Here is a 288,358-nt window from a genome sequence, read left to right as displayed (position 1 = left end):
AAGTTTTTTCTCCCTCCCCAAGTTTTTACGATTGTCCATTATCGTAATGGGGTTGTCATCTTATGACTCATAACCATCCCTTGCCCAGAAGGCATGGGGGCACAGCCTTATATGAGTTCTACTCTATTATTTGGCCGAGTCGATGCTTACTCATCGTGTCAATGGTAAAACTTTGGTTTTCATCTTTGTTAATTGATTACCTAAGTCCGGCAATGGACTCTCTCAAAAATTACTATGCCTAGGTCATCTTACATGGCTACTTTTGTACAATATTGTGTTATTCATTTTTGTGCAGTGTGGTTTGGTGTGTTGTTTTGCAAGAAACTTTCCTACTTATTATGTTTTTACCTACTTTGTAAATGTCGGTGTCTCCTCACATCGATTTCGCTGATGGTGCTTGCCGAGTACCCGGAATCTATCACTCGTGACATGGGCCATTTATGACCCCCATGGTGAGTTAATTGATCTTCAAGGTATTTGTCTAGGTCGAACAACTAATAACATCATTGAGTATAGTGCAGTTATCAAATTTTTGTCAAAAGCTATCGCTCTTGACATCCGGGAATTGGTTGTCAACCTTGATTCACAACTTGTTGTTCTTCAACTCAACGGGCAATATTCCATCAGAAACCCTCAAATATTGAGAATGTATCTACATATTCGTCTATTGGAGAGAAATTTTGATTACATTACATATCATCATATTCCTAGGCATATGAATACATTGACAAATGCATTAGCTAATTATGTGTTGGATAGACATTTGTGAAACATGTAAAAATAAAAGACAAAACATTTGTACCATAGTAAGCAAGGAAATATAGCATATATATATATATATATATATATATATATATATATATATATATGTCGATAATGTTTGTCATACATCAAAACCCAAAAAAGAATATGTGCGTTCAAATACATCCATGGCTCGTATGCCTTATATAACCATGGCTCGCAGGCCTCAAAAATGTGGAATGCTAGATCTATGCACTACTCAGCATGATGCTTATGGTAGCATGTAACTTCTCGTACTACATGAGTCAGCAGTCGGCGAATCCGATCTGATACCCCCACTATGTGCCTCTGATACTGGCGTGGAATGTCACCCACCCAGGCATAATCTGGGATACCGTGGGTTAATCCGTTGAGGTTCTACGCGATCTCATCCTCATTATCTCTTCCTTCCTAATAAGGAGTGACATCGAACTACTGATCAACGTGCCTAGAAATCGGGGACATCCCGGCAGGACGCTCTGGTCCAACATCTGCATTTATTAAATTGAAATGTCATGAATGCATATATTTCAAAAACAATAAAAAATCAAAAATTAGCTTTTACCTCCATCGTCATAATCCTCTCCCTTTGGGAGCGGCATATCCGAATCACCGTGGATGTTGGTAACTCTTGTAGGTTTTAACCCCGTACAGAAATCACATGCATACAAATTCTAAAACACAGAACCATGTGTGAAAATCATGCACAAAACCATAGGTAGGTCCACCCAACCTAATATAGGGTCCAAAAAACAAAATTTTCCTGGGCGCTACACCGGACCCCATAGACGGGGGTTACCTACACCCCTCAAACCCCTTTGACCCCCCTGCTATGCAATCGACGCAACAAAGGGGGGGCTCCCCCCCCCCTCTAATCCCCTAACTAACTACGTGGGCTAGTCGTGGAAAGAATATAACACAAACCAACATTCTCCCACTTGTTTTTTTCTTTCCATAGGGAGCCACAAGAGAGCTTAGTTATTTATCCAGCCCTGCAATGCCCATTGTTTCTCTACACCAAGAGAACTTCTCAGAGCTCACAGATTTTGTCAATGCATCTGTAGTATTCTTCAAAGTGTCCACCTTTACCAGCAACACCTTTTTGTCTTCTATCATATCCCTCACAAAGTGATATTGAACATCAATGTGATTTGTCTTTGAATGATATGCAGGGTTCTTTGCCAAGAAAATTGCACTTTGGCTGTCACAGTCTATCCTTATAGCTCCCTGTACTAACCCCATACTTGAACACAATCTCTGCAACCAAACTGCTTCCTTGCTTTCATGAGTGGCTGCCATGTATTCTACCTCTGTAGTTGATAGTGCCACTACAGATTCTTTCTTACTCATCCAACTGACTTCACCTCCAAATAGGTTAAACACATACCCACTTGTAGATATTCTTTGATCCAGATCTCCAACCCAGACTGCATCAACAAATCCACGAATATCCAACACTCTATCCAATCCTGGTCTTCCTTGGTAGCACAAACCATAATCACTAGTGCCACGCAAATACCTAAAAACCCACTTCACTGTTGTCTAGTGCTCCTTCCCTAGTTTTGACATAAACCTGCTCGATACTCCCACTGCATGTGATACGTCTGGTCTAGTACAAACCATTGCATACATCAGGCTACTGACCGCACTTTCATATGGAACACAGGACATGTCCTCTTCCTCTTCTTGTGTCTTGGGACACTGTTCAGCAGATAACCTCACACTTACAGGAATAGGAACCTTCACCTGTTTACTATCATGCATATTAAACCTCTACAGTATTGTCTCAACATACTTCCTCTGGTTTAACTAGAGCTTCTTCTTTGCCCGGTCTCTTTTAATTTCCATGCCCAAAATATAGTTTACAGCACCAAGATCTTTCATGTCGAATTTGGAGGACAATTGGGTCTTCAAATCCTGGATAATTTCTTTGTCATTTCCAACCAGCAACATATCATCCACATACAAGACCAGATAAATAACATGGTCACCAATTAATTTAAAATACACACAATTGTCTTGTTTTCTTCTGGTGAAGCCAAGTCCCCGTATAAATGTATCAAATTTCTGATACCACATCCTTGGTGACTGTTTTAACCCATACAGAGACTTCTTTAACTTGCATACCATTTCTTTCTTACCCTTCACCACAAATCCTTCAGGCTGCTTCATGTAGATTTCCTCTTCCAAATCCTCGTGAAGAAATGTTGTCTTCACATCCATCTGTTCTACATCAAAATCAAAAGCAACGGCAATAGATAAAAGTAATCTAATAGAAGCTACCTTGGTAACAGGAGAAAAAATATCACCAATCGAGCTTTGTATTTCTCCACCTTTCCTTCTGCATTTGTCTTCTTCTTGAACACCCATTTGCTACCAATGGGTTTCCTTCCAACTGGAAACTCCACCAGATCCCAAGCCTCATTTTTTTGTAAAAATTCCATTTCATCAACCATGGCCTCTTTCCAGAGTTTTCCATCCTCTAAATCTACTACTTCCTTCATAGTTCTGGGATCATCATCAGTAACAGATAAAGCAAAATTTGAACAAAAATCCGCTGCACTATACCTTTCTGGCTGCCTTCTTTCTCGAACTGATCTTCTCACACCCGGAGTTTGTGGCTCTTCATATTCTGATTCCTCCTCTATTGTAGAGTATGATTCTTCCTCCCTAAGCTCAAACTCTATCTTCTTAGGTTCCTTTGGTTGGACTTTATGTTTAATAACATATTTTACCTCTCTGAAAACCACATCTCAGTTGTACACAACCTTCCTTGTTACTGGGTTCCAAAGCTTATAACCCTTTAAACCATCCTTATACCCAATAAAGACGCACTTTTCAGATTTACTATCCAACTTGGTTCATTTCTCCTTTGGAACATGTACATATGCATCACATCCAAATACCCTCAGATGTGAAAGAGAGGGTTTCTTACCAGTCCATACCTCTTGTGGAGTCTTATCCTCCAACGCTGATGAAGGTGATCTGTTGACCAAGTAACATGTTGTCTCCACTGCCTCTACCCAGAATTCCTATCCTAACCTGGCACCACTGAGCATGCTTCTTTCCCTTTCCATCAACATCTTGTTCATTCTTTCTGCAACTCCATTTTGCTCAGGTGTGTATGGAGTAGTCTTTTGCTGTGCTATACCACACTTCTTACAAAATTCTTCAAATTTCTTCCTGCAAAACTCTCCACCATTATCTGACCTCAACACCTTTATCTTCTTCTCTATCTAGTTTTCCACTAGAGCCTTAAATTCTTTAAACCTGTCAAATACTTCAAATTTCTTCTTAAGGAAATATATCCATGTATTCCTTGAGAAGTCATCTATAAATGATACATAGTACACAGACTTACCCAGTGATGGAACCTCCACAGGTCCAAACACATCACTATGCACAAGTTCTAATATTTGTTTCCCCCTCTTACCACCAGAGGAGAAACTCACCCGATTCTGCTTCCCATATACACAATTTTCACAGAAATCAAAATCCAGAGAGCTATTACTCATACCTTCTACCATACCTTTACCATGAAGTATTCCAAGGCCCTTCTCTCCAATATTTCCAAGCCTTTAATGCCATAACATGGTCTTCTCTCTAGAGACCACTAGATTTTCTGCTCCACTTTCAGGAACCACAGAGCTGTTGCACCCATCAAAAACAGTGCTAACTTGCAGTTTGTACAGAGTTCCAATCCAAAATCCCTACATCAATACTAGTGCCCCTCGAAACCATCTTGCAGGTATCCTTCTCGAACACTATTTTTACACCTGCATCATCCAGCTTTCTTACAGAAATTATATTTCTAGTTAATGTAGGAATATGCAGAACACCCAGAAGTGTTCTAACCCTTCCACCTTGCAACTTCAACTTTACTTTTCCACGACCAATGACTCTAGCCTTCCTATCATCCCCTAAGAAGACATCACCACCATCGTATTTCTCATACTCGGAGAACCACTCTCTATGGGGAGTGAATTGAAAGGATGCACCTGAGTCAATCAACCATGCCTCATGATCTACATGTGTACTTGAAGAAGCCAAGTACACATCCCCACCTTCATCTGAGGTGGTTTTCACCTCTGCAGAAGGAGCATCATCAGATCCTTTTCCTTTATGAGGAGCTTTAGATTTATAGTCCCTTTTGTAGTTCCCTTCCTTTCCGCATTTCCAGCACACCACCTTTACAGGTTTTCCTGGAGATTTAGATCTCCCTCTAGATTTAGATCTCCCACTCGATGACTTATTTTTGTTTATGTTCTAGGACCGTCCTCGTACATACAAGGCATCACCATTCTGGCTCTCCATATTTTTCCATCTCATTTCCTCTGTCAGCAAGGATGAGATTATTTCATCAAACTGCAAGGCATTTGCATTGCTACCTATTGCAATAACCAGACTATCCCACAAATCTGGTAGAGAACACAACAAACTGATGCACTTATCTTCATCTGAAATTTTAATATCAATAGATAATAACTAACTTACCACAGTATTAAATGCGTCCAGATGCTCTCTCAATGAGTCTCCATCTTTCATCCTCAGGTTATACAGCCTTTTCCGTAGGAAGAGTTTATTCACCAGAGACTTAGATTGGTACAAAGTCCCTAACTTGTCCCACAAAGCCTTCGCCGTAGCTTCCCCTGATACATTCAGCAATACTGAATCTAAGACACACAATCGTATTGTGCTCTTTGCATTCTGATCCAACTTCTTCCATTCTTCATCAGGCACTCCCATTGGTTTAGTACCTAGATCTACCACGATCCACTGATCTTTATCCACCAACAGATCCTCCATCTTGAGTTTCCATAACTCAAAACTCTGACCATTAAATTTCTCGATCTCTATCTTTCCACTAGTCGCCATCTTATTTCACCACCAGAATCGATCTTGCAAATCTCCCACTGAACAGGGTCTACCACAGGCCTGAGTGAAAACTCTCAGCAACAAAGCCATCCCCTTGAAGCCAAAACAGATTTGATACCAAATGTAGGTTTTAACCCCGTACATAAATTACCTGCATATGAATTCTAAAACATAGAAAGTAAACAATGCAAAAGCATAACACATAAAACACATATACACAGAGATTTTCCCCTGGATCCCAAAACCGGGACTACCATCTTGATTTTTAATTATTTTCCTTCCAATGTTACAATACATATTTATACATGCTAAAGCATCGAATACCATGGACCGAAAACCATCACGTCTAAAACTACGGACCGAAAACCATCTCATCCAAAACCATTTATGAAAATCATGCACAAAACCATAGGTAGGTCTGCCCAACATAATATAGGGTCCAAAAAACAAAAATTTTCGGGGCACTGCGCTGGACCCCATAGAAGGGGGTTACTTGCACCCCTTAAACCCCCTGTGACCCCCCTGCTATGCAATCTGCGCAATGAAGGGGGGGCTCCGCCCCACCTCTAACCCCCCAATTAACTACGTGGGCTAGTCGTGGAAAGAATATAACACAACCCAACACCGCTATAGGGCCAATCCTCTAATACGATCAGTCGTCGCCGTAGCCATGAGAAGAAGGTGGGCCTATAGGACATATGTTGGTTCGTGGTAATTCTAAGCATCAATGCACTCCAACAGACCATCTGTGGGTTTTGTGGCAATGGCAGTTCCACCTCAGCAAGCTGGTATTGAAATAGCTGGTAGTGAAAATTTCTTCACACAAGGTAAAATGGTAAAATGGTGAAAAATAATTACTTTTACCTCCTTTTATTAATTTTTCATGAAATATTAGGGTTTTAAATGCATTTTTGACCTATTTTGCCTCAGAAATTGGATAATGTATTTACCTTTTGTAGAGTGACAAGTGACAAATTACTGATGATGGTACTGGAGTCACGTTTAAGCTCTTTTCTTGACTCGTAAAACTCAAATGAAAAGATCATCGAGTATTTTTCCCTTTTTGACTTGTAAAAGAGAATAAAAATGGGGGTCCACTTTCAAGCTCTTTTCCAACTCTTTAAACACGAAAATATTGTCAATCTCTTTTCATTTTGAACTCGTTAAAGGTTGCGAAATGTCATTTACCTAGTATACGTTTACCCCTTTTTTGGGCTGAGATAGACTATTTACAAAAAAGATACTCCTTGACTGAAATGGTCAAGCGATTCTCACAAGTATCATTTTCTACTTCTTTTGGGCTTGAGAGACACAAATGTATGAAAAGGGACCATGTGAAGTTTTCTTTTCCGTGTCTTTTTCAAAATCTCTAAACATGAAAAAGATACTGAGTTACACCTTTGTCAGACTCGTTAAAATATTAAATGACATTGGATTCGTCGCCATGACAAACTTGAGCTTCCCCTTCCTATCGATCATTAAACTTACTAGGGTGGATTTGTCTAGAGGATGAACTCACAGTGTAGGCACATGCTATCCCCTTCAAGCTTGCAATCAAAAATAATTGGTGTACCTGCTAGAAATGGTGGGAAAAATTGTAAATTCTATCAGTTGTGTTGGCAGCTCACTCTTGAACATGACACTTTCTGCTTCATGTTGGGTTGGGATATCCTCCTTTTCATCATTGACCTTCCTGGGTTGGGTCATTCATTTTTGCCTTCCAATTTATCTCTGCCATGTCATCATGACCACCGATCCTATGGATCCAAACGCTGCCACACTCCGGAGTTGTGTCACCGATATGTTTAAGAGTTAGTCCTTCTACATTTACACTTACTCCTGATTCTCTGTATCATCTGAAATCATTTGCATCCCTTTGTCTCGTGTCGATGATGTGGGATACATCATGGCCCTCCTTCGACATGGTCGTTTCCTATCAACTTCAGCTCATTATCCAAGAATCTGGCTGAGAGACTCCCTTCCAGTACCTTAGAGCTTTACATGCCCTAATGGAAATTTTTTCGTACTCGACAACAAATTCACATCATTGGCTTTCGATCGGGTGATTTCACGGGTGTTCGACATCAGTTCCTTTATTTACACTCTGTGAACTATGTTGTTAGTACCTTGAGATCCATTTTCATTATTAGTGATTTCTCTCATGCTTGTTAACGGTTCACATCATTGATCGGTAATCAAGTGACTTTATAGCATGTTTGACTTCAACACATTCTTTCACATGTTAGTATTTGTAATTTGATCAGGTCGTTTGGAGCGCAAGACCCTGGGCTCAGATTACACCAGTCCAGATTGGGAGGCAATGTGACATGATCATGTTAATATACATGTCTCCTTCAGATGGATGGTTGCAACCATACCATGAGTTGTTATATGTGATCCTTCTCATTATTGGATGGTTGTGACCATACCTTGGTTTTGTTATGATCCTTTCTATTGGATGGTTGTGCCCATGTCTTGGATCCATTTACATGATCATTCTCTGGATGGATGTGTCCATACCATGATTCATGTATCGTTTGTTAGAGTTTTCAGTGATGTATATGTATCTATGCTTGCTTTCAGGTTTTCTGACAACGAACTCTGGTTCCCTGCATCCACTTGTAAATCATTTCACCCCTCGCCTTCATGCTTTAGGGGGCATCTGTTACACAACATTTTTTCACTATCCCTCTAATCCCCATCCATGATCCTGGAGGACCTCTACAGTGAACCCTACATGTTTTCCCATCATGAAGAAACTCCCAGTATGTCCCTCTTCATGAGAAGAATAATTCCCCTTTGCATCATTTCCCAAGAATCTTCCTTTTACCCCAGTTTACAAGACCGGTGTTGTTGACCAGTTTCCTCCTCTCGCCGATTTTCAGAGATTAAAACTAGAATTAGCGTCGTACAAAGTGACTAAGCCCTTTTCCATTCGCATTGATCCTCTTTTGGAAAGTTTTTTAAATATGGAGTCGAAGCTTCTAGGTCTAGAAGCTTCGTAATGGAAGTCTAGTAGATGGTTGGGCTGGATGGAGCCAAAGAAGTCAGTTTGGGCTCCTTTCCCCTATTAGGATGGAACAAACCCAAGAGATAAGACCTTCTCCCATGATGAGAGGAACCATCTCCCCTCCATCCAAGCTATATAAACCTCTCTTTTCACAAGCTAAACTTGTTTTAGAGTGAGTTTGAATGATCAACAAGACATATATAGCTTGTAGATTTCTAGTGTATGTTTGAGGGAGAATATTGTGTCTGGTTTGGTTTGAGACTAAAGGGAAGAGGCCTTAAAACTTCCATTGTTGGGTCTATCCATGAGATGCTAGCAGAAGTGTGGGAACCCGGATACGTCGGAGGAGACCAACAACATCAAGGCATTGGTTGTAATCTCTTTCTGAATTTATATGAATACAACTATTGATTTATTTCCTACATGAAGTGTTATCTTACATCTTTATGGCTTAATGTTCCTTGACCTGTTAAGTACGCTAAATACAATTTGTATGCTATCACATTTGTTGTTTGTTATTTGTTTTCTTGTTTCAGGTATTCGAATGAAGGAAACAAAAGATAGTTGGAGTAAGGAAGCAGGATCATCACCAAGCGGAACAGTTTTCTAAGAGGTAGGCCCTCTTATTTGATTCTAGCTTAAGGAGATTTTCCATACATTGTTTGTTTGTGGCTAGACCCACTCTCTCGGGCTAAAGGAATCATTTGTGTCCGCACTGAGAATTTACCTACACCACACTACTACTATGATGATTCTCTACAAGAAGGTTGCAACTACCATGGAGTTCCATCTGGCCCATCACTGTGATGATCATTTTATGGATTCTTCAGTAAGCATGCTATTGTGATGATTTTCTACAAGAAGCCTGCAACTATCATGGAGTTCCATCTCACCCATCACTGTGATGATCATTTTATAGCTTCTTCAGTAAGCATGCTACTATGATGATTTTCTACAAGAAGCCTCATCTAACATATATAGCCCTGCACTGTGTGAAGGCTCATCTAACATATATGGCCCTGCATCCCTCCTCGCTGCTAGTAGACTACTAGCTCTGACGATATGACACATAAGAGTCATCATCTCACAATGACAGTTCCTCAAGAGATCCACGAACCTAGGATATATGTTGATGTCTCAAGCCCTCACAAGGTGGACTCCCTCCTCAATCAAAACTCTAGACAATATGTCACAATAGCCGATCCTAAATATCATAGCAACCGTACGGGCTCAGATGCATGTTCCCCCCTAAGGATGTGCCTCACCATGTTGGGCCTCACCCATCTCTTCATCTACTCCCTCTGGTGGGGGAGGAGGCATGTCCCCAAGGAATGTGTCGATGTCTACAAAATATATCGTACACAACAATAATTATACAATTTCATTAAAAAATTTAATAAAACAAGTTAAATAACATGTTGGAATAAATTTTATTCTAATTAATTAATACAATAAAACGAAACTAGATTAATTTAAAGAAAACACTAATATTACCTCTATTATTTGCAGGTTCATCCAGTGTCAAGAGAATGTTGGGATACGGTCTCCAATTAATAGTCACGTATGGAAACGAAAACAAGATAAACGTGTGGTCATCCTCACTAGCCAATAGCATCAGTGCCTAACCAGAAATCCTTGCTTGATACTCCAACAGGCCCCTCTTGGGTATCATCTGGACCCACATGCACATCTGCACCTCATTCATCAGCCTAGGAGGGTGACGATCAAATGCAGCCCTCGTCTCTGGAAACCTATCAAAAAATAAGCAAAAAATATCTAAAGCGAAAGGGAATCTTGTCCTCCCATGTATCATTGCATGACATCTATCTAAAGCCATATAAAACTGCCTCAAAAAAATATCATACCATATAATATATCAAGGAATCAACATAATACAAAAAATGGAAACTAATGCACTTCCCATCACTAGTAAAGTGTGTAATGGTGGTCACTAATAATCAAAGTGTTAAGTTTAGGTATGTTCTATTCTAGAGCAATTTATTTAAATTTGCACAGCTAGCAATCACATCAGCATTAAGATAAACTGTAGATAGAACATAAATATAAAACGCAGAAGACAAGCCAAGACAAGAGTACACAAGATATGGCGCGACCCAGGGACAAACCCCACAATGTGTGGGGAAACCCTTTGATCAAATCTTCTTTTATCTTCAAAGTTCAGTAGAGAAAGAGAGAGATATACATGTACCACATTGGTGCTTTTTTGGACAAGAGCACTGCATTTTTAAAAAATTAAAAACCACCTAGTTGTTCTCTTTAGAAGATGCACCAGGGTGTTTTAATACATGAACAACATCGGTGCTTTGTTAGAATATAGCATTGCATTTTAAAAAAAATTAAAAACTATAGAAGTGCTCCTTCTTAGTATGCACCGTTTTTTTACTACAAGAACGACATCAGTGCTATGGGTGTATATAGCACCAACAATTTTTAAAATCTAACCTTTATCTGATGTTATCGATTATTCAAGCATCGGTGCCTGGTATATTATGCATGCACTGGGGCTTTATAGTATTGGTTTAGCATCGGGTCATCGTCATAGTATAGCATGGGACTGGGAAAAATGAATTTTACGATCGACATTTTTGTAAACTCAACCCTTTTCTGGTGTTATTGATTAGTATGTGCACCGGTGCTCTTTGTTATTTAGTGCATTATTTTGTTTTTCAAATAAATATGCCACAGTGTACCATGTTCTATTCGGCAGTGGTGCTTATATGGATAGTCAAGCATCAACGTGTTTGTATATCGTAGATGCACCGTCAAAAAACACCTACTAAAACATTTACCCGCACACCTTTGCTACAAACATATTTTTGGGCTATTTTATAGGGGCTTATGCTAGAAGGTATTTTCCTTGTAGTGCAGGGATTACACCTAAGGTCTAGCTGGGTTATTTCAAAGTCTATGAGTTTGAATTAGTATCCAAGTGATGTATTAGTAATCTTTTTTCATAACAAGAACCACAGGGGTCTACAGTCCACTGTCCAGGTGATTAATAGCTCTCCAACAACAACCACTTTGACTCAAACTACCTTGTCTAGGTGGTTAACAATTATACAAGAAGAACCATAGTCATTTTTTCATCCACTAAGCCTCCCACTGACCACTCAGGCTTGGACACACAGTCAAGTGGCTTCAAACACAACAATATAGAGAATAACACCCCAAATCTTTAAGCACAGGGCTCAATCACAATTGCAACATTGCTCCTTCTTTGTTTTCACTCCAATAGTTCATTGCATTTGACTATTAGTCTTTAGGTAATTCCTACTATTATAAGAGTTAATCCACACCACAAACCAAAATATTCTTGCTCCCCCCCCATCATTTTTTCTCCCCTTCGCTATTCACCTATTTCCCCCATGTTTCTTCTCTACTTGTACCCAAAAAATGTTTTCCTTCCTTAGCATTGACTCTCTTCCTTTTCCTTGTGGTAGTGGTTCCCTAAGCCTCGCTCCCTGAGGGAGAAAAATATGGGTGAAATACTCTACCCACACTGTTGATTCCCATCTCTCAACTTATGTCAGCACAGGTTGGTGGTAAGTCAAGAAGAAGTGCTAAGAATTAATGTGGTTGGTTATGGGGATCATTCATGGCCCACATAGGTTTTCCTCCTCAAAGTTGTGGATCCACGACATCCTTCCTTCTAGTTATCCACCAATGAAAATTCATATTTAATTTTCAAGTGTTTGTAGGGTAAGTTCTAGCTAATCATGAATATCATGCTAGTGACACATATTCATGTTTACAAATGTTGTTGGGTGTGTGTTATATTCTTTCTACGACTAGATCCATGTGTTGCACATCGCGTCGAACACAACGGGGGGGTCACAGGGGGATGGTAGCCCCCCCTATCAAGAAATTTGTAGGGGGGCAACAACCACACTGCAAGGGGTCTAGGGTAGTGCCCCGGGAAATGTTATTTTTTATGTGGACCCAAAGACAATGGGTGGACCTAACCATGGTTTTGTGCATGGGTTTTGCACTTGGTTTTAGGCATGATGGTTTTCTACCTATGGTATTTTGTAGATCCAGTCAAGGGAACTACGGTTATGTTCTAATATAGGGTTGGTGGATTAGGGTTTATGAATGCCTCAACATGTATATATATGTATTGTAACATTGAAAGGAATATAATGAAAAATCAGTCTAGTAGTCCTAGTTTTGGGATCCAGGGGAAAATATTTGTGTATATTTTTTTATGTTCTTTCCATTGGATATTTTTATATTTTAACAATTCATTTGCAAGTAATTTTTGTATATGGTTAAAACCTACAAATGTGGGGTGAAGGAAAAAGGGCTATTACATTTAACCTTCGGAACTATGACCTCAAGTACTTTAACATTAAGAAGTTTCACCTTAGGAACTATGACCTTGGAAACTATAACCTCGACCTTTGGAACTGTGACCTCGACCTTGAGATTGTGGCCTCAAGAATTATGAACTTGGGAACTATGAACTCAACCTCTAGAATTATTCCCTTGATAAATGTGACCTTAATAACTTTGATCTTGGGAGCTATGAGCTTCTCAACCTTAGGAAATGTGATGCCAACCTTGGCAAATATGACCTCAATAACTTAGGAAATGTGACACTGGGAACTATGACGTGAGGAAATTTGACCTCAGCCTTGAGAACTATGACCTCCAAAATTGTGACCTCAAAAATTTTGGCTTGGGGAACTACGGCCTTAGGAGCTGAGTAATGACCTAGAGAATTGTAATCTTAGAACCTTTTGCGTCGGGAACTATAATCTTATTATCTATGACCCTGGCCTTGAGAACTATGACATTGACATTGAGAATTGTGACATCTATTTAAAGAACTATGACCTTGGGAAATAAGACCTTGGGAACTTAGAAACTATGAACTCAAGAAATATTATCAGAAGAACTATGATCTCAGTAGCTATGAACAATGCAAATTTTGCACAAAGGGATTGATTTTGAAAACGTTGGCTTAGTGGGTTGTGGGTGGTATGTTAATGGCCTTGGAGAAACAAACTTTTTAGAGCTTACAAAACTCATCTGTGTCACTTATTTTATTTTTTATGCTCCTAAACCAAATTCACATTGTATCCCTGAATGACTTTAGGAAGTGAGTTGAATTTTCCATAAAGCTCTAACTATGACTCGAATGGGAAATTTTATGATTTTGTTGCACTCTTGACATCAAGTTACAACTAAGGGAACCCATCTCCTATGATTCCATTGTAAAAAATGATTTATTTAATGATCTCTAGATATAGGTTTTTTATCAATAAGGACCAATGCAATTTTTGCACAAAGGGGTCAATTTTATAAAACACTAGCTCATGTGATTGTGGATGGGCCTTGAAAAAACACAATTGAAAGAGTTTATGGAACTCATTTATGTTGTTGGGGGTTTGGTTTTTATGCCCTCCGGCCAATTTCACAATGTGTCCTTGAATGGCTTCACAAAATGAATTACAACTTGCCATAAAAATCTAAATGTGACTCAAAACTATGACCTCAACCTCAAGAATTGTGACCTCAACCTTGGGAACTCAAAAATTATGATTTCGTGAACTGTAACCTTGGGATCTATGACCTTGACCTTAGGAACTATTACCTTAGCCACTATAATTGTGACCTAAGGAACTATGAATTCAAGAACTATGACCTCAAGAATTATGACCTTAGCCTCAAGAACTATGACCTCGACATCGATATCTCAGGCATTGTGATGTTGGGAACTATGACCTCAACCTTGAGAACTTTGACCAAATCCTTCTGAATTATGGTCCCAAGAACTTGGACCTTGGGAACTTGGGAACTTTGATGCAAGGAACTATGACATCGAGAATTGTGACATCAAGAACTATGGCCTGAAGAACTATAACCCTAGCTTCAAGCATTGTGACCTCAGCCTACATAATTGTTGCCTCAGGAACTATGACATTAGGAATTGTTACCTTGTGAACTATGACCTTGACCTCATGAACTAAGAAGTTGATTTACAATACTACTAGCTCACAAACTATAACCTTAACCTCAGGAACTAAGACTCAGTATTAGTATTATTACCTTGAACTCAGGAACAGTGACATTAGGAAAATAAGCATTGTGACAATGGGAACTATGAATTAAACCTCAAGAACTGTGACCTTGACCTCCATAATTGTAGCCTCAAGTGTAATATATCTCATTTATTAAAAATTGAAAATTTTATATTCAATTAACATTTAGATAATGGAAGATAATAAAAAAGGCTTTATTTATAATTTTGTCCATTAAGGTTTCATTTTATGTTTTAGCTCAACCCTTTAAGCTACCTTAAGAAATGGAAAACTAAAATTCCCTTCCTTTATAATGATCCCAAATCTCTTTTCTAGGGCCATCATCATCTTCTACCCATGGAGAACATTCCAACAATATAAATTTCATTAAATTTCGAGTTCTAAACACAAAATTATGGCCCTCAAAATATTTCACTACCTATGTCATGTCAACATATCATACGATTTAACACGTGGAAGACATGTGGTAGTATTTCCCATGTGTCACCAAATCATAGTTCCATAAATGTAAGTCAAACATCACCATATCTAGATCTAGGTATTTTTCATGCAACCTACTCTGACTTTTCCATATTTATTTGAAGTTGGATAAGGTGCTTAGTCAATGGATCAACATTTCAGATGTATAGATATGAATATTTCCAAAAAGTACATTTTCTCAAAAAAACTAAATTTCTAGATTTCACATCATCTCCTCCAAAATGAATACCACCTAACCCCCAACTCAACATTGTCAAACCTTTGTGCCGCGTCAACTTTGTCAATGTGGGATTTTTCTATCAATACATAGAATCTGGATAGTCGAATCCATCAACTACCCACACAAATTTCTCATATTTTTTCCTTTCCATTAGTCGTTAGGTTATTTTCCACATTGTAACATAATCAAGATATCTAAAGGATCCAAAACCAGAATTTATTTTAGTCCAAGAAATGGAAAAAGCCTATATTTGGATAATGAAATTTTGAAAAAGTTTAGATGTCAGAAAATGGATCTGATGTTAGAAAATGAATCCCAAGCTAGAAAATGGAGTCTGCAATATGGAATCATTAGGGGAATTTTGAGATCTAAAATGGGTATCCTTAATAAATCAATAAAATGATAAAATAAGAGATGAATTTTTAAAGGAAAATAAAGAAAACTACTTTTATTATCTTTTCAGCTTATCTCCTTATAGATTTACTCAAATGTCAAATGTAGGCACCCAATAAATGAAAAATTAAATTTTGCGTTCAGCGAGTACCCACTGCATACTTTTTAGTAGATCCATACTGAAAAAATAAAAGTACATGAAAAAGTGTCTTTCTTATAAGGATATTAGTTGAAAATATAATTAAAAAGGGTATTTTTCTTCCTTTACCTCCAAATATATTTGTCCCTAGGGACGACATCATCATCTTGAATCTTATTGATTCTTTCAAGTTGATTTTTTTGGTACATTTTTTATTTTGAGACCCATTATTTACCTCAAAATTCCCATAATTCTTACTTTTTTTTATCTCAAAAAACACATAATTTAAGGCCAAAAACACCAAATTCAGTATTATTACCTTCATTAACCTTTTGCAAAACCTAGAGTTAGAACTTTGAGGATTTGAAAGTTCTTTAAAATGTCACTTTTAAAAAAGTTCAAATATCTAAATTTCGATACTTTTCAAAGCTCTAGATATAGAACCTTGTTGTGGCCTCCAATCTAAATATCCATAAATCTGGGATTTCCTAATAACTCATCTTTCTAGAAAAGTTGAAACTAGTTGCAACGTCGCCTATGACACAACACAAGCCATGTCACATACTTGTTATGTCCACATCAGATTTTGTACCATGCCCCTATCACCTTTCACATCATTTACACGTTATCTACCACATCAGTCTCCACATATCTTGTGATGAGATAATATTGTGGGGACCATAATTCAAAAATCATGAAAAAATTAAAAGGTCACTTAATGAAAAGTTTAAAAAATGGTTGCTAACTTCTTTGTTATTCTTAATAACCGGTAATTCTAAGAGGATTGACTACTGATATTATATTTCATTTTCTACATGGATCTTAGATTTTTATCAATCGAATGTTGAAGAAAACAAGTATCCAAAACTTTTCCACCTATGCAGTATGATCTCTTCCATTTGATCTACTCTTATATCTATTCAATTAATTGGTCCACCTACAAAATCAATGATTTCACCCAAATTCACATAATTTAGGGATTTTGAAAGGGATTCACATTAAAACACATAGAGATGATCCAAGTTATTTGTACAAAAATAAATTGCAAATTGAATTGGAAAGGAGAATTTTCACTTAGAAAGGAGTCTACAATCATGTATATTATTCATTATCACTCTTAAAAATATCAATTCTACATACACAATCAACCCTTTTTACCTCTCCTCCTTATTAGCATTTTTAATCTAAAAATGGTTTATTTATACAAATATATGAGGAGCCAACTTGAATGATATGTAACAATATCACAAAAGAAAAGAAAATATAGATCAATGACTTGAAAATAAGTCTCTTTGAGGGGGAAACCTCCTTTTACATCACATATATGAACAATTCTTGGATGATTCAAATGTAAATACCTCCTTGGTATATATAGGAGTCTAAACAGTCAAAATATAATTAGATCCTACATAAGAATAACAAGGTAAGGGTTCTACAATAATAATAGTGGGTTTCTATGGGGCACAACAATAACATTATGGGGGCTAAACTAGTATTATAGGGGACCTAACATGCCCCTCTCCTTCAAAAAAGTGTTTTCCTCAATGCTTGAGCAGTTGTGGATGCTTCTATATGAAATAATCATCCTCCCATGTGGAATATTCAACAAGTAAGTTCTTCCACTTAATGAGATACTCTGAAATTTCTTTATTTTGTAGTTGTTGCATTCTTTTTTATGTGATTGCTTCAGGTTCCAATATGATTTTTGCTTCCTCGTCAAGTTTTGGTAACATATTTTGGATTGGAATCTTGTCACCTATAACCTTATTTAAGCATGAAACATGGAAAAGTGGGTGCACTCACGAAGATGCAGTCAACTCCAATTTGTATGCCATAGTACTAATCCTTTTCTATACCACGTAAGTGCCATATTACTTGGTTGATAGTTTATTATTCTTCTTGGCTTGCTTGAGGGACATTTTTTTGTATGTTTGTACCTATAAAAATACCCTATCACCCACATCAAAACTTCTTTGATTGCAATGTTGATCTGCCTATTGTTCCATTCGGCCCTATGCCAAAGTCAAGTTATCCTTTAAGAGTTTGTGAACTTGTTGTTGATGCTCGATGTGATCATCCACTCCTTGAACCTTAGCATTTTCTCTTAAATATGATGTGATGGATGGTGGATGATATACATAAAGAAACAAAAATGGGGTCATTTTTGTTGTGGTATGGAAGGAATTTTTATACCACCATTTTGCCAAAGGTAATCACTTGACCCATTGTGTTTGATTATCAGATGCAAAGAAATGAAGATATCCCTCCAAACATTTGTTAATTATATCAATTTTCCCATCAGATTGAGGATGATAAGATGTGCAATGTGCTAATTGAGTACCAAGACATGAAAATAATTATGTCCAGAAAATTCCAACAAAAATGGGATCTCTGTCACTTACAATAATCTTTGGGTTTCCATGTAGCTTTTGAATTGTTTCCACAAATGCAGTAGTGATTGTACTGCCTTTGAAAGGATGAGATAGTGCAAAAAAGTGTGCATACGTGGTAATTCTATCAACTACCACAATGATGACACTCTTTCCTTCTGACTTGGGTAAACCTATGATAAAATACATTGAGACTTCCTCCCAACACTGACTTGGAATGGATAATAGTTATAAAAGGCCAGGGGTCTTAATTTTCTCAACTTTATTTTGTTGGAAACGAAACATTCTGCCACAAACTTCTGAATATCATATTTAAGTCCATCCCAAAAAAATAAAGTTTTATGGTAATTTTTAAAAACCCTTAGTGCCCTCCTATAGGAGAGGTGTGCAATTCCAAAAGAACCTCTTATTTGAGTTTGGATTTCTTACATAAATATAAGCGATCTTTGTACCATAATGAATCACTTTTTCAGATAAATGTATTATATGCACTAGGATCTTGTTGAAAATTTTGAATAAGTGTCCATACCTCTCCATCATTATTACATTCATCCCTTGCTTCATTTATCAAATCAAGTTTGATAATAGAAACGGAATAGAGCAATGCTTCCACATCCTCATCCATTCTTGAGAGTGCATCTACAACAACCCTTTGCTTCCATTTTCTGTAGATGATTTCAAAGTCATATCCCAACATCTTTGTAACCCATTTTTGCTACTCTTCTAAATATAATATTTTTTCTAACAAGTATTTAAGACTATCATGATCCATTTTTATCTTAAAGTGTCTTCCCATTAGGTAAGAATGCCATTTCTTCATAGCATGTAGTATTGTCAACATTTCCTTCTCAAAAATAGGTTTGTGTAAATACTTTCCCTTGATTGGAAAACTTTCAAAAGCAATGGGTCTTCCTTCTTGCATTAAAATAGCACCAATGTCATTTCCTGAGGCATCACATTCCACAATAAAGGTTTTTGTGAAGTCTGGTGTAGCTAAGAATGAAGCTCAACACATTTCCTCTTTAAGATGTTCAAAGGCCTTAGTTGATTCTAGAGTCCAAAAAAATGCATCTTTCTTAAATAATGTTTTTAATGGTGTTGTTATTTTCTCATAATTATTAACAAACATGTGATAATACCCTGTCAACTCAAGAAATCCTCGAACATGCATTAATTTTGTGGGGATTTTCCATTCCTTTATGGCTTTAATTTTGTTAGGGTTTACTTTAACACCCTCACGAGAAATAATATGACCCAAATATTCCACTTCTGGGACCCCAAAGAAACATTTGGAGGGTTTTTCATACAATTGTTTCTCCTCCAATAACTTGAGCACCTTGTCAATATGTTGAAGATGATCTTTCCAAGACTTGTTGTGGATCAGTACATCATCAAAAAATACTAACACACATTTTCTAATGAAGGGTTTGAAAATAGAATTCATCAACCTTGAAATGTGGAAACTGCATTTGTAAGACCAAAAGGCATGACCAAAAATTCATAATGACCTCCATGAGTTCTAAATGTTGTTTTTAGAATGTCTTTTGTCCTCATTCTAATTTTATGATATCTTGAGCAAAGATCTAGCTTGGTGAATAAAATTGCTCCATGTAGTTCATCCAACAATTCACCAATGACAGGAATGAGAAATTTATCTTTAGCATTGACCGTGTTGATCTCTCTATAATCTTGACACATATGCCATTATCTATCCTTCTTGTGCAACAATACTACTGGGGAAGAGAAGGAACTTTGGAGAGGTTGAATTATACCTGTCTCTAGAATTTTTGCAACCATTTGTTCAATTTCACTCTCCTAGGCATATGGATATTTGTAAGGTTTTATGTTTAGAGGAACACTTATGGGAATCAAGTGAATAGCATGATCAGGATCATGAATAGGTGGGATACCTTTGGGTTTCTCAAAAAAACTTGGAATTATTGTTAAGGACTCTTTAGAGATCTGGAGAAATGGATGACTTCAATGTTTGAACATCTAGTGAGCATAATTGTGCAATTACCCCTCATTGTTCCTTCATCAAAAGCTTTGTCATGCAATTAGAGATAGTTATCTTTCCAATTTTCCCTATGATAACCATTAATAAACTTCCTTTATTGATCCAGGTGGATATTGGTAGTCACCCGCCTATTCCACCTAGACCTCCAATCAGTTTTGTCCATTTCCTTAATTATAGCAGCATTTCTATTTTTATAATTTTCTCATGTCCTGAACTTCCGGAGCTATTTTGACCCCCTAAACAATGTTTTTTTGTGGTTCGCACCAGGCCCGTATCTATAGGTAGCAACTTAAAACAAATCTTATAGTACTCAGAGAGGAAATATATTTTCAATAAGGTATTGTACATGCCAAATGGAGATTATATGACCAAGTTATGAACCCGGGAATTTGGCTACCAAACTTACCCCAACGGGATCCACAAAATCTTGTTGTTTCATCTCCTAGGGTTAGGATTTTGGTTGTTTAGGGTTTTCCCATGTTGTTCAATAATAAAAAAACCCTTGAGCCTCATTATTATAGGCCATTTTGTCACATCCAATCAGTGAGCTTCCTAATGGGATTAATCAACATCCTATTCCCCCTTGTCACCATCTTGCACAAAGCCCTAAGCATGTGCCTTTTATTTCCTAGAGTTTGATCCCTAAACTACTTCATCTGACCCAGTTTAAGGACCAATGCTCCCTGTAAGCCTACTGGGGTGCGTTCACCAGGTTTCTCCACTGTGGCATGCCTTGGTCACTAGCAGGTTGCTCCCCTTTGCACTTGTGTTGGTTCTATAAATATGGGACAATGATTGGGATTACGGAAGCGTCAGCTTCCAGGAGTTTCTAGAAGTTGTTAGAACTAATTACCTTGGATAAATCATTCGGATCCTATCCATCCCTACATTGCGGTTTTCACCACTTATCCTTTGATCCTATCCCTCCATCAAAGGTGGATCTCTTACCCAAGAATGGTAATTGGACAAGAACTCCTAACTTACCTAGCTTCTCTATATATTTCCATCCTACTATGAGGTTGAAGGTTGGTTTTTCGAGAATAATTTTTCCCTTATGATGTTGTAGTGAGTGGCCATCATTCCATGCATTTAGGGTGATTGGAGGTGCATATTGCGACAAGGAAAGGACAATTCAACAACTTGGAGGAGCTCTTCTACAAGATCAACTACTACTTATAGTTGTAATCTCTTTCCATTTATAGTAATGCAATGATTTCACTATTTTCCTATATGTGATGTTGTTTCACTTATTTCAATACAATGTTGATCTATTGAATGAAGTACTTAGATGATATTGCATACATCTCGTAGTTTCTTGGCTTGTGTTATCTAACTGTGCAGGTTCTAATTTTGGAAATCAGAGTTAGGATTGGAGCTTCCAAGATGAAGGAGTGAAGCATGCAAAGGATTCTAGGTAGGCCTCACTCCATCATCTATTTAATTTAAGGAAAAATATTGTGTTCCTTGTCTCTTTGTTGTTCTAGGTTAGCCATTGACCTAGGGGAGATACTTTTGTATGCAATCGTAAATCTCGTATAACAAATTGGTGACTCTATTAGGGAATGGAGAATTCCCTTGGTGGTATCCTTGTCCTTTGTGTTTGATTACGTCCTTGATAGACCTTTTTTGTATTATATATTAAGGTCCTATAAATATAGTAGTCAAGGTACGGTTATCTATCCATTTATCGCATTGGGATATTGTTAATTATTTTTCATTTTGAGTTTGTCTAATCTGGAAAGAGTAAAATAGAAAGGAAAAATAGAAAATAGAAAATAAAATATTAAAGGGGGAAATAAAAATAAATAAATAAAAAACAATAATAAAACCCCAAAGGGATGTGCTAATTCAAATGTCACCAATAGTTAAAGTATATTAATTTTTTGTTTTAAAGCTTGAAATAAAGGGGATGTGATGTTTTTTATCACTTTCCATAAAGCGTTTTCACTTTTGAAAGGCCAAGATCATCCCCGCCTAGATCAACGATGGGGGATGATGTTGCCCCCCCCCCCCCCCCCCCCCCCCGACCTTTCGGGACTTAACGGGGGGGTGCAAAATATGGTTTACGATAAAACCACCCAAGATAACGTGGTGGATCCTCATTCATTTTGGGTGGTCCCTTCCCTTTACCACTTACAGCTCCTAACCCCATGCGTGCCCCCCCCTCCCCCGGGTGAAAAACCACCATTCAACGCTCCTTCCGCCCATTTTCTCTAGCTCCATCCTCAACACTCGTCATCCGCTTCTTTGTCCATGTCACCCATCCTCCACATAATATAACCGTTAGCATTCAAATCTCCCCCCAATAGTCATATAGTCGTTGACCATTAAATTTTCTCTCTCTAACGTCTAAAAACTCATAAATGTTAATCTCCAAAATGGTAATAATCTCATTGCTTTCCCTTAATTCCCATTATAAAATCTTGTATCAACTTGTATTATCCCCTTTTTCTTGTTATTTTGTCCACACAGGTTCAAATTGAAAGATTTCTAAGCTCGCCAGCGCCCTCTGCAAAGTTTTCCCCTTCTGTAACCAATCAAATTGTGACCTGGTAACACTGGTTTTTCGAATTTCCTATTGAAATTAAAAATTTCTTCGCACAAAGGAAAGGGAAAGATGCCTAATGAGAATCTTATGGTACCTCTTGTCCCTGATTTAGATAGGTCCCCTTTGATTGATACCCAGTACAAGATAGCAGAAACACAATGTGAGTTTGATCTGTATGAGCTTCATAATTGGGAAAAACATAAGTATTTAGACCATAGTGATGATTTAAATATCTGGGAATCACTTCTACCTCAATTTACCTTTCCCCGGACTCATATTTTCCCATAATTCACTACCTGGTGTCATCTCAAGTACCTCCCCAACCAGAAAGCAGTAATTTCTCAGAACAATGAGATCCTATTCTCAATTACCCCATAAGCCATTTTCCAAGCTGTCCAGATTAATACTCAAAAACCTTTACATCCATCTTCTACTAATGCACTCATGGAGATATACAGAAATATTACCTTCCCCCAGCAAGACCATATTGTTGAATGTTTCTTGCCTAAAAATTATGAATTTCCTAGAACAAATTCCCCATACTCTGCTTCTATTTTCCCTGAGATGTAAAGCCAAGTCATTTCCATGGTTACTTGCCTATTAGGTTATCATACGAACCAGTGGGTATATGAGGTAGTGTTAGGTTTTTTATCAGTATTTTCAGTTGGTCAGAAGCCTTCAATTCTTTTCAATTACAGTCAGTACTTATCAAATGTTATACATGAGCAGTTTCTCAAGTTTAAAGCTGAAGATGCGTTCAAACACCAATCAGTTTTAGTATGCATTATCCTATTTTACGAAGAAGACAGGTTCAAGTTCCAGTTACAGAAGATGGATGATCAGGGAAGTCCATTTCCATTCATCCAGTGGACTTCTTTAGTCATAGGGAATTCATAAGATTATTCATTCAACGATTTTGTGGATCAGTTTTTACATACATCCTTGTGTCTACTTAGCAATGATGCTATACCAATGATTTAACCAGAGATCAAGAAAGTTTTACATCTTTCAGAATAGGCTAAATTTGGAGACCAGTATCTCTACCAAGACTATACAAAGATTCGGATCTATGGGCGTGAGCTTCCTCCCTATAAATTACCAGTTTTTGTACTAGTAAGGATTTTCACTTTGGAATACACTAGACAGATGTTAAACATGGATGAATTACATTTTGTATAAAATAAAAATAAATCATATTTTAAATTGAAGGCACATGTTTTGCCTTATATTTTAAATAGCTGAGTAGCAGCAAAGGAAGTGGAGGAAATATGAAAGAAGATGAAATTTAAACTAAGCTTCACATGGTCTTATGTTCCATTAGGGATAATTTCGAAGCTAAGAGTTGAGAAGAAGACCACTCCATATGTACATACATCTAGGCCAGAGATAGAGAAATATGCTAATCAGGAGCAGTGGACAGAGAACACACTATAGGAGGCTAAAGAGAAAATTGTCATTCAATCATCTCTACAAACTCCATTTCCAAAAGACAAAGAAATCAATACACTAAGGGAAAGTATCTCCCCTACATATTCATAAGCACAAGCTGTAGATTTTCATGTCTTCAATAGGAGAAATAAGAATCCAAAGAAAAATACTAAGAATGATCCTCAAGTAATAAGTATTCAAAAAGAATCCTCAGAAGAAAAGGATTCACAGGAATAAAGTACAATGGTTTTGACAGGTATTCCCACCACTTCATTCCCATATGTTGAGGAGCCAATTGAGTCACCTATCTCTTCTGCATCTCGAATTCCAGCACAACAGAATATTTTTTCAAGATACAGGGAGATCAAGAGCAAGAATGAAGCATTGACGGCTTCAACATATTCATGGTTTTGGAAGAAAACTGCCACCACTCAACATAGGTTGTTGTCTACATTTGACACAAAAAAGGGGCAGTTCCAAATGGACTTTTTGGAACCTATAATTCCATCCCCCATAAGTGCAGAAGACTACAAAGCTTCAATATTTTTTGTTGATACCAAAAGGTTCATGCAATCAATCAAATCTATTTACATAAGCAAGCATGTGAGATGGTTTACTCAACACTAGCAAGTTCAGCCATGGTTGCCTCAAAGTTGCAAGCCTCTTTGAATAATATGCATTTACAGTTGAAGATGGAACGAATGTCTTCTCTGGCCAAAGAAACTATACTTAAAACTTTAGAAGATTTGATAATCAAACTAGGATATGATCGTAGTCATGCCAAGGTAACCAAGGAGATAATTAGAAACAAAAATGCATATATTCAATCCCTCATGAAACAACTTAAGCTTCCAACTACAAAGCACCCTCAGGCCAAGAAGTAACCAATATAGAAATGGTAAAAGAAAAGTTGTGCAAAATAATAGTTGAACAGAATGTTCAAATCCGTAATATGGAAAAGGACATGGAAACATTGTTGAAGGAAAAGAAAAAAATTGAAGCAGCATGTAAATCAACAGCAGGTACATCAACACAGCAGGAAGTACAGCAAACAACACAAGCATCAACTTCATATTATTCTAAGAAGATAGTCCAAGCTTTAGGAGAATTATCATTAACAAATAAGGAAAATTAGAAGTTAACAACATCACTCACAAAGATGGAGGAAAGCAAGGTAAAAGTAGATAATGCATACCTATCAAAGGTGTAAAAGAACTTCAAATTGATATAGAAAATTCAAAAGTATGAGAATCAATCTCTAACAACAAATCATATTTGAGTAGGGAGAGTTAGTGCATAATGTCAAGACAAAAATTGAACAAACAATGATTGAAATAGAGCATAGGCCAGCAGAAGCAAATAGAATTATTAAAATGTTGAATTCTAAAACTAAGGAAGAGCTTGAAGAACTCCAGATTTAAGACAGAACAAGCACAGTGATGGAAGTAAAAAGAGTATTAAAAAAGAGGAACCTCATGATACATTTGGAGAATAAGTGCAAAGAATTGGAGTTACAGGTAAAAATATTTAATAGAAAATTTAATGTATTGCAGGAGAAAGGGCTCCCAACCTTAAGAGCTTCTAATGGAAAATTGATTCCATTAGAAAATTATCAAGATAAATTATGTAATATTGTTGCAGATGCATCTAAGTTTGCTAAAGTAAGAGGAACTATAAGTGGATAAGATTTCATGGAAGGACTACAGCATGATCTCTTCATTCAACATCAAATCCATCATCTATTTTTAAACAAACCAACTTTCCAAACATACACAGAATTAGATGAGAGATTTCAGAGCATGGTGAATTTTTCAATTCCTAGTGAAGAGAGGTGGGATAAATTGTTGGATCTCATTGAATAAGGGAAAATAGGAATCCTACAATTTGGGGAGTAGGAAAATAGAAGAAGCACAAAAGTAGCTACAGTCAGCAATAGTTCACCTCAAACTCCGAATAGAAAATAAGAAACTATTTATATTTCCTATTACTTAGGTCTATTTTGGAAATATCTACATGTTTTTAATAGATATTCTCTTGTAATAAATTTTATTTGAAGTCTTAATTAATTCGAGACAAACTCTATAACTATTCTGTAAAAATACTTAATAAGGGTTGGATTATGCAAGAAGAAAATATTTTATGTGATTGTAAGCAGTGAAATATATTTTTGAAGTAACCAATTCAGTAATATAGAGGCAGTTTGGCTTCAATATTCTTGTGTCAAGAAAATGGTGATATTTCCTTCTTTGTAAATATGTTTTCCTTTCAAGTTTCGCATGAATGTTTTCCTTCTTAAGTTGTTTACAAGAATATTAAAAGTTGAATTCACTTGCAGTCCTCTACTATGGCTTGTTAAGAAATCTCAATGTTTTCTTTTGATATTAAGTATAGAATTCATATGTGTATTCTCTATATTTAATTAATCCTAATTTTTATTCATCTCATCCACACCACAACAGCTCTACAAGATCCACGAGTTTTCCTACCTCACCTTGTTTTATGCTCCTCTGTTTATTTTAATTTCTTACTGAAGACCTTATGACTCCATGCCTAATGGACTTCTCTTCCATTTTACAACCAAAACTTTAAAAATTCTATCTTGTCCTTTCATACCTAGCCTAAAATATAAACACTAAGATTAAAAATAATATAGAGAGATCCATCTCTGAAGCCAGAAAGGATAGATACCAACTTTGAAAGTGGTTTGTGGTTACCTCTTCATTTTCCTTTTTAGCCTAGGAAACCTATGGAGTTCTAACATCATCCAACCAAGAACAGACCTAGGAAGTGATTTCATTGAACCATTTTTACAATTTCTGTGTCAGAGTCCTCTTTCCCAGGTTCAACACACCCCCTATGTTTTGGATAGATTGTTTCACCTCACCCTGGCCCCCTCTGTTTTACAACGTTGCACCTCACCCTTGCCCGTTATCTACCAGCATTGCACCTCACCCTGGCCCACTATGTACCAATGTTGCAATGCACTGGTGCCTCTTCTGCACCAGTGTTGGCCCATGTTTTGTATAAATTTTGCCTTTGTTCTTGAGTCAGCCTACTTCCAACTAAACTTCCCTGAGTCTTGAGTGTCTTGTGGTCTCTCTAAAGCCTCCATTTGGTTTTCATTTGTGTTGGTTGCATTTGGTAAGAATTGGTTTTGGTTTTTCTTTTTTCTTATCATTTAGTTGCTTGCAAACTGATTTCATTTGATTGTTTATCGCTTAGATGAATTGTTGTTCTAGTCCTCATTCTAAAAAGTGCAATTGAATCAGTAATTGAACATTTCACATCTTCGTTTTCCTCACTTTTGAAAATTAAGTGTGGTGTCAATCATCTTTGAGTGACATCTCTTTTGATTTTTGAAATTTTCACCCAATTTCAATTTGAGTCCTTTGTTCACGGAATCCGAGATTACGTTTGATTTCATTGGAATCCTTTTGTGTTTGTTTTGAAGAATTCTCTTACATAGATCACATTTACATAGTTAGAATTCCCATTTTCACAGCTGCAAATGAAATTGTGCATAGATTACATTTGCATATTTTTTATAGGAATCGTGCATAGATTACATTGCATGATTTGGAATCTTTTAATCCTTTGAATTGAATTGGAATAGTGAAATTGAAAGATCTAGTTAGGAAGCTCTTGTAGGTTGCGTATTTGATTGTTGCATCTTGCACCTCTTCCCTACAGTAGATAGCTTTCATTGATAATGAAAAGAGTTATTTCGTCATATTAGTTGCATCATAGGTGTGTTCAAGTGACATCGAGTTTTGAGCCTTGAAACTAAAATATAATTCAAGATCAACTTTAAAATTCATCTCAATTAACCTAAGGAGCATTTAAAATTGAACGACACACATAGAGGTCTAGGCTAGAGATGTGTTCCGGCACCGTTAAACGTAGGAGTTGTCATTGTTTTCCAGCGTTGTATCCTGGGCATAAAATCCCATTCCAAGTACATAAGTGTATAGGATCGTTTTCCACATACCTTCGGGCATATGGGATGGCGCTCCACATGTGAAGAGTATATGGGAACACTCTCATTGAACGGTTATGCATTAGACAACACTACTACAAACTACACTCCCACGTATCGTTGCATATATTTTGGTAGTCCCCAATAGGTTGCTATCCATCCATAGGTAACTAAGTCGGTTGCCTTGTATACCGTGATACACCGAACACAGCATTCGGGGAGATTTCCTGCACGTGCATTAAGTCCTTGGTTTGCCAAGGTGTATATTGAAATTCACAGTTGCTTGGTAAAACGTTATGCCTAGTTACCCCTTTGTTTTGTCTATGTTTCTAATTTCTAAAATAAATTAATTGACCACAGAACAACATCCTCCCTGTGGAACAACCCCTTAGTGGATCATAGGTTGATACTAATGGCAACACTTCCAGGGTCTACCAATCAAGGAAACTCCTCTGACGAGAATCTTGCTCATTTTCCTTCTTTTGGAAATACTGGTGCTCCTTATATGGCAACGTTGTCCCTTCCCAAATTTACCATTGGTTTTCCAGTTTGGTTACTTTCAATCCCTATGGTTCCAAATGACCAAACTTTTTCTCAATCAAGTTCTCCTCCACCTAATTAAAATCAACCTCAATTTGATCCTAAATTTGACCTGTTTCCTTCTTTGTATGTTGTTTCTTCATATATTTCTTCTTCCTCACCTGGTGAAAGTATTGATTCTAGTAACTAGGAATCTAAGAAGAAGAATAATAAGAAGAAGCAAAATAAGCAAGGGGGAAACCAAGAAGCTATTGCTAGGGATGCAACTAGTATGGAGAAACCTCCCAATCAGCTCCACAAAGTTAAATTCCCTTGCATGTTATGTAAGGGTGACCACCTTCTTAGAGATTTTCCTGGTATTCCCAAGGTCTTAGAAGTTTGGTCCATAGGCTCACATCAACCTTCGTCGTCAGCCTTTGGAGATCATGTTGGTGATAAACCTTCAACTAGTGATAGTAAGGTCCATGGGAAAAAGGGTAAAGTGAAATTTCCATGTAATTTATGTGAAGGGAATCATCCTATTCACCTTTGTCCTTATATGGATGAAGCCTCAAAAGTGTTCGAAAACCTTACAGCTTCTCATCCACGACTTCCAGTTGGTTACCGGAAGCTTTCTCCCAATCCTCCACTAGTTGATGAACTGATTGATCAAGATCTGAATCCAATCAATCTTGCTCTCCCTGAACGTGAATTCCATGAGTCTGTTCTCGATCAACCATTAGTTAAGAAAATGGTTGACTCTATTCCACCTTCATTTGATGGTACCTTTCCCATAGAGAGTGAAGTTCATACCGCTCAGGTTCTTCTTGTTTCTTCATATTCCAATTAACTAAGGGTAGTTCCTCCATTCCCACGGCATGAGGGAGCATTTCTCCTGTTCCCACGACACCCCCTCCAAGTAGTATGGTCGCTTCCTTTGATTGGAGTCAACTGACAGGATAACATCTTCCTCCTTATGTGCCCTTCCATATCATAGTATAGGCTTATAATGTGGTTGTACCTAGCACAATCATAGATGAAGGCGTATATGTTAGTATTTTATCCTCAACTTCTTGGCAAGATTTAGGTTCTCTGCAGCTTGTGCCCATTACCCAGAATATGTTGGCTTTTAATAGAGGAACCAATCAACCGTTAGGGATCCTTGCTAATTTTCCTATTACTTTGGGAGGAAAGACTGACTATATCGATGTGATGGTTGTCCAAGGACCTTTGGATTTTAATTTACCCCTTGGGCATGACTATGTGTATGTCAATGGAACTCTTATCTCATCACTATTTCATGTGATGTATTTCCCGCATGAAGGAAGGAATGTGACTATTGACCAGCTTTCATTTGTTGGTCCTAATTTTGCTACCAATCAACCAACATCCTTAAATGGTCCATATATGCAAGTGGTATCTCCCCCACCATAGATTGATTATGTGGCAACTTGTTCCATGCCCGCGTCTACTAATGATTTAGTAAGTGATGTAGTGCATCATTTACTGGGGGCATTGGAGTCTGATCTATCCATTGGATAATTTGATCCCTTCTAGAGTGTTTTTCTCCCATCTGATGAGAACCTCTTGGAAGCCATGGTCTCTTGGAGGCCATGATCTAATTTTGGAGAAGAGTTCCTTTTCTTATGTCAATCTCCCGACAAAATGAAACAAAGTCCTTCAAGAAGAGTTCATTTTCTTGTGTCAAGCTCATTGAAAAATGAAACGAGATCTTATAAGGATATTTCTTTCACTATGTCAACCTCGTTAAAAAATGAAATAGGTTCCTATGAGCAGAGTTCTTTTCCTATGTCAAGCTCATTAAAAAATGAAATAAATCCCCTTTCAATTAGAGTCTTTGATTAGATCTCGTAAATTCCCAGTTGAGTCTTTAACTTGATCTTGTAAATGAACCTTCATTCCATCCACTTATTAGTACTCAGTAGTCTACTTAGGTGCATGAAATGAATCTTGGGGGGCATGTACCTCGAATTGAGTTATTATGGTGGGGGCATACAAACTTATTTGAAACATAGTTTTTCTCCGTTTCAAGCTTGTGTAAAAATGAAACCAATTTCAAGCATAGTTTCCTATGTTTCAAGCTTTCTATAAAAATGAAACCATTCTCATCCTATCCCTCGTGATTGCCATTTTTATTAACCTATGTTTTGCCAGATGAGCCTTGGTTTTTTCATTCCATTGTCACCATCTGCTTGGCCGATCATACCCTTTAACTTGAATGTTTTACCCTTTCATGAGGAAATGTTGTGATGAGTGGTCTTATTAGCCAACCTCTTGACCTCTGTGTGTTTTGAGAAGTTCCATCATGACTAGAACTAGTTTCCCTCCCTTTATACCACTCGTTCCTCCAGAAGGATTCCTCTTTCATCTCTTTTCAGACTCCCAAAATATGAAAATATTGTCAAGCACTTGTATTTTTGAACTCGTAAAAGTAAATGAAAATACGTCTTCTCAGTATAAGTTTAATCCTTTTCTAGACTAATATAGACTAACTATGAAAAAGGAATACCTTAGTCTAACATGGTTAAGAGGTTCTCTTAGGTGTTGTTTTCTACCTTTTTGGACGTAAGAGAATACCTACAAAAGGGGACATCTGGAGTTTTATTTTTCGCCTCTTTTTCAAACTCTCTAAACATGAAAAATATGTCGAGTTGTACCTTCACTGGACTTGTTAAAATGTCAAACAGTTATGGACTTGTCGAACATGACAAGGCCTAACCACTCCTCATGTTTTTTTAAATATACTCGGATGAATTCATCCGAAGGATGAACTTACAGATCAAGCATATGTTATCCTCCTCAAGCTTGTTAAAAAATAAAGAGGTATTGACCAGTATAGTTGGGAAAATTGGGAAAACAGGGGATTCCATTTTGCTAATGGCAGCGAGTCACTCTTGAACAAGACACTCTTCCACTTCATCTACATGGTTGTTAGTTTGGGTAATCTCCTTGTCTTTTTTTTATCATACTATTTTCAGAACCTCCATCTTGGTTTTGGGCCAATGCTTCCAACTCCATTCAGTGTCGTCGGTGTGTTCAAGAGAATTCATTCAATTGATCTCTGCTATAATACTCTTAAGCCTTTATTTCATGTCTGCCTTTCCTAATCCATTCCCATATCAACATCATTCTAACCATTCTATCTCAATCATCATACCCGTTTCGTGTCATCGATGGGGAATACATCAAGGCCCTCCTACGTTAGGTCACTTCCTGTCAACATCAGCACATCATCCAGGAAGTTGACTTAGAAACACCCCTTGGTACCCTGGTGCTTGCATACATCAATAGCAATTTTCCTCACTCTTGGCGATAGGTTTACATAAATGGCCTTTGACCAAAATATTTTGTGTGGTGTTTGACATCAACTCATTTATTCGCACCATAGGAATTGTACTATGGTACCTTGAGAGCCATTAACATCGTCAGTGGTTTCTCCCACATTTGTTAACGGCTTACATCATTGGTCAGTAATCGTATGGTGTCTACCATGTTCAACTCTAGCTCATTAATTCACATGGTTAGAATCGTACTTTGATTGGTCGTGTGAACGAGCTAGAAAACCCTGGATCTAGTTTCATCCATCTAAACTACGATTTTAGGATTATACATAGACCAAAATGTATGATGGCTATGATAGTATTGATAGTCCTCTAGTCATGGGTCCACTAGTTGCATCTGTGGATGAATCATTTGATCATTGTACATGTTATGTTAGCTTATGAGTTGAGTATGGGTATAGCTCCCTCAACATACAAAGATGTCATTTGTAAATGTATATTCACAGATGAAACTCATCGGTTGTCCTTGATCCCTACTTGTCACAAGGTAAATCACTTAAGTTATCAATCATCATCTCTAACTTTATGCTTTAGGGGGGACTCTTTTATAGGCCATTTTTTCACATCCAATCAGTGAGCCTCCTAATGGGATCAATCAACATCCTATTCCCCCTAGTCACCATCTTGCACAAATCCCTAAGCATATACCTTTCATTTCCGAGAGTTTGAGCCCTACACTGCATCATTTGACCCAGTGTAAGGACCAACGCTCCTTGTAAGCCTGCTGGGGTGCGTTCACCAGCACGTTGCTCCACTTTGCACCTGTGTTTTTTCTAGAAATCTGGGAGAATGATCGGGATTCCAAAAGCTTCACCTTCTAGGAGTTTCCAGAAGTTGTTAGAACTACTTACCTTGGATAAATCATTTAGATCATATCCATCCCTACATTGGATTTTTCACCACTTATCCTTTGATCCTATCCCTCCATCAAATGTGGATCTCTTACCCTAGAATGGTAATTGGATAAGAACTCCTAACTTACCTTGCTTCTCTATATATTTCCAACATGTTATGAGGTTGAGGGTTGGATTTTGGAGAATAATTATGCCCTTATGTTGTTGTAGTGAATGGTCATCATTCCATGCATTATTCCCTTATGTTTTTTTAGTGAATGGTCATCATTCCATTCATTTAGCGTGATTGGAGGTGCATATTATGAAAAGGAAAGGACAATTCAACAACTTGGAGGAGATCTTCTACAAGATCAACTGCTACTTATGGTTGTAATCTCCTTCCATTTATAGTAATGAAATGAATTCATTGTTTTCCTATATGTGATGTTGTTTCACTTATTTCAATACCATGTTGATCTATTGAATGAAGTACTTAGATGATATTGCATAGATCTCGTAGTTTCTTGGCTTGTGTTATCTGACTGTGCAAGTTCTAATTTTGGCAATCGGAGCTAGGATTGGAGCTTCCAAGCTAAAGAAGGAGTGAAGCGTGCAAAGGATTCCAGGTAGGCCTCACTCCATCATCTATTTACTTTAAGGAAAAAAATTGTGTTCCTTGTCTCTCTGTTGTTCTAGGTTAGCCACCGACCTAGGGGAGATACTTTTGTCTGCAATCGTAAATCTCGTATAACACTCATTGTAAAATAGTTCAGAGGCATGTAGTCGACACATCTCTTCTCAAAGAGAAGCTACCATCTCCTAAGTTAGTTTATTTCCATTATGTATGTAAGCATATTTGATTTCTTTGATATTAATGAAATGAAGTTTTATTTCTTCTTCATCTCTGTGTTTATGTGTATATATGTATTTTGTTGCAATCATGCATAAGTTTAGATCAATAGTATTAGAGCGATCTTCTCTTTCTCTATTTTTCTTTCCATGTCTCCAATGAGGTTAGGGTATAAGGAGTTAGGGCTCGAACTGGTTGAACCTTTACAAAACCAGCCTCGCAAAACCCAGTGGCCTCCCATGGCGGAAGAAAAGAAAGATGAGGGGGCTCCTTTCAAACTATTTCTCGAGGAAGACCTCGAGCGACAGAGGAACGTGATGATGGATAAATTTGCCCAAATACTTCGGAGTCTACCCATAGGTGATGCATATTCATCTAGCAACCACTCTAGAGGCACCACTCCTTTTAAGGTACAAGTTAACATTGACATTCCCATATTTGACGACCAGATAGATGCAGACGACATAGATAGATGGTTAAATATGTTGGAAAGAAATTTTTCAGTTCATGACTTTTCTAATCGGGAAATGATTACTTGTTCACTCCTTAAAATTTCCCCACATGTCAAGCACTGGTGGGAAACCTACTGTCAACAAAAGGAAGAGAGGGAATCCTCACTATTCTCAGTCGCACCCACTTGGAATTATTTCTGAGACGCCATCAAGGAAAAATATTACCTTGTCGATAGCTATGAAGATAAATACATAAAGTGGACCACGTTGTGGCAGGGAAGGGACCAAGATGTGTCGGAGTTCACAAATTTTTTCCATGCCCTTCACACGAAGCTGGGTATCAAGGATTATGAGCCGCATTTGGTACTCAAGTACCAAATTTGTATACACAAGTACATCCCGGACGAGATGGAATTCTTGTACATTTCCTCACTTAGCATTGCCTATCGATATGTTGTCAAGATCGAGCAAAAATTTAAATAGAAGAAGTGAGACTTTCGATCTGTGAATCTGAAGCAAGGGAAAGGCACCTAAAAACCGCAGAGCAAGGGACAAATCCAAGGCAGGGTGCCCCACAACAACCCATCGATGTAACACCCCTGGTGAAAATTCCATGTAATAAAATTTAATAAAGGCAAAAATAATAACCACGGTTGATGGGACACTTATTCCAAGTTTAATTTTCGGCAAAACATCCTGGTGGGTGTTCATTTTGGTTTATTACAGCTAAGGAAATTGGAAAAAGCAATGGTAAAGACTTTGGAAAGGAAAAATGGCATTTTTGGCACATTTATTATGAAAATAATGGAAATTAGGAGAAAAGGAAGGTGAAAGGTCACATGTTGCATGTGAGGAGGAAATTGAAGGAAAATAATGGAAAATGAAGAAAATAGAGGCCTAATTGATAAAAAGGCTTCTTAGAATAAATCTGTAACCTTTTGTCAGTTAAGTTTTGGAGCTCTCTCATTATTCTCTCTCTCTCTCTCACTCTTGGACACTTAGAGTTTTCTTGGAGCACTTTGGAATTGGATCAAGAAAGGAAAAGAAGGCAAGAGGAAGGAAGGAGAAATCAAGGAAGAGCAGGATCAATCAGCTACAACAGGATTCTTTGCAGGTATCAACTTTCATGTATGTTTTCCTTTCTAGATTTAGCATGTATGGTATTTCATGTGGTTCTTTTGTTGTTATAGCATGGTTTTTTCTAGCTGTGATAGTGTTTTTAGCCTAGCCTTGCCATTTCCGAATAGCCATGGTGTGATGGGGTTCTCATGTTTTGGTTGAGTTGGATTTCCGAATGGATTTGAAACTGAGTGAGGTGGATCTCTGAAAGAAAGAACACATGGCCTAGTAACCCCTAAACCGAACTGTGGGTTGCGATAAAGTCATATTTTGTGTTGCCTTAGTGGGCCTAGGAATCCTCAACTAGTGAATGGCAGGATATATGCTAAATCCTAGAGGTGTTTTCCCTTGATTAGGCCTAGGAATCCTTGTTGGTGAATGATGGGATATACTATAAATCCTAGAGGGTGGTGTCTTGGTTTATGGCCTAGTGACCCTTGGATCGGATTGTGGATTGCGGTAAATCCTGAGACACTAGGAGACAGGAAAATTCCCCACTGTGTAGGTGGAGAAATCCAATGGCATCCATGCTTGTTTTGGCTTAGTGATCTAGTGGAGATCATGGTAAAGCTTGTTATCACATGTTTATTATGTTGGCCTAGTGATCTGCGATAGATTATGGTAAAGCTTGGTTTCTATTAATGAGGGTGAAGTGGTTTAGCCTCGGGATGCCCTAGTTGGTTATTTTGGTTTGAGTCTCACATTCATGCTTGGAATATGGCATGGGGGTGAATGGCTAAAATGAAATTTGGCTCATCCATTCTATGGTCGGGTGGAATGTGGTAGTCCCAACCTGGGTTGGATTTTGAATTCATTAATAAGAGGTTCTCTCCTTGATATCTTATATATAAATTTATTGGATTATATGTGCATTTTATGGCTGATGTACCCTTGATATTTCTATTGTTATTATGCTGGTTATAATCATGTATTATGACAATGATGATGTATGGTTTTCCTCATGTTTTGATTTGTAAATGAATGAACAATGTATATATGACCTAATAGATGATAATGCAACTAATGATATAAGGGAACAATGCTTCTTAGTGATTCTCAAATAAGTATGAGACCCCTATGCTTAAATTTGTGTTTACACCTGTAGATTACATATTTGTGATATGTTTGACGAAATGCCTTTCATGGCTAGTAGGGGTTCGTCAAGCCCTTGTTCAAGTAATTAAATTTGTATCATCGTTACCTTGTTATCTTTTTGTTCTGAAGGTGTCATTTAATTTTGGGCATTGACCTGGGCTTTGGGCCTGAAAAAGTGGCTCAAATCCTGTGGACGCTAGCGCAACACTGAGAAAAATAGTCCCTGGACGCTGGCATGCCATGCTGTGGGAGAATCCAGAGCCCTCTGTACGCAGGTCTGCCCCTATCATGGGTGAGTTCGGGAGTTAATTGGTCTAAAAACTCAGTGGGACCCAGGGGTTGATTGCCAGAAATGTTGGGATGGTTCCTGGGATTCCTCATGTTGGTGTGGAAGGTTTGTATGCTATATTTTAGTCAATTCTACTTCCTTAAGGTCACATAGCAGGTTGAATCCCATCATAGTAGCCTCTCATCACATGTTTACCCCGATTGGTCAATTACTTGGGTAGATGTGGGAGGAGGGTGTTACAGAGTGGTGTCAAAGCATGGCTCACCACTCAAACTAGATGGGAAGTGTGTGTTGGTCATGCATTCGTGTCGATTTCACATGCGTTAATCATCCTTATGGTCTATGTGATTCTTGCATATGCATGGTGTCAGTCATGGTTGTAGTGATGTCGCCATGTGAAAGAGAATTTTTTTGTTGTGAAGTGTGTCGTCATGAGTGTATGGTTGGTTACGCGTTGTTTATCCTTGTGTATTGTCAGTGTACATTGGTATGGTTGTTGTTTTCATGCATGAGGTCATGAGATGTGTGGTTGATATGGTCATGCACTAATGATTGGACTCTAGCTAAAATGATGGTTATATGGTTATGTGTTTATGTATTATATGTATACATGTTGTCATGATTATCATATACATGTATTAGGTTGATTTGGTTGGTCTTACAGATGAGATATCCTCCCCGAACTTTGCTAAGGTACATTGGTTTAGATGACATAATACGCCTTGCAGGAAAGAGATCAAAATGGCTAGCAAGACGGTAGACCACAAAGATTCTCCCTATGAATTAGATGAGCAATGTGGTGTCAAACACTCTTATAATTTTGCAAACACATTGAGAAGCTTGAAGGAAGAAATAAGGATTTGTAAGGTGGACAATGACAAAATCGTGCAGACACAAGAGAAACAAGAAGAGGTTAATGTAATACTTCTTCAGAGTTTGTCAGAGGAGAGAAATCCCAGAGGTAACCACAAACCACTTGTAGGTTAAGGTCCAATCCCCCTAACCTTGGAAAGGGATCTCTTGCTGGATCAACTATCAATAAAAGCCTAATAGGATATGGATTTTAGACTGGTTATGATGATTGGAGGATGTTTTGATTTTGATTTGTTTAAGGTGGGTGTAGAGGGCAAGACTACTTAGATCATAACATTGTTATAGGTTTCAATGAATCATGGATATGGTGCAATTTACAAAGTCACAAGGTAGGCAAACTTATGGGAGAAAAAATCAATTTCGTTGTAGTAATAGTATGAATGGGAGGAAAGGGAAAAATGACAACCTGAGCATCCATACAAGGATGAATTCAACTTGCCATGGAAGAAAAAAACACACATATAGTGATCCGTGAAATTTGTCAGAGCAAATTATTGAATTCTAAGAAATATTTCAAACATGAACACAAAGAAAATTACTGTATGAAATTAAGAACTATAAGCAGATCTGAAAATAATACATATCAAGTAACAAGAGGAACAAGATACCAATAATATGGACACATGTATCATTGTATAAATATGCACCTGCCTTCTTCAATTCATTCAGCAAAGATACAAAACTTATAGAAAAGTAGTCTAGCCTCTAACACTCTCAACCCAACCCTTTTCTCTTATTTTGTTCAATTTAAATACATTAGGCATATTGAAAAATCAAAATAAGATACAATGTATCTTTCATCCACTTAAGAGGATCGAATCATCTTCAATTTAGAAACATCAATCTTTGAAAGCAAAAACCTAAGATAAAGCTAAAAATAATACTCAAACATATTTTCTGATAAAATTGGTTTTATCTTATCTACTTCTATTATCCCTATCCATTCATTTCTATCCATATCACCAACATCATTCTGGATATCTATACATTTCCACATTTTCAAACCGAAATCCAAAAATTTCATCATTCTGTCAATAAAAACGGCAAAAATGGGCCACCAAGTGACACGTGTAACTCCAAAACGGTATCACCTATGTAAAATATGAGATAGGTTTGTCTAGAAGAAATTTTTTTGATAAAATCCTCTCTTAATTTCTTCAAATGTTTCCCCATATCCTTAGAAATTGTTCTTCACAATCATGACTAAAACAGGAAAATACACAGTCCGACAAATAGACCGTAAAGATGCATTCGAAACTCTTGGTCTATGACACATGTGAAGAAACTGGAAGAGGTTATTGTGACTTGGTTTGTTCTTGAAAAAACCCTTTTTCATGTTTTTAAAATTCGGCTCCATATGGTCTTAATAAGCATTTCAAACTAATATCTAAAACAGGGTATTTTGTGCAGCGGTTGCGTAGTGACCATGACTCCCATTAACTTAACACTCCATGTTTTTGGTGAACCTTTATGATAGAAACTCAAAAATGTCATAAAGTAACCTTTGAGGCTATGATAATAGCAGTGGTCATAGGCTCAACTTATTCAAAAACCAACAATGAATGAACAAGGCAAATACATTTGACGTCAAAAATCATAAGACCCTAACATTGATAGAACTAATGGGGCATATGGTAGTAGGTCTCAGGGTGGTCACAGATCGGATAGAGATGACACAATGAAATATGGAAGTTTATTGAATGCTTCAGATTGGAGAGGTGATGGATACAGTTATTATTCTAGTTTTGGTTCTGACAAGCATCATGATCGCCATCGTTATCATCCTTATAAGAGGAGTGATAGAGGATACTTTCCAAATGAGTTTAAGAAAGAAAAGCTGCCTAATTTGATGGATACTTGAATAAACTAGAAGATTCAAAGACTTGGATACTTGGGATGAACAATTTCTTTGAGTTGCATGAGTACACAGAAAACATGAAGACCAGAATTGTTATCTTCAGCCTGAAAGGTAAAGTAGAAAGCTGGTGGGAATATGTGAAGCGGGTCAGAGACATCAGGATAGAGGACTTGAGTTGGCATGAGTTCAAGACGATTTTTAGGAAGAAGTACTTGTCAGAAAGGTACTACGACATTAAGGACAAATAATTCTATGAGCTAAAGATGGGATCAATGAGAGTTGAAGAGTACACAACCAAGATTTTGAAGCTATTGAGGTATGTACCATATATTAAAGATGAGAAGGCCAAATTTCAGTGATTTTTAGTGGTTTTCCATTAAAATTTAGAGATAGGATTGAGTACGATGAGCCTCAATTGCTTGAGAAATTTATTGGGAAATTGAAGCATTGCTATGAATAGTCAAAGCATAAGAATGAATCTCAATAAGGGTGGAAAGGGAAAGATAAAGTTAAGGGTAAATGGCAGCCGAAAAGAACAAGGCTTTAGAATGAAAAAGAGAAATAAAATGTGGCACCACAAAAGAAGTTCAATGAAGCTAGACAGGGACATGGATCATAGCAGCAACATAGAGGTGATGGTACTGAACGAATGGAGAGTTGGACATGTGGTAAGGAACACCTTAAGATAGATTTTCCACAGAATCAGGGTGGTAGACCTTAAATATATAGTGCACAAGAGGCACAGACTGTTGGGGGTGTTGGTCAGAGCGTTCCTTGTATCTATGCAGCACTAGATAACAAACAGGCATACCATCAAGCATCTATTATTGAGATGGATGGTAAGCTTTGTGATCAAATAGTTTCTACTTTGATTGACCCTGGATCTAATTATATTTATGTTAGTCATGAATTGGTGGATAAGTGTTATTTGAATAAATAAGTGCATGAAGAATCTTGGTTAGTGTAGTTGGATATAGGTACAAAGAAGCGAGTTCATCATTGGGTAAGATCTTGTGCATTTGATTTGAATGATATGCCTACCACAACACATTTGAATGCATTACTGTTGGGATCATACAGTATGTTGTTGGGCATGGATTGCTTGTACCTTCATAGAACCAAGGTGGATTGTTATGACAAATCCATTGAGTGTGTGGATGAAAATGGGTAACCAAGAGTCTTACAGGGAAAGAAGAAAGCCACATCAGTTAGGACGGTGACAGTTATGTAGACCAAGCATAGTTGCAAAAAAGGGTTTGTTATATTTGCAGTGCATATTTCTAGTGAAAAAGGTAAGAAAGTTGAGGATGTAGATGTTTTGAGTAGGAACCTGGTTCTACAGTAGTTTCAGGATGTGTTCCCCACATAGATTTCAGAGTTTCCACCTCAAATGGAAGTAAACTTTTTTATTGAGTTGGTGCCAGGGGAAGCTCCAGCATCAAAATAACCTTACAAGATGAGCACACCTAAGTTGGTAGAGTTGAAGGAAATGTTGGACAAGAGATACATTAGGAAAAGTGTATCACCATGGGGCACACCAGTATTGTTTATGAATAAGAAGGATGGTACTCTTAGACTATGCATTGACTGCAGGCAGTTGAACAAATTTACCGTCAAGAACAGGTATTTATTCTTGAGGATTGATGACTTGTTTGATAAGCTAAAGGGAGTAGCAGTGTTCTCAAATATTGATCTGAGATCCGAATATCATCAGTTACGCATCAAGGAAGAGGACATTTACAAGACACTTTTCCGGACCAGGTATGGGCAATATGAGTTTGTTGTAGTTCCATTCGGTTTGACTAATGCTCTAGCTGCCTTTATCTGCTTGATGAATAGTGTGTTGCATCTATATTTGGATAAGTTTCTTATTGTGTTCATTGATGGAATATTGGTCTATTCTAAAAATTAGGAAGATCATGTCGAGCACTTGGAAGCAGTGTGGAGGTTGTTGAGAGCGCATCAGTTGTATGCTAAGCTCAGCAAGTGTAGTTTCTTCTAGACTGAGGTACATTAATTGGTGCATGTTGTCTCCAAGGATCACATAGCAGTGGATCCAAAGAATATAAGAGCTATCATGGAGTGGGAAACTCCCAAGAATGTGGATGAAGTGAGATCTTTCATGGGGGTTGGCAGGCTATTATATAAGGTTCATCAGGAACTTCTCATAGATTGATTATCCTATTACATCATTGTAGAGGAAAGGTAAGAATTTTGAATGGACAGAGGAATGTGGGGCCAGTTTTGAGAATCTTAAGTAGTTGCTGACACATGCACCAGTGTTAAAGATTGCAGATCCAGACAAGGATTTTGTAGTATGAATAGATGCTTGCAAGAGAGGACTTGGTGGAGTCCTTATGCAGGAAGGACAGGTAGTGTGCTATGAGTCACAGAAACTAAATGAACATGAGAAGAACTATCTGACATGTGACCTTGAGCTAATAGTGATCATACATGCATTGAAGATGTGGAGGCACTATGTTCTTGGCAGGAGGTTTGTATTGGTGAGTGGTCACAGTGAGTTGAGATACTTGTTTGACCAGCTGAATCTGAACACCAAGCAAGCTATATGTTTGGCCACGATCAGTGAGTTTGATTTTGATATCAGATATAACAAAGGAAAGAAGAATAGGGTCGCAGATGCTCTTAGTAGGTGGATATGGGTAAATCTTATAACCGCTATGAGTTCCTATGGGATAGATCTATAAAGTAGGATCTTACAGGAAAGTCAGCATGATCTTACGTATATGGAGAGTGTGCACAGGTTTCAACAAAGTATAAGTACATGCACAGGTAGTAGTACAAGTATAGGTAGTAGTATAGGTACAAGTACAAGTACAGGTACAGGTGCAGGCGCACAGGATGTGGACTAATGTCTCGCGACATATGGATTGGTTAGGTTTAGAGACAGAATATATGTGCCAGAAAAAAGTGAGCTCAAGAAGGTGATATTGAGGGAGTTTCATGAAAAACCATATTCAATTCACCAAGGCTAACAGAAGACATTGACCACAGTGAATAAATTCTATTATTGGCCAAATCTGAAGAAGCATGTAGCAGAGTTCGTGGCTAGGTGGTTTGATTGTCTTCGGGTAAATCGAGAGTGTAAGCATCCAGGTGGACTACTACATCCGATTGTGATTCCAGAGTGGAAATGGGAGGTCATTTCCATGGACTTTATCACAGGATTGTCGAGGACAGTGAGACAACATGATTCCATCATGGTTGTTGTGGATAGGTTGACGAAGGTTTCACACTTCATTCTAGTGAATTCTACATTCTCAGCAAGTGATGTAGCATAGTTCTTCATCAGGGACGTGGTCAATTTTCATAGAGTTCTGAAGAATATTGTGTCAGATAGGGATGCGAGGTTCACTTCCAATTTTTGGAAGGAGTAGTTTGCAGTTTTAGGCACAGAGTTGGCCTTCAATACAACCTATCATCCACAAACATATGGATAGACTGAGGGGGGTCAACGGGATATTGGAGGACATGTTGAGTATGTATGTGATGCATCAACAGTGAAAGTGGGAAGAGTATATTCCACTGGTAGAGTTCGCTTACAACAATGACTATCATAAATCTTTGAAGATGAGTTTCATTGAGGCATTGTATGGGCGGAGTTGTAATACTCCTATCAGTTGGAGTGGTCTAGTTAATAGGGCTCTGATTGGACTGGACATATTGGCAGACTTGGAGTGGGAAATGTAGGTAATCAAGAAGAATTTGAATGCAGCATAGGATAGGCAGAAGAGTTATGTAGATCGGAATAGGTTGTTCAAGGAGTTCCGGGTTGGGGAATAGGTGTACTTGCGCATCAAACCAAAGAAAATCTCCTTATGGATTGGATCATGTGCCAAGTTGGCACCATAGTTTTGTGGACCTTTCAGGGTCATTGAGAGGATCAAACAAGTATCCTATCAACTTGCACTGCCTCCGATAATTAAAGTCCATGACGTTTTCCATGTGTCATTTCTTAAGAAGTATGTTAAATATGTTGATCATGTGATTGACTGTTCGATACTACATGTGGAACCAAGTGGAGAATTATAGCCAAAGCATCAGTGTATATTGCAAAAAAAATTAAAGCCTGAGAGACTAGGAGGTAGGAAAATTCCTCACGTTGTAGGTGGAGAAATCCGGTGGCATCCATGGTTGTTTTGGCCTAGTGATTCGGGATGGATTACGGTAAATCTTGGTTTCTATTGATGAGGGTGAGGTGGTTTAGCCTCGGGATGCCCTAGTTGGTTCTTTTAGTTTGAGTCCCACATTCATGCTTGGAATATGGCATGGGGGTGAATAGACAAAGAGAGATTTGGCTTATCCATTCTATGGTCAGGTGGAACGTGGTAGTCCCATCCCAGGTTGGATTTTGCATTCATTAATAAGAGGTTCTCTCCTTGATATCTTATGTATAAATGTACTGGTTTATATGTGTATTTTATGGCTAATGTATGGCTTTCCTCATATTTTGATTTGTAAATGAATGAACAATGTATCTATGACCTAATAGATGATAATGCAGCTAATGATATAAGGGAACAATTCTTCTTAGTGATTCTTAGATAAGTATGAGACCCTTATGCTTAAATTTGTTGCTTACATCTATACATATTTTTGATATGTTTGATGAAATATGTGTCATGGATAGTAGGGGTCCAGTCAATTCCTTGTTCAATTAATTGCATTTTTATCATCATTACCTTGTTAACTTTCTGTTATGAAGGTGTCATTTAATTATGGGCAGTGACCTGGGCTCTGGGTCTAAAAAAGTTTCTCAAATCTTGAGGACGCTGGAACAGCACTGAGAAAAATAGTCCCTAGATGTTGGCATGCCATGATGTGGGAGTGTCCAGACCCCTCTGGATGCAGGCATACCCATACCATGGGAGAGTACAGGGGTTAATTGATCTAAAGACGCAATGGGACCTAGGGGCTAGTGTGGAAGGTTTGTATTTTGTGTTTTTGTCAATTCCACTTCCTTAAGGTCACATAGGAGGTTGAATCCCATCATAGTAGCCTCTCGTCACATGTTTACCCCAGTTGTTCAGTTACTTGGGTAGATGTGGGAGAAGGGTGTTACAGTCAAAGCTGCAAGTAAAGAACAACACCACAAAGACAGAGAAGGACATAGGGAAATGGTGTGAGTTCCATAAGAGCCCCACTCACAACACAAGTGAGTGATGAGCCAAGCATCCACTAGTGGTCGATATGAAGGCTTCTGAATCAGATGCATGTTCAAACTCTGAGTCAAAAAATGACAAGGGGAATGACAAAGGGAAGCATATTATCAATGTGGATCCTAGTTCCATTGTTGCCACCACCAAGATCCAGAAGGATGAGCACGAAGATCCAAAGGAGGGGGAGAGGCTCTTCCACTCACAAATGTGGGTGAAGGGTTCTCCGTTTTAGATCATTGTCGATAGCGGGATCCAAAATAACCTCATTTTATCATAGGTCGTGAAGTAGTTGGGCTTACAAACCACACAACACCTGTAGCCGCACACCATCGAGTGGCTTCACCAAGGGCGAGATATCTATGTCAGCCAACAGTGTCGCCTTCCCTACAGCAGCAAGCCCTTCATAGATGAGGTACTATGTGATGTTACTCCTCTTGAATTTTGTGATGTATTATTAGGCTAACCATACTTGTGTAAGTGTCATTCTCTATATGAGCCTAGGTCTCGCACTGTCATTATTTCTTTGGGTAATAAGTTATACAAGATACTGGAGGTAGAACTACCTACCACCATCTCTTTGATATTTGTGAAGAAATGTAGTAAGATCATTTCCCAAACCGGGAAATTTGTCTTCCTTATGATTCATTCTTAGGGAAAGAAGAAGATTGTGGCCACATCCACAACCTCCAAATAGAACTCCTCCACACGGAAACAACAAATGGACAAGGTTTTGGAAGAGTATAGGGATATCTTCACCTCACCCACAGGGGTACCCCTACACTGTCAAGTCAAGCACTCCATCGATATGACCCCGGGCGCGTCGCTACCCAATGGACCGATCCACTGACACTCTGTTCTAAAGAACAATAAAATTAAGAGGAATATTCAGGAGTTGTTGCAGTAAGGGCACATAAGGCCAATTTCACCACCTTGTGGAAGCCCAATCGTGTTGGTATAGAACAAAGATGGAACCTGGAGACTTTGTATTGACTATTGGATGCTGAATAAGATCATTGTCCGAAATAGGTATCCAATCCCACAGACTGATGATCTTATGGACCAGCTCAAGGGGGGCAAATATTTTAGCAAGATTGACTTGAATTTCGGGTACTATCAAGTACCAATTGAACCCTCTTATGTGTGGAAAATTGTCTTCAAATCTAAGGAGGGGCTTTTTGAATGGTTTTTCATGCCTTTTGGGTTGACGAATGCCCCCGCAACCTTCATGTGGTTGATGGAAGACATCCTGATCTTCAGCCAGAGTTGGGAAGAGCACATACACCATATCTGACAAGTCCTCCAAACCCTACGACAACACAAATTATGTGCCAATTTGAGGAAATGCACTTTTGGTATGTCCCAAGTTCAATATCTAAGGTACATAATTAATGAGTAGGGATGTGTATGTGGACCCAGCCAAGATACAAATTATTCGAGATTGGCTAGCCCCAACCACTCTAACAGAGCTCCACATATTTCTGGGTCTTTCCAATTTCTATTGCATGTTCATGTTGGGATTCTCTCATATCACTTAGCCTTTGAGTCAAGTCACCAAGGGCAGAGCGAAAGCAAAGTTCTTTTTGTTTGAATCCCAACAAAAGGCATTTGTCGAGTTGAAGAATTGCCTATGCTCTACACCAATTATCACATTACCAAACTTGCAAAAACCATTTGAAATTGAGACATACACCTTCGATTATGCTATTGGTGTAGTTCTTACCCAGCATGGTCATCCGGTGGCACATCACAGTGAGACACTTTTAGATACTGTCTGAAAGTATCCCACTTATGATAAAGAAATGTATTCTATTATGTAGTCCTTCCGATAATGGAAGAATTACATTTTGGGGAAGGAAATGGTCATCCACATAGATCACCGACCCCTGTAGTTCATACAGACACAAGGGAAGTTGCAGAACAATTGCCATAAAAAATCGTCCACATATCTATAATAGTTCCATTTGAACATCAAGTACAAAAAGAGAAGCACCAATAATTTTGCACATTGTCTTAGTCAACCATCATTCATGGAGCTAACCATTGTGCTCGACTCTTGTGGACACAAGACTTTGGGGTGGCTACATCTTTACAAGAGCGATCCAAAATTTGGAAAAACCTACCAGATGCTCCTTGAAGGAAAGAAAATTCCACATTTTCACCTCCAGGGCGCATTGTTATGCCACATGCATCACCTATGTGTTCCTACAAGTGAGCATGCCAAGTTGATTTCGGAAACACACTACCATCAATTCACTGGACACTTCGGGGTAGAGAAAACAATGGCAGTCTTGCAGAAGTATTTTTATTGGCCGAACCTTCAACAGATTGTTAGGAAGTATTTCAAATCATGCACTACCTGCACCATTTCCAAACCAACAATCAAGAAGCAAGGAATATATACTCCTCTACCTACTCCTAGTCAACCTTTGGAATCCATCTCCATGGATTACATGCCGGGAATTCCTTCTACTAAGCATTGAAACAATTTTATGTTCGTGGTTGTCGACAAATTCTCTAATATGGCCATTCTAGCGGCCTACAAGAAGAGTATCATAGCAGAAGCCGTTGTTAAGATCTTCTTTGAATGAGTGTGGGTACATTTTTGGATCCCATACTCCATTATCTCAAATCAATACATCATATTCCTGAGTAAATTTTGGTCAAACATGTGCTCGATGATGGATACCAAGCTCACTAAGTCCATGCCCTTTCACCCCCAAACTGATGACCAAACAGAGGTCGTCAACAGGATTATCATGCAAATTTTTTGCATGTACAACTCGAAGCATCCATGCACATGGGATGAAGGCCTCCCTTATGTCCAACATAGCTACAATAGAGCTCTCCATAGCTCCACTGGCCACATCCCTTTTCAGGTGGAGTTGGGATTCCAACCATTATGTCCCATTGATGTGGCCATACCATTTGCAACTACTCAAGAAGATTCAAATCATGTCCAGTCTGACATTGATTGGGATAAAACCTTCATTGAGCACATTCATCACATCTTCCAGTAGGTCCATGACATATTGGATAGAGCCAATCCCAAGTACAAGTAGCACCATGATCAGCATCGAGTGCCCCACAAGTTCCAGGTGGACAACAAAGTTTGGTTACATTTGCATAGGAGTTCCTCGTTGAGCCCCACTACAAGCTTTTCCCACTCCGATATGGTTTGTACACCATCACCAAGGCTATAAGGGGCAATGTCTTTGAGATCAACATTCCACCATTTCTTGGTCTACACCCTGTTTTCAATGTGGACCAGTTGCAACCATACATTCCTCCATTGTTGGACACATCTGACGTTGCAGAGTAGCTGACACCAACAGAGCTCAACCCAAGTTGCATTGAGTAGGAAATAACTGACAATATCATAGACACACATATTAAGAACACTCTCCGATAGAGGATCCAGCTATATCGAGTTGTCAAATTAGGCCAACTCCTTCACCGAGGACTAGGTTCAACAAAAATTTACTCACCTCATGGAGGCTCTACACGCAATGGGTACCATTGCTTCCTAAGGGGGGAGGACTGATCCAGGTGGATATTGGTGACCACCCACCTATTCCACCTAGACTTACAGTCATTTTCGTTTGTTTCCTTAATTATAGCAACATTTACTAATTTTAGCAGATTTTCAAGTCTTGAACTTCAAGAGTTGTTTTGACCCCCTAAACAACATTTTTTTTAGGTCCACAACAAGCCCATAGCGATAAGCATGGGCCTGTGTCAAATCTTGTAGTCCTTGTATACATATTTCCAACAAGTTACCATACGCAGAGATCATATGACCAAGTTACGACCCTAGGAAGTTGGCTACCCAACTAACCCCAACGAGGCCCAAAAACTCTTGGTGTTTCATCTCCTGGGTTAGGGTTTTCGTTGTTTAGGGTTTTCCCTTGTTGTTCAATAATAAAAAGGCCCTTGAGCCTCATTGTAACAAAGTTTAGAGGCAAGTAGTTTCCACATCTCTTCTCATAGATAAGCTACCATTGCTCGAGTTAGTTTATTTCCATTCTGTATGTAAGAATATTTCAGTTCTTTGATATTAATGAAATTAAGATTTATTTCTACTGCAAATCTGTGTTTATGTGTATATCTATATTGTTTTGTATTCCTCCATAAGTTCGAATCATTTCCTTCCTAGAAAATTTTCAAGAAAAGTTCTTGAAAAATAAAATCTATTGTTCCCAAAGATTGTAACCATTGGACTCCTAATATAACATCAGCACCACCCATTGGAATGGAAATCATTGGACTATTCAATACATATTACCCCTTCGTTAAATTGATGGTATGGCATTTCCCTTATCAATTTATAGTTCCTCCAATTGCAACCATCACTTGACATTTTGGTGCTAGATATAGAAAGCAATTCAAATCCTTGGCTATCTTCAAATGAATAAAATTATGTGTACTTCTTGAATCAATAAGCATTATTACCTTTTCCTTCTTGATATATCCTTCTTTATTGAGAGTTTGAGGAGTGGTAATTCTTTCCAATGCATTGCGAGATATGGTCATATTCATTTCAACCATTGGGGTTGGTTCCTAGTGTATATCTTCTTCCTCTTCTTCACAATCTATGTAAAATAATTTCTTCTCAGCACACTTATGACCTTTAGTATGTTTTCTATCACAACTCTAACAAAGCCATTTTTCTCTTTTTTTCTCTAGTTGTTGTGGTGTCAACCTTGTAGGTTGTGAGAGGATAGTAGTGGCAACACTTCCATATTTATAGTTATGAGTGGTAGACTTCCTTGTTGCCATAAATTTGCTTTCAACCTTCCTTTCCACCCTAAATGTGTTCCCTAATGACTTAGGTTCCCATAGGTGAACCTCATGTTGGTTGTTATTATTTAAAGTCCCTATGAAGACATTAATCATATGCTCCTCTAGAATATCAGTCACCTTGATATTCAATCTTTGGAAGCCCTCAATGTGCTCCCCAATTGAACCCTTTTGTTTGACATTTATCAAATGGCTAAAGAAGGTATTTCTCTTATTATCCTGATAATGTGTTATCAATTCCTCAGTAAAAATTTTCCAAGAGACAAATAGTTTATGAGAATAAATCCATCGATACCACACAAACTAATTGGGTTCTAAATATAAATATGCAATGCATACCTTTTGTTTGTGTTTCATATCAAGTAGATCAAAGAATTGTTCCATCTGTAGTATCCTTGTTACCAAATCCTTGCCATCAAACTTCCTCATATCGATCTTCAGAATATGGTTTTTCTTCAACAAAATTTGGAGTCTCTAAAATCATGGTTCACATTATGTTTATTCTCATCATGATTTTCATGAAATACCTTATCACTACTAGGAAGTCTTTCTTCTAACAATTTTTCCAAACCTTCCTTCAAACCTTCCATGCCTTCTTTTAAATTGTCCATGTCATCTTTCATGTCTGATTTTAAGCCCTCCATCTATACTTTTAAACCTTCCATTCCCCTTTTAAACCATCCATATCATATATTTTTTTCTCTTTGTGAGAGCAAAATTTGTTGCACCCAATCCTGTAATTTTGATATATCATGTTTCATTTATCCCTCTTCATGCATTATAGTAGAGTTTTTTGGGGGCTTAATGCATGTAGAATTTTTTTGTTTTGGAGGGATTATAGAACTAATTAATGATACCTATGCTTCACTATTCCCTTTGAATCACTTCAAACATATTTTTCAAACCAAAATTATACAAATTTAAAAATACACACCTTTTACAGCTTGATTTTGAGCTTGTTGACAAGGATGAATTTGAAACTGTTGTATCTCTATGATTTCGATCTCCCGTGATCTGAAATTTCGTCCTGTGGTAGCCCTATGTATCCTATTTCAAACCCCACCATTTAAACTGAGGATGGATTCTTCAAGATAAATTTAGGACAAATCTCCCAAGATGACCTATTTATGGACTAGTTCAGTAGAGTGAACTTTTATAGAACACCACATGTCATTGTTTTAACCTTCATCTCTGAAAATATTACCCAAGAAATTACAAATTTTTTAATTTCATCCAATTTCTACGAATTTCAATTTGGACACCTGAAACAAAATTTATGACGATTTTCCCCAAGTCACCTATTTATGATTGAATTCTAGGGAATACAAAAATCCTAACTTCCATGAACCATATCTCCAAGAATATAGCGAACCAAGATCTGAAATGTTTACAAGATGTTCATCAATATTTTGTCTCCACATGGTCAAAATTTTAGCTTCTGAAGCCTCGCAAAAAAAAGGTTATAGCAAAAATTCCAAGAAGATCTATTTGAAGCAGCAAAACACTAGGATCTAAAGCCTTGATACCAAATGCTATGTAACTAGGTCACAAAACAAAAGAAAATATAGATCAACGACTTGAAAATAAGCTTCTTCGAGGATGCAACCTCCTTTTACATCACATAAATGAACAATTTTTGGATGATTCAAATGACAATACCTACTTGGTATATATAGGAGTCTAAAGGGTCAAAATATAACTAGGGCCTACATAACAATAATAAATTAAGGGCTCTACAATAATAATAGTAGGTTTTTACGGGGTACAACAATAACAATATGGGGGTTCTATGGGGCACAAAAATAACAATATGGCGGCTAAACTAGTATTATAGGGGCCTAACTTTGAACCCCAGGATGATCGATTCATATCCTCCAAATTTAAAGAAATGCAACAAATGTCTTATCTAACCCTGAAATAAGTAAAGTCCTCTAACTACATACTAAAATAATAATATACATGGAAATGAAAGAAACCAAATTTTATCATTGTAGACACACTAGAAACCCCTTAGATTTTCCAGTTTATACTCATATTAGATATAAATTTAAAAATATTTGTCACGCTACCAACATTTTTGACCCTTTAATTCAACAAACTATGGTAATCTTGGAATGATTAGGCTTAATGTTTTTTTAGCATAGAAACAAAATGCTAAAGAATTCTAAGTAATCTCCTACCTTCTTAAGGTTTGATATACCATTTCGGTCTTAGTGGACATTAATCATCATCATCATCATCACAAAATTAGAAAAATTAAAATTAAAATGATGCTCATGCATCATATATCCAGGAATAAATGTCATAGCAAAGAATAATTTAACCTAACATGTGTTAAATAATTGTCCAAGATTAAATTAATTCATCAACTAAACATAATTGGTACTCATGGAATAGAATGTCCAAGATCGCCATTTATACCCAATTTTAATCCAAGACAAACCATTACAAAAAAAATTAGAAAGGATCTAACTAACAATCTCAAGAATTTCATAAAAGCTACAATATGGTTCAATGCATGCATACATTGCAACTTTTAAAACTATAAAAACTTTAAATTCACATGCTTATTTATAAATTCCAAAACAGATAAAAAGAATGTATCTATGTGAGAATAAGATGACCAATAAACTGAATAAAACAAAGAAACTTCTACCCAACCCTAGGTAGTCAATTGTAGAACTCCACCTCCTAGTTAGCCAATGATACCACTAGATTGAAGTAGGAACAAAGGTTCTAAATTTAGTCTAAAAGGAATTCAACTAGGATAACTTTCGCTGCCAAGTTTTGCAAAAGGTAGAGCAGTTACAGGAAACCACATTACCTACATCTCACAACACAAGAGGAATTTATTTTATGCTTCTTAGTCCCTCAAAGTCTCAACTTCTAGTGATTTTTAATAAGTATATAGAAACATCGAACTAATGTCACCAAACTTCTTTGCATATTTCTTGGTTTCATGGCTCTTTTCGTAAGCATATTTCTTATTTTCATGGATGGTTTGATCTATATTCCCTATTTTCTACTATTCTCTTCTCCAAAACCTCTTATTTTCTCTTTCTTATATAGCTTCTTTCCTTGCATTTGAATTTCATCCCCCCAACAAGAAGTTCCACCCCACTACTTATTCTTGTTCCTGGAAAATGAGGAAGACACTTTGCTAAAGTATAGGAGTGATGGACTAACTTTAGGAATTAGTTTTCTCCACTACTTATAGATTAAATAAGGTGAAGATGATAGTTAGAAAAAACAACCAAAAAAATCCATTAGACCACCTTACCTTTCCCCACTCGTGGTATCATAACCCCTATAGGTGCTCATGTCTATTCATATTGGTCATCATCATTTTATTAACTGCAAAAATAAAAGCATTTACAATGTTTACAACACCATGGTGTATTTACCTCATGATGATCAATATAGCAGAAAATAAAAATATTCTTCCATATTTTATAATAATTTTAACTGCAAATTTTTCAAGGAGAAAAAATGGGATGTTACAATGGCCTTCGAAACTATGGCCTCATGAATTGTGACCTCAAAACTATGACCTTAGCCTCGAGAAATATGACCTAAACCTCAATAACTCAAGCACTATGATGTTGAAAACTATGACTTTGAGAATTATGATCTCATCCTCAAGAACTAAGACCTTGGCCTCAAGAAATATGGCCTCGGGCACTTTGACCTCGGGAACTTAGTTATTATGACCTTAGGATCTGTGCCCTCAAAAACTATGACCTCGGATTTAAGAACTGTAACCTTAGCCTTTATCACTATGGTTTCATGAACTGTGACCACGAGAACTATGACCTCAGCCTCATGAATTGTGACCTTTGGAACTATGACCTTAACCTCAAGAATTATGGCCTTAGCCTCCAAAACTATGGCCTTAGGAAATATAACCTAGAGAACTATGACATTGGCCTCAAGAATTGTGACCTAGGCCTCAAGAAATATGACTGTTTTATTCGGAATTGAGACCTCGATGTTTCAATCATTATGCTATCAAAAATTGTGACCATGGGAACTATGACCTTATCCTTAAGAACTATGATGTCGACCTAAAGAAATGTCACCTCAACCTCCTAAATTGTAGCCTTTAGAAACGTGACCTTGGGAATTGTGACGTTACGAACTTTTACCTTAAGAACTATGACCTCAACCTCAAGAATTGTTACCTCATCCTTGAGAATTGTGACCTTTCCCACATGAATTATGACCTCAAGAACTCAAGCATTACGAAGTCATGAACTATGATCTAAGAAAATTTTACTTGAAGAACTATGGCCTAGCCCTTGGGAATTATGCCTTAAGAAGTAACCTCAGGAACTATGACCTTATAGGGTCGCTCCTCTCATGTGATTCCATTGTCTGAAGAAAAAAAAATATTTGACAATCTTTGGAACTAAGGCTATTCCCAGTAAAGACTAATGTAATTTTTACACAAAGGGGTTGATTTTGAAAAAACTAACCTAGATGATTGTGTATAGTGTGCTAATATGGGAATTGGAAAAACATACTTGCAAACGGCCTAAATTTCCATAGCATTGGCATTATAAAAGAGGAAAATTCATATTCTAAGAATATTTTGAAAGAAATTGAGAAGATTTCATGTGGGGATGAAAATAACATCAATCGTATTCTAGGGAGAACTAATATTGATAGTAAGCCTATTTTTTTTCATGAGGATCTTATAGATAATTTAAGGAGCAATGCAGATGGCCTAAATTTCTATGAAATTATAAAAAAGGAAAATTCAGATTACAAGAATCTTTGGAAACAAATGGAGCATATTTCTCATGGGGATGAAAATAATTTCAATTTTAGTCCATAGAGGATGAATATTGATTTTAAGCCTATTTTAACAACTAAAGGGGAATCCATAAAGAAAAAATTAATCAAAACTAACATCAAAAAAAAATATCCCCTCGTGATAGGTTACTTATCAAAGCATGTAAGTGTGTTATGTAAATTATTAAGAGGTCCTTGGTTCGATCCCTCAATTAACTCGTGTCCACATGAGGGGAAGTTTTGGTGCACCTATTGCTTATAGAGGCATAGGAGGGAATCAACCTCGTGTCATTCAATTACAAGATTTCCCTAGTTGCCAATTCCACTAGCCGAAAAACATCAAAAAAGCATTTCAATATGTCTCTACAAGCATAGAATATGAAAATGTTAAACCCTCAATACCTATCTTGGCTAGATGGAATACATTTTACTATAACAATGCTATTTCCAACAAAATAACTCTAAGCATCCTATAAATGACCCAATAAACCGTATATCCGACCCTTACTTACCATCGTCACATACTTCCTCTTAGTTCCAAAATCTAAATTCATCATATAATTTAAACACTAATTCTTTAATATAAAAAATCTAATTATTCATCACAACAATATTACAATCTAAAGTTCAAGTCCCACTAGCACAACTAGTTGAGGATGGGCCTCGCCAGCAAGGCGACCCAGGATCAAACCTCACAGGGGGTGGTTGTGACTTGCGCTAGGGGGAGGAGACGTGTTAAAAAATCCGGTCAGCTAAGGGCTAGTGTGACCCAGACCGAGTGTGATCCTCGAGTGACTGATAGCTTAGATTCCCCTAGGTCGCAGCTCCTCAAGCCAGAGGTCAAGCCTGGAGGATCGCAAACTACTTAACAACCAAACAAACAAAAAAATTGACAATCTAAAGATTAAAATTGCATTCATTAAAACTATTTCTTGATTAACTCATAAAGAAAGACTAGTTTTTGTTGTAATTCCATCAATGGATTCCTCCATCCTTATGATACCTACACCTAATTCAAGTCTATCGTGACTCAGATAGTGTGTCAACTCCAACGTGTAGTTCATGATAATATATCCCCTTGAACAATTGTGAATTCAATTTTTTTTTGTCAAAGAATGCAATCTTTTAATTTATAACCAGAGAAACCTAAAGTTTTTTTAGATGAGGGTTTTTTCATTCAATCCCAATGGCAATGGAAATGGTATAAAAGGAAGAAATTGGAAATGTTATCTGCATTTAAGAAGCTGACTCAAAACTAAGAAAGTGTGCTAAGGTGTTAAATACTGTTAATAACAACAAGATGCAAGAAGAAAATAAACCCATTTTGAATTTCATAAGATATTCCTCATGTAGTGCAAAACTTTCATATTTGGAAAATCCAATGAGATTTAGGGCAAGAAGTTTATAACAATTTGCACATCTTGCAACAAAGACCCTTCTAGCAATTGTGGTAAAGAAAACTCTAAACATTATTCCTCATAATCAGGGGATAGTGATGAGGTTTTTCAACCATTAAATCCCTTACTCGTATAGGAAAACAATCACAGCCAAACTATTTCATACTCTACTCCAAATGATTTTGATTAAAAATGCAAGTTTCTAGCGGAAAAGTTGTCGCTCTACACAAGAAAACAAGGAATATAATGTACAACCTATCCTTCATTGCTTATGTTGATCATAAAAACAATAAACTTGAAAAAAAATATGAAGAATGGTGAATACCTGTAGATTCAATATTCATATCCACATTTTATTATATTTTCAAGCACCTATGTTGGTGGTGTTTTATTTTCAGCAATGTTAAGCACTTGAAAGAAACAAGGCTCACAAAAAAATGATGAGAACAAATAACCACAACGTGACCCTGTAAATAGAGGAAATGTTGATTTTATTAATGTTCAAATATATGTCTCTAGGATATAAATCTTTTGATACTAAATGTTACATTGAATCTCACAAGAAATACCTCCTTATTTACAATGGTATATGGAAAATTTATTGTGAACCCCTAGTTGGTAACCATTTGGTGACCTTTTAGTTTCTCTATATAAATAATTGACAGCATGTAAGATAAATAAAGTGAATCACTCTTGCAAAAATTACAAGAAAAGCAATACTACTTGCACTTCTAAGTGTCATAAGTTGTCACATATGCCACTAACAAGCTGCAACTTGGTCATACAAAGCCTTTTAGATAGCCCTGGAAACATTCATCTTACAAGAGAAGAGGATATGAGTGCGGTTGTTGGAAGTTTTTACCTGTCAAAGAAACATAAAACATACTTGAATACAAAGAAATTAACTCCATTTTAAACATAGAATATAATCCTTCAATGGAAAATAATGTATTTAAATATGAAAAAAATAGATAAATATCATAAAGTTTCAACAAGAAGAGTTCACACCTATTTTTCCTTAAAGTGCATATGCATGGCCTCTTAGTGTGGGCAATAGATTATGAATAAAATCATGGGTGATGATATTTGGATTTATTTTCTTCTGTTTCATTTACGGTGAATTTTGTCCTTTTGCGACCCCTCATGCATGTATTTGTATACATATTTGTATTTTTCAACACATAATATTCTCTAATATTGCCCTCATTTGCCACAATTTTTACCTCTCCATGATGTACCATATTTTTGTCATCTCTATCCATGTGATCTTATTTCAATAAACAAAGTTATTTCTTTCTTTACAATGGAATTTTTTCTTGCAGCTTCACCACATTTATAAAAAAATGAATGAAAATTCATTAAAAAACTAAAATGGGTTATATAATCCCATAGAAGTCATATCAAAAGACAATGGGCCCATAGGAGCATTGTCTAGTGTCATATCAAGTATTAGCCTAGCACATTACCCATAGGAATATTGGATATTGTCATTAGTATGAAATATATCTTTTTGTTAAGAAATAGATTTCGGTGTTTCATCATGCAAAGGATTTGAACTTTACTCAAACACTTATCCAATATCTCATTTTCATCACCAACAACATATGGTTTCTTGTCATACAAAGGGATTGAACTTTGATCAATAGAAATATTAAACTTTGGTGAAATAAAAGGAGATTGAAATTTTTCTTCAATATTAGAGATATGACTCATTCATTCCCCATATTTAACACCTTAATCCATTATTTCCTCCATATCTAATGATGGATCACCTATAGATACAGTATTTTGTTGCATATATTTAATAAAATACATCCATTGTCAACAAATGTGTTAATAAAAGGGTTTTCCATTTACTTATTTATAGAATTGTGTAACACAAAACATGTTTAGTTTACAAACATACACTAGGTGACTCTTCAATATATAATATATCATCCTGACATCATTGAGCAAAGATATACAAAAAAAATTGTTTCAACAAAAATATGCTCAAAAAATAAATGATTTTATTAAATATTGTGCAACATTGAATTCATATCCAACCAAAAAATAAAAATTTAAATAGCTCTCACTGGTGGTGACTCATCAAGCATTTTATGTAGCATATTCCATTTTTTGTCCTTTATGACTTTCTTACAAACATTTTGTTTTAATGCAAATTATATCTCCTTTGATTGACTGTCACATTCCTAAACACGCCTTCTTACACACTCCATGGAAATTGCACTCAACTCTTGAGCACATGTCACCCCTATAACATGAAAAAAAATGAATCCATGAATAAAGCATAATTTAATAAAATTATCATTCAAAAACCAACCTAACACATTTTGAATCTCTTTTTGAATAGCAGTAGTCTCAACAGTCTTTCTATTCTTCTTATAATGATATTAAATGCCATAATTTTTCTAGTTACAATCTCTTTCCATTTTGGATTCAAAATAAAAGCTTGTACGTAGAGCCCCATGGTACACCGACATGCAATGCTATGAGTCCCCAAGAATGTACTTCTTTCATGTGCTCATTAAACGGCATAGACCATTACATTGACTAGTCAAACAATAAAAATAGTTGCACCCATTAATGTCCTAAAGGGCTCAAGAAGTTGAATCCTCATAAAATAGTTAACCATTAATATATTTAGTTCATGTAACACACTGCATCACTAATAGTACTATTATCTTTTTAGTGAATAAAAAAAGAATCAAAAGTTGATTTTTTTAGAGAAAATAAAAACTTGCATTTTCACCATATTATTCGACGTTGTTGTCTTTATCCAACATCTTTAGCAAGTCAAAAACCTACAAGCAAACAAACAAACAAAAAAATGTATTTATTTTAGTAAATATCATGAAAAATAATCATGGTAAACAAAAATGTAAACAGAATCAAACAGTGTTCAATCCTCCATTCTATGTGAGGAAAAAATGCATAGTGCTTCTAATTCACTTGTTGGAGATAGCAATACACACTTTAATATTAAATCAATCAAAGGAATTTAACTTCACGAGAGATCAACCCACCAAATGGATATTGTTTTCGTATCTAATTTTCAACATGTTATTAAATTTGGCCACCCTCCACATGTTGATGTTCATTGGAGGTGGCTATGAGGCTTAGGCCAAAGTGTGGTTTGAGTGTAACATATCCGTACAATATAAGCCAGCACCCCCCCGACACACACACATATATGAAATATTTTTTGTATATATACTCTTAGTAGTTAGATGACTACAAGACTTCAAAAGTGTGGAGATTAAGCAAGTCATATTACCTTTGTCAAAAACATAGTTTCTACTGTCTTGTTATAAGTTTTCCTCACTCATCGGGAGTAGTCAACATGATGTTCTTGTTACTAAGTGTTTTTGTTTGTGAATGATAAAGGTTACCATCCAAATTTTATACATTATTTTTTTGGGACGCCTTTAACACCATCAAGAAATTTGGACATACTACTTTCTAGATATGTATATAACTTTTTTCAGAAGTTAATATAATTTTGTTTCTGTTCACAAAAAATAATGCACAATTTAGAATATCAATATATGCTCCAAAAGTATCAATGAGAACACAAAATATGTCTCCATTTTGTATCCCTTATGATATGACAACCATAGTATGTAAATCTTGTGTGTTAAAGAATGCTTCCTATTTGAGGGTTAATTTCCAAATAGAGAAATCATGCATGCAATTTATGATGGTAAATAGTTAAAAGAAATTTGTTGCCATAAAAACATATTGAAGATGGTTAGGTACATTAAAAGCCACAGTGGCATCAATTCTGACTCAGCAATAACATCCCTTACAATAGATAGAAACAATTCCAAATCGTGAAATGGGTTCACAACCATGTTGAAATGATAGTAGTTTTGAGTTAGAACAAAGGAACCAAAAAGGTAAGCTTTTAATAACAAAAGCAATTTCCAAGCCTCCAGTTTGTAGTTTTATATTTTCAAATTTGAATCTTAGGAAATTCTCCATTCTCAATGAAATGGTATTGAATGCATTAACTTTCAACATGTAATTTATAGATATTTTAGGACCATCATATTAAGTCTGATATTATTTTTATGTAAAATTGATTATTGTAATAGCATAACCTTCATAAGAATTGAAATATAAATGTATATGGATCATATCCATGAAGAAAAAGGACTTGTGATTCATCCCTCATATTATATGGCCTAGCGTTGAATTAATTTCATATTAACATTGTATTTGGCTCAAATGTTTATACTTTCCATATTGTGGTGGATGCAATGAAGGCATTGTTGGCAGTATAAGAGCCATGGTGCTTTTAGACTACCTTGGGTAACACCATGTAGTCTGAAGCACTTATTTTTTAGATCTCAAATACATCTAAATCAACACATGCATGCATCCTATGAAATTTTGACATCAATCCATTTCAATAGCATAGAAATAATACACAGCTTAAAGTAATGCAAGATAAGTATTACCCTTTAGTTAATGAAGAAATGGAGATTTTGTTTGTATGATTTTGTAATAATGGTTTATATTTCATGGTTGAGTTCTCTACTCTACTGGAATTCTATTGATAGTTAGGGAAACCCCTCTACCAACTAGGGGAAAATTACCTTATGGAAAGTCCCAACTAGACATGTCCTCATTTGGTATGGTAGTTTCCAACTAATATGTGGGCTCAATTAGCCACTAAAATAAATAGAAATGAAAACAAATGCTCCAAATGGAACAATGCCAATTTAATCTGCTACTTAAAAGATATTAAAATTAATTATGTATATAATCTATACTAGTTACATATCTCATCTTGAAGCATAAGACTATTTTTATAGGCATGTATAAGAGAAAAAGATAGATTATTAATATTGTAGAAAAGGTTTGTAACTCAATAACCTTTTAAATACATATGCATAATCTATTAACCAATAAAAAATTATTTAGATATGAGACATGCATTCTCATATCTAACTCATGAAAAATTGATCAATTTGATCAAACTATGGATAGGAATTTCACATAAAGTTTAATAACTTGGAAACCATACAATTCACAAAAATGTCATCATATAACTAGTCATCAACACGTGTCTAGATTCATTAAAAAGATTTTGGTCTTCTAAAATTACATTCAAACTAATAGTAATATACAGTTTTGGGTACAAGATTTTCCAACCCTCCAAACTAATGAAAAATTTCATTATATAATAATTAAAACTGAAAATATGATTAATTTGTTGATTTTCTTCAACTAACATTAAAAAATAGAAATATGACTCTCCCATGGTGATTAGGAATAAGAATATTCCATGCTTGTAGTGTTTTCCTTATGGATCTATTCCTTTAGTTACAATTTTCATAAAAATAAGTTGTTTAATAGCTGATAAATGGGAGGGGTATTGGAATTTCGATATTATGCTCACACATGTAGAGTCTAGAAGTAATTTTTACATGTTATTTTTTAACTTTTGTTATGAAAGAGGTAATTGACTTCAAGCATTCATAGGGTTTGAAGATAATCTCTCACACCAAGTCATTGTTTCGTGTATTAAGCTAAGTAATCTTCTTCATCCTTGCATCTCTTTAATTATTTACATTGTCAAGACAAGTTGGGAATGGTATTTTCTATCCCAAGAACTAAATATCTGGGTATGACATATTATTCAATGATATCTAAAGTTCCATCCCACCGTTATGTACAATTACTATTTTTTTCTTTAATCATCTCTTGAAAATATTCACAATTTCCAAATTATGTGTCTAAGAATGTCTAGAAATTAAACTAGTCCTCATCTTATGTCTTTGGAATTTTTTCATGGGCATTCCCATTCTTGACTTCCCAAATCTTCATTTTGTCAAAATAAGCTTGAGCTTCTTTCTAATATTTTAGTTTAGATTGAATTTGATTAGAAAATTAAAACAAGTTATCAAGTTGTTGCTCCATTTCATTTAGCTTGTTATAAAAAATATCTTGCAGTTCGGTCAATTTAGAATTGATTGGTATAGCTTCAATTTTAAGGAATTCTTACTACCATGTTTTGCCTTTAGCTCTTCTACCTGTGACTCTATAAAATTGATTTGCTTTTGATACTTACTAGTGAGTTCTATCAATTTAAATCTTGTTTCTCTTGAAGAACAAACACATGTTTAGAGTGTTATTTCTTAGTAAATTCTATCTCCTTTTCATGAATATCCTATGTCATTGTCACATCTATGTTGTGTTTTTTAGTAAGTATATTCACTTTTTGTTGGTGTTTCTCAACAAATATAATTCCTTGATTTTTCAGTTGACTCTACAATTATGAGACTCATTATTTTTCCTTATTTGGTTGAGTGGTGAGTTAAATTATTGACCATCTGTTTGTATCAATGAAAGCTTATAATGCATTAGCGGTATCCTCAACAAAATTCTCATCATTTAAATGTGCATCATTCCATAATATCATTGGTTCCTAGGAAATTTCCTCAATTCACCCCACATTTCTCTTTTTAACCCCTACTTTAACAATACTCCTCTTTTCACTACTCAAAACATAATTAGTGAAATTCGTCTATAAACTAATCCCATATTTGCTGAATTCCTAAATTACATCAATGGCCCCCTATGTAAGTATGGGAGTGATTGGTTTCTCATTATGATATGTAGAGCGATCATAAAGTTATCATTGATTACAGTTAGTGCTGACACTTTTGAGGAATATATATGTATTGAGTCATGATTAGGAGACCAATGTCAATTCATTAATGCAAAGGGATTAATATTAAAAACTAAATATATGAGAAATGTTGACATGAAAAACCCTAGACATTTCCCTAGTGTTCAACATATTGACACCTCAACATCCCAACATCCATGGAATTATCTTCATCATCTTCAAAATTGCCCTCGTCCAAATAGTTGTATATTTCACTCCATTCCATGTAGTTCTTCACTATGATATTATGTGAAGTATCTAAGAAGAAAGTTGAATTTAGGATTTTATCCTCATCATCATCTTTGAATCTCACTTGCTATCATTTTCCCTTCTTCATCATACTACCTTCTATGAACCTGTATCTCACAAAAATAAACCCAAAACCCCAAATAATGATGATGCAATAAGAGTAATATAAAATTAATTACTCACAAAAGGACTTCACTAACCATAATTGCATACACATTGGACCGGTTTGTTATCCTTCTAAAATGGCGACTAGTAATAAACCATTTTTTAGTGATTTCAGACCAAAATGCGAAGAGGATAATGAGGTTGAAATATGCCCAAACTCATTCAATGAACATTTAAATTCTAAGTTGCATGTTGTAGAGTCAATTCGATTCACAATCGATGAATTAATGATTAGGTTTCAATATTTTTTATGCAAGACATGATAGATTAGAAATTTAAAACAAACTGAGGGAAACACTTATTTTCTCATTAATCAACTTATTGAGATACTATGTAATCGGTGAATTAATGATTAGGTTTCAATATTTTCTATGCAAGACATGATAGATTAGAAATTAAAAACAAACTAAGTGAAACACTTATTTTCTCGTAAATCAACTTATTGAGATACTATGTGTTAGGATTTTCCATTAAAAAAATAATTATATGATGTCCTTATACTAATAGAACCTGATAATTTTATCGTTAAATATCCACTAATAAATAAACCTACCAATTTATCGCAATGTTGGGATGTTGAGATGTCAAGATGTCAATCTATTGGATCTTTGGCTATCAGGTCATCCACGTTGTTAAATCCTTTGTTTATTTCCCAGTAATTGACCTATCAGGCTATCGAGTGTCAGGGATCAAGCTAAAAAGATATCAGGTGTCAATGATCATGATATCAAGCTATCAAGTGCCAAGAATTAGGATACTAAGGTATTGGGTGTCTGGAATTGGGATACGAAGGTTTTGGGATATCTAGATGTTTATGGCATTAGATAATATCTCGATAGTGATGGAATCTACTAAATGTGCATTAACTAACAAACTCTTTTCCAATTAATTACTATAAAATTGTCTATGATCAGGACTTCGAGTATCGAGGTATCTATTTATTTATCTCATTATATTATTTCCTTTTATCAATTATGTCGAATAGACCTTGACTAAATGATGAATAGTTTATTGTTAATTAACTGCAAAAAATTATTTTTTATCGAGACTTTTGAATATTTCTTCGGGTCTCATTTTAACTGAGGGTTCAAGACAATTATTTTTAATCAAACCTTGTACAATTAATATGAAATTCAAAATTAAGTGCTTAAAACTTTACACAATAGAAAATTAAAAAATCTATATAAGCATCCCATTAATTTTATATATATATATATATGAGGTTTTTGTACACGCCACAACAGAGTCACTGCTAATGGTGTTAATATTAAATACCTTTCTTTATTAATAGGCTCCATAGGTGGAATCATAACTTTTATTGGAATACCTTAAAGCTACATTCACATACTCTTCAACCTCCTACACTAGATTCTTCCCAAAGAATTACTTCATTCTTTATGATACTCTCATCAGCTAGGGGCCAAGAGATAGATGGATGGCTTCATTTATTTTTTGTTTACTTTAGATCTATGTGAACCAAATGGGACATCATCCCTCCCCAATGACCTCACCAATGTTGCTACACCAGATTCATTACCAATAAATAATGAGATCACCCAGGCTTCAACACTTGTTGACCCCTTTCATAAATAACTTAGTGGAGTTTTGGATTTTCCTCCAAATCATCTTCCAGAAAGCATTCTATATTAAGTTTATTTCATTTAACCTCAAATGATATGAGAGATGGACTTAGTGGACCATGTCATATCTACGTCATCATCATTAGTTGTCTTCTAGTTCTTAGATCCATCCCTACAATAGATATTTCTCTTAGCGCAACTATATATACTCAAAGACCAGGGTGTTTTTGTCTTCAGCATAGATTCATACTTTACTTTCTATATCTCTACTTTTATAGGAAAGACGTTGGTGCTCTGTCTTTGTAATAGCACCATTGTAGCCAATATCCCCATTAACATACTTTTGTGGTAATATGTTGAACACCAATACAATAAACTTGTCTATATGCCAACCAAAACTAGATTTTATCTTATGTATGAATAATATTCATGCAAGAGAACTCAAACCCTAGGCCTTTAAGGCATATTTACTTAACATTACATCTAAGTTATAGGAAACATGGCGGCCATGTGCATTTCCATATAGAAACATGGAGCATCATGATTGATTTCCTCCCCTCTAATAAAATCAGGAACTCTACATGAAAGGATTCCTGCAACGCAATTACCTCGTCTATATACGTCACTAAGATAAATCTTTTCCATTAAAAAAAAAGACTTGTCTTTTAGGTCTTTTTGTTTTTCCTACCCATTTTACGTAGAAACCCACAAACAATGTGACCTCCCCTTCATAAAAATGTGCAATGACATATCAAAGAATTTTAACACAAGAAAAGTGACTCCAAGAGTAATGAATGGGAAAATATGAGACACCATCAAAGTTCAATTTCTTTTCCACCTGCTTTAGAGCTCAAAGCTATGGTTCTTATGACCTTCACTATTGTGTGAATTTCTCAATTATAACAATCTACGTTTAGTCACATGAACTAAGACATGTTTATGTAATCGCATTCTAGATGTCTAACCTAGCATTCACTATTGCTAATATTTAGATTAAATATTTCTTTTGTATATATTAAAGAAGGGCATTTTATCATATTCATGTTGTTATATCACTTTTGGTAGAAACCACTATTCATGTTGGTATAGCTATATCACTTTTTCAGAAATCGCTATTCATGTTAATTTGGTGAAATCTCTTGTGGATCGAATGATGAAATTTATCTTTTCCATATTTGTCATTACATATATTTTCAAAACATGATAGGACATCAATGATCATGCTACGAAAAAATTTAATTTATCTATCATAATAAAAAAATTAAAATTAAAATTAAAACATAGAAAGTAAAACTTCAAAGATATATAAATGTGAAATATTAAATCAACTATGAAAAAAAATAAACATAGCCAAAAAGAGAATACAATATTAAAACATAGAAAGTAAAACTTCAAAGATATATAAATGTGAAATATTAAATCAACGAAACAAAAACAAAAATAAAAATAGAAGAAAATTAAAACATCAAAATTAAAAAAAAAAAATACAATATTAAATCATAGAAAGTAAACATCAAAAGCATATAAATGTGAAATATTAAATAATAAAAAAACAGCATAGGGACAGAAATGAAATTCAAGAGGTGAAAAAAAAATTAAGATTTTTATTCAACTTCAAACGATAGCACAGTTGATGCCAAACAGTAATGAAAATGTCCAGCAAAAGGGTTTAATACTAATAATGACTGGAATATGGGCCAGAACCTTTACATCATATTTCTTATTTTTTTACAAGTGTGTTCTTTGTCTACACAAAATAGATGCTAGCTCCATAGTTAGATTTTTTTCCTATATTAAAATCATTTTTACTGAAAACTCATAAAACGACCCAAGTATTAGAGAGTATTTACGAAATAACATAAAATTTCAGGGGAAATTAAGAACCAGTAGACATTAAACACCTTGTAAAAAGTTAATGGTTGATTTATAACATCTAATAACATAAAATTTCAGGGGAAATTAAGAACCAGTAGACATTAAACACCTTGTAAAAAGTTAATGGTTGATTTATAACATCTTGTAATAAGTTAATGATTGATTTATAACATCTTGTAATAAATTAATGATTGATTTATTGTATTTTTATTTTATGTATTAAATATTATATTATTCTAATCCAATAAATAAGATGGTAAAATTGCTAGCGAATCATTAACTTATTACAGGATGCTCAATATTTATTCTCAAAAATACAAAAAAATACAAAAAATAAAAAAATAGTTTAAGCTATTGAATAGACCTAGGGAATATGTTCCGCAGCTTTGTGCATGGTGTAATGGTGATAGTTAAATAAACATAGTGTAATGAGGCTTCAAATTTGCCCAGAAAACAATGGAAATTCCAGGCGAGATTTTCATAAAACCCGGAAGAAATTTTGGGAAATCTAAGTTACAACTGTCAAGTTTCAAGATTTTGAGTGCCCAAGAAATTTCTGACAGTGTTGAATCCATTTCCACCATTAAAAACAAAATTCACACACTCTTACTATCAAATCTTTTAAGAAAAAATGACCAGATTCTGACGAGCTTTTATTGTCTTGGCAAATTTACCAGCTCAGTGGACAACGCCCTACCAACATCAATGACGGAAAAGGTCGTCAGCAGATAATGAAAAACATCGTCGGGAGAACTGACAGGGGTAGCCTGGATCGACGGGACTTTGGGTATAAAAAAGGACCTGCAACGTATCAATAACGAGGGGATTGATTTCAACCGTTTATAATATTACCATTCGGATCAGGTAATTCTATTTAAAAAAAAAGAGTGGGAGTTGTTGTTAGGCTTCTATTCAATACGCCCAAACTAGGTTGCAAGGTAAAGGTCATAGAACTAAATCTAGTTAAGAGTGAAATATCAAATGAAAAATACTCTAAAAAGATATGTCATCATTAGTGTTATTCCTTCCTCTATTTTCTTATTTATTAACTCTCGAAAGGGTAAGATTATAGAGGTTCACTTTAAGAAATGTGGTATTCTAACGAGGCGGAGGAGTTGCCCGCAAAGTTATGGAATTCTGGTTATATTTAGAGAAAATCCAGCAAGGAATTTTGTAAATCTAAGTTATAGTTGTTAAATTTCAAAATTTTAGGTGTCCTAGATGTTTTTGATGGCGCTGAATCCATTTCCACCATCAAAAAACACGATTCAAACACTGCTCCTACAAGAATTTTTGAAATTTTTTTGCCCAGATTCTGGCCACTTTTGGCTGTCCAGGCAATTCCTCTGCCTCCTTAAGAAATGGGTTTTATTTATTAATTTTTGAAAAATAAGATATCAACGATCAAATTAAGAAATTTGTGACTCTAGAAAAGGTTTATTATCAACCATTCTCGTTTTAAGAATCTTTTTAAGTTAAATTGTAAAATTAAGTAATTTTCGGGGCAGTTCAATAAGTTATTACTATGATAATGAAGTATTATGTACAAAGAGATTTTATGTTCAAATTCTTTTACTTGTGTTTGTAGTTTAAAAAAAAATTAAACTTAGTAGCTTAAATATGTTTATAAATTTTTAACATTTTTCAATGAAATGCGTGTTTAGTGTGTAAATATCAATTTAATTGACATGTTTAATGTTTTATGTGTGTGTTGATTTATTGGATCTATATTTAAATGTCCCCTTCGTGTAAGTCAATTTATGAAATTTTAGCATTTTTCAATAAAATATCAAGTTAATTGACATGTTTAATGTTTTATATGTGTGTTGATTTATTGGATATATGTTTTGTGCTCAAAATAGTAGTATTTAAAATGTTCTCTCGCGTAAGTACATTTATGAAGTTTTAATATTAAATTTTAGCATTTTGAATGAAATGTAAGTTCAATGTGTAAATATCAACTTAATTGATATGGTTAATGTTTTATGTGTGTGTTGATTTATTGAGTCTATATATTTTGCTCAAAATAATAGTATCAACTTAATTGACATCTTTAATGTTTTATATGTGTGTTTTAATTTACTTGATCTATAATAAGGTACAAAGATCCATGTGAGAGGTGATCCCATAAAGGATTAACCAAGTTCAAATAAAGAAAATGAAAAGAGAGCAATATCGTGGAGTGATTTCATACTTGTGATGATGCAGAATTGAATAACTAGGGTTTGTGGACTCAAACCCTAAGGTGGACATGAAGACTTGAGAGGCTAGTGCTACACTTATTTTGGAATCCTTGAAATTTTTTGATACAAGTTGGTTAGGATTTGTAAACTCCAATAAAGATAACATAATGATGACTCCCTTTGATCTCAAAAGCATGATGAATATCTAAATTGATTGCAAATGCATGATGACGCTCATGATAGGATGAATCCTTGCAACCACTTGAATTGACTATGATTCATACTATCACATGTACCGCTTTAATCATAATGACCTATGTGTACTCTAATTATGAAAGAATAAGTGACTCTAACGTTGGGGTGATCTAGCTACTAGTCATTGTAACCTCATAAGCCTTATCACCTAAGAATGATGTAATCTTGGTCTATGAGAAATGGTAGTTGTCATTAAGATTTCCTAGAATTCATTGTATCACAAATACCTCTTTTATCCCAATGACCTATATATGAATCTTTGATCCCATTGACATGTGTAGAATAAGGAAGTGTGCATTCAAATTATCATACCAAGTGGGTTGACGTCAAATAAAAGTGTATAATGTTAATCAATGGAAGCCTCAACATGATAGGAGGAGAGATAATGACTAGGAATCATTGTGGCATTCTTCCTCTATTATTTATCCTATTTGCTTACTCAACATAAATCATTGTTCTTCCATGCTATGTGACAAACCCTGATGTATAGCTTGTCAATTTCTTATTGAAAATGCCAATTAGGGCATGCATTATTTATAATTTGACACATAAACTAGAGCAACCTTATTCTTGTGCTAGAAGGAAAGCTAACAACCATTAGCTTTCTTTCTAGGAAAAGCACAAGGATGCACAAGGCATGATTTGAGGTATCTTACTAAGGGTGGAAGTGGATTAGTGGTGAATGAAGAGTATCAATTTTTTATAATTTTTGTATGATTCATTTCTTCATCCTTATCCTCAAAATATCAAGGATACCATCAATAATGGATTAATATATCCAAATTAGCCTCAATACCAATATCAAACAAATTTAAAGTCTCCATTCTAACACTTGATTGAATTCTAAGTCCTAATATTATTTTGTCCAAAATAAGAATCTCCAATTAAATTTGTTGAATTGAATTGATTAATTGTTTGGCTCCTATGAAAGTGGTAGGCTATGAATTTTCACATTTGTACTTTACATTGGTGGATTGTTCAAAATCCTTTCAATTCTAGACTTTAATCACTCCAATGGTTTTATAACCAAATTCCCTTGGCATGAAAAATTCTCACATCATCTATCTAAGTCACTTCATGAGGTCTCCTCTTATTCAACCTATGTTGCATTGCTTGTGTTCATGGGATATTAAAGAATACTTCTAAAATCATTAGACATTGAAGAAACCCTCCCAAAGTCATTTTATTGACCCCCCACCCCCCCCCCCCACCCAATGCCACCCAAACCAAAATACATCTTTCTAATAATAATAACCTGTATTTTTAATAGATATCCCCTATTTTTATCAATTATCCCTTTTTATACCCCACAATACTTATATACCCCCCTTACCCCCATCCCCCATATTTATAAAACCCACCTACTACACCTACCCCTTGGCCCCAATGTTGACAATATATTTACTCTATTTTTCATAACTTTAATACCCCCTTTATTATTGAATGTGGTAACATATTGTCCAACAAGGTGAAGCCCCCATGAATCACTTTCCCCTTCAGTAATGATAATTTATCTTACCTTCAAACTATCATCCAAATGCAAGGTATAGATTTATAATTCTAGTGCTTTATTTTTTTCTTATTGTATTGATGAAAATATTCTTCACCTTCTTTCATGGATCTATGAAGTATTGGATATTAACTACTAAAGCATTATTAGTTTCTCTAATTGTACTAATTGTAGGCATTTAATACAAGCTAAGGATTTTGATCAAAACTAAAATAATCAAGGTTAAATGCATTCTAAAAAAAATTACATATGTTATGATTGGATTCTTTGTTGCTAATGTTTCCATTAATATCTCCAAACTCTTCTAATTCTAATGTAGGAAAATTGGCGTTATTTTCTATACAACAATGAATTTCAATGAATCGGAACACTAATGATTATCGCATTCTTGGGTTTGGTTGAATCAAAAAATAGAAATCCAAGGGATCTAACTTATGCCAACCATATTGAAATGTGCATCCTTAGTAACTCAAATAAATCAAATTGTGAGAGTAATTAGTACCTTGTGATGTCCATCCATTTCCAAAAGTGATGATGTGATTGCTACCAAGTATCCATATTTTTATAGTTGATAAGTGATTTGTTAGTTGACCCTTATCATCATAAGCTTAGAAAATCATCACCATCAGATTAGTCAATCCCAAACTAGTCTATATTAACATTAGTAATCTAGTGCCATTATTCATTGTTGTAGAGTCCCCATTCTAACACTCAATTGAGAGAAGCTTATGTGTGGAAACAATTTCATTGGAACCAAATCCAAATTTGAAGGACTAGTTGTGACTTTTTAATTAGAGTATAGTTGCAACCATTAACTACAAAAAACAAAAACCTAGTCACTACTAGATTTTTGGGAGGTCACATTTCCTAGCTTAGTTGATAAATATAGTTTTCTCCTCTAAAGCAGTTTTACTTCCCCCCAAGAGATATTTTCTCTTAATATTTTCATTTCCTAATGGCATCTCTCATGGTCAATGTTTGCTTGATACTTACATGGGGTTTGTCTTTCGTCCTAGTGACCTATGTGTACTTCGATCCCAGTGGTCAATGTGTGCTTTAATTCCCAAACCATGATGACTCTTATGCTAGGATGAAACCTAGTAACTACTACATTTGGCTAGGATTCATCCTAGCATAAGTACCTCTAAAAGCATCAATTCCAAATAGATACAAATTAACAATATGTATTCAAAATTACATGTGAACTTTGATCATGTTCTATTCAAATGTCACCCAGTGATACCTCACAAAAGCATTCAAAAGCATGATGACTCCTCTATTAGGACTAGCATATTCAATTAAATAAAAATCTAGGGAATAAAAACCCGTCTCTGCATGTCGTCATGATTAGTGCCACTGTGTGCCCATTTATTTTTTGTACAACAAGGCAAGCATATCCATGGTAATAAAACAAGAAAAGGGTATGAATATGTTGTTGTGGGCATAGAGTTCATATATATTTATGTAAAATGTGGGGATGTTAACAATGCACGCAAATTGTTTCAAATGATACCTAAATGAAATGGTGTATCATGGAATGAAAACATGTGATACCTTGGCTTGCTTGATGAATGGAGTCTCAATCTTGGTGTGATATCTAGGTGGAACAATACTTGTATATTGTGCTCTTGATGTTTCGTAGAACTTTTAATGCATGTGATGATGCAAGCATTGAAGACTTAGGGTTTGTAAATGAAAATCTTGGGATGGGATATGTCCTTCTTTCTCAAGTAGATTAGAAGGATAAGATGATCAAGGATTTGTGCAACTTGAAATAAGTTTGGTTCAACAAGTCACCAAATAATGTACTAAACATAATTTTAAAGATTGCATTAGCAAGTTAGAAATCCTTGATTTTAAGAAGTATTTTTTACCTTGTTGAGGGTTCAACATTTCATATAGATGAGTTATACAAAAACAGCAAGGATCTTTGTCAATACCTCATAAATGAATATTCTGATAACCAATAACTACTTGAAGATTTTAATCTCTTTCTTAACATTGTATTGATTATTATGATGATGCTTGTCAACGTGTTTCTAACAATATTGATATTAGTGGCTACATTTGTAAAAATGATGATGATGATGTGCATTCTTCTTCAGTCATTAATGCACTAGTTTCCCCTGAATTTCAGACACATACTAGAAGCATTAGATCCCACATCTTGTGCCAAATGGGATATATAAGTAGTAGACTTGCGAAGAGTGGACAAGGTATTGTTGCTCCAAAAGAGCCTGAGATGAGACCCTTAAGAGTAAGACTTATGGTGAGACTCATTTTCCAAATGGAGGTCTTTCTAACATTCATTTGTAGTGTGTTACTCTATATATGTTTTGTTTGTTCTTGAATTTCATTCAACTAAGCTGCAAAGTGGAAAACCTGGATTTCTCAATAATTTAGTTGATGATAGTATGCTTGAATTGGAGACAAGGGACAATTATATTGATTTGAAAGGACACCACGTACCTTAGACATAGTGGGAATCACATCCTACACCTTTCATTCAGTAGGAACATGAGTCTTCCATACCAATATCTTCATCATAGAGACCAGAAGAGTTCACCCAAGAGTTGAAATTATTGGCATCGCAACAATGATGTTTGTAGAACTTTGCAGAAGAGATGTAAGAGGCAAAATTTTGAACCAGTACTCACAACTACGATTAATTGTGGTTGGACTCATGATTAATCATCGCAACACTTGGAAGAGAGGCTTCAAGACTTCATACAAATGTGTGTCATGTGGTGTGAAATTGTATGGTGTTTATCTTAGTTCATGTGGATTGATCCCTAAATCCTTCTTCTTTTTGTCTAGTAGAATCAGTAACTAAGGCAAGCTCATACTCGCGTGACACAGGGTCAATTCTATTCACTACCACTATACCCTCTAGGGATATCCATGTAAGTATGAACCACTGACATCACAAGGAGTTCCTTAACAGTGCACTCTATTACCAACTGATCTACACTTGGAGGGTGATTTCTAAATTCAATATTGTCATAGTATTTTTTGGACTATTGTATTGAACAATATTATTGGCATGTTTTGCATGTGGAAAAACTTTAATTAAAGGCATAGTATGTGAACGTTATTGTCCATTGTGATATCTCACATTATGCTTAAAGGGGAATGTTTTTTATCTTGTTGCAATGCATGAACCCAGCTGGAAGTTGTAGAGAACATGCTAACAGTTTTGAATAGTTGACATAAATCGGAAAAATTGTTTGATAATGACACTAAGAAAAAGTCAAAGAAGTAGGAGAAGGCCTAGAGACTACTTAAATCAGTTTCAGACTAAGGGATTTCTTTTCAATACACTAATAAATTGAACTAGTTTCCAAGAAAATAAAGCTAAGTTTATTTTGTTGTTTTATTTTCATTATTCTTGACTATGTTGAATTTGGCTATGGTTGATGCTCTTGTTGTTTTTGAGAAATCTAGGGTAGCATAATTAGGGATTCTTATTAAATTGATTTTTCTATTACTCACAATTACTTTTGATTAGTTCTTGTTTCTTCTTCTTTGTTATTACATTATCATCTAGACAATTGCCAAAACTTCAAAGACACTAAGAGAACACAAGATGTAGTGACTCAGCCATGGAAAAACCCTTAAGGAGGGGAAAGCTCAGTCAAACTATTCCACCAATAGTTTCAAATCAGATTGAGACAACCAAGACCCTTCAACGGAGAGATCTCCTACACCAAGTCAACCTTCAATAGAGATACTTCATCAATATTTCCAAAAGTCAAACCAAGTCAAAAGTGCAACTTCATCTAGAAACATCTCGGACCTAAAACATCTCAAATACCTCAGAATTCGAACCTTTAGTAGCCATATCTGACCTGCAAAATCTCAAAATATCTTGGGCCAGTAGTAGCACATGTGGCAGAAGCAATATGTTGGATGCTTAATATTTCGTCATTTTCCTTCTTAACTTCATACTTCTCTTTCTATCAAAACTGTAGACTTGAATATGCTTGTCATCTCACTCATCAAATGGGTTGAATGCCTCTTTATTTATAGTCTCTTGTAGTAGGACAAATTCTTTATGAAACCAACTTTTTCTCTCTTTGGGGCCGACTTGGTGGAGAAGGAAAACATGACATTTTGACTCAATAATTTTTTTCTTTCTTGACTTTGAGGAGACCAAGAAGGGTCTCTTACAAATAATGACTTTGACTTTGACTCAACAAAAATCCTAGAATCCTTCAATGGAGGCTTGACCTATTGACCATTGACCCAAGCATGAAATCCATGCTTTAATAAGTCAATATTTCTTTAATAAAAAAGTTATTTTTCTTTTCTTTTAACAAATACAATTATGAAGACCGACACTAGTTACATTCTTCAACACTCCCTCTTAACTAGGGAGGTATTCATAATTACATATATACATAGGTACATGGAAGATCTCAAAATGATATGATCTATGAAGAGTTACAACACATGCAGTGCTACAGGCTAGATACCTGACCAAGGTATATAATCGGGTGGGACTAAGGTGTGTTACAAGCTTTAGCCTCTATAGGTACCATCAAGGTTATGCTCTAACACCAACCCATGGATCTAGGTTTGTATCCAAGGTCATAGCTCTAAGTCCAAAGCCACCCTCCCACCTTCAGGATCTAGACATCATCACAGGACGATCAGATGCACTCCCAAGCATCCCCAATATGCTTCATCTCTCCTTATCAATTAAACCATATATATCCACCAATTCAAGCATGATTAAAACATTCAACCTTCTTATGGAGAGATATGCACAAACACAACCCCAATTAGTAATAAAATTTCACTATACATATTTAACACAAACCTTCGAGGTTCTTAATCATTCTGATGTTGCTTTGATCATCACCATATCAAACACATTTACTCGGAAGCTTTACTTCTTCAACTTTTCAGCAGCACCAAACTCAACCTTATCATATTCTTCCAAAAACATCCAAATTTTGTTCAATCATGAATAACCATCAATATTGCTTCAGCGATTCTTCGATTTCAAACATCCTCATGGCCTTTTCATCAGGTTGTTTACTTATTTTCAAGCTCCCTCTCAACTAGGGATATGATCCAAGGACAAGTCCAACAATTATCTTATTCTTCACACAGGTTCTTCCTTTTGCATCAAAAAATCATCGGAGAATTTAGACCTTTCAAAACTTCATCATGGCAACAAGGTCATCTATTGAAATTTGATGTCATCGAGGTTCTGACAACTCCCTCTTTCCATCATGCTCAACATTATCATCATACTATTATTAAGTATAAGGTAAGCATCTTCATCATATTGAAGACTATGTACTTGTAAACATTAACAAGTACAAGAAAACAAAAATATTTATGTACAAAAGCATGAAGTCAACTTTATAAAAATGTCATTATAATAGGAGCATAATAAATCAAATTTTAGACATTCAAGACCTAAACCTAGTTAGTGTAGGAATTTACAGGGTAAGTTCCTCAGATAGAACACCAAAGGACACCGCTCACAAACAGATCACAGATCAATACACCTGCATTTTTGACTTGGTTAAAACCCTCAAAGAGGGAAACAGTCCATGGCCTAAGCCAAGACGGCCACTTCAGGCAATTTATTAATAAAAGAATTAAAATTTACATAAGCTTCTCTCATGAACGGTTACCCTACAAATGACCCTCCATGCTCTTTAAATAGATATCATGGACCAATCAGGTGTTAAGCCACAAATCAAGTGTCGGTAATAACGAGGAGAGAATGAACCATCGAATCACTACATATCGTGACCATCGGATTGTAAGTTACAAAAGTACATAGTAGAGAAACACACTTTACCTAACTCTACACTAGACCAAGTTATCCTTAACTATTTCCTATGTGTCGGAATATCCTAACAACCCCCCTTAAGAACAACTTGGGATAGGATTGAAGGATGTACAAATATGACACAATAGGAGAAGGAAGGAGGCATTAGAGCCTATTCCCCCCTTAGTGACAACTTCCTGAACTCCAACCATAAATCAAAGTTTAGTAAACTTCGCCTCTATGAGAGCCTTTATAAATATGTTTGCAGCTTGATCATCTGTTGAACAATATTGCACTTCAAGAACATGGTCGTGAATGAGCTTTCTGATGAAGTGCATGTGTAGTTCAATGTGTTTGCTACGCTAATGTTGGACTGGATCTTTGCATAGTTGAATGGCACTTTGATTATCACACCAAAGTGTAGTCGAATGCTATTGTTGAAAGCCAAACTCTGACAGGATCTGATGAAGCCACAGGGCTTCCTTACTAGCTTCTATGGCACCACGATACTCTGCTTCTGCTGAAGAAAGAGAAATGACACTTTGTTTCTTGCAAGCCCATGTAATAGGTCGTGAACCAAGAGTGAACACATAACTTACAGTAGACTTTTGATCATCAGGGTCACCAACCCAATCAGAATCAGTGAAACCAACCAATAGAGGAGACACTTCTCCCCTATTGCCAAAATGAACTCTATCCGCCTTGTTCTTTCCCTTGCTGCCTCTTTCAAATGGGAAGTCCATCATATGGATGTTAAATCTGCCTTCTTGCATGGGGACTTGCATGAATAAATCTATATGGAACCATCTATTGGCTTTATACAAACAAACTCCAGCCTTGTATGTCGACTTAAGAAATCCCTTTATGGTCTCAAGCAAGCTCCTCGGGCTTGGTATGCCAAAATGGATAGCTTTCTTTTAGAAACTAGCTTTTCTAGGTGTCATTCTGACAATACTGTCTACACCAAGAAAGTGATCAAGTCTCTTATCATTCTTGTTCTTTATGTTGATGATCTTATCCTTACTGGTAGTGATCCCAACCTTATAAACCATGTGAAGTCCAGCCTTAAAAAGAAGTTTGAAATGATAGACTTAGGACACTTGCATTATTTTCTTGGTCTTCAAGTCTTGCAATCCAAGGAAGCTATTTCCCTTTCCCAGTCCAAGTATGTCTGTGATCTTCTATGCCATTTTCACATGCAAGACTGTAAGCCAGCCCCTTCTCCCTTTCAGTTTGGAGCCAAACTTCGAGTCACTTGTACTTCCCCTGAAGTTGATGCTACCTTATACCGTCAACTTGTAGGAAAAATTTTGTATCTGACCCATACTCGTCCTGACCTTTCCTTTGTTGTTGGCCTTATTGCTCGATTTATGCAAAACCCACATGAAATTCATTGGAAAGTAGCTAAAAGAATACTTCGTTATGTTCGAGGTACAATTTAGTTTGGGATTCATTATAGTGCAGAAGCATCTCCTCTATTGGTTGGTTTCACTGATTCTGATTGGGTTGGTGACCCTAATGATCGGAAGTCTACTGCAGGTTATGTGTTCACTCTTGGTTCAGGACCTATTACATGGGCTTGCAAGAAACAAAGTGCCATTTCTTTTTCTTCAGCAGAAGCAGAGTATCATGGTGTCGTAGAAGCTAGTAAGGAAGGCCTGTGGCTTCGTCAGATCCTGTCAAAGTTTGGCTTTCAGCAACAGCATCTGAAAACACTTTGGTGCGATAATCAAAGTGCCATTCAACTATGCAAAGATCCAGTCCAACATCAGTGCAGAAAACACATTGAACTGCGCATGCACTTCATCAGAAAGCTCATTCACGACCATGTTCTTGAAGTGCAATATTGTTCAAGAAATGATCAAGTTGCAGATATCTTTATAAAGGCTCTCATAGAGGTGAAGTTTACTAAACTTCAATTTATGGTTGGAGTTCAGGAAGTTGTCACTAAGGGGGGATAGGCTCTAATGCCTCCTTCCTTCTATTGTGTCATATTTGTACACCCTTCAATCCTATCCCAAGTTGTTCTTAAGGGGGGATGTTAGGATATTCCGACACATAGGAAATAGTTAAGTATAACTTGGTCTAGTGTAGATTTAGGTAAAGTGTGTTTCTTTACTATGTACTTTTGTAACTTACAATCCGATGGTCACGATATGTAGTGATCCGACGGTTCATTCTCTCCTCGATATTACCGACAGTTGATCTGTGGCTTAACACCTGATTGGTCCATGATCTCTATTTAAAGAGCATGGAGGGTCATTTGTAGGGTAACCGTTCATGAGAGAAGCTTATGTAAATTTTCATTCTTTTATTAATAAATTGCCTGAAGTGGCCGCATTGGCTCAGGTCGTGGACTGTTTCCCTCTTTGAGGGTTTTAACCATGTCAACAATACTGGTGTGTTGATCTATGATCTGTTTGTGAAATTTATCCATTAGACTTCTTGTAGCAATTTTTACTAGGGTTTCACCACAGACCGTAGATTTCATCAAAACTAAATCATATCAATAATCAAAAACATTATACGTTTAGAGTTTCATTATCATTCCCTAGAAAATCAACTACAAACCCTAGATTTCAAAAACTAAATCCAATCAATGTTTCATTTCTAGGGTTCCATTATTATTTCCTAGAGACATATCATTCACATACTAGGGTTTTATTGTAAACCCTAGATATAAATATCAAACTCCAAAATTAGATATACAACAATTTAGACCAAGCTAAGGTATCAATTATACGGAAGCACATTTACCTAGAGACCTATTTCTAGGATTTTATATTGACTATTACAAGGGTTTTGTTCATAAACTCTAAACCTTAATTCATCAAACCTTAAAAGGGCTAGGGTTTTACCATAACACTACTAAAACCCTAAACTTCAAAAGAGTAGGATTTCATTATGAGATCTAAACTTTATCAACAAGCCATAAGAAGATTAGGGTTTCATCATTAGCATACCTTAAGCATTGAAATGCTATGGTTTTATAGTGAACCCTAAGGTTAAGGTTTTATCAAAACAAAATGACAAGAGATAGAATGATATGGGTAGATTCAATCTAAATATTAATCACCCAAACAAGAATTCTTATGATTCAAAGACCTAGACATGAGAGAGTTAGTAATGTATAGTAAATTCCAAAAATAATTGTACCTTTTTATGTGAGGAAGACTTAGCTATAAATCATGTGAACTTTGAACGTACCTTGAGTTTCTCTTTTTACAAAATCTATAGGGAATCCTTATTAAAGGACTCCTTTTTAGAATCTTCATGGTCTATTACCATATGAGTCATTTTGTGCCCAAGGATCCAACTTTTGTTTCCTTCAATATATCCCTGCAATATTTATTGACAAGCATATCCAAAATATACTAGTACAATACCATAGTAACTATTTAGCGTTTCCATTACCTTGAATGAATCTCAAGGGATTTTGAGTATGAACCCTTAATTAGTTCTAGGGATTTATGTCAAAACAACGTTCAATATTTCTTTTCACAAAGAATTATCAAATACCTATAAGCCCTAGATATCATGAGTTAGAATATAAGGGTAAGGGTTTTTCATATGTTCAATCTTTATCATAAAGGAAAACTTTCAAACCTTAGAAGCAGTTGAACCCTACAATTTCTCCATACTAGAATTCTAATAGATGGTTGTGTTATACATACCTCAAGATTAGATACCTTTGTCTTGAAGGATTGATGTTTAATTTGCCATGTTGAATTTGATGTCATCATTGGACCAATTGTAACATTTTCTTGAGACAAGGATCGTGGATCAGGGTCCTCTTCAATAGATTTCTTATAATAGGCTTGTATCACGGTCCTAAGCTTCCAAGATACAAATTTCAGTGAGTGTCCTTTAATGTGATAGATTTCTCTCCATCCTTCAATGATGGGCTTACACAGACTAGATTTGGACCATTGATATGCTTGTAGCCTTCCTTAAGAAAGGGTATGGATACTTCCTTCAAAAAATGTATTTTTGACACTTCCTTAACTTGATGAGCAGCTACAGGTCTTATATAAAATTATGAACGTGACCCTTTCACTAGGTCTCCAACTTGCCAATCAAATCCAATATGTTTTTCAAAGTAGAAATTATCTTCACCTTTCAAGTTCGGCTTCAATATCTCTGATAGGGATTCATCCTTTTTATATAGGTGCAGAGGTCTTCGTCCTTCTTTCCAAGAAACTTGGTTACCTCAAAGGATGATTGTGGCTTCAAGGTGGATCTAAATAGATCTTTGAAATCTTCCCTTTCTCTATTTCGACATTGACTTTGTATGGTTCCTAAAACTCCTTTGTTGGCCACAAAGACACCTCACTTATGTAAGTTTGATCTCCTTATAATTGTGTAAAGACTTTCATAAAGTTCAGACTTCTGAGATGATTACAGATTTCAAAAATCCATGCACATAACTTAGGTTTCAATGAATATTCAAACCCTTTAGATATATGCCCAGACTTTCGCTCTTATTCTTTAGAGGTTCGACCTTGTTTAGGCTTGTTGCTTAGTTCTTTAGATTTTCAAGACAATGCTTTTCAACTCCCTTTACTATTTCATTTTTCTAGCTCGGGCTTGCGGCCTAATCATTGAGGTATTGATTCATAAACAAGCCCAGAATTGAGTTATTTTAATTTGGTCCTCCTTTCAAGTTACTTAGTCTTCAAGGCTTGACTTAAAAGCCCTTTTTCCTTTTGCATACAAGTGATCTATTAGTTGCCTTGTTCCATCGCCCTTATCTCTGATACCATGTTGAGAAATTTGGGGCAGCATAGTTGGGGCTTCTTATTAAATTGATTTCTCTATTAATTAACAGTTACTTCTAATTAGTTCTTATTTCTTCTTCTTTGTTATTATATGTTTTATCATCAAGACAATTGTCAAAACTTCAAAGACACCAAGAGAACACAAGATGTAGGCACTCAGCCAAGGCAAAACCCCTAAGGAGGGGAAAACCCAGTCAAACTCTTCCACTAATAGTTTTAAATCAGGTTGAGACAACCAAGACCGTTCAACATATAGAGTAGTTTACCTTCTTTTTCTTTAAAAAATCATCTCTTATTTTATTAATTTAACTATTATTTTATTATTTTCCTTAAGAGACTCAACGTAGACCTCAAAATTCTCCTAATACAATAATCATATGTGCTTAGGCTCTTTGCTCCACTTTTGTGTGCAGAAATGTTCTAGAGGTGCCTGTACTAAAAGAACCTCTATTGTAAGCCATGTACTCTATATTGCATGTCCAAGGTCAAATTTTAATTAAAAAATATAAAGAAACCATTGACAATATTTTATCAACACAATTTTTTCCATACAAATTATTCCCAAAAGTTATTGTCCAATACTCTTTGCAAATCTTTTTCAATAAGATTCTAATAGATTTGAAAATTTCAAGAAACAAAGCTAATATGAATAAGGAGAGATAAGGTAATTCAAGACACCCTTCTAAAATTCACATTCCACTTCTTAAGATTTGACATTGGTCACTCATGTGATCAAGAAATGAATAAAACAAAAATTGACATTAGTTTTTGCCCAAAAAGTGGAACTCCTTTTCTCTTAAATGCAATTTAATCCAAATTGAACTTTACAATAATGTTTTTACCGCTTTCTCATCCATGTGGAAATACATCATCTAAATTTGTGATGCCAATTTGGACAAATCTATGCCCCTAAGGTTTTAAGGACCCAGGAATTCATCAAAATACTCCATCTTGCCGACATGTAAATGTTGTCAATGAAAATGTCAAATTTTCCCTTCAAAGGGATTTTGTACTTTTTCTGACTATGAAATGCATTTTCATGCATGTAATAAGGGTTGGATTCTTCACTTGAGTAAGAGGTACAAGTTTCTTTGCACCCATCATTAATACTCCTTTATTTTCCCACTTCTACACACCATGCAGAGGTCAATTTTTAATTACAGAGTTTCCAACAATAAAAAAAAAAAGCATTGCAAATGCCATACAAGATCACAACCATATTTCCAATGAAAGGACATATGGTCACCTTCCAGCTTAGATCTACACAAGAAATAGTGTAATAGCCAAGAATTTCCAATCCTCGCGCTTGCAAAACTTATGTACCTTCTTCAATCAAGTATTTTTCTATTTACACACCCAAAAAGGAATTTCAAAAAGGAGCTCTTGACTCCCCCTTGTGCTAGAAATTTAGCGTAGATTGTGCCATCAACAACTAAAATGAATATTTGATTTTTAAAAATGGCATCATGGCCTTAAAGCAACCAGCAAGAAAAAAATAATCCTATATTAATAGTAAAAAGAAATTGTTGGGAATCATGATTGTTGTTAGATCAAAACCTACAAGTGTTAGTCAACGATCACATTGCGAAAGATAAGGATCCAGGGAAAGTGGTTAATCCATATCATGAAACACATGGGAAGCATCGATATATCCAATGTCCAACATCAATATGCAAAACAAATTGACCAATACAATATGATATCATCATAACGCTCATTTGTGACATAAAGTCATCATTATTCCAAGCGCTTCACTCTTCATATTGCTCACTCTCCAAGTTTCACACCTTATGTGGGCTTGGTGATGGGTAGCAAGTAGGATCCTCACACTAGGCCCCACACTAGACCTTCAAGGAGAATGGTTACAACATGTACATGATGTTTTAATATCACCTTATTAAAGGAACCAAACTATAAAAATAACACCAAAGTCCATTGAGTTATGGTTTAATGTTTGAAATGGAGTATCACCATACTATTAAACCAGGTTCAAAGCTTAGGGAGCATAAAAAGATGATAAATGATAGGTTAGCCAAGTATGATGTGCATGATATCATGCATTAATCAACAAAAATAAAAATAAAGCAATGACAAATTGACTTGAGAAAAGATAAAGGCACTGGAAAAGAAATTAGAAAAATTGGAACAAGATCACCTAAATTAAGATGAAAATGATAAAGAACCAAAGTAGTTAAAAATAAATAAATAAATCATTTGACAAATAAAATGTTAGAGACATTCTAATACGATGAATACAACGTCAAAAAGTTAGTTTTTCTTGGATCTAGGTTGTTGGTTTTAACCCTATACAATTCAATGTTATAAACAAATTCTTAATAAAAATAGAAAAGATGCAATGGCACACATAATTAACATAGATATTTTACCCTAAAAACACAAGCAAAAAAACCTAGAATAATTTTTCAATATATTATATCTTTACAATGTTACAATACAATGTGTATATCCCACAACATCAATAAATCCGCAATCAATTAACCATGTATTAGAATGAAATTGTGGTTCCTTAATCAAAATTAGAAAAACATGTCTTGAACAACCATGTGCCATAAAACCACTAAAAGAGAAAATCATGTATCAAAAATAGTCAAAAACAAATACACCAAAAGAAAAATCAAGGTTACCATGTTAAATTTTGCTCACCCCAGCTACTGGCAATTTATTACCTAGTAAATTCTTTGGTTGTAAATTACTTTACAGCATATCGATTAAATAAAACACTGCTGAAAAATTTAACAGGTAAATAAATATAAACAACGAAAGAAAAATAGTCAATCTCATACATATGCACCCACATAAATTATGTCTTTTAAATATGTTGTTTTAGTCAAATAATATGTGCAACATACAAGGGCTTTCTTTAACTGGGAAAATTCGCCCACTAAGAATACAAATACAGTGAAACCTAGAATATTTTCAATTGATAAAACCCTCAAAACATGTCATTTAATTTTGTTGGTTGTCAAATCCTTCTCCCTTGTTGCCCCTTGTTCTCTTCCTCAAACTTTGTATACTTGGTTGAATGTGTTTCCCTACCCAATCACTGAAATCTCACTATCTTACTATTTTGTGCTCACTTGATGTGTATTTTCCCTTAACCTAGCCTTCTTTTTATTATTGACCAAATCTACAACTCTACTCTCCAAATTCATTGACAATTGAAATTAGATCTCAACTTCATGTGAGACCAATTGAGATCAATGGTTAAAATTCATCTAATTCACTAATGCAAATAACCTTTGTATTTCATTAGATTAATTAATTTTTTTCTTATAAAGTCTTCAATTGAAGTATTTGCTAAAGGTAAACGACCTTATGACTTCCACACATCTTAAAACTTAAACTTCTTCAATGCTCAACATACCTTAGACAACTATCATCGCACAATTACCCTTATTAAAACAATCTAAAAAGATTGACAAAATGAAGGGTCGACTTATGGGATTGCATACATCTAAATACATTTAGCTCACATAGGTAAGTATAAAACAAGTTGTCCGTGGGTGGTAGCATAATTGCCAAAAAGCATGTTGGCAAACCCTTGTGTATCCAAGTGATAAGAAGTCCAAATCCCCAAACATATCTCACCAACTGAACTTCAAAAAAAAACAAACAAACAAATCATAACATATTTCATCCATTTCTATTATAGTTATCATATAGATGGCTCGAAATATTATTTGGATATAATCATCACACTAGAATTATCCTAACATATCAGTTGAAATTCTTGGAATAATAAGAATACACATCAACATAATGATGTCCTAAACACATATTGTATGTAAAGAATATTATATATATATAGACGCAATGTACCAACTCCCTCACAGTGAGCTCTCACATTCGCACTAAATAGCTCAAGTGCATGCCATCATACTCGCACTAAATAGCAAAGAGAACATCTTTTCTCTCATTATGAATCAAGTTACGAACATGCCAATAAGTACTCCGAGCTCAAGTAAGAGCCCTTACCTTTATGCGTCCAAACAGAGTGGAGTCAATACTTAGAGATTATCATGGTTGTCTTGATCTATAAACTCCAATTGCTAGATAATAGTTATCATATCTTTCAAAAGTGCAACAATTATATAAACAGCACGACTTAGTTTTGGAATCACGCAGTTCAATTGGTATCATGCATCTTCAAATGTGGTAGTCTCACTTTTATTACAACTATCAAAAGATTATCTCATTGAAAATTTCAGTAAGCAATTCTAACCTTGTTCAAATTGCTGAAATCTATGTATTAATTGTGGCTCACTTCACGATAATGTAGGGATATCCATTTCCAAATCTTTTGTCAAATAATTATATATGTGGGACAGTAAAGATTAAAATATGTTTTCCATCATAAATATTTATCTTTTAGACCACCCAAGGGTTGATCTTTACTAATTGCATTAGAAAAATAAATTTTTTGCAACGTTGGCAAAACAAAAAACTTATATGAAGTGTGTTTAAATTGATTTTAAAATCATTTTTACATAGAAATATGTTCAAATCTATTCTAACACTCATAACTTAATGGTAAAGTTAGTCTTTCATAAAATAGTTACATGCATAATTTTATATAGTAGATACTTTTATGTAAATTTTGAAAAGCATCTCAGATTCACAATAATTCTAACGTGGACATGATAAATTAGGACAATAAGCACATTAATGATTACAATGTTTTATCATTGCTGATGAACAAGAAATAAACATACCTAGATGTATTACATTACAACATAACTGGTACATAAATATATTACACTAAAACATTACTACGACTCAGAACCAGTCCAAAACTAGCACATAAATGTATTACATTAAAACATTCTTACTATACTACTATTAGAGAGAGTCCAAAAGGCCGGTTTATTCGGGTGCTCCAATCATTTTTTATTACCACAGAAATGTATTACGCTAAAACATTACAAAAAACATTATCACAGGAGAGCCATTCCAAAAGGCAGGCTTATTTGGGTGCTCCAATCATTCTTTTAATTTCAAATGCACCTTTACATTACATTAGCATTACATTGAGTAGATATCTCATTAGAAGTTAAGTCGGTGCAAAAGTTAACATCTATTGCTTTGTGTACTACATCAAATAAAGGAAAGTTAGGTGCCCACAAGATATAAATGTGACGAAAACAATGTCACACGACCTTTCAGAAGAGTATGAAGTCGTCAACGATGGATATCATTCAGATGTGAAGAGTATTAGTTTGATGTTGCAGTCTTACCTCCAACTATACATGTTTCCTAGAATCTATATTTCTCAAACGGAATCTTCCCATCAACTTATTCATCATATTTGCCGAATATGTCCAAGCAAAACAAAATCAGGACATTTAATACATTTTCTGATTGAAACTGGTCCATAAAAGATTCAGCCACCACTTTGGGATGAAAATCTAGGACACCGACCAAGTGGTATCAATAAATCTTCCATTATCTTGTATTCTTCATATGTCATCTCTGCAGCTTCAAGAACCTAATATTTTCCATCAATGGCAGTTTAAATCACTTTGTTTGATATTCTTCAAATATATATAGAATTCAGAAGAAAAATAGCAATCCATGTAAATTCTAAACATGTTGAGAAACACATTGGCTAAATACATAGTAAGAAAAGTTTATTCGGTTAAAAAGGTGGCATTGAAGAGCAAAATTAAAATAATTTATCTAGACGCACTGCACCTATGAACCTTTGGTCAGTTATTACAATAGATGTAAAGTGCCTCGGAAGAAAATTAAAACACATTTTAGAATTTCAGTGATCATCAACAACATTGAAATTTGTATCCATGGACGCCAATGTAAATACTAAGCTATACAGACGGTATGTGATAAATTACTACATACATATAAAAAGAGTGCAAAATTTAGAATAATTTCATAAAGAACATCAAAAAAAGGAAAGATCAAAGTTGGAAATGAATATGAACCAGTGTTGCAGGAAACATGCCCCCACCCCTCGCAGATCAAAAGCCCAAAACGTGATCCGTATGGATCTGTTGTACAAAACGCGTTTTGGAATTTCCGAAATGCAAATCGGGCAGGAAAAACGGTTCCTGCCCTGTCGGAACTGTACAGCCCGATCCGCGTTTCAGAAATTCGGAAATGCGTTTCATACAGCGGATCGGTCGTACGATCCGCGGCGGTTCCGGGTCAAATCCGTACGGATTGCGACCACTTCGCGGGGCAGCCAGCAGTTTCCACTACGTGGACCACAATTTGGCTCTTTTTTAAAAAAAATCATTTTTATTTGTTGGGGGTGGGTCCAACTTGGGTTAGGGTGAAGAATGAAGGGATTAAAAGACCCTTTCATCTCTCGTTTGCTCACTTCTATTTTATGAGAGCTTGGAAAAGAGAAGAAAAGAGAGCTTGGAAAAGAAAGGAGAAAGAGAGGAGAGACTTGAGGAGAGCTTGGAGTGAAGAAGGAAGAGCTAGGAGCTTGGAGGAGTAAAGAAGGGCTTCTATCTACAAGAGCTAAAGAGGTAAGTGCAAACCCCAAACTCCCTCATTTTTTTGTACTTTTCTCCTCCCTCTCCTACTCTTTCCCATTCTTTCTACTTGCTCATTTAATTGCAGGTTGTCCACCACCTATATCCATATTCCAAGATGGTGTTCTTTTGGCTTCTATGTATCATTCCACTTTTGGTTTTAATGATGGCAAGGGGGAGTAGGAATAGAAGGGAAGAAGAACAAGAGGATAGTGGTCCCCATATGAGTGACCCAATGTATGATGAGGAGGAAGGGGATGAACCTGAAGGGAACACTAAAACACTAGAGGGGAAAGCTACATTGACACCCTTGTGGAACTATGTGACCAAACTTGAAGGGGGAAAGGGTGGTGGAAGCTACAAATTTTTGTGCCCTCATGGTTGTCATGGAGGAAAACCATTTAGTGGTTCATATACCCGTGTGAGGAGGCATCTTTGTGGGGTGATGGACAGTGATGATAAAAAGGGTGTTGTGGGGATACAAATTTGCCCAAACATTTCAGCTGAACAAAGAAGAAAATACATCCAAATAGAGGAGGTTGCACAACAAAAAAGCAAGAAACAAAAAACTCAGTCTGAATCAAGTGCAACCTCTAGATTTGGTAGCTCATCTCCTCATGGTACTTCTGCAAGCTCTGGAGGTAAAAGAACAATAGGGGATTTCCTGAATGTTGTTGGGAGGGATGATGTGGATAGAAAGATAGTTTGATTTCTTTGTGCTTGCGGTGTACCATTCAATGTGCTTCGCTCTCCCTATTGGCATGAAATGGTAAAGGCCATCAATGAAGCCCCAAAAGGATACAAGTCGCCCAACTATGAGAAATCTATAACAGTGTTATTAGAAAGAGAAAAAGCAAAGGTTCAAAGAGCTTTGACACGTTTTACAAATGAGTGGGTGGATTGTGGGGTATCCATTGTATCAGATGGGTGTTTCTTCTAGTGGTGCAGTATTTATTACATGTCATGACTCCTCCTCCATCAGTGCATCTTCCCAAAACATTGCAGATCTCCTAGTGAAATCAATCAGAGATGTTGGTCCAAATAATGTGGTTCAAGTGATCATAGATAATGCAGCAAATTGTAAGGCAGCAGGAAAAGTTATTGAGCGTACTCATCCACACATCTTTTGATATGGTTGTCTGGTGCACACATTGAACCTTTTGATGCATGATATTGTGAAGCATAAAGAATGTGGGTAGATTAATGAGCTTTACAAGAGAGGGAAGCAACTCATTAAATTTATCACAGGGCATACAAGGGTAAACCACTTTTATGGCACTTACTCCAAGTTGTAGTTGTTTAAACTTGCCAAAACAAGATTTGCAAGTTATTACCTCACCTTTAGGCGGCTAGTGAAGGTGACACAAGCTTTAACTAATATGGTGACCATTGAATCATGTGAGAAAATTAACACTTATAGAGATGGTGCTAATGCAGCCAAGGACACTATTCTTGACATGCACTTTTAGTCACAGGGTAAAGATGTTTTGCAAATCACCAAACCAATTTATTACATGAACAAGTATGTAGATTCAAATCAACCAATAATTGGGGAGGTGTATGAGCAAAAGGATAGCACGTTGGGGCAGATTAAAAACATTGTTGAGCCTAGAGATATCACCTTGTACAATTATATTCGTGTAGAGGTGGAAAACTAATGGGAAATGCTAAATGTTCCATTGCATGCATTAGCATATGTTTTGACACCTAAATGTTATCATCCATCATGGCTTTCAACACCAGCACCTAGGGGGGGAGCAAGAGAAAACCACACCTAGATCCAGAGGTTCACAAAAAATATATGATTGCATTGAGTAAATTAGTCCCTGATGAGAAGGAGGCTGCCATGGTACGAAGACAGTTGAGCAACTATACGCTTAGCACTGGTCCATTTGAAAGCATGCATGCAATTAGAGATGAGAGACTTTTTCTTCTCTTGAGTGGTGGAACATGCATGGAGATGCTACTCCACTTCTACAGACTTTGGCATTGCGGGTGCTATCACAAGTGGTAAACACTTCTTCTGCAGAGAGGTGTTGAATCTCTTATTTTTTCATTCATAGTGTTAAAAGGAAAAGGTTGAGTTTAGACCGAGCAGAGAGCTTGGTTTATGTTCATTACAACTTGCGATTGTTGTCCCATTATTGTGATAATGCAAAGCATAATAAAGACCTTAATGTTTGGGAAAGGAATCCAAAGGATCCCAATTTGGAGGATGGAATGTTACAATTAGACCAGTTAGAGGACTCTCTTTTCCAGGTATGTCCATTGTGGTATGAATTTCAAAATTCAGTAAGTGTTATGTCCATTGAATTCAAATGTGTCAATTTTGCTTATAAAGCATTTCTTGTTAAATTGGCAACTAGGGCCAAACTCCATGTGGGTCAACTTATTTATGGCAGGTGATATTTTTATTGGATCCCTCTCGTCGAGAGGTGTAGGATTGATCCAAAGATCATCCGATTCCGATAAGTATTTATGGAGATATGAATTTATTTTGTTTATGTAATTATTATCAAGCCGACCAGCACTTATGTAGGCTCTAGAAGCCCAACCGACGTGTCTATTCATCATCCTCATTTTTAGTATAAATAAGAGAAGACTTTAAGTCATTTGATACACATTCATTATGGGATCTCCTCTCCACGTCTTGGGTTTTTGGAGAAGGAGATGCACTAATGAAGGATGCCCTAAAATGATGCCCTAATCCAACATAGATCAAGGAGACTTATACGTTGTTCATAATAGAGACATACGAGACTTATACGCTGTTTGTTATGGAAGAAATCCTAGATGGAGAAGTCTACACGCAAGCAAAGGCAATACTCTACACGCAGGCATACATCGCAGCTAATATGGATCTATATGCAGTTATGAAGCCAGCGTAATCAAGCAAAGCAACACAGTCAATTACTTATACTGTACATGGAAGACCTCATACGCTGTATATGTATACGTTGTCTCACGCTGTATATGAAGACGCTGCTCTCATACGCTGTATGGAAGACCGGATATGCTGTATGTGAAGACATGGCAAACGCTGTACATGGTGACATATAAAACGCAGTCTATATATGAAACCACAGCAAATACATGAAGCCGCAGTCAATAGACGCAGTCTATATATGAAACCGCAGCAATACATGAAGCCGCAGTATATATATGAAACCGCAGCAATACATGAAGCCGCAGTCAATAGACGCAGTCTATATATGAAACCACAGCAAATACATGAAGCCGCAGTCAATAGACGCAGTCTATATATGAAATCGCGGCAAATACGAAGCCGTAGTCAATGCACGAAGCCGCAGTCAGAATATGAAGCCACAGCCAACGCACGAAGCCACACTCATGGTTGTAAAGTCGCAGTAAGGGTCACAAAGCCTAGCCGCAGTCATTTCTTGTGAGGAGGTCTGGAAAGGAGACCTGTAGCTAAAGGAGACCTGTCCATGAGAGGAGCAGATCCGCACCATGTATAGATACATAGTCAATACACAGTCAATGAAAAGCTATGACGAGGGTTTCAAGCTATGCCAAGTGCTGCTGTAATAATGACAGTTATAGTTACATTCTCAGCGTATTAATGTAGTCCATGAGAAGCATATTAATGTAGTCCATGAGAAGTTGTGATGATCAGTGACAAAGTCTTGATCTAGTTCTTGTGAAATCATGATCTCGATGCAGAGATCACCTCTGGGGTAATTTCAAGGGACTGTCATGGTGCAGCAATGATGATAACAGCAGTACTGAAGATCTAAGTGATGAAGTACAACACAAGGTTGCATGATGATGGAAGATGCTGCATCATGGACAGCATAATGTATGGGCAGTATGATGTAGATTATGGGCAACATGATGTAGATCATGGACAACATGATGTATGAGCAGCGTGATGTATGAGATCATGAGCAGCATGATGGTGCTACACAGTAAGGTGCAGCAAATGGACGAGATGCAGCATGATGATAGGTGAAGGAGTCACCTTGGAGGATCAGTTGAAGCAGAATGTCTTCAACTGATCGTTATAGAAGATGATCTATGCTCAGATCTAGACAAGTCAAAGTGTTGACTTTTGTTGCAAATGTACTCTCTCTCTCTCTGCTGAATTTTGAAGATAAATGAAGATTTGATCAAAGGGTTTCCCCACACATTGTGGGGTTTGTCCCTGGCTCGCGCCATATCTTGTGTCCTCTTGTCTTGGCTTGTCTTCTGCGATTTTATATTTATGTTCTATCTGCAGTTTATTGTAATGTTGATGTGATTGCTAACTATGAAAATTTAAATAAATTGCTCTAGCATAGAACATACCTAAACTTAACACATTTCTCTAATTCCTGTTTTAATTTCTTTTGTTAACCATTGGTTTTTTTTTGTATGAATTTTTTGAGCGATTCTAGGATGATGATGATGATCGAGTTGAGATGCCACCCCCATCTAGTCCCTTGGTTCCCAAGTTCCATGGTTCAACACCAACAACAAGGGATTCGTCTTCATCAGTTTCAGTGCCACAACTTCCACAGGACCATCTCTTTCATTGCCACCATGTGGAGGCCCACCGCCATGTTTTCTTCGTGGTGGGAGGAGAGATTAGTAGATATATTCACAATTTACTACTTTTGTCATAGATTAATCATTAGACTTGTAGGCTTGTTGTGAATTTGATCCTTTTTGTCTTGGTGGTGGCCGAGTGGCCTATTTTGTAAGCATTATTATGTGAATTTTGGACATGGCTAATGTTGACAGTTGCTCACTTGCTAGATAATATGCTTCATGTTTTATGTTTTATAATATGCTTAAATATTTTATGTTTTATAATATGCTTAAAAATTTGATGTATATTTGTAATTGCTAGAATATAGATGGTTGATGCTCGAATAATTAATCATTGATGTACAATGGAATCATGGATACCATATCTATCTTGATTTATGTAAAAATATGCATGTTTTCATGTCTTCTACAACTAATTTGGTATTTGGGATGTTTGTTTTGAATATAAATGCAAAAAAAAAAATATATATATATATATATATATATATATAGTAGACGCTTCTGAAACGCTTCGCTTCCTAGATTTTAAGAAAATGACGCTTTCGCATCCTTGCTTTCAAAAAACGTCCCTGTTTCGTCCCCGCTTCGGGCAACGTTGATATGAACATAACAATAGTGATAGATTTAAACTATGAAGCAATAATACTTCCATGTACCATAACCCCATGCTCACTTAACTCCTTCCAATCAATCTCTACTTCTATCATATTAATAATAGGGGCGTCCTAAAACATGGAAGAGTACAAACTATTTTTGAAATTCCAGAATATCTCCTATCATGGAATTCATTCATGGTAAGGAAAGAAGACTTGATCCTCTCTTGTTTTTAATAATGAGCTCATAAGATTCACAAGTTAAATTTAACTCTGCATTCTCAAATAATTTGAAAGATCCATGCTAAGATAGACATACAAGAATCAGAGAAGATCTTTATCGTGCTACTAATTATCTCTTTTGAATTTCCCATCATAGTCAAATGAAAATAAATAAGGGGTTGGACCTCCCCATTTTACCATCAACGTAAATGTTTTCATACATGAAGAAGACTCTAGCCTTGGCCAGAGAACATAACATATAATAAGCGACATCTGGATTTTATTGTTTTTGTTATGTTATGTCTATGTTACCTTTGTATATATCACCTGTTATTTTAGGTGTTCGTTGGGGGAACGTCAAGTGGATGTTGGAAACTACATTTTTATGTCTGCCATAGAGACATTCTTTGTTAATGAATTGACAATCATACAGCAGGCAAACTGCTTGGTCAATCCCCAATCCCAAAGGCAACTGGGGGTATATGTGCATGCTTGTCAGAGTTTGAACTATAGTTAAATGGGGTGTGAAGTACATGGATGGTCAACACGTGATTGGAAGGTTGTGAGCACAATTTTAAAAACTGGAATAAGGTTTTGAACCGGTCCACCTATCAAACCAGGTTTCGATCTAGAACCTGATCAAACCAGACGACACAAGGTTCAATGAACCGGTTTGAAAAAAAAAATGAAGTAACTAATTTTTAATGAAAATTTTATATTTAAGATTTCAAACCATGATTCCAAAACCATTACACAAAATATGCAAAGTTTGTTCATATCGATATACCATGTAAAGGAGCATGTCATCAACAAAAAATCATTATCAACAAAGTTTTAAATGGCCTTTAGACAATGCTACAAGCTATTGGGCCACTGGCCTGTTGAATTTCGTAGCTATGGTTGCTCTTCATAATCATTATTATCATTGATGTACTTGTATCAATATATTTCTATGTAAAGCATGTTCTTCATGCTCAAAAGAAAATTTTATTATTTATGAATTTGTCAAAAGAAAAATTAGAAGGCATGTTCTTCATGACCTTCTCAAAAGGAAAATTTGAATTTTAAAATTTGGTTTATGGCTCCACAAGAAGACCAAGTCGTCCCTCCTCCCTGTCAAGTCGGCTCAGCCCTAAAGAGGCACCTATTCAGCCCCCAAAGAGACTATATATATAAGGTCACTTGATCCCCCTCATGGTGTAATTAGCAAGCATGTTCTGCTCCCTTAAAGTGAAGAAGTCAAAAAGATGAAGGCCGAAGACAGAAGAAGATCTTTCTGCACCCAGTTGTGACCAGACTTGGAATGAATTTTCTGTGATACATTTCTGTGGAGAAGTCGGAATTTTTCTGAGGAAGAAAGAGGCTTTGACTGAGCCTTTGAACAAGCTTTCAAGCTGCTATTTTGGAGGGCTGACTTGGCTTCTTGGTGGACAGTTGGTCTAGTCATCTCACTGGTCAGTTTGTCTATGACTTTGATGTCTCTCTTGTTGACTTTATTCTGTAAGGAAAGGTTGCTGGGCTTTTCCCCCATGTGGGTTTTCCCAGGGTAAACTCTTGTGTGGTTCTCTTTATGATCCTTATGGCATTTTTCTTTTACTGTTGAGCTCTTCTGTGTAATTGCTTTATGGTGGAAAGATCACAAGAAAAAGATTAAATTAATAAATATCATAAGTAATTATCAACTTAGAGGATGCCCTAGATTTTCGATATGGTATCAAAGCGATGGTGAAAGAGCAGCTCTTGAAGTAGAAGTCTTCAATGTTTCAAGTCATTATCTAAAGCTTAATTAGTCATCTAGCCCTGGATGCCCGAGCTCAAGAATCAAAAGTCAAGAAATTCTCTCTCCATTCTGCCAAGTCAATGGTGAAATTATCCTCCTCTGCTCAGGTTGAATCTAGAAAGATTTTCATGTAATTTGTACCCTTTCAAAGGTCTGTCCTCGACGTAATCCAAGAAAAGAAGTTTTGTTTAAAGTATGATCTTTTACAGGATAAAGGACTGAAGCCTTATTTCTGATCCTCAGTCCATCTCTTCAGTAGGCTGAATGCCTCAGATCTAACCTATTGTGGGAGGCCCAGACACCTTAATACGTTATGTACCTCTGAAATACGAAACTCTTAAAGAGGCCAAATTATCACACTCTACAATTTGTTTAGATTTCGTGTTCACAAGGATTGAAGTCTTAGTCTATTGAAACGAAAGTCCTTGAAGTTTGTGACCGAAGAAACCTCAGAGGTTATCTTAAAGGGACCGAGGAGAATTAAGGATTAGATCGAAGATTGTCTATGTACGAGTATTAAAGACAGAAAAACCTTATGAATGACCTCAGAGAATCTTGAAATAATGGATTTTGTTTTAGTTTATAAGTTGTTCTTGTGATACAGCCAAGTCACAGTCTTAAGGAGCTCATCGTGTTTTGAAAGATGTTCTAAGTCTTTGTGATTAAGGGCGCAAACCTAAGAATCTTTGTTTCAGTAAGAAGAAAGGACAGAAATGTCTCAGTTCTATCCTGTGAACCACGGGTTCGCGAACTCGGGGTTGGGGTTTGCAAACCCTTCCTGGGTTCTCGTCCCCACGAACCAGGTGTTGGAGCAGGTACTTCCCAGACGAACCCATAAGAACCCAATACTCAATAACTGCGCCCTGAGTTCGTTTGCTTAAACGCATTCGCCAAACCCCGAAAATGGGTGTGACAGGTTCTTATGTGGTGCCGAGAAAGAAAAAGAAATTCCTATCTTAGTAAATCATTTCAAATTTGAAGTTATAAGGTCTTAAAGTCCCATCATTTCAAAAGAAGTACAAGTTCTTTTAATTTATTTGCCATGATTTTTATCAAAATTCCTATCTTAATAAAACATTTCAAATCTAAAATCCTGTGGGGTCTTAAAGTCCCATCATTTCAAAAGTACAGGTTTTTTAAATTTCTTTGCCATGAATTAGTTGTTACTGGATTTTATTTCTCAATGATATAATCGCTAATTACTAATTAGTAATGCATGCCTCTAACTGAAATACGACATCCTTTTACAGAAATACCATCTAGTACAAGTCATCTTAAGAAGGATATATTAATTTAAAAAAATGCAGAAATACCATTAGGTCATCTGAAGGACATATGCACTTAAAAAAATATGTTTCGCTGTCTTAAGAATTCACTAATTTCCTTGCGTTTCTTCCACTCTGATAAATTTCTCCACAATGTCAATACCCATATAATATAAATGTTTCATCACACTCAACAAAACACTTTGATACTAAGTTCTTTATTTATTCAGTAGTATCCATATGTGAGGAATGTGAATTTAAGGTTTAAAGTTCTTTTAACAAATATATTAATTTTATAATCTACTTTGGATTTCCTCCTGAAGGGAGTTATTGTCTTCATTTCAATATGTAAATTGCAATTCCACTTGATATCAAATTTGAAATTTCAAAGTGAATGTTCATGTTTAAGTCTTTAAATGATTTACTTTTCTTGTCATATTTCCAAATTCATATATATTATAATTTATAAAATATATAATATATATAAATTATAATATACCCTCGATATACCCTCGACGAACCCACATTTCCTAGCAACATAGGTTCTATCTCAATCAGGCCTAGAAACCTCGCAAGATCCTAGGAACTTCAATCAGTTGCCTCTACCATTGGAAAAGTTAGGATCACTAATGTATACCATATTAATCATTCAGACGTCATGGAGTACAAGTCAAATTAATCATTCAAACATCATGGAGTACAAATCAATCTTCAAAAATTTGTTTAAATTTTGGTGCATGGAAAAACAATAGAAGAAGGGCAGATATATCAATAGCAGAGTTCAGGTGTAGTGGATCTCTAAGCATACTAAGCCAGTGGAGCCTTGAATACAAATACAAGCAAGAACTACCCTTCTATCATATTTATGTGCAAATTGTTGGAAGGTTGATTTAAAATCTCCAGGGTTGAAGCCCTTGTTTAAAATCAAATGCACCAAATCTAAGATTCATTTCTTATTGAGAAGCATGGTCAATTTTTGTCATCTATCTCACTTTGGAGGAAGTAGCCAAAAGGTAGCCTCAAAATGGCTCTAAAGATACACCAGCAAAAGAAGGACAGATTTATAAGTCTGCAAATCTACAAGATATATTGTATAAAAGTTATCTCGATATGGCAAGAAGAAAGAAACAAGCACCCTATTGAAGAAAGAATACTTTGATAAAGGAAAAGAGGTCGCGTCCCACTTCAAGGTTAAAGGTTGATTATTTCTTTGCAAACTGCGCTGTCACTTAAACTTGTTGGCTTGAAATTCTTGAACAAATATGTTGTTGCTAAGACCTAAGCTTCTAAAACGCAATGATACTCCTCTGGGTATTTGAGAGTTGAGATAATGAGCCTGAAATAATGAAGGCTCATTGTTATTGAAGTGAAGGTCAAGTCTCGAAGGGCGAGATAGTGTTGATGCTAAAATGTTTGGTTTTTGGATATAAACATACTAGAAATCTAGGGTTTGTAAACCCTGACTGGCAACAAAGGCTTGGATAAGAAAATTTCTAGGGTCTATGGTCAAAATCCTAGGATTGGTCATAAATCAACGCTTTCGTTGAAAGAAGAAACCCTAACCCTAGTAAGGAAGGAATGCCATCATGATAACGATGTGGATGAAGCTCACAAAGTTGTAGATGGATGCAAGAAGACTAAAGATCAAGAGGAAGCTGACTTTCTTCTCAAAAGATAAGTATTTTATATCTCTCTTATCAGATTATTATATTATTGTTTTTACTAGTAGTTAGTCTCTTGTCTTTATATCTTGTGCTTGGTTGTAATTATTCTTCCATGGCCTCTTAGTGAGGATTGCAGGTACATAGTAAAGGTTGTAAAAGCTTTGAGAGTTAATGGAAGAAGTGGAAGAACGAAGCAAAGCATGTGACAAGAAGACTTTTCCTAAATCATGAGTTGAGTTGAGAGATATTATACTAGGTGAAATTCGAGGTCAAAGGAAGCTTATAGTCCAGCGAATTTGAAGTATGCGTGGAGCAAATAGCAGCATAGTCAAATACAAAGTGAGAATTGAACAAAGGATTCTTCGAGTAAGAGGGAGAGGATCATGACAAGACGCCTTCCAAGTTCCCAGTTGTAAGGATTTTGAGATGAAGAACTTGTGAAAGAGGGAGAAGTTGTGTTTTAGCTTCATAGGGAGTTGACCTCTAAGTTCGAGATGATGGACTGTCATTGACATTGTTAGACTAGATAGTTGATATGCTGGAAGACAACAATGACAAAGGGAGCAGCCAAAATTACCACAGCAATATATGTCTCAATCTGAGAGGGAGCACCCAATTAGGGTGACCAGAAAGCATCTGCGATCCAGTGAAGGGAGCAAAACAATTTATGGTTGAGCCAAGATCAACATGTGTTGGAGTACCAACATGGTACAGTTGGTCATGGATGATTTGAGAAGTATAGCTACCGATTTAGTTTGGGCAGAGAGTGTTGAAGGCAACAGGAATTCATTAAGATGTTGTTTCAGTTTGGGCTCCATTATAATTTCTTGGATGATCATGAAACAATCATTTGTTGCACTCAGTATGGCAGAGAGCAAGTATATTGCAGCTGGATTGGCAAGTTGAGAAGCAGTATGACTTCAAAGGTTACTTGCAGGATTATCTTGATCAAGTGTCAGTGATGACCATGATGACAGGTCAAAGCACATTAGAATCAAGTATCACTTCATTCGAGACATGTTGCTAAAGGGAGTTATGAAGCTCCGGTACATCTCCAATGATAAGCAGATTGTTGATATTCTTACAAAGCCTCTTTCTAGAGAGAAGTCTGTGTACTTTCCAGACAAGCTTGGGCTCATGGAGAATACCTCCCTTATTGAGAGGGAATACTAATGAGATTGCATCATGGACATACATCCTCCCTGTGTCATTATGACCTTGGTTGGAGGATGGCCCATTTCTCCCTGTGTCATTATGATCTTGGTTGGAAAATGGTTTGAAAGATTAGATAGAATCATGGACTGACATGCTTCCTGTGTATTTATGACCTTGGTTGAAGAATGATCTGGCAGACTGACATTCTCCCTGTATCACTTTGACCTTGGCTGGAGAATGATGCAGTAGAAAACATTCTCCCTGTGTCACTTTGACCTTCGTTTGAAGAATGGTCCGACAGAGGATATTTTCCCTATATCAGTTTGACCTTGGTTGGAGAATATTCCTAGAGGTCGCTCAGATGAGCAAGGCCCTCCCAGTGTCATGCTCAAATCTCTTTCTAGAGTGAGCTTGTTTATCATTGATGTGTTCTTGGGTTTCACCTAGACTATGTCTATAGTTGTTTGATGGTGAACTGTGATTATGTTGATGTTGGTGATTATGATATTGATGATGATGCATATCTTAATCTTGATCCTTCCTTGTAGAATTGTCAACTTGAGAACATCTTGATAGTCATTATGAATACCTCCCTAGCTAAGAGGGAGTGTTGAATTTTGTAGCTATGGTCGTTCTTCATAACCATTATTATCATTGATGTACTTGTATCAATATATTTCTATGTAAAGCATGTTCTTCATGCTCAAAACAAAATTTTATTATTTATGAATTTGACTAAAGGAAAATTAGAAAGCATGTTCCTCATGACCTTCTCAAAAGGAAAATTTGAATTTTAAAATTCAATTTATGGCTCCACAAGAAGACCAAGTTGGCCCTCCTCCCTGTCAAGTAGGCTCAACCCTAAAGAGGCACATTCGGCCCCCAAAGAGATTATGTATATAAGGTCACTTGATCTCCCTCGTGGTGAATCCGCATCTCATCATATTAAGCATGCTCTACTCCCCTAAAGCGAAGAAATCAAGAACATGAAGGCCGCAAACAGAAGATCTTTTTGCTCCCACTTGGGACCACTCATATAGCTAGTCCCCTCTTTTTTGTCTATTGTATTATAGTATAATACCTTGGAGCAATTCAGGTCTATTCTGGCAGGCAAGTAAGCAATTCTTTGTGGTCAATTTCTTGAGCAGCAGAGGTCTTTCTTATGGATGTTGAATTTTCTATAATATGAATAGTAGCAACCAATTTTTCGATCTGATAATTACTTTCTAATGATCTTTAACAAATTTATCTTTATGCCACTAATATCATTGAGCAATTATACACGGAAAATCTCAACAATAATGTAGTGAAAACAGTAGGATCATAAAAGAGACAGTCATGCACAATAGAGACAATAAATTTACCCTGGGAAACCTAAACTTGGTAGAAAAACCAACAACTTTTCTTGTAGGAGAAATTATTCTTCAGTAAGGTTCACAAAAATTTGTCTAGAAATTTGTGCCAAAATCCAAATCTAAATACCAATGAAACCTAGTCAAAATTCTAGCCAGTCAATGTTAGTCAAGCCACCCAAAAACAAAGAAGTCAATTCTAGTCAACCATCAAAGTTTGGTCAGCAATCAAGCTCAGACCTGCAATCAACCTCAGTCAACAATCAAACTCAGTCAAACTTGAATTCTATCAAACTGCAAATAAATCGGTCTTCTTCTATTCACACATGTGGTTGTCTTGTGGAGAAGACATGATGATGATTCATTGGTCAAAATGAAGAGTCTCCTCATGAATATATACTTGTTAAGTGGGTGAATTTTGACCAAGGATCACACCCTTTCATGGTGGAGCTGATTTGACAATTGGAGCCTACATGAAGCCCAAAAAATAATTATTTTAATTTCCATAATTCTTTTAGGCCAACTTGGGAGACCTCCTGGCATGCAAGAATACCTCTCGATGCCATACAAAAATCAACACTCCCTCTTAGCAAAAGGTATTCTCCTTGGCTGCAACAAATTTCCCCTTAGTTTAAATTTCTCCTTTATAAGAAAATTTCATGAGCTTGATATGTTGTATGTCTATAGATAACTCCATCCTAGAGTGGGCAAAGTAAGAATCCAGGGCCTTTTACATTTGGCCAAAGTCCTTTGTGGCTCCTTAAGTGAATGTATCAATCTCATTTGTTCAAATTCCTTTATGATCCAGCCAAGTCCTTCTAGCTTCTCAGGAGAGAATTTGCCCTTGAATCATTCACCCTCAGCCAAAGTCCTTTATGGCTTCTTAGGGGAATTACATCTATCTCCTTTGGTCAAAGTCCTTTATGATCCAGCCAAGTCCTTTTGGCTTCTCAAGAGACAATCCATCCAATCTTGTAATTTCCCTAGGCCATTCACCTCTGGTCAAAGTCCTTTATGACACAACCAAGTCCTTCTGGCCTCTTATAGGTGAATGTATCCATCTCCCTTGGTCAAAGTCCTTTATGACCCATCCGAAGTCCTTTATTGCTTCAAGAGATGGTCTACCCAATCCTATAAAGACATCATCACTCCCTCTCAACGAGGGAGACATTCTACATCATGCCAAGCTTGTCTCTGAAGTATACAAACTACACTCTAGACAGAGGCTTGGTGAGAATGTTGACAATCTGCTCATCTATGCATCTGTATTGGAGCTCCACTGCTCCTCTCTACACCATGTCAATAATGAACTGATATTTGATCTCAATATGCTTCGACTTGTCATGAAAAATTGGTTTCTCCAAAAGCTTGTCACAGCTTTGATTATCACAAAATATCACGATCGGCTCAAACTCCCGATCAAATAGTCCTACAAGTAGCTTTCGAAGCCACACTACTCCCTACCTTGCAACACCAGTTGTGATGAACTCTACCTCTATCGTACTAAGTGCGACTGAAATTTGATTCCTGCTAAACCAAGATATCATAGCAGATCCCAACCTGAAGCAACACCTTGATGTGCTCTCCCTATCTTCTACACTCCTGGCCCAATCTGAATCTGTATATCCCTGCAGCTTCACTTCACCACCTAAGACATATCTCAATCCATATCCAATTGTACCACGGAAATACCTCAACACATGTTTTGCTACAACCCAATATATTTGTCTCGGCTCAATCATATACTAGCTTAGGGCACTGCAAAACAAATGTCTCGCCTATTGTTAACCAGGAACATCAAGGATATGATCAACTACATGTACATAGTGGGATCCACCAAATCTAAATCTAAAGCGGAATCACTCAACTTCTTCAAATTGGTCACCATAGGTGTAGCCATTGACTTGCAGTCTATCATGCCAAATCTCCTCAAGATCTGAACAATGTACTTCCCTTGTCCAAGGAAGATCTCACCAAGTTGTTGCCACACCTCCAATCCCAAGAAATAGTGCATCAGGCCAAGATCCTTCATCTCAAACTTTGAGGCCAACTCCCTCTTGCACCCAATGATGAGTCTCTCTGCCCTAGTAAGGAACAGATCATCAACATATAGCACCAACATCAAAGGATCACCATCAACAACCATGAAGTAAAGGTCAGGATCAGCATCACTCTTGGTGAAACCCAAACTCATCAAATATCTGTTAATCCTGGAATACCAAGCCCCAGGTGCCTACTTGAGTTCGTACAAAGTCTTCTTCAATCTACAAACATGGGACTTCTTCCCATGTGCCTTAAAGCCCTAAGGCTGCTCTATGTATACTTATTCCTCAAGTACGCCATTAAGGAATGTGGTCTTTACATCCCTTTGATGTATCTTCCAACCCATAACAAAAGCAAGAGAAACAATAGCTCTAATAGAAGTTTACCTAGCGACTGGAGAAAACATCTCATCATAGTCTACTCCCTCTTTCTACGAGAACCCTCTTGCCACAAATCTCGCTTTGTATTTCTAGATGCTACCATATGTTGCATGCTTGATCTTATAGATCCACTTGGAGGTTACTACTGACTTCCTTTCTAGTCTCGAAACTATTTCCCACACATCATTCTTCATGATGAAACGATACTCTTCCATCATGACATCTTTCCAAACATGTTGGCTTGTTGCCTCCTCATAACTGGATGGTTCGGAATCAATGATGTGACTCATCAATGCCATATAGCTCAAGAATCTTTGTGGTTGTTTAATCTCCCTAAGCATACCTCTCAGAGCTGCATGTCCTTCTGCATCCTATAAAGTATCACGAAGCCATGTTGCTCTCTTTCTAGTCGCAATAGCATCTCTTGGTGGTTCTACTGGTTTTGTTGGTTCTACTGGTTCTGTTGGTTCTATTGACTCCTGATCATCTAAAGGATGAGCAATTGGTCTATATGGACCTATATCTGCACTCTTCAGAGCCTCCTGCTCCTCATCATCAATCTCCATGTGGGACACTTTGGACTACCTAAAGGGTACCTCCTCATCAAAAGTAACATCTCGACTAACCTCAATCTGACGTCATTCAGGAATGTAGACCTGGTATGCCTTCAAAGTCTCACTATATCCCACGAAGGCACCCCTTCTTCCGAGAAGGTTCCAACTTCTTCCTCTTCTCCTTGGGCACATGAACATATACTGGACAACCAAAGATCCTTAAATGACTGACCTTTGGCTTCTCTCCTACGAATGCCTCCTCGGGAGTCTTATCCTCTAATATTCGATGAGGACTTTGATTCTGAACATAGACTATTGTGCTGGCAACCTCTGCCCATAATGTTAATTTTAGGTATGTTCTATGCTTAGAGCAATTTATTTCAACTTTCACAGTTAGCTCAATATCTTTTCCAGATTAGCAATCATATCAGCATAATAGTAAATTGCAGATAGAACATAAACATAAATCGCAAAAGACAAGCCAAGACAAGAGGACACAAGTTGTGGCACTAGCCAGGGACAAACCCCAATGTGGGGAAACCCTTGATCAATTCTTCTTATATGTTATTCAATAGTTCAGCAGAGAGAGAGAGATAGTACATACTACATATAGAACAGAAGTCAACACTTTGACTTGTCTATATAAGAGCAAAGATCATCTTTAAGAAGATGATACATGAGGTAGTTGAACTCAGTTGAAGACAAGTTGCTTCAACTGATTCTCCAACGTGACTCCATCACCATGCTGCACCTATCATTGTGCTGCTCCTCATCATCATGCTGCCCCTCACTGTGTTGCACCATGTTGCACCCATCATTACAATGTTGCATCTCATCATGCTTCACTAATCATGACTGTACCCATCACTATGCTCAATGTATACTACAATGTTTCATCACGCTGCACCACTGTCATTAAGATGCTCTTCATCACACACTCCCATCACCAGGTTGCACTCAATCACTATGCAACACTACACTGCTGACTCTAGCACCAAGTTGCATCCAACTGCTGCATCTAGATATGTAGCAGCATCCATGGGTTGTATCTGAATATGTGGCAGCATCAATGGGTTGTATTTAAACATGTTGCATCAACCATGTAGAATCCAACCATTATGTTGCATCTCTTAGAATGTTGTCTACCTCCTACATAAGGAGGGACGTTACTTCTAACATGCTGCTACACTACTTTAGTCACGCTGCCACACTGCCTTAGCTGTTCGCTATGGCCTATGGCCTAGCCCAATAGCAAGATAGACTATGATCCCACAGTCCTAGGTTGTGACAGCAATTAGGATCTCCTCATAAAACATCTGAAGAGACCTCTCCTTTTAGCGTGGCTGGTCTTCAGGACTACGGCCAAGATGTGCACCTAAAACGCATTCTCAGAACTGTTAACAATGTCTCTTTCTTACAGCGATTAGGTGGTGCCCTAATTTTCCTCACACGTGTGAGATAATGTGGTCCAAAAAAAACTTCAAGACTTCAACCTTTCTTCCTTTAAGTCTCCTCTTCTTCGTTGGCTTCTTTATCATTCTTGTGTGCTTCAACGAACTTGGTTAACTGCCTTTCAAATGAGGTCGGATGCTATTGTATATATACACTATTATGAGGCTCGAATAGCCCTAATGAGGCCGACTTCATCCTTTTAGGCCGACTTATCTTCTTGCAGGCCAACTTGGTCATGGAGGGAGGCTTTTGACTCTTTTATCTTATAAACAATTCTTCTTACATGATACAAAATGCCTAATAGGGTTTTAGTACATATGACAATGACTCTTTGACTTCTTTGATTCTATGACAAACCCTAGAAGCACACAATGGGTGCTTTGACCTATAAATAAATTGACCTTGAGCATGAAACCCATGCTATGAAATAATAATAATAAATTTTCTTCTCTTTTACATCAAATACAAAAATCAAGAGTACATAAGACATTATGAAGGCTGAACCTAGTTACATATCTCAACACTCCCTCTTAACTAGGGAGGTATTCATAATACATAAAAGGTACATGGACATTCTCATACTGAATAATTCTCATAAGAAGAGTCAGATTAGTGAGCCATCACATAAGCTATCTTTTCAACTTATATCAGTGCATCTCATCATATCAACCAACATTGTCATATAGCAAGGCCTTGACTAACAGCTCTATCTCTCCACTAGATTAGAGCACAATGTTGGGGAGACAAATGATTTATAGACACCTTCATCATTGTCTCTCAAGGCACATACCCCATTCGGATGTTCACAAGGTATGTCTTTTTAGGACCATTCCTATCTTGGATTTCCACATCCTTGAGGAATTTCCTCTTCGACTACTATTGCCTATTGGATGCTCTACCTCATCCTTAAAGAGTATCGGTATTAGTCTCAGATGCTTACCCAATCCTCCATTCTTTCTTCATAATGTGAAGGCAAGAATGATGTGTCTATCTCTTCCTCTCAACTAGGGAGGATCTGGTCATTCCTATAAAAGAAATATACTCAAGCTCCCTCTTAACTAGGGATTCGTTTCCAATAAAAAGTATTTGCTCTTTGGTGGAGACCGTGGTACTATCAACTGCTTGTAGGGCTCCTCCTTTTTGCATTATCATGTCATGGATGAACTTCAACTTCTTCATCATGGAGCCCTTCTTCATAACTTCTTTGTAGGGTTTTGGCCATCTTCTACATAACTTCCCTTCAACGAAATATAGTGTTGAAGCAATAGTCATGGCATCCTTCTCTTCATCGGAAAGTGACCTTCTTCATCATCATCTAGCTATCCTTCATACTTCTACCTCTTTCCAAGTCATATTCCTTTCATAATCATCCATCAATATTGTGTACTAGTTGTAGACGAATTTCTACAACCTTCTTCCACTAGCTTTGTTTCCAACCCAACCAGATGTTTGCTTTCAAAAAACAAAAGTGAATCAATAAATCAAAATTACCTCTTTATCATGGTCGTTCGTCATAATATCAACTTCTGCAACATCAACATCCTACATATTATTTGAACCCATCTCCAAGACATTTACTACTGCTTCATACTTATCAAAGTCTTCATAATTTCTTCATGAAAACGTCATAACTAATCCTTCTAGATGTTGATTAATCTTCTAACTGGTTATAGATACATCTTTACGAACTCTCCTTCTAACTTCTTTATATACTGCTTTCTCAGGTTCTCTAAACATAACTCCTACAAAGGAAGAGTTGTTGTGTTGTATAAAAATTTAGTATCTTTGATCATGCCCATTCACCAACAGGCACGTAGGGTTGTATTTAACCATGCCTCTCAGCTTGTAAATCATCTATTCAATTATTAATAAAATATATATTTATCATGGTTGTCAATTGCTAATTCGTGTTGTTAGGCTATTACCAAATTAGAATCAAGTTGGAATACATACCAAAAATGACATTCCGAACACACAAAGGTCACTATGAATTTAAAGTAATGCCATTTGGGTTAACCAATGCACCAGCAACGTTCCAAGCCACTATGAACGAATTATTTCGTCCATATCTTAGGAAGTATGTATTAGTATTCTTTGATGATATTTTAATTTACAGTAAAACTTGGAAGGAGCACTTACAACATCTGGATAAAGTTCTTACACTAGTGAAAGAGCATTAGTTCTACGCAAAAAAAAAAAGAAAAAGTAGAATACCGCGGACACATTATATCCCATGAAGGCGTAAAAGCGGACCCTAATAAAATCAAAGCTATAAAGGAATGGACCAGACCGGTTAATATATCCAAGCTAAGAGGGTTCTTAGGATTCACTGGATATTATTGAAGATTTATTAAAAACTATGCACATATAACTGCACCTCTGACAAACCTTTTAAGGAAGAATTCATTTCAATGCGATGAGGAAGCAGGAAGGTGTTTTGAAGAACTGAAGGAAGTTAGGTCTAATGCCCCGGTATTGGCAACTCCAGATTTCTCTAAACCATTTAACATCGAGTGTGATGCTTCCGGATTCGGTATAGGCGCAGTGTTAATGCAAGAAGGGCATCCAATAGCTATTGAAAGGAGGAAGCTCAATAAAAGAGAACGTCTCAAGTCCACATACAACAAGGAAATGCTCGCTATTATGCACGCACTGGCTAAGTGGAGACAATATCTTTTGGGAAGTAAGTTCTACAATCGAACGGACCATAACAGTCTCAAGCACTTCCTTCAACAAAAAACACTTTCCGAAGAACAACAAAAATGGATTGAAAAAATTGTCGCCTTTGACATGGAGATACTACATAAAAGGGGAAAAGGCAGTGTAGTAGCAGATGCCCTGTCTAGGAAAGACGAAGAACCAACACTACTTGCAGTCTCGGTTGTTGTTCCTGAATGGCTTAATGAGATTCGAAGTGAGTATGCCAAGGATCCAAAAATAACTGCGATAATCAATAACCTTCCAAACAACTCAAAATTTGAATGGAAGAATGATATTCTATGGTACACAAAAAGAATCTATCTGAATGCAAACTCCAAGTTTAAATCCAAGATACTCAAGGAGTCACATGATTCACTGTCAGCCAGACATGTAAGATTCTTTAAAACTTATTACAATGCACGTCAATCATTCTTTTGGAAGGGGATGAGTCGCGATATTCAAAAGTATGTAGCAGAATGTGACACATGTCAAAAAAACAATAGTGAAAATATTATGACACCTAGATTACTTCACCCTTTAAACATTCCGAATTAGAAATGGGAAGAAATATCAATGGACTTTATTGAGGGATTACCTGTATCTGAAGGCAAGGACAAGATTTTCGTAGTGGTCGACATACTCACCAAATATGCTCACTTTATGACAATAAAGGAATCAGACTCAGCGAAACAAATCGCTGAAATATTTTGCAAAAATATATCTAAATTACACGATTTTCCAAAAGTCATTGTGAGTGATAGAGATGCCAAATTCAAGGGTAATTTCTGGAAGGAATTGTTCAACCACATAAGAACCTAACTAAATATGAGTTCCGCTTACCACCATCAATTAGATGGACAAACAGAGGTTGTCAATAAATGTTTGGAAGCATACCCACGTTGTTACGCTACAGAAAAACAAAATAAGTGGGCTCAGTGGTTGCATCTCGCTGAATGGTGGTATAATTCTACTTATCATACGTAAGCGAAAATGGCTCCATTCCAAGCTTTGTATGGGTACGAACCTTCGAAATGGAAGGATCTAGCTACCGTCTAGACAAATCTACCCGCTGTTAAAAACCAACTAGAAGAAACCCAAAAAATCGTCCAAACCCTAAAAGAAAACTTGAATAATGCAAGGAACAATATGAAGCAACAAGTGGACCAAAACAAAACTGAAAGAGAATTTGAAGTCGGAGAATGGGTATTTGTCAAGCTCCAACCATACAAACAGATGTCCTTGAAACAAAAAGGAAAAAATAAATTGGCACCGAAGTTCTATGGACCATATCAGATCAATAAAAAGATTAGCCAAGTCGCATATAGTTTAAGCCTTCCAGAAAAAATTCGTGTCCACAACGTCTTCCATGTCTCCTGCCTTAAAAAGCCATTGGGCGACCATCAATCAACACAAACAACGCTTCCATCCCTAGATGGTGACAGAAGGGTCATTTTAGAAACAGAAGGTATCTTATCTACAAGAGAAAGGAAACTTCGATCTCGTGTAATCAAGGAATACTTGATCAAGTAGAAGAACTTACCAGAAGAAGAAGCTTCTTGGGAGACTGAAGCATTTCGTCAGCGACATCCATCGTTACGTATGCTTTAAGGACAAAGCATATTTTGGGAGGAAGGCAATGTTATATAAAAATTTAGTATCTTGTAAACAAATTAGTTAATTAGGGCAGAGGGCATGATCAAAGATCATGCCCATTCACCAATAGGCACGTAGGGCTGTATTTAAGCCCGTGCCTCTCACCTTGTAAATCATCTATTCAATTATTAATAAAATATATATTTATCATGGTTGTCAATTGCTAATTCGTATGTTCCATGTTGCCAATCACCTCATATTCTTCATGAGGTCACATAGTGTTAAATCTATCTTGTTAGCATGTAGAGGAGTTCAAGGCACATTGTAATTATGCCTTCATGTATCATTCATAAGGAAGAGTCCCTTCTTCAATCATGCTCATGAAATAGAGCATTCTAACTATTCTATCTATAATTAAGTGATGACATGACTTTATCCATCTATCAAAGTTAGCAAAATATGCATACCTCTTTCTTCATATGATCATCTAGGCTTCCTTCAGCGACTTCTCTTTCCTTGCTTGAAGATGAAAATGCCTCCACTAAATTGTCATGTTGCACTTCTCTATCACCATACTTTCATCCTTCTAAACTGTGGATCCCATACTACGTGGAATGTGACACTTTCTCCTTCTAAGTAGAGGTGAACCTTTTAACAAATATTCCAATGGAGGATCTTGATGATCCTTATTCTGCAAATGCTTCTTCCTAATGATGATGAGGTGTGACAAACTCTTATCTTCATATTTTTGCTAGATGACTTGCTTCAATCATACAAACTACTACTTTGGCTATTCTTTCATGCTCCGGTGATGTCATCTCAATTCTGCTATAATGCATCTTATCATGGTTGTAATGCATCCTACCATGACTTTCTATATACTGAAAATCAACTAAATGTGTGTGAGACCTTCAATAGTAGAACTCTTTTACTTCTTCCTTCTTTGACTTCTCTTCTGGTTCTTCTACTTCTTTGGTTACATGAGCTTCACTTCTTTCTTTTCTTTTCTTGTTATCCTTCTTGAGTTTAGCACAAATCCTTTTGAAGTGCCCATATTCATTACATTCATAACACTGAAACTTAGACATGTCAATTTTCTTTTGAAATTTCTTTCGAGGCTCAAACTTTCCAAACTTCCCTTTCCTCCTTGTCATAGTTGCATATGCTTGTGTTTGCTCATTTGATCCAACATCATTTTTTACCTTTAATCTAGTTTCTTCAATGTTACATAATGACCACAGACCACTGAATGGAGTGGCTTCCTTCTTTCTGCTGAAATTTGGCAGCTCAAGGGATGAATTTTTCTTAGAATAAATCATATCTTTCAGTTTTGTTAGAACCGCCTATAGTAAAATTTCATTTCTGACAATTCCAATATGACTTTCCAAAAATAGTAAGTCACATCTCAATTTGAAAGTGACTTTCTAAAAATAGAAATTCATGTCTAAATGATCAAGGATGATCTCGACATATGGAATCCACTTTAAAATCAAATCAATAATGATTATGCAAGTCAAGAATTAATATATTTATCCTTACTAGTATTATTATTATGATACTGTTATTTATAAAATAGTCTAAAGTCATTTACCTTTAATGGATTAATAAAAAACAAATTCTCTCATGGAATAAGTAAATTAAACTGAAAACCTCTTACTTGGAAAATTGAACCTCTCTCTTGGAATAAAATAGTAACTCCACACTTAAGAGAATGTAACCCTCTCTCACTAATTCAATGTATGACAAAAGTGTAACTCCGCCTCATTAAATGCACTTGTAACTCCCTCATTCAATTCGATTTGTAACTCTCACCAAATATTCTTTCATGTCTAAGTGTAACTTTCTCCCTCCATAATTTGAATTGTAACTCCTCAAAACAAGTGTATCTCTCTCTCTATTCTTAGGATGAGTTACACTTCTCCTCAAATAACTCCTCCCTCATGGAATTCAATTCTCTTATTATTGGCTCAAGGCATGAATTCATTTTGTAACTCCTCATTTCTCATCTATTTAAGTAAGAGAAAGTGAGAGTTGAGAGTAGCATGTTTATTGTAAAGGAGAGCTAGTGTTGAGCGTGTGCAAAAGAAGTGTGAGAGAAAGTGAAGAGTAAGAACAAGGGAAGAGCTAAAGCAAGTGTGAAGAACAAGATCTGATCAAGAGAATGAGATCTTCAAGCAAAGAGAAAGAGCACTTCAATTGCAAGTTGGTTAGACATTGGTGAGTTTATTCATTCTCATTCTCTCTCTTTCTATGTACTCTGCTGAACAATTGAGAAAATCTAATAGAAGAATAATCATTTGGGTTTTCCCCTTATGGGTTTTGCCTTGGTCATTGGACTTAACTCTAAGTGTCTTATATTTGTGCTTGGTTGTATTCATATGATCCTTAAGTTTATGTTCTATCTACAATTGTTGATCTAAAAAGTTTAGAAGAAGAAACCTGCATTTTAAGTCATTGCAATAGCATAGAACATTTAATTTTCTACTAAGTACATTCAACTTTCTACAAAGTATATTCAATTTTTTGAAAAGTACATTAAGTTTTTTTTCAAAGTGCATTCATCTTTCTGCAAAGTACATTCAGTTATATTCAATCTTCTGCAAAGTACATTCAGTTTTCTACACAGAACTTTCAAGTTTCTGCAAAGAATTTTTAAATTTCTACATAGAACTTTTAGATTTTAACGTGATATCAGAACCTTGATGAAAACAAGTCCAGGGAAACTAGAGATCACCTTAAGAGACCCCACTTGCTGCCAAAGTTTTCTAATCAAGATGACTTCATCCTACTTCAAGGTAGAGAAGAAGCTAAATGATGCTTCAAACTTTGGTCTATGGAAAGAAAGGCTAGATATCATTCTTGAAGAACACGAAGTTTTGGAATATGTTGAAGGCACAATAGTTGATCCACCAAAGAATTCAAGTGTTGTTGTCAAATCCAAACATAAAAAGGGTGAAATCAAAGCTAGGAAAATTATCCTTGATTCTCTTAGTGATCATCTCATTACTTTTATTTCTGGTTTGAAGAAAGCTAAAGAAATGTATGACAAACTAATTGGCATGTTTGCAATTAGTAACTTGAACTAGATTATTTCCTTGAAAAATCAACTGAAAGACATCAAGATGAATAGAAGAGAGACAGTTCAAGCATACTTCCTAAAAATGACCAAAATCAGGAATCAACTATCAACAGTTGGTGAAGTTGTACCTGACAAATAAATGGTGTTGATTGCGCTTGGAAGCCATTTCCCTGTTTGGAAGACTTTTATCACCACCATCAGCGATATCAACATTATTCTCACATTTGATGAGCTCCAAGGAAAGTGTATCCAATAGGAGGCGCAAATGATCTCCAAAGGGAGAATTGCACATCATGAAGGAGAACCTACTACATTTTCAGCGTATAACAAGAGAAAGAAAGGTAATAAAAAAAATTGCTTTCAAATCAAATAAAGGGAATATGGACATGTCAAAAGTTAAATGTTTTAATTGTCAAAAGCTTGGCACCTTTGCTCATGATTGTAAAGAAAGAAGAAGAGCACCTAGATTCAAAAACAAATTTGATTATAGAAAAGACTCTTTTCAAAATCAAAGAAAAAGGCATCCTAAGAAAACAAGAAATCCAAGCTATAGAAATAATGCAGCAGAAATTCAATCAGAATATTTTCTTGTTTATGCTATTTCCAATTCTTTTTCTGCAAATTCATTTGATAGCTCGTTAGTTGATAGTGGTGCTTCCAAACATTTTACTAGTTACAAAGAAGCACTCTCTAATCTAGTTGAGAAGGAGACTAATTTAAATCTTATCCTTGGAAATAATTCTACTCACCAAGTTAAAGGTTATGATTCAGTTTCATTTCAGTTAGATGATGGAAAATCTATTTTTCTACAAGAAGTTTTATATGTACCTGGGTTGAAAAAGAATCTTGTATCCATGTCTGCTCTAGAAGATAAAGGAACGAAAGTTGTTTTTATTAATGGAAAAGTTCTAACCTAACCTTTGAACTCAAGTATGAGAGAAGCCTTCACTCTTGGATCAAGATGTGAATGGCTTTACAAAGGCAATGGTAAACTCATTCATGCACTGTTCCATGATACCAATCTGCAGTGTGCATTATGGCATAGAAGATTTGCTCACCTACCCTACAAATTCTCACTTCATGTGAGGAAGATGCTCTTTGGAATTCCTGAGATCAGAATGGATGATGAAGGAGTTTGCCCAGAATGTGCAAGTGGAAAGCATATAAAGGGACCATTCCCTTCAAGCAGAACAAAATCTAGTCAAGTACTTCAGCGCATACATTTTGATTTATGTGGACCTATGTTTGTTACTTCTCTTGGTGGCTACTTGCATTTCATTATTTTTGTTGATGATTTTTCTCGCAAGGCATGATATTCTTTTTGAAAAAGAATGGGGAAGCATTTGACATGTTAAGAGATTTCAAGGCTCTGATTGAAAATCAAACTGGAAAGTTGATCAAAGCTTTCAGATATGATAATGGGGTAGAGTTCACCTCCAATGATTTTTGCAAAAGCGTGGGAATAAAGAAAGAAACCACTTTCATACAATCCACAACAAAATGGTGTGGCTGAGAGGAAGAATAGAACCCTTATGGAAACAGTTAGGGCCATGCTGCATACTCAAAAGCTACCAAAGCTTTTGTGGGGAGAAGCTGCAAATACCATTGTTTATGTGCAAAACAAAACTCCTCATTAAGCTTTAAACAATAATACTCTTGAGGAAGTCTTCACTAGTAAAAGCCCTGAGGTGAGTCATTTGAGAATCTTTGGTTGTCTTGTATACTTCCATGTGCCAAAAGAGAAAAGGAACAAGTTGGAAGCTTCAGGTAAGAAAGGTATGTTTGTTGGTTATTGTGATAATTCAAAAGCTTATAGAATTTATGTACCTGGTCAAAGAACTATAGAGTTTAGCAGAGACATAACATTTGATGAAGATGCAGCTCTTAGAAAAGCAAGAGACTCTCCTCCTCCTGCCATTGCTGAAAGACAAGTTGTTAATGAAAAAGAGGTTGCATCTGAGTCTGAACCGGAACCTGAGAATGAGCTTGCTGATAATCCAATGGGTTCCATGGATCCTCTAGATCCTCCACCACATGATCCTCCTACCAGAAAGAGACCACTATGGCTGTGAGATACCTTGCAAGATGCTGAACAACATGCTGCCCCAAGAGGAACATTCAAGGAAAGTAAAAAGCCAAGTCGGTTTCAAAGGTATGTTGTTTCCATGAGCAACATCATTCAGACAAAACCATGCACCTTTGAAGAAGGTGCAAGAGAACAAATCTGGAAAGATGCCATGACAGAATAATACAAATCTATCATCCAGAATGATGTCTAGGAAATGGTTCCTAGACCTCAAGGTAAATATGTTGTCACTTCCAAATGGTTCTTTAAAATTAAACATGGTGCATACGGTAGTATTGAAAAATATAAGACTAGATTTGTAGCTAGAGGTTTCTCTCAAAAAGAGGGAATAGATAACGATTAGATTTTTGCACCTGTAGCTCGATATACTATTATTAGATCTGTTGTTGCCTTAGCTACTAGCCAAGGATGGACTCTTCACGAAATGGACGTGAAAATTGTTTTCTTTCATGGCTTCCTCAAGGAAGAGGTATTTGTGGAACAACCACAAGGCTTTGAAGAGCATGATAGGGAAACTCATGTATGCAGACTGAACAAAGCCTTATATGGGCTTAAGCAAACTCCAAGAGCTTGGTATGCTCGCATTGATAGCTACCTAATAAATCTTGGTTTCACAAGAAGCAGTGCAAACCCAAACCTCTACTTCAGGACAATCTAAGGTATACCTTTGATTTTTGTATTGTATGTTGATGGTTTATTCTTGACAGGAGGAGAATCTTTTATCCTCCATTGTAAGGGGGAGTTAGCTTCTGAATTTGAAATGAAAGACCTTGGTTTGATGCATTACTTTCTAAGTCTAGAGGTATGGCAAAGACCTGGTGAAATTTATCTTTCTCAAGGAAAATATGTTGTTAAGCTTCTTGAAATAATTGTTATGGTAGAATGTAAGTCCATACATACTCCTATGGAAATGAACTTTAAAAAATTATGTGGCAAAGTTGTAGGACCTAGTCTGGTAAATTCCACAGAGTATATATAACTCATTGGTGCTTTGATGTCTTTAAGAAATTATGTGGCAAAGTTGCAGGACCTAATCTGGAAAATCCCACAGAGTATAAACAACTCATTAGTGTTTTGATGTTTTTGGTAAACACTAAGTTTGACATATGCTTTGTCGTAAACACTTTAAGTCAACATATGATTGATCCCTTTCAAGTGTTGAGAAATCAATGCTAGTAGGATTAGGGTTAGATTTCTCTTTCTTGATAATTACTTGTGAATTATGTTGGCTTCTTTTACTTATTTGTTATATTATCTTTTATCAAGCAATTAGCAAATTATGTGTGCATGAAGATCACAAAAACACAAGACACAAGATGTAGGCATTCTAGGGCAAAACCCCTATCTAGGGGAAAACCCAGTCAAAATCTCTTCCTTCAATAGTTTTTCCTTGAGACTCTTCTACCTAGACAAAGACCTCCTCCACACCAAGCCAGCCTCTCCTTCTTCGATCCAACCTTCGACCTAGCAACAACAGCACTTCAACCTTAACAACTTCGACTTGGCAGCTTCCGGCATCAGCAGCAGCTTCGACTTAGACTAGGAGACTTCGATCTCCTAAACCAGCCCACACGAGAGAGAGAGAGAGACACCAAAATTTCGATTTTCTTCTTCCCTTCCTCCTTGACCAAACTCGCACTCCTTTTGGACCCTTCCTTCAACTTCGCACTTCTTCCCAACTTCCAGCTTCCAACTTCCAAAGATCGAACTATGCTTGAGAGAGTGAGATGCTCAAATGAAGTCGAACTACCTTGTATATAGGTCGAGATGCCTTCCTTGAGACCGCCTTGATCTTCATGAGGCCGACTTGGTGTGGAGGTCACATAATTCATTTTTGACTCAAAAATAATTATTTTTACGTCGTTGAAAAGTCTAAGAAGGGTCTCATAAAATATACAATGACGAGTCCTCAATGGGGACTTTGACTAATAAAATGATGACCCAAGCATGAAGCCCATGCTTTAATAAGTCATTGTAACAATAATAAAAATTCTTTTGACAATTACATTTTATGAAGACCAAACCTAGTTACATCTTTCAACACTCCCTCTTAACTAGGGAGGTATTCATACGGAGGATCTCAAACTATATGAACTATGAAGAGTTTAGGCACTGCAATGCCATGGAATAGATTCCTGACCAGGGAAATCTATCCAAGGTCTCTCAACAATTTAGGCACCGCAATGCCACGGACTAGATTCCTGACCAGGGCAATCTACCCAAGTGGGACTAAGATGGACTAAAGCTTTCAACCTCTCTAGGTACCATCAGGCTTACTTGTTAACCATCAACCCAAGAATCTAGGTGCGTATCTGAGGCCGTAGCTCCATGACCAACGCCACCCTCCCTACTTCGAGAACTAGACATCAACACATAGTGTTTGCTAGATGTCCTCCCAGACAATGTGCCTCAGACACAAGGCCTCAACAAATCTCTTCCAAACTTTTATCATCATCAACAAAATCAGCGATATCAATCTTCGTCCTAGCATGAAACACAAGATCTTGAGACATCTTGATACAACTTTGATTATCACAATTAATCATAGTAGGATCTAGAGGCTTCTTGAATAAATATCTCAGAAGCTTCCTCAACCATACAGCCTCCTTTCCTACTCAAAGCAACAGGTTCTTACTTCCTACTCATCCATGAAATCATGGCAAATCCCAAACTAAAGCATCCTCTGGTAGTGCTTCTTCCACTGGTCTCACTGCCACCCCAATCTAAATCTGTGAAGCCAATTAACTTTACTTCCTTGCTATTCTACTTTAGGTAGTGATGTATCGTACCACGAAGATATCTCAATATATGCTTGGCAGCTATCCAGTGATCATGACAAGGCTCCAACTAAAACTCATTGAGGATGGTCACCGCAAAACATATATCTAGCCTAGTATTTACCAGATACATCAGAGAACCTACCAATTGACGATAGGAGGTAGGATCCACGAGACTTGAGTCGAAGCTCCTCAACTTCTTGAGATTGGTGATCATAGGAGTAGTCATGGGCTTGGAATCCATCATCCCAAAATTTCTGCAACAACTTGATGATGTACTTTCCTTGCCCCAAATATATCTCCCCAGGATTTTTCCATACTTCTAGACCTAGGTAATAGTGCATCAATCCTAGATCCTTCATCTCAAATTTGGCTGCCAACATCTTCTTACATTCTTGTATTCTTCTCTCCACACCTATGATGAATAAATCATCCACATACAATAGAATAATGACTGGCTCATTATTCACAACCTTGATGTAGAGATTAGGATCAGTGAAACTCTTCACGAACCCAATTCTCAAAAGGTATGCATCCATTCTTGCATACCATGCCCTAGGAGCTTGCTTCAAACCATACAAGGCCTTCTTGAGTCTACAGACATGAGTGTCCCTGCTATTTTCTTCAAAGCCTTTGGGTTGCTCAATGTATACTTCCTCATCAATGGTCCCATTCAGAAATGTTGTCTTCACGTCCATTTGATGGATGTTCCATCCCATTGTAGCAGCCAACGAAACCAAAGATCTAATGGTAGTATACCTTGCAATGGGTGCAAAGGTTTCTTCATAATCTATGCCTTCCTTTTGAGAGAAACCCCTTGCAACAAATTTGGCCTTGTATTTATCTATGCTTCCATCAATAGCGTGTTTGATCTTGTAGATCCATTTTGAGGTGACAACTAATTTGTCACTAGGTCTAGGAACGATTTCCCAAACCCCATTCTTCATGATGGATTGATATTCTTCCTGCATAGCTTTCTTCCATACTTCTTGATGAGTAGCTTCTTCAAATGTAGATGGTTCTGCTTCAATTAGTCTTGTCATATATGCAGCATATCCAGAATATCTCTTCGGCCTTTTGCTTTCCCTGAAGGTTCCTTTCACAGCTCCATGCCCTTCAGCATCTTCAAGAGTGGCTTTTAACCAATTTGGCCTCTTCCTTGTGCTCGGTATGACCACAGCTTGAATAGGCTCACTTGGTCCTTCTTCTTCCTCTTGAATTGTAGAAGGGTTGTCAGGTTGTACTTCTTCTTCAAATATGGGTAGATCTTCGTCATCGGAATCAATAGGAATATCCTTCGATCTTTTGTAGGCTTGATTCTCATTAAATATAACGCCTTTGCTTACTTCAATGTGTCTCCCTTGATGTAGATTCTATATGCCTTTGAGGAGAGACTATAGCCAATGAAGATCCCTTTGATCCTTGTAGAATCCAACTTCTTTCGTTTGTCCTTTGGAACATGGATATATGCAGGACTCCGAAAGATTCGGAGATGGTCCACACTTGGCTTCTTTCTTGTGAATGCTTCCTCAGGTATCATATTATCGAGAATTCTATGAGGACTTCTATTTTGAATATATACGCCTGCCATTGCTGCTTCTCCCCATAGAAACTTTGGCAAATCTTGACCAAGTAGCATTGTTTGTACACCTTCTTCAAGTGTCCTATTCTTTCTTTTGCCCACTCCATTTTGTTCAAGATAGTAGGGAAAAATAAGCTCCTTCTTAATTATTGCTTCTTTACAATATGCAATTAATTCTTTAGAAGTGTATTCCCCACCATTGTCGGATCTCAAAGTTTTTATCATTATTTATGTTAGGGTTTCCACTTCACATATAAACTCCTTGAATTTCTCAAATACTTCATCCTTTTTGTTGAGAAGATAAAGCCATGTCTTTCTAGAGTGATCATCAATAAATGTTACATAGTCAAGATGACCTTCAAGTGATTTGTCAGACATGGGCCCACACACACCAGAATGTATGAGGTCTAATTTTTCTTTAAACCTTGTTTCACTATTTGAAAATGGTTTCCTTGTATGTTTTCCCAAAGAGCATCCCTTGCAAACTCCTTCATGATCTTCTTTGATATCGAGGATGCCATGAACTAGATGTTTAAGAGTAGGAATGACCTTGTAGTGAAGATGGCCATATCTTCTATGCCATAGCTCAATAGGAGATATTTGCATATGAACTAGGGCTTGCAGAGGTGATGTAATGACTCTATACAAACTTCCTTCACAAACTCCAATGACCCTAGCTTTATCAATACTAGAATCTTTTCCCTAGACCAAGACCTTTCCATCAACAAAAGCAACTCTATCCCCTTTATCTTCTAAGCAAGAAATTGAAAGCAAATTCTTTTTCAAACCTGGAACATATAGTATGTTGTTGAGATGTAGTTTTGCTCCATTCTCTAGCTTCAAAGATGTTGATCCCAAGCCTCTAACAGCATAGCTTTTGTTGTCTCCCAATTCCACTGCATGAGAGGATGGTTCCTTTGATAGAGTTTGTAGTTGCTAACTTTCCCCTGTGATATGCCTTGATGCTCCACCATCAATGATCCATGCATTATCATCATTGACGGATCATGTAAGTGCAGCTAAGAACCCTTGACTTTTGACCTTGTTGAATAAGTAGTAGACAATCTTCTTGATCCATCTTCTTGTAGAAGTGAATCTCATTCTTATCATAGAGGGAGTAATCATTTCCTTTAAGCCAATGAAGTGATCTTCAATCTTCTTCGACCTTAGCTCTGAAACCATGTTGAAAAATCAATGCTAGTAGGATTAGGGTTAGATTTCTCTTTCTTGATAATTACTTGAGAATTATGTTGGCTTCTTTTACTTAATTGTTATATTATCTTTCATCAAAGCAATTACCAAATTATGTGTGCATGAAGATCACAAAAACACAAGACACAAGATGTAGGCACTCTGCCAGGGAAATCCCCTATCTAGGGGAAAACCCAGTTAAAATCTCTTCCTTCAATAGTTTTTCCTTGAGACTCTTCTACCTAGACAAAGACCTCCTCCACACCAAGCCAGCATCTCCTTCTTCGATCCAACCTTTGACCTAGCAGCAACAGCACTTCGACCCTGACAACTTCGACTTGGCAACTTATGACATCATCAGCAGCTTTGACCTAGACTAGGAGACTTCAATCTCCTAAACCAGCCCACACGAGAGAGAGAGAGAGAGGCACCAAAATTTTGATTTTCTTCTTCCCTTCCTCCTTGACTAAACTTGCACTCCTTTTGGACCCTCCCTTCAACGTCGCACTTCTTCCCAACTTCCAACTTCCAAAGATCGAACTATGCATGAGAGAGTGAGATGCTCAAATGAAGTCGAACTGCCTTGTATATATAGCCTTCCAATGAGGTCAAATTGCCTTCCTTGAGGCCGACTTGGTGTGGAGGTTACATAATTCAGTTTTGACTCAAATAATTCTTTTTACATTGTTCGAAAACACAAGGAGGGTTTCATAAAATATACAATGACTCTATTGCCTCTTTATTAATCCTGGATGTCCTCAATGGGGACTTTGACTAATAAAATGATGACCCAAGCATGAAACCCATGCTTTAATAAGTCATTGTAACAATAGCAAAAATTCTTTTGACAAATATATTTTATGAAGATTGAACCTAGTTACATTTTTTTAACATTATGCCCACTGGATTGCTGCAAAACACGTACTTGGATACTTGCATGGAACTATCAATCTAGGATTGAAATACACTGTTAAAAATGTAAGACTTCATGGATATACTGATGTTGATTGGGCTAGTAACTCTACCGATAGAAAGAGCAGTTCTGGGTGTTGCTTTAGTTTGGGATCTGCCATGATCTCTTAGATGAGCAAAAAGCAGAACTCTATTGCACTGAGTACAGCGAAAGTTGAGTACATTGTTGCTAACATGGCTAGCTGTGAGGTAGTTTGGCTGAGAAATTTTTTTGGGGAACTATTTGAGCAAGTTCCAGACACAACAGTGATATATTGTGACAATAAGAGCGAGATTCGTCTTGCAGAAAATCATGTGTTTCATGATAAGTCCAAGCATATTGAGATCAAGTATCACTATATCCGGGATATGGTGCAAAGAGGAGCAGTGAGGTCCATCACATCTCCACTGATGATCAGATAGATGACACTCTTACCAAGCCTTTACCGAAAGGAAACTTCTTGGTTTTTATAGAGTAGCTTGGACTTATGGACGTGACCCTTCCGGGAAGTAGTCACATCTAATCAAGAACACCGCGCTGCCTGTCCGCCGCCCCCCTGTCAGAGCACACAGAATTAGGGAATGATGCTAGAAAGTTCCTAAGGATGAGGGACCTCCTGTGTAGTGTGTGCCTCAAGAGTAGGCCTCAGTATGCATCTGACCCACAGTCTGGGACATGCGAAGTGCCACCTATCTGGCCAACAGGTGTAGTGAGACTTGTCAGTGTGACTTGTTTAGGATGCAGGTGATCCACCACTTGACACTTGGTTGTGTTTGATTCTTGTATGTGTGACTTGTTTGAGTCTTTTCTATGTGATGCCTATGTTCTATCACCTAGTTTTTGAGATGAAAATTGGTTGAGCGTAATCCTCGTCTATGTGACGAGTGATGATCCTTTCCTTTCTAAATTTGTGTCAAGTGGATGATTCTTCTTTAGATTGTGACTTCATTGTTACAGATGTTTCCGAGCAAAGTTGAGTTGAGATGAATGAATGAGATCAAAAAAGTACAGATCTTTGATGCAGAAAGAAATTCCTCCCTCGCTGAGAGGGAATGTTAAAATTTGGTAGCTCAGGGATGAATTTTTTGTAAAAGAAATCATATCTTTCAATTCTGTTTGAACCACCTATAATAAAATTTCATTTCCGACAATTCTAATATGACTTTCCAAAAATAGTAAGTCACATCTCAATTTGAAGTGACTTTCCAAAATTAGAAAGTCACGTATAAATGATCAAGGATGATCTTGACATTTGGAATCCACTTTATAAATCAGATCAATCATAATTATACAAGTCAAGAATTAATACATTTATCCTTACTAGTATTATTATTATTATGATACTATTATTTATAAAATAGTCAAAGTCATTTACCTTTAATGGATTAATAAAAAACGAATTCTCTCATGGAATAAGTAAATTAAATTAAGAATCTCTTACTTGGAAAATTGAACCTCTCTCTTGGAATAAAATAGTAACTCCACACTTAAGAGAATGTAACTCTCCCTCACTAATTCAATGTATGACAAAAGTGTAAATCCACCTCATTAAATATACTTGTAACTCCCTCATTCAATTCAATTTGCAACTCTCACCAAATATTCTCTCATGTCTAAGTGTAACTCTCTCTCTCTCTCCATAATTCGAATTGTAACTCCTCAAGACAAGTGTATCTCTCTTTATTCTTGGGATGAGTTACATTTCTCCTCAAGTAACTCCTCCCTCATGGAATTCAATTCCCCTATTATTGGCTCAAGGCATAAATTCATTTTGTAACTCCTTTTCCATATGTTTAAGCAAGAAAAAGTGAGAGTCGAGAGTAGCATGTTCACTGTGAAAAAGGAAAGCTAGTGTTGAGTGTTTGCAAGAGAAGTGTTAGAGCAAGTGAAAAGTAAGAGAAAGGGTAGAGCTAGAGCAAGTGTGAAGGACAAAATTTGATCAAGAGAAAGAGATCTTCAAGCAAAGAGCAAGAGCACTTCAGCTGCAAGTTGATCAGACATTGGTGCTTTATTCATTCCCATTCTCTCTCTGTGTACTCTGTTGAACAATTGAAGAAGAATCATTTGGGCTTTCCCTTTGTGGGGTTTTCCCTGGTCATTGGACCTAACTCTCAGTGTCTTATATTTGTGTTTGGTTGTCTTCATATGATCCTTAAATTTATGTTCTATCTACAATGGTTGATCTAAAAATTTTAGAAGAAGAAATTTGCATTCTAAGTAATTGCAACAGCATAGAACATTTAGTATTCTACAAAGTACATTCAGTTTTCTGCAAAATACATTCAGCTTTCTGCAAAGTACATTCGGTTTTTTACGATGTACATTCAGTGCCATTCAATTTTATGCTAAGTACATTCAATTTTATGCATAGAACTTTCAAGTTTCTGCAAAGAATTTTTTAATTTTTGCATAGAACTTTCAGATTTTAACACTTTCCACAGATGCTTAATACAAAGTTGCCCCAATCATCTGAGAATGCATTGAGCACAAGAGTGCTTATTTTTTTAATTTTTGCATAGAACTTTCAGATTTTAACACTTTCCACAGATGCTTAATACAAAGTTGCCCCAATCATCTGGAATGCATTGAGCACAAGAGTGTTTATCTTTGGATCTGACATTGTTTCTCCTAGCTCTTGTAGTTGATCTCTTATTTGAGATACCTTCATGAGATATGAGGCTACCCCTTCTTCTCTTGATACTTTGATCTTGTATAATTCGGTTCTTAACGATATTATTTGTCCAGCAATACTTACAGAGAACGATTCTAACAACTTGTCATAGACTTCTTTTGAGGTCTTTAATTTTGCTACATAGGGAATGTGATAATCCTTGATTGATTCAATGAAGATCCTCCTTTAAGCTCTTACTTCCCCTTTCATATAATTTGATAATGCTTGAGACTGTTCTTGTGGAGATTTGGAGATTGGGCCCTTGACATATTCAATAACTTCATTTTCTATGAGAATTAAATCTATTCTCTTCTTCCATGCAAGGTAGTTTGGTGTCCCAACAAGCTTATTGTTTTCCTTGCAGAAAGAAGTCATTTGGTTTGTAGATTGAGATATAAAATGTAAAGTACTTACTTGATAAACGAATATGCCTCTTTGATGGTGATATCTTCCACTAGATGTCGTTTTGATGATGTTGTCTTCTTGTGAGCCTTATAAGGACGGATTATATTCCTTCTTCAAAGATGTTTGACATGTGATCCTTTCTTCAATATGAGGGAGATCACTTTGATTCCTTTCTTCTTGCTTCCTTTGAATGATGATGTAGATTATGGGAGGCTTCCCAAAATACCTCAAATGTGTAGAGTTCTTTTGATATGGAGGTAGGGTCCTTAAGGTCTTCTTTTCCAAGAGTTTTCTTCCTTCAATATGATAGGGCCTTTTAGATCTCATTGATGCTCTTAGTTCTCCTTGATGATTCCTTTTAGATCTCATTGATGCTCTTAGTTCTCCTTGATGATTCCTTTTAGATCTCATTGATGCTCTTAGTTCTCCTTGATGATTCAATTTCCTTGATGCTCTTCTTATGCTCAACCATTTTGTATCCTTCTAATGATCTTCAAGATGTCTTTCCTTGCTACCTTAGCTTTGATACCATGTTGAGAAATCAAGGGCAGCTAGACTAGGGTAATTTCTCTTTACTTTGATAATTGCTTGTGATGTTCTTTTACTTAAACCTGATGTACTTGAAATTAGCTTCTTCTTGTCTTGATTATTATAATGTTCTTATCATCAAACAGCTACCAAAACATGAAAATCAATAGAACAAGAGGACACAAGATATAGGTTGCTAGCCATGGTCAAAACCTCCACTATAGAGGAAAACCCACAAGAATTATTCTCTTCATATAGAATCTTCAAATGACGAATTCCAAGACAATTAGACCCAAGAAAAAGACCCCTCCAAAACCAACTCAACCTTTCCTTTTGATGAGCTTCTCTTTCACAAAGTCAACCCAATTCAAACTCTTCTTCTTTTGCACACCTTTGACCCCTGCAACAAATTTTGGCTTCTTCCTTCAAACCTGCGATTTTTGGCCTTCCTAAAATCACTGCAACTTCACACATGTCGGAGGAATATGGTAAAACATATCTCCTTCTTCCTTCTCTTAGGGTGCTTCTCTTTCTTTGGTAATGTGGTCTTCAAGTTTGATCCTTTTGACACCAGATTGCAGCTTTTTAAGATGACTACAATTTCAGTTTAGTAGCAGCAAAGTGTGCCCTAATTTTCCTCGCACATGTGGGATAATGTGGTCCAAAACAAACTTCAAGACTTCGATCTTTCTTCCTTTAAAAGCCTCGTCTTCTTTGCTGACTTCTTTATCCTTCTTATGTGCTTCAATGAGCTTGGTTAGTTGTCTCTCAAATGAGGTCGAATGCTATTGTATGTATACCACTTTTATGAGGCTCGAACAGCCCTAATGAGGCTGACTTCATCCCTGTAGGCCAACTTATCTTCTTGCATGCCAATATGGTCTTGGAGGGAGACTTTTGACTCTTTTGACTCACAATAAATTCTTCTTACATGATACAAAATGCCCAATAGGGTATTAGTACATATGACAATGACTCTTTGACTTCTTTGATTCTATGACAAATCCTAGAAGCACACAATGGGTGCTTTGACCTATAAATAGATTGACATTGAGCATGAAACCCATCCTATAAAATAATAATAATAAATTTTCTCTCTTTTACATCAAATACAAAAATCAAGAGCACATAAGACATTATGAAGACCGAACCTAGTTACATATTTCAACAAGCAGGACCCTCTGTGATTTCTTGTGGCCCTCCTTGAGGCACTGAAGGCTAACGGAGGTCATTGAGGCCCTTAACCAAGACAGCAAAAGCCATTTTTCTATTGTCCACTTAGCCTCCAAGTCTCTAGTAAAAGCAGTAAAGGTTTTTCATGGGGGACTCTGAGGTAACGAAACTATTTTGTGGTCTGCCAAATAGCGAGGGCTATTTCTGTGGAACCCCTCCTGAGTTTCCCTAAGGCTGACAACAAGGATCTGAGGCACAACAACTAATATCGATGATAGTGGCGGCATTATGGGGCTCATTATGATGTGTATTTTCCTCCCTGTGGTTGCTTAAGGACAGTGGCACCACCTGTAATTATGTCATGAGGTTGATTAAGACAGCAGTCCATCAATTAACCATCCTCTAAAGCAGCAGGAGGTCTACCCCTGGTTCACGTAGGACGTAAGGAATGAGTAGTGATATGTTCAGGTTCGAGTTGGACCAATAGGACACCTCAACAGCTCTCCAAGGCAGTTGTTTTACAGCAACTAGGTTAGCATAGCAGGCAGGTGAAGTTGCTCCTCCACGGCAGGGAAAAACTGGCTAAGGAAAGGTTTGTCACAAACCCTTCTTGCCAGCATAATGAGATTTGGAAGCAGCATAGTAACATCAAGGACGTCGTAAGGTTTAGAAGGATAAACAGTGAGTTGTTGATTAGTAGATGAATACAGGTAGTCATTGTCCGAACAATCAATACAGTCTGTTATTGAATTATTTAGGGTTGTCCTCATTATTTCAACAGCCCTAGGGTAAAAGTCTATATTGAATATACAGTTGAGCAAAGTTTATTGTTTACATCAATGTATCTTCTTTATCTCATTATTGAAGTGAAACGTTATTGTGAAATATGGTTCTATGTTTCAAAACCCTAAGGGAAAAATTCCCTAAGGATATTACATGAATCTTAAGATCACTGCCAACTCAATGAAGATTTCAAAACTCTAAGCACAGCGTCATGTGAGAGCTTTCATATGTAAAAGCATGGGCTTATGGCTATTTGAAAGCCTTATATGATGTGTTTTAGAAAAATGAAACCTAAGGGGGATTCACAATCCCCTTGCTGGATTCTAGCTCTTTATGACCGTACCTTAAAGGAATGAATCTTGGAAAGGAGATGCTAACTCATGATCAGGGTTGTTTTTTTCATGATGGAGCACACAAATATAATTCTGCGGTTGATAGATATAATCACATATATATATTTTATTAGATAACTGAATGATGATGTTACATAGGAGGGCCTCAAGTACCTCTTGGTGAAAGGGCATGATCTTTTGATCGTGCCCTTTTGCCTAATTAACCTATAATTACAAATTTATTAACTTTTACATACCATTGCCTTCCTCTCAAAAAGATGATTTTTCCTCAAAGCATAGGTAACGACAGGTGTTGCTGACAAAAAGCTTTTGTCTCCCAAGAAACTTCTTCTTATGGTAGGTCTTCCCACTTAATCAGGTATTCTTTGATCACTGGTGACTGTAACTTCTTTTCCCTGGTGGAGATGATACCTTCTGGTTCTAAAAGGATCTTTCCTTCGTCATCTAATGTCAGAAGTGCTCTCTGTCAGTGTTGCAAAAATCGCGATTTTTTGCCTGAAACAATTAAATTGGCGATTTTTTCCTAAAAAATCTTGATTTTTGTATTTCTTTTAATTTTTAAATTAATTTTTTTGGACTTTTTTAATTTTGCCGATTTTTACGATTTTTTCTTTTTTTGGACCCTTGCCGATTTAATCCCGATCGCGATTATCGCAACATTGCTTTTTGTGCCACTTGATGTTTGCCAAGTGCTTTTTTAAGGCAAGAGACATGGAAGACGTGAACACAACTTTTATCAAGAAGGCTTAAACTATATGCTACTTCACTGATCTTTTTGTTAATTTCGTATGGCACATAGAACCTTGGTGCTAATTTGTTTTTTCCCTTTTGTTTTAAGGACAACTGCTTGTAAGGTTGAACTTTAATAAATACCCATTCTCCAATTTCAAATTCTCTCTCTGTTCTATTTCAGTCAGCCTGCTACCTCATATGATTTCTTGCAATATTAGAATTTATTTTAGTGCTTGGACGACCTTTTGGGTTTCTTCTAACCAATCTTTAACTACTGGAAGTTTTGTCTTGATAATGGCAAGGTCCTTCCATTTAGGAGGTTTGTAACCATACAAAGCTTGAAATGGAGTCATTTTCGCTGAAGTATGGTAAGTGGAATTATGCCACCATTCGGCGATTGAGCCCACTTATTTTGTTTGTTTGTTGAATAACAACGTAGGTAGGCATCTAAAAATTTATTGACAACTTCTGTTTGACCATTTGTTTGAGAATGGTATGTCGAACTCATGTTGAAGTAGGTTCCTATATGTTTGAAAAATTTCCTCCAGAAATTATCTTTCAATATGGCGTCACTATCGCTAACGATGACCTTGGGAATCCCATGTAATTTGTAGACATTCTTGCAAAATATCTTGGTGATTTGTTTTGTTGAGTCTGATTCCCTCATTCCAATGAAGTGTGCGTACTTGGTAACTCTATCTACTACTACGAGAATTTTTTCCTTGCCATCTGACACAAGTAACCCTTCGATAAAGTCCATTGATATTTCCTCCCACTTCTGATTTGGAATATTTAAGGGATGGAGCAATTCGAGTGTCATAATGTTCTCATTTTTATTTCTCTGGCATTTATCACATTCTACTACATATTCTTGAATATCATTGTTCATTCCCTTCTAGAAAAATGATTGGCGTGCATTATAGTAAGTTCAAAGAAACCTACATGTCCGGCTGACAGTGAGTCATGGGACTCTTTGAGAACTTTGGCTTTAAATTTAGAATTTGGACTTAGGTAAATTCTCCCCTTGTACCACAGAATATCGTTTTTCCATTCAAATTTTGAATTCTGAGGAGGGTTATTGATTATAGCACTTGTTTCTGGATCTTTTGCATACTTCGAATTTCATTAAGCCATTTTGGGATAGCAACTGAAATTGCAAGTAATGATGATTCTTCATCTTTCTTGGACAGAGCATCTGCTACTACGTTGTCTTTCCCTTTCTTATGTAATATATCCATGTCAAAGGCGGCAATTTTTTCAATCCACTTTTGTTGTTCTGTGGATAGCGTTTTCTGTTAGAGGAGGTGTTGAAGACTATTATGGTATGTTCATATTAAGAACTTACTTCCCAAGAGATATTGCCTCCACTTAGCTAATGCATGCATAATGGCAAGCATTTCCTTATTGTATGTAAACTTGAGACATTCTCATTTGTTGAGCTTCCTGCTCTCAAAAGCTATTAGATGACCATCTTGCATCACTACTGCTCCATGGCCAAAACCTGAACCATCACATTCAATTACAAAAGGCTTTGAAAAGTCTAGAGTTGCTAATACAGGTGCCTTGGACATGATTTCCTTTAAGTCTTCAAAACATTTTTCTGCCTTATCATCCCATTGAAAGGAGTTATTTTTCAACAGATTTGTTAGGGGTGTAGATACATGAGCATAATTTCGGCTAGTATCCATTCAACCTTGAGAATCCTCTTAATTTGGAGATATTATTTGGTCTGGGTCATTCTTTTATCATTTTGATCTTATTAGGATCTATTTTTACTCCTTCCTTGGATATTATGTGTCTGAGGTACTCTACCTCTTCTTTTCCAAAGGTGCACTTGGACATCTTTGCATAGAACAAATCTTCTTCTAATATAGTGAGAACTCGCTACAGATGTTGTAGATGCTTTTTCCATGTTTTACTATAGATTAGAATATCATCAAAGAACACTAACACAAACTTAGATACAGATGAAATACCTCATTCATGGTGGATTGGAGGGTTGCCAGAGCATTAGTTAATCCAAAGGGCATTACCTTAAATTCATAATGACCTTCATGTGTTCCAAAAGCAATCGTTGCTATGTCCTCTACCCTTATTCTGATCTAGTAGTATCTTGATCTCAAGTCCAATTTTGAAAAGTATTAGGCTCCAGGAAGTTCATCCAACATTTCATCTATAAAGGGGATTGGAAACTTATTTTTAATCATTACCTTGTTTAGTCCTCAATAATCTACACACAGTCTAAAGGACCCATCCTTCTTTCAAACTAAAACTACCAGACCAACGTATGGGCTTCTATTTTTTGTAATGATTCCACACTTTAAAAGATCTTAAACTAATCTTTTGATTTCAGTTTTTTGGTGGTGTGAATACCTATACGACTTGATGTTGATAGGGTTTGACCCTGATTTGACTTTGATTATGTGCTCAATTTCTCATTCGGACGGAATCTTCATAGGAAGACCTTGGAACACCTTTTTGTGTTTTTGGATTAGTTTTTGAACTTCAGATGGTAGTTCTTGAACTTCAGGTATTTCTTCGCTAACCAATTTTGAAGCCAACATCTCCATCTGATGACATTGCACTACATATGTTGGTGCTCCCTTCCAAATCAACTTCATCATCTGGTATGATGATACAATTTGATCCTGAGGGGGCTGGAACCCATATAACTTGTATTTTTGCCCCTCCCATCTAAACTTTATAAATTGTTTTTGATGGTTAGCAGAGTAAGTGCCTAGGGTTTGTATCCATTGGATGCCTAGGACCACATCCACTCCTAATGGTACAGTGTAAAACGGAGATTCTAGATTGTAGTCTTGAATCTGTAATTTGATTTTATGGCATTTCCGTACTTTTTCAATTTTCTTTTCATCAACTACCATCACTTTCATGTTGGGCATGGGATATGCAAAAAATGTAGAGTCTTTTCGCCATATTTGAGTCCAAAAAGTTGTGGGTGCTGCTGGTATCTATTAGAACCATTACACTGCTTTTTTTATGTCCTTTTAACTTTAATGTCTGGGGTTGAAATATACCTGTCATGGTTGATAATGACACCTGCGGAATATTCTCATTATCTGATTCTGGATAAAATTGTGGAGAATTTTCAACTTCTTCTATGTCTGATTCTTCATTGTTTGAATCATTGGTTGCTTCACGTGTATACAGGTTCTTGGTCTCTTTTCCCTTAGAACATTTGTGTTTAGGATCCCATTTTTCACCACGATGTTTGAACTTACCTTCTTTCATTCTTTGCATTTCCAAATTAGCTTTTCCTCCTTCATGTAGTTGTGGTGGAACATATTTTGTATTATCTGTGTTAGCAGTTTGGAGAAATCTTCGTCTCGAATATACTCTTTCAATTTTTGGCCATTGTATCCTTTCGAGCTTCTTTTCTGCAGTTTTTGCTTTTTGTCTTGCTTCTTCTATAGACGTGATGTCATCAAGCTTAAGCTCATCCTGGAGATGTGGTTCAAGTCCTGTGATGTATGATTGAATAAGATGAGTCTCTAACAACCCAGGTACTCGTGTAGCTAGAGTTTCCCATTCTTTAGTGTATTCGTCCACATCTCCTTTTTGTTGCAGTCTACTGACTGCTGCGAAAAACTCTTCTTCCTTGACACCTTGGAATCTCTTAGAAAATGCATTTTTGAATTTCTTCCAACTGATAGCATGTGTCATTTTCTTCCACCACATATACCAATTATATGCTTCACCTTCCATTTTCATGGATGCATGCCTGATCTTTTCATCATCATTGTCAATACCGTAAATCTCGAAGTATTTTTCTGCTTTATTGAACCATGCAACACTGCATTTCTCATTACCATCAAATTTGGAGAGCTCAAGTTTTTCTCTTTGTTGATATGTAGTAATTGGTGGAGCGAAGGGGCATTGATTCAAGAACTGCATATTTGAGTATTGATTCCAGAGTTGCATATTTTGAAAATTTGTGTTACTATTTTGTTGATTGGGCATGGAAGATGCTTTTGGAGACTCAGGGGTTTGATGTGAGTCTGATGAGTTTGATGTATCCGAAGAATTTGGATGTTGAGTAGCTTCGTTATTCTGGGGTATTTGATCAGGTGTAATCTTCAACTTGTCACAAATACAGGTCAACATCGCCATTGCTTGATCATGAGCTATTGATGTTGCATTATGATTTCGATCCACCTTATTTGAAAGGATTGCATGATCCTTTTTAAATTCATTATGATTTTGCTTGAGTTGATTCTCTATTCTCTTCATTGTATTTTGGAGCTCCTCAATTTTTTCGGCATGTCCGGTGACCTTAGTCTCAAGATCTATCAATTTTTTATTAAAATCAGCCATTGACATTGATGCAAACATTGATCGGGTATGTGGTGGTGTATATTTATCCAACTTAACCTTTTTTCTTAAATTGACCCCTTTTTATTTATTTATTTTAACTATGTAGTAATTTTTTTATATACAAATATAAAACTTTTTTTATATATGAAAACTTTTTTTAATAAATAATTATAAACTATACAATGTAATTTTATAATTATAAACATTTATATATATTTTATATAACCAACTATATAAAGTGCGAATTATATATAGCATATGTGTATTTGTTAATGGTAAGTTACGATCAAAGGGTATGAAACGGTGGCTTGGAGATTTCGGTTGTTGCAACAAGGATTAACAATGGTCGAGCGGCGTTGACGGGTAACAAGTATGTGTATCGATGGAGTTGTTTTTGGGGCGTGTCATGGAGATGAACGAGATGCAGGAGAGTGAATAGCGACGAGGTCAATGGTGGGGACAAGTAAAGCGCAGACAATGTCGAGCAAGAGGGAAAGGCGAACATAACGGTTGCAGGGTGCAAACGTGGGGGAAAGGAACCATGGTTGACTGAGTGCAAAGTGTGGACATGGGTGTGGATGATGTGAGATGGGGAAAACAAAGGCGGCAGAAAAATGGAAGCATGGCAACGGTGATTGACAACGAAGAGAAAACGGAAAATGAGGATGAACAGCAGCGGGAATGCGGACAATGAGGAACAGTGGCTGGAAGCGATTGTTGGCCGAGAATGACTGCTTTGATACCAGATGGAGCACACAAATATAATTTTGCAGTTGATAGATATAATATTATAAACATATATATATTTTATTTAATAACTGAATCATGACATTACATAGGAGGGCCCCTGGCTTATATACCACCTCGAGTGCCTCTTCGTGAAAGGGCATGATCTTTTGATCGTGCTCTTTTGCCTAAGTAACCTATAACTACAAAGTTATTAAGTTTTACATAACACATGAAGATATTGGGCAACTAGGTGTGAACCTAGAATGGAGGTTCCATCAAAAAACCATGTATATGGGTGTATATGCCATTCAATCCCTTTAAATTTTGGAATGAGTATCATTTAAAACTAAATGGAGATATCATGGTACATATATCAAATACTCTCAAGCGACAATTAAAGGTGTTCTAGCTACGTATGCACAGAACCATGTCACTATGGACTTCAACAAACCTATTCCAGACAATAATCAAAGATAAAAAAAAAGGGAAGTTATTGAGACAGTTTATGTAAAAATATCGAAGAAAAGAGATAATGCAACTTTTAAGGAAGAACAAGACTTCCTCCTACCCACCAATCTTCATCTTCTACCAAATCCTAATAAAAGGCGTTGTTGAAACTTGATAGTCAATCACGATCACTACCTCAGAAAGGGTGAATCAACATCAATTTCAATGACACACAAAGGGCAACCCTTGCTTTACAAGATCAAGTGGAGTATTTAGAAATCACTAGGGCCATGTTATAATGACCTACAAACAGTTTCTGTGAAACAGATCATACAATAAGGCAAAATGTCATCAATGATATCTGGGACCATTGAAGATACAAGTATGAAAACTAGGAGTAAACTTTTAGAGTGACCCAAAACTATTTATGGACCTATGTTGTAGGAAATGTCCAATACTCAATAAGGTAAAATGTCATCAGTGATATCTGGGACCATTGTAGATACAAGTACAAAAGCTAGGAGAAAACTTTAGAGTGATCCAAAACTAATTATGGACCTATCTTGCAGGAAATGTCCAATACAAGGACGCACCAGGTTCATTTCTATATGGAAATGTGGAAACGCATGTGGTAAAGCCTTGAAACATGTTTCCAGTATCTACCCATACAAATGTGCCCTACATGTGGGAAACACGTTTCCAAGTTGTAGTAGCATGCATATGACACATTTCAAACACTAAATCTACCTGTCTTGATTCAATTTGACTCAAGTGTTTAATAGGTTTTGCCAAAACTGTTGGCAATTAATAATAATGTTAAATTCTTAAAGAAAAACCCCTTTTAGTTAAATTTTCAACATTACAAATAATTGTTTCAAGATGTTTGAGAGTGGTTCCAACCTCATAGCACTTTATATGGAGAAAGTTGAACTTCATATCCCATTGAAAATTTAGTAGACTTAACAATTTCTAAGATTTCAGGATTGGCAAGATTGCGGGATTTTGATTAGATTCTATGATGTATGAGGGTTTAGGATTGGCATATTTAATCAAAGAGAACCAAACCCTTTATTTACCCTTATGTTGGTGGTGTTGAATGTTGAACTCCTCTGTCATGGCCTTGGAAAAAATGTACCTTTCAATCAAGCAAAAATCATTGATTACTAGATTAGGCATTTTAAGCTATTACTACCATATTTTAAGGATTGGATTACGTATTTTCATCATAATTGGAGGGTGTGAAGTCGTTGAATGATCTAAGTAGAGGCCAGCAGGAATGTGTTATACCTTTTTTGTCTTTTTTAGCCAATCATTTTACAGTGCATAGTAATCTAATTCCATTTAAGGTATTAGGGTAGTAATCTGTAATGTCCCAAGGGGATTTTTGCCCTTAGGGTTTTATTTTTTACTAGGGTTTTCAATAATTTAGAAGGATTATGCAACAGCAATGCACATTCATCCATTCATATAACAATAGGTATCCTTCTATGTAATGGACAAATAATATAAAAGATTTTTAATAGCAATATGTTTTGTCAACAAACCACAATAAGTTGGCGCTGACCAACCAATGGACAATAGATTTACTCAACCAATAATCCACCAGTATAGTTCTTATTGCAATGTCAATGTTCAATAGTCCAACATTTCAATTGTAACTCACAATAGCACTATTGAATACTATTGCTACTAAACTACTTAACAACTCACTACCTAACTATGCTGCCTCCAAACTTGTTTGTTGTTAAGGGGATTTTGGCAACCCTGTGCAATTCCAAATTTACAATTGTGCTAGGAGTGGCCCCTTTAGTCTTGCCCATGCTGAGTTGCGACAATAGTCGTTCCAGGGGAACCAAGATTACGGCCACAAGGTCTGAGCTTTATCCTTCAACAATCTCAAATATAACCTTTGTACTTAATTTGTTGTCACAACAATGCCCAAAATGTTGGCTAACTGCAAGTAACCCCATGCTCTAATTCATCCTCAAGTTGTTGGAGGATTCGAACATGTTGTGAGTAATAATCGGTGTCCTCCACAGAGAACCTCTGTTGCTTGAACAAAGACTCAGTAACTAGACAGACACTAGAAATAATGGCTTCACCATCTGGATAAAGGCCTCGTCGGTCTCTTCTTACTCAGCCGCTATGTTACTGCCCTCAAGAAGGAAGGTTGACCTCAAAAGGGGCCCAGATTACTTCAGGCCAAACCATAAATCATCAATTGATCTCCAATTCAACTGAGAGAGGGACCTCGCTATCCGTTGATAGCCTTCGGTGCCTCAGAAGGGACCTCCATAGCCTTGCTTTCCTTGAGACAATAATTTTGAGCTCAGATGCACCGAGAAAAATCATAGTGTGAGAGAGTTACGCTACCCAAAAAATCATAGAGAATTGATTCCTTACTAGCCAGAAACAAACTCGAGTTGCTCCAAGAGAATACGCTGCAACATAACAGAGAAAGAAGGAAACTAGCTAGAATGGGATCACCTCCACCGAAACTAGTGAGGAGAAAAAGGGGTCTTAAAACCCTCAGAGTCAAAGCTCAAAAGAAACAGAGATATTCCAATCCAAATCAATGATGATAAAATGATTCCATCTCTCCCTTATTTATAGATTCCTCATGGGGCTCTTTCTTCCTTAATCTAATGTGAGGGGTTACAAGTGTAGCCCCCAATTTGGGCTTTTTGCCCCAGCTACCCCAAATTTACCCAATGTTGCCCCAAAACATTGGATAATGGGTTTCCCCTTTATCAAAGACTATAGCATACGAGATTGGATAGGTTATTTTCGCCCTCCCTTGGGCAATTTATCCATAGGGAACATTCCAATCCCCCCTTCCTGACATTGTTTATCCTCAAGCAATTGCATGTTTGGGTGCCATACAATTATTCCTTCAATTCCCAAGACTGAAAAATTTCCTTCGATCCTTATAGTTGCCTTAGCGAGAACACTACCACCCTTCTTCAATCCTTTTGCCCAATAACCAACATGTTGGTTGGGGATGTCACCATGCAATAGTCATTGCTTATGCTTTTATAGTTCAATTATGAGTCAATAGTACAAATATGTTGTAATATGCTAGAGCAATTTTTTCACTTAGGGTTTCTAAGGACTAGGGTTTCTTCAACAAAATTCCTTCATTTATCCAATAACGAGATAAACGGTGCTTTCCAACAAATAACAGAACTAATACATGAATGAGTAATTATAGTTCTTAAACCCACAATAGATAATGCTAGCCAACCATCAATAAAAAATTCCAAGCACATAATTGTATTCAACAATAATTCTAGCATTTAAGCAAATTACCAATAGTAAATGATCTTAGTTTCCTAAACTAATCTGCAAACTAGACAAACAAGAATGATAAATTCTACTACTCTTCTATTGGGGCCGCAGTTGTTACTTGTTTCTTGATGCTACGAAATACCACAAGAAGAGACCCTTGCATCTCTGTCTCAAAATAAGAACTCAACTGAGTTTGACTAATGAGCAATTATCCAAATGACCTGAGTTGTATTATATTGATCCGTAATTTGTAATTCATTGTAGCTTCTTATTAGAAGAGATATTCAAGTGGCTTCAGATGAAGCCCTAATTCTATCACAGGGAGCTGACCAAGAACCTTAGAACTTCAGAGCTAGGACCCGAGTTGTCTCAGAACGACAAGAAGCTAGTTTGAATGAATTTTTGCTTCTAGATCTATATCAAATTGACTTCCAATTTTACCAGAAACTCCTCCTAAATTAACCTCAGGGCTACTATAATGTCTCAGAAATTGTCACAGCCTTTACTCCATCCTTTAGCTGGCCTCAGGAAGAGTTTGTTCTTACTTTAATTTAACCCTCGTCTAAAGCTCAGGAATCCCTTGTCTATGCTCAAGAAACTCTCGTTGGTCTATCATATATTTATCTTGGTCTAAATATGTCGTCTACCTCAGAAACTCGTTACCTTTGCCTTAGGATAATTCGACCTTCTACCTCAGTACAGCTCTGCATGCCTCAATCTCAAAGTCTCGCTCTTCCTTTAGTAGATTCATTCTTGTTTACCTCAGACAGACTTGTATATCTTCAAGGATTAGGTCAACTTGCCTCAAAATTCCCACAAAGTCTTTGTTGCTTCTTCAAATAGTTAAATCCCTATTGTCGGAACAAAGAAAAGTGACTAGGTAGGGTTAGATCACCTCCACTGAAACTAGTCCAAGGAGAAATGGGGTCTTAAAACCCTCAAAGCCTCGGGATCAAAGAAAACAGAGACAAATAATCCAATCAATTGATGCCCCAATGAATCTAACCCTCTTGTATTTATAGATTTCCTTGAGAAGAATTTTCTCAATTAATTGAGTGGGGTTCACAACAAACGCCAACTATGGGCTTGTTTTCCCTAGCTACCCCAAAACTTGCCCTTCGTTGCCCAAACATTGCGTATTTTGGGTTTTCCCATTTATCGAGGACTATAGTGTGGAAATTTAATGATCTGCACCTTTAACCCAATTTACAAGTTTGCATGTGATTGTTTAGGCCCAACCCACATGTTTTGTCATGTTGATATAGATTTTAGTTTGCATTTATTGAAAACATTAAAGAGTGCTCCTACTAATTTTTCACTTTCCTATCAGCTGGTAATTAATACAAAATTTAGGCAAGCATTCACACATATGAGACACTTATTTTTGGTCCAGCTGACCCCATAAAAACCCCACAACCTCTTGGGGAAAACTGGTCTTCAACGGAGGATTTTATTGCTTGAGAAAGTATAAAATAAGTTCATAAAAAATCACTATACTTATCTCCCTTTTCTACTGTAGCATTAAATGCAAATTTCTAGAAATTTGTGCCCATTGAAATCTTCAGATTTTCACGAGTTTGCATGCCTAGAATTTTTGCATTTTCCCACAACTTAGTTCCTCACAATTCGTGCCCAGAATTCTACTTCAAAAACTACGTTGAAGGTGCCTCGAAATCTGCATTGAAGGTGTGACAATCTACCTCAAAAATTGTGCCTATCTACTACCTCGAAATTCACACTGACAGTGGTTGTTGTCGTGAAATTCGTGCCTCGAATTTTGGGCCTGACAACAACAAAAACCTTCTCGAATTTCGAGTAGTTCTACTCCTTGAAATTTGTGCTATAGCCCCTCAAAACTCGTTCCTCCTTGCCTCGATTTTCGTGCCTACTATAGTTGCTCTTCTCCTTGATTTGTGTGTTGTTCTACGGCCTCCTTCCTCTAGAAGTTCAAGCCTGCTTCTCCTTGCTACAATTTCTCCTCCTCCATGAAGTTTCTCCTCTCCTCTCTTCTCCTCATGCCCTCTCAAGTGTGAAGTGAAGAATGAGATCCCTTTTCTCTCTTTTGTCTCCTTGGAAAATACTGAATCCCTAAACCTAGAATTCAATGGCTGAGATTTAATCTCCAAATCTCAAGATGAGTGGTTGAGACCATTTCTCCCAAATGACCCCCTCATACATTGGCCCCATCACTTAAAAGTCTCCTAGTACCTTTTTCAAGTTGTGTATCTTTTCTATTTTCTCTCATAAAGTGATTTTTCAACTCACTTTAATATTATAAAAGTACACTTAGTACTTTACACATAAAGTCAATTTATAAAGTACAAGTGACTTTAATATTAGAAAGAGTACATGGTACAACACTTGTAAGTACTGTTTCCACCCATGACATTAATATAACTTATAAATGTCATTGAGACAAAAGTCATTAATGTGCTTCCTAGGCTAAATGGGATAAAAGCCTAATAACACCTCTCCTTGGTACTATTTTCAACCCTCCCTCTTACCGAGGAGGTGTTTCTCACCACTCCCATCATGTCTCTAAAGAAAGCATGTTTACCTCTTGGAAAAGACTCGAGAATGTCTGCTACCTGCTCATCAGTAGATATATACTCAAGCTTCATTGCCCCTCGCTGAACCCAGTCTCTGATGAAGTGGTATCTAATCATTATATGCTTTGATCGATCGTGAAATATTGGATTCTGAGAGAGTTTAATACAACTTTGATTATCATGGTAAATCGTAGTTGGTCTCAACATCTAACCAAATAAACCATGAAGCATCTTGCAAAGCCACGATGCCTCACACCCTGCCTGACAAGTTGTCATATACTCTACCTCTGCACTGCTCAATGCCACTGACTTTTGTTTCCTGCTGAACCATGACACAATTGTTGAGCCCAATGAGAAACAACATCCGGAAGTACTCTTCCAGTCACTGACACTGCCAGCCCAATCTAAGTCTGTGCAACCAATCAATCTGACTCCATCACATCTGACATAGTCCAAACCATAATCCATTGTGCCTTGTAAGTACCTCAACACATGTTTTGCAGCCACCCAGTGTACTCTCTTAGGCTCCATCATAAACTGACTCAATGTGTTGACTGCAAAACAAATATTCGGTCTAGTGTTGACCAGATACATCAATGAACCGATCAGTTGTCGATACAAGGTGGGGTCCACCAACTCAAAATCAACATCATGTAGCTTCTTCCAGTTGGTGATCATAGGAGTAGCCATAGGCCTGCAACCATCCATACGGAATCTCCTCAAGATATCTCTTGCATACCTGCCCTGGCCCACAAAGATATGCCCATCCTCTTGCTAACCTCCAACCCCAAAAAGTAATGCATCAGCCCCATATCAGTCATATCAAACTCTGAAGCAAGATCTCTCTTGCAATGCTGGATGAGTCTATCCTCCCCTATAATAAATAATTTATCCACATACAGTACCATTTGAGTGGATCATCACCTACCAAGATAAAGTATAGGTTCAGATATGCATCACTCTTCTGGAAACTCCTCTGTTGCAAGTAGACATCTATCTTCTCATACCATGCCCTCGGTGCTTGCATCACTCCATACAAGGCTTTCTTCAGCCTACATACAAGAGACTCCCTCCTATGCAACTCAAACCCCTCAAGCTGCTCAATGTAAACCTCCTCCTGTATAACACCATTGAGAAAGGAGGTCTTCACATCCATACGTTGAATCCTCCATCCCATCTCAGTTGTTATAGATATCACTACTCTAATGGAAGTATAACGAGCAATCAGTGCAAAGGTCTCCTCATAGTCAACTCCCTCTACCTGTGAGAACCCCTGCGCCACAAATTGAGCTTTGAACTTCTCAACGTTGCCATCTGCAGCATGTTTGATCTTGTAGAGCCACCTGGAAGTCACAACTGACTTCCCCTCAGGACGTGGCACTACCTCCCAGACATCATTCTTCATGATAGAGGCATACTCCTCCACCATGGCATCCCTCCAAATTTATTGTCTAGCGGCCTCCTCAAAACTAGTTGGCTTTGTCTCCACAACATCTGCCACAAAGCCACCCAACCTCTTTGGTGGTTTGCTCTCCCTCACTGACCACTTGGGTCTTCCCACTGCCTCTTGAGCCTCCTTCAAGGTCTCCCAAAGCCATCTTGGCTTCCTCTTCGTTGTAGTAGTCTCCTGTGGTGGTATGGGAAAATCCTCAACTGGTTCATCCCCTCCTAGCGAGGAAGGCTCGGCTATAACTAATGGAGATCCTGGACTCTGAGATACTATGCCTTAAGAGCCTGCACCAAGTGATCTTGAATCCAGCATAATTGCACTCGATGAACCTGTCACCCCTGATGAAGGTGAACCTCCTAATCCTTATGTACCACCTAATGCACCTGAAATCTTTAGTGTGCCCCCCTGTTGAGGAGCCTGATGCTCTACTTGATCAACCTCCCGAGACCTCCTCAAAGACCTCTCCTCCTCAAACGTCACATCTTGTCTGAGGACAATCTTCCTCTATGCAGGAAGATATATACAGTAGGCTCTGTTGGTCTCACTATAACCCACTAGGATACCCCTCTTTGTATTGGGTTCCAACTTCGTCCTCTTCTCCTCTAGCATGTGTGAATATGTAAGGCACCCAAATATATTGATGTGCCCAACTTCCGGCTTCTTGCCGGTAAACACCTCCTCATGAGTCTTGCTCCCCAAGACTCTATGTGGGCTCTTATTTTGCAAATAAACAGCAGTGTTACACGCCTCAGCCCACAAGAAGAAAGGCAAACTCTAATCATGCAACATCGCTCTAATTGTGCCCACAATGGTCATGTTCTTCTTCTCTGCCACCCCATTCTGTTGAGGGTTGTTAGGCACAATGAACTCCCTCTTGATGCCAACACTCCCACAAAAATCCCTCATCTCTGCAGAAGTTGACTCGCCCCCATTGTCTAATCTCAACACCTTCATTTGCCTCCCTATCTGGTTCTCCACAAGAGTCTTAAACTCTTGGAATCTCTGAAAGACCTCATCCTTGGTCTTCAAGACGTAAATCTAGGTCCTCCTGGAGTTGTCATCAATGAATGTCACATAGTACTCATATCCACTCAATGAAACATGGACATAGGACCACATACATCAAAATGAATCAAGTCAAGGATACTTGCAGCTCTTCCCAAAGCACACTGGTCATTAAAGGTGACTTGGCGTGCTTTCCCAAAGCACACCCCCTGCACACATCATGATGCTCTATGTTGAAGTCAGTCAAACCTGTAACCATCTCCCTCAACATCCTGGAAGCTCCATGGTGCAAGTGGGCCATCCTCCTGTGCCATAGCTCACATAGCTCACTGCTACTGGTCTGCGCTACCCAATGTTTTTAAAACCGGAACCGGTGACCAAACCAGTCCACCTAATGAACCGGTTTACCGACCAGAACCGGTCTAACCGTGACTGGTTTGGTCTAAACGAACCAGTTTTAAAAAAATACATTAAATAATTAATTTTTAATGAAACAAAACTATTTTTAAGATGTAAAACCATGATTCCAAGCCAATAGAGACAAAATATGCGAAGTTTGCTCATTTATATACCATGTAAAGGTGAATATATCAAAATGGCACCGAGTACAATACATATCATCAACAAAATAGCAAAATACATAAGAAATGAGGCTTAAATGGCCTATAAAGTCCAAAAACAACGTTGCAAGCTATGAGGCCATTGGCCTACTACAAGTCTACAGTGTACACATGATCAATCATCAAGTTCATCACCACTACTAGACACAGGATCATCATCAGGAGCTACATAGACATCATCTGGTTCAGAGTCTGAGGATGCCTCAACCTGATCTGCAACCTCAGTATCAATGCCACCAATGACAATAGAAGTGGACCTAATGGAAGCAGGAGTTTGTCGACCTGCACGACTAGTGCCTTCCATTGGTTCTTTGCCTTTCCTTGATGCCGCTACTGATCCTAGTTCTGATGCCGCCACATAATCTGCTTCATCCCCCGCTAAAGCCATGTCGATATCAAAATCAGCCTCAAACACAGGATCTTCAGTCTCCTCCACCCATTCTGATGTTGGATCAATATCGTCCAACACAATGGGATCTAGATCAGGTGATTTGCTCATCATTTGGTTCCTCCTCAGTCGAAGGTTGTATTGCACAAAAACAAGATCATTAACCGTTTTTGTTCCAAACGGTTTCTCTACTTCGTGTGTATGCGCTCAAAAACAGACCAATTGCGCTCACAACCTGAAGCACTGCAAGTTTGACTGAGGACTCTAATTGCAAACCTTTGCAATTGAGGACACTGGCCACCAAATGACTCCCACCAATGTGCTACAAAGAAAAAGACATTAATTAGTAACTTAGTTTATAATTTGAATTGTAAAGAACGTAAACAATTTTAACTTGAAAAGAAAAACAAAATGGAAATTGGAATTGCTTACCTGGTTGCTCCACATCTCTTGCCATCTTTGCCAAGTTTTTGCCAAAAGTACCACTTGCCATATTGAAAACAGTAAGCTGTCTATGTATTTCCAACTGGTCTACATGGCTAGGGACCATGTGCTCCAAGCAATCAATCAATCCAGCTCTGACCTCCCCATCATGCAGATCTCCTAGCCGATTTTTATAGTGATACTTTGGGTTCAAAAAATACCCAGCTGCATGTATAGGACGATGGAGTTGATTATTCCATATGTTATCAATGATCTCCCATATACGGCCATATTTAGCTAACCTGTCCTTGTAAGTTGCCCGTGTCTGTTCCTTTGCCTGATCCATAGCTTCATAAATGTAGCCCATGGCCAAACTTTCCCCATCCACCAACCTTAGCACCTTAACAAGGGGCTCGGTAATTTTCACAAGCTCTAGAGACCTTTTCCAAAAATAAGTGTCTAACACTTTCTTTTTGGTGTCTTTTCCATCTGGTCTACAAGCCCACCGAGATTCAGACCATCCTTCAGAGGAAAACATTTTCTGCAAGTTTTTATGTTGACCATTGAGACATTGCAACGTGAGGAAGTGAGTTGCAAATCTCGTAATTGCAGGCCTAACAAGCTCTTTGCCCCCAGTGTGTTTCCTCATTAGGTTCAATACCCATGAGTGGTTGTAAATGTATTTTGTAATGCACTTGGCATGCTCTACAGTGTTTTTTACCCACTCCACTTTGCCTATATCCTCAAGCATGAGGTCTATGCAATGTGCAACACATGGAGTCCAAAATATGGTGTTATATTTGGTCTCAACCATCTTTCCAGCAAGAACATAGTTTGAGGCATTATCAGTGATGACCTGCACAACATGGGTTAACTTCCTGAATAACGTTATCCAAAAGCTCAAATAGAAGGGTTGCATCCTTTACCTTATCAGATGCATCAACTGATTTCAAATACATGGTTCCTTGAGGGCAAGAAACAAGGAAATTAATGATAGTGCGGTTCTTTCCATTGGACCATCCATCTGACATAATGGAACAACCTGTTTTGAGCCATGAATCTTTAAACTCAACCAAATACTCATAAATGGAAGATATCTCTTTTTGCAAAAGAGCTCCCCTCAAGTCATGCATGCTAGGGTCTTTGAAGCCCTTTCTTGCAACTATAACAGAGTCCCACATAGCTTGGTAATAAGGTGAGCGAGCAGCATTAAATGGGATATCTGAATCATACCACCATCTAGCAATGTATTGATGAGAAGTTTCTTTGCATTGTCTTTTCCAATGTTGATCCAAAGTGGGTTGAGAACTTGGCTGGGAGGAAGTGGGATTAGAAGAGGCAATGTTGGCAGAAGATGAGAAATAACTTTGGATGTTTGTTCTCTTTGTTCCTTTTGATGGTTGGCCAACAGAAGGATGAACATAGTGAAAGGGATCATTGGTGGAAGGGATATAAGAGGAGTCTTGAATCTCATAATCATCATACCCACTCTCTTTCATGGCTTCTAATAATTCCCTCTTCCTTGCAATGGCATCACATGGCTTTACTTGGCCTCTTATCCCAGCCAAGTGTTGTTTCAACCTAAGAATACCCCCACCTCCAATAGATTTATGGCATAATTTGCATATCATTTTTCCATCAATTACATCACAATGAGCCCATGCACTGTCCTTTCCTTTTGGAGCCATGTTTGCTTGAAATAATAACAATTTGCAAAGAAATCTACCATTTTAAAAAAAAATTGCAGCTAAGCAACATGGAAAACCAAAGATAAATGTAGGAAAACAAATGCACATGCAAGCTACAAAATTTGATAGCATAGAGCTAGAGAGTTTATAGCATACATGATAGATCATAGAAGTGAGAAGTTTATAACACATAAAAAAATAAAATAAAAATAAAAAATAAAAAATTCATGGACAGCAGACTCAAATGAGGAATTATCAAGTGCAAATCCTTACCTGGAAATGCAAACTAGCTTCTTTAGCCTCCTCTTGAAGATGGCAACTACACTGACAGCTACACACTATCTCCAAAATAGCTCCAACTCCAACTCCAAGATGACTACTTCAACAAAAACTCCACACTCTCCAAGCTCACAAACAAACTCACAAACACTCCAAATCAGTTGTGTGAGACAAATGAGAGTGAGAGGGGTCTCTTATAGCTTGGAGAGGGTGTTTTTGGAGGGAAAACACCTTTAGTTCCCCCCCAAAACCCCTAAACCATAGTCAAAAATCTGCTTTTTGCATGTTTCGGTGGGCGTGCCTAAAACCGGCCGGTTCCGTCCTAAATTGGCCGGTTTTCACCGGTTAGGGCTAAAAAATGGCGAAATGGCCTTTCCAACCGAGTTTTTTGGCCGATTTAGACCGGTGGCCTTGCTAACGAGCCAGTTAGACCGGTAACCAATTTTAAAAACGGTTTTGAAAACACTGGCGCTACCATAACTCTAAGAGGTTGAAACATAAGTCTGTATAGTCTCCCACTACGAGCTCCAATCACACGAGCAGACTTGACACTGGATCCTCTAGGATATATTAACACTTGTCCCTTTCATAACAGTACCTCAAACCCCCTATCCTCCAAGCTAGAGACTGATATCAAACTCTTCTTCAACCCTGGAACATAAAGAACATTTGTCACCTTCAAAGGAGGTAATGACTCCCTCTGAAATGAAACTATCCCCATTCTTGTCGCTTTGACTTTGGAGTTGTCTCCAAGTACAACCTCCAAGTCCATATCATCCTCTAAAAGGCTAGTGAAGTGCTCTCTCACTCTAGTCATATGGCAAGATGCTCCACTATCAATGAACCATGCATGGGAAGATGTAACATGAGTGGCTAAGCTCACCACCAAAGCACACTCTGTATCAAATGTAGCCACAAAATCATCCACCTCAACTAAAGCTGCAACTCCCTGTTTCTTCTTACCCTTGTTGGGACACTGAACAGCATAGTGATCCATCTTCCCACAAGCAAAGCATTTCACTTTGCTCATGTCCTTCTCCTTAGCCTTCTGCTTCCCCTTCTCTTGTTTGCTTCACTAAAAGGTCCCTTCTTGGCCTTCTTCTTCTTGCCCTTTGCCGCAAGAGCAACATTCCCCTTTTCATCTCCCCCGCCAGTCTTGCCGCCCCCCTTTGCACTCCTCCTGATCTCCTCTTGGATGAAATCGTCCCACGTCCTCCTCCATTCAGGAAAGTGCTCTCTAGCCAGCAAGCCATGGATGAAACAATCCCACTTCTCATTGAACCCATCTAAGGAAATCCTAACCAACTGCTCCTTTGGAACAGCCTCTCCAATGGCAGTTATCTCATCCTTCAACTGTGAGACTCTGGTGAGGAAAGTGATCACACTGTCGGTCTTGGTCATCTTGGTGTTGTTGATTTTTGAGTAGCATGGAAGGTACTCCAAGTCCTAGGGTTCGGGGTTTGGAGAGTGAAGCACCACAAGAGTCATTTGTGGGCTTGGAACCCAAGGCTGGGGTTTTGCACCCATCGATGTTTGGGCCAAAACCATGGAGCATTTTGGACATGAGATGGATGGAGATGATAGAGGACGGCGAGGAGAATTCGACACTTTGAGAATCATCAAAATCTGAGTTGTCCTTAGTGAGTTATGAATTTTTGAAGTTGATAATGGATTTTTGGACAGTCAAGTCATTTAGGCTTGAAATGGTTAAGTCCAAAAGACATGTCCATTGGTGAATTCGAATAGCCCTTCTAAAGTGCATAAATAGAAGGTGAATGTGTTTCATTTTAGCATCCAAATGTGCAACAAACATAGAAGATCAACTTCAAAGGTAGTCGCAACTCTAGAAGGAGGCAGGCCACGTTTTCGCAAATTGGATTTCCGCATGCTGCGAGTTTCCATAGACTGCGTTTCCGCAAGAAGCGAGTTTCCGCAGACTGGGTTTCCGCAAAAAGCAAGTTTCTGCAGACTAGGTTTCCGCAGACAGTGCGTTTCCGCAGACTGGGTTTCTGCAAGTTGGGTATAGGTTGAGTTTTCACAGGAAGGGGCCACAATTTGACAGCAGATTTTAGGTATGTTGATGTTCATTTTATGTTGAATTTGTTGCTAGTTGGATGGTCCTAGTGTGGAAAGATTTGTTGCAGCCTGTGGGAGCCATGTGTTAAGGTTGTCTTGGGTGTTAAGAAACCTTAACTAGGAGCAGATTTCACAATGGAGGTATTGGGAACTTAGTGGTTGGTGGAGGGCAACAAGAAAGTGACCAAAGTAGCCCTTGACAAGCAGTCATAACGAGAGCTTGACAATTGAAGGTTGGGTGAAGGATTGAGCTTAATGTGTAGCTATTTGATGGACGAAAGAAGCTACTCGATTGGTAGATTGGAGCTCAGGCGTTGGCCCGCCTAAAAGAGCAGATTGGATCAGCCCATGTTCATTGAAGCAGAAGTGACTTGCAGCAATGATAGGTGGCAACCCTCTTGGAGACTCTATGTGTTGTCTCTTGTTGGCAACTAGAGAGCAGAACAAAAACGAAGGACCGACAGGACGAGATACGACATAGAGACTGTAGTGAGATTGTCATTGTATCTTGTATACCTTGTATGGTAGCCCTAGACTGTTGAATTACTCAGTTGGTTTAATATAACGGACATTGGGTTGTTGTACATATTTGTACAATATTTTGTAAAAAGTTGTTTATACTTGTGCATGTGAGATTTACTGCTTTATATTGTTCCGTTGTGCAAATTAGTTCTGTTAAGGTTCTTGGTTTGGTAGCATCAGACATTCTAAGATTCTATCCTGGATCCAAGATCATGGAAATTTGAAACATAAAAACTGATATCTTGTTGACTTAAATGTTAAAAATACACGAGGTATTTGTAATAATAATTTATTATATAAAAATGTATAAGTGATGATCAAATGTTACAATGAGAAACCGCATATATACCTAAGCAAGTGTCCTTTCGTGACTGGGCATGTCTTTTAGACATGCCTTTTCACTTAACCTAATGATTGTTTAACATAACCAATATCCGATTATTTCATATTTACATTTATTTTATTTATTTACTTGTTATGAATTATATTCATAACAAAATTCAACAAGTGTTGTGTAGCTTTTGTCTCAACACCATCTTCTTGTTCTCATTAGAACTCTGGTGTAAAGAGACCAAGGACTCCCACATCTGATAAACATATCTAATCCCTGCAACATGAGGGAATAAAGAGTCCTTGATGGCGTATATAAGGACCCTCTTTGCCTTCACATTCTTCTTGTTAAAATCCACCAAGTTCGATCAGTGGGTTGCTTGTACAGCTACTTCAACAACATCCCACACTTCAACTTCCTCCACTAAAAGCATGATTTTGTCCTTCCATGGGCCAAAGTTTTCATCCACAACCAATCTGTCCTCCATTCTCAACCTAGTAGCCATGACTCCACAACCAACAATATGGAACAAATTTGGAAGCTAGAAGGTGCCTCCCTCTAAATTGCTGAAGTCTTTGGGTTTCTAGCAAATTTCAAAGGTTTTGGTTCATTGTTTGAAGACTTTAGATGGTGGCTGCCTTCTTTATCAGCTGACTGAAATTTTAGATCTGAGCCTCAACTTGGCTCAACTCAGCTCTGATACAATGTAGAAATTTAATTATCTGCACCCTTAACCCAGTTTGCATGTGTTTGTTTAGGCCCAAACCACATGTTTTGTCATGCTTATATAACTTTCAGTATGCATTTATTGTAAACATTGAAGAGTGTTTCTACTATTTTTTCACTTCCCTATCAGCTGGTAATTAATACTAAATTTAGGCAAGCACTCACACATATGAGACACTTATTTTTGGTCAAGTTGAACCCAGAAAAACCCCACAGCCTCTTGGGCAAAACTGGTCTTCATAGGAGGATTTTATTGCTTGATAATTATAAAATAAGTACATAAAAATTCACTATACTTATCTCTCTTTTCTACTATAGCATTAAATGCAAATTTCTGGAAATTTGTGCCCACTGAAATCTTCAGATTTTCACAAGTTTACATGCATAGAATATTTGCATTTTCTCACAGCTCAGCGCCTCAAAATTCATTCCCAAAATTCTGGCTCGAAAACTGTGTTAAAGGTGCCTCGAAATCTGCGTTAAAGGTGTGACAGTCTGCCTCAATAATCGTGCTTGTCTGTTGCCTCGAAATTTGCGCTGACATTGGTTGTCCCAAAATTCGTGCCTCGAATTTCAGGCATGACAACAACAGAAACCTCCTTGAAATTCATGTTATAGCCCCTCGAAACTCATGACTCATTGCCTCAATTTTCGTGTCTGTTGTAGCTCCTCTTCTCCTTGATTTTTGCGCCACTAGACAGCCTCCTCCTTGCTGCAATCTCTCCTCCTTCATGAAGTTTCTCCTCTCTTCTCCTCATGCTCTCTCAAGTGTGAAGTGAAAATGAGATCCTTTTTTCCTCTTTTGTCTCCTTGGAAAATATTGAATCCCTAAACCTAGGATTCAATCGCTGAGATTTAACCTCCAAATCTCAAGATGAGTGGTTGAGATCATTTCTCCCAAATGACTCCCTCTCATACATTGGCCCCATCACTTAAAATTCTCCTAGTACATTTTTCAATTTGTGTACATTTTTCTATTTTCTCTCATAAAATGATTTTTTAACTCACTTTAGTATTAGAAAAGTAAACGTAGTACTTTACACATAAAGTCACTTTATAAAATACAAGTGACTTTAATATTAGAAAAAGTACATGGTACAACACTTTCAAGTACCTTTTCCACCCATGACATTAATATAACTCATAAATGTCATTGAGATAAAAGTCATTAATGTGCTTACTAAGCTAAAAGGAATAAAAGCCTAGTAACACCTCTCCTTTAAACTATTTTCAACATATAGCCTATGGGGATTGATAGTTTACTTTGTCCCTTGGGCCAATTAATCCCTTGGGGGCATTACATATGTGCTACTGCTGAAGCAAATTCTGTTTTTAGACATGCATTTTCAACCTCCATTTTACTTGTTCTAACAATTTCATCACTATCACATCCTTTATCAATCATCTGGGGTTCATATTCCTCACCAACATTTCTAGAACCCTCTTAATGTGGGACTGAATGGTAGCTACTTTTAGATGAGGAAAACAAGTTTTTCACCTGCAGATTATGACCACCCTTAGGCAGTGGCCCTACTAAGGCTTCTGGAGACAAGCACGCCAGATCTCCAACATCAATATCAATCAAGTTGGTATCAAATAACCCTATAGCTGCTAAGACGTCCGGAGGAGTATGTGCAAGCAGATATTTTATGGGTTGTCTTGGTCTGATCACTTTAGTCTTTCTTATTCTATCCATCTTTTCTGTCTCCTAACCTGCCTGCCTTATATGGAGTTTTTTCAAAGTCGTTCTAGCCACCTCTGTAAGGCATTCTTGATATGTTGCACCAATTCTGCAACTCAATTCAGCAAATGTCTCATGTTTTGGCTTTGTGGAGTCTTTAATGCTTCTTGCCAAAGATAATCTGCATCAAACCACTGGCCTTGTAATTGCCTTAAACCAAAGTTCAAGGTACCAAATTTTTTCTTAATGCCTTGCACATTCCTTTCTGCTTGAAGGATCTGCTTTTACAGAGAATCCCACCTTGATCCAGAATTTTACTACATACCTGAATTTTATCAACGTAGCCAAATGATTCCTTCATGTCACACAATGATTATCTTTATTCCTGTAAAGTCATACTCTCGTACTCAATTCTATTTTGCATCTGGTATATTTTCTCATCAATTTCATTTAACCTTGGTCTTTGTCCAACATTATTCACTGAGGTAGCAGTATCTTTACAACCTTCATGATTTTCCCTGACATTTCTCATAATCTTTTCCAAACCTTTCTCTAGTATGATTCGTCTATTTTCAAAATTTCATGTTGATTTTTCGAAGGTCTTCTGGAGACAAGCACGCCAGATCTCCATCATCAATGTCAATCAAGTTGGTATCAAATAACCCCATAGCTACTAAGACATCCTAAGGAGTATGTGCAAGCAGATATTTTAAGGGTTGTCTTGGTCTGATCACTTTAGTCTTTCTTATTCTATCCATCTTTTCTGTCTCCTGGCCTGCATGCCTTATACTAAGGCTTCTGGAGACAAGCACACCAGATCTCCATCATCAATGTCAATCAAGTTGGAATCAAATAACCCCATGGCTACTAAGACATCCTGAGGAATATGTGCAAGTAGATATTTTAAGGGTTGCCTTGATCTGATCACTTTAGTCTTTCTTACTCTATCCATCTTTTCTGTCTCCTGCCAGCCTGCCTTATATGGAGTTTTTTCAAAGTCCTCCTTCTAGCCACCTTTGTAAGTCAATCCTGATATGCTGCACCAATTCTGCAACTCAATTCAACAAATGTCTCATGTTCTAGCTTTGTGGAGTCTTTAATGCTTCTTGACAAAGAGAATCTGCGTCAAACCACTGGCCTTGTAATTGCCTTAAACCAAAGTTCAAGGTACCAAATTCTTTCTTAATGGTTTGCACATTCCTTTCTATTTGAAGGATCTTCCTTTACAGAGATTCCCACCCTTGATTCAGAATTTTACTACATTCTTGACTTCTATCAATGTGGCCAAATGATTCCTTCATCTCACAAAACAATTGTCTTTATTCTTGTAAAATCATACTCTCGTGCTCAATTCTATTTTGCATCTGGTATATTTTCTCATCAATTTCTTTTAACCTTAGTCTTCGTCCAACATTATTCACTGGGGTAGCAGTATCTTTGCAACTTTCATGATTTTCCTCAACATTTCTGATAAGCTTTTCCAGACCTTTCTCCAGTATGATTCTTCTATTTTCAGGATTTCGTGTTGATTTTTTGAAGGTCTTCTATCTGAGAATTACTTACAATGATATTCACTTTAGATTATTTCATATTCTCATTAATTGTTAAGCAATTACACAAAAGATCTTCAACAATAGACATTTGAATCATAAAGAGGCAGCCAAATCAAGAACACAAGCATTTATCTTGGGAAAACCCACATGGGGAAAAAAACCAACAACCCTTTTCTTAGAGAAATCATTAAGTTCAACAGAGATACATCAAGTCATATAGTCCTGGCCACACATGGTCAACCTGCCCTGTTAGATAATTCAACCTTTTCCTCAAACGATTCTGCCTGGTCTGCTCAGAACTCAGCCTCCTGCCTACCTTAGAATTCAGCACTTTCTTGTCTCAGAATTTGGCTCTTTTCCTGCCTCAAAGTTCTACCCTTTTCCTCAGAGTTCGGCTCCCTGTCTCAGAATTCGGTCTGACCAGAAGATGAATTAAGCTGCCATAGAATACTTCCTCTTTTGTATGAACTCGGCCTCCTTTCTGCTCCTTTGTTGATGTACAAAAGAACTGGATGCCTTGGATGTGAGACAAATGACAAATATATATAGTGATCATGATGATTGAATGAGTGTGTTTAAGAGAGTAGAACGACCTAAACTTTTGGAGGGTCGACTTTACAATTTGGAGGCAAATTTAATATAATTTGAAAATTCATATTTCCCTCTTTTTGAGGCCGACATGAAGACCATGTCGCATATTAATCATTTCAAAGGCTAATCAATAAAAAGACATGAAGAACATGTCTTACATTTTCATTATATATTTCAAAGGATAAAATATTAATTATGAAGACTGACCATAGTCCTGGCCACGCATGGTCAACCTGCCCTGTTAGATAATTCAACCTTTTCCTCAAACGATTCTGCCTGGTCTGCTCAGAACTCAGCCTCCTGCCTACCTTAGAATTCAGCCCTTTCTTGTCTCAGAATTCGGCTCTTTTCCTGCCTACATCAAGTCATATAGACCTGGCCACACATGGTCAACCTGCCCTGTTAGATAATTCAACCTCCTCCTCAAACGATTCTGCCTGGTCTGCTCAGAACTCAGCCTCCTGCCTACCTTAGAATTCAGCCCTTTCTTGTCTCAGAATTCGGCTCTTTTCCTGCCTCAAAGTTTGACCCTTTTCCTGCCTCAGAGTTCGGCTCCCTGTCTCAGAATTCGGTCTGACCAGAAGATGAATTAAGCTGCCATAGAATAATTCCTCTTTTGTATGAACTCGGCCTCCTTTCTGCTCCTTTGTTGATGTACAAAAGATCTGGATGCCTTGGATGTGAGACAAATGACACATATATATAGTGATCATGATGATTGAATGAGTGTGTTTAAGAGAGTGGGACGACCTAAACTTTTGGAGGGTCGACTTTACAATTTGGAGGCAAATTTACTATAATTTGAAAATTCATATTTCCCTCTTTTTGAGGCCGACATGAAGAACATGTCACATATTAATCATTTCAAAGGCTAATCAATAAAATGACATGAAGAACATGTCTTACATTTTCATTATATATTTCAAAGGATAAAATATTAATTATGAAGACCGACCATAGCTACAAATGCAAACTTTGGGTATATATACATGTGTGTGTGTGTGTGTGGCCGCTTCTAATCATCCATGAGTTTCTGAGATAAAAACAGAGTTGGTTTCGTTGTTCTGAGCATGATCTATGGATTCATCTGAACCTAAGTTGACGCATATGACACTATGCTGTAAGGCCAAGTCTGAAGCAAGGGAGGCACGTTTAAAGCATGACTTCAATGCCCAGCCTTGTGGTATCACTCTTGTGAATATCTGAGCAACGTAATGTCTATTTTGAAGTGAAGAAGGACTCAGCCCTCTTTAGGGCTTCAACTCTGAGCATCTTAGTGCCCAACGAAGAAGTTAAACCTGTAATATCACCACCATGCACCTGAATCAACATCTATTACGATTTTATCTCAGTGAATTTGATATCTTTGTGCCTTTGGTCTTTCTTGGAAACAATTTTAGAGAACAGAAGACTTGTTACTCATCTTCTCTGGGACAGACCTAACTCAAGGTCAGTAAAAAGCTTTAGCCTTGTTTGGGGTTTGCTACACGTGTTGAACAGAGGTCTAAAAGGTTGTTTAATCATCTGCGGCTTAGACTTATTGTAAATTTCAGAAGTGTATCTTGAAAGGCCTTCCTCCAGTACAGCGTATAAGATCCCTCAAATTTTAGCCTAGGCCATCAAGGAACAGCAGTAACGAATATTGTCCTTTTTTATCATTTGCAGCTCCCTCTGAAGTTTAAGATTTTGAAACTTAAAAGGCATGAAGCAGCAGTCAAATACCTGTAGCATTTGTTTGAGATAGTGTGAACCCTAACTGTCATGCGATGATGTTACAGTATGCAATAAATTGTTGAGCAGATGAGTTTTGCACTATATGACCTCACAGAGATCTTTGACGTGACAATCCTTTTATGAGTTAAGCAAAGGATTTTTGTGTGAGTGAAAGGGACCTGACAGCCGATGCATGAGTCCTTTGTGAACCAAAAGCTAGGGCTTGCTAGGGTTTGCATACTGTGATTATGCAGTATAGAGAGTAAGAGTTGAAGAAGTTCAGTGATTGTGTGACAATGACCAAACTAAGTGTCATTTATGATAATGAACTTGCATATACAGTGAGCTTGGCAGAACACTTTTATGTGAGATAGAACTTGTTGACAGTCATGTATGGTACAGTAAGACAGGGAGACAGTATTGACATTATAACAGCCGTTCATTGATAGTGATAATAATCTTGATGTGCAGCAGTGATATGATTGATATGAATGTAGTTTATTGGTAGATGATGATACAGTGAGATCTAAGAGATTTACATATGATGTGACCTTGAGGAACCCTGATGATAGCAGTGATCCTGAAGATGATAGTGATGATAGTATTCTTGGCATAACAATGACCTTGCGATGTGCAGTAATGTTGGTACTTAGCAGAGTTGGATTAAGTAGCAGCAGTAGATGGAAGAGTAGCACCAAGTTGCAGTAGTTATTGTGGATGTGAGTGTTGCAGCAGTGTGCAGTGGATGAGGTAGCAGTGGATAGATAAGTGGGCAATAGCAGCAGCAATCGCAGTTATGGTAGCAACAACAGTGGTGATGGCAGCAATGATGGTAGAAAGTAGACAGCAACAGTAGCAGTTGTGGTCGTAGCTGTGGACAAATTGTACTTGGGCCATTATCCCTGGTACGGGAGCCCAATCATTCAAAGAGCATTTGCTTCCTTCCATCATTCCTGGTAAAACCCCTTGTGGAGTCTTGCACTTCCTTCCAGTTCGACTGGTGAACTTTGTAAGTAAATCATACATAATCAAAGGACTTGTTGAGCGACAAATCTCTAGTCACAAGTTACCGGAAATGGCACCCTTGCAGGCAGAAACGCCGTTTTCCGTATCAGAAACGTATGACGCCCAGAAACGCCGGAAAAACGGCCGAAAAACGTTTTTTAAGATTTGGAAACGTATCAGAAACTTTTTTGCCGTTTTTCAGGCGTTTTTATGGAGAACACGTCCCGTTTTAAAAATCCTGATACGTTTCAGAGAAATTGAAGACGTATTTCGAAATTTCCAATACGCATCTGCAAAATCGAATACGTATCAGATAAATTTAAATACGTTTTTGAAAAATCGAATGCGTATCTGGGGAAATTCAATACGTTTTTAGCTGTTTTTCGTGGCCGCCGGGAACGGATTTAATAACAAGAGCCGACGGTCTAAATTCAATTGGCGGGCTTTCCAAATTCGTTCACGGTTCACCCTATTAATATCTTACCTAACCTATTATACTTACTAATCCCTAAACGACGAGTTCTGTGAGTGATTGCGGCCGCTGAGCAGTGAGCGTTGAGATTTTTAAGTTTCAGGCATCTGAGTTTCACTGTCTGGACTCTGGAGTAGTCGACTGGTTCCTGCCGCCATCGAACAAGCCTCGGCCCTCAAGGTACACGATGCTGCATGCACGTAATTAGTCTTTGATAATTGATTCTTATTGCGTATAGAGGAACTCGGCCTTGTTCCATAGTAATATAATACTTCGAAGTTCGCACTGTTTAGTAATTGTTGGTTGGTTTCCCTCGTCATGGTGAACTGTGCGACTACTTTTTTGGTCACTTTCCAAGACTTTCCCCACCCTTCTTTGAAAAATATTTTTCTCATTCCGTCAGATTTTTAATTTTTTTATTGTAATTATAACTAAAGGGAGAAATATGAAATATCATTCACATGGTAGCTACCTTAGAACTTTTTAAGTTTTTTGGCTACAATAGTTTGGTTTGTCAATAAATCCGGATGCCTACCTTTGATTTGTCACAGAGATGATGCCTACGGCCCTACCTTTGAATCTATTCTCATGTGAATTCCATCATGAAAATCTCATTATTCTGCTGAAAATTAGCATTCCCTTCGCTCATCAACCGTCGGTTAAGCACTGGGAAACTATACGCAGTCACAGAATTGACTTTGTCTTCAATTAGTGACAGCACCCAGATATCATTTGCCAAGTCCCAACTCTGTCCAACATTTGACATCAGCCATCTGTGAGATAGGGTCCCTCTGCTTGTGCTTTGCCTTTGTGTAAACCACATGCTACAGCTTGATTACCTCCTTAGATTGGATCACTGGCATAGGGAACAAGCTTGAATGTGTGTGGATCACTAGCTACAGTGATCCCCTTTGGTCTGTGCAAATCAAAAACAGCAATACACAATGTTTACCTACAGCCTTACAACCACAAGGGTATGCACTTTGGCATTTACCTACAACCATCAACACATAAAAATGAAAATATAGTTATACATTGAAAATGTCTACTTATGGTGAGAAGTCATGTCAATGCGTGTTTAATTCATGCTCCTGCATTGGATGTGTTATTATCGTGTGTTGATTGGTTGGTATAACACAAATAGGCTTTGATTTGTCAAAGAGATATCATTACCTTCAGGCTTCAGGCTTCCATGCTCAAACTAGTTCTTTTTTTTCTTTAAATTTGAATGTCAGAGATGAGGCTTGATATGGTTTGTATTTCTACAAACTTCAAATTTGGATACCTTCAGGCTTCGAAGCAGATATGATACAATACAGTCCATAGTGCCTTAACTTTAATCGTTAATGATGATCGCAATGTTGAATGTTTATGCCATATGGCATATGTTGAAAGTTTGAAACTTGAAACTTGAATTGATGATGATGATGATGAATCATCAATCATCAATCATGATAGATCATAGATAATTTAAATTTAGATTCTGAAATATGAATGGTAATATGAATTTTTTATTTTTAATATATATATATATATTTTAAATTTTTATATATTTATTATGTGCCGTTTCCTGCCGTATCGTATCCAGATTTTTTGAAAATTTGCCGTATCCGTTTCAAACCCCGTACCCGTATCCGTTCCCGTATCCGTTTTCTGGTAACTTAGCTCTAGTGTACTAATATTGTGATGTGATGTTTCATGTTCTTATTAATGCTTTGAATGTTAAATGAACTAACCAATTGTGAAAAAGGATGAAATACTGATTCACCCCCCTCTCAGTATTTCCAACAGGTTGGAGCTGATAAATTTGTACTCATAAATTATATTAGAAAAGTGTTCGAAGGGTTTCCACCTAAAAAATTTCTTGTGTACTGCTCTTGTGATGTATTGATTATTCTTGTTTGATTCTATAGTGTGCTAGGGTAATTTTGCCCTAGGTGTTCTTATCTCAACTTACTGATACAACAATTTAATTCATTTCAATCATGAACAGTGATGGTTTTGTAACATGGATAAATCGATACAGCATTATTGCTCACAGATACAAGATACTATTAAGCAATAGTTCAATCCTTTAACCGCAGTGTAGTAAACCCACAATATAATTCACAGTTTTGTCCATCCAATTAATCCAATTGCAATGATTACAGATCTAGACAGACCGGCTAAACTTCACAAAGATCTGATTTTTCTACAGCCTAATAAACCCTATATTAGTTTTGCATACTCAAATACCCGAATATGCTTTCGGTCCGACCTCGCTATCTAATTTCGTCTTCCTCAATTACAGGTAAATTTCGGTCTTTGATCCACTTCACTATTCCTCCAACCAGGCTCAGATCGTTGCAATTTCACCTTTAGTCTCTCTACAGGGGCCACTACACGAATTTTGAGCGTCAATTACTAGTCTGTCAGGAATGCGGGTCCACCAAAACAGTATTCGTTCTATCTCAAAAGTCGGGTTCCTTGGCCGCAGGTATGAAACTTGCCTTTTCGTCTTCAGAAAACTGCATCTGCTGCAAGGTGCTCGGGCCTCGAACCACTTTACTTTTTGGACTGTCACGGAGTTAATACCCAAACTGCAATTTGTCACCGAATACTTTGGATCTCAGGGTGTGCAGATTGCTTCAGTGGGATACAATGTATCTTTAGAACTCTATCTGTCCAGTTCAGCTACGATCGCACTCCAAACTAAACTATCGCAAAGATATATAGGAATTCGGTCCTAAACAGAAAGGAAATTTCGTGCCTTCAAGAATCCACTGATTTCAAGAGGGATCTCGCTCCAAATTCTTCCTTGTGGACCTGTGCCAGAAGAGATTTACGAACCAACAGGAAACTTCCCTCCTTTTTTTAGACAAGACAAACAAGGAATCTTCGATGCCTTCCAAAGGTCTCCCTATGCCAAACAAAAACAGACATATGATCTCACTTTTCCTTGCTATTTTAGATAACTTTCCCATGCCAGACAGAAATCAATCACCACAAAAACCTCGCTGCCCATCAAAACTCAATTATCACAAAACTTGTTGTCAAAATCATCACAGAACTTGCTGCCACAAATAAAACTGGTGCCGAAACAGAGAGAAGAAAGAGAAGCATGTCAACTAGGGTGGAAATTTTCACCCCCGAAATTGACAAGGAGTAAAGCGCTCCTAAAACCCTCAGAGCCACGGTCTCAAGAAAAGACAAAGATAAATTGATCCACCATGATGATTCAAATGAATTCTACCCTCTCATTTTTATAGATTTTCTTGAGGGGATTGTCTCCTTAATTCATTGACTGCAGTTCACTCAAAACTCCAACTTTGGGTTTCTTTGCCCAGCTGCCCCAAACGTTGGGTACTCTGGGGTTTTTTCCCCTTTATCAAGGACTATATAGCCTACGGGGATTGATGGGTTATTTCTTCTCTTGATCGATTAATTTTTCGAGAACATTATAGATACTCTACTAATGCTCTACAAATTAACAATTGACTAATTGTAAGTGAAATACTAATTCACCCCCCTCTCAATATTTCCAACACAACTCTCCAAGGTCTATTAAGGGTAACAAGTCAGGCATGGTGATTCCAGCAGATAAGCCAGGTCAAAGAAGCCCCAAGAGATGACATTTTCCCAAGATAGAATTCCTTCCTCCTTTTGTTGGAAAATCAGAAGACTTATGTATTTAGATGATTTTCCTTAACTTGATAATTAATTGTGATATGTGTTGGTCTTTTATTACTTTATTAGAACTTTGTTCGTCAAGCAATTACCAAAACAATGAAGATCACAACAAGACAAAATACACAAGATATAGGCTCCAAGCCAAGGCAAAACCCCTCCAAGAGCAAAACCTAGATAAATGCTTCTCCTCTTCTTTAGAATATGCTTACAAAGAGACTTCCAAGACCCAAAGACTAAAGCCAACAATCCTACCAAGCACCAAGTCAGCCCCCAGCAAGATCTTCTCCAAGGCAACTTCCAAACTTCAACCTATTGCAACTTTGTCCCAGAATTTTGGCCTTGCAATTTCGGCCTCTTACAACTGTAGCTTCACAAAAACCCTAGCTTCGCATGTGAGAGAGAGAGAGAGAGAGAGATTTCGTCCAATAAACCTTGCTCTTTTCTTCCTTTCTTCGTCCTTCTTTGCTCTTCTCTTCCTTCGCTATTGCAAATCAAACTTGAATTTTGTGTGTCCAAATGAGTCGAGCTCCTCTCCTTTATATAGCCTCTCTTGAGGGTCGAATTCCCTCCCTTAAGGTCGACTTGGTCTTGGGATAATACATGGCTTTTTCTTGATAAAATAAATATCTTTCTTTATTACAATGAATCCAAATCAGACGATGACACATGACAAAACTTATTCTTTATCCTAGAAAGACCTAAAAAGACCTAGAAGACCTAAAAGCATGAAGAGCATGCTTTGGACTCAAACTTGAGTATGAAACCCATATTCCAAAAATAAAATATAATTTTCTTTTCTTTCTTTATAAAGAATATACATTGTCATGATTACAATTAGGTCATTATGAAGACCAAACCTAGATACAACTTTCAAAACTCCCTCTTAACCAAATAGGTATTCATCATGGTAATAGGAATCTCAATCTTGAAGCATTCTCATAAGAAGAGTCGGATTGATAAGCCATCTTTGTCAAACATCTTTATCATAACCAGCACTGTCCTCGAAGGCCCTAACTAGACAAGCTCATCCTTTTTCGAGAGTATTAAGCTAGGAGACTTTACTTGAGCTTCCACCCTACCTCTAAGGCACATATCCCATCCAGATGTTCACCGCGTATGTCCTTTTAGGACCATTCTTATCTTGGATTTCCAATCCTGAATCCTCAAAGAATATCAGTCATCTTCGATTACTCTTATCTTGTATGCCCTACCTGTTGATTTTTAATGTACCTTAGACAAGTGGTTTCCCATGGGTTAGTCTCTAACTAGGGAAAAGTGTCCAAAATAATTCTTTTCCTAAGTGTGACTTTATAAAGTGAAAGTGACTTTATAACTGGTAAAGTCAACGTTAAATTATAAAGTGAAAAGTGACTTTAAACATAAAGTACAATGTGGGTACTTTAATTAATGGATGAGTTAAAAAATAGAAAGTGAGAACTAAATGCACATTTATTTTCATCCCTTGACCTAAATGAATCTGAGCCATTTGATCTTAGGGTTGCCCAAAAATCATTTATGGAAACAAAAGGGGGAAAAGAAAAGAGAGACTGCATTCATTCTTCATGAGCAGATTGGAGAAAGAAGGCTGAGAGCTAGAGAAAAGTTCTGAAGGAGAGATTTGTTGTAGCAAGCTGAAGGAGTGATTTCTGGGCAAAGCTGGGGCACGAAAATCAAGGCATAGAAGACAGCAGAAGGTACAGTACGAATAGCATTTAATGATGTGAGTTGCGCACCATTTGAGAGAAGTTTTTGAAAAAAAAATTGAAAAATCTGTACAATCCGTACAGCAGTACGGAAATCGTATAGTTTGTATTCATAAGGTATATATTTTCAGCTTCAAGTGGGCATGGAAATCGAGGCAAAGTAGGCACAGTTTTCAAGGAGTTTTGGGCTGAAGAGATAAGTTGTATTTTGCTGTTTTGTTTTGTCTGCAAATGTATTTTTCCTGATCTTGAAAGATAAATAAATTTGAAGAGCTATCTAACAGGTTTTCCCTAGAGAAGATTGAAGGGGTTTTGCCTGGTTCTAAGTTCACCAAAATTCTGTGTATTTTTATGTGTGTTGCTGGTTTGTTTATGTCCATATTTATTTTCAGCATGTGTTGACAGTGCCATGTGTTTTAATCTGAAAATTTCATTTCCAAAATTCTATATGTTGAATGTATGTTTATAGGAAAGGGCATTTAATTGAAACTGAATGGGAGCGATAAGGTGAAACTAAAACCGGGTTGGGATTGCAAGAAACTTTTTAGTCATCAAATTTCAACACTACCTCATCCTCAAAGAGTATCAGTTAACAAATTTTTTATGGATTCTCTAATCCATAAGAAGTTACAATCTTTAAATGCTTATCCAATCCTCCGGACTCTATTCTTTCTTTATGGCCTTATAAAGACAAGAACTATCCAATATCACTCCCTCTCAATTAGGGAAAAGATATCCACCAAACCAAGCTTACCCCTTAGGTACTCAAGCTTCTTGTTTGGTAGGACTTTAGTCAAAATATTTGCTACCTGCACGACCCCATCTCATACAGGCTTCTGACATAGTGGTACATGTTGTTTATATGATTCGTCCTAGCATGAAACACTGGGTCTTCTACCAATCTTATGCAACTTTCATTATCACAATGTATTCGTGTAGGGCTAAGCGGTCCTTCAACAAGTCTCGTAATAACTCCTGAGCCAAACTGCTTCCCGACAAACCTTGCTTTCAGCAACATATTCAGCTTCAGCACTACTCAAAGCAACTGTATCCTGCTTTTTGCTCATCCATGAGACCATGGAAGATCCTAGGCTGAAGCATCCACCTGTTGTGCTTCTTCTGTCTGTCTCACTGCCACCCCAATCTGAATCTATATATCCCATGAGTTGGATTTCATTACCAATATATCAGAGGCAATGATGCTCGTTCCATCCAAATATCTTAGGATATGTTTGGATGCAATTCAATGATCATGTTTTGGCTCCATCTAAAACTGACTAAGGACATTCACTGCAAAACAAATGTTTGGTCTTGTATTTACCAGATACATCAAGGACCCAATCAATTGTTTGTAGCAAGTAGGATCCACTGGACTAGACTTTGAACTCCTCAACTTCTTTAAGTTTGTAATCATAAGAGTCATCATAGGCTTGTTATCCATCATGCCAAACTTCTGAAGTATCTTGATCACATATTTACCTTGACCAATATATATCTCACCTGGCTTCTGCCACACTTCTAGTCCCAAGTAATAATGCATAATCCCAAGATCCTTCATATAGAACTCGGCTGCTTCATGCATTCCTGAATCTGATGCTCTACACCTGTGACTAGTAGATCATCCACATACAAGAGTATGATAACCGGTTCACCCTGGACCACCCTGATATATAGGTTAGGATTTGCAGTACTCTTGGTAAAACCAAGTCTCAATAGGTATGCATCCATTCTTACATACCAAGATCTAGGTGCTTGCTTTAAGCCATATAGAGCTTTCTTCAACCTGCAAACATGAGTCTCCCTCTAATTTATTTCAAATCCTTAAGGCTGCTCAATGTAAACCTCCTCATCAATGGTCACATTCAAGAAAGTTGTCTTAACATCCATTTGATGGATATTCCATCCCATAGTAGCAACCAACGAAACAAATGATCTTATTGTTGTATATCTAGTTGTGGGAGCAAAGGTTTCCTCGTAATCAATCCCTTCTTTCTGTGAGAAGCCTCTTGCTACAAACCTTGCTTTGTATTTATCAATGCTCACATCTGCAGCGTGCTTTATCTTGTAAATCCATTGTGAAGTGACTATTGACTTGTCAATTGGGCTAGGGACAATCTCCCAAACATCATTTTTCATTATGGACTGGTATTTTTCCTGCATTGCATTCCTCTACTATTGATGTTTAGTTGCATCTTCATAGGAGGAAGGTTTTGCTTCAATAAGCTTTGTCATATATGCAACATACCCAAAATACCTCTTCGGTCTTTTACTTTCCTTGGCAGTCCCAGATGTTTTATGTCCTTCTGCTACTTGTAGAGTAGTCCTCAACTAAGCAAGCCTCTTTCAATTTTTTGGAACAATCAATTGTTGTATATGTTCACTAAGACCTTCAACATCTTCTTAAGTAGAAGTTTGATCTTGACCATCATTGTCCCTTGAGATATCTTCAAAGATAGGTATCTCTTCTTCATTAGAGTCAACCAGAACATCCTTCGATTTCTTGTAAGCTATACTTTCATCAAAGATGACATCCCTGCTTACTACAATTTGATGATCCTCCTTAATATTGATTATGTAGGCTTTAGATGAAGCGCTATAACCAACAAATATGCCCTTCAAACTTGTAGGATCTAACTTCTTTCCCTTGTCCTTGGGTATATGAATATACACAAGACATCCAAGTATTCGAAGATGATCCACACTTGGGTTCTTTCCTATAAATGCTTCTTGTGGAGTTATGTTATTGAGAATCTTGTGAGGGCTTCAGTTCTACAAGAAAACAGTTGTCATACATGCCTCTCCCCACAGAAATTGAGAGAGATCTTGATCATGTAGTTTAGCCCTAACACATTCCTCAATAGTTTTGTTCTTCCTTTCTGCCACTCCATTTTGTTCAAGATTATAAGGAACTATTAGCTCCCTCTTAATCCATGCTTCCTTGCAAAAAGCTATTAATTCTTTAGAGGTGTATTCTCCACCATTGTCGGACCTCAGAGTTTTGATCCTTCTCTCGGTTAGGTTTTCCACTTCATTCTTGAACTCCTGAAAATTTTCGAATACCTCATCCTTATTCTTGAGAAGGTATAGCTAAGTCTTCCTTGAGAAATCATCAATGAAGGATACATAATACTGATGCCCACCAAGAGACTTAACTGCCATAGGTCCACATACATCTGAATGTATGAGATCTAACACTTCCTTAGATCTGGTGTCACTTCTTGCAAATGGTTTCTTTATGTTCTTACCTAGAGCACATCCTTTACAATTCCCTTCATGTTCTTTCTTCAATTCAAGGATGCCATTGACCATTTGACTTAGAGATGGCAAAATCTTATGATGAAGGTTCCATATCTTCTATGCCATATTTCAGAAGGACTCACCTCCAAATGGACTAGGGCTTGAGATAGAGGTGTATAGAGTCTCTACAATGTCCCCTCATGAATCCCAATCACCCTAGCATCATCTATACTAGAGCCCTTACCCCAAACCAAAACCTTGCCATCAACAAAAGCAACTCTATCACCCTTATTCTCTAGACAAGAAATAGAAAGTAAGTTTTTCTTCAAACTTGGAACATATAAAATGTTGTTGAGATGAATGCTTCCACCAGAATCGAGCTCCAACAAAGTAGATCCAATCCCTTTCACTGGATAGTTCTTCTTGTCTCCAAGTTCGATTGAATGAGAGGAATTTCCTTTAGATAGAGTTTGAAGTTCACTGCATTCTCCCGTCATATGTCTGGAGGCACCACTGTCAATAACCCATACATTCTCGTCCTTGAAAGTGTCGGATAAAGCGGAGAACAAACTTCCATGTATTACTTCCTTCGAGATCTTGGAGATGATTGTTAATATGCAATCCTTGATAGATGTAGCAAGATTTCCAAGGAGCTTGAAACCCTTCCTTATAACTCTTTCCATAGTGCCAACTAAGATGTGATCTTCAGTCTCCTTGAACCATAGCTCTGATACCATGTTGGAAAATCAGGAGACTTATGTATTTAGATGATTTCCTTAACTTGATAATTACATGTGATATGTGTGTTGGGAATCACGATTGTCATTAGACCAAAACCCACATTTGTTAGTCAACGATCACATCGCCAGAGATAAGGATCCACGAGAGGCGTTCAGTCCATGTCGCAAAACACACGGGGAGCGTTGGTTTATCCAATGGTCAACAATCTCCCCCCCAACGCGAGCCAGGTGTGTATCGAACACATGACCTATGCTCTGATACCACTTGTTGGGAATCACGATTGTTGTTAGACCAAAACTTGTAGGTGTTAGTCAACGATCGCATCGCCAAAGATAAGGATCCATGAGAGACAGTTAGTCCATGTCGCAAAACACACGGGAAGCATTGGTTTATCCAATGTCCAACAATGTGTTGGCCTTTTATTACTTTATTAGATCTTTGTTCATCAAGCAATTAGCAAAACAATGAAGATCACAAGAAGACAAAGTACACAAGATATAAGCTCCAAGACAGGGCAAAACCCCTCCAAGGGGAAAACCCAGAGAAATGCTTCTCTTTTTCTTTAGAATTTGCTTACAAAGAGACTTCCAAGACCCAAAGACCAAAGCCAACAACCCTACCAAGCACCAAGTCAGCGCCCAGCAAGATCTTCTCCAAGGCAACTTCCAAACTTCGACCCACTGCAATTTTGACCCAAAATTTTGACCCTGCAACTTCAACTTCACAAAAACCCTAGCTTCACACGTGTGTGTGAGAGAGAGAGAGAGAGAGAGAGATTTAACCCAATAAACTTCACTCTTCTCTTCTTTCATTATTGCAGATCGAACTTGACTTTTCTGTGTCCAAATGAGTCGAGCTCCTCTCCTTTATATAACCTTTCTTGAAAGTCGAATTCCCTCCCTTAAGGTCGACTTGATCTACTCCTTGGGCTGACTTGGTCTTGGGCTAATATATGGTGTTTTCTTGATAAAATAAATATCTTTATTTATTACAATGAGTTCAAATGGGACTATGACACATGACAAAACTTATTCTTTATCTTAGAAAGACCTAGAAGACCTAAAAGTACAAAGAATGTGCTTTTGACTCAAACCTGAGAATGAAACCCACAGTCCAAAAATAAAATATAATTTATTTTTGTTTCTTTATAAAGAATATACATTGTCATGATTACAATTAGGTCATTATGAAGACCAAAGCTAGTTACAATTTTCAACACCTCTATCTCTTGTTAAAGACTTGCAGAGCCTTTGTTCTTTGTTTTTTGTAATTATGGTTATTCTTGGACCATTAATGATATGAGTTATGTTTCTAGAATCAGATATGATTTTGGAATCCATGGACTACTCAATGTCCTGCTTATAGTCATGTGCAGGAACAATAACTATTTTGTAAAATTTTGCATTTTGTCGATGAAATCTTGCCTTGACTTGAACAGAATGTGAAATCGTTATAAGTGTCAAGCATGTAGGTAGCATGCAAAATCTATAATACCATTCAGTATTTGCATATGTAGAAATATAGCGTATGGAGGTACAAGCAAAATATGTCTCTGTGTGTGATATCCACTTTATAATGTCCATTGTTATAAGGACCAAACCGGACCAACCGGTTCAGAGCGGTCCGACCGTTTTAAGGCAAAAACAGTTTGAACCGGTGACTTGAACTATTTTGTCTTGTTCAGTGCAATAAAGCCATGTAGAACGCAGCAAGTGGGGTTTTTTTGCTTTTTTTCTTTTAATGTTTGTCTTAGTTGGGCACTAGCCTAGAATAGGTGCCTAATATTCAAGCATATGGCCCTACTATTGCTATGCATTTCATGGTAATGTTAAAAATTTAAGTAAAATAATGAAATGAAAGATAAAGGAGAATGTCACTTTCTCCTTTATCGTTCATTTTCATCATTTTACTTAAATTTTTAACATTACCATGAAATGACTCAGATGTTTGAGAGTGGTTTTGACCTCATTGGATTTCATATGGAGAAAGTAGAATTTTAGATCTCACTCAAAATCCAGCAGACTTAACAATTTTCCAAGATTTCAAGATTGGGGGGATTGCAACGCTACATTGGATTTTCTCATGTACGAGGGTATGGAACTAGTATTTAATCAAGAGCACCAAGCCCTCTATGTACCTTTATGTTAGTGGCATTGGTTGTTGAACTCCTCTATCATGAGCCTACTAAAAAAATACTCATCACTCAAACAAAATCTTGACTTGACATGCTATGATTTTTGTATCTTATTTTAATGCTTAGAGGGTGATATTGATGACGAAGATCCCAATATAGGCAATGATTTTGATGATATGTAGGTATTTGTTGTAGCATAGGTTTTTTTTTATGCTAGAGGCCATGTGGAGCTTGTTTGCTAATGTAATTTCGTTTAGAGATGGATTGCACTCGGTGCTATTTTGGTTATGTGCACCTTACATGCTATATAAATGAGAACTTTTGTTTATTTGTGTCTAAATGGTTTGGATTCATATGGATGCACATGAATATATATGGTTTTCTTTAAAATTTGAATATTTTAAGTGTTTTTGGTTGACCGGTTTTTTGGTCCGGTTTTTTTGCCAGTTTCCGTATGGCGTTGACCGGTTCCCGGTCTGGGGGTTCTACCGATTCTGATAACTATGATAATGTCCCTCTCTCGATGATCACTCCAACAAAAAGAACAAAAAAGTTATAAAAGAGAGACCTATGGTATTCTAATGACACATGGTATTTTGATAATAAAAGAGATAATGGAGCTCACTCTTTCAGCATGCATAATCATTTCCTCATATCAATTTGGAGAGCTCTTTTGGCTTTGAAGAACCAAGGGTAAAACCATTGAGTGAATTCATTTCAGTGATGAAACAAATCCACCCTAGCTGATCAAAAAGAAAGAACACTCAGATCTTTCACAGGTATTTACTACTGAAGATTCATCTCATTGCCAGGTCATGGGTACAGCCAAAGATCGCGGGATTTTTGAGAGGTCGTATTTTCCATCTGCAATTCGTATTTTCTCAGCAGTTCAAGCCATCATTGGCTGGGCCATGGCATCAAAAGGGAGGGTCGAACCAGCCATCAAATCTGCTCCAGTATAGTAATTTACAGCCATGTAAGGGGACATTCCAGTGTTGTCATCATCTCCTATTTGCCCAGCAAATCATGCCATTAGCCATGGTTGTTTATGGGCTTCCAGAAATCTATTTTTGTAACTCAAAAGGCTGCTCCAGCATGTAATTCCAGGTCAGATTAATAAAACAGATCAGAATATATTGGCTGAGTTTGTTTGTTCTGGTATTTTTGCTTGTGGTATGATGGTTGAGTTATTTGTTTAGCAAGAAGGTATTTTACAGTGGTATCAATAAATAGATCTGTTATATTTATTTGCTGTGATATTTTGTTTTGGGTATATTGGTTGAGTTGTTTGTCTAGAAAGAGGGGACTTTACACGCTCAATCCATATCGTCAGCATGAAAGTTGTTCAGGTTTCTGGTATGTACTAGGAGTTCCCCCACAGAGACTGTTATATATAAATAAATTATAAAAAACAAAATACAAAACAACCATAGGCTAACAGTAAAAAGAATAGCATGTTAAGTACAGCAGCATCTACACTATTATAGCAGCAACAGTTCAATTGCAGAAATCAACACATTTAACTAGCAAAGGGGAATGTTGATCATTGACTCCCACTCTACGTTTGCATAAAATAAGATAATACAGAATTATTAATCAATATCAATAATATCTGAATCTACCAAAACTGTTAAACCATATAATGTCAAACTGACAGGCTACTTCGACAAGTTGATTGATATAATGATTTTAGATATCAAGTGCACAGCTCCAAAGTAAAAATATTATGAAAATCTCAATCATGGTAAACTAATACCCAGTCAAAATAGAGCTGTAAAGTATCCTACCTTAAGTATCAGCGATCGTTTGTTCATTATTTGCGACCCCAGAGATGGGATACGATGCACTGATAGAGCATCTAAGAACAGAATAACAATCACACGCCATTGATTCGTTCGAAATGGTGGTATTGCATCAATGAAAGTCATTGTATTTAAGAAGCGCCCCTGTAGCATCAATTAAATCAGATTAAGAAACTAACAGTTTATCATGTAAAAGGCTAATGTCAGCTACAGTTATAAGTTTATAAACAATTTAGTACACTAAGAAGTAGATCCAAAGTGCTTATGCTTGAAAAGACATAAGAATGAATAAAACTAGTTTCTTCCTGCAGAAATCATGACAAAATATAACAGCATAACAGCATATGAAATGCATCTAATATTCATCGACTAGGAAAAACAGTTAAAATAGGATCATCCATCCAACTGTCAGCTTGAAATAATCAGACAGTTGACATGATCAGCAGGTCATAAAGCATCCACTGCAAGACTCATTTATAGATCTGTCAAAACTTTCCTAGCCATATGAAATGGAAAAACAAACAATAGGACAATATAACAATATTTCTACTGGTTACAGGAACAAAACTACAAAAATGGCATACATGTATTTTTAAAAATATGTGCATGGTATATTTAAAATATAAAAATGACTTGGAAAAGCATGCTACTGACTGAGGCAACAGAGCTTTGTTCTGGACCAATAGAGCTTTTGATGTGAAGCAACAGAACTCTGTCGGAGGTAGACTGGAGGACAGATTCCCACGGGTTTGGTGTGTAGATCAGACTGATCTAGGTTTCAATTGAGATTTGGTCAGAATGCCGTGCCTCAGATTTAATTTATATATTCAACAGTTTTTATTTTGTAATAAAGCATATTAACCAGCCAAAGATTTGGCCACAAATTAATAGGATATAACAAATAGAACATTTTACTGTGTGTAACATTGTCACAAGGGTATTTATTTAGCAGGAAAATGCCCACCTTAAAATAAATTATAATAATTGCAAAAAGATCACACTAGTAACAAATAATATTTTTAACAAACCAATTTAATAAGAAATGATTTTAAATTATTAAAAAATGACTACTGTGCATGGTCCTTAAAAGCTATCACCAATTCAGGCAGGTTTATATAGCTATGTAGCATGATTTCAGTGCATGTCTAACAAAAGAAGATTATTGAAAAGTTGAAGTTTCATGCCAGGTAAATGTGTGGATTAAGGTGGCCATCAAATAGATTTAGGTTTAAATCAAGGTAAACAGTGAACACTTGAAAAACTCACCTTGGCGACTCTGCATTTCAGATCTTGTATGAGGTATTATGGTATGCATGTATTTTCAGATTTCAGCATTTGAGGTTTTAATTTAATGGCTCCACCAAAAGGATAGTTTTGGGAAATTTTGTTTACCCCTTTTGGATTTTTCATGCATTCTTGGATCTCCACATCATCTCCAACCTTGGATTTGGATTAATCGTGTTCCAAGATTTTGGGGACAGCCCCATTTGGCTTCTATGACTCTTTCATCATTCATGAAGCTTATTGTAGAATGTATATTGTCCAATGAAGATGTTTTGATGACAGTTTTTTCATTTTCTTTGAATGGAAAGAACGCATGGGAAAGGTATCGTGATTTCAACGCCAAAGAGATAAAGTCATTTCCATATCTTGTTAAGAAATTTCAAAAGTTATTGGATCTTGTAATGTCCTCAACAAATTGAGGACAAATAGGACTCATTAGCCTATCCATCCTCGTAGACTATAGTCCACCTAAAAAGGGGAAAACCCCAAAAATACCTATTGTTGGGCAAGTTTTGGAGCAGCTTGGCAAAAAACCCAGAATTGGCGTTTTGAGTAAGATTTACTCAACCATTTATGAAGTTGAAGCCCCTCAAGGAAGCCTATAAATAAAGGAGGATTGGATTCATTTTGAGCATCGTTGTGGATCATCTTATATGTTTTCTTGAGCATTAGCTCTAAGGTCTTGAGACCCATTTCTATTGTCAATTTCGGTGGTGAAAGATTCCTCCCTAATTGACACCAATCTATTTCCAATTTGTTCCAGCACAGAGAAATCTTGAGACGGCAACAAATCTCTTGGACAGTTTTGGGTAATCATCATCTGCTATTTGGAACACCTTCTGAAAGGATTGTGAAAATCCTGATTGACTTTGTCATGTCTTAACATCACAGGTACTTCCATCTGACTAAACCATCGTATCGGTTATCTTGGCATTGATTAAGGGCTGCGGGAAGGATAGCCTGAGCAGGAAAGTAAAGCATTGAATAGATTTAATTGTGGGGCCGAGATCTTGTTTGGCATAGGAAGCGAGGACGATACAGCAATCGCTTCCTCTCAATTTTGGGACGTCGAACATACTGAACCAGCATTCCAAATTGAAGAATGTATGACAAACAGAAATGTTGTTGCGTAAGTCAGAAGCACTGGTGGAAGGGTTTCATGTGAGGCAAACCACCTCTTGAAGCTTGAAATCCTGCCATGGGGGAATCCTAACAGGACCAAGACTATTGGTTCCGGCGAGAGTAAATATTGCAAAGGAATTCCCGAATATGGTCAGCCGTCTAGTTAGATTAGTTAGAATTGTCTAGTTAGAGGATTTAGTTTATCTATGGACTTTTGTGACTTCTGTGGATCTGCCAATTTGGGTAATATTTTGTTTATCTGATGACATTTGCAACTACTGTGGGTCCACTAATTTTATGGGATTTGATAAAATTAATGTTTGGTTGAAATAACGCTTTGTTGAACACTTTTGTTGAATTATATATACCTGTGGATATTCGCTGTGGGTCCTTTGTTTGGAAAAAATTAAACTTGACGGAATTAATGTTTGGTGGAATGCCTTCGTTGTTATGTGCACTTTGATAAATTATTTGCATTATTGAGAAATGCTAATTACAAAAGAATACTTTGATGAGAGTAAATGAATGAAACAAGGAGTGACAAAAACCCTAACATCTGAAGAAATCTAGGGAAGAATTAACATAGCACTTTACAGTGGTATCAGAGCACTAGAATCCTGCCAGCCTGTGAATTTTGTGCATGTTTCCGGGAAATACAAGTAACGTTACAGTCAGGAAGAATAAGGGTAATCGCAGGGAAGCCATGGAGGGTAAGAAGGAACGAGGAGATCCAAACACCAAGGATCTCTTACATGTATTGATACATGGACAGACAGAAATATCAAATTTAATATTACAGGGGCAGTAGCAAGGACAACAGATAATGCACACTTTGGCCCAGGGTCAGCAACAACTTGCTCAACTGATGACTCATCTCATAGGTAATGAAAATGTTGCTTGAGAACTAACATCGAAGGGAATGGGAATCATAACCCTGGTCCTCCTAACACCATGGAATCCAACAAAAAAAGTGTCATTCTCCGTTGCTTCCTCAATTCACGAATAATCAAGCTGCAGCAAACCAAGAAGTTGTTGAACCAAACAGACTGTTGGACGGTTACTTTCGAGAATATGCAACGCTAGAAGAAAACATGCAAGCTGTTATGACTTTCAATGAATACAGTAGTTTCAGATTCATAGACAGACCAAGGGGACAGCCTAATTCCGATCTAATATACAAGGTGAGTAAACTTTCCCTTCCCTCATTTGATGGATCATCTAAATGTACAACAAGAGCTTGGGTGCAAAAATTGGACACCTACTTCAAGCTCAACCCTATGCCAAAAGCAGACGCGATCCAATTTGCCACATTGCATCTAGAAGGGGAAGCGCATGAATGGTGGTATCATGGTCTAGTAACATTGGGCATGCCAACATTACTTCTATGAAAATTTTACGCAAAGGCTAATAGAAAGATTTGACCGAAAGAACCCAGACATCCACTTCAGAGAATTGGCACTTCTCAAGCAGACAAGCTCGCATGAAGAATTCATTTCAGAATTTGAAAGTACCGTTGTCATGGTAACAGATATATCCAAAGAAAGATTAGTCACGCTTTTTAGGAAGCTTTATCCGAACCACTAAAATGTTGGGTAAAACCATTCAACCCCACAACCTTTCAAGAGGCTATCAAGAAAACTCGTGATATGGGGAATGCGACAACCAAATCTAAAGCCCCTCCCAAAACTTTCATTCCTCCAAAAGATAAGGAAAAGAAGGCCCCTCAACGTGATTGGCCCAAAAGGCACAAGTTAAATGAGGAGACCCGAAGCAAACTAAGGAGGAAAAAGTTATGTTTTACTTGCAGGGAACCATGGTAACCTGGACATCGTTGTTTAGGAAAGGGGATTATTCACTACATCGAAGTGCTCTCTGATGACAAAGAAAAAGAAAAGGCCACTCCAAGCACCGAAGAAGAGCCACCATAGAAGGAAGTAAAAGAAGAAGAAAATCCAAGCAATCCTAGGGAAGAACCACCAGAAGAAGCGAAAGGTGAAGAAAGGGCCAACAAAGAAAAGAAGTCTCGTCCCCAGGTCAAGATTGCAACCCTTTTTGGTACACCTAAGTATTACACCTTCAGGGTCAGGGGAGTTGTCAAGGGACAACGCATCACAACACTAATTGATGGAGGAGCCACACAATTTCATTGATGCAGCATGCAGCGTTGGTGGACAAAAGAGGACTCCCCACCAAAGAGTTCGAAAGCCTAGATCATAGATGTAATAGTTGCAGATGGATACAACTTGGATTGCACCCAAATGATCCCAAGTTTGGGCGTAACCTGCGGTAACTATACTTTTACTAGTGATTTCTATGTAATAAATCTTGCATATCTCAATATGGTATTAGGGGTTTAATGGTTGTATTTGTTGGGCAAGCACACAATGGACTACCAAGCACTAGAGATGGAATTTAAAGCACCAAATGGCAGTAGGGTAGTCTTGTGAGGTATGGTAAACGGCGAGCCACAAGTTGTTTCAACCAGAGGAATGGAAGTTATCTTCAAGCATTGCAATGTTGCATATGTAGCAAACAGCAGAACCATGAGCCAAAAGGTAACCAACGGCAATAAAACGCAGTACAACACAGATATTCAACAAATAATTGACAAGCATGCTTCAGTGTTTGGTGATATTCCTCCAGGATTGCCTCCTAAGAGAGGATTCGAGCACACTATAGAACTAGAAGAGGGAGCTAAGCCTGTGATCACCACGCCTTACCGACACCCGAAGAAATTCAAGGATGAAATAGAAAAGACCATCCAGGAGCTGTTAGAAATGGGCCACATCAGACCTAGCTCGAGTCCATTCGCCTCATCCGTGGTCTTGGTAAAGAAGAAGGATGGCACGTGGAGAATGTGCATTGATTACTGAGCGCTCAACAAGAAAACTATCAAAAACAGGTACCCTATCCCCAAGATCGATGAATTACTGGACAAACTTCATGGAGCAGTTTACTTTTCAAAAATTAATTTACGATCAGGGTACCATCAAATTCGAGTTTGAGAAGAGCACCTACCGAAAACGGCATTTCGATGTCATTATGGACATTTTGAAATTTTGGTCATGTCGTTTGAACTTTGGGCTAACCAATGCCCCCGCTACTTTCCAATCCTGTATGAACAGTATCTTCAGCAAGCAGCTAAGGAAGTTTTTATTAGTGTTCTTTGACGACCTTCTCATTTACAGCAAAACATGGGACGATCATCTGAGGCATTTGGATACAATTTTGAGCATTATGCAGGAGCAGTCTCTCTATGCCAAAGCATCAAAATGCAAATTTGGGTTGACAGAGATTCTTTATTTAGGACACATAATCAGCGCAAAGGGAGTACAGGTTCATCGGGAAAAAATTTAAGCGATATTGGATTGGCCCACACCCAACAGTGTTGTGAATAACGCGATTTTTTTTTTAAATTACGCTTTTTTTGAGTTAATGATTTTATCGACCAATAACATCAGCGATTTTTTCAAGTTGAAAAAATAGTGATTTTTACCAAAAATCTTAAGTCGACGGGTGAAAATCGCAAGTCGTGGAAACAGTGAGCTTTTAAAGGCAATTTTCGGTTATTTTGGTTCATTTTGCAGACAGAGGACAAGAGTGAGAGCTAAGGAGGAGGACAACTCATCTACAAGGGCAAGAGAGGAGAAAAGTGAAGGAATTTAGCATCCCGAGCAAAAAAAACAAATTTGGACCACGATTCTTCAACAGAGAGTGGTTTTCAGGTATGGGCATCAAATTTGACCATTTTTTTGTTTTTCTTGTTTTTTCTTGTTTTTACTTGGGTTTTTATCACCCATTTATTTTCCATGATTTTTGTTTGAATTTGAGTGTGTTTTTTTGTCATTTTTGTTGCATTTAGTGGAGAGGGTTTTTTTTGTCAAAAATGCAAAATTTTGATTGTTAATTTTATTTGTTTAATTTCTTCTTGTGCCCTAATTTTTTTCCATCATTTTTGCTTGCGTTTGAATATGTATTTTTTGCCATTATTGTTGCATTGAGTTGAGGGTTTTTTTGTCAAAAATTCAAAATTTTGTTTGTAAATTTTAATTTCATTTATTTAACTTGCAATTCTTCTTGTGCCTTAGGTTCAAACTTCAAACTTCAAACTTACATTAAAACTCAAGATTCAACAAAGTTACAAACAAGCCAAGGAAATTGGACTCTCTGTGGGAATTTGGTGAACCTGATGGAGGGTTTGATAGATCAAATTTGACTTGCAAGTTATGTGGGCATCATATGACAAGGGGGTATACAGAATGAAGTAACACCTTGCACAAATTCCTGGACATGCGATAGGGCCTTGCTCAAATACAAATCCAAAAATCATCTAAAGAGCCCTCAAAACATTGGAAGAAATAGAGACAATCAAACTATCCAAAGCAGCGCTGAAGAGTCAAATAGCAGGGGGTGGAGTGTCATGATTGGGAGGTGACTGTGAGAGTGGTACTGGTTCTACTTCACCATCAGCATCTACACCCAACCCCATAGCTACCTCATCATTTTTTGTTCCTAGAACCACACCTGGTGCACAACCATCTATCTCGTCAGTTATTAAAAAAAGGGAGAAGGAAGAAGCTGACAAGTTGTTGGGCAAGTTTATTCTTTGGAGTGATATTCCTTTCAGCATTGCCAGGAACAATCCATTTTTCCAGCCCGCGATTGATGTTATTGCTATTATTGGCCCAAGGTACAAAGCCCCTTCATATGATGACTTTAGAGGGCGCATTCTTCAAAATGAAAAGGTTGACTGCACTAAGAGATTGGAGGAGTTTAGGGGATCATGGGCACACACAAGATGCACTGTGATGTCAGATGGTTGGACCGATCAAAAGGGTAGAAGCCTTATTAACTTCTTGATCAATTGTCCCAAGGGGACAATGTCTATGAAATCTGTTAATGCATCTACACATATCAAAGATGCACGATTATTATGTGATTTGTTGGACGTGTTCATTCAAGATGTGGGTCCACAACATGTTGTCCAAGTCATAATAGGCAATGTTGCAAATTATGTTGTTGCTGGCAAGATGCTTATGGAGAGGCATCGAAACTTATTTTGGACATCTTGTGCTGCACACTGCATTGATTTGATGTTAGAGGACATAGGAAAAATTCCTTTTGTCAAGGATATTGTTAAATCGTCAAAAAGCATTACAAAAATTATATATAATCATGCATTTTTGCTTCATTTGATGAGAACATTCACCAACAACAAGGAGTTGTGCGCCCTGCCATTACACGGTTTGCCACTGGTTTCATATCTCTTCAATCCCTCCTGAATTCTATGTGGGATGTGAAGAGAATGTTTCTTTCAATGGAGTGGCATGCTTTGTCATATAGTCGCAAACCAGAAGGAGAGACCATATGCAAGTTAGTTTCATACCAGAAAAGATTTTGGACGGGAGTGTACGAGGTGTGTAGCATTACTGAACCTTTGGTAAAGGTTCTTCGATTAGTTGATGGAGACAAGTCCGCAATGGGCTACTTGTATGAGGCCATGGATAGGGCCAAAGAATCCATTCGGAGCTACTATGATGATAAGGGGGATGAGGGGTTTGAGAAACAACAACTCATATGGGAAGTGATTGATGAGCGATGGAACAATACACTCCATCGTCCCATTCATGCTGCAGGGATCTACCTGAACCCCACATTTTTTTACTCCTGTGGTTTCTTATTTGATGCTGAGGTCATGGATGGATTCTTCACTTGTGTTCAGAAGATGGTGCCATCTCTAGCAAAACGTGCAGAAATCTCCAAAGAAATAGATATATACAGGATGGCAGGTGGCACATTTAGCCTTGACATGGCTATCCATGATAGGAATACTAAAATGTCAGGTAAGCTTTAGTTTGTTTCAAAATTCATTGTCTCTTCAAGTTCATACTTTGCTTCAACTTTTGAATTTCATTTTTTTTCTTATGTTTATCTTATTTGTTGTACATGCATGGTGAAGAAGCTACAATGGCAGAGTACCCAATCTCCAAAGGCTTGCCATTCGAGTGCTCAGCCAAACATGTAGCTCCTCGAGATGCGAACGCAACTGGAGTGTATTTGAAAAAATACACACCAAGAAGCACAACAAGTTAAAATATTCCAGATTTCCAATTAATTTTTTGAATTCATTAAATAATATTTTTTATAATTATTAATTTATTATTTATTATTTATTATTTATAATTTATTAATTTATGACCCTTGTACAGGTTGGAGTCCCAGCGACTTAATGATGTGGTCTATGTCTACTACAATCTTCGATTGTGGGTGAGGCAACTTGAGAGGAATCCTGATGTGGAGGCCATCTCATCGGATGGGATTGACACCATTGTCGCATGTTGGGTTGAGGCTGAGAGGCCTATCATAGAGTCGGCCCCTGATTGGTTAGAGCAGGAGGTAGTGGAGGGGGTAGAGGAGGAGGAGGTGACACCACCAGTCCCTGTCACCAGTAGAGGATGTGGTCTACCTCCTATAGCTCCTAGTTCTTCAACTTCTAGAGCACAACAAAGTCCACTGCCTTCTTCATCTAGAGGGACAGTTGTTACATATTCTCACAAGAGGGGCAGAGGAAATCAGTAATATTAGTTATTTGGTTTATTTCATTGTATATTTGGTTCATTTCATTGTATATGACATTGTTACTCATGATATGAGATACATTATTATAATTTTTGTTGATATTTTGATGCTGAGTTGAAATTCAAGACTTAGTATTCAGAACATGATTCACTATTATGTGTGATGTAGCAATAGGCATGATATTACACATCTTATATATTAGTTCCCTTTTCATATTTATGTGTCAATGCGTTTATTTTATGTTGTGGATGCTTTAGACAATAAAAAAATTGAAAAAAATGAATACTTTTGTATTTGTTGATTTTTTCTCGACTTCTACGATACTTTCTGATTTCGGACCCTCACTGATTTAATCCCGAAAACGGTGTTTGCAACATTCCTAACAGAATTACGTGGGTTCCTCGGGATCTACAGCTACTACCGATGGTTAGTTAAGGGTTTCTCTCAGGTAAGTGCACCTTTGACAGACTTAACCAAAAAGGGGGCATTCAAGAGGACAGAAGAATCTAACAAGACATTTAACAAGTTCAAAGAAACAATTGTTAAATTTTCTGATTGTCTGTGTTGTATCAGTTACTTTAGCCCAATTAATCTTTTCATTAATAATGCATCCAATTATTAGCAGTATAATCAATCATAAACGTAACTGAAGAAAGAACAATATATGCGGTGATAAAGAAAACAATAGCACAACCATAAGAGAGCAAATTGGTCCAAGACCAATGAAAAACCCCACAAGAGGGAAACCCTTTCAAATCTTCTTCTTTAGTAGATCGTCATAAAAAAATTTCATCAGTGAGTACAATGAGCCCAATACATATGATTTGCAGTGGATAACAACAAATCAGATTTACAGATCTATTATAACAGCACAGACAAACCCAGATCTACCAGATCACTGAAATCCATTGAATCCAAGATGTCAAATCTTAGATTTGAACTTTGATCGCCCTCTTCATGACTGACTATGTGCAACAGAAACTCCTTGGTCGCTCTCTCTGTCATTGTATGCGAGCCACTGTGGCATTGAACAGCTGAAACCCATAGTCGCTCCCTTACCGTCGTTGTGCGAGCGACTATGGTACTGAACAGCTAAAACCCAAAGTCGCTCCCTTACCATTGTTGTGCGAGCGACCAAGATGGCAGGGTTTCTCCCTTACTGATGTTGTGCGAGCAACTGAGATGGCAAGGTCGCTCCTAGAGCTACCCTGTGCGAGCAACCAGGGACCAAAACCTTCCAATCTACCTCTAAACCCTAAGTTGCTCTCACTGAACTGTCTGCGAGCAACTAGAGAGCCAGAGTCGCTCTCTTGCCTACTTTGTGCCTACGACCAGGGATGAAAAACTTATGTTTTGTGCCAGCGACCGAGATCCAGAAAACCCTAACCCAAAGCGAACCTTTCGCCTGTAATTTTGGACCTTGTGCAAACTTCTTCTGACGAACCTGTGCGAGCCAAAACAAAATAGAAGAATAGAAACATGTCTTGATCAAGTGTGTTGAAATGAACTTGAGGTTGCTTCCTTTTATAGGCTTTCTTGAGGGTTTACTTGGGGTTGAGATTGACCCAAGCAGTTACCCAAGTGGTTAGGGCCGACCTGCTCCATAATGAATGAATGAATAAAATAATTCAAAACTTAACTTCCGCTTAACCAAATTAGGTGATCTTTGGGTTGATTTTGGTCCTCTCAAAAAGAGGAATTTAATGCAAGCATCATCTTGGTCATCTGAGTTGTTTAATGTGGAATTTGACCCTAGTTGCAAAAATTAACACTCCCTCTCAACTAGGAAGAATTCCACCTACCAATATTTGTCAGTTGATCTTCGCATTATCCTGAAATGATTTGACTGTCTCTGCTCAACTCTATCTACTGAAACTTTCTCGGATCTAGAAGAAGAAGAATCAAGGAGCAATAGCTTCCACCCATATCAAGCAATAAGATTATATATCATACAAGGGAGCACATCTCCAACCCAATCCTATTGCCTACCGATCTTCCCAACAATGACCCTCAGTAGTCATGTGGTAAAGCACCTGCATCATAATCGACTTGGATTGTACACCCTATTGTCGCACAAAGTGTCTAGGCACCGCGACAACGCTCAGAGTAAGGGTTGTTACTCTAATCCTTACTCCGTTTAGACTCTATCCTAGACAAGTCAAGGGGGTTAGTACCTGGAGTGAATGAATGAGGATAGTCTATGAAACACAGGCTCTAAGAGACTTAAAAATGGACAACTTGATGAATGTAAATGAGTCCTAGTTAACAGAGATAAATAGATCAAACACTAATATGACCAAGACACAACCACAAGATAGAAATTCTTATAGACCAGTGCCTTTATATTCAATTAACCATAGAAATTATTTTAGATTTCTAAATGTTTTTTAAATATTTTTAAGTTAATTTTTTTTTAGATTTTTTAATTTTTTTAAACAAAATCAAAATTTGAATAATATCCCTCCAAAATTATGTTGATAAACCCCAGAGATCCAAATCTTACCCTCCAAGGCCCAGCTCTGGACTCTACACAAATTTCTTCCTCAGATCTGTAGTTGCACGTCAACAAAGAAACACCCAAACGATATATACAATGATAAAAACTAAAGCCCAGAAAAATCCACATTAGAAAACCAAAAAAAAATTCAAATCTATGCACAACAATGGTAGATCTATCATATTTGAGGAGTATGAGTCCAACTCCGCTCCCAGATCTAATGATCTAAGGCTCTCAACAGCCAGATCTATCAATTTCCCACACAAAAAATAAATTTTTAAATTTAAAAGGAGGTGCTTAACTCAAAACCCTTTGTATATCACCACTAAAATCTTACGATAAGCACGGAGCTAATTTAGCTGGGCTCTTCAGAAAACACGGATCGAGAGTTGGTTGGTCCAACTGAAACCTTCCGCTAACACCCGAGGATCTAAAAATCAAGATTTCTCTACAAGACTCAATCAAGATTTATGACACTGATGGAGATGACTCTCGGGAGAAAAATTCTGATTGCGTGCCTCTTGAACAGCCATGTTTGGTGCAGGTGCAGAAATTTCTAAGGTCTTGAGACCCATATCTATTGTAAATTTCGGTGGTGAAAGATTCCTCGCTAATTGACACCAATCTATTTCCAATCTGTTCTGGAACAAGGAAATCTTGAGACAACGGCAAATCTGTTGGACAGTTTTGGGTAATCATCATCTAGTATTTGGAACACCTTCTGAAAGGATTGTGAAATTCTTGACTGGCTTTGTCTTGTCTTAACGTCACGAGTATTTTCGTTTGACTAAACCATCGGCTTAGCTATCTTAGCATTGGTTAAGGGTTGCGGGAAGGATATCCTAAGCAGGAATCAAGTAAAGCATTGAAGAGATTTAATTTTGGCGCCAAGATCTTTTTTGGCATAGGAAGTGAGGAGGATACGGCAATCACTTCCTCTCAATTTTGGGACATCAAACATACTAAATCAGCATTCTGAATTGAAGAATGTATCATGGACAGAAACGTTCTTGCATAAGTCGAAACTCGGAAGCACTGGCGAAAGGGTTTCCTATGATGCGAACCAACCCTAGAAGCTTGAAATCCTGCCACAGGGGTATCCTGACAAGACCAAGACTATTGGTTCCAACGAGAGTAAATATTGCAGAGGAATTCCCGACTATGGTCAGCCGTCTAGTTAGAATAGTTAGATTATGGTCAATTCTCTGGTTAGAGGATTTTGTTTATTTTTGGACGTTTGTGCCTTTTCTGGGTCCGCTAATTTTATGGCATTTGATAAAATTAATGATTGGTTGAAATAACGCTTTGTTGAACACTTTCGTTGAATTATATATACTTGTGGATATTCGTTGTGGGTTCGCTGTTTGGAAAAATTTAAACTTAATGGAATTAATGTTTGGTGGAATGTCTTCGTTGTTAGGTGCACTTTGATCAATTATTTGCATTACTGAGAAATGCTAATTACAAAAGAATACTTTGATGAGAATACATGAATGAAGCCCCAAGGGATAGCTTAATTGGTCGAGTTCATGTTGCTAAGTACCTTGCCAATTGGGAGGTCACGGGGTCAAATCTCCTCGACGCCCTTGCGGTTAGGCCTCACGAGATAAGCCGACGAGTAGATCCCTTCAGGTGAATCCGCCCGGATTATTACCGGTGGATGTAGTAGCCACTCAATGACCGTGAACCACAACTGAAAAAAAAAATGAATGAAACAAGGAGTGATAAAAATCCTAACGTCTGAATAAATCTAAGGCAGAATTAACATAACACTTTATGATCTGTGGATATGGTAATGTGAAGCATCTAACAAATTTGACTCCTGAGGCATATTTTTGGGTTGATATTTGTGCTTAAGTAGAAAAGAAGGTTGTTGGTTTGATAATTGTCCATCAGAAGAACCCTTCAAGTTTTCTCTTGGTTGAAAGATGATATATGATGTTTATGCTTATGTTGTAAAATATACTAGAATGAAATTCATGTTGATTTGGGGTAGCATCGGATGTGCTCTAGCCACGAAAATTAGTGGAGAAGCGAAAGCACATGAGATCTCCAATACCCAGAAAGGGTTTGGGCAAATTCTAAATAGTTTGGGAGATATTAAAATAATTAATATTTTTAATGGAGTCCCTAAGTCTAAACTTGGGGAAAATAAAATATTAATGTGTATTAATATAAAACTATGTCAGAATGGTCCACAAGTCATGGATCAAGCCAAATCTAATCTTAGTCGTTGATTAGGGACTTAATCTTGGTCATTGATTTGTCAACGAGAAAAGAATAAGAGGAGGCCTGAGGATCACTTGGAGAATATACTGAGGGAGACCAGTCAGTTCAATTTCTGGAGCGGGGTTAGTTGAGAAATTGAACCAGTGGTCTGGTGAGCAGTGAAGAGGGCAGAAGCCGGAACTGTTGGGAACTGTCGGAACAGACAGGAAAGCTAACGCAGAGGGCAAAAGCCGGAACTGTCGAGAACTGCCGGAATTGTCGGGAACACTGACACAGAGGGCAGAAGCCGGAACTGTCGGGAACAACCGGAACTGCCGAGAACTGTCGGAACAGCCAAGAACGCTGACGCAGAGCGCAGAAGCCAAAACTGCCGGGAAAGCTGACGCGGAGGGCAGAAGAGGTGATGCAGAAATAGTCGAGGTTAGCAGTGTTGTGCCGGATCAGCCGAAATTCTGTCGGGTGAAGTGAGGTAAAACTCACTCAGATTTTCCGCCAGTATTTTCTCTGTAAAGGATTGCTAGATGAGCATCCTAGATTTGTATTCAGATATTTCTCCTACATAATAAATTAATAATAAAATCCTCCCTTGCTGCACCGGTTTTCCCACATTGGATTTTTCCAAGGACTATTGTCCAAAATATCTGTGTCAATGTGTTGATTCTTGTGCATATGTTTGTTTCTGTATTACAGAGTGATATCTGCAGCAGTATATATTTTAATGTTTACTGAAGTTATTTCATAAATAACTTATTGAGGTATAAGTAGGAAAAGTAAATCAGTTGTTGCAGTGATAGAATTTTCACATGGTATCAGAGCGAGTAATCAGAGACAAGCGGGGAAAATCAGTTATAGGTAGAGACCACGATGCATAGGCATCCACATCAAGGAACTCACACAGATTTTCAGAAGATTGCACAAGAGAAAGAGACTTCAATTTCTCTATGTTGGCTTCCAGGCTGGAAGAAGAAGTGGCTTGTATGACTAGCTGCGCATCATCAGAAGTGTGGTATATAGATAGTGGAGCTTCATGGCATATGACAGGAATCAGGGAATGTTTCTCAGAATATCGAGAAGAGAAGATGAACTTTCAAATCACCATGGGGAACAAGGCAAAGTGTACTCCAGTAGGGAAGGGTACCATAGTTTTTCAAACAGAATCGAGAGAACGGTTTCGTGCTACAAATGTGTTGCATGTACCAGGATTGGGGATGAACTTACTTTCTGTGTCGCAACTTCAAGGCAAGGGCTATGACGTCTACTTCATCAAGGAGAAGGTATACGTCAAACACCCGAGCTGGAAAAAGAAAGTGCAGATCGGGATCAAAAGTAATAGGTTGTATAGATTACAACTAGAATCACCAATGGCACTAATAGGCAGTCATGGAGACAAGGACTTGAATGAACTATGGCACAGAAGAATGGGTCACTTGCACCATGGAGCTCTGAGAATTCTCAGGAGCACTATAACAAGAGTTTCGGATCTGAGTACGGAACGAGATGATGTATGCAGGGAATGCGCTCTAGGAAAGTATGCCAAGGCAGCATTTCCTAGGAGCAAACACAGGGCCAAGAGTGTACTAGGATTGATACACTCAGATATCTGCGGACCTATGTCCGTCAAAGCTCTCAGTGGTGCCGAGTATTTCCTTACCTTCATTGATGACCACTCAAGGAAAACTTGGATTTATTTTCTGAAAACCAAGGACGAGGTTTTCTGTCGATTCAAGGAGTTCAAGGCTCTGGTGGAGAATCTGACTGAGGAGAAAATAAGAGTTTTGTGCTCAGGTAATGGTGGAGAGTATGCCGATAAGGACTTCACTAATTTTTGCGCTAAGGAGGGCATCAAAAGAGAGTGGACAGCTCCATAAAATCCGGAGCAGAATGGGGTAGCAGAAAGACAAAACAGGACTATTGTAGAAGCAACTAGGGCCATGATGTATGATCAGGATATGCCAAAATTCCTGTGGACAGAAGCATGCAACACAGCAGTCTATGTTCAGAACAGGACTCCTCATCGGGCAATGGGCAAGATTACTACAAAGAAAGTCTTCACAGAGAAGACACCTGAAGTTAGTCATTTCAGGATATTTGGGAGTCTAGCATATTGCCGCATACCCGAAGAAAAGACGAAGACGCTGGATCAGACTGCGGAAAAAGGATATTTGGTAGGATATAGCGAGAATGCTAAGGCATACAGAATCTATCTTCCAGGGAGCAGGAAGGTAGTAGTATGACGAGATGTAAAGTTCATGGAGGACAAGGCTTTCAGAAGATCTCGCGAGATGCCTTCCGAGGAGCAGTCGAAAGAGGAGTCGTTGGTTAAGCCTCTTCAACCAACAGAAGTAAAGAATTCTTCCTCAGGACAGGAAGATTCTCAGGATGAGGAGGAGCGAACAAAAGCACCTGCTGGCAGAGGAAGAACTAGCAGGGAACTTCGTCAGATTCTGCAAGATGCAGAGGACTTCATCAGTGCGCCAAGAAACAATAAGAGGGAGCGAAAACAACCATATAGATATCAAGCATTAGTAGCTCAGGATGGAGAGCCTGCCAGTTTCAAGGAGGCAGCTCAACATCATGTTTGGCTAGATGCGATGGTAGAGGAATACAAATCCATAATGGTAAATGATGTCTGGGAGGTTGTGCCAAGACCTCAAGACAAATCAGTTGTAGGTTCAAGATAGATCTACAAGATCAAATACGTTGCAGACGGCAGTGTTGAGAAATACAAGGCCAGGTTTGTGGCTAAAGGGTATGCTCAAAATGAAGGGATTGACTATGAGACCTTCATCCTGGTAGCCAGGTATACATCTATTAGGACCATGATATCTCTTGCAGCCCAGATGGGATTGGAGATCCATTAAATGGATGTCAAAACGACATTTCTGAACGGGGTAATAGAAGAGGAGGTAAACATTGAACAACCAGAGGGCTTTGAAACTCATGAGAAGAAGTCTCATGTATGCAGATTGAAGAAAGCCTTGTATGGGCTAAACAGGCACCGAGAGCATGGTATGGTCGAAAAGATGGTTACTTGCAGAAGATGGGGTTTGTTAAGAGTGACCGGATCTGAATCTCTACTATCTGGTTGTAGAGAACGAGCCGCTAATCTTAGTATTGTATGTGGATGATCTCTTTCTGATTGGATCATCCAGACTTCTTAGGAACTACAAGAAGAATCTAGCCACAGAATTCGATATGAAGGATTTGGGACGAATGCACTACTTCCTAGGGTTGGAAGTTTGGCAGCAGAAGGGAGAAATATTCCTTGGGCAAGTGAGGTATGCTACAGAAATCCTGAAAAGAATCGAGATGGAGGACTGTAGACCTATGTCTACGCTAATGGTCACCAACTGCAAGAAGATTGATGCATCAGAAGACAAGGATGTTGATCCCACCCTATACAGGCAACTCATAGGGTCCCTGATGTATTTGGTCAATACCAGGCCAGACATTTGCTACTCTGTCAACACCCTCAGTCAGTTCATGGTGGAACCGAAGAGGGCACACTGGGCAACAGCCAAACATGTTCTCAGGTATTTACAGGGAACAATCGAGTATGGACTCTTGTACACCAGGAGTAAGGATATCAAATTGAGTGGATTTACTGATGCAGATTGGGCAGGAAGTTCAGTGGATCAGAAAAGTACCTCTGGGTACTATTTCAACATTGGATCAGGAATGACCTCCTAGTGTAGTAGGAAACAGAAGTCTGTGGTTCTAAGCTCATCTGAGGCAGAATATATGGCGGCAAGCACAGCTTCGTGTGAGGCCATATGGCTTAGAAAACTGCTTGTGAACCTATTCAGAAGGAATATGGAGGCGACCAGGATCATGTGTGATAATCAGAGTTGCATCAAGCTCTCTGAGAATCCAGTGTTTCATGATAGGTCGAAGCATATTGATATCCGGTGTCACTTTGTTAGGGACTGTGTCCAACGAGGAGTTGTACAGTTGAGCTACACTCCTACAAGAGAACAGGTGGCGGATATCCTCACCAAGGCCCTTGGAAGGACAAAATTTGACTACTTTAAGGAAAAGATGGGGATGGTAAAGAACTTGTTTCAGTAGCAGAAATGGGAGTGATAACTACAAGGATGCAGAGGGAGTTGCAGTGCGGATGCAGTGTTGGGAGAAAGGACCAGTAGCAGCACGGATGCAGAGGGAGTTGTCGTACAAATGCAGCAGTGGCAGTAGCAGAGCCATGGGCAACAGTACAGGATACAGCAATGCAGAGGATGTGGGGCAGGGAGGCTTAACATCAGCACAGGGACCGATGTCGTATGATCAGGGTGATACTCAGTGAGGAGTCTTACTAGAGCACAATCCTCGCTAAGAGGGAGTGTTGATTTGGGGTAGCATCGAATGTGCTCTAGCCACGAAAATTGGTGGAGAGGCTAAGGCACATGAGATCTCCAATACCCAATAAGTGTTTGGGCAGATTCTAAACAGTTTGGGAGATATTAAAATAATTAAAATTTTAATGGAGTCCCTAAGTCTAAACTTAGGGAAAATAAAATATTAATGTGTATTAATATAAAACTGTGTTAGAATGGTCCAAAGTCATGGATCAAGCCAGATCTAATCTTAGCCATTAACTAGGGACTTAATCTCACCCATTGATTTGTCAACGAGAAAAGTATAAGAGGAGGCTTGAGGGTCACTTGGAGAATATACTAAGGGAGACCAGTCAGTTCAATTTTTGGAGCAGGGTTCGCTGATAAATTGAACAAGTGGTCTAGTGAGCAGTCAAGAGGGCAGAAGCTGGAACTACCGGGAACAGCGAGAACTGCCGGAACAGTCGGGAAAGCTGACGTAGAGGGCAGAAGCCAAAACTGCCGGAACAATCGGGAAAGCTGACGTAGAGGGCAGAAGCCGGAACTGCTGGAACAGCCAGGAACGCTGACGTAGAGGGCAGAAGCCAAAACTGTCGGGAACAGCTGGAACTGCCGAGAACTGCCGGGAACTACCGGAACAGCCAAGAAAACTGACGCAGAGGGCAAAAGTCAAAACTATCGGGAACATCCGGAACTACCGAGAACTGCCGAGAAAGCTGACGCAGAGGGCAGAAGCCAAAACTGCCGGAAACAGCCGGAACTGTCGGAAACTGCCGGAACTGTCAGGAACGCTGACGCAAAAGGCAGAAGAGGTGATGCAAAAATAATCGGGATTAGCCAGTCTTGTGCCGGATCAGCCGAAATTCTGCCGGGTGAAGTGAGGTAAAACTCACTCAGATTTTTCGCCAATATTTTTTATGTAAAGCATCCTAGATTTGTATTCAGATATTTCTCCTGCATAATAATAAAATCCTCCCTTGCTGCACCGGTTTTTCCACATTGGGTTTTTCCAGGGACTGTTGTCCAAAATATCTGTGTCAATGTTTTGATTATTGTGCATATGTTTGTTTCTATATTACAGTGTGATATCTGCAGCAGCATTTATTTCAATGTTTACTGAACTAATTTCATAAATAACTTATTGAGGAATAAGTAGGAAAAGTAAATCAGTTGTTGCAGTGATAGAATTTTCACAATTCACTCATCCTAAGGATAAATCTCATCCTTATTCTCCAATTCACTGTTGATTTGGGGTAGCATCGGATGTGCTCAAGCCACGAAAATTGGTGGAGAGGCTAAAGCACATGAGATCTCCAATACCTAGAAATGGTTTGGGCAGAATCTAACCAGTTTGGGAGATATTAAAATAATTAATATTTTTAATGGAGTCCCTAAGTCTAAACTTAGGAAAATAAAATATTAATATGAATTAATATAAAACTGAGTTAGAATAGTCCAAAAATCATGGATAAAGCCAGATCTAATCTTAGCCGTTGAGATTAGGGACTTAATCTCGGCCATTGAAATGTAAATGAGAAAAGTATAAGAGGAGGCTTGAGGGTCACTTGGAGAACACACCGACTTAATCAAGAATTCGATTTTCTAGGGCAGAGCATGCTGAGGAAATCGAAGGAGTGATCAAAGTTGCAGCTGAAAGGCAATGAATGCAGCACCAGAGAGGCAAAGATAGTACCGGAAGCATCAACGCAAAAGTCGGGAGAGGGTTGACGCAGAGCCAACTAGAGGCCACGCAAAAGCAGCCAGAGGCCACGCAAAGCCAACTAGGAGTTGCGCAGAGCCTAAGGAGGGCCAATGTGGGAGATGCAAAGGCTCCAGAGGCTGACGCAGTTCCCAGAGATGCTGACGCTGGGCCAGAGAGGCTGAGGCAGACCCTAGAGGTTAACACTGGGAGTTTTCATGGGGCAAATTAGGGCTGATATCTGTCTCCAACTGAAAGGTACTACTGCTGAGGGCATTCTCTATTGGGTGAGCCATTTCTGGCACCCAAATTGTATTCTGAAACTGCTTAATAATAAAAGTCTCAGATAGTTGCACCGGTTTTCCCACATTGGGTTTTTCCGGGGACATTAGTCCAAAAATAACGATGTCACTTGTGTGCTTGTTTTTCCTTCAGTTGATGATTTGTATGTGTTGAGACTATACTTGTATTTATTTTCAGTATTTACATGGTAAATAGCTTGTTAATTAATAGAACAAGTAGGAAGAAATAAATCAGAAAGTACAGGAAGGATTTCTAACAGTTAGACTTAGAAATTCCAACATCTACGAGCCATTTTCATATTATATTTCAGAGATGGGTGATGTGTTTGTTGAAGAATATATTGCAGCTCCATCTGTAGAAGATGTTGGTCATGAAGTATCCAAATCATTCTCACATGAAGGCAAGATTAGTGGAACTTGTAATTCTTTTCAAGATTTAGAATCTGACAATGTATGGTTATTTTGGAGGGAATTATTTTTTAACAAAAGTGCTTGTATGATGATGAAAAGTTAAATGTACATATATTTTAATTTGATAAGAATGAAGACAATCAAGTTTCAAAATTAGTGGGAAAAATTTTCAACTTGATATATAGCCATAGAGTTTGGAATGGATTATTGTACATGCTTTGGGGATTCCATTTATGACACTGATGGAGATGACTCTCAGGGGAAAATTCTAATTGCGTGCCTCTTGGACAACCATGCTTGGTGTAGGTGCAGAAATTTCTAATAGTGATTTATGTCTATATATTTGTCTCTGTCTATTTCAGAAAAAATTTAGTTTTTGGAACATGCTAATGTTGATCAAAGTGCTATAATTTCCCAGCTATCTACTTCTTCAAATTCTAGTGAAAATACATGTGATTTTTCAACTGGAAATCATGTTTTCAGTCTTGGAAATTGTATGGGGCAACAAGATATTGAACGCAGATTTTATGATAGTCATTCCCAGCCCTCCAGTTCTGAACAGATATTTATTTTCATGTATGAAATTTCATCTCATACTTCATCCCCATGCTTAGTTGAAAGCATTTCCTTATTGGATCAGTCCACATTCTGTTGACTTGGGGTAGCATTGGATGTGCTCTAGCGATGAAAATTGGTGGAGAGGCTAAAGCACATGATATCTCCAAGACCCAAAGATGGTTTGGACAGTTTGTACCCAGTTTGGGAGATATTAAAATAATTAAACTAAAAGTCAAGGATCAAGCCAAATCTAATCTTAGTCGTTGATTAGAGAATCTTGGTCGTTGAAGGACCAACAGGAAAAGTATAAGAGGAGGCTTGAGGGTAAGTTGGAGAACACATTACAGTGATCAGTGATTTGATTTGCTAGAGTGGGGTTGCTAAGCAAAGTCAAATTAGTGATCAGCAACGAGGGGCAGTGAGTACTAGACAGCGAGGAAAAGAGAGTGCCAAGAGACCAGCACAGAGGCAAAGAGCGAGAAGCTGCAGCCAAAGCAGGGCACGCAAAGCCCAGCAGAGACAGTGCAGAGGCCAGAGGGATTGTGTCATCCACGCAGAGAGCAGCTAGAGTGACGCAGAGGGTCCCAGAGGCTGCGCAGTGCCTCAAAGGGCTGACGCAAAGGGGTTTGGGGCTGACGCAGAGGCCAGAAGAGCCAACGCAGTGCTTCAGAGCTGCTGGAGAGGGTTTTGTGGGACAGGTTATTTTATTATATGTTTCCAAATAGAGAGGTATTGTTGCCAGTTATTTTTCTCTGTCGGGTGAGCCAGTTTGGCATCTAGTTGTACTCAAGGAAATACTACATAATAATAAACCCTCAAAATAGCTGCACCGGTTTTCCCGCATTGGGTTTTTCCGGGGACATTTGTCCAAAAATAATGGTGTCACTTGTGTGTTTGTTTTCTTTTAGCTGATGATTTGCAGATGTTGAGATTGTATTGTGTTTGTTTCGTTATTTATATGTTTTAAATAACTTGTTCGAATTTAACAAGTAGAAGAAATAAACCAGAAGAATACAGATTAAATTTCTAACGGATAGACTTAGAAATTTTAACATGGTATCAGAGCGTGGTTGCAGATCACAAGAAAGCTGAAGGCATTAGCTGAGCAGAGCATTTGTAGCAGAATCAGCTTTCTCGAGTGACAGAAGTTGATCCTTACAGAAGCGACAAAAGAAGGTTTGACGCAAAGGGACTGCGTCATTAGTCCGGGCCAGAGAGAGGCTAACGCAGAGGCTTAGGAGGGCAAAAAGAGGCTCACGCAGAGGCAAGGAGGGTTGACACAGTTGGCTGAGAGATTTGTTTTGCCAGTGTCGGGATTGCGCAGAGCCTAGAGTCTCAATCCTTCAGTTGTTGGGGCATAGGAAGCTGTGGGCAGTTTGCAGGAGCGAAGCTAGTGGGGTGTTATGGTCAGAACAGTACCTAACAGGGCAAAACCAAGGTAGAGGGAGTTGTTGCCAAGGCGGATTTCTAGCTAAGGAATCTGGATCAGTGTTTCAGTTGCACAGGTGATCGAAGAGGGGCAACTTGATGGTTGGCAAAAGGATTTCCAGGAGGGAAATCGGGACTCAAAGGGAGTCCAGAAGAGAACTTCCAAACGGGAAGTAGAGAGACTCAACATGGGTCGAACCAAGAACTTCCAGGCAGGAAGTAGAGAGACTTAGAGGAGTCTACAAAGAAGAGCAGAGAGATGGTCGTGAATGGGCTGAGAGATCAGAATAGGCTGGACGAAGCATCCAACTTTGTGGTCTGGAAGGCCAGGATCCTGTCCATTCTAGATAGACATCGCATCAAGGCCTTCGCCTTGAGAACAATGGTGATCCCAGTTGACTCAGCTGAAAATGAAAAGTTCGAGGAGGCAATGACTAAGGCGAAGTGCATCATCCTTGATGGGGTCAAAGATCATGTGGTCCAACATATTGCCGACAAGGAGACAGCAAAGGAAATGTGGGACGCCCTGAAGAAATTGTACTAGCATACTTCTGTGCAGAGGAAGATGTTACTTGAGAATCAGCTACGGTCATACCAAATGCAGAAGGGGGAGCAAATAGATCACTTCCTTGGTCGATTAAAGGAGATTAGGGACCAACTGACTTCCATAGGGGCCACATCAGATGAAGAGATGTTGGTGAGGACCGCACTTAACGCAATCTCCGAGGAGTGGGAGACATTTGTCCAACATACTGGGCAGGGTGGATCTTCCAAATTGGGAAGAATTGTGGGCGACTCTTCGCCAAGAGGAGATCAAAAGGCTGAGCAAGACGGAAGCTAGCAGCAAAGGAGTCTGGATCAAGAAGGAAGAGCAAGAGGATGCAGCTCTGGCATCTGCAAGAAAGCAGGAGAAGAGGAAGAAGAAGGACCTCTCCAAGGTCAAGTGCTTCCACTGTGGGGAACTGGGTCATTATGCGAACTAGTGTCCGAGGAAGAAAAGTAAGGGAGAGGCGGCTAACTCTAAGGCAGCGCTAGCGAAGGCAGAGAAGGAGGTCGAGGAGGATGACGATTGTGCCATGAGTGCTCATGTGCCACTAGAGAAGAAGTGGGGAGACATCAAGTTGTAGTCAGGAAGACTACAGGCGATGAGGGGCAGGATCCTTGAGGTACCCAACCTCTTGGATTATACCTTGCTACGGAAGCCCCAAAGAGAGAGTAGCAAGACTGGCAGATGTCGGTAGAGACGGATGCAGATGAAGCGGCGGAGAGTGCTACAGTGCAAGAGTCTCCGGGCAGCGCGAGGCTAGCAGGCTGCAACAGTGCGAGAGGCACGAAGAGTGTGGCAACAGTGCAAGATGGCACAGACAGGTTTGCAATGGTACGAGATGCAAGGAGTTGTTGCAGCAGCGCAGAGGTAAGTAGAGGGAGCACTTGTTAGCGGCAGAGAGAGCTTCAGCATTGGGAGTGTTTCTAGCCTGACAGGGATGTCAAAAGTTGGGTGGATCAGTTACTTACTTCTCAGTAACTGAGTTGCAGTGCAGTAGCAATATGCAATAGCATGATGCAGCATGATGAGAGGGGGATGCAGTGCAGATGCAATGTTGGGAGGATGGACCAGCAACAGCATGGATGTAGAGGGAGTTGTCGTACGAATGCAGCAGTGGCAGTGGCAGGGCCATGGGCAGCAGTATAGGATGCAGCAGTCCAGAGGATGTTGGGTGGGGAGGCCTAGCATTAGCACAGGGACTGGTGCCATATAATCAAAGTGATGCTTAGTGACGAGTATTACAAGAGCACAGTGCTCGCTAAGAGGGAGTGTTGATTTGGGGTAGTATCGGATGTGCTCTAGCCATGAAAATTGGTGGAGAAGCTAAAGCACATGAGATCTCCAAGACCCAGAAATGGTTTGGACAAATTATACCTGGTTTGGGAGATATTAAAATAATTAATATTTTTAATGGAGTTCCTAAGTCTAAACTGAGGAAGAATAAAATATTAATGGGTTAGTATAAAATTGGGTTAGAAGGTTCCAAAAGTCATGGATCAAGCCAAATCTAATCTTAGCCATTGATTAGAGATTTAATCTTGACTGTTGAAGGACCAACAGGAAAAGTATAAGAGGAGGCTTGAGGGTCAGTTGGAGAACACACCAGAGTGATCAGTGATTCGATTTGCTAGAGCGGGGTTGCTAAGCAAAGTCGAATTAGTGATCAACAGCGAGGGGCAATGAGTACTAGACAGAGAGGCAGAGACAATGCCAAGAGACCAGCGTAGAGGCAGAGAGCGAGAAGCAGCAGCCAGAGCAGGCCACGCAGAGCCCAGCAGAGACAGCGCAGAGGCCAGAGGGACTGCGTCATCCACGCAGAGAGCAGCTGAAGTGACGCGGAGGGTCCCAGAGGTTGTGCAGTGCCTCAGAGGGCCGAAGCAGAGGCCAGAAGGGCCAACGCAACTCTTCAGAGCGGCTGGAGAGAGTTTCGTGGAACAGGTTTTCTGAGTACCTGTTTCCGAATAGAGAGGTATTGTTGCTAGTTATTTTTCTCTGTTAGGTGAGCCAGTTTGGCACCCAGTTGTACTCGAGGAAATACTGCATAATAATAAAACCTCAGAATAGCTGCACTGGTTTTCCCGCATTGGGTTTTTACGGGGATATTGTCCAAAAATAACGGTGTCACTTGTGTGTTTGTTTTCTTTCAACTGATGATCTGTAGATATTGAGATTGTTTGTGTTTATTTTGTTATTTATATGTTTTAAATAACTTGTTTGAATTTAACAAGTAGAAGAAATAAACCAGAAAAATACAGATTAAATTTCTAACGGATAGACTTGGAAATTTCAACACATTCTCTTTGCTTCAGGATGATGATGATGATGTTTTTATTGCAGATTTGCCTTTTAAAACGCCCATATTTGGTAGTTTGGAGGTTGATGATAGGTCGCCATCTGCATATTCAGCCCTCTTCAATAGTGGATTGACATAACATGTGTAGGAACATGCTATCCTATTTTAGATGTTTGTATTCATTGCCATATTTGTGACGTAATTTTATTTTGCAGCTATGTTGTAAAGAAAATTCTTGCATATATTCATGCAACTTTTGATTCCCTTGTTTTGAATCATTACCAAACACAAAAGTAGGATCCATCGCATTGAGGAGATCTTTGGATGGTTGCATTAGTTATTTGATTTTACTTAGGCTCTAGGTTAGACTAATATAAGATGAATAAGCTCAACACATGTGAACATTAATTCACTTTCATGTATCTTTTGGCATTATTGTAGCCAAATTCTGAACACTTCGTGTTCAATTAAAAGAGAAAGAGACAGACAAAGAGGAAGTATGTGGTGTTTCTGAATGTTGATATGTATCCATCCCACCAAATGGTCTTACCTCCTCTTTCTCCTTGACAAGTTCAACTAGAGATTTATTCGATTCTTATGCACTCCCAAGAAGAGTGCATGTCCCCATGTTGGAGCCTATTGTTACACCTCATATTGTATCAGGGCCCACTTTGTGACTTTCATCCAATTGATGGATATATGTTGTTGGTTCTCTAAAGATGCTTGTCTCTTTCCTTCATAGAGTTTAGACTCTTAGAGATTACTCTTGGCATGTATCAATAAACCTACCTTGCTCTCCGCTCGTCTTATAGACTATTGGCTCTATATGCCTTACTGGATGACTGCATTGTCGGTTTTTTAAGGCTTTTCATTTCCTTCAATCAACGACCATTTCTCCCAATCAATTCCCCCTTTTCAAGTACTATTTAAAGAGTCTATGTCACCTTATATCATCTAAAAGAGCATTGAACCAAGTGATTTGAGAGGCTATATCTATAAGTAGTACATCCAAGTCACTTGGATCACCCCCCTAAGAGTATTGGCCCCAAGATGGCCTTATATTCCAATCCTTTTTAAATAGTAGAGAGAAGAACTTGAAATTTCGTTCATTAATTCAGGGTTTGCTACCATCGACTCCAAGTCGAGATAAACCACCACATCTTGCACCCTAATGGGACTAGTGAATTGTGTCACTTATAAAAGACCAATACAAGGAGCAACTCATTCTATGATATCTCAGTTACTACGAGATCAAACGAAGGTTTTAAAGCCCATACTAAAAATCAAGAAGCTACCATATTCTTTCATTATCCAAACTATAGATGCATGTACCTTCCCAATCTAAGCCCATCATGAAGATCATCTCTTTCTTCCCTATTGTTATGAACACTCCAAGCTGAAAACAACAATGAGAGACCCACACCACTTTAATACTAGATCAATGAGATCTTGAGTCTCTTTTCACCCAAGCCCCCACACCCCACAACAAGTTACCTATCGCAAGACTATTGAGGAGCTCTTGTTCTTAACCCCTAGGTAGTTATCACCAAACCGACAGATAGACCAGCTCCAAGAGGTCCCAAAGCTGGATTTGTTCAGCTTAAAGTACCATTCTTTAGGTCAAGTTGAGCAACCAATCATCCATTCAAAGATTGTTTCCCTTAGCCTTGGATGTTAGGAGTAAAGGACATCTTCGATACAAGGCTCCTCCCTAGATAATACAACCATACCCCCTCAACTCCAAGTATTCTCCAAACAATGTTATCAATGACAGCATCAACGCTTTCCCAGTGATTGATTATTAAGTGGAGGAGCCTTATTCTCTCCTCCGTTCATTTTCACCCCCTTGTTCAACCTCAGTCTCTAGTCCCAACACAACTTGCCATTTTCTCTCTTTCCTTGTGGTTCTGTATATGCACTTATTTTACTCCCATTAGCTAGACACTTCATGCTTTTTTCTATTACTTTTCTGTATTCTTGAGTCTCATTCACCTACTTTTATGGTCATTCCTTTGATATTAATAAACTTATCTTATTTTATCTACAATGAAGTTTTCTTACTTATTTTAGCATTGTTTAGTTATTTTCATTTTGGGCAGCAGGCGTAAAAAATTTCCCGCATTCTTCCCTACAATAACACTTTTGGGAAAGAATCTCAAAAATAGAGGAAGGCAGGCAAATTTCCCAAACTGAAAAGAAGCCACCATAGGAAAGTTGAAACACCAAATCCTTTCAATCCTAATAAACAACCCTTAATGCAATTTATGAGAATTATCATAAAAAAACAAAAAATAATAATAATAATAATGATGGTTCTCATAAATGGATATGCAATAATTGTAACTATCCTTTCAAGGGTGGCTGACACTTCAGTATGGCATTATCTTTTGGTATAGTTGCTAATGAAGCTGGGGTGTGCACCTGTACACATACAAAAAAAAGCTAAAATGGCTAGGCTTCATGTCACTTACTGAGATTCTGCATTTTCTGCTAAGAATACCATGTTTAAGAAACCTGGACCTGGACAGTTCTCCCAGCTGAATGAAACTAACAATGTACTTGTATCACTTTTTTCATACTCTTGAGAATGTATTGCAGTCTCGTACTTTGGAGAAAAAGTCCTCAAGAAATCAAAATTTAATGGAAGCGTGTATATTGTGCAATGTAGGGAGAAAACAGATGAAACAGTTGTTAAATTTATGCTATCCAAATGGATCACATTTAATGCTACTTGTTCTCCTTTCTACAATAAACTTGTGAGAAAAATCATAGCTGTTGTGTAATGGCCATATAGCACATGGTTACAATAAAGTAAGAACAGCATTGTTAGACAGGAGGGTCTCAAAGAGGCAATGGTTGATGGAACACTTTAAATAACCTTGGTTAGGATAAGGTAAGTTCTCAATTATCAAGGATGATTGGACAAATATTAAGCAAAGACCCTTGCTACACATTATTGTCTGCTCTTCAAAAGAGCGCTACTTAAGTGTAAACAATTATACTAAAAAGGTAAAAGAATAACCATTCCAATCTGAAAGGATGCAATCAAAGAGGTTGCTCCTAATGTAGTCATAGGTTATCACAAATGCAGCATCAACTTGTGGATCCGTAGAATTGAAAATTCAATGCAAGTATAGGTAAACATTATGGACTCCTTGTTGTTTTGTATGCACTAAATAATGCACTTTGTTGTCGCACAAGTGTCTAGGCACCGCAACAACGCTCAGAGTAAGGGTTGTCACTCTAATCCTTACTCACTCTATTTAGACTCTCTCCTAAACAAGTCAAGGGGGGTAGTCCCTAAGGTGAATGGATGAAGATAGTCTGTGGAACACAGACTCTAGGAGATTTTAAGGATGAACAACTCGATGAATTTAGAACAAGTCATGGTCAATTGAAATGGATAGATTAAAATAAGACTCAACTGCAAGATAAAATTGATTATAGACCAGTGCCTTTATATTGAATTAACCATAGACTAAATAAAAACAAGTTATCCAGAGCAAATTTATAAATGTGGCAAAGCGATGATCATGAACAATTAAATGTAAAATGCTCAAAACTTTAGCATGCAAGATAATCTAGCAAAATTTATCTTTCTCCAACAGTCAATATAATTTTTTTAAACATTTATTGCACCTTAACAATAGAGAGATCACAAAAATTAAGATTTTGCACTTAACAGCAAAGACACCAAGGAACTTTAAATTGGAATTTTAATTATTCCTTAGGCAATTGCTTCAATGTGATAAATGAAGAAGTAAAACAAATCAAATGCTAAATAAAATAAATTTTTATTAATGGCCCATAGGCCACATTAAAAAGTTTTAATTGAAAGCGCAAATCCTCCTTTAATTTATTTCATTCTCAATTCTAAAGTCACCAAATTTTTTAAATTTTTAAATTTTAGAAATTTTTATGTTTTTCTAAATATTTTTTAAATGGAAAAAAAAATCAAAATCATAAGTTGAAATCAAAAAATGATAAAATGTAAAAACTAAAATAAAATCAAATCAAAAATAAAATAAAAGAATTGAAAAACAACCACCCAAAACAAAAACAAAAAAAAATCAAATTTTAAATTAGAATGAATTTAACCCAACCAAGATTAGAATGAAATCAGATTTTATTTTTTTTAAAAGAAAGACTAACTAAAACCCTAAAAGCTAAGGTAAACCAAAAAATAAAAAGAAATCGAAGTGCTTTTGAAATGTTTGAGTATGTAGGTGTGGAGAGGGCAGCGACGACAGAAAGAGCTTCAAGCTCGAGCTAGAGAATAGATGACGCGGGTTTGTGGAAGAAAACTTCAAGTCGACGGTTTATTGCAGGAATGGAGCAGCGGTAAAGGAGGAAACTCAACAGCAAAGTTGGGAAGTACGATGACAGCAGCAAGGAGCACGAGGAGGGAGACTACAAGGTCTACTCGACGGCGCAAGAAGAACTGACACACCGTGGACGTTGGGATGAGGAATAGACGTGGGGGTCATTTGTTGCAGGTCAGGGTTTGGAAGGAGGGGCAAATGGAGATGTGGGCAAGGAATGGATGCAGCAGCTTTTGCAGCTCAATGGAGGAGAGGGAATTACGCAGGTTTGTGAGCAGCGAGGATTTAATGTAGTGGCAAATGGAGAAGAGGGTTGCAGGCAGGCAACATTTGAGGGATTTGAGAGAGGAAGAGCAGGGAAGAAGGTAGAAGGTGGCAGCGTTTAAGTTGACGCAGCAATGGAGGAGAGAACTAGAGAATCCCAAGCAATAATGGAGAGAATGCAGCAAAGACAAGGAGCTGCAAAAGGATTCTCTCAAAAAAAATTTGAAATTTTTTACAAGAAGAAGAAAAAACAGACAGCAGTTCCACGCAGCCAATGGTAGTTTTAATAAACCCAAAATAAACCAAAAAAAAACGAATATTACATCAATACATTTTTATGCTTCAGATTTGGCAGTGAAACCCTTGTAAAATTTCCAGATTAAAATTTTAAAAACCTTGGACAGCAAAAAAGTTGGATAATATCCCTGCAAAAAATTGATTTTGATGTCAAATCTTACCCTCCAAGGCCTAGATCTGGCATCAAATCAAACTTCTCCTTCAGATCTACAACCTGTACCTAAAAACAGAAACACTCAGAACCCATATATACAAAAAAAAAAAAGAATAAAACCCCAGAAACCCAAGTCAAAAAACCAAAAAAAAAAAAAAAAAATTATAGATCTATGCCTAAGAATGGTAGATCTATCAGATCTGAGAAGTATGAGCCCAACTATGCTCCCAGATCTGATAATCTAAGCCTCTCAACAGCCAGATCTATCAATTTCCCACACAAAAATTAAATTTTTAAATTTTAAAGGAGGTGCTTAACTCAAAACCCTTCGTATATCACCACTAAAATCTTATGATAAGCCCACAGCTAATTTATCTGGGCTCTTCAGAAAACATAGATCGGGAATTGGCTCGTCCAACTGAAGTTCCCAGCAGTTCAGGCTGTTCCCGACAATTCCGGCTTCTGCCCTCTACGTTAGCTTTCCGATTGCTACGCTGATCCTCCTGGCACTATCTTTGCCTCTCTGCTTTTGTATTCACTACCCCTCAGCTACAACTCCAGATTACTCTCTCAACTTTCTCAACAAACCCAGCCCCAGAAAGTCGAAATCTTGATCTCTTGGTGTGTTCTCCAAGTGACCCTCAAGCCTCCTCTTATACTTTTCTCGTTGACAAATCAACGACCGAAATTAAGTCCCTAATCAACGGCTAAGATTAGATCTGGCTTGATCCATGACTTTTGGACCATTTTAACATAGTTTTATATTAATTCACATTAATATTTTAATTTCCCTAAGTTTAAACTTAGGTACTCCATCAAAAATATCAATTATTTTAATATCTCCCAAACTATTTAGAATCTGTCCAAACCCTTTCTGGGTACTGGAGATCTCATGTGCCTTAGCCTCTCCACCAAATTTCGTGGCTAGAGCACATCCGATGCTACCCCAAATCAACAATATTTACTATTTCAGTGACAGGGACCAAAACTTTAGAGTTATTAAACCAACCTCCTAAATCAATATTCATTCCCGAAGCTGATCCAAAATTAAGACTTTGAGAATTAACTGGATTATCATTTTGATTTCTCCTTTGATAAGTTAACCCCTTGTCCTTGGCCATTTCAAGGACTCGCTCAATTGGAGGTTTCTCACCAAAGAGCTTAACTAAGACATTGGTTTCATGACTAAAACTATTGATACTATATGAAGATGTAAAAGGTCTAACGGATTGACTATTTCCTTTGACCTCTTCCCAATTTTCCTGCGACAAATGATATTCTTTACCAACCACATTTATCTGGTTGCTTGTCCCAAGCATCTCATGATGCAGGATCCTCTTGATAATAGGACAAGTGGCTTCTTAATGAAGCTCATCACATGCTCTACAATAAGGCCGAGTCTCCTCCAAAAGATTATTCGTTTCAAGAGGGTGAGGAGGCCGCCTCTACTCACTAGACTGACCTTTCTTCTACCAATTATTTCGATTATTATTATTATTATTCTGACCCCTAGGTTGATGCATTTGAGCTCGTTCCATTTGAATCAACCTACACTGTAATGTAGTTATCTCGTTAGCATGATCAGCAATCATCCTAGCTTGATTTAACTCCATATTTTCTAACTTCTTAAGCAATTTTTGCATAGGTTCTTCTTCAGATTCATTTTCTTTTCCTTTAGACTCTTTTAATTTAACAGTTGATCTATGAAACCCAGGAATTTCATATTTGCCAGAAGCCTTCTTGTCTTTTTCCAGCGCTTCAGTTGTGATTTGACAAGTCTTGTAGTCGCCATGCTTGGACCTTCTTAGTTCATAAAAAGTGTCAGAATTGAAAGCATCAAGATAGTATTCTAGAAGCATTTTCTCAGTTGGTTTGTAATCAGTAGATATTTCTTTAAGCATACCATTAAACCTTCTATTAAATTCTTCACATGTCTCATTTTCTTTCTTTTTAATGACGCTAATGGCTTTTGCTAGAAATCGATCTTCTTTCTTATCACCAAATTTCTCTCTAAAAGCATTAGGGAGGGAATAATATGAATCAATGCTATGATCAGGCCTATCCCTAAACCAGTCCATAGCATCCTACTCAAGGGTCAAGACAAAGCATTTTATTTGCACATCCTCATAATTTTGAGCCTAAGCAAATTTAGCCCACCAAGTTTGAAAAGCATATAAATGATTTTTAACAGTGATTGCATTATTTCCTTGGAAAGCGGGTAACTTGTCTAGACCATTATTAGGAAGGCTATGGGGATAACCTTGGATGTTAGCAAAGTTAAGAGGCCCATAGATATTCATGATGTTTGGAACGGGAGGATTCAAGAAAAGCGAATGGATGTCACTGAGAGCTTCCTGGCCGAGATTGTCAAGGAGTGTACAAGGAGAGAGCTTGTGTAATCTAGCTCTGAGGGCCCTTTCAGGATCTGGAGCAGGATTAGCCAAGCTACTTGGGTTCCTCCTAGTACACACCCCTATAGAAGATGATGGAAGTGGAGTCGCCACTCGGACAGAATCTAACTTAGACACAAAAGATGATATAATGAAAATGAGATGAAGATGAAAAGATCAAATCATGAGAAGAGATTGAGAGGACCAAGGACAGAAAAGTCTGTCCCCGGCAACGGCGCCAAAAAATGTTATCGCACAAAGTGTCTAGGCACCGCGATAATGCTCGGAGTAAGAGTTGTCACTCTAATCCTTACTCACTCTATTTAGATTCTCTCCTAGACAAGTCAAGGGGGGTAGTCCCTAAGGTCAATGGATGAAGATAGTCTATGGAACACAAGTTCTAGGAGATTTTAAGGATGAATAACTTGATGAATTTAGAACAAGTCATGGTCAATTGAGATGGATAAATTAAAAATAGACACAATTGCAAGATAAAATTGATTATAGACTAGTGTCTTTATATTGAATTAACCATAGACTAAATAAAAACAAGTTATCCAAAGCAAATTTATAAATATAGCAAAGCGACTATCATGAACAATTAAATGTAAAATGCTCAAAACTTTAGCATGCAGGATAATCTAGCAAAATTTATCTTTCTCTAACAGTCAATATAATTTTTTAAAAAATTTATTGCACCTTGACAATAGAGAAATCACAAAAATTAAGATTTTTCACTTAACAGCAAAGACAAGGAACTTTAAATTAGAATTTTAATTATTCCATAGGCAATTGCTTCAATGTGATAAATTAATAAGTAAAACAAATCAACGGGTAAATAAATTAAATTTTTATTAATGGGCCATAGGCCACATTAAAAAAAATTAATTGAAAGCGCAAATCCTCCTTTAATTTATTTCATTCTCAATTCTAAAGTCACCAATTTTTTTTAGACTTCTTAATTTTTTAAATTTTTTAATTTTAGAAATTTTTATGTTTTTCAAATGGAGGAGAGAACTAGAAAATCCCAAGCAATAATGGAGAGAATGCAGCAAAGACAAGGAGCTGCAGAAGGATTCTCTCAAAAAAAATTGAAATTTTTTACAAGAAGTAGAAAAAACAGACAGCAGTTCCACGCAGCCAATGGTAGTTTTAATAAACCCAAAATAAACCAAAAAAAAAAAAAACGAATATTACATCAATACATTTTTATGCTTCAGATTTGGCAGTGAAACCCTTGTAAATTCTAGATTAAAATTTTAAAACCCTTGGACAGCAAAAAAGTTGGATAATATCAAGAAATGCAATTATTTTATTTTTTGGAAGGGAGAGCGGAGCGGAGCCGGAGCGTGAAGACCTAGGACTACTGCGTGCAGCTGCAGCGCCGCTGCCTCGGCCTGGGCCGCGAGGCCTGCTATCCGGGCCCTGGCTTCAGCCATGGCCCAAACAGATCCTTCCCTTGGGGATGCGGAGAAAGCTTTTTCTGATCTGGTAAAGTCTCTGCCCCCTGCCCGACCGAAACCAACAACTTCAAAATTTGTTAAGAAGCTGGATATTCTCCAAGAAGTTCAGCTGCCTCCATCTCTTCCTCGAATGGCAGCTCTATCACTAGCAGAAAAAGGTCTCATAGGACAGTTTACAGGCTTATGGCCTTCACCAAGAACAGTCCAACGATGGGTGGAAAGGAACTGGTCCGATAAAATACAAGGAAAGATTTCAATTCGCTTCTGTGGCAAAGGTTACTATACCTTTCATTTTGAAACCAAGGCAGATAAGGACCTGATATTCAGGAATGGGCCCTATTTTATGGACTCTCGAGGGCTATATCTAAACAAGTGGACCCCTGATTTCGATCCTGAGCTAGACATCCCTAATGCGGTTCCGGTATGGGTCCGTCTTCCCCATCTGCCCTTGCATTGTTGGGGAGATGAATCGGTCAAAGCAATCGGGAACGCAGTAGGCAAATACATTGACAGAAGCGAGCCCAAAGACAACATGCAAGCCTGTGCAAGGATCTGTGTAGAAGTGGACCTCGGAAAAGGACTGCCGGAAGCCATCAAGCTGAAGGTGGATGAATGGAGCCACATTCAGCAGTTAGACTACGAGCAAATACCCTTTAAATGCAAGGTATGTCATGAATACGGTCATTTTGCTAATAGATGCACTAAAGTAACCAATTTGGAAACTGAAGACCAAGGAGGACAATGGGAAACTGTGAAAAAAAAGAAAGCAGCACCTCCGTCCAAATCAGAACCATCCTCTGAACATCCGGGCTCTTCCTCCCTCCGCCCCAATTCTCCCCCTCCCAAACCCTCGGGCCCTTCCCAAGAACCCTCCTTCCCCTCATCCTCCAACCCTTTCCTTATTTTATCTTCTGATGATCCTCAATCTGACCAGCCCTCCTTTGAATTGTCTGATCCACCCTTGATTACCTCGATTCTCTCTCAGCCTTCCTCTGACCCTCCCCCTCCCAGAACCACTAGAAGTTCTTCAAAAGATATGGGCGCTTCAAGTGACCTCCACAAGAAGCTTGGACCAGGAAGAAAGTCAGCCAAACAGCATCGGGAAGAAAGCACGCAAAAGGATATTGCCCTTGGGATCCAAACCCCTATGGACTCCTTCATGACAGGATCCCAAGAAAAAGAAACAGCAGGAAAAGACCATGAGAGGCGAGCACCTCCTCGCTCGAATGCCCCATGATGAAGCTCTTATCTTGGAACAGTAGGGGCATGGGGCACCCCTCCAAATCAGCTGCCTTACGAGATCTTCTACAAATAGAAAGACCTGAAATTATTCTGATACAAGAAACCAAACAAAGTCAAAGCGAAATGCAGAAAATTGTAGATGCCCAAAAAAACTTCTCAGGGGCCAGTAGCAACTCCAGAGGAGCATCTGGAGGAATCACAACCATGTGGAATAATCAACACTGGGATTGCAAGTCATCCTTCCTCAATCAAAACTGGTTAAGGACCAATCTAAGTAACAAAGAAGAGAGCTGTGACCTCATCATTTACAATGTCTACATCCCCAATCATTATCGAGAAAAGGAACTGTGTTGGAAGGATCTGAAAGAAGATATAGATAACGAGCAGAACCCAAATGTCATACTAGCTGGAGACTTCAACTTAGTCCTCCACGCGAATGAGAAAAGAGGGGGCAATTTCACCTTCGACCCCTTCAGAAGTCAGATGGAAGGGATAATGTCCGAACATGAATTGATGGATATTATTCCAAAAAATCGAAAATACACCTGGAATAATATAAGGTTGGGACCAGGCAATATCATGGAACGATTGGATAGAATTCTGGTTAATGTCTCCCTCCTTTCCTCCTTTGCTGCTGGTCACACAAAAATTCTCAGTGCTACGGCTTCAGACCACTTCCCCATCCTCTTAACGTTGGACTCCCATTCTCAGCTAGGACCAATCCCGTTCAGGTATAATCCTCTGTGGCGAGACAATGCTGAGGCTGAAGCTATCATAGAAGCAACCTGGAAACATCATGTAGAAGGCTCCCCTAGCCATATATGGGAAACAAAAATCAGAAGCACAAGAAAAGCCCTCAAAGACTGGGCAAAAGTCAGCTATCAAGAGCCAGAAAAGATTAAAAAAAAAATACAGCAGGACTTGGAGGAAATCCAAAAACAAATTGAAGATCAAGGGTTCACCCACCAGCTAAAAAGCAAGGAATGGGAAACACAAGGGCAGCTAATGCACATCAAGAGAGCGGAAGAAATCAAGTGGAGAATTAAATCAAGACAACTATGGCTGAAAGAAGGAGACAAAAACACGGCTTACTTCCACAAGCAAGCCACAGTCAGAAAGGTAAGAAACAATGTAAATGCTATTACGGACAGTCAAGGCAACCAACATAACGACCAAGAATCCATCAAAAGAGCTGCCTCCCTTCACTACAAAAGCCTCCTCACGGAAAATCAAGAAGAAACCGACTATGCTGCGCTGTTACAGCATCTTCCGAAAGGCATTTCTCAAGAGGCGAATGACAGTCTAAACCGAGAAATAACGGAGGAGGAAATCAGAAAAGCTATCTGGACCAATGTTGCACGAAGCGGGAGCGAAGCGGAAGCGGAAGCGGGAGCGCGGAAGCATCATTTTCCAAAAATCTAGGAAGCGAAGCGTCCGCGGAAGCGTCTACTATATATATATATATTTTTTTATTTTTTTGCATTTATACTCAAAACAAACATCCCAAATACCAAATTAATTGTAGAAGACATGAAAACATGCATATTTTTGCATAAATCAAGATAGATATGGCATCCATGATTCCATTGTAGTTACTAGTATGTACAACAATCATCTATATTCTAGCTATTACAAACATACATCAAATTTTTAAGCATATTATAAAACATAAAACATTTAAGCATAATATAAAACATAAAACATAGAGCATATTATGATTTATCTAGCAAGTGAGCAACTGTCAACGTTTGTCACGTCCAAAATTCAAATAATAATGTTTACAAAATATGTCACTTGGTCACTGCCAAGCCAAAAAGGTTCAAAATTCAAATTCACAAGTCTACAAGTCTCTTCCGGGCCCGAAGCGTGGCGCTTCCGGAGGCCCGAAGCGCCCTCTCAGTTAATAGAAATCTATTTTTAATAGAAACAGATTATAGAAAATAGAAATCTATTTTTAATTGATCACAATTTTAAAAAATTATTTGTTATCATATAAATAAATGATATTAAATTTTATAAATAGTTTTAGTTTTTTATAAATTTATTTAATATTTACTAGATAAATTTTTGAACCTGGGAGATTATTTCAAACATATTTTTTATATTTACATTTAATTTTTGAGATTTTGTTATTGTAAATAATAATTTTTATATTATATATATTTGTCCCTTCTAATATATATTTTTTTCAGTATTTTAGATTATTTTAAATTAAAAATATCTAAAACATTTTAAACACTATTCATAAGTTTTCTTTTCCATTTCCTAAAAACAAATTAAGTATTTATAAGATGTATACTCCAGAACTTTCCTTACTGGTTTTTAAAGAATTTTCGTACCAAAATTCGAATTGGAACTTCACTACTATGATCCAAACTACCTATTCAGGACTTGTAGAAGAAGTCAAAGGATATTCCAGTGCCCAGTCCATTTCGACGACCGACCACACATTCTCACGAAGGTTGAAGAAGACACATATAGCAGCAGCTTCACGGAGTTTTCCATTGACGAGTTTCAGGTTTCAATACATACATACGTTTTGATGACAATAATGTCAAATTTGCAAGATGATTTGCATTACCTATCCACACCATTGACCATCGTTTCCTGTGTCGAGCATTGCCATAATTCGAGCAATGTTATAGTGGCCTGCATCCCATATTAATTAGAATCCTTGACAAAGAGCCTGCCAGTTCGAAGCGTGCGCTTCCGGGCCCGAAGCGTGGCGCTTCCGGAGGCCCGAAGCGCCCTCCGAAGCGCGGATCCGGGGCAACGCAACCCATATTCCAGGAATCATTTTAAAATTTAGGAATCGCGCTTCATGAAAACCGGAATCGCGCTTCGCCTGGAGGTTCCGGAACGCTTCCGTACGGGACGCGATTCCAGCTTAGGATCCGGGGGGGGGCGATTCCTGCAACTATGATCTGGACCCTGCAACCGGACAAGTCTCCAGGCCCAGATGGTTTCCCAATCAATTTTTACAAGGATCATTGGCATCTAATAAGAAAAGACCTTGCAAAGATGTTGAGGGGAATTCAAAGAAAAGGGAAAATGGGGGGTTTCACAAATTCAACCTTCCTCGCCCTCATTCCCAAGGAAAATCGTCCCACTTCCTTCTCCAGGTTTCGACCAATTTCATTGTGTAACTCCTCTTATAAGATTTTCACGAAAATCATAGCTTCTAGACTCCAACCCCTCCTTCCATCCCTTATCTCTGAAAATCAAGGGGGCTTCATATCTAATAGGCAAATTCATGACACAATTACCTTGGTCCAAGAAGCCATTCATTCCAGCACTTCTAGGCAAGAGAAAGGTTTTGTCCTCAAGCTCGACTTAGCCAATGCATTTGACCGGGTAAGACACTCCTTCTTGTTCGCTGTCTTGAGGAAAATGGGATTCAATTCTACCTTTATTAGTACCATTGCCGCTTGCATTTCAGGCCCTTGGATTTCGCCTCTGATTAATGGGCGCCCTTGTGATGCTTTCCAATCCTCCCGAGGGTTAAGGCAAGGCTGCCCTCTCTCCCCTTATCTCTTTATTCTTATGGCTGAATCCTTTAGCAGTGCTCTAGATCACAACAGAAGAGTTGGCCTCATCTCCGGCATCAAATTCGGGAACGGAGTCAAGAACATCAACCACTCCCAATTTGCTGATGACACTCTGCTAATTGGAGGAGCATCCACTACCATTGCAAGGCGCTTCAAGATTCTCCTCGATCAATTTATGGAGTACTCAGGGGGAGAGGTCAACTTTCAAAAAAGTTGCATCTATGGCTGGAATATTTCCAACCAAACTGCTCACAGCATCGCCAACATCTTTGGAGTTGCCTACAAAGCAAACTGGGACCACTTCACCTACCTTGGGATGCCGGTCACCCTGGGACCATTAAAAGCTGCTACTTGGAATGAAATAATAGACAAAGTCAAGAGGAAGATCCAGCAATGGGGAACTCAATGGCTCAATCCAGCAGGCAGAATAATTCTACTCAAATCAGGTATATCCTCTTTACCTCTATACCGATTTACTCTTTATCAAGCTCCTGCTACATTTCATCATAAGCTGGAAATCGCCCTCCGAAATTTCTTATGGCAAGGAGGGAAAAAAGAAAAAAATAGATTTGATTTGGTCAGTTGGAAAAGTGTAATCCAATCTCAGGACAGAGGTGGTCTGGGAATTAGAGCCCCCAAAATCCTAAATTTGGCATTTGGGATCAAAATGGCCTGGAGGTTAATCAATGAGCCAAAAGCCTGGTGGAAACAGGTCATAGAAAGCAAATACCTCAACGGCAAAAGGCAAAGACTTCTTGAAATAGACATTCCCAACAGAGATTCCACCAAAATTTGGCATCTCTGCAAGAAAGCAATCCCCTTCCTCAACCAAAACACCTCAAAGATCCCTGGAGGAGGGGACAGCATCAACTATGCTACTGACAAGATAATGGGTCTTCAACCTCTAAATACAATAGAAGAAGCCATCCCTTTTATACTCCATCTCAATAGTAAAGGCATCCAGAGGCTAGACCAAATATCGAAATGGGATGTAGATACAGGAGCCTGGACTAATTGGGAATTTCCAGCCACTCCATCAGCTCTAGAAGCAAGCCTCAAAGCCCTCCAAAAAAATCTTCAGAACAGAGCCCCCATAAAAAAAGGAGCAGCAGACGGATTTCGATGGGATCCCACGGGTTCAAGCTATACCATCAAGTCTGGTTATCACTATATCTGTAATAGCACTTATCAGATTCCCATTTGGAACCAATGGAGGATAATCTGGAAATCTGAGGCCATCCCCAAAATCAAATTCTTCACCTGGCTGTTGCTAAAAGGCAAAGTCCTCACATCTGAAAACTTAAGAAAGAGAGGGATCAACGGTCCCTCAAGATGCCCCAACTGCTGCTCAGCAGAGGAAACAATTCAACATTTGTTCCTTGACTGCCCCTTCGCCAAGAGATGCTGGATCAATTTGTCCAACTTGGGCAATATAAAATGGCAACCCCAACAGAACATTTCAGAGACAATACATGAATGGAGAAAGAACTGCCCATGGAAAGACAAGAGGAGTAAGATTGTTAAAAGAATTTGGGCTATCATTCCTCATAACCTACTCTGGAAAATTTGGCTCACAAGAAACAAAAAGATCTTCCAAAACAAAGAGAGCAATGTTCGAACGACATGCAATAAAGCCCACACCTTGGCGCAAGAGACAATAGCAGCAAAGTATAAAGGAAAAATCCAAGCAGCAGATTACTCAGTGGAAGAAAGATCAGTTATCAGGCACATACTAGACCGACCAGGTCAACATCAGGATACTCAGAGAACTGATAGACAGCAGCAAGCACAAACCAGGGAGTGGGAAATCAGACTCCCAATTCAGGATTACAAGATGTGGATTCAGAGCAGTAACTGTCCAACTCTATACTTCGATGGCGCATCAAAGTCCAACCCAGGACCAGCAGGAGCGAGAGGAGTTATATTAAATGAGTCAGGGGATGAAATTTGCAGTTATGAATGGAGCTTGGGAAGAAAAACAAACAACAATGCAGAGGCATTAGCCCTTTATCAAGGTCTAATACAATTAAAAAATATGGGTATCAGAAAGGCATTAGTTTTTGGGGACTCTACAATAATTATTCGCCTCATGAACTACAAACAGCGATCTCCCAACAGTAACCTCCAGCAACACATTGAGCGCATCAAACTCCTCCTCAATCATTTTGAAAACATCAAATTCTATCACATTCTTCGCACGCTAAATACGAAAGCAGACAAGTGCGCGAATAATGCAGTGGGAAAGCAGGAAGGTGTGTTAAGGCACAACAATAGAGAAACTTTTCAACCCCTGCCATGACTCAGAAAAATCCTGGTACTGCCCAGTTTCGCTTGTTCATCAAGTGTGCGAAGGGCATGGTCTCCACAGTCGCAAGACAAACTGCAGAAAGTGTATTATGCACAACCAGTCAAATCCGAACCTCGATAGAGGTAATCACCTGTCAACAAGGAAAAACAACTCAATTCAGCGCCGGCACAAGGCTTGAAAATACAGTAAACGGAGATTGTCTGAAAGATTTGGGGCAGAACCTCACCATTCCCGTGATTCCGACTCCAGTTTGGCATTCTACCCATTGTTTGATCCAATCTATAAATGCGAGCATCAGCAAACAAAGCGTTGCCTATCGCGATCAAGAGACTGTGCAGCAACATCTGTTTGAAGCAGACGTTTTTACTCAGAGTCTCAGAAGGAACAATCCTCTGGTATCGCCTCACTTTATTCTGTCTAGTTTCATTCTAAATACTGTTGCGGTGATCTACAGGAACGCTCAAGTTTGTCTCTGCAGGGCGTCTCGTCTAGCTGCTCCTCCATCTTTTCATTCTGCGTCCACCTCTCATCGTCTCTGTCCGGCGTTCACAGTTCTTCCCTTCTCATTCTTTCTCTGTCTCTATTCCTCTCCCACCGTCCGTCTCTACAGCGAGCTCTCTCCAGCTCCCTCCATTCTCCTTTTCTCCGCCCTCACCTCTAATATTCCCTTCTGCCCCATCTGCCTCTCTCCCATCAGACCTCTGGTCCATTTCCCCTCAGGTTCGTGCAATAAGCCCCCGCCCAATCTCCCATCTGTATCTGTTGCTCTGAATGCGGGATACTCTGTTTCTCCCGACAGCGTCTCCAGAACTTATCATCAAGTCAGAGCATACAATAACGCTCTTAACTCTCCCGCCCACTTGACCTCTGTTTTCACCTACCTCCTCAGCCGCATCATTCTCCCTTCAATGGCGCGCAGTGAGGATTGTTTTCACTGTGCTGATCTGCAAGCTGAGTTAGAAGAAATAAGGACTCAGCAGTCAATGTTAGATGAAAAGCAAAGTCTATTGGATGCAAGATTAGAAGAGCACGATAGGCATCTTGACGAGCAAAGCAGGAGACTCTTTGATCAGGACCGCATTAACACTGAAAAGTATAAAGTAGAAATCCAGCTTTTTATGCATAAGGCTGCTTCCCTCCAAGAGCAATTCAGGCAGCTCACAAACCGCTGCGCCCATGCCGAAGAATCAATTTCCATTCTGAAATTCATGATGGAAAAGAACGCCATTGCCACCAGCTCCTCCACCGTCAAACAAGAAGCTAAAGATGACAAGCCGGAGGAATCAACGGAGGAATCCAACACATCATGATTGACTGAATGAATTTCAAATATATCTTTTTGTTATTCTCCTTTATTAGAATCTATACTAGTGTTGTCTTTAATAGTAGCAAAAAAAGCAATCTAAGGACCAAGGGGGTAGCCACTTTTTGTAAACCCCTTGCTCCTTCTCAGTCTGCGCAATCTATGTACTAGAGGATTCGAAATCCTTGTTTTTTTTCAGAATATAATATATAGCAACCGACCATTTCAAAAAAAAAAAAAAAAGTTGGATAATATCCCTGCAAAAATGATGTTGAGGCCAGATCTTACCCTCCAGGGCCTAGATCTGGTGTCAAATCAAACTTCTCTTTCAGATCTGCAACCTGTACCTGAAAACAAAAACACCCAAAACCCAGATATACAAAAAAAAACCCAGAAAACCAAGTCAGAAAATCCAAAAAAAAAAATTACAGATCTATGCACAAGAACGGTAGATCTATCAGATCTGAGGAGTATGAGTCCAACTCTGCTCCCAGATCTGATAATCTAAGGCTTTCAACAGCCAAGTATATCAATTTCCCACACAAAAATTAAATTTTTAAATTTTAAAGGAGGTGTTTATCTCAAAACCCTTCGTATATCACCACTAAAATCTTATAATAAGCCCCGAGCTAATTTAACTGGGCTCTTCAGAAAACACAAATCAGGAGTTCGCTGGTCCAGCTGAAAACTTCTTCTAACGCCCGAAGATCCAACTGAAAACTTCCCCTAACGCCCGAGGAACTAAAAAACAAGATTTTTCCTGCAAAACTCAATCCAACCATTAAAATGGAGCAAGAAAATGATAATAAAATTCAAACAAATAGAGATACCTGTTATTACATTCAAAAAATTATCATTTAAACATCAGTGACTGAGCAAGATACATGTACTCAAATCACTCTTCAAAAGCTATCATCAATGGCTTAAAAAAAACTACGCATGAAAACAACACATCTTACAGTATTCCCATGAAGAGTAGCACCAACGAAATTTAACCCCAAAGTCTTTATTTATTATGCAGAAAAAGATTACACAAGAGCTTTTGCTTAACACACGACTCAGAAGATCGAATCGATCGACTGACAAATGACTTCCTATTTAAAGATAAATCCTCCAACAGCTAGTTTGAGTGATTCTCGTCAAAGCAATCTGAACTGTAGATAAAAATTAAAAATTCCTTAATCTCATCCGTCGAAATATTTAAATATTTGGGGAAATTTGAAATTTTTAATTAAATACATTTTAATTAACTCAAAAATAAAAAATAAAAAATAAAAAATTGAGTTAATTTCCCCAAAAAATTGACTTTGACTTAACCCCCAAAGATCAAAGGTTTAAAATTTTGCAAAATAATTAATTTACCTTAGTCTCGGGACCTTTTAAAATTTATTTTTTAAAGACCGACGAATTTTGACCTTGGAGAATTTAAATTTATCTAGGACCTAGAATTAATTAAATTTCTAACTTAGGATTTTGATTAATTTTTGGCCAAAAATTTAATTAATTAACCTGAAGGGATAAATTATTTTTCCAACCCTCAAGACACTTTACATCATGATTTTCATATTTTTTATATCATAAGGGGGAAAACCCATTTGTAATAGACTCTCACAAACTACCCATTTCTGCAACACAAATATAATCCAGCAAACAAAACAATTTGTAATAAAATAACCTAACCAAATAGTTAGGATTATTCCCAAATCACTTTTACATAGACTCGATCTAGAACACTAGGACTCGTCTAAGATCCCAGTGACAAAATGCATTCCGGCTTTGGGGTATGACAGAAGGAAATCTCTGCCGACCATCCGAGAACGGATCGATTAGACAAAAACCTCCCAGAATGTAGATCGTCACCAAAAAAGTAAGTTTACCTAGGCCATTACATACATGACACGAATCTGCTGAGATTATTTACATCATATACATGCAGAATGGGTTTACATTATAACATCTTGGAAATAAAGTTGATGATGATAGCTGAACAACACGGACACATTGATCAGGTGCTATCCCTTTTGCGAAAAAAAATGGGTGAACTGCTATGGGTCGTTGACAAGTAGTGGTCAACACAATTAAAGGCAATGATAAAATTCCTTGGACCACACATTATTTTAGGTGCAAGAAAAGTAGACATGTTCAATTGTAACCACCTGCCTCCTTAGCTATTATAAGACACATGCAAGGCAGTTCTCAAGACTAACAAGAACAGGATAAGCCACCTTCACTCTTTAGCATCTCACATAGGAGGAGACCCTAAAAGCTATTGTTGAAAGTGGCCTAGATGGAGGGGATCCATAACAGAGTAGGGCCAGAATGTAATACAATTCATAGCTGAAGTGAATGAAAATACATTGCCTCATTCACCATCTCCAACCCTGGCGATGAAAAGGTACAATTTCAGATTCATCACTCCCCTAGCCTTGGAAAGATATATGAGGTTATCAATAACATTATTGGCAAGCCAAGTTCAACATCCCAACAGAAAGACGACTGGAGTTTTTCAAAGAACCCTGAAAGTTGATAGAGAAGAGGTGAAACAAGTTGACACCCCTTATCATATGGCTGCTTGTATACTTATCCAAGTGATAGGTAGAGAGACCAGGCAGAGATGCACCACTAGATTATGCTGAGGTGACACAAGAGTTAATTGATGATATATCAAAGATGTGTGGCATTTGATCAAGCAAAAATAATTCAGCAACTGTTTCACGATTTCTCATAGCAATACCCCACTTACACAGCTGCTACAAGGGAGGATAACAGTATGGTGTAGGTAAATCCCACTGGATGGTGGAGAATGTAAGAGAACAAAGCTCTAAAAATTAGAAAGTTTGCTGTGCATTTCTAATTTTAGGTTGGCATTCCTGTAGCTACAAAAAGGAACATGTTCACTCACAATTATCCAGTCCATTAAAAGAAAAAAAGCTTACCTTTGGCTTTAAGAGAGCAGGAAAACTTATTTTTATGCATGGAAGTCTCTGCCTTCATAACCAAAGATTGATGAGGAGGGTAATTCAGATTCAAAAACTGGCTTAATTGGCATGCTATTAAGATGGCATTGTATTACAGGACAGTGATGATGATGATGATGATGCAGCAAAACCTAGTGAGGCACAGGTGATTTTGGATAGCTTTAGAGCAAATCTTAATTTATGAATTTATGCATCATTGTATCAGCCACCAGCTAAAATATGAGCAGTGAGGACATAATTTTGCCAATTTCCATTTTTGGACAATCTCCTTGCTCATTTTTTGATTAAATATCAATCAATACACAAATCAAACGATGCAGCATGCACCAATATTGATTGTCTTTAAGTTATGTTTCATCATAATTTTTATGGAATCATGAATAGTTATTGGTTTATATTTCATGTGGAATTATTCAAAATTCAAATAGATTATCGATTATAGTTTATTATATATTGTAAGTTTTTTTTATATATTCAATTGAATACTTCTTGGAAAGTTTTTTTGAAAACTGTTGTACAATTTATTTGAATATTTGTTTGTTATTCCTGTCCTCTTGCGCACCAAACTTGATGCAACATAGGCTAGCACTACGTTCATATGTTATAAAACCCCAATCAACAAAGAATATAATATTTTACCCCATCCTTCTAATAGTTGGGAATTTTTTGATATATAAAAAGAGAACAAGCTCTAAACTTAGGGGCATGCAATCACTCTATCTAGCATCACCATTACAAGGACATGTATTATAAACAAGTGATCTTGTGTATGCAACAAAAGAGCAAATCTCTCAGCCTAAAGGCATGCAGTGATTAATTGACGTGCTTATAAATCTATAACAAGGATTTGAGATTGTATATCTAAGATAAGGGTGGATTTCTGTTTCCGTTGACGTTTCCGTATTTCTATTTCTAATGGTGCACACATGCCATTCCTCAACTACCTATTTTGCATTTCCCTTTCCAGTGTAAATGGTCCAGTCAATATTACAGAGATAATATTGTGGGCAGTCATTTTTTGTCAATTATAGAAATCAATCTTACATTGCATCAACAAAAAACATCCATGAGATAGCATACCCATGTATTCATAGGTTCTTACTTCTCTTTAGACTTCTAAACGCCTATAATTTATGATCACACCTTGCAGTTTCTCCTCCATCCAATTTTTACTCCCTTTCCACTATTAATAGCCTTCGCAACTTTCACACATATAATGAAGTTTATATAACCAATTGTTGGTTTTTGTTCTTATTTTTCAAATACTATCCTTCTATGATCCAAATCTCTGCAATTCATAGGTAGTCATATATCATTTCCACAAAAAGGGGCAAGTTTCTACCTCGGGTTCACCTATTTATCGATGGCGTGCCTGCTGCTATTCACAGGAATTCCTAGTATTCTACAGGGTTCATGACATACAAATTAAATCTAGGAGAAACAAACTACACAAGTGGTGACAGATCATGTAGCCAATCACTCCAGTTCCATGACGAAAGCACTGCAGGAATATCGCATAAAATGAGCACAAATTCTGGAATAAAACTTACAACTACACCAAATATGTTCACCACCAGCAGTGAGGTGACCTATAAGAGATGGGGGCAATCTCTGTTCTCAGATCCTCAATTGGACACATTTTTTTAGCCACCTAAGCATCAGAAACATTTTGGTACAACTGGGCAGAGTCAACAGCAAATATAATGGCGTGCACCCTGGAGGTTAGGGTTCACGCTCTAGCTGTTTCTTCTCCACAGGGGTTCAGGGCATCAAACCTTCACATTCTCTGGTTCATCGGGGTTACACCGAGATTGGATGCCTCCCTAAGGATGAAAATGAAGACTTTTTGCATCGTATGGCTGCGGGAGGGTATATTTTCTCAGGTCTTAATGGGTGCTCATCCTCAGCGAGAAACCATTGCCTTTCCTCAAGCCGGCCGCCAACTGATACTTTGGTATTTTCCTCGCTCTGCCTCTCATTTCATATAAGTCCTTTGGAATGTTATTTCGGCGTATGGAGGCCTCAACCTCCTACAGGAGTATCCTCCTACTTCAACACTGCTCTGCCCTTTCGCCAGGCCGCTCTCTGTGCAAGGTCGGGGGTATCTGTGTCTTCTGAGTACTTACAGGTGTCGTTGATCCAGCAGTTGAAGTTTAAGCTGATCCGATTCGAGAAGCAGTTGATCCCGAAATCTATAGTTCCAATTCCAGATATAGATCCTGAAGCATATGATCTCCTACTTATCCACCCGCTGTATAGCCCCCATCGACTTAGTATCCTGCATTAACAGATGTACAACACAAGCCGGTTCCTCTAGCGTCAAAAAAAGCAGCCCACCCATTTATTCAAACAGCCTGCAAGTAACGAAAAGCCAGGAAGCATCTAGGGTTCCTAAACACTCTAGAATGGTGTTTTCACAATCTGTGCTATGCATGCCCCTGTCAAGTTCTAGTTGGGTGTCCTGTTTCCAGATCTTGATAAAAATCCTTAGCAGGTAATCCAAGATCATTTTTGTGAATAGCTCATTCTCAGTATTATTTATCAAACTTCTAATTGAATCCTGCTGTGGCATACCATCATGTTATCAAGTGCTTCTAATACAATAGAAAAGTGTTAACAGATTCTTCAAATCTGGGAGATTATAAATCACAAAAGACTCTTCCATCACACTTAATACAAGACTACGAGGAGTAGCTCCTGGTTCATCTTCCACCAAAGGACCTTCTGTTTCCTTTAAAGAGGCAGCTAAAAGGAAACCTACAGCCCCTGCAGCTCAGCATCAAAATATCCTGGGACCATATAGTTGAACAAAGGGAAAATACTCCTGCAATGGAAATAAAGCTTCCTGAGGTAAAATCCCTGTTCTCTGTCCTTCAAGCGAAAGCTGTCATCTGCAGACTTGATGGCTTTTGGCCCAAACCAGAAGCACTCATCCAATGGATTGCTACAACTTGGACTCCTGACTTTGAGATTTTTCTATGTTCAAAAGGATTCTTTATAGTTCAGTTTGAAACAAAGAAGGACATGGAATATGCTTTAAATGCAGGGCCCTGGTTTTGGGGAAGAGTCGGGCTCTTCACTACTCCTTGGTTCCCTGAGTTTGATGCAAACTCTATGGTGGTATCCACAATGCCGGTTTGGGTCAGACTCCCAAATCTTCCACTCCCATTCTGGCATCACAAAGTTCTTGAAGATATTGGAAACACTCTGGGAAAATTAAAAAAAGTGGATATGGAAAGAGCAGAAAATGGTATCTTCACATATGCCAGAATATGTGTGGAGATCGACCTCAGCAAAGGACTTCCCGACCATATAAATTTGAAACATCAAAACTTTTTTTGGTCACAAGTTTTAGACTATGAAAATATGGCATTTAGGTGTCGTATTTGTTATCAAACAGGCCATTTACAACAATCATGCCCCCAGGCAAAGAAGAATCCCAAGAACAAGAAAAAACCAACAAATAGATCAAAAGGATGGCAGTTTTCAGAACAAGATCACTCTGAAGATGAAGAAGAAGATAAAAAAGAAAGCCTTGGCCAGAAGGAACAAGAGGAACAGTCTTGCAGGACAATGCCCAAGGAGGGGGCACCATGGTTCAACATACCATTGAACTGGTGCTTCAGGTTGAAAAGGGACCTGAAGACTCTATGACACTAGATGGATCTGGTGGCTCCAAAAGAGCACATGTATCAGAAAGTTCAGATTCTGACAAGGAGGTTCCTCATGAGAGACTAGATTTGGCTTTGGTTCTTGTTGAACCAAGTTCGGATGGTTGACAAAGAATGCACAAACGGAAAGGGAAAAAAACTATGCACTAGTCAGCAATAACTCTCTGTACATACTCTGTTATTTTTCTTTTTTTTAGGCATAATGTATGACAACCCCTCATGCCGCTACTCAGTACTTTTTTTGCTCTTTTATTGATCCTCTTTATTGGATCTCAGTTGCATACACACTAGATGTGTTTGCAAAGTGCAATTTTTATTTTTATTGATAAAAATTACAGGTTTTTTATGCAGGGAAAAAAAATCAGAAACAATTTGGTCTTTGTTAGTAGCAAAAAATTTCTGAGCTTTTACAAGGTTTTTACAGAGCAGTTGTGGAAGTTAAATCACTGTTTCAGACCGTTTCTGGGTGCATCCTGGCAATATCTTATCTTCTGATGCAATACATTCTCAAAAAAAAAAATGCTTGATACCTCCATACATTAGAGAAACATTTCATGTTATGATACAAAAATCCTTAAAATAATTTTTGCATCCAACATGTTAAAGCAAAATACTGGATTAGCTTCATATTCATAACAGGGGATTAACAAGGAAATCTTGTGAATAATGATTCATTTTATCTGATAATGGTTTAAGGTTATTCATGAATCACAGTCATACCAAAGCTTGCTCCAAAGAGGAAATTGGAGTTGGTAACCTTAGAGACTGAACCACTCCTGGCAAGGCACGTGAAATGCAACTTGCTACAGTCCTTTCAATCTCAGTTGACAAGCCACCTCCAGAAACAATCTTGTGAGGATACCCTCTTCCATTGACTGTTGAAAAATCATCAGCATCACTATCATCTCTACCATAGAGGTGAGCCACTGATGAACGTGTAATCCATTGGTCTAAAGCCATCCATGTAGTTGCAAATGGAGAAAGTTGCAGATATCAACATCACAAATTGAGAAAGCTGCAGATAATCAACATCACAAATTAATACACATTCAACACCCCATCATAATATTGCTTGTTAGTTGGCACTATCTAGCACTCACCTCCAAGCTGAAGCCATCCGGGGGATCATCATACCAGCACTCCTGTGCATTGTAAGCTTCTTCATCTGCAGTAGAAGGTAAACTTGTCCATACAGGTTGTGTTGAACCCAATTTTTCTACATCAATTTGGGTCTTTTGGGGATCTTGATCACCTGTACCAGGAACTATACAAATTCCTGCCCTGAAAGTTGTTATTAGGTGATGCAATCATGTTAGTTAATATCAACTGGGCCCAGGTGTAAATTTCTACCTTGAAAGCTGCTAAGAAAATCTCGTTGTAGGTTGACCATTTGTTTACCCTATAGACTAAACAAGTAATTATCGCATCATTATAGTTAAAAGAAAATCTCGTTGTACCTGCTTCACTGGCATCAACCTCTCCTGAAGCAACTGCATTTGCTGCTTCTGTTAGTGCCTTTGCAAAAGCCTCTGCTGCTTCAAGCCGGGAAGCCTTAACATTTTCCTCATTGAATTCTGCTCTAAAAGATTCCAAACTCTCAGCATCATTACCAAATGTTGCACTCTGGCTCATGCTCTCCAAGGAAGGCAAAGCAACAATTGATGACTTGTTTGAATTATCTAAATTCCTCTTCTTGGGATCTTCAATATGGTCACTTTGCTCCAATTTCTTTTCATCGGCCCATGTAACACTTCGGTTTAATTGTTTTACTCCTTGTGTCTTCAGGGCAGATCTCAATTTCATCACTTCTGACTTGTTCTCATTCTGTAAATCTAGTTTTCTTTCTAATTTTTTATCCTTTTGGTTCAGAGTCTCTTCTCTAATAACAATGGAACTTGTAGCACCATTCGAAGCAACATCAGCATGTGGTTCTCCAATAATTATAGTGCTGTGAAAATCAGACTCATTTCTAGGAGCTCCTCTTTTGAGAGAATTCTTACTTTTCTTAGGCCCTATAATCAAAGACAAGTTTTGAGTAAATAAATGAATAATATGCAATCCTACAAGAACCAGACTGCCCAAACTGCATTAATTAAAAACTCTAGAAAATAATGTCGACTAGGCACCAAGCATAAGATGTTCACAAAGTTACTTTCTGCCTAAGCCAAGTGTCAAACTCATACAAGTACTACTCCCATTACTACATTTTAACTTTGGCTAGAGGAAGATATATAAAATAAGTATCATTCACAGAAATGATAATCTTTGTTCAATAAAAACAAGCAGACAATTGTTTCTGGTTGCTTTAGTTTAGTAAGAAAAAATTGAAATGATCAAAACGTGAACATGTTCTCTCCTTGATGCTTCATCCAAAAAATATGTTAAAGATATACCTCTAGTTCTTCAGTGAGCTGGAGTCATATCAACAGTTTAAAAAAGTTTCCATTATCTGAAGGCCTTGTTCTATCACACGTTTCTAAGCCAACAATTAAGTAACTTCAAAGAGCTCAGAGATCAACAATATAAAACAAGTAGGAAAACAAAAAACCATGAGAAATCTGGAAATATGTTACCAGAAATGAGAAACAAAAAATGAAATGTGAAATGGATTCAGCATGGGAAATGAGATTCTGAGGTTTCACAATGAGAAACTTTTTACAGTTATTTTCAACACATCACAAGAATAACTGAAAGTTTTAATTATCAGCATTCATCATACAGAAACAATGTCTTAAACAATTTAAATTTCTAAAATTGAGAAGAGATATCACATTCAAATTTCATAATACATATTCAGAACAAAAATCAGCCATCCTCAATAGCATGATTCATATTATAACAAAGTTTGCAATGATGAAAATATCTAAAAATTCACTATACAGTTCATAAACTACCATATATTATGGATCTGTGATGCATATTGGTGATGGTTGTCTTTTATACCACGTCTTGATCTCCTTGCTTTTATTTGTCCACAATATAATCCTCTTGGCCTACTCACACAAGGAGCTACAAAGACATTGACGCCTTATCCAGCATCTGGGACCCCTTTGACAATTCACAATTAACCTTAGTTCTACAAAGGCAGATTGACACCTTATCCAACATCTGTGACCTTTGACAGTTCACAATTAACCTTCATATAACAAAGGTTATAAACTTCAATGTGTCTCAACAAGCTCTCACCAACTACCACTTCTACTTCCAAGGGAATGAGATTGTGATTATCAAGACCTACAAATACATGGGGGTTCAGTCATTAGGGCCTTGATTCACTTTGAGGCATGCTTTCTAGCCTAGTCTTAACAAGACATATGGTTCACTTGCCTGATTCAAGAGAGTGATTTCAACTCCACTTCCTAGAGATATCTTGTCTGAGATACACCTCTTGGAAACAATCATCAAACACATTGTCCTCTATGGCTCCAAGACCTGGGGAGCTAGCCTGCTTTGGGTTAACTGGGCTAAAACAGAGGTTATCCACACCCTTCTATTACAATGCATCATCCATAGCAAATGTATAGCTCCCCAGCCCATCATCCAAACAGAGTTCAGCGACCATCCTTTCAGCCTCAAGGCCATGTTTCGACTTGCCTCTATTCTTCACATAGTCTGAACCTTGTGAGAATTAATGTGAGGTACTCGCATAGTCTGAACCTTGTGAGAATTAATGTGAGGTACTCGCTCAAATCCACCTCATCAAGATGTCAACTTGAGGATACACAGAGGCAACGTCCCCTGTCACCTCTCACTTTATGGGTATACTTTGAATATAGCATATAACTCACAATAAAGGACACCTTGCATGCTGTCCAAAAACTGGCATACAATGTAACTCTCTTAACCCACCCATTTGGCTGGCAATTAACTCCTCAAAACTGGTATGTCATACATGTGCCAAAAGTATGAGAGCGTACCACCTTGTTAATATGGACACCCTCTCTTAAATGAGTATTACCACCATAGATGATGTAGGGCACAAACCCAAGGGTTAGCTCAACTAATTGTTGTCAATGTTGTTGCTAAGCATTAAACTAGTTCTGTGGCTAGTTCTATGTCAGTAGATGCTTGATTCAAATCACCATGTGATAGGCACCCCAATCTACACCAACAGGTTTACTAGAAATGCAATCCACATATGTGGAGAAGCATCCCTTGGGTTTTTGTGTGAAGTTTTCTTTTAAGGAAGGCAAAAATAAAAATAAAAAGGTAATGAAGAACACCCTTTATTAAATCTTTGTAACTCTTCATCTGCTAAGAATCACTACCAAAGGATAAATGAAAGAATCTCCAAACAAAGCACCTTTTCTTTTGTCGAAAGATAGCAAATAAAGAGTGTGCCCTCTTATTAATCTGCATTTTGCTTAAAGGAGACTAAAATGGACTTAAAAATAGGACACATGCAAGCATAAGAAAGGCACACTAATCTGCCAAGAATAACTGACACGGCATGCTAAATATGATCCAAGATGGAGCACTCTCATCCTGGCTGTTACAGCTGTGCTGAACTTATGTTAAAATCAGATCATAGCAGCACCCCAACTCCAATATTTGTGGCTTCTGGACACTCCTGTTAAAATGCAGCATTTAACATGTGAAAACAACCACATGTAACCCCTCAGTCTCCCTCTCCCTGTTAAATGGCACAGTCAACTTCCCAGAAAACAGTGCCCTTTTACCTGTCATAGAGTAAGTGCATTGCATATCTAAGAGACAACCACATGCCAACTCACTAAGGCACCCTCTGTTCCAATATCAGCAACAAGATACTGCTCATTAACATAACAGTGCCTCCTCTAATCTGGATTATGTAATGTTCCTAAACAGGAATACAAGTGATATACAAAGCATGCAAACAATCCAGCAATCAGAAAAACGAAATATACATTAAGCACCCATGGAAACAATAGAAATAGAGAACTGCTGAGCCATTTTATTACTTCTTCAGGAGCAAATACAATAGTAAAATAGAATGGTGCACCTGGGCTTGTCTCAATAGACAAGCATGACAAAACCTAGGTGAGAAAATGCTGAACTGAAGGCTGCTACAACTGTTGCACCAAACTGAACTGCGCTGCCCCAGAAAACTGTTCTGTCTGCTGACTTCGAAGGGCTGGAATCACTGCTTCCCGTGCTCAGAAAATTATGAGATTTCATCTCCTTGCTCCATGGCTTAAACCCATAAAGGAATTTGGCTGGTTTAGACTTTGGAAAATCGACCCGCTTGGAGCCCAGCTCCAGCTACAACTGCAAAATTCGGCCTGCTGGAATCTGCCTGTAAATCCTCCCGGAAATGGACCCAAAGTGCTGGGCTGACCTCTGCTATCAATCCCCTGCAAAATCCCACTGAATCTCCATTGGTTTGTGCATACCCCTTAGTTCACAGAATTCCCAAAAAGAGAGGGACACCTGAATGCCATAGCCCAATGATTGGTATGCCCTCCAGTTCTCCCCCAACAACTCCACATCAGTTGCAATCATGTCTGGATTCCCAACTGAGGAATGAATCGACTTCTTCCCCAGATCAATCAGCATTTGTTGTATCCTCACCACCTCATTCCAGGTGACCGCCATGTTGTTTGATTCTAATCTTTCCCAAAGGCTGAGCCAAGTCTATGGCTCTGATACCATTGTAATGTTCCTAAACAAGAATATAAGTGATATACAAAGCATGCAAACAATCCAGCAATCAGAAAAACGAAATATACATTAAGCACCCATGGAAACACTAGAAATAGAGAACTGTTGAGCCATTTTATTACTTCTTCAGGAGCAAATACAATAGTAAAATAGAATGGTGCACCTGGGCTTGTCTCAATGGACAAGCATGACAAAACCTAGGTGAGAAAATGTTGAACTGAAGGCTGCACCAAACTGAACTGTTGCACCAAACTGAACTGCGTTGCCCCAGAAAAATGTTCTGTCTATTGACATCGAAGGGCTGGAATCACTGCTTCCATGCTCAAAAAATTATGAGATTTCAGCTCCTTGCTCCTTGGCCTAAACCCAAAAAAACCTAGAAAGGAATTTGGTTGGTTTAGACTTCGGAAAATCGACCCCCTTGGAGCCCAACTTCAGCTGCAACTGCAAAATTCGGCCTGCTAGAAACTGCCTGTAAATCCTCCTGAAAACTCCTCCAAAATGTTGAGTTCACCCTTGCTATCCAACCCCTGACTTCCCGAATGAGCTCTTGGCCAAAATCACCTGCTCCCAAGCTCCACGAAAATCTGCTAAGTGGCCTCTGCGCTGTCCCTCAACCCAGCAATTCGAACTGCTGGAATGCTAGCTCAATTGGCTGCAAAACCCAGCAAGAATGTTGGTCTAGTGCTGCTACCTCAGCTCCCTAACTCCCCGACAAGCAGTATGATCTCTGTTGGCCTCAATCTCCCTCTACGTGTTTCCTGGCTACCCAAAAATACGCACTCCTTGCTCTGCGCTGGCTACTAGTACTATGTCACTGCTCGGAACTCCTGAAAATCCTTGTGGAACAGCCTCCCTAGGGCAGGCACGGATGGTCCCCCGAAGTAGAGGATGAATCTCCCACTTGAGAGACTCGTGGCTAAACAACCAGTTGACTCAGCTAAACAGCAGAGTGAACAGTTGAGTAGTTGTTTGCAAATGTCAAAGATGAAACCAAAATGAGAGTTGATCTCTCCTTATAGCTCCTTGGGCCTCCTTAGCCTCATGTGGGCCCCTCCATCCACCCATTCGATTTTCCCTCCAAGCATATCGAATGGCTAATTCGAACTCCCATGTGGGTGGCCCCCACATTCCACTAGCAGCTAAATAAAGTCGATTTGGCCCCTAAGTCCCTAAGTCGAAAGTGTGGGGTCCTCTTCCTTAGTCAAAAATGTCCAAAATTGTGTAGCAACACCCTATTACTAATGTGTTTGAGAACAGATATGACAATCCTCCCCTCCCGAATGTTGCTTGCTCTCAAGCAATTCAAAGCTGGGTGCTCCAATATGTGCTTACCCTCCCAGGTGGCATCCTCATCTAGCAAGTTCTTCTAGCGCACCAAGAACTCCCTGATGGTCCTGCTCCTCAGTTTCCTCTCCCTGCTCTCCAAAATGGCCTCCGGTTCCAACACCAAGTGGCCTTCATCATCTAGTGGGGGTAGATCAGCTACTGCTATCAGTTGTTGTCCCAACACCCTCTTAAGGCATCAGACATGAAAGACGTTGTGGATCTTACTCCCCTGAGGCAGCTCTAGCTCATAAGCCACCTCCACAACTCGTCTAATCAACCGGTAGGGCCCATAGAAGCGTGGTTGTATCTTCTCGGCCCCCTTCTGCTTCAGCGTGGACTGCTTGTACAATTGCAGCCAAGGATACACCAAGTCCCCCTCCTCAAAGTGTCTCTCTATCCTGTGCTGGTCTGCGTAAACTTCTGCTGATTTTGGGTTGTCACCAAATTATCCTTGAGAGACTTGAGGATATCTTGGTTCTCTTGGACCCAGTCTTTCGCCTTTGGGGCCCAGTTGTCTCCAAAAACAATATCAACAAAAAACAATGCATCATATCCATAAAGAGCACGAAAAGGAGTCATACCGATGGACATGTGGTGCATAGTGTTGTAGCAGTACTTGCCCAGATGCAACCACCGAATCCAAGACCTCTGCTGACCGGTCACATAGTTCCTCAAGTACCCCTCCAACCACTGATTAACTCTCTTCGTCTGGCCATCTGTCTGAGGGTGATAGCTGGTGCTAGGAGTGAGCTCCGTCCCAACCAGCCTGAAGAGTTCCTGCCAAAAGCCTCCCATGAATCTGTTGTCCCTGTCGCTCACTATGTTCTTAGGGAGCCCATGCAATCTGAAAATCTCCCGGAAGAACAGTTTTGCAACCTGTGCAGTCGTGTACCTGGTGGGGATGGCGAAGAAGTGGGCAAATTTGGTCAACCTGTCGACCACTACGTATATGCAATCCTTCCCCTGCACTGTGGGGAGCCCTGTGATGAAATCCATCGAAATACTTTCCCATTTCCCCTCCGGGATGGGAAGTGGTTGTAGCAATCCTACGGGGTGGGTCAGTTCCCCCTTGTTCCTCTGACAAGCCTCACACTCCCGTACGTGTTGCAGCACGTCCTCCTTGAGGCCCTTCCATGTGAATCTCTCTCGGACAGCCATATAAGTCTTCCAGAACCCCTGGTGCCCGGACAGTGGTGAATCATGTGCTGCCTAGAGTACCCTCTCCCTCAACTGCGAGTTGGGCACTAAGTAAATGTGCCCCTTGTAATAGATGACCTCATCCATCACACGGTAACACTCATCTGCATGGGTACCCTCCAATACCTCGCATGCCCTCCTGTCTTTGGAGTACTCCACCAACAACTAAGCCTTCCAATCATGGCAAATGCTCATGAGAGATAACCCAGCTGGTCTTCGAGATAGAGCATCGGCCACCACATTGTGCTTTCCCCGCACATACTCTATATCGAAGTCATAGGCCTGCACCTTGTTGACCCATCTTTGTTGCCTGTCATTGAGGCCCTGCTGCCCCATGAAATGTCGAAGACTGTTGTGATCAGTCTTCACTCACGTGCTCATGAGAGATAACCCAGCTGGTCTTCGAGATAGAGCATCGGCCACCACATTGTGCTTTCCCTGCACATACTCTATATCAAAGTCATAGGCCTGCACCTTGTTGACCCATCTTTGTTGCCTGTCATTGAGGCCTTGCTGCCCCATGAAATGTCGAAGACTGTTGTGATCAGTCTTCACTCGAAACCGGTTGCCCACCAAGTACTAGCGGAACTTGGCCAATGCATGCATAATGGCCAGCATCTCCTTGTCATATATGGAAAGCAATGGGATGCCCCTCCTGTGACAATACTGCTCCAACTCCTACCCCGGATGCATCACACTCCACCATGAATGGCTGGGAAAAATCTGGAAGTGCCAAAACAGGGCAACTGCTCATCACCTCCTTGAGGCGATCGAAGGCAACCTATGCTCCATCAGTCCATGCGAAGGCCCCCTTCTTGGTCAAGTCGGTCAAGGGTGTTGCCAGCTATGAGAACCCCTTGACAAACTTTTTGTAGTAGGTGCAAATACCCAAGAAGCCCCTCAACGTAGTCACATCTCGGGGTACTGGCCAATCCCGGATGGCCCGAATCTTCTCCTCGTGGACCTTCACCCCATCAACGCCAATGATATGCCCTAGGTAGAGCATCTCTGTCAACCCAAACTCGCACTTGGAGAGCTTGGCATAAAACTGTTGCTCCTCCAAAATGCGCAATACCTCCTCTAAGTGTTGGAGGTGCTCCTCCCATGTCCAGCTGTAAATCAAAATGTCATCGAAGAAAACTAGCACAAACCTCCTCAACTGTCCCCAGAAGACATGGTTCATGCATGACTAGAATGTGGTTGGAGCGTTGGTCAGCCCAAATGGCATGACCAGAAACTCAAAGTGCCCATAGTGGCACCGAAAAGTTGTCTTAGGGATATCTTGATCCCTCACCCTGATCTGGTGGTACCCTGAACGTAGATCAATCTTAGAGAAGTACTTGGCTCCTCTAAGCTCATCCATCAGCTCATCTATGCGGGAATGGGGTACCAGTTCTTTAGTGTTCCGAAGGGTTCCGTCCTTCTTCTTCACCAGCACCACTGAAGAAGCGAAAGGACTGGAACTTGGCCTGATATGGCCCAATGCTAGCAGCTCCTGGATGGCCTTCTCTATCTCATCCTTATAGGCTTTGGGATGCCTGTAAGGAGTGGTGATCACTGCCTGCACACCTGGCTCCAACTCAATAGTGTGCTCAAATCCTTTGTCTGGTGGTTGCCCTAGTGGAATGTCCCCAAACACTACTATGTATCTGTCCAGCAAGGCCTGTATGTCTACTGATGGTGGTTGAGCCTGTCCTCCAGCCTCTGAGATCCTCAGCTCAACTGCCCATGCAATGTCCCCATGTCGTAAATCTGCCTCCATCCTGTGGGCCGAAACTGTTTGAGGTGGATAAGACTGCATGCCTCTCAAGACTACTAGTTTGCCATCCGGCCCAATGAACTCCATCTCCGGCTTCCTCCAATCTGTCATGACTCGCCCAAGGGAATACAGCCACTGGACACCCATCACCACGTTGGTGTCTGGCACATCGACCACAAAGAAATGGTCTGTCATTGAGTAGTTCCCCATAACTACTGTCAAGGAGGGCACATATCTAGTGCACTGTATGGTACAGTCACCTGGTACTAGGACTGAGAAGCCCTCGAACTCTGTTGTGGTGAGGCCCCTCCTCTGGACCAACTAGGCATCTATGAAATTGTGGGTAGCCCCACTGTCCACTAGCACTGACACCCTCTGTCCCTGTACAATGCCTCTGATCCTCAGTGTCAAAAATTTGGGAATCCCGCATAAGGAAGCGAGAACTCCCCCTGTTGGGGCAAGGGATGCCCCACCCTGTGGAGGTGGTGGTGGTGGCCCTCTGTCTGTCGGACTCTCACCATCTGCCCCACCGCAATCCTACTCCACCTCGTCCTCCTGGTCACTATCAAAAAAAACCTCAATGTAGTGTGCTCTCCCAGCAGTGCACCGATGGCCTGGTGCCCAGGGCTCTCTGCATGTGAAGCACAGCTTCCTCCTCCGAAGGTCCTTCCGTGTCTCCTCATCTAACTGCCCCCTCCCCTATGTGGTCCTCTAAGGTGGAGGTCTAGTCTCATGCCCCTTTTGTGGGAAAGGGGTCCGTGCAGGAAATGGTGCTCTAGTCTTGGGGATGGCCCCCTGCAGATCTCTAGCACACAAGACTACTTCCTACAACGTGGAGGGTCTGCGTGACTTCACCAGTCCACACAGGGGCTCAAGCAAGCCCTCAATGAAGGTATACACCCTCCTTGCCTTGGATAGATCCGGGACCATCACTGACACCCACAGAAAATTGAGAAGTACTGCTCCGAGTTTCCTATTTGGTGCAGTTGAGTCAGCGCTCTAAAATGAGCCTTTGGATCCCTCTGATCAAATCGCTCCACCACCCTCCTGGTGAAGTCCTCATAAGAAACTACGTGGGCATGCCCTAGGGTGGTCAAGCCATGAAACCACCAATCATGGGCTTCCCCCTCCATGTGCAACGTGGCCATATTAATGGCTTCTTGCTCTGTCATCCGATTGAGTTGGAAGTAGGCATCCATCTTCTCAACCCAAGCCCTAGTCGTGCACTTGGCAGTGACATCGAAAGTAGGGAAATACATCCTCCCTATGGTCCTCTGCAGCTTGTAGTTCTGGGTCCCTTGTCCTCCATACCCCTTGTCCTTCTCACTCTACTTGAGCTTGCAGTAATCTCTAAAGGAGAGGGCTTCTTTAAAGTCTTCATCCATAGACTGCCACTCTCTGAAGTAATCTCCCATCTAAGGGGGGTCTTCCTCCCTTGCAGGCTCGATTTGTGCCACTGGCACGAAGGAAGGTAGTGTAGCACGAGTTGGCACACTCATTGAAGGGTGTTGCGCTGCTAGTGAGGGGTGATCAAATGGCTGAGAGGCCCTAGAAGTTTCCCCACACATAAACCCTCTAGGCATGGTCCTCTCTCTGTTCTGCGACTTGATCTCTTCCAGCATGTCTTTCTGACCCTTGGCCAAGTCACTCAGGGCCCTCAAAAGGTTGTCGAAAGCCATCTCTTCCCTGCTCTTGGGTTCTACCATTTCCTCCTCTTCTACTACTGCTTTCCCCCTATCCTCTGTATCTAGAGTAATATCTAACTCCCTTTCTCTGCTCTTGTACCTTTGTCTCCGGTAGGTGATGTTCTACTAGTCCCCTTCTCTCATAGGAGACAATCCCCACAGCTGAGCCAAGAACTAGGCTCTGATACCACTGTAATGATCCTAAATAGGAATACAAGTGATATTAAGCAAATAAACTGTCCAGCAATTTATAAAATGAAATTCACATTTAGGCATTCACAAAACGCTGCAAATATGGCACTGTTGAGCCATTTTATTAACTTTCTTAAGGCCAAATACAATAGATGATGAAATGGTGCACCTGGGCTTGTCTCAATGGACAAGCAGGACCAAACCCAAGTAGGAAAATGGTTGAGTTGAAGGTTGCCCAACTGCTGCACCAATCTGCATTGCGCTGCCAAGAACACTGCTGCTCTACTGAAGTTCGAATCGCTGAAAAGTGCACTTATACCGCCTAGAAAATGGTATGTTTTTAACCCCGGACTCCTTGGCCTAAACCCAGAAAAACCCAGAAGGGATTTTAGCTAGTTTGGACCTCTGATTTTCGACCCCCTTGGAGCCTCACCTCAGCTATAGCTGCAAAACTCGGCCTGTTGGAAACTGCCTGTAAATCCTCCTGAAAACTCCTCCAAAATGTTGAGTTCACCCTTGCTATCCAACCCCTGACTTCTCAGATGAGCTCTTGGCCAAAATCACCTGCTCCCAAGCTCCACGAAAATCTGCTAAGTGGCCTTTGCGCTGTCCCTCAGCCCAACAATTCGAATTGTTGGAATGTTGGCTCAGCTGGCTGTAAAACCCAACAAGAATGTTGGTCTAGTGTTGCTACCTCAGCTCCCTAACTCCCCAACAAGCAATATGATCTCTGTTGGCCTCAATCTCCCTTTGCGTGTTTCCTGGCTACCCAGAAATACGCACTCCTTGCTCTGCATTAGCTTCTGGTACTATGTCACTGCCCGGAACTCCTGAAAATCCCTGTGGAACAGCTTCCCTAGGGCGAACACGAATGGTCCCCCGGAGTAGAGGATGAATCTCCTGCTCGAGAGACTCGTGGCTAAACAACCGGTTGATTCAGCTAAACAGCAGAGTGAACAATGGAGTAGTTGTTTGCAAATGTCAAAGATGAAACCAAAAATGAGAGTTGATCTCTCCTTATAGCTCCTTGGGCCTCCTTAGCCTCATGTGGGCCCCTCCATCCACCCATTCGATTTTCCCTCCAAGCATATCAAATGGCTAATTCGAACTCCCATGTGGGTGGCCCCCACATTCCACTAGCAGCTAAATAAAGTCGATTTGGCCCCTAAGTCCCTAAGTCGAAAGTGTGGGGTCCTCTTCCTTAGTCAAAAATGTCCAAAATTGTGTAGCAACACCCTGTTACTAATGTGTTTGAGAAGGGACATGACAGATTATCAGCAGCTTTGCTTAAGCTAGAGACCACACCCTTTGCAAATGCTTTTCTCCAAGCCATTGCACTGGCAGATCAAGGGCACTGAAGCTAAGTTTATATATGTTACACCAGGCACAAAAACCCATCTCATATATATTTGCGGGACATCATGTCTAGAGCTGAGTGGAGGCATTAACATATACTTACTATCATGCAGAGTGTTACCACAGAAACAACACCTTCACTCAAAGTCCCAACAATGGGTGCTAGCCTTGTGGGAATTGGGAGATTGGCCACTGTCACGTCACCAACTCTGCTGCACTTTATACTTATAAAAGGTTTCCTAGTCAAAGGGGGCTTCCCATGGCTCAACTAGACTCATTTCATGTAGTAGGAGTGGGAGTAAAGAGAACCTAGCAACAAGATTGATAAAAGAAACGAAAAATGTGATGGGCTTAGGTGTTGAGTGACGAGGAGAATGGTGCCTACCCCACTTGGATTATGGGGTCACACTTGGCCTTTATTTAATATTGAGGCTTAATCCTGTCTTAGGACTATGGATTCCAAGCAGCAATGAGTGTACCCTATAAATTCCCCCAAGAAGTTGTTGGAAATACCGAGTGGGACTGAATCAGTGTTTTGTAAACTTCAACAATTTAAGTATCAAAACAATTAACCAATAACATCACATCAATTGAACACAAGATATATATAATTACAATATTTTGTATTACAAGGGAAGCCACAACTTCTGGTTTACCAGCTACAACTGGAAGGGCTACAACCCCAAGATTTACCAGCTCCCACTGGAAGGAGGTGACAACCTCCTGAAGGAAGCTACAACTTCCTTCCCTAGCACCACCCTGCCACCCTATAGAATAAAAGATAAAATGAGATTTTTTGGGGTTATCGTACCAGGGACAATGGCCCAATTACAACATCCTTCAAACAAGTTCAGTTCTGCCCCACTTCAAAGTCAGATCCAAAAAGTCTGCTTCAACACTTTTCAAGTCTGCTCAAAATATGGTCTCTTCAAGTTTTATTGTACAAAATGATTGATGTAAAAAAAAGATTGCAGCCTGCGCCATTCTGGTTGATAAAGTTATTTTTTTGTTGTTCATTTTGTGTTCTATTTTTACGTGATCTTAACTGGCATAAAATAACAATTGTAAAAGAAATACTAATTCAACCCCCCCCCCCCCCCCCCCCACCCTCAGAATTTCCAACACATGTACTCTGGATATTCAAATAAAGTTAAGGAAAAAAACAAATTCAAAAGGAAAGTAGCTAGATTAACCAGGATTGATGCCTATTGGTTGGACAAATGGAGTCAAAAGATGAAAATAATAGTGTTTTAATGTTGATAATAAAGAAAATCATTGAGGTATTTAAAGAAAAAGTTTTACTGAACATGGTCCATCATACTTCATGGTAACATTTGATGAAAGCAATCAAGTTCAAAATGAATCCTCATGTACAACCAATACATAACCAATAAACCATGCAACTTATTAAACCCATAGTAATGCCACTCAAAGCTACTGGGAGAAACAATGAGACTTGATGACATCACTTAGGCTTCATCAAAGGTTTATAATGATGCAATTGGGAACTGACAAATGAGTCACATCTTGATGCATAATCATCATAAAATAATCCTTCAATAAGAGATGTGTCTAGAGAGAACTTCCACAAATCCAAGCGCTACTTCTTCTTGTCAACTTCAGACTTCGGCCCTCCTTCCTTGTGCAAAATTTCAGAACAGATCATGTGAATTGTGTGTCCAAATGAGTTCACTTCACCTTTTATTTATACTTGTCCAGAGGGGTTTGAATAGACCTGTCTTCTAGGGCAAGGCTAACTTGACAGGCTCGGCCAACTTGGCATCTAGACGTGAATTTGACCAAAATACAATTTGAAAAATTATTTTTCCTTTTTCTTTACAATAGGTCCAAATAGGACTTTGACTCTTCGACTCAACAAATTCTAGAAGCATGAAGAACATGCTTATCTAATAAAATAATAATAATACTAAAAATTTCTTATTTTTCTTCTTTTTGATTTTTACATAAAATACATAATGATACAAGTACAATGACAATTATGACAACCGAACCCGGTTAAATTTTTCAACACTCCCTCTTAACTAGGGAGGCATTCATAATTACACAACAAGGTACAAGGATACTCCTCAAATTGAAATATTCTCATAGGAAGAGTCGGATTGATAAGCCATCTTTAAGCATCAACATCATTCCCAGCATTGTCAATGTAGCAATATAGCGAGACCTTGACTAACAAGCTCTATCTCTCCACTAGATTAGAGCATAATGTTGGGAGGCATACATATGGACACCACCATCGCCTCTTAAGGCACATACCCCATCTAGATGTTCACCAGGTATGTCCTTTTAGGACTATTCTTATCTTGGATTTCCAATCCTCAAAGAATATTAGTCCTCTTCGACCACTCTTATCTTGGATACCCTGTCTAATCCTCAAAGAGTGTCGGTCCACAGGACTACTTCCTATCTTGGATTCTCAATCCTCAAGAAGTACCAGTCCTAGATGCTTATCCAATCCTCCATTCTCCCTACCAGTGCCTTCACTAAGACTTATGGCCGTTAGTCCTGATCCGGTGCATGAAACATGGAGAATACGGTGTCCCACATTACTCCCTCTCAACCAGGGAGACATAAGCACAATCCTTAGCTGGTCTCATATTTCATTAAAACATCAATTGCTTGTTCTTCTGTGGAGATATAGTTGTAGCTACAGGGTTCCTTTCTCGCATTACATCATACCTAAGTTTTGACTTTTCAGATTCTTTCACATTCATTACAAGGTTTCTCAACTCCTAGCAGCATCACATCATATCAAGCTCCAACCTTTTTGGATCTTTGTTAATCATCGTATAACTTTGTCAACAAATGGTTCATCTATTGTCTTCAAGGAGCCAAACTTTCTCACAGCTGCTAGCACATGCCTTTTATTCTTCATAACAAAGTTCTACTTCATATTCTTCAAAAATTCATATCAGCTTCCCAAATATCAATTTTTCCCTCAAGTACTTTCAAGCCATCAATAGTGCTATCCATACAACTAATGTGTTCCATGATCAAACCACGCAGTTGTAGGTACATCAAATTATCTCAACTGCTATCTTTCCAGCCTCTACATATACTTCTACAATATGTCTTTCCAGGGAGCCAAATCATATCTCAAACAAATCATCAAAATCAAAGTTACCAAATCACAATGGCCTCAAGTCAAGGTGTGGGATTCTTTATGTCAAATTATGCTACTTGCTCCCTCTGAAGTCAGCATTCCTTTGCATAGTCTATCTCATATTGCAATAGAGTTCAACTTCATGCTTTTCAGCTTTCAATCATCAATCTAGACCAATTAGCAGGCTTCTATATTGTATTGATCAAGGTCTTTATAGCTCCCTCTTTCCATCTGAGATAAGTGAACTTCTTGTCCTCTAATTGACTTCCTTGATGCAAGCTTCAAATTGTTCTCTTCTTCTTCATACTTTGCCACATTCCTTCAAGTCTTTCATTTGCTTAGTCAAGCTTTAGATAGAACTTGCCTTGACCTATAACCTTGGTTAGTAGACTTATGAAAGCACAGGGAGACAAAATATAAAGACATTAGCAACAGCAATAATCAAGAAGACATTAAATACTTATCTCTGGAGGAAGATTGACTCCCTCTTAATCTTGGACCCATTTTCATCAAGCCTTGTCTTCACATCATCATGATATAATACCTGCCATTCTTAAAAACTAGGCTCCTTTCCCTTTCACAGCGGAAATAATCAGTTAGGGTTTCTGCTTTTATTCCATACTTTGCTAGGGTTTACAAACCCTAGATGCCAAGACCTATCACTTTCAAACTATAGAGTTCTACGACCACACAATAGAGTTAGTTGCAAAACCCTAGATTTTAAAGTCTTTAAGATCTATTACGATAAGAATTGCAAATTCTATGCAAACCCTAGAAACTTCAAAGTCATAAAGACTTGTCATCCAAGCATTGCAAGATTTTATTAGCATGTTGCAAAACCCTAATCATACTAGCATGCCTTTTATCCATTTCATTAGATTACAAGACTTAGACTTCATACGCAGCATAACATGTCACTGTCTCTAATATTTATGCAGACTCTGATTATCTTGACATAGGTCAGAAATTATAAGTACCTCTTTGAATTTTACCTGTCCTTTGCAGAGTCTGATCTTGATCAACTTCACTCAAAAGAGAGCATCATTACTTTCAACTTCAAGTCGGCTTCATTGATGTAACTCTTTCTTTTCTTATGTATAGAGAGGATATATGAATAGCGTGACTGCCTCAAGTACCATCCATAGAGCTTTAACAATTCATTCTTCAAGCTAGGATATGAACCAAGTTATTATACTTTTCTTTCATCTAGATTTCTTGTCCATTTTAGAGATGACCCACCCTTTTGTCCATCGACCATTATTATCTGATGTTGTCAAGCCATACATTATTGTTAGCAATACAGTGTAGTCTCATGAAGACCACTGCCATATTTGGTCACCGACATCTAGTTGAACAACATAGGTATGACGACATTCTATATTACTATCAAAAATCATGTAGAGTGTCACTTCCATACAAGAATACTTGCTATATTTACATGTCACTGTTAACGATCACAGCAACACAACTGCCATAGTTTACTATCTCATTTTTATTTCCCATTATCGCATAGGTTACCATTTCATTGTTATCAAACACTATAATAGATACTACTCATAACTATATAACTTAATTGTCATAATAGTCTTTGTCATATATGTCTTGCCAAACAATAGTCATTATCCATTCATCATGAGCCATAGAAGGACGATTTGAATTTCAGAAATTAACAAGCCACGTAGGGAAACTGTGTCACATATGCGAGCTCCAAAATTGTGCGAGCCACAATAGATCAAAGCGAACCAAGAAAATGAGATCCACAGATGTGATCCTTATGAATGTGATCCATAGAATGTCAAACGAGTCACAGAGATGTGCTACAAGAACAATGTGTATGATAGGGAATGTGGTCCTTGCACATAATAATGTCAAGCCTTGGAGATGTAATGTCGAGTCTCATAAACTACAATGTCACTGTGAAGCCAGACAACAGAGCATAGAATATAATAGTGCCATTGATGCGATGATATGAACCTCAAAAAAAGCCAAAGCTACAAAACCATTACTATGAGCTACAGTGTGTAGAGCAACCCACGAAACAAGCCAGGACAAAACTACGATGCCACTGATATAGAGAACGATGTTATACAAACCATTATATGTTGTGAGCCAAAGTTGCTAGCAACTGTACATCTTCAAGCCACGGTAAACTTAGATACGATGTCATTATTGATAGGAGCACAAAGAACCACTTGAACATGTAACCACCGAGAATCACTATAAAATGCGACCACATGAATCTATTTACAAATCACAAAATAATACGTTCTACTCAGAGATATGGTGTGCGAGTTAATGTAGTGTGAATTTACTGAGTATAGAGTGAGCCCAAAACTGTAGGATGTGTCATAGATTATTGTAATGCGAGCCCAGAAAACAAACCATGCCACGGAACAAATCCAAGTCAAGCCACAGGATGCTTCATACTTCGATCCAAATGCCAATAGAGTGATCTTCAAGCCTCCTTTTTCAAGAATCAAACCTAGAACCAAACCTTGGCTCTGATACCATGTTGAGAAATCAAGAGGCTTATGAATTAGGGTAGATTTCTCTTCTTTGATAACTGCATGTGAATGTTGTTGGCTTCTTATTAATATTTATTATGTCTTCTTCATCAAACAATTATCAAACGTACAAAAAATGAAGATCACAAGAATACAAATAACACAAGAAATAAGCTCCAAGCTAGGGAAAAACCCTTCCAAGGGGAAAACCCATAAAATTCTCTTCTTATAGAATCATATCAAAGTGAGATGTCCAAGACCCATGACCATAGAAAGATTCCAATCCTTTAGATGCCAAGTCAAACCCTCCTTCTACACAACAAATCCATCAATAACAAGAGACCAGCAACATCTACAGCATCAGAAAATGATCCTTCAATAAGAGATGTGTCAAGGCAGAGCTTCCACAAATCCAAGCCCTTCTTCTTCTTATCAACTTCAGACTTTGGCCCTCCTTCTTTTTGCGAAATTTCGGAACAGATAATGTGAATTGTGTGTGTCCAAATGAGCTCACTTCATCTTTTATTTATACTTGTCCAGAGGGGTTCGAATAGACGTCTTCTGGGGCAGGGTCGACTTGACAAGTTGGGCCGACTTGGCATATAGAGGTAATTTTGACCAAAATACAATTTGAAAAAATATTTTTCCTTTTTCTTTACAATAGGTCCAAATATGACTTTGACTCTTTGACTCAACAAATCCTAGAAGCATGAAGAACATGCTTATCTAATAAAATTCTTTTTCTTCTTTTTCTTCTTTTTCTTTTTTTCCTTCTTTTTGCTTTTCACATAAAATACATACTGATACAAGTACAATGACAATTATGAAGACCGAACCTAGTTACATTTGCCAACATTTAAAGCTTCTCTTTGTAGCCAGGAAATTGGAGAGAGGACCCAATCCCTATTTGCTATGGTGCACTCCTTAAAAACTAGTGTGTCATTCATGTGATAAGGAAATGTGAGTGTAACTCTTCACTAACATGAGCAAGGGTGCTCCATCTGAGATTATATATAGCATCATTTGCTCATTATTGTCGGTATGGTGGGGCACCTTTCTTATGCTTGTGTGTGCACTCTTCTTAAGCCCACTTAAGATTGTAGAGAGGGTGCACTCCATATTTGTTATCTTTGGATAGAAGGAAAGGCACCTTACTTGGAGATATTCCATTGATCCATTGCAAGCTATCCTTCGCACATGAGGCATTACAAACATTTAATGAAGTAAATTCTACATTACCTATGATGGCAACACTCATTTATTAATATTAGCATCAAATTTACTGCATTTCTCCAAGAACGCCACCTGACAACACATCCATAAAACCACAACTAGCAATTGCCCCATGAATAGTTGGTTTGACGAAAAATGTAAAGTCTTAAGCATCTTTGCTTCACCTTCACATATGACCCCCCATCTTTCCCTTGCCTTCGCAACACCTATTGTTGCCTCGTCCACCTTAACAAGCATTGCTCTCCTACAAGAGATGTGAACTTTGCGCAACCCTTACCACTCCCCAAAAATCTCCTAGCATAACCATTCACCTTAACAACACACCATCCCTCGAGACTTAGATCCCCTATCCATGTCCTCCCATACAATCTCCCTTTACAGCACTCCTAGGTGGCCCCCCATTTGTATTTCCCCCTTGCTCACCATGCCATCCCTTCCCTAAAAGGGATACCAAGAGAGAAACATGGATTATGAACACTAGTAGAGAAACCAATGCCTCCAACCCAAATTCCTCAAACATGGCACTCAATCTCTTGATTCACACATTGTTGACTTGCTTAACTAGGTAGCATGCTCCAGTTTCGCCAACTCTTGAACTAGACATGTCATTCACCCAATCAACAAATTGGGGGGCAATTACAACCCAAGCATTTATCAAACTATCATGGTTGAACACACATTCCTCAACCTTATGCCACAAAGCAACATTTTTGGCTTTCAAATGAGATGAAGAATAGAGGATAAAATCAACAAGGGTCCGAAAATTCAAAATATCATGAAAATAGGGAAAATATCAATAAAAATCAGAAAACATCAACAAAATTAAGATACCGACAAAATATCGGAAAAAATCTGCAAACATCAGCCAAGCCAAAAAAATTGTGATTTTAGGATTTTATCGTGATAAAATCAAGATGCTTGCAACACTAGAATAGACACCTCATGCCTAGAGGGAAAGTCAATTTTTAGCTGAAGTACTTGTTACACCTTGGTGTACCCCAAATTTTCTTCAATTGATGACAGTGTCATTATAAGCCCACATTGTGTCTATATGATAATATTTTTGTAATGCATTGGCCATAATGGGATGAGTTATGTACAAGTATTGGCTATCCAGTATCCTAGATCCCCTCAGGTGGACAATCATGGCCAATCCTTTTAGTCCCCATTCTCATTGTGTTTCTTTCTATCATACTTATGTACTAGCTACCCCTTGATACACAGAAGCTCCCTATTTCGATAGGCATTGATGTCCTATATAGACTTCTGGAGATCTTGGGATGGATATATTTGGACATGTGATTTACAGGATCCCCTAGTTAATCACTTATTATATTTTGTTGATTGCGCTTTGTAAGGGTTGTCACACCCATGTTTAGCACACCTATTTGTTCCCCATATGGAACACTTTGTCTTATGTACATAGCACAATTTGGCCATGGTCACTTGGAGACAAGTCTACATATAGTTTGTCTTGTTTCATAGTTCCCAATGCTATTTCATAGTGCACGATGCAGCTCACATTTCCCAATGCACATGACACTCTCTCCAAGGAAAAAGAAGGCTCAATGCACTCATCAATTCCTCCTCTACACATGCCACGTTGAAGTTTATGGAATCCATTTTCCAAAATGTTATTTCAAGCTCTATTCCATTCTTAAATGAGGCCAACTTCTCTCCATGATAGTCGTGGGGGTTTATTGATGACATGGGAAGTTGTTTGAGTGACTTAAGGGTGGAATTATATCAAATAGTGATGTGGCAAGGTCGATGGACCAAACTAAACAATAAATCAAGTGGAACATTGAGCATACAAACAAAAGTCAAGGATTCGTCCACTTCCTAAGGGAATGTTGAGGTCAAAGTTGTTGAAATTGGGTAGCTTTGGAAGATACTCTCACATGTACTTGGTGTTAGGCTTGTGAAAGAGAAACACCCACAAAGTGAGTATGTGGGCTTTGCACCCAAAGAGATGGGGTTCTATGCCCAAGGAAATTCTATAATGTTAAGGATGAGATTAGAGGTTTACTTGAAGGACATGAGGGCTTCCAAAGAGCCCTAAGGACAAGTATAAGTAAGAAACCTGTTGATTTTTAGGGTGTTTTCTATACTGATAATTACTTCTAATGATTTTGATTTTTCCGCATTATTTATTACTCATTATTCAATCATTAAACAATTATATAGAAGACATCAACAATATATGACATTAGGATCATGAAGAGATAGCCACACAAAGAACACTAGAGATTACCTTGGGAAAACCCGCATGGGGGAAAAACCAAGCAATCCTTCCTCATAGAATTTATTCAACAATAGATATCAAATTCATAGACAAACTCACCAGCATAGAAGCATGATGACCATCCACCAAGAGCCAAGCCAACCCTCCAAAAATTCCAAGAACAGTGTCCTCAAATCTGTCCACAACAAGGTCTTAAATAAGGTCTGCTACAGATCTCCAAGAGGGCCAAAATTAGGCCTACAACTAATCCACGGAGCTCAGAGTCCACCTCAAAAAAAAGCCCCAAAACTTCGCACTGAACTTGTACGTTTTAACCCCGTACAAAAATTATCTGCATACGAATTCTAAGAATAGAAAATAAACAATGCAAGAGCATAACACATATACACAGATATTTCCCCTGGATCCCAAAAGTCGGGACTACCATCTTGATTTTTCATCTTTTCCTTTCAATGTTACAAAACATATTTATACATGCCGAAGCATCCAATACCATGGGCCGAAAACCATCGCGCCCAAAACCATGTGTGAAAACCATGCACAAAACCATAGGTAGGTCCACCCACCTAATATAGGGTCCCAAAAAAAATTCCCCGAGGCGCTGCCCAAGACCTCGTAGAGGGGGGGCTACCCACCCCCCTCTAACCCCCTCTAACCCCTCGGCTAACTAGGGGGGCTAGTAGTGGAAAGAATATAACACAACCCAACATTCTCCCACTTGTTGTTTTCTTTCCACAGGGGGCCACAAGAGAACTTAGTCATTTATCTAGCCCTGCAACGCCCATTGTTTCTCTACACCAAGAGAACTTCTCAGAGCTCACAGATTTTGTCAACGCATCTGCAGTATCTTTCAAAGTGTCCACCTTTACCAGCAACACCTTTTTGTCTTCCATCATATCCCTCACAAAGTGATATTGAACATCAACGTGCTTTGTCTTTGAATGGTAAGTAGGGTTCTTTGCCAAGAAAATTGCCCTTTGGCTATCAAAATCTATCCTTATAGCTCCCTGTACTAACCCCATACTTGAACACAATCTCTGCAACCAAACTGCTTCCTTGCTTGCATGAGTGGCTGCCATGTATTCTGCCTCTGTAGTTGATAGTGCCACTACAGATTGTTTCTTACTCATCCAACTGACTGCACCTCCAAATAGGTTAAACACAAACCCACTTGTAGATCTTCTTTGATCCAGATATCCAACCCAGTCTGCATCAACAAAGCCATGAATATCCAACACTCTGTAAAATCCTCGTCTTCCTTGGTAGCACAAACCATAATCACTAGTGCCACGTAAATACCTGAAAACCCGCTTCACTGTTGTCCAGTGCTCCTTCCCCAGTTTTGACATAAACCTGCTCAATACTCCCACTGCATGTGCAATGTATGGTCTAGTACAGACCATCACATACATCAAGCTACCGACTGCACTTGCATATGGAACACGTGACATGTCCTCTTCCTCTTCTTGTGTCTTGGGACATGGTTCAGCAAATAACTTCGGCCTCCTTTATCTTCAAGAACAAGGCCAGATCAAGTATCATTCTTCCTTTTGTTTTTGGCCTTTTTCCTTCTTGTCTTCTTTGCATAGAATAGAGATATAACTTGTGATCCAAAGTGCCTCTTAGATGGAGGTTGAATGGTGTACTTATTGTCTTCTTGTGGTGCGAATAGGTGTCTCCTTGGGCAAGCCGACATGATCACATGGAAGGCCGACTTGGTCACTTGTGGAGGCAAAAATACAAATTGAAAATTCAATTTTTTCTTTTGCAAAGGTCATGAAGAACATCCCTTTCATAATTTTTCTTTTGACATTAATGAGCATGAAGAACATGCTTTGTCACGGTTCACCATCAAACAACTATAGACATAATCTAGGTGAAACACCATAGGCCTCAATAACAATAAACATGCTCACTCTAGAAAGAGATCCGAGCGGCATCTAGGACTATTCTCCAACCAAGGTCTAAATGACACAGGGAGAATATCCTCTACCAATCCATTCTTCAAACCAAGGTCAAAGTGGCACAAGGAGAATTCATTCTCCAACCAAAGTCAAAGTGACACAAGAAGAATGCCAATCCATCAAACCATTCTTCCTAACCAAGCCTATGTACTTGACACAGGGATAACTTTGCTAATCAAGTCAAAGTACATGACGCAGGAAGAACAACAGTCCATGATGCCATCTAACCTGTCAAATGTAATGTTCCAAACTTAAATAAACAGTGATATGCAAAGCAAAAACGATTTACAGCACATATATTTTTAACAATCAGCAAATGCTCATAAAAACTCCAGAAGTAAGAACCCGCTGACCCATTTTATTAATCAATAGAGCAAGTACAATAGTATGGAAGAATGAACCTGGGCTTGCCTCAATGGCAAGCGTGACAGAACCCAGGTGATAATACAATGATCTCAAATGCTGGAAATGACTGCTCCTCTAATGCTCTGCGCTGCCTAGAAAACTACACTATTGGCTGGAAAGGGACTGCAAGAAACTCCACCTCCGATGCTCAAAAAATGCTGCAAATTTAACCTCAAGCTCCTTGACCAAAACCCACAAAAACCCAGAAAGGGTTTGGCCTATCTCCAAGCCAAAGTCGAACCCACAAAATGGTGCGAATTCCCCAGCTAACTAGCAATTCGCCCTATTATAAGAATTAGGATTTCAAGCCTGAATAACATCCGGAAAATTCTGAAATTTTAACCACGGACTCCTCTCAGAAAAACCCATGAAGGAATTTGGTTGGTTTAGACTTCTAAAATTTGACCCCCTTGGAGCCCAGCTTCAGCTGCAACTGCAAAACTCGACTTGCTGGAATTTGCCTGTAAATCCTCCCAGAAATGGACCCAAAGTGTTGGGCTGACCTCTGCTATCAATCCCCTGACTTCCCGAATGGGCTTCCGGCCTATGGCACCTGCTCCTTAGCTCCACAAAATTGTTGGACTAGCCCTCTGCGTTGTCCCCAAGCCCAGTAATTCGAACTGCTGGGATGTTGGCTCTGTTGGCTCCAAAACTCACAAGAAAGGTTGGCCCTTTGCTACTCTCCCAATCCTCTAACTCTCCCGGAAAATGCTTGATCATTGATAGCTCCAAACTCCCCCTGTGTATTCTCCAGCTAGCCAAAAATACGCACTCCCTGTTGTGGTTGAATGGTAGTGTTGTAACACACTTCCGGAACTCCTGAAATACTTATGGAACTGCTTCTTTAGAGCGGGCACGGATGGTCCCCCGAAGTAGAGGTTGAATCTCCCGCTTGAGAGATTTGTGGCTAAGCAGTCGGTTGACTCATAACAGCAGAGCGAACAGTCAAGTAATTTTGTTTGCAAGGTGTAAGAATAATCTCAAATGAGAGCTCTTTCCTCCTTTTATCTTTGTGGGACTTCCTTGCCTCATGTGGGCCCCTCCAACCAACATTTTGAATTCCCTCCAAGCCATTCAAATGGCCTAGTTCGAATTCCCACATGGGTGGCCCCCACCTTCCACTAGCAATCAAATTAAGTCAAATTTCCTCCTAAGTCCCTATATCGAAAATGTTGGGTTCTTTCCCTTAGCCAAAATTGTGCAAAAATGCGTGGAAACACCTTGTTACAAATGTGTTTGAGAAGGTACAAGACAGTCCTCCCCTCCCAAATGTTGCTTGCCCTCAAGCAACCTCAAAGCTGGGTGAACTGTCGCTCCACACTGTCACTGCAAAATGTGCCAGGGTCCCAAATGTGCCACTGGATCGTGCTTGACCTCAGCACTATCCTGATATGAAAGAATCCTTCAATACCAGGATCTCAGGCAATCTTGTCCAACATGAAGCTCCCCTCACTCCAATCACTATCCTACCCGGTGAAAGTACTAGAAGTCCCCTGCTCCATCAGTGACTCGCTAAAGCCTAATGGAAGATCGATACAATCTCCCCCTGCAATAGCCAGTGCATCCCTAAAGGTTATTGAGCTATGGAGAGTTGTGATGCCCCAATTCCCTGCTAGTCCCAGAGTGGTGCCACCATGCTGACGTTGCGCTACTCTGACTATGTCATACTTCCCATCGTGAGCAGTTAGTATCCTCCTCTCCTAGAACTCGACGGTGGAATATTGAAAGAGGCAAGATGCATCCTGCCTGGGCATCTCCATGGCACCAAGGCCTACACATCCAAATCTAACTCTGAACCTGTGCAACATTAGAGAATGTCTGCCTCCCCATCTGATGAAACCCTCTATGAACCCCCATGTGTCATCCCAAGAGCGAACTATATCAATCTCTGCCACAACTCCGCTCATCACGAGTGATCTATCGATCAACTGAATCCCTGCATCCCATAGCCAGACCTACTGCGGCATAGCCCTATCAACTCATGGAATCCCTTTGGCCCTCATCTCTAGTCCCTGCATGTGATCACTATATAGGTTCCATATATCGTGGGCTAATCTGATGCATGTTAATCTGCCCTGTGCCTACCATTGTGTAGTACCGATGATCACTGGAAGCCACGTGTACCAAGGAGCCAACCCCTTAATGCAACCAATAGATGGGTATCCAATACGTGCAATCAACTCAATGTATGTGGATCCATCCTGCTCCTGCCAACCATCGCCACTGGTTCGGCTACCTGCTCTCTGGAGAATGTGTTGATACAATGTCAGGAATCTGGATACATACTGGACAACTGTTTCAGCCGTACCCGGTATCCTCTGCTCATGCATGGTCCAGACATATCCTGTGGAAAGAGTGACACATGTCCCCCCTATGACCAGCTCCCCAAGCATAGGATCAATGATGAACGATATTCCATCCCGATCGGTGATCACCTCATCCCTCGACCTGTGGCTGTAAACTCGCGCATCAAGACGATGGCCCCGCTGAGAAGCCTCTCCTCTATCGCACCAAGTGTCATCCAAATATCTCGAGTGAGCTCCCCATCCCATGATGCTCGTGGCCAAAGTGTCAAAGGACAACAACCAGATCGCCCATCCCTGTAAGTGATGTAGAAGAGGGTCAGGCATGTGAGTCCCCGCGGATACCATCAAGTATTGCTCATCAGTGTCCCCATCGATCTTGGGTGAACTACACCCAGAGGTATGCCCGGTGTCTCCGTCCATGGATGTCCCTGGAGGCAACACTCCAAGACCTCGTTGTGCAGCACCATATGCTCTTGCATACCACTGATCATCCTAGTACTCCTATACATGCCACTGTACACCACGGCCTACCCCTGTACACTATTGGATACCCTCGGCTACAGCTATGTCATCTTGTATTGTCCTGCTCCCCGCCTATGTCACTGCACATGTCACTCCCCGCATGTACTCAATGCGATGTGAGGCACTCCCACTCCACAACGCAGTCCAACAAACTACAACACACCACCATGCATCTCCATGCCCACCTGTAGACCATTGCTCAACGCTAGATGCTCCCACACATCCCTGAATGTGATGGCCTAGAGCTATGTCTCTACGTGTCAAGCCACACCTGATCAGTATCATCACCTCCATCATCGCATCATCATACCCTCTAGTGAATGGATCTTCACTCCACATCCTCCCTGAGGGATCCGAGAAGTGAGTCTCCCTATGTGTCAGCAGTGATGCTACCCCTACGCTGCTTCTCTGTGTCCCCTGTGCCCCACACAGAAGTGGAGAATCCCCAACTCCATATAAGGCGCCATCTGGTGCCCTGCCAATGCCACCCCCTCCGACAAACTCCTACCAGAGTATGTTGATCACCCAATGGTCCCGTGTACAAATGCCATACCAAGAGAACCAAAAGAGTATGTCCATAAACTGGTCAGCCACTGGTACTAACCGAGACTCCCCTAGCGAATGTGCACACCCAACTGCTAGGCCAATTGTACCATCCTAGTTGTAGTCAACCGACATACCTAGGAAATGATAGGTAGTCCCACCCAAAACCCAATGCCCATCGACGCTGTCGGTATCCCAGTGTCATCCAAATATCTCGGGTGAGCTCCCAGTCCCATGTTGCTCGTACCCAGAGTGTCAAAGGACAACAACCAGATCGCCCGTCCCTGTAAGTGATGTAGAAGAGGGTCAGGCATGTGAGTGCCTGCGGATACCATCAAGTATCCCTCATCAGTGTCCCCATCGATCCTGGGTGAACTACACCTAGAGGTATGCCCAGTGTCTCCGTCCATGGGTGTCCCTGGAGGCAACACTCCAAGACCTCGCTATGCAGCACCATATGCCCCTGCATACCACCGATCATCCCAGTACTCCTAGACATGCCACTGTACACTGCGGCCTACCCTTGTACATTGTTGGATACCCTCGGCTATAGCTATGTCGTCCTGTACCGTCCTGCTCCCTGCCTGTGTCATTGCACATGTCACTCCCCGCATGTACTCAATGCGATGTGAGGCACTCCCACTCCACAAAGCAGTCCAACACACTACAACACAACACCATGCATCTCCATGCCCACCTGTAGACCGTTGGTCAACAATAGATGCTCCCACACATCCCTGAATGTGATGGCCTAGAGCTATGTCTCTACGTGTCAAGCCACACCTAATCTGTATCATCACCTCCATCATCGCAACATCACACCCTCCAGTGAACGGATCTTCACTCCACATCTTCCTTGAGGGATCCGAGAAGTGAGTCTCCCTATGTGTTAGCAGTGATGCTACACCTGCACTGCTTCTCTGTCTCCCCTGTGCCCCACACAAAAGTGGAGAATCCCCAACTCCATATAAGGCACCATCTGGTGGCCTGCCAATGCCACCCCCTCCAACAAACTCCTGCCAGAGTATGTTGATCACCCAGTGGTCTCGTGTACAAATGTCATACCAAAAGAACCAAAAGAGTTTGTCCATAAACTAGTCGGCCACTGGGGATGACCAAGACTCCCCTAACGAATGTGCACACACCCAACTGCTAGCCAACTGTACCATCCCAGTTGTAGTCAATGGGCATAACTGGGAAATGAGTGGTAGTCCCACCTGGAACCCAATGCCCATTAGCGCTGCCGGTATCCCCAGTGTATGGAAGCTCCTACTGAGCTACACCCAGGTCCACCACCATCTCCATAGCCCACTCCATAAGGTACCAACTCAGAATCTCTCGCCATCCAACCCCAAGAGAGGGATCGAATGCACGATCTCCTGCACGTAGAACCCCAGCATGCAGGTGTTGCACCCTGTGCAACTCAAGTCATCTTATCTCGCTATCTTGGTCAACACATGAAATTTGACTAGGTAGCTTTGTCTCTCTCTGTCCAATGGGCAAAGGTAACCTAACAATGCTACCAACCCTGTCTATGTATGCTTGAAGAGTGCTGCTCTCACACCCCAACGTGCACTCTAGCTGCACCAGTAGGGAATCCAACCGCTCGCCAACGTGAGTCAATTTGGCCGTGGACTCGGCACAAACCGCTCTCATGCCCTCCAACTCCTCGTTTTGCTGCAGAATAGACTCACACTAACACAACCTTCCTTTTTAATGCTATAAGGTCGACCTGAAACTGATGGAACTGTCGTGGGCATCTATCACCTATAAACTCGGTCACGGCTCCAGATACCTCAGCAACTGTTGGCATCTCGTCCATGGGTGGCACCCCCTCAACAAATGGTTCTGTGTGTAGGCTCTATCCTCTCCACCAAGGTGTCAACTAGGGCTATCAAAGAGGCCTCTAATAAAGGTGACTCTTGCGCCACACAGGATATATCAATGTGCTCCTCACCATCCTGTGGGCTCTCAACATCATGCACAACCTCCTCCTCAGGCTCCTGGTATCTAAAGCCAAGTCTCCACCAACAAAAGTGACCCTGGTCTCACCCTCTAACTGTCTCTGTCCTGCCTGCGCCCTTTCAGGAGATCTGGTGCCCTGATCTGGTCGACTTTCCCCACATGATGTAGATGGTTGCACCCCCACGGCCTGCACACCTCTACCGTCTTTGCTGTAAGGGTAAGGATGGGTTTGGTCTGTCGCCGTCCTTAACTGGGCCAACCTCTCATCGTCCCAATGAATTCTACCCTAGAATTTCTGCATACTGGATTTCCCTTGAGCCATGGGTTTGTCTAATTCTAATATTTCCCACAAGCTGAGCCAAGATTATAGCTCTGATACCACTGTAATGTTCCAAACTTAAATAAACAGTGATATGCAAAGCAAAACGATTTACAGCACATAAATTTTAAACAATCAGCAAATGCTCATAAAAACTCCAAAAGTAAGAACTCGCTGAGCCATTTTCTTAATCAATCAAGCAAGTACAATAGTATGGAGGAATGAACCTAGTTGCCTCAATGGCAAGCGTGACAGAACCCAGGTGATAATACAATGATCTCAAATGTTGGAAATGATTGCTCCTCTAATGCTCTGTGCAGTTGCGCTGCCCAAAAAACTACATCGTTGGCTGGAAAGGGACTGCAAGAAACTCCACCTCCGATGCTCAAAAAATACAGCAAATTTAACCCAAGCTCCTTGACCAAAACCCACAAAAACCCAGAAAGGGTTTGGCCTATCTCTGAGCCAAAGTCGAACCCACAAAATGGTGCAAATTCCCCAGCTAACTAACAATTCGCCCTATTATAAGAATTAGGATTTCAAGCCTGAATAACATCCGGAAAATTCTGAAATTTTAACCACAGACTCTTCTCAGAAAATCCACGAAGGAATTTGGTTGGTTTAGACTTCTAAAATTTGACCCCCTTGGAGCCCAGCTTCAGCTGCAACTGCAAAACTCGGCCTGCTGGAATTTGCCTGTAAATCCTCCCGGAAATGGACCCAAAGTGTTGGGCTAACCTCTGCTATCAATCCCCTGACTTCCCGGATGGGCTTCCGGCCTATGGCACCTACTCCTTAGCTCCACGAAATTGTTGGACTGGCCCTCTGCGCTGTCCCCAAGCCCAATAATTCGAACTACTGGGATGTTGGCTCTGCTGGCTCCAAAACTCACAAGAAAGGTTGGCCCTTTGTTGCTCTCCCAATCCTCTAACTCTCCCGGCAAATGCTTGATCACTGATAGCTCCAAACTCCCCCTGCGTATTCTCCAGCTAGCCAGAAATACGCACTCCTTGTTGTGGCTGAATGGTAGTGTTGTAACACACTCCCGGAACTCCTGAAATACTTATGGAACTGCCTCTCTAGGGTGGGCACGGATGGTCCCTCGAAGTAGAGGTTGAATCTCCCGCTTGAGAGATTCGTGGCTAAACAGTCAATTGACTCAACTAAACAGCAGAGCAAACAGTCAAGTAATTTTGTTTGCAAGGTGTAAGAATAATCCCAAATGAGAGCTCTCTCCTCCTTTTATCTTTGTGGGCCTTCCTTGCCTCATGTGGGCCCCTCCATCCAACACTTTGAATTCCCTCCAAGCCATTCAAATGGCCTAATTCAAATTCCCACGTGGGTGGCAACCACCTTCCACTAGCAATCAAATTAAGTCAAATTTCCTCCTAAGTCCCTAAGTCGAAAATGTTGGGTTCTTTCCCTTAGCCAAAATTGTGCAAAAATGCAGTGATGATAATATCGGTGAGATATCGCTGATAATCGAAAATATCGCAATATTTTCGGCAAGCCGAAATATCGCTGAATAATATCGCGATATTTTGGCTCCCGAAAATATCGCGATATTTCTAAGATATCTCGGCAAAATATCGCGAGCCGATAGAAAATATCGCCGGGCAGGCTATGGCGCGACTAGAAAAAGGGAAATTTGTCTTTTTTTTCTTCATTTCTGTTTCTGAGTGTTGGAGAAGGAAGAGGAAGAGTTTTGTGGTGGTTGTCAAGGAGGGATTGAGGATCAAACAGCTATTATCACCACCAACTAAGATTTTTTTGTGGATATAAGATTGAAGAACAGTGAGACGAACTTCATTTCTTCCATTAACAGGTATGTTCTTAAAAACCCCTATGTTAATGATTTTTTCATAGATTTATGCTTGCTTGCCTCTTTGCCTACCAACATTTTGTTTCTTTGGTTTTTTTCCATTTGCTATGATTTTCATGCCCATGAGCCAATGCAAGGGTTTTCTCCATATTTGGACAACAAGCTTCATTTTGTTTTCAACTTTCTTATGCACCCTCTTATTGCCATTTTTCATTCACATTGCAAAATGCAAATAATGTAGTAATTTTTTTAAATGAAGTGGTTATTACTTAATATTTTTTGTGTTGGGGGGTTTAATGCCAATTTTTTTTTGTGCCCTAGGTTTGAATTAGTTCACTACAAATGTCAAATATGCCAAAAGCCTTGGACCCATTTTGGGAGTATGGGGAGCCTGTTGGTGGGGCAAATCAGGCATATATATCATGCAAATTGTGTGGGACCAAGATGTCAGGAGGGGTTACGCGATTGAAATACCATCTAGCTAGACTCCCTACACATGATGCAGATGTAATGCCTTGTATGGTTTCTAATGCGGAGGCTTACAAAAAGCTCTTGAAGCAATTGCTAAACAAGATAGAAAGATAGCTGCTAGGGAGAGGCCACTGGTCTCAGATATATAGCTGCTAGTTTTATTTGTTTTGCTACATATAAGTTTATAACTCATGATGATGAAATACTTTTATATATGTGATGCTATTTTGTTTGAGCCCTTGATTGGACAATTATCAGGGATCAGCAGGATATGTGATGTTATTTTGTTTGAGTCCTTGATTGGACAATTATCAGGGATCAGCAGGATTTGGTATCACCTTTGAAGTTTGATGTATCATTTCTATTTGACATCATATATATCAATGCTTTCTTCATATTTATGTGTCAACTGTCAATGTGTTTAGTTCATGTTGTTATTGCTTTATATGTTTAAAAATTTGAAGAAAAAAATGAATATATTATGCATTTTTTATGCTTGCCGATATTTTCGCCGATATTGCCGATAAGATGTTTTTTGGACCCTCGCCGATATTTTGTCGATACCGATATTATCAACATTGCAAAAATGTGTGGAAACACCCTGTTACAAATGTGTTTGAGAAGGGACATGACATCAAACCATTCTCCAACAAAGGTCATAATGACACAAGGTGAATATCGAACCATTCTCCAACCAAGGTCATAAAGACACAGGGAGAATGTCCATTCATATGGATGTCTCATCAGCGCTCCCTCTCAAAAGATAGGTATTCTCCACGAGCTCAAACTTGTCCCGAAAGTACACAAACTTCCCTCTAGAAAGAGGCATCGTAAGAATATCATTTATCTGCTCATCAGTGGAGATATTCTGGAGCTTCACAACTCCCTTCAGCACCATGTCTCGATTGAAGTGATACAAGCTTCAACCTGTCATCATGGTCACCACGAGTACCTAATCAAAATAATTCTGCAAGTAACCTTTGAAGCCATACAACTTCTCAACTTGCTGATCCAATTGCAATATACTCAACCTCTGCCATACTGAGTGCGATAGATGATTGCTTTATGCTCACCCAAGAAATTTATAACAGAGCCCAAACTGAAGCAACATCTTGACAAATTCTTTCTATCTTCAGCGTTATCTACCCAAACTAAAATCTGGAGTTGTACTTCTCAAATCATCCATGAGCAACACATCTTAGCTCAACCATAAACAATTATGCTCCCTTCACTAGATCGTAGATGCTTTCCGGCCACCCTAATTGGGTTCTCCCTTTCAAGTTGAGACATATCCTGCTTATGTTTCTCCCTCTACCACTGTTGTCTTTCAACATATCAGCTATCTAGTTTGACAATTTCAAAGATAGTCCATCATCTTAGACTCGGAGGTCAACTCCCTTTGAAGCTAAAAACAAGGCTCTTTGACTGCTCCATTTGACACGAGTCCATCTTACAACTAGAAAACATCTTGACATGATCCTCTCCCTCTTACTAGGTGAATATTCTATTTAATTCTCGCTATGCTGGTATCTGCTACATGCAAACTTCAAACTTGTTGACCTCCTGGCTCCCTTTGATCTCAGATTTCTTTTAGTATAATATTTGTCAATTGAATTCACAATTTAGGAAGAAGTCTTTTTATCACACTTTGCTTCATTCTTTCACTTCTACCATCCACAATTTTCACTATGTACTTGCAATCCTCACTAGGAGGCCATGGAAGAACAATTACAACTAAGCAAAGAACTCAAAGACAAGAGACTAACTAATATTAAAATAACAACAATAGTAATGATCAAACAAGAGAGATTATTAAAGCTGCTTGGTTTATTCTCCCTAAAATTACCTGCTGGCAGATCTGGCTTGAACGAAACAAAAGGATTTTCAGAAATTGCGAGTAGGACGTCAAGCTAGTGATAGTTAAAATTAAATGCCAGTTAAAAGAGTGCCTGAGAGACTATAAAGATGATTTAAATCTCACCCAGCAAGATAAAAATTGGGGCTCTTCTCTCGACCTACAGTTCCAAAAATTGGTAAAGAGTATCTCCCTCCCAAAAGCTTGGCAAATAAGGGCTACAGCAAACGAGCTCCAGGGATGGATTGCAAACCATCAGAGGCACTCTCTATTTTTTGATGGGGCTGCTAAGGGCAATCCTGGAAGAGCTGGTGCTGGAGGAGTTATTTTAAACCCAATTGGTTTTAGGATTCACAGTTTCGCCTGGGGCTTGGGCATCGCTTCCAGCATCCAAGCAGAGGCTTTGGCTCTTTTTCAAGGACTCAAGATGCTGAAAGAGCTGAACATCAGGGAGGTTAATGTTATTGGAGACTCTCAGGTTATTATTAACACTATGGTGACACGATCTAAGCCAAAGGACCTAAGGCTAGCAAGGCTAATTCATAGAATTTCAGACCTTGGTGACTCTTTCCAGAATTTAAATTTCTATCATGTGTTGAGAGCCAATAATAAGGAGGCGGACACTGAAGCTAACAAAGCAGCCCTTCTTACGGCTGGTGCTCTGCTCAGAGGCGGACAGGAAATATGGGAACCAATCCCTTAATTTAGAACATTGTCATGTTTTATTGCTTTCTATTAAATCAGTTTGTTTGTACCCACAAGCTTGGGAAAATCTCTGAAATTGATCACATAGTTGTAGCTAAGAAAAGATGTGAGCTAATCATAAATGTCACGGTCTTGCAAGGTTGTTCGGCACTTATCGTTTTAGACTCATCCTTTGTAATCTGCTCTTTGACATTAAGGCCAAGTTTCTAATATATCCATTACCCGTTTCTGTATAAAAAATGATCAAACAAGAGAGATATAAAATACTTATCTTTTGAGAGGAAAGCCCCCTTGTGATCTTTAGTCTTCTTGTCCATGTCATCATTCTGATGCCATTCCTTGCTTGTCAATCCTAAAGTTTTGTCCATAAACCCTAGGGTTTTCTTATCCAAACCTCGTTGCTTACTAGGGTTAGGGTTTCTTCTCTTCAGCAGAAATGTCTAGATAGGGGTTTGTCTCCAACCCTAGGACTTACTAATCCAAGACTTTTATCTTTCTAGGGTTAATAAACCCTAGACTTCCAATTTTGCAAGTTCCTTTTCATACCCAAATGTCAAAACCCTAGAGCCTTTTGCTTATGTAATGAAGTTCATCACTATTTGCAAATCAACAAAGAATGATCTTCATACCTAAGAGTCCATTAGTCTTTAATCCAATATGTCCTTTATGTCTTTGGCCTGCTACAAAAGGTTTGATCTTTCCAAGTGAGAACCTTTGATTTCTCAGCTGAAAATGTACTCATTCTCTTTTCCACTGTAATCAATTTTCCTTTATCAAATTGTGATATCTTCAAGGACATACTAGTGACAGTGAGCTAGACATATCCAATGCACATTCTCCATTAAGATACATCTTCCAGGTGAAAACACTTTGCAACAACACTCTTCATTCAGAAATACAAGGCAATGTTTTTCCAAAGGAGACACAGAACCCTAGGAACAGTTACCCAAATTTTCTTCAAGCCTTTTATCATTGCACCATATCTCGATCATAGTAACACTGAAGAATATGGAGTATCAAACTTCACATTTTCTGATCATTATTTTATTTTGCTCACAAAGGACGCTCATGTCATGCTTGAATTCATGTTGTACATCAATAAAAGGATTTTCTAAGGATATGCATACGATTTGTAAAGCAACATTTTTCAGAAAGTTGACAAAGTCCTCTAACATATTCTAGATCTTAATAATTTCTCTGAACTTATTAGGTCTCCATCACTATGAATCTTTAATGCTTCATCTGTAGCATTTGTTCCACTAGCTATAACAGAATTATGAGGTTCCCTAAAATTTTGAGGAGATTTCAGCAATCATTCCAGAGACTAGAAGGAATGGACTGAGGTTATTTGGTTCATTCATACAAGCTTCGGTCTTTCAGCAAGGTTAAGATATGTTCCAACAAAAATACTCTGGCCTTTTCAATTGACTGAACCAAATCAGAATTCTCTAAAATCATTTGAGAGGTTATTAGCTCTGAGATCTTTGGACCTTTACATAGATGATCTGAGGCCTTTTGATCTATATGAGATAGACCTGAGAATGAATTAGTTTTGTACAGAGAATCTGAGATAGGACTTCGGTCCTCTTCAAGCAACTAAGAACATGCCTCAGGCATTAGGACTTGGAGAATAACCTTTCAAGAAGGCAGACCTTGTCCCTTTTTTTATGATCATGTACTGAAACTAGAACATCGAGGGTTAGTTAACAAATTAAGCCCTAGATGACTTGAACCAGAGAAAGCTTCTACTTTAAGGTCTGCTCTTTCACCATAGCTTTGATCACATGTCGATTTTTAGGGTGTTTTCTAGAATCTATATAGATAATTACCTCTAATGATTTTGATTTTTCCACATTATTTATTACTCATTATTCCGTCATTAAACAATTATACAGAAGACATCAACAATATATGACATTAGGATCATGAAGAGACAGCCACACAAAGAACACAACAGATTACCCTGGGAAAACCCACATGCGGAAAAACCCAGCAATCCTTCCTTACAGGATCTATTCAACAAGAGACATCAAAGTCATATACAAACTGACTAGCATAGAAGCAAAATGACCATCGGCAATCCTTCTTATAGAATCTATTCAACAAGAGACATCAAAGTCATATACAAACTGACTAGCATAGAAGCAAAATGACCATCGGCAATCCTTCTTATAGAATCTATTCAACAAGAGACATCAAAGTCATATACAAACTGACTAGCATAGAAGCAAAATGACCATCGGCAATCCTTCTTATAGAATCTATTCAACAAGAGACGTCAAAGTCATATACAAACTGACTAGCGTAGAAGCAAAATGACCATCCACCAAGAGCCAAGCCAACCCTCCACAAATTCCAAGACAATTGTCCTCAAATTTGTCCACAACAAGGTCTAAAATAAAGTCTGCTACAGATCTCCAAGAGGGCCGAAATTCAGCCTGCAACTAAGCCACAGAGCTCGGACTCAACCACAGAAAATTAGCCTCAGAACTTCACACTGAACTTGGCCTCCTTTATATTCAAGAACGGCGGCAGATCAGGTATCTTTCTTCCTTTTGTTTTCGGCCTTTTTCCTTCTTGTCTTCTTTGCATAGAACAGAGATATAACTTGTGATCCAAAGTGCCTCTTAGATGGAGGTCGAATGGTGTACTTATGGTCTTCTTGTGGTGTAAATAGGTGTCTCCTTGGGCAGACCGACATGATCACTTGGAGGGCCGACTTGGTCACTTGTGAAGGCAAAAATACAAATTGAAAATTCAATTTTTTCTTTTGCAAAGGTCATGAAGGACATGCCTTTCATAATTTTTCTTTTGACAATAATGAGCATGAAGAACATGCTTGACAAATAATAATAAATCAAATACATCAATGATAAATAATTTTTATTATCAAGACTGACCATAGCTACATACTTCAACAAAACCAACGGAGAGGTTTGGAGGACAAGGAGATAAAGGAGTATTGTTCTTGTGTGAGCATGAGAAAACCACAGACCTAGCCATGGGAGCAAGAAAGTGACGCAGGACTGTCTTAGGCATGCTAAAGGAGATTGCGGCCAAGGAGGAAGTTGGTCGAGTTTTTTGTGGTTGGAAAGGAGGCCGAGTAGGATTGGTTTTTGAGGGGGCTAAAGGATCCACAGCTTGAAGAGAGGGCCCCAAGCCTGTGTGTGGCAATTTGGGCTAAGAGGAGGAGCCGCAAATCTAAGTGCAGGCCACAAGGAGCAGTTAAGTAGGCCACAGCCAAGAGGGGCTAGCCGCAGGCCTAAGAGCAGGCTGCAGAGCTAAAAGGAGTAGGCTGAGGACCTATAACAACTGTAGGTAGCTGACTGAAGCTTAAAACAGGCAGGTCAGGGGTCTAGTAATTGTTACAAAAGCTAGCTGAGGCTACAGGAAAGCTAAAGAGGTTGGCTGCAAAGGACAGCAGGCTGGCCATGTAGAGAAAAGGAAAGTTGTTTGCTACAGGAGGATTGAAGAGAACTGTCTGGTAAGCAGACTATTGTTTGGTTGATTTAAGGTGGGTTGGTAAAGCGCTAGTTTGCTACAACAATGTTGTCAAAGAGTGTCACAGGTGTCTATATTTGGGCAGGAAAAGCTTTGAGGATAAAGCCTCAACCCTAGGTGAATTGGTCAAAAGATTAGACCTAATAATTGGCATTGTACAGGATTGTAAAGGGCCACTTGTTGATTTTTCAAGTGCAACAGATACAAGCAGAAATTTTTGAAACACTGATAATTACTTCTAATGATGTAGATCTTTTAACAATTCCAATTTATCATTAAGCAATTACACTTCAGAAATTCAACCATAAAAGCACAAGGACAGTAGAGATCACAATGCACAAAGAGAACACAAGATTTACCCTAGGAAAACCCACTTGGGGGAAAAACCCAGCAACCTTTTCCTTAGAGAAATTCTTCAGTTCAACAAGAGATACATCTAATGCAGCTAGTCAACTATGAGGTCAAACTGACCAACAATGCTATGGTCAAACTTGGTCAAACAGCCCTCTTGTCAAGTCAATCTTCTGCCCTTCAACTTCAGCCCTCTCTGATCTGCCTAGGCTGAATTTCGGCCTCCCAGAATATGCCCAGAAACTCAGCCCTGTTGCCGAGACACTGTCACCCATAAGTTCGACCTGCTGCCCAGAAACTGCCCAATAATTCACACTAGCGAAATCAAGAGAGAGAGAGAGATAAATGCTAGAGATGAACTCGTCGTACTCCATCCTACTTTGTCCTTCTTCTTCGTTGAGATGCCTAGAATATTACTTGTCTTGTGTGAGGTCAAATGGTGCCTTGTGGAGGAGGTTGAATGCTCTATATATAGTGTTATGCCTGTCCGAATGGGTGTGTCTTTTCATTGGAGCCGACTTGACAAGTTTGGAGCCAAAATTTCAAAATTTAAATTTCAAAATTTTCTCTTTTGATACCTACCTGAGGAATATGTCTTATAATAATTCTTTCAAGGGCTAAACAATGAAAATGACATTAAGAACATGTCTTCCAACACTACTGAGATCCACTCCCTTCATGAGCAGAAGTTAGATGCTCCCTCTAAGCTGTGATCTGCTCTTAGTCCTTGGAACGACATACTACTATCCAAAAACTACTCTTCTCTTCAAAACTCTAGCACAAGCCTACTCACTGATCTGCACCCTTCACTTACTAAACAATCCTGGTGCTTGGTTTTTATGCAGAGCGTGGCTCTGATACCATGTTACATTCTTGAAACTTTGCACGCTACTTAGATGAATAACTGAAAACAAGGCAACTGAAAACTGAAACCAAGTTTAACTTTCACCAAGATATAGAGTTTCTTAACATTAATATGCAACGGAAAATAATCAAGATAAAAACACATGCACACAAAATTGACACGCTTATTTTCCCCAGGAAACCCAAACGAGAAAATCTACTTTCTTTGTTGTGGTCTTTTATTGATTGTTCTTTGAGCAAATGGATCTATTACAATTCACGTTGCTACAGTGGCCAACAAATTGTTACTGAGAAAGCGTTAGGCTTCTCCTCACTAATCTCAGCTCCACAACTGATCACTGCTCTCGAACCCTAAGAAGAAGCCCTTGGCCCTACTCTTGATCTCAGCCCTGCACACAATTGTTCTCTGCTCGAAATAGTCTCAACCTGCTTTGTGAATCTTGATCCCCTTACTCCACAATCCTTGCGCACTTCTACTCCTAAATCTATGTGCACGCTTTCTCTTCAATAACGTGCATTCCACACAAAGAATGATTATTTATCTTTTGCCTTCGTCCTTCTCTGCCTAGTAGAATTCGATGCATGTGAGGAGGCCAAGTTCAGTTAGTAGTTCACACTAGCATCACAAGTTTCCATTAGTTCTGATTGTGAGTTAACTGAGAACTCAACTCGTTCTCTCTCCAATCAACACTGAAGTCTTAGCCCGTTCTCTCTCCAACCAACACTAAAGTCTTCACTCGTTCTAATTGAACCTATCACTGCCACCCCATCCTATAGTCGAACTGAAGAAGACTCCAACAAACTGCAGCCCCAACACTACGCATGCAACCTTGATGACCATTCCAGTAAACTAGAAATCAACTCATCGTAACTGAAGTCTATTTCATGAATTCACACTCATGTCAGAGAAAGGCTAATTCGTGGTCTTCACTGACTAAGGCACAATCCAGAAGACCTTCCTTCGCTACATTTTCAACACACGTCGTGGCTGTGCATCGACTACCAGCGACTAAATAAAGCCACAGTGAAAAACAAGTATCCATTGCCCAAAATTGAGGACTTGTTCGATCAACTAAGAGGGGTTGCAGTGTTCTGTAAAATAGATTTAAGATTTGGGTACCATCAGGTCCAAATTAAAGACAAAGGTATCCACAAGACAGTGTTCAGGACAAGGTATGGACACTACGAATTTGAGGTGGTGCCATTTGGGCTCACAAATGCCCCAACGACATTTATGTGCCTGATGAACAATGTCCTCAGCCCGTATTTGGACATGTTTGTATTGGTTTTTATGGATGACATCCTGGTTTACTCGAAAACCAAAGAAGAGCATGAAGAGCATTTGAAAGCAGTATTGCAATTTCTAAGGGAGCACAAGCTGTATGCCAAGCTCAGTAAATGTGATTTCTTCCAATCACAAGTTTAGTACTTGGGGCATGTCATTTCAAGGGAAGGAGTGGTTGTGGACCTTGAAAAGATTAAGGCCATAATGGAGTGACCCACTCCCTGAAATGTCACGAAGGTTAGATCATTCATGGGATTGGATGGATATTACTAGCAGTTCACTTGAGATTTTTAAAAGATTGGGCATCTAATCACAGCCTTGCAAAAGAAAGGAGTCAAATTTCAATGGACATCAGAATGTGCAGCTAGTTTCGAACAGCTCAAGAAATTGCTCACATGTGCACCTATTTTGAGGATAATAGACCCAAACAAGGACTTCTTGGTCTGCACAAATGCCTGTAAGGAAGTACTAGGCAAAATCCTGATACAAGAAGGAAATGCAATTTACTATGAACCAATAAAACTGAATGAGCATGAAAAAAACTATGTCACTCATGACTTGGAGCTTGCAGAAACAGTGCATGCACTAAAGATGTGGAGGCACTACTTGCTCGAGAGAAAGTTTGTGCCAATGTCAGATCATGGAGGGTTGAGATACTTGTTTGATCAGCCCAAACTAAATGCATGACAAACCATATGGTTGGCTTTGATTAGTGAATTTGATTTTGAGATCAAACATGTTAAGGGAAAAGAGAACAAAGTGACAAATGCATTTAGTAAAAGTCTACGAGTAGCTCACTCAGTAGCCATGAGCACTTGTGAATTTGACATCAAGAAATGATCAAAGGGGAATTGATACATGATGAAAATTTCCAACATGTGAAGGAATGCTTGCAACGAGAACCAAAGGGTACAATGAACAAGAATTACAAGCTCACTGGCAACAACATGTTGTTTAAAAATAGATGGTATGTACTGTATGTAGCTAACTTGAAGAAACTTGTAATGGATGAGTATCATAGAACTCCTTATTCAAGTCATCCTGGATATTAAGAAATGATAACAGCCATAAAGAGATCATACTTTTGGCCAGGGAAGAAACATGAAATTGATGAATACATTGCCAGGTGTCTGGATGACTCTGGAATGCCAGCAAGTCAAGGTAGATTGCAAGCACCCAGCAGGATTGTTACAACCAATTCCAATTCTTGAATGGAAATGGGAAGTCATATCTATGGATTTCAAGACAAGATTGCCAAGAACATCCAAACAACTTGATGTTATTATGGTGATAGTAGACAAATTGAGCAAGGCATCTCATTTTATAGTTGTCAATTTCAAATCCACCCACAAAGCCATTGACATAGCCCAAATTTTCATGAAAAAAATATTCAGATTACATAGCATACCCAAAAAGACCATTTCAGATCGGGATGCAAAGTTCGCATCAAGTTTTTGGAAGGCATTATTTGTTGGTTTTAGAACCCCGATAGCTTTTAGTACCACATATCATCCTCAAATACATGGTCAAATAGAAAAAGTGAACAAAATTTTAGAGGACGCGTTGAGGATGCATGTCATGCATCAGCCAAAGAGGAGGGAGGAATTACTGTCACAAGTTGAATTTGCATATAACAATAGGTATCAAGAGTCGCTAAAGATGAGCCCCTTCGAGGAATTATATGGCAGAAAATGCAACACTCCTATTAGCTGGAATCACCAAGTGACCAGAGTGGTTCTTGGACCAAACACGCTAAAAGAAATGGAGCAAGAAGTGCTCAATATTAGGCTAAATTTGAAGGCTTCCCAGGATAGACAAAAGGCTTATGTTGATTAGCAAAGATGCACAAAAAATTCCAAGTAGGAGATCATGTATATCTCTACATCAAACCAAAGAAGAGCTCGCTAAAAGTGGGGTCTTGTGCTACATTGGCACCCAGATTTTGGGGACCTTTTCAGATTTTGGAAAGAATGGGACCAATGGCTTATACATTGCCCTTACCACCCACAGTGAAAGCACATGCTTTATTTCACATGTATGTACGTGACATTAATCATGTCGTTGATTGGTCCATGATACAGGTGGAATCTAAGGGAGAATTCCAACCAAAAACACTGCATCCCAGATCGAACATAGATCACACTCTGGAGTCAAGTAATAGAGCAGGTCAAGGTGCAATGGAAGCACTTTGGACTAGATGAAGCAACCTGGGAGATGGTAGATAAAATGAGAATGCTCTATCCATTTTTGTTTGATGTACGATGTAAGAGTTGTACATATAAAGCTCAGTATTTATTTTTGTTTTTGCTTATAGATAACTCAGGACGGTGTTCCCTTAAGGGGGCAAGGTTAGTAACATCCCTTTTTCATTACCCCTGTATTTTGTATATACAGTTATGTACTATCGACGTAAGAGTCACGGCGGGCTAAAGCAGCTAGACTGTAAACTCCAGAATTAAATGTAAACTTAAATGATTGGACTGAGGAGAGGACGAAACAAATCCATATTTCTGAGTGAAGAGGGAGCTCGCTTGTTTGAAAAGCCAAAAAATTGCCTTGGAGTTAATACTAGAGTTTGTTCTAACCCAATCAGGCTACCATCACCTGACAACAGTTATGAGATTGGACAAAGTGGTGAGGGGTGTAGGACAGTGACCATCTGTCCTTGAAGATCAGGAATGACTAATCAAAGGATGGTTTTTCAAGAAATAAAAAGAAGGGTCGAATAGTGCAACACAGATGGTGGAGGAGAGAAAAGTTAGCATCGAGAGCAAAAAGCGGACTGAGAAGCCAAGAGAGTTTGCCCCTTTTTTGAAAACGAAGGGACACAGAGGGAAATATATTTATGCCCAGCAGAGAAATGTGTGGGGTTTTTCTTCTAGATCGAGTTCTCCTACATTTGCTTGGTTGATTGATTGTTGTCTTTTGGACGCACAAGACTTGCACAAATAACGTGGAGTTGTGGTTCACGACAAAAGGAAACAAAGACAATCGTGGAGCTAAATATCTTGGGTGTCATTCCCTGTGTTATGTGTTTGAGGCCACTAGACTATGTCTATGCTTGTGCGGTCAGTGGGAGGCTTAGTGGATGACCGAATCACTGTGGTGCTTGTTGTGTAGTTGATAAACCACCTGGACAGGGCAATTTGAGTCGTTGTGATGCTTGCTAGAGACTTGTTAACCACCTGGATAATGGACTAAGAACCCTTGTGGTGCTTTCTATGATAAGACAGTTGATAAACCACCTAAACAATGGATTCCACTTCCTGGACTAAGCAACACCCCATATGGAACCAGGATGAAGCCCTGTGAATGGACTCAAGAGAGTGAGTTACTATGGTGCTTATTGTCAGAGGGTAGTTGATAAACCACCTATATAGTGAACTCCATCTCTGAGTTCCTATTTAAACCTTTGGTGTGAAGTTTCCCTGGAGCAAGCATTCCCTCGGACTTTGGATACAGCTTGGGTGTGGTCAACTGCAACAAAGGTTGCAGTGTGGCTAACCTATGGTTGGGTGGAGAGTTGAAGTCCCTCCTTCAGTTTCTAACCATCTTTAAACACACAAATAAGTGTAAATTACTCATGCATATTGACTTATGAATTGTGATGTTCCTTGTTATGTTATGACTAGTGCAAGATCTTGTGTGTTGATGAATGTAAATGAATGCCTGAGCTAAGAAGTTCATTGTTGTACTCATGGCTGTAACAATATCTTGTATGTCCATGAGTTCTAATGCATGCCAAGACGATGATATCCACTGTTAGGATCATGATGGATGTGAGAGATTGTGTGTTTAGGTTCATTCAATTCACTACTAAGGCCTGTGAATAAATATATATAGTTCAACTTGTTCCCTATATTGGTTATCATGTTAAAATTGAGGGTTCGAGGTTTCAGGCCCTTGAGCGATAATGCTTAGAAATTTGGCAGTCTAGGCCACACCCCTTTCATTATACGTGATCATAGAATTTGAGGTTCAAGCCTCCAACCCTTGAGCCATAAACATCAGGTAGTCAATGTGAGGTGATCACCCTTCCCTTTCATAAACCCGGCTATTTGGTTCTCTTTTTTGTATATGTTGTCGGGGCCAGCACATGACATAACTTAAAACTTATGTGTGTGACCATGGGCCAACACCGTAGGACTGATGGTGGAACCTCGCCCCATCAAAATTGTGAAGTGTGAGCCATCAGGGCCATCAACCATCGGTCGTAAACCTATGTGCGCAAGGAGTTGGGGGGGACTGAGACAAGTGACCAAAGACCAAATGAGCAAAAGGGATGAGAATAGGACCAGGAGTACCATGACTTTGCCCATCGAGCCATCGCCCACAGCTCATCGCTTGTGTGTGTTATCGCATGGTAAGCATAAGACAAACGCGTCAACAGAGTTGGTCGATCCGACCATGGTTCTCGCACTGGAACATTGTCATTGCTCGCCATTGTAAGTTGTTCCTCGTTGTAACATGAAAACCGGCACACCAACAAGGATTAGGCTGATTTAGTCATGGTTCTGAAATGGAACCCTGACGTTGCCTAGTCCTAGGTCAATTGTTAATCGTCATGGATGATAATACGAATGAGCAACCGAGCCAGCTTGGTGTGGACGTAGCACGACAGGCCCCACTATGACGACCTATCAGAGTATTGAAGTCTAGTGGAGGCCACATGGTCACCACATGGCCAGTGTGATGACATGGCCTCTTTTAATAGGTTGATATCCAATCGAGCATAAATTTCGATCTAGGACTCAGATTGGGATAAATTTTATATCACCAAAAAGCTCTCACGAGTTGAACACAATAGTGGCATCTAAATTAATTTCCACATACATTGAAAAGTGAGGTGTTTGGTAACCCCATCTTCACAACAAATCTTGGAGATCGGGTCAAAAATCAAAGAGTAACCCTCCCATAGCCTAGGATGGTCGAGGAGGTGGGAGGTGTTGACACTTCCTCTACTTTTAGTAGAGCAGTGATAAGAGTTGTCTCTGCACTTCCAGTATCTATTCGCACTAACCATATGTTTGAGTTCCATTGACCAACTTTGTGGTCATTCACCAAACATTAATAAACTTATCTTGTCCTATTAGAGGTTTATAACTAATATATGTCCAATCATCAATGACAATGGCCCAAAATTCATCCAAACCAGTGTTACAGGAGTCTCTGATCACTCGCGAGTACTCACGATTCCGACTCTGATCTTCAACCAAACGAGCCGATTTGAATCTCGGCGAGTCAAACTCATGTTGACCAAGTTTGACTCATGGTTAACATGAGTTTGACTCGCGATTTCGGCGATTTGTAGAGGACTCAACGAGCCACTCAGATTCATAGGTTAAAAGTCCGCAGGGTTTTATTTTGTGGTTTCAATTTCACTTCTTCTTGCCACCTGTCGCGCTTGGAGGTCACTTTCATTTCTTCTTGTTGCCTGCCTATCCAGATACGTCGTGGATCAAACGACGCCCATCACGTTCTTTCTTCACTAAGTGCAATTTGGCTTCAATAAACATGAACCCTTTCTCTAATTCATCAAGATCGCAATGGGTTTTGCTGGTCGACTTCATGTATACAATATTAGGCAGACGACTTCATGTATTAGGCAAAAACTTTAGCATTGGTTGGATCGCTCGTCTTACTAGACTACGCTGCTTTCCAGGTTTTCTATGCCTTAGGTCCAGCCACGCCGCCTTCACCCCGCCCAAAGAGTCACCTAAGTGAATTATGGGTCTACTTATCAAACACGACTTACTTGCCTCGATGCTCATGCAAGTAACTATTGACTTGGTTCAATGGTTGGTATACGTACATATTTGTGGCTACTCCCCAATGGTCGAGCAACGTTCTTTTCCTTTAAAAATGTCATTTTGAATAAAAGAAACTAGTTGGAGTATGTTAAAGCTCTATATCGTTTTGAATAAAAGCAAATCGTTGCAGAATGTTGGAACTTTACAAGGACCTATAATAATGAAACAATTCCTTAAATTCATTTGTTGTCGTCGAGTGTATAAGTGATCTACCAATGGGTATAATGCACTACCAATGCAAACTTAACCCAATTTAGAAGTCATGCTACTGTAACCCCAAGTAAGATTTTAGTAGGTCAGTGGTGTTGGTTGACAAAAACTTGGAAGTTGCTTGTGTCGTTTGAATCTTTGTACCTGTTTTTAAATGTTTTCCAATAATAAATATATTTTATACTTGAAGTATACACATTGCCCTCATGATTTTTTGGACATCTGTTGATATCATGCATTGTTTGGACATGGCTTTATTGAATATCAATGAAATATGTTTTTTTTTTTTAATTCAATATATGTGTATATATTTATTTATTGTATCCACCGATTCTTTCCCGATCCGATTAAAACTCTTCGCTCTTTTGCCTCGCCGATTTATTGCCGATTCCGAGTCTGGTAACATTGATCCAAACCCCTTGAATGTCATGAAGTTCCACTTCAATTTGATCATTCTCTCCTACCGAACCTACTGTCGGCATTTTCTTAAAACTAAAGGATGTGTCTCCTTTAAGTGCATTGTTGAGCATATTGTGTGCCACTTCTTTCTCATAAGGAGACCTATACACACTTGATATTGCAACATTTGCAAATAAAAACCTTCAAACCAATGCATCAATATTTGTATACCCCCTTACATATGACCATGGCACTTTAGTACTACTACTAGATTGAGTCTCGATTAGAATATTGTTCGTGAAAGCAAGTTGAGTGGAGGTGGTGGGTATATGTTTTCACTCTTTCAACTTTGTGATAATGTTTTATTAAGGACACCCTCTCTAAGCTGAGAACTCAGTCACATATTTTGATTGCTCCCATTTCCCAATTCTAGTTAAATACAACCTCAGACATGCAACCATCATGTTTTGGTTACAGTAAGAGCATAACTAATCCTTTAGCATGTCATCCCACTTGACTCACTATATGAATTAGTGGACTAAATCACAAGCCCACAACCTAGTTTCTAAAGCTCCTTTTGGAATCCAAATTTCCTTTTAAAGGGAGACTGGTTTGTATTTGGTTGGCAAGGAGTCTTATGTTTTGTCATGATGATGATTCCATTCTAGGACTTCTACCATAATAAATGGTTGCACAATGCAAACTTCAAGTTCAAGGACATGCTTGTGCAAAATAGTCCAAAATCTATATGTTGTGAACACTGATGTGTAAGAAAAAATGGCACAAATAACGTGGTTTTTGCCTTGTAAAATAAAATTTTAGAGGAGTTCTAGTATCCCCCTCCCCCCAAAAGAAATTTACTTTTCATGTTTTTTGATAAAGTTTGTCTTTTTGTTGTTCATATATAGACCTTTTCTGATAATTGTTTCTCACAGGCCAGAAACCTGCAGTAAATAGAAAGAAAAAATGCTGGTCATTTCTCGAGAGTCAAGAAACGTGTAGTCAAAAAATGTAAAATGGAGGCTAGTCACGTGTTTCTGGCATCAAATTTGTTTCAGGACAGGTTTCTGCCAGAGACAGACCCCTGGGGTGCAGTTTCCAGCAACATGATCTGAAAATCTGAAAAAGAAGACACCAAAATACAGAATAGAAAACTCAAAAAACTAGAATCGGCCTTGCTTCCAAGAAAATGATTTGAATATTAAATATCACAAAAACTATACAAATGTACCACGAGCTGTCCATGACCCTATGGTCTAGTAGCATCTTGGAGCAGTCGTTGTGACAATGACTCAGGTTCAAATCCTGGTTGATATGCTCCTCCCCTGCACAGGGTTTGCCAGATGTGATTATTGAATATTGTTGATGCAGCCTTCCAGCAGATTATTGTATGTCATTGCGAGGTACCAGCAAACCCCATTGTTTGTGCGTGTTGGTCGATCTTCTTTCTGGGTTTACCATCCATTGAAGATGGGTTCCCATTTAAAAAAGGTCTAACATGAATTTGAAAAGGACCCAAAACATTTGAAACCACAAATCCCGAAAATGGCACAATTCACAACCTCGAGCTGGAACAATCTAGACAAACTCACACCAGAGTAGCAAGAAACTGCCTAAAGATTGGAAAAAACAACCTTAAACTAGTATAACACCCAAAAACAGTTATCAGATGTCTCAAAAATATGAAATGAAGCATTTCTAATGAGATATATCAATGTCACCGGAATCAACCCAGCAGAAGACTCGTTTTGGCTGAATAGTCAAACATGACTCAAGACTCCACAAAAACTTGAATTGACTCGACGCAAGACTCGTTTTGGCCGAAGATTCAAACATGACTTGAGACTGGGCAAAAACTTGTGAATCAATCTGGCAACGACTCAACATATTGTAAAATACAAAAAATAAAATATTTTCTTATGCATTGAATTTAGATTAGACGTGGGAGAATACACAGAATAAATGCAAAATAGCATATCCAAGTAAATAGTACTATGACAATTAGTGCAATGTTTCAAGTATAACTGCATTAGAAATGTACATTGTACACAGTATACCTGAAACATTACTTCGAACACGTCCTACTGTGGAAGTTGCAGATCACAAATATATTATTACCATCAATCATCATTCCTAAAGATTCAAAATCACCACAAACAATGGCATGAAGTTGTGTGCGTTTCCTGGTGTCTCCCGAATAAAGTACTTTGGGAAACGTCCCCACTAGAGAAGCTGCGTCGTAGGAGCATGGAGAACGTACATACTACCCTGGAGCGCATCCCTGTGTAACACTGGAAAAGATAATGCCCACTGTACCTTTTAATAAGACTATGTGTTTTCTTTTTAAAGAAAATGCATCGTTACGACGGGCTAGAAAGAGATACCAGAACTTTGACACATGCAAAGACATATGCCCTCTAAAATGACTGTTCTGATGGTGTTTGTGATGACGGATTTTGCAAAACACTTGTTATCACGGTTTATCCGTGGTAAAGTCAATATAGACAGCGAGAAATCTACACTCGCTGCCACTGAAACCCCTATGGTTATGGCCATAGGTACGATTTGAACAAAGTTTCCTTTTTCTAAAGTATTTCAGAAGTAATCATATTAATTCTCCCTCCCTGACAATTCCAATAACTCGACGCATTGAAAATACTCCACCTGTAGCACAGATATCGGGTTGTAGTTGCATAATAATGCGAGATGCTCCTGATCATAACCGCAACAGAGGAGCACTACACAAAACTAGGGTAACTAAGGAATGAGGATTAATGATTCGCCCCGTATGGAATGCAAAAAAAGGATGTTGATGCAATCATGTAAAAGATCATGAGTTCACATCAAAGTTTCACAACTCTCTCTTTCACTCACGCACACACATTGACATTGCCAGAAATCAAGCAAAACCAGAAGTAGTGTAAAAGTTGGACATACCTTTTTTTTTGTTCGATTTTGAAATGGACTCATCTGCAGGAGGCTTAATATGAAGGCGCCGTTGCTCTCCTCGAGGGACATAACCTTCAATGGCATCTGAAGGACCTGCAGAAGCAGAGTCAAAAGCCGCCTCACTTTTTACACCGCTGTCATTTTCTTGCTCGTGTATCAGCAATTTGGAAGAGAATTTCTCCTCAGAATTGTTATTGTTCTCATTCTTCTTGCCCTCTTTAAATTCTTCAAGAACGTTAGTTTCTTGGGGGGGTTCTGGAACTATCTTTGGGGGTTCTGGAACAATCTTTGGGGTTTCTGCAACATTCTCAGTTTGAGCCTCGTCGAGGGAGAGAGAACCGACCGCTTCGAGAATGTGGAGAATTCTGTCTGAATTCGATTCGAGAGCAGCGTCAGCGTTGCGATCGGGTGGCAGAAGACAGTCGGAAAAAGTGCGGCTGTGTATGAGGCAGGGGGTGGAGCAGTAGAGCCAAGTCTCCTGGAGGTCGTACACTTTGTGGTCCTTGAGGGAAATTCTGTAGCGTCCCCTTCTCTTGCGCTGCTGTTGCTCCTCCTCCGATTCTGGCAGTTTATTGCTGCAGAGAGGGTAGCCGCACAGATTGATGATGTTCCTCTCTGTCACCACGTCTTCGTAGTCAGATTTTGAGAGGAGATTGGCGGCGGCGTGCAATTGGGCTTCTGTCTTGACGCCGTCGAGTAGGGTGGTTTGGATTTTGTAGACGGCATCCTTGACAGACAAGGCCATGCATAGAATGCTTTTTAGCTTTGCCTTGTGTTTGGCTTCCCGTTTATTTTTTACTCAAAGATTTGAGCGCAGGTCGATCTTTCAAATCCAATGCGTTTTCAATCTGAAAGTCAAGCCAGTCCGTTACAGGTCGTTTTTATTTTAATTCTGCGGTTTTCAGGACATCATACACCCAACCAGAGCCCACACACGGTAAATCCCTGCGGACAAGACTCAAATTTAAAATTTAAGGCGCAATAGAGTTTTATTTGATTTGCCTATAGCCCATAGGCATGATCAAAGGCTTTTCTTACTGAATCCGGAAGGGGATAAGAAGCATCTAATCGTGATGTGCTCATGGAGAGTATTATTAATGGCGGTGTTTACAGAGGTGGTGGTTTGATTATGATATAAATACATCCAAAATCACTTAAAACAAAGATCTAATTTCACTAATCTCCCCCTCCAAAATGACTAAAAGATATTCGTTGGAGGAATATCGAAGTTTAAAAAACTCACTGGAAAGATTTTCTTGATAAAATGCCGAATTTTTGAAAAGCTTGTGGATATTATTATTGAAAAAATATCATAGGATTACATTTAAGAGGCTAAGTTCATTACAAAGATAGAGTGTTTCCATCCTAATAAATAATAAATAAGAGGCTAAGGTTATTATAAGAATAGAGTGTTTTCATCATAATTTTTATTGGTTGTTTTCTTTATATGTTTTGTTTTGGAATATTATTATAATCCATTTTTTTATAATAATAAATTTTATTACTATTTATTTATTTTTAACAGTTTATTTCTATAAATATTATAAATAAATAAATAAAATATTATTTATAATAAATTTATTTTGAATTACAGAAGTTTAAATTTAGTAATAACACGATTCTTTAATCAAACTAATGGTTATAATCTTTGGTAATATTATTATTATTCTCTTTATTATATTATTATTTTTCTCTTTATTAATAATATTATTTACAATGTCCACGGGGTTTTGGATTTACGGTGAATGGGTAGGCTGTTAAGGCACTCCTTGCGATAGGTCACCAGTTCAAATCCCACGTGGGTACTTAGGTTAGTCTTAACTAAAAAATAAAATATTTATAATAATAATAATAAATCTTATTACCAATTATTTTTAATAACATTTCGTATAATTAATTTATATAAATTTATAAATATTATAAATAAATATTATTATTTATAATTAATTCATTTTGAATAGATTATTTAATTGGATTTTCTCTACATCTATTTATTTCGATGCATTCTTCATCGTGTCCTGAAGATGAACCATACTAGTTGGTTCGAAAGGGGTCGATGAGATTTTCTCCTAAGTAGATATTAAAGTTAATTTAATATGGAAGAGATTTTCATATTAAATAGTTAGATTTGAAATTTAATTAAAAATTTAATGTAGACTCAATTAAAATTAAAAAGACATATAATGATGGGTGGAGTGTCCACCTGAAATATTGGATTATCTCTGGATCACAGGTCTCTGGCGGAATTTTTCCTCCCGCTTTGCTTGTGATAGTACAGAGATACAAATTTCAATTTTTTATTAGAGATATTTGCGAGAAATCAAACCTTTTTTGCGTTAAAAGTTCAACCTTTGTATGCTCTCTTACGCTGGTCATCGAAGCTAAGTGCGGTATACCTTATAGTTTTCTAAGCCTGCAATTTGATGGGAAAGTTTTATCATACTCCTCCCAACTCCAAGATTATAATATTTCTAAAAATTAAACTAGTATACTGAACACAACACTTTGCGGGGGTGCTTCTGGTTCCAAACTAGCTAATGAGTTTCCTGTCACTTTTAAGGATATAACCCAAAGGAAGGTTCCAACTTCAACAGAACATGTTCAAAATATGTAAACCTTCATGAGGTAAACTCCCTCTTCTTTGTTTTACAATCTAAAGCAATCATCTGCAAATTCAATGGGTTTTGGCCTCGACCCGAAGTATTAATTCAGTGGATTGTCTCCATATGGACTTCAGGATTCAAAAAAAATTCTATGCTCAAAAGGTTTTTTCATAATTCAATTCGAAACACAAAAGTATCTAGATTATGCTTTTAATGCAGGACCTTGGTTTTGGGGTAGAGCGAAGCTATTCATCACGCCTTGGTTCCCTAAGTTTGATGCCAACTCTATGGTGGTTTCTACCATGTCAATTTGGGTGAGACTCCCAAATCTCCCCTTTCCATTTTTGCACCAACAAGTCCTTGGAGATATAGGCAACACCTTGGGCAAATTCAAAAATTTGGATTTGGGAAGAATAGAAAATGTATTTTCACATTCGCAAGAATTTGTGTGGAGATTGATCTCAACAAAGGACTTTTGGATCATATTAATCTAAAACACTAAAACTTCCATTAGTCACAAGTTTTTGACTATGAGAATATGGCATTTAGATGTCGCATATGTTTTCAGGCAAGACATTTACAGCATGCATGCCCACAGGCAAGGAAGAATCCCAAGAAGAAGAAGAGGTTATCTAATATATGAAAAGGATGGAAATTCATGGAGCAATGTCCCTATGAGGATGAAGAAGATGACAAAAAAGAAATTCATCTTGAACAAGAAGAAATGAATAACATTGGTCATCAAGGAGACGTTTTGTAATGTCCTCGGTTGCTTAGGAGAAATAAGACGGGTTCTGCTAGCCTAATAAGTTCTCGTAGGCTGGGGGGGCAAAAAATTAAAACTTTATAATTGTTTAAGGGTGAAAATGGAGACATATCCTAGGCTAATGAAAAGTCACTTTAATTTTATAAAGTGAAAGTCTCCTAAAGTGACTTAATAAAAAATAAAAAGGGTAAAATGGCAGTGAAAGTGACCACTCAATTATAGAAAGAGAAAAGTGAGGAGTCTCTCATCATTCTAACACGCATTTTTTGGAAAATGATCTCTTGGAGGGTTTTGGAAAAAAGCTTAGGGTTTGATAATCACTAGCTTCCATTGTTGGCTTCAGTGTTGAAACTATACACCCTAGTTGGTTCAAAGAGTGAAATCACTCAAGTTTCACCATTGTGCTTTCATGGATTAAAGGATTTGCAGGAGATATTGAGGTGAAGAGGTTTTATCGATTGATTTTATCTTTTGATTTGGTGTTTCCTTTGTGTCATCTTTTAGGTGGACGTCCAAGCCAAATTTGGGGTCGATTGTTTTATTGAAGAGGGACCATACTTTGTCATGGATTCAGTGGGTCAAAGTTCCATTTGAAGAGGTCGGTTTCCTTACCACTTGGAGGGATAAGTTTTGTGCATATTGGGTTGAGTTCTTCAAAGTTCAAAAGGAGTCAAGTTTCCTTCCTTGGCGCTGGCCAAGTTCACTTCCTTCTGCTAGTGTGTGCATAAGCAAGCAAAGAATCTCATTCAACCTCAAACTTTGTGATTACAGTGTCGAAGGAAAGGGTGTAGGATCATTGTGTTTCTATGGACCTAGGATGATTTTCGCTCTTGTGGAGACAGACACAAATAGAGCATATTCTCCTTCCTTAGTGGTTGTGTTTGTGTTTTGAGCATCGTAGTATTTTTAGTGAACATTCTCAACTGAGAGAATAAGTTCAAGAACCAAATTTATATCAGATTTATGAGGGCATGAGTTATTGTTAATGTTGGGCATGATCAATCCTGTAGATACTTCTTCAACAATCCAGTATATTAGACACCTTTAGTTGGAGCATACTCTTGAAGAATTTTGATATTTATATATTAACCGCTCAGATTTGTTCACTGTGTATCAACCTACAACACTCTAGTATTTATTCTCTTATGATTTATCCATTATTGTAACAAGTGTATATGAGTGGTATGTGTTCTTTCATATCCCAATACAAGTTATATCTTATGTTATTTACTTTATATCAACATTATATATGTGTCTCTGAGTTGTTAAAATCAGTCATGATTATTGGGAAGGATTGTCATGGCATGCAAAGATCATTGTGCACGTACATGACACAAAATACACCTACAATACCATGCATACAAACTGTTTGTAGAAATTCTACAGTGAGTTAGATCATATAAACTCTAAAATTTTCGTGGAGTTTCTAATACATTCTAAGAAAGGGATCTTATGTGTTCAAGATGGGGTCACTATGTTACAACCAAACTCTGGCATTGTGGATCCCATGGACACTTTAACATTGGATGAAACAAGGGCTCAAAAAAGCTCATGTCTCTGAAAGCTCTGACTCTAACAAGGAAGTCCCACATGTGGGACTATAATTGGCTTTGGATCTAGTCGAACCAAATCCTAATGGCTCGCAAAAAAGGTTCAAAGGCGGAAAAGCAAAAGAAAACAAATTAGTACTAGTGAGCCTTAATTTTCTTATGCCCAGTTGTCATCTTTTCTAGTTTATACCTTGAGGTTGCTTATCATTTTATGGACCTCCATGTTGCTTTTAGCTCACCTTTTGTATTTTCATGTTTAGTCTGTTTCTATTTGCTACATTATGTGTGTCTACAAAATGTAATATTTATTTTCATTAATAAAAATTACGATTTTTTTCTCTAAAAAAAAGAATAATAATAATATATATATATATATATATATATATATATATATATATATATATATAAAATGAGGACTCAACTAAAATTAAGGACACACACACACATATCAACACAAATTAATAACATCATAAACAATATTATATTTGATATATAAAATTACAAACATTTAAAAAAAAATTGCAATATGCATACCACATTAAAAAAAATTAAAAAAAAAAAAATGAGTCATATTACCTTGAAGGAAAACTACAAATTTTGTACTCTTGGGGGTTTGGGTTCAACTTCAAACAATCAAGCATAAGCTTATCATCTATATTAGGGCCTTCTCCAAACTCTATCCCTGAAAACTACCAAATTAATTATAATAGGAGACTCCTCTCTCCTCATCTCTTATTTGCAAAAAAAACTCCTCTCTTGACGACTTAAAATTGAAGGCTATCCTTCTAAGGATAGAAGTTTTGCTTCATAAGCTTGGAAATTATGAAGCTTTTCATATATGAAAACAAAACAATATGGAAGTTGACTTGTTGGCAAATCATGGAGTCATATTAGGAAAGAGAGACCTAGTGGTTAACAATCATAAACAAAAATGTTTTATTCTCTAAGGAGATTGCATGTTACCATACCCAAACTCATAAGAGGCCATATAAATCATTGCAACATGTGGATGAAAAGGCCAACAGTGTGGTTGTTGGTGGGCATGTGCCCACACACCTTGAAGGTGGAATTGGTAGTTCAACTTACTTACCCCCTCCTATATTCTTACATTCTCCATCTAGTCTATGTGAAGAGATGGCAGTTGATCATGGTGGTTAAATCAAGATTCAAGAAGGTTTGTGGTACAAGCTCTATATGACGAGTCACGATGATGATCATAGAAGTAACTGCCTAGAAATGGATAATTCCTTTCTCCGCAGGAGTGAATACGGTGATCGATGTTATATGATGTCAATGAATTTCAAGTGTATTAGAAGTTTCATCCCCCAACATATTTCACAAATGATCCCTCCTATATTCTTACATTCTCCATCTAGTCTATGTGAAGAGATGGCAGTTGATCATGGTGGTTAAATCAAGATTCAAGAAGGTTTGTGGTACAAGCTCTATCTGACGAGTCACGATGATGATCATAGAAGTAACTGCCTAGAAATGGATAATTCCTTTCTCCACAGGAGTGAATACAGTGATCGATGTTATATGATGTCAATGAATTTCTCCAAGAGTTGAGTGCCTCTAGCTCTCAAGCAAAGATTAGCTACCTACTGTTAGTCCTAGCTCTAGTGCTAAAAGCCCCCCCCCCCCCAAATGAGGTATTAAGGTATACTTATAGAGGTGAGGTTATTGTTCACCTACCCTCATGACTCTTGAACTTCCTCACTACTCTCTCTTGTCTAGCGATTGTTACATGCTTGAATCAGTCTCAGCGTAGTTGCTGGTATTATGATGGGAAATATTTGAATTGTGCTGGAAGAGAAATTATGAGGAGAGTACAAAGGGTTTTTGGAACCCTAGAGTATTCAATGCTAGTGTTGTTTCCAAGTCTTAGGATAAGCCTATTTGCTTGCGATCCAACCAAACTTTCATGTCGTGTCCTTGGTATTTCCAACAAATTCTAGGTGCCTAAGAGGATTCAATTTTGCATCTTGTCATAACCCTAATTGTGCAGCTTCTATGAGAAACCCTAATTCCTCCACAGAGATCAACATCCTTGCTCCTTTTCTTTTGCTTGCAATCAAATTAAAATGGTCACATATATTTGTATTCAAAGAATGAAGTTAGAAACGTAATAAATTGATTGAAATAAAGATACTAATTGGACTCATGTATAGTCCCTCTCTGCGCCTGTGGAAGATCCTCAAGGCATGTGTAGCTCGCACAAGATCCAAAACATAATCCAAACGGTACTTCATCAATTGGTATTTAGTGCTTCTTTAAGATTGGGAAAGTTAAGATTCCCATGGTGGCCATCTATTGTTGAATGAACAAATGTCTTTTTTGGATCATTCTACTCCAATTGCATGGGTGCTTGTAAATTCATTTAGGTATTTTGGGTTTTGACCATTTCAACAGTCTAGAACCACTCCAACCCTTTTGATTAGTAGACTCTACTACTATAATGTTGGTTTGGCATTGATTTGATATTAAGGTCAACATTCCCCACTCATTTGAACTTTCCCAAACATATATCTGAAGTTGGGTCTACACCCATAATGTGTTTTCTTGGGGTTCATCAATTTCTCCATTTCTTCACCAGCAGCTACCATATGCTGACACAACTTGTTTTGATTCATAGTTGTCTTTGACTTTCTTCTGGTCCTCATAAGTTTTGAACTCTCAAAAATTCCATATAACAACTCTCACAACCGTGTACGGAATGAGACATAATCCTTTCAACCATACTATTGTAACTTTGATGTAGAATGTCTCTGTCACTATCATTACTATGAAAAAACCCACAAAAATGGATGAAGCTAAGTAGAAGGTTATCCATATATTATTTCCTGTACCAACCAAAATTGACATTGTTTTTCCTTTTATCTCAGGGTTAGAGGAAGAGGATATGTCATTCACAATGCCCTCATTTTCCAATTCAAGTTTTAATTCATGTGCCACATAGATTTGAATTTCAAGGCTTTTTTTGTTGGCATAGTCTGGACAAATTGATTTTGTATTAACTAAACCAAATGTGTAAAGCTCCCTTGGTTTTCCTTGACTACCCAAATCAATTATATGTTTTTCTTTGGTAAACTAGACTGGCCCTGTTCAATACGATGAAGAAGGTTTTGCGAGACAACCATAAATGGTGAAATTCTAATATCACTGGCAACCATAATCAAATTGTAACCACCTTGGTCAAAGATCCATGTAAATATAAAATATAAGACCACTATCATGGGACACATATTCCAAGTTAATGGTGGGCAAAACATCCTAGTGGGTGTTCATTATCATATTAAGTTGGATTGGTCTATGCAAATGGTTAGGGTTATGACATTTGAGTATGAGTTAATATGTTGTGATATCATGTCATACTAATCTATATTGATTGTGCAGATGTGATTGTTATGCATGAACGACAAATGTTTATGAGCTTATGATGTGAACATGTTAGTTAGTGGATATTATGGATATCGTGATCTTATTTATGTTTGGCCTGATGTGTTGTGAAGTTATATCGTACTAACTAGATTGATTGTGCAGATAAGTTCGTCTCCCATGAGATACATTAAGGTATGAGCTTGCTTATGTCGTCTACGTAGTGCTAGTTGATTAATTTAACATGGTATGTTTGCAAGTTGATTGGATGTTTGATGAATTGCATAATATGAGTGTGTTCAAATGATCTTGTTTTAAGATTATTGTACTAACACATATGTGTTGAGACAGTTTATATGTACTTGAGTGTAATAGGCAACATTTGTAGCATTATGTCTAATGACTATGAGTTGACTATGGATTATGATATGATTGTTAGTCTTTGTAAAGGCTGATTTAAAATTGATAGATATGTTTGTCTTGATATTTGGAACATGTGGTTGACATATGTAAACAGTTGCAGGAAACACGTTTGGCATTAGCGTGACGAGGGAACAATTGATGTGTTTTTGTATAATTAACAGTTAGGTGATGTGATAGTGCATCGTAAGCCTCGATTGCAACAAGGTAAAAAGGTAAAATAAAGGAATCGAGAAAGAATTCTTTTGGCTATATTTGGAAACCCTAATTCCAAACGAATGAGTGTTTTTCATACAAGAAGTCTTATTAACCTTAATCTTGTCTGATGTTATGTGGATATGTGCTAGATTCATGAACATGTACTTGACAGGTTTATTAGCTAGTCTCTAGTTGCAGGTGGATCTGTCAAGGGAATTGGAGTCCCTTGAGAGATGGCATGGATGTGTTCAGTTGCAAGCAAAGTGCTTGGCACAACAAGGTAAGGTAACTAATGTATTGTTGTGCTTATTTATGCACTAACAGTTACGTGTTTATGGCAGTATGATGCAGGGGATTGCATGGCAAGGAAACTGCCATGAGATTCTTAAGAAGGCTCAGGTGAGATTTTCCTTGGAAGTAGTGGGAACCATGGGAATTGCGTCATGGTGTCTGTTGTTAGTCTTGTGCTTTTGACCTTTTGTGATTTGTTGTGCTTGATTACGACTTGTTTATGTCTAGTGCAAGGCCTTGCTACTTTGTTTGTGGCGATGTATTGTTATTGATTTTCATGGTTTTCTTCTTGTTTGTTTCTTGTCTTGCCTTTTATGTTTTGAGTATTGGGAATTGATTGGGAAAGAGGAAAGCTAATGGGGCTGAAGGAGAGTTGTGTGGTACTTGATAGGTAAGGTAAGACCTGGATGAAGCTCAGTGCGTGTATAAGGGAATTTGAAGGCAAGAGTATGACAACTAGTTGGACTGGTTGGGTCCATTGGTGTAAATGGACGATGACAGGACAATCATGGGAAAGGTAATCAAGAAATGTAAGGTGAATGGACTTGAAGCATCATATTCCTTGGCTATGTTGGGAACTTTTGTTCTCGATGTTGCGCATGTGTTGCACAAAGAAAGGGAGTTCTCTTAACCTTGACCTTATGCTATTTGGTAATTATGTTATGATCATGATTATGCTTATGTTTATATATGTATGCATGTATGTATGTATGTATGTATGTCGTTGTTTGATAGGATCATGATTGTTTTATGCTAATGTTTATGTATGCATCCATGTATCTATGTCACTATCCAACAGGGTTGTCAGGGATTATTCTTGTGGAGGAATGATTGCTTATGCAGGTGAATGGCATGAAGAGGTTCCTCGTTTATAAGGAATAAAGTGGGAAGAGTAGTCATGAAAAATATATGAGGTCAGTATCACGTGGATATGAATTGATATTGTATGCTTGTATTATGCCTATGTTTATGTTATGACAAGTAAAGTTGAAGGATACATCAGTGAAATGAAAACAGCGTGATCTGCGACATGCTAGGATAAGCATGGATGGAAGAGAGACACCGAAAGAAAGGTTGCTTGGTAGAGACAATGTGGTTTTGGATGTGTGGTACTATTGTTGTGCATATGTTGTATATGTTGTACATGTTACATCTATGATGTTGTGCGTATGTGGTGTTGTGCATATATAGTATGTGTAAATGTTGTTTATGTAATGTTATGTACAGGGTGGTAGAGATAGTGTTGTGTGAATATTGCATATGCAGTGCTAAGGATAGATGGTGCTATGCACATGTTGGATATGTGATGTTGTATACAGATTGTACTGTGCGTATGATGGATATGCAGTGTTGTGTCGTATGGTGTTGTGCGTGTGTTGGATATGTAGTGTTGTGTACATAGGGTGCTATGTACATGTTGTATATGCAATGTTATGTACATATGGTCCTATGTGCATGATTGTACAAGTGGTGTTGCGAGCATGTGGTTCCTTGTACATGTTGTACACGTGGTGTTGTGTGCAGGTGGTGCTGTGTACATGTCGTGCATATGGTGTTGTGTACATGTGGTGTCATGCACATGTCGTGCATATGGTGTTGTGTACATGTGGTGTCATGCACATGTCATGCATGTGGTGTTGTGTACGTCTGGCATTGTGTACACGTCATACAGGTGGTACGATGTACATGTGGCATTATGTATGCATTGTGTAGGTGGTTCCGTGTACGTATGATGTTGTGCACATGTTGTGCAGGTGGTGCTTTGTACATGTGGTACTATGTACATGTTGTACATATGGTACTGGTGTACATGTGGTATTGTGTGCATGTCATACATGCTTTGTTGTGGGCATGCGGTACTATGTATGTGCATTGTGTAGTCGTGGTATCATGTCATATGCATTCATCGTGTTGTGCTCTATGTACGTATTTGTGTTGTGTTGTACACTAGGTCTAAGTGTATGTGTGGTATGTCAGGTGTAGGTGCATGTATTGCATGGTGTTGTATGTCGGGTGTGGTTATATGTGTGTGATGCACACACTGTGTATGTGAACATGATTGAGGAGAAGGCATTTGACAGGTGTGGCAACCGATCTGGAGTGCGTACGAAATAAAGACAAATGTAGAAGCTAAGGATTGATTAAAGGATAAGTATCATTATTTTATTTAAGTTTTATTATGCATGTGATTTATGATTTTGGGCAATAATGATTACATGTGATCTATGATTTTGGTTTAAGATGGTTATATGTGATTTATGATTTTGTTCTATGATGGTTGTGTTTTGAGCCAAGTGAATGTGATATGTTTATTCATGATGATTTGGTCAAAGATGCTAGTTTGACTTGTTGTGACAGGAAGTGAACATAATTGCAAGTGTTTCTTATTGACGAGCCACCAATGAGGTATGATTTGAATTTATTTTAAATCTAATGGAAAGAATGTTCTTGGTACAGGAATGCATGAACATGCCTGTTTGGGTGGTTGAAATTGACTGCAAGAATTAGTAGCAGCAGTGAAAGAAATTGGAATAGGCAGCAATATGTTTGTAAAGCACTTTAGGCGCAGGGCCATTGTGGGACACTGACACCCAATAGTGTCCATTGATTTCCATGAGCATGTTATGATAAGTATGATGGTTTTAAGGCAGGAATATGCCTTGGTTTTTATATCTTCCGATGCGAGGAAGCCTTGCCAAGGGATGGGTTGCCCCGGATGGGGGTGCCAATGGAACTTTGAAGGTGTGTGACTGCACGGAAGGGGATGACCGGATTGCTCGAGGGACTGTGTAACAAAGAAGGGAAGTTCAAGGATGGATTTGTTTTGGTCATTAGCATTGCTAGATGGAATCAAATTCACATTGGAAGTGGGCCCTGGAACAATAAGCGAGTAACTGTTCATTGAGAGTACAAGTGGAGCAGGATTATAGTGTTGGACATTAGATGCAGATTTGACTTTGGCAGTGGATTCTAGACTTTCTAGGAAGGAGGTGAATCTTGGTATTACTTTGAGGGTGGAGGTGTGAGCCTCTGGATTCACTTGTTGCAAATGCAGGTATCATATCCTTTTATTTGTTGGTAGAGAAAATTGTATATGTGTATATTATTGTAAATATTGTATCGAGCTAGTTTATAAAGCTCCATAGACAATATGGTTATTTACTGGTTGAAGCAAATGTGTATAAGCATATGTGGTTATTGTAAATATCGTAATGAGCTATGTTATAAAGTTCCAGTAAACGGTATGTTTGTCATGTTTTAGCAGATGTTCATTGTAAATATTGCAACGAGATATGTTATAAAGCTCCATAGGTAGTTTTGTGAATTATAGACTTTCTAGGAAGGAGGTGAATCTTCGAATTACTTTGAGGGTGGAGGTGTGAGCCTCTGGATTCACTTGTTGCAAATGCAGGTATCATATCCTTTTATTTGTTGGTAGAGAAAATTGTATATGTGTATATTATTGTAAATATTATATCGAGCTAGTTTATAAAGCTCCATAGACAGTATGGTTATTTACTGGTTGAAGCAAATGTGTATAAGCATATGTGGTTATTGTAAATATCGTAATGAGCTATGTTATAAAGTTCCAGTAAACAGTATGTTTGTCATGTTTTAGCAGATGTTCATTGTAAATACTGCAACAAGATATGTTATAAAGCTACATGGGCAGTTTTTTTTTTTTTGTTCAGCAACCTTGTTGGTTATAGGTGTCATTGAACATCAAGGACTGTGTTCCCCCAAGGGGGAGGGTTTTGTAACAGCCCTGGTTAAAAATTCATGTAAAAAATATATAAGGCCATGGTGATGGGACACGTATTTAAACCTGAATGGTGGGAAAAACATCCTAGTGGGTGTTCATTCGGTTTATTATGGCTAAAGAAATTGGCAAAGGAAATGACTAAGGCTTTGGAAAGGCAAAATGACATTTTAGCACATTTATTTATTAAGATAATGGAAATTAGGAGAAAAGGAAGGTGAAAGGTCATAGGTTGCATGTGAGGAGGAAATAGAAGGAAAATAATGGAAATTGAAGAAAATAAAGGCCTCGTTGATAAAAAGGCTTATGAGGATCAATTGGTAAGCTTTTGGCAGGTTTTGATAGAGCTCTCTTCTATTTTATATCTCTCTCTCTCTCATACTCTTGGACACTTAGAGTTTTCTTGGAGCACTCTTGGACAGTGTGGCAAACTTGGAGTTTTGGAGCAAGAAGGTAGAGGAAGAGCAGGAAAGTGCAAGAGGACATCGGTATCAATAGGTACAACAGGTTTTGCCTATACATACCAAGTTGCATGTATGTTTTCCTCACTAGTTTTGGCATGCGTGGCACATGCATGTGGTTTATTGGTTATGGTCTGTCACTGGCATGGAGGATTTCCAGGATTGATAATGAATTTGACTAGCCTTGCTATTTCTTGGATAGCGATGGTGTTGTGGGTTCATTTCTCTATTTTTCTGGTTGTTTCTCACATTTCCTTTAGCTTGGGTTGAGTTACTAGTTCCTGGAAGATTTGGTTGGACAAACGCTCTAGAGCCCTATAACAACTTGGGTTGAGTTACTAGTCCTGGAGCCTTCGTTGGACAAACGTTATAGAGACTTGTAACAACTTGGGTTGAGTTACTAGTCGTGGAGCTTTGGTTGGACAAATTCTCTGGAGCCCTAAGTGGGAGAAGTTACTGGTCCCGAAGCCTTGGTTGGAAAAACGCTTTGGAGCCCGGTATAAGCTGTGGGTTGAGTTACTAGTCTTCTTCTAAAACTCTCATAGTTTCTAATAGCATTGAGTATAATATTGTAGAAGATATGAAGAAAATGAACAAAAATATTTCTCTTTATGAATTTAGTAAACTTAAACAACAACATACAATTTTATTAAGTGCCTTAAATTCTACTCCAAATTTTCCATTTCCAACAACTTCTGTAACCACTAAAACTTCAAAAAAAAAAAAAAAAACCAAAGCCTCCTTCATCTTCTGGAAAATTAAAGCAAATAGATGAGATCCTTATAGGCGATAGATCCAATTCTCATACACCTCCTTTTCTTCTAACTTTTGAAATCTTCGATAGAAATGTACATAATTGTTTAGTTGATTCTGGTGCCTCATCCAATATTATTCCTTATTATGCTTGTTTAAAGTTGGATGTTAAACCACAAGAATCAAATATTCAAATAGTATGGCTTGATGAACAAAGGTTACAGTTTTAGGTGAAATAAAGGAAGTTTTAATTAGGTTATTATCTGAACCTAAAGTCTTTCAAATCATTGATATTTTAATTGCTAACATTCCTAAATTATATGGTCTAATTTTGAGCAGAGATTGATTAGATAAATTGAATGGATATTTTGCAACTAACTGGTCACATCTATGGTTATCATATAATGTAAAACCCAATCATATTAGAATCGATAGGGAAAAACACATGAAATACACTATCACTAATTTGGAAGAAGAAAACATACCTATCACCTTCACTAATAACATTTTAGGGAATTATTCTGCATAATATTTTTTTGGAAAATTTCTTGCTCAACTATCTCCTTATTCATCTGCTTTTGTATGTTCATAGATTGCGAATTATGACAAATTGATACCTCACGTTGTGTAAATATTGTAGATTTATATGTAAATAAATATGTAGAAAATTTGTTTTGGAAATTATATTTTGAGGGATCAAAGTCCAGCGATGGTGCAGGTGCTAAATGTATCCTCATAAATCGTAATAAAGAAAAAACATGCTTATCTACAGATTGGAATTTGAATGTACAAACAATGTTGAGAAATATGAAGCTGTTGTACCAGGGTTACGAAAGGAAATAACTTTGGATGTCAAATATTCAAAAGTTTTCAGTGATTCAAAAATCGTTATTAAACAGGTAATAAACACCATTCATTGTGTTTTTAATCATCTAAAGCATTATCAATCATTAGTTCAAGATTTGACATCCCACTTTCTTGCAATCAATATTAGCCCTATATTGAGATTAAAAAATGTAAGTGCTGTCTTTTTGGCCAATGTTGTTTTGAACTGATACCACTTGAGGACTTCAATGCTCACCATTTTTCTATTGAAATAATTTTTTGGCCATCTATACCCGACAATATCTCTAATTTGTGAGTCCTTAACGATGGTGAAGATATCATAAGTTTTCTCACTTCTGAGGGAACTTATGATGATCAGGTCATTGATGAAGACTATTCCCATGACAAAACTAAATAGATCCTCTGATGAAAGAAAAACCAAAAATTCAATACCTAAATATGTTGTCAAATTGAAATATTTCTATGAACTTAAAGACAGATTTAAAATACCAACCAATTGATAAACTTCTTCATCATCTTTAAGATTTGAAATCATGAACCTTAGCTTAGAAGAGAATACTCAAAATCTTAACTTGGGCCTAGGGCTTTCTCCTGATGAAAGAATATGTTTCATTCATCTGCTCAGAAGGTACAAATATGTATTTGCATGGAACTATGACGATGTTAAGACTTACAATACATCAATCATCCAACATACTATACCAATGTTGCCTAATGAGAAGGCCATCCAATAGAAGCTCAGAAAGATTCACCCCAATCTTAAGCCCCAGATAAAATTTGAATTAAACAAAATATTAAAGGCCAAGATAATTTTTTCCTGCTAAGCATTCAAGATGGGTATCAAATCTTGTTCCTATTCGTAAGAAAAATGGAGATATTAGAATTTGCATTGCTTTCAGAAACCTTAGCAAGGCTTTTGAAAAGAACAATTTCGCATTACCACATATGGAACACATTTTGTAATCTATGGTTGGTTCCAAGTTGATGTCTTTTCTCGATGGATTTTCTAGATATAATTAGATCTTTGTTCACCCTAGTAATAGATTAAAAACCACCTTTAGAACTAAATGGGGAACTTATGCATACCAAAAGATCATTAGAGAATTTTTGAGGTAAAAACTAGGTCTCAAAACAAAAATGTACAACAAAAATCAACATTATAAGAACCAATAGGATTCAATATGATGATGTCAACCACGGGGGATGATTCACTACTTTTGGAGTAAAAAGGTAAAAACATTAAAAAAATAAAATAAAAAACTATTTTTTCAACTCGTCTTTTCAACTTATCTCTCTATGATTTTACTCAAATTTCAAGCGGGATCACTTGTTAGATGTGGAATTTAATTTTGAATCCAAGGAGTACCCATGTTGCATACTTTAGATGGACCATACTACACGGAAAATGTGAAATACATGAAAACACATGATTACAATAATGTTTTTCATTCTTTTCACATTTTTCGTGTAGTAGGGTCCATCGAAGGTATGCAACATGGGTACTCCTTAGATGTGATTAAATTCCGCATCCAACGAGTGCTCCTACTCAAAACTAGAGTAAAATCATAGGGAGAGAAGTTGAAAAAGTAGATTTTTCCTTTTTCCCTCCAAAACTTGATGAGGTAATCTAATCTTATTTTATTATTTCCACTATTATTTTATAATATTCCTTAGGAGACCCATTTTTTACCTCAAAATTTCTCTAATGTGCTATTTGGACTTATAAATGCCAAGGAAACATTCCAAAGAGAAATGGATATTGGTTCCGAGGACTAATAAAAAAAAAATGTTGTAATTTATCTTGATGATATTACTATATTCTCTAAGCAAAATAAAAATCATAGACATGATTTAAAACATTTTTTCGAATGTTGTAGAAAATATGGCATTTCCTTGAATCCCAAGAAGTCATTTTTTGGATTATCAAAAGGTAAGCGTCTAGGATTTATCGTTTCAAAAGATGGAATAATAATTGATCCAAATATAATTAAGGCCATATTAGAAATTACTCTCCCACACAATAAAAGTCTATGCAGTCTTTCTTATGGAAAATCATTTTTGTTAGATGATTTATTTGTGATTTTGCATATAAAGTTTTTCCTTTACATAATATGATTAAGAAAACCACAGTTTTTAAATGGAGTGCAATAAAAAACAAGCCTTTGATTCTATGAGACAAGTTATTTCACAAGCTCCCTCCTTGTTTTCCCCAAATTATGATAAGGGATTTATCCTATATACTTTTTCTTCAGACCAATCTTATGTAATTTTTTTGACATAGAAGAATGATCAAGATGCAGAGGTACCAATTGCATTCTTCAGTTCGAGACTGCAAGGAGCTGAATTAAAATATTCTAATGTTGAAAAGCTGGCTTATGTTGTTTTTAAGTATATCGAGCAGTTTAGACCCTTTTTGATCAAATCACATACCAAGGTGTTAGTCCATTATTCTGTTGTCAGAAGTATTTTAGTTGAAAGGACCTTAGCGAAAACATAGCTCATTGGGTCTCGACATTACAAGAGTATGATCTTGAGATAAAGCATGCTAAAATAACTCGAGGACGAGGCCTTTGCAAGTTGGTTAAACAAAATTTAGATCTAGTATCTAATAGTAATACAGAAGGCTAGGTATTAATAAAAACGTTTTAAAAATCATTAAAAGAACAATACATGATAATCACAAGAACTAGCATAAAGCTCTAATTTATGTGTTATGGGCTGATATGATAACTTATAAAGCATCTATTGGTACTTCTCCTTAATTTTTAGTGTATGGAAAAGAGGTCATCCTCACTCCAAACATTTCTTTGCCATCATTAGCTCTAGTATAGTCTATGCAAGAACAACCATGTTCTAGCTTACAACAACGTTTTGCATAAATTTTTAAGCTATATGAAACAAGAGATAAATTTATACAAACTTATGATAATCATCAAAAAATTATTAAACAATGGTTTGACGATACCTCAGTAGGTGACAAGAATTTTGATGTTGGTGACTTGGTGTTGAACTAGTACGATAAAGTACACAAAGAGAAAGGAAAGAACACTAAATTTCAAAAAATGTGGCTTGGTCCATTTCAAATATCAAATAAAATCGGTCAATCTACCTTTTTCTTCAAACCCTTGAAGGAGTCGAAGAAAATCTTTCAGTAAATTGACAAATTTTAAAGAAATGTTTTTCTTGAAAATTGCATGTTTTCTGTAAATATGAAAATAATAATTTGTAAGTCAGGTTTTCATGTTGTTAGTTTGTTCACAATAATTAGCAACATGTTGTACTTTTATGTCATGTTTATACTTTTTTAATACCAAAATATCAAAATAAAGCTTGCTTAAGTGAAGGATTTGTGACTTATTCATTATCATGTTAAATTTTACGATTAATTCATCCTAGTTAAGAAAGTCATCTTTGGAAAGTACTTTGAAATATGTCTTTTCAAGAAGTATTGATTTCCCTACATACTTTAAACATAATAAGAATGGGAAATTAGAAGACTAACAACTAACTAAATGCCATGATATGCATTTCTTTTTTAGTTTATTTCTTTATCACCCATCTTCTTAACATTCCATTGCTAAATATGCAATAAAAAATTATGTAATCTAAAGGCGAATAATAAAGCAAACATAAGAAGTCTTAGGAAATGTATGTAAAACTACCAGGGTACTGAACAGGCTTGCTGGAAACAGGTAAATGCATGCATGATATAAAGGTAACTTTTCCGGGGCAATAAATAGGCTTGCTAGCAGTGAAGTGATGTCGTAAATAGAAATTTAAAATTAAATAAGCATGCATAAAATGTTACTGAGTTTTGCTTAATAGTCAAATCAAAAGCCCAATTTCTTATTCAAATAAGCAAATTTAAATACCCTTTCCCCTTCTGGATAAAGGTCATACCTAAAAGGTATGAGTACGAGTTTCTCTTTCTTTTCTTTATAATGATCATAGAATTTTCCTCATGAATCTATATTAAGGTTACTAGTTATATACAAACTTTATTAATATTCTCTTCATTAATATAAACATAGATAACTAGTTCGCCCAATATGTCGTCAATTGTTATGGTAAACAACAACCCCCCATTTTTTACTAGTATCATGATAAAAAATAGTGACCCTTTATAATTTTCCATTTTTATTTTCTTGTAAATCTCCTTTAAATCCAACAAAAACATTTAGATTTCATGGTTTTGCATATATTTTGGCTAAAGTTTGATTTATCACTTTATTTAATAAAACATATAATAAGGTTTTCAAGCCAAGAACCATCGTTGTTGAGATATAATCAAATAAGACTAAGTACTTGGCCTTTTATTAACCTTTCACGCTCATTCCTTCTTTTGCTTGACACGTGGCCTAGTGAATTGCCTTGGGCCTTTCCAAGATTGATATTTTTTCCTTCCCTCTGAGATCCACCTCTCAAGATGATGTGGCATGCCTCATGTGTTTTTATTTACCTTTCAGTGGCAAAAATATTTAATTGACCTCTTCCCACTAATTCCTTTACATGTCATCTTTTCCAACTTACCCCAAGAGATTCATATAAATCATTTGTCCATGAATGCTGGGAGAGTAAACGTCGGGACAACCCACTATTTATGGGTCCCATATTTTCCCTTATTCTGATATATCATTGGATAGTAATAATTCCTTTGACTCCGTCAGCCCACTCCTTTTTATTTTGCGATTAATGTTTTCTTCTTCGAGGTTTTCCTTCTAGGCCAACTCGATATATCTATTAAACAATTAAACCACTTCACATTGGAGTGCGCTGGTGCCCGTTACACGTCACCCCACAACATAGTCATCCTGATCATCCCCAAATAATGCTCCTTTTCTCTCTTCCAGGTTATAACCTTGAGGGATAACATAACCCCCATGTCACCTGCCAGCTCATTCTTTTCCATCAATACATATATGCCAATTGTTGCCCTTGATCACCGTCATTTCAATTTTAATAATCGAAATCCACACCTATATATTTAAATTTTGTACCTACCATTATTCAATTCAAATTGTTACTGCATTTGGCAAAAATTTATGATTTCGGTGATTGATTTAACTTATAAATTATAACGTTTTACAATATTCACTCTTTAATCTTCTTCTTTTACTCTATCAATTGAATATTGTTGAAAACCCTACTCAAGTTGGAAATATGGTGAAAGGATTCTCTACAACTTGTAACCAGACCCTTCAAACAGGAAATTAATGAGTATTTATCAGATACATTCCTTTTTCCCGATACTATATGTACAAGAGATACCAACTAGTCATCTTGGAACACCATTTATGAGATGTTTGAGGAAGAGCTACAAGAAGATGATGAAGAACCACCTACAATTACAACCGAGGATTAGGGTGGCAATAAAAAATTTGAAGTGATAGTAAGAGATACTTCCAAGTTCCACTTACAAGAATTGTTGTGTGTCCAAGGCCGCCTCACTATACAAATATGATACACTAGGTGGTGGAAAATGTTGGCATTAATGAGATGTAGTT

General features: G+C 38.2%; 1 protein-coding gene across 1 annotated transcript; it reads right to left on the bottom strand.

Annotated features, from left to right (window-relative positions):
• Positions 1-85,880: 85,880 nt before the first annotated feature.
• Positions 85,881-268,982, bottom strand: LOC149250401 (RNA polymerase II subunit B1 CTD phosphatase RPAP2-like protein). The gene is made up of 6 exons (XM_089459068.1): positions 267,817-268,982; positions 218,776-219,330; positions 218,419-218,594; positions 218,039-218,302; positions 168,081-168,239; positions 85,881-86,310 (listed from the first exon to the last, which is right to left on the bottom strand). Exons 1-6 carry the CDS (start codon positions 268,571-268,573, stop codon positions 86,206-86,208), a joined length of 2,016 nt encoding a protein of 671 aa, XP_089315194.1. The 5' UTR covers positions 268,574-268,982; the 3' UTR covers positions 85,881-86,205.
• Positions 268,983-288,358: the final 19,376 nt, after the last annotated feature.

Source organism: Pinus tabuliformis, chromosome 7 (genome assembly GCF_031772625.1).
Source record: "Pinus tabuliformis cultivar Carrire ecotype Pingquan chromosome 7, CPIR1, whole genome shotgun sequence".
In the NCBI taxonomy this organism is placed as follows: Eukaryota; Viridiplantae; Streptophyta; class Pinopsida; order Pinales; family Pinaceae; genus Pinus; species Pinus tabuliformis.
This window is presented reverse-complemented; position numbering and strand designations above follow the sequence as displayed.

What these genes read in the sequence shown, in the direction of transcription:
- LOC149250401 (XM_089459068.1), bottom strand. Translation starts at nt 268,573, where the DNA reads ATGGCCTTGTCTGTCAAGGATGCCGTCTACAAAATCCAAACCACCCTA. An exon ending in CGGATGGCTTCAGCTTGGAG is followed by an intron (nt 218,303 to 218,418) that starts GTGAGTGCTAGA and finishes TGATATCTGCAA; the next exon opens with CTTTCTCCATTTGCAACTAC. An exon ending in CCTCTTTGGAGCAAGCTTTG is followed by an intron (nt 168,240 to 218,038) that starts GTATGACTGTGA and finishes TTGATGCTACAG; the next exon opens with GGGCGCTTCTTAAATACAAT.